We start from the raw sequence: 276,090 nt of genomic DNA, 5'->3' as shown, positions 1-276,090 counted from the left end.
TCACTCAACCATGACTCTGTTTTTTTATGAAAGACTTTCAGCCTCATTACTATGAATTGAGGATTAAATAAATATTTTGGTCAATAATGTAAAATACTATTTTATGCAATGTAAGATTTATCAGTTAAGTTTACCTGGAAATATGTCCAATGTTTATACAGTGATTAGTAAGGTTAAGCCAGGAAATCACAAACAGGAAAAAAATGTTATGTTGTATGGGTTAAACAAGTCCTCTGACTCATTCTCCGAAAGTTAAAAGAGTAAGCACATTTCTTTTCTGGCTACACAAACAATATAATTGCAATTAGACAAGTAGAGGGTTGTAATAAGATGGTCTCTCCAGAATAAGTTCATTACAGTCATCAAAAATATCTGTGAACAGGTAGCATTTAGTGGCTCAGTACCTCTATGGCAAAGATCATTCATTGAGGCTCTGTTCAATCCACAAGCATTAAGGTAAGGTTAATATATATTGGCAAGTAAGAGTAACCTCCCTGAAGATATTTCAGCAGGAGAGTCGCCCCTCCAGTGCAGGCCTGGCAATGAAGCCTGTACCCGTGTTGTACACCATGCACTCTGATTTGAATTCCCATGAGGGAATGAATTGCACTTCTTGCTGCCCAAAACACGCATTCTTATCCTTCCTTGTGTTCGTCTGTAGATATTTTTAAATGGCTAAATCTGGAATATTTTTACTGGTACGAATTTTTCCTTCTCTAGTGACCACCCAGCAGTGCAGGCCTTCCCCCGCTGGCCTCATGGAAGGAGCCATGGAGGCAGTGGGGCTGGTGGCCTGCATGGGGGAACAAGCTGGGGCCACGGTGGGGCCCTGTTCTCTTCAACTGTCCCTGTCCCATGAGGGAAGCAAGCTGGGAGGGCTGGGATGGCCAGGGGTCAGCTGCAGCCTCTCAGTCTACCTCCATGGCCTCAGACATGAGTGGAACGTAGGCAGCTGTGTCTGCATGCAGGCAGGCAGAGCCCCAGCCAGCCCTGCCCAGGACGGCGGGGACATGCCAGGGGTTGTTCTCCCAGAAATAGCAAAGCCCACCTAGTTCCTCAATATACTTTTGTTTGTCATTAGGTGTACAAGCAATTTTCACCCTAGACAATGCTAAACTGTGAATATTTACTCTCATCGAGGCAGAAGAAGAATTTCTACCACATCCACACTTGCCAGCCTCCTCCAATACAGAAGAGCACCTCCTGCCTGCAAACCATCATGTCCTTTTCTTGGGTTTGGTTTTTTTTTTTTTAAATCCGTTTCCTTGGTGGCCAGTTCCTTGAATCTGGCTTATTGCTATTCCTCTGAATGTGGCCCAAGAATGTCTCTTTCTTCCCTTGCCTGCCAGATACTTCTGAATTTCTGAGCTCACATACCAAAATCAAAGAATTTATTTTTTCTTTCAAAACAGCCACCATCATGTACTTCATGTCCAAGAAGCCCTTCCTGGGTTTTGGGAAGGAAAACTTCTCCGGCACTGAGCCTAGATTTGTGTGAAGAAAACAAGCCAATGCCTCCTAATAATTCTTCATTTGCTTCCCCTGTTTACAGATAAACTATACAGTTGTTAAGTGGGATCATCTAATTCTTCTCGTGAACATGATGATTTTGCACAAAAGTGTATTAACTTACCATCTTAAATAACTATCAAAAAAATAAACTAAGCTAAACAATGCATTTAGTCTTCAAAAATGTTCCAGTATTAGAGAGCTGTTATTTAAACAATATCCCACTGAAAGATACTTTTATAAAGCCTTTTAAAAACTGTCTAGTTATGAGAAGAGATGAGATTCAGGACACAGAGTGTCTCCTAAAAGTACTATACAATTATGAGGGAAATGGAAGACAAACGTTTTGGAAACGAGACAACAGATACCCTTTTTTGAGAACTGGAAGCCCAGTTCTTGAGACTGGCTCCTGTTAGAAGGTCCTTCTAGGCTCCTTGAGCAACTTTAGCACTAATATATAATAATTCTAAGTAGCAAAGCTCTACAGTAAAATAGGTTTGGTTGTTAGCTATCCTACACAATGAGAAGAAAATAACACAACAGAAATAATACATTTCTGAATTTTCAGCATCCCCATGACATCTATTTACAGCAAACCCACCAAAACTCCAATGTTTATACTACCAAAGCCAAGCCAAAATATATAGTCAGTAGAAACCAAATTATATAGTGCTGTTTACATTCTCATAGGCAGTGAAAACTTTCTTTGTGGGAATGTATGCGAATAGTTGTTGAGATTATTTACCTTCTGAGGCACCTCTTTCCTTTTTAAAATCAGTAAGCAAAAATTTTAGAGGACTGAGCCTATTGTTACAGCTTTCACACACACACATACCCCACCAAACTGGGATTTCTACAAAATACTGGGCAGCAAAACTTAAGTTGTTCATTTACCAATCTATTTCCAGTTAAAAAAAAATCTAGATAAGGAGTTGATCTTATTCCTGTTCCAGCAATTCTCTCATTGCTAGATAGAGCCTAGAGAGGCAAGAGTACATCTATTGCAAGGTTAGAGAAGGAATATTTTTCAGGATATTTTTAGAATATATTTGGTGAAAAGAAAGGTAGATCAACACTCCTGTTATTCTTTTCTTCTTTCCCAGCAAACCTGCAAGAAGAACCTTTGCTAGGAAAGGAGCTCTGGCAGCCATCCTTTCTCTGCTTTTTAAAATCTACCTCGGGTCCTGAGAAAGTTGATTCATTTGATATTGCATTGCAAGAGACAGGATCATTTAATACAGGCAGCCTTCAGATCCTTTAAATATCATACTAGGAAGTTTGTTTTCCACTATTTCGATACGAGTTTGGATTATTTTAATATCTTCCTGTAGTGAAACTGCTTATCTCTCTTTTAATTTTGGAATGCATATAACCAAAATAATGCTAACAACATTCTTCAAAGTACTTTCTAAAAATGTAAGATGTGCTTGCCTCTTGGAGCTCATGCCTCTCCTGTCCCTTCCCAGGGACCAAAGGTATAGGAGAACTTCAGAACTAAAATCTTCACTGCACAAGTGGATTGCGTATATTTTTAACAGACAACCCCAAAACAAACTTCCTGTGCCCTGTGTATAATAATACATACCAGTACTAAAACTGAGCCGCTGTCACTGTAGCTTGACCACAGCAGGCCTCATTGCAACCACAAACCTTGTGCCATTGACAAGTTGTGATGTTAAAGCACCTGTTTTTTGCAATGTACCTGCAATCTTGACTGTAGTATTCAGCTCATCAAGACAGCCCATATAATATGTATACAAAAACATTCATATCTTATTGGACCCTGTTTTCCAAGCTTTTGAGCCATGCAATGTCCAGCAATAATATTTACAGACCCTAGCACTATCCCCAACTCTATCTATCAACTAAAATGCAGCATAAGTCATCATCAAGACCTGCTGCTATTTCAGCTTTGCTGGCCAGTGGTGATCCATTTAAAAACTACTGACAGCCTTCCTTTACTGAGCCCTTTCCTTAAGTCTAGCTTAAGGCTGACAGCCTGTCTTTGAACATCTGTACAGGCTGCACTGCACTGGAATTCCTGCCACAGTATTTCTCACGTGTTGCTTTATTCTTGAGAACGGATTTGTTATCTTAAGAAAAAAAGGTAAATAAATAGGACAAATAAATTGGAAAACACAGGAATATTTTTATTTGAAGATTAAAACCTGGCCATCTCACACATACACTGAACTGTGTTATGTATATTTTGCATATTATGTAAAAACAAAAAAGTATTTTATGACATGCATATTCTTGGTGAAGTCTGCTGATCAGAAATAGGGAAAGCCTGGCATGTTCTCTTTGTAAAGGAATGGATTAATAACTTGCTTCTCCAGTGTCCATCAGTTCAGGGTTAAAAGGAAATGTTTCACAGGGGGGAAAAAAAAGGTTTTTTAACTGTTTTGCTTCATCTAGCTGCTGTGCTGGACTTTTATTTTTTAAAAATAATTACAGAGTCTGAACAAAAACAAAGGGAAAAGGTGTGATTCCAGATGAAGATTAAACATTGTGCCATGGGATCATATTTGGTCTTTCAACCCAACCCTGTTTTTTCTCATCGTTACAACACACACTTCTAAAAACTGACTTTATTCTTATTTCAACAATTATCACAAAAAGGGGAAGTAATTTGATCCCAATTCAAAAACTATTTTTCTTCCTAAACTTTTATTCTTCAGAGAATCCTTCTGTAGGTGTCCCAAACTCCAGGCGTGAGGTTTGCTCCACAACAAAGGAGTAATCTACACATTCCTTAGGGTACAATGCCATGCAGCCAAGCCAGTGTAACACATAAAGAAGCCCTGACAGGAGTTTTACCCTGCACCATTTTCCCATTATTTCTCTCATGTCAGATATAGTGACTGGCCAAATTAAAAAAGCACTAGTTCTGTACCAGAACAGCCAGCTGAATTGCACCCAGAGGTCACAGGAGGGCTAGACCCAGCACATGGAGAAACAGCAAGACCAGTCCCTGCAGAAGCAAACCACCATTTGGTCTGTTTAGCTGTAAGGTGAAACCACATCACTCCACATCCCTTTTAAGGATGCAGAAGTGGTAGGGCTGAGGGACAGCCAGCCTCTGACAGCAGGAACATCTGGGAGTTAGAGACTGAAACGGCTCATGTTTAAAGTCACTAATGGTTGTTCCGTCCCATAACATAAACACTGTTCTGTAAACATATTTTTTCTCTTTTGCAATAACTAATTGTCTAGCAATTGCCCCATTTTTCTTCTTTCTTCCTTCCTTATTAGTACAGTAGTTTTCATATAGAAAAGACAAAGATGAATACAAACTTCCCACCACCAGGGTAAGTTAGTCCTTATGCAGTGATAAACAAACCTAAGTGACTTCTCTGTTTCTCCTTGAGGTAATAGCTTGTCTTGACTTCCAGGAACGACAAGTTCATGGCTGACATTTCTTCCTGGAATACGACTTGCTTAGCTCAACTTTTTTATTGCCTTGTATGTTGCAAAGTCTTGACATCCATGACACAAATATATAAATTACCAAGCACAAAATAAATCTCTCTGTTGAAGGACCTGTACGTCTCAGAGCCAAAACAAAATACAGATTTCTATCCAACCTGTGAAATATTTCAAACGTATGAAAAAAATATCTGGAATAGTAGACTTGGACATCCAACATAGTCAGCTAATGGGGCTGTAAGAACAGATATGGTCCCTGGCTGCATGCTGCCAGGGTAGGAGAGCCTGTGAGCCTGGTGCCCAGACCAGCCAGGAGGCACTGTGCATGCAGCAGAGGAAGAGGCAGAGCTCACCCCTATACTGTCTGCCTGGCCGACTGCCGAAGAGCCTGGCAAAGTGGGACAGCATAAATTACAGTCTTGTTGAGACTACATCTTCTAGCAAAATGTTTTCATTTGGAAAAATCAGCATTTTCTACCAGAAAACCAGTCAGCTGGAACATCTCCAAACAGGTCCAATACTCAGTTTATCATCCATATTTTTCTACCCATCTTCCAGCTAATTAGCTACAACTAAGACAATGCACAGAGATTTGCTACCTCTGCAGGTAGAATCTCTTTGTGTAGCATGCACAAACCACTAAAAACAGGATGTCTGTCAACCGCCAGTGTGGACTGTTTGTAATCGTCTTTTGTCGCTTATTAAACAGAGTCTCCTAATCCAGCCATTAGATACGGTTTTGTTTCTTGTAAAAGATTAACTTATTTTTCTCACCTCTTTTGTTTTTAACTGATAAACATTTTACAAGTGACAGAGTACTAAATAATTTTGCTTATCTGATTTTATCTATAACTCATCTTCTAAACAGACTTTGAGCCAGGGTAAAATTAGAAAGAGATGTTCTAAGTCTTTGGCACGTAAAATCTCTACTTTGGCTCAGTTGACAGCACTAACTGGATGTGATTATTTATATAGCTGTGTAAATGTTCATGGTACTATTTAACCAAATAAAGTATAGGGCCGGAGTCTCGCAAAATCTTGTGCACACACAAGGTCCTTACTTGTAGGCTTTTCAGGGGTAAATGCTTTAAATCCTAAATGTGTGGTGGTCTGAGCGATAAATAAACCTTACAAAGATGTACAAAATGCCACAGTGGGTCAGAGCGATGCCTCATCCAGCCCAGTAATCTGTCTTCAGTGGTGGCAGAAGTAGCTAAGTAGGGGAAGCACAAGAAACCGACTGCTTTCTTGCTCCATTCCACTCACAGCTGCTCAGCATTCACAACTGTTACATTAGGGATGTTAGAGGATGCTCACCCTTTTCAGCGTCTATTTGCAGATCTGTTGTCCATGAATTCGTTTAACACCTTTTTGAACTCAGTGACTGCCTCATCTCTGCAGCCTCCTGTGGAAGTACGTTCCAGATATTCACTACCTTCTGGCTGAAGACACGCTTGTTTTTATTCCATTTTAACTGGTTCCATACCTGCTTTTATCAAGTGATCCCTCAGTTCTAGTTTCATCCCTCTGATCATTGTAATTTCCCTTCTTTGTACTATCTCCTTGCTCCTCCAGATAAGCCCAAAACAACTGTCCTTTAGTATCCATTTACAGATCTATTGCCCATGAACGTCCCACCTGCTCCCAGCAAGAACTAACACCATGTGCCATAAGGCCCCATGCATCAAGAAACAAAATAACACATGAGGTTTTTGACATTTTTCAAATGGCTCTGAAAGTGATATTCCAGAAAGGGCAACAATTAAGCATCTAACAGTAATTGCTTAGTAATGTTGTTGTCTTAGATCCTGAGTACTTGCAACATTTCTTGACGGCATCCACATTTAGCTACTGATTAAAATCTGGTTAGGAAAAAGAGATTAAAAAAACAGGAGCAAAAGTAATGTTTTGCTATTTCACAAAATGCATAGAAAATGGAGGATGTCTTCTGCGGCTATGGAAATGGTATTGTAGTAACTAAGAAACTAGCAGAAAAGAAGCTCAGTTTATCCAGGAGTTGATGAAGACCTGACCTAGTTATGTCTGAGCAAAGGGTGACTGTGGCAAAGTAAACAATGCAAATAGATGTCTCTATCTAGGGTGGATCTCACCTCAAAATGGTTTCACAAAAAGAATTGTTGGAGCTCTCAATCTCTCTCTCTAAAATTATCCTAAATTCCAAAGAGCACAATATGCTGTTATCACACTGAGAGCATTCCAGTCCAAACTGAGCTTGGCTGTAGATGAGGATAATTTAATATGCATTTGAGTCTGCTTTGCAAAAAGTTTGTCTAAAAATATATATCTGTTTAAAACCAGCTACTGGATTAAGCAGGAAACTCAACACATTATGTCGATGGCTGAAAATATTCAAAGGTTACGTGTTTCTTAAGGAAAAGAAGTCCCTGGGCATATGAACTCTTGCTAATTAACACCAAAGACAGGAGACAAACCACAGGGAGTTTTTATGTCAAAGTTAACTACTACCCTCTATGAAGATAGTGACTAACAGCAGGGCAAAATAAAGGTTAATATAGAAACTTTCATAACTGCAAACTCTAAAAATCCTTCGTTACTGTAAAAATAACAGGATGCTTTCCAGGTAAACATTTCTTCTAGATTTCTGAAAATAAGCAAGTATAAATCCGACCAAACACTCCTATATATCCTCCAGGAGAGGCAAGGTTCCAGACAGAGCTATTCTAAAGTCTGCAAAGCAGAACATTTTTATAGTTCATTTTGTTACAAAAAGAATATCTGCTGGCACTTACATTATCTACTTTTTATACTCTTGCTAAATAGTATACAATTTGTTAATGCAGTTAAAACTCAATTACTATTTAATCTTACCGATCCAGTCCTTGGACCAGACTTTCAGCTACACAGTTTATGCAGAACAAAGTAGGTGAGGATAAACATCAGCTATGGTGCAGGTTGGAGCAACCAATATTGACACAAATTCTCAAAATGCTTCGTATTTTCCCATTTCCCTCAGTGTATTTGCTGGCAGAAGGGAAAACTAGATGCTGGTCACTGGCAGCTTCTTCACCTAGGAGAATTCAGAGAGCTGGAAAATTGCTGTAAATCTACTACATGGTATCACCTGAGCAGGTCAGTATCGCAGACTGGGGAAAACATTTCCAGTTTGTTGTTTCTTCATCCTTTGAATAAATATTTATAAATAAATATGCTCTTAAGCTTGAGCAACTGCAGATGGTAATGACCCACAGCTTTTAAAAGCTTAAAACATTTGACCTGTATTGCTATTTCACTGAAGATTTGGAAAAAAAAAAAACAAAAACAAAAAAGAATTACAATCACAGCAGCACTGAACACACAGTTCTCATAGTAGAAAGAAAACATTAGAAGTAGAAAAATAAAAATATACAGAAAGGAAAATCTTCAGCCTTGTCATTCAGAGGGTTACTTCCCAACTGCTATTTATCCCAACTATCACTTTAAAGGGCTTGCTGAACCTGAGATTTTCATATACAGGAAGAAGGAAACCACAGGCGGATTTTTCTATAGCAGAAAAGAAGTAAGCACACAGCCCCAGCGCACACCTGTCTGGAAATGAGATGGGAACCCTTGGGTCCAGAGTGAGCTCCCAGCCTTGGAGGGCTGGGGCTGCCCAGCTCTCCTCTCTGAGCAGCCTGAGGAAGTCCCAGCCTGCGGGGGGGTGACAGCCACCTGCAACCAGAGAGCTGCCACCTGCAGCTGTGGGCCACGTCACCTGATGGTGTAAATCGGCGTCACTACATGGGATATTGGCACTGTGCAATTTCACACAAAATGTGACCTTGTGTTGAATTTTGTTTCAGGAGCAGATCAATAGTGAGCAGTACAGACGCAGAATGGCAAATGCTGGTTTCTCACCCTTTCATAAAATCTCTTCCCTTTCCAGGCATAAACATGTTTGCATATGCATTTGCAATAAGTGAATACATAGATTTTTGATCATTCCAGGGGAAAATGGAGGCTCATAGAGGACAAGGAACAACCTGTCCACTTCTAAAGGCTGTTTTATTCAGAGGGGGTTCAGCCAGACTTACAGTCACTTTGCTGTGCTGCCAGCTGGGTGGATTTCTGCCAGGTCTATCAGGAAAACCACACTGACGGGTTTGCATGAGGGTGTGCTCCAGCTCAGAAATGCTGGTTTTCAGCACTGCAACCATCACAGTAACACAGCCATCCCAAACTATAGGCAGACCCACTGTAGGTCTGACTGCACATTTTCAAGCAGACTTTCCCTCTCTAGTTTCTCCAGCTCAGAAAGAACTCACTGTAATAATGCCAGACATGTTCATTCCTCATCCAGACACTTAAAGAGCAAGCAGACAAGCAAACAATCTTTTTAGATTTCCCTCCCTCCTCCTGCCACTGGGCTTCTGGCAGAAAACATCTTTCTTGATTCAGTGTCATCTCAACAGTTTTTGGGAGCTATTTAGTCACATCTGAGCTCATTTAACAATCAGCAAGACATGCAATGGTAAGTTACATATTCTGCAAGAGATATAAAAAAAAAGAAGAGAAAAAAAGAAAAACAAGACAAGAACTACAATATTTGCAAGCAACTTATCAGCTTGCAATCTGTTAACAGACTGGATTCTTACAGCCCTTCCACTTAAATATGATAAAACATCTTTCCATAAATTAATAAAAACATCTCCCAACAACATAAATTATACTGACCACAAAGGGGGAGAACTGATGATTAAAACCTGGGTAGTCCAAAACAGATAAAAGAGAGAGAAAAGGAGAGGATAAAGTCAGGAGCAATAGCAGAACTTGAACAAACTGCAACAAATTTTTCTGATGATGGGCCCTAGATCATTACTTACAGGTTCAGTAGATGAAAGTTGATCTCTGCCCTTCTGAGGCTGTCATCAGCTTCTGCAATGTGTTATGGGATACCATGAATGCAAAGGAAATACATCCCTGACTTCAGACTTCTAGATTCCCTTTTTTTTCCCCCAAAAATAGTATTGTATTGGGGGGGGGGGGGGGGGGGGGAGGAAGGGAATGTAGTTAAATAAAAAACTGTTCATTTCTCAGCTCTAATTACAACTGAAAGTAAAGGCCATCAGAAGAGAAAATGAGCTAGCTAGTAATGCCAGTATAAATGCAAATGCAAACTAGCAAAGAAAACAAAAGTAGATCAGTTGTTTTGAGTTGTAACAAAATAATCTTTTGTTTCAATTTCCCATCTGCTAGTTTTAATAAATGCAAATGAAATAATATGAGGCAGGCACAGAATATTTAGTAAAAAATATTGAGAGTAGCAGGCCTGTATGATGCATACATAGTAGTTGTGCAATACTCCTTGAAATGCAGAAACTGCAGCAAAGGAAACCACCACATCCTTCTTTACTCCACATTTACTTGCGAACTACCTATATAGAAATTGACAATGTAAAAATATCCTCTTGTCTCAAGAGACTTTTCATGTGTTGATCCTGCACTCAGTTCCAAACATCCATCCCTTCTCTATTAAATATGTAAGGAAAATACAATTAAGATGCATTCCATATATAAAGGGAAGTCATGAAAACCAGATATAATGAACATTTTTTTAACATTTCAAGCCTTTATGTTGCAGGCCATTAATGAAGTGAACTAGTGACTAGACAAAGTCATAGTAGTAACTGAAACCATGTTCTTACCATTTACCAGCAACAACAGAAGTATGGTATTAAGAAATTGGTGCCAAATGCTATGTCAGCATCAGTCACTAATGACAATAACTCAAAAAAGCAGTTACTTATTAAACATAATTATAATAAAGTTGATATTCCATTTATCACTGTATTTTCTGCAGATCTTTTTTTTTTTTTCATATTTTGCAACACACATTTTAAAATAGTTGAGAAGTTACAGCTCTGATTACAAATATATCTTAATTCACCCAAGACCTGGCACTTAAACCTGCAGCAGGTTATGAACCAGGGAGATTAAGCATGTTGATCTTTGTTCCACTTGTTATTTTCCCCATACAAACAATGTCTGAATTTCTCAGTAAATATCTGCCACTGTCCCTGCTCATATCAAGACATCACCCTCATATTTGCTGCGCACATTACCCCTTGAGCAGAAGTTAATAATAAGGTATGCGAATCCCCTAAGCACATCACTGGTTTGCGGATGTCCAGCAGGAGAGGACTGGGACTGGACACGTGCTCAGAAAGAAATGCCTTTGTGCATTACATGCATGTTTTAACATTGATAGGAGTTTGCTACTATTTAGGCAGCTTCTGCAAAACCAGGGGAATGACGGTCCTCTCTGCTGTTGAGTTCCATCATTGCTCCAGTCTTGGAGCAGTTACAGAAGTTTTGGCATTTCAAATTCAAGCATTGTGATTTTTTTCATTGCCTAATCAGAGTAAACACAGTGCCTTGAATAAACTTGGGGCTGCTTCTGAATGACTTATGGAAAGAATGAGAAAATAATGGTCGTTTGATCTGAGCGTCTTCAAACAGACCCTTAGCTGAACAACCCTAGAAAATCCACTTCAGTCTGATCTAGATGCTGAAGTCCTGGGAGTTTTCAATGACTATTCTTTCTTTCACAACTTAATGTGCTTGTACAGTTGTTCTAATGTGGCTTTTAGATATATATGATATTTTAAAATTAAATCTCTTGTCAGAACTAACAGCTCCTGTTACTTCTACAGTGCGCTGTATTCCTTGGAGTCTTATCCACAGATGTGAAATTAATCTCCCTTAGCTGCTTATGGTATATGGATTAGAGTATTTGTCTGAAATAAAGAAAATACACTATGCAAAGGAGGAATGATTCCACAATACATTGAAGAAAATGTCCTCACTTCCCCTGTAGCCAAAGCGAGCAGAAGATAATCAATACAGTGGGCATTAGTTACTCAGTGCATATTGGTATAGGACACAGCAGGCAATAATTTCCTCAAGATAATTTTTGTTATTTCCATTCCTCCTTGTAATTTACCTATACTTCCTACGATTCCTCATACATTCAAGTGTATCCCAGAGAGCTGATCTAAGCCATCTTGTTGTCTCATTTCTTTCTAAGGTCCAGACTTGCCAGGAATGTTGTCTCAGTCTTCAAATAACAGTTTTTGTTGGAAAGCTACCAAAAAACCAAGCTTATTTAAAACAAAGAGATTAAGTAAACAACTTGATTTAAAAAAAAAAAAAAATCCACAGCAACTAAACACTAGTTTTCTGTTAGCTGTAAAATAAGTTCACCATTCCAGAACTTGAACTGCAGCTCACGTCACACTGCAGAGCAACACATATCAGAAAAAGTAATTAAAGATCCTATTTCCAAGTGTATGTTTAGAAACTGCCACACAGTTAGTTTCGTTTTTAAAAGAGTTTAGTATTAAGAAAAGCTTACTGAAAGGATCAGGTAGAATCAAGTAGAATTGCTTTTCCTCTAAATGCATGCTGGAAGATTACTGTCTTTCACCCTAGCTTGGGAATAGTAAAGGTCAAGATTTATGGTGACTCTTGAGGTTCCAAATGAGCTGACCAACATCCTTGGGTGGCTCTGCAGCTTGCCAGCCTTTCTAGACTTTTACCAGACTTACAGATATGAGTCTGTTCACAGGCATATTCAGATCTCCTCTTTGACACCTCTGATGAATTTGTACCATTTTTTAAGAACTGGCAAGACTTCTTTTTTTTATTTTAAATTATCTGTCTGGTACATTTTAGTATTTATGGTCAGTGAAGAAATCTTAAATTTTTAGTGGGTGTTAATTAATGTTTCTTGCTCTCATTTCTCAATGATGCTTCAAGCAATGCTTGAGGAGCATCTTCCTGCAACCAGAAAAATACCAGTACATTAATGTAGAGGTCTCATCACAGCTCCTAACTGAAGGCTGTGACACAGTGTGGAACCAACTACTGTCTATTTAAAATAGAGCTTGCCATAACCTAGTCAATGAGTTATATGCAGCTTCTTAGACTTCTAAGTACAACCCATGATAATGTATAGTCCTGCATTGCCCTTTCCTAGCACTGTAAACACCCCCGAAAAAGGTTTCTTTAATGCAAAATTACTTGTCACTGTTGTCTGCCATGATGGTAACTGCTCTGAATAAGTCTAATGCTGGAATAACAGCAGAGCATATCTCTACTAATTTCTGTGGTTTTACCTGTTTAACATACATCCAAATACAAGAAGAAACGTTATCATTCTACCCACATATTTTAGAAGTCTGGACTGTTATTTTCCACATGGAATGATTCACCTAAAGTCAGCTATGAATTGCTCTGGTCTGAAGTCCTGTTTGAACAGTGAACTAATCAGATGATGAGAAAAATGTTCTAGGTGGACAATGTACCTGCCTATAACTAATGTACTTGGGCAACTGAGATATTATTTTGCAACACTTGGCATTATGGGAGTGACTAACCTGTCAGACTATTTGGCTACCTGCAAGATTGTCCACCTTCAGTCCAATCCTGGCTACGGTCTGACCTCTTCTGTATATTCTTTAACAAGCCAAGAGGGAATTTCCACAGTTTGATGAAGCCAGTCAAACATCACCCTATCCTTCATTTATCTCCCAGACTTTATTCTGGGAGTAGACCAGGGTGCCACCGGATAAATGTGGGATTACTAATATTGCCCAGGGAACCTTCATTCTGGTCTTTTCCAGCTCCAGAGAGCTTGCCTTTATAAACTCTGAAATAGTTTTTGTCAGTATGATAAGCAGAAAGGGTACAAGGCTGCCCTTACTCAGATGAAATGTCCTCTAAGAAGTGGATTTGCTCAGACAGTGCTTTCTCTCCTCTCCATTACCATGCATCCTTTATCACATCTGGAAGACATTAATTACCTTTCTACTTTTCATAAAAAAGCCTATACTGCAACACTGAAAACAATAAAAAGAAAATATCACCCTAAAATAGTTATAAGAAAATGAAAACATTTCCACTGCCAAATTTGGTATTTTGCTAGTGTTTTTATTTTCCACTAAGAAAATCCAAGTAAACATCTATTACTTCCACTCAGCTTGGAGATCAAATTGTTCCAAGAAATGGTTTTGTTTCAACATTTTTGCCCATCATGAAATTGGAAAGACTGACATCTCCATTTCAAAGGAAAGGCTTATTTTCAAGAATTTGAATTTTTTAGGTGGTGCAAAAATTGTACTGCTCTCTAAACTTCTGTTTTCTCACTGTTGTGATCCTTACAGTATTCACCTGTAGGAGTTGTAAAAGGGATTGGTTTTGTAAGCCACAGAGACTTTCTAGATCAATATCTGACTAATACCATTTAGGCATTTAGAGAGAGTTTCATTAACATGGATTAAAGAGTCATCAAAAGGACTGTGTGTTGACTGTGTTAATATGATAAAAATGGTGCCCACATCCAGATTTAACAAACATATTTGATTGTTTAATGTCTCTCTGCACACCTGGTTTAACAAATACAGCCTTTGGGGGTAGAAGCAAAATAGACTGCAATTTGAACAGAACACGAAGCCAGTGTTCTGCATCACCTAGTTAACCTCAAACAAGATTAATCAGATCTCTTTACCCGAGGTGGTGTAACCCAGCTCATATCTGCTAAGAAAATTTCATTGTCCAAAATACACTGCTTCTTGCTAAGCTGTTTGCTTTCTGTATTGACAAAAGATGTAAGGAATATGAGAATGTCCTGTCCTTTAAAATGCAGACTGTATTAACAGCTCTCCTTTCAACTTGTCTTTGCAGAAGGGATAAAGCAGATCTTACAGGAGCAGGACAGCCATCCAAGGGTCCTCAGGGAACCCGCTGTTCCAACTCCCGCCTGCCGTTACTGAGTATCTCCCCTTTAAAAACTAACATTTCCAAATGTCTGAGGGTAGAGGTGGAATCACAATCAACTGCTCAATGCCTAAATTCACATTATTTTTTTCAGTGTCACTATAACAGACATGTATACACCCACATAATAGCAACACTGCAAGTAGACATGTAGTTCCATCTTATCCACTTTTTGATAAATTTCAGCTCTATTTTTAGAACTTTTATAAACTAATGTGGGTGTTTATGTAAAACAAGGTGGCTGAGAGCTGGGAATGATGAGTTCTCAGATTGCTCTGTCTAGTTTATACATTACTCAGACAGGATTTTGCTGTTAAGTGTAACAAGATCCATTTGTAATGAGATCTATTTTATTTTCTATTTAAGAAAGACTGAACATTTAATTGGTCCAGTCTTAGTGTTAATCCACAGTAGTGCTAAATTTAGATCCAGAAATGGTTTCTTATGATTTGCATGTTTTCAACTTTATGACTGGAAAGTAGTACGGAGGGAAGCACAACCAGCAGTCAGGCATAGCCTGAAGTCAGAGAATGCAACAATATGACTTCAGCAAGCTTCAAGCAATTAAAAAAAAAAAAACCAACCCAAAAGCCCCCCAAAACAAACCCCACATACTTTACATGCCATTGAAATTGTAACAGGGACTAGAAAGGCAGTCTGTAACGAACAGAATTAGAATCAGACTGAGGGTTTGAGTAAACATCTTCACTTACACAAAAAAATATCAGAAACAGTGGTGATTATATTAATCTAGAAAATAGTGCCCTACCATACATACCATGCATGACTGCTATTATTTAACAATGCACAGTGCAGAAACAGATCACTTCCACCCATGGCTGGGACCTCTCTGCTTTTTTGTACAAATACGTACCAGCCCCCTGTGCCTCAGAGACAGCCTGAAAGAAAGGTAAGAACAGAGGCTCAGACGACACTGTTGTAAGCGGCACAGTGGCATTCTTCACTGATCTCCTGTTGTGATGCTTACACCATTTCACAGACACAGCTCCAAGACTCTACAGCTGTAAATTTAAAAAGGACACTGTAAAATACAGGAAAGTCCACCTGTGTAATTTGCAATTTGTATTACAAAACAAAAAAACATAGCTCAACATCTTAGCCCTTCTTCTGAATATGATTTTTCAACTAGTCAAAGACACCAAGGGTTCAATAGGGCATCCCTCAAATAAGTCTGATGCATGGTTTGAACTACCATGCAAAAGCATATTCTGCCCTCTTGGCTTTATGAAACTCAGCTCTAAAGTCTCTGGACCATTTTTCGTATGGTCTTTCCTACTATCCAAGTCTTCTCTATAAAAAGAAGAAACAAGAACTGGCATTTCAGAATTCAGACACAGATTTAAGTATTATGCAGTGAGAACAACTACTCAGTGGGGAACTGGAAAAGATCAGCATAGCTATTGCAACATATAACGTAACTGAGATGGAAAAAAACCCTCATCTTCCATCCTGGATGTTTATTGCATACGTTACAGTCCTCTGTACATCCAGCCATCAGTGATGCTCATAGGAATCATGTAAGTAGAAAAAGAACAGAACATTCTCAAGAAAGTCTCTGCAAAGAGACTTGTGATCTCCAGGGTGAGAGCTTGTGTCATTAAATGTCTGACATCATATTTCATTGCAGGTGATAGCAAAATTATCACCAACTTTATTAGCAAAGTTTGGGCTATAGACTCCCCCGCACCATCACTTTCCATTGGCCTTGCTCCTTGACAATGAGATTAGTGTTACAGAAATAGACTGAAGCTTTAAGAAGCATGTAAAGGAAAAGATTGGGCGTTATGTTTGCATTTGTCCTCAGCTCCCAAAAGCTTCACTGATTTGAAAGAGCAGAGGTCAGCATAGACACAGACAAATCGGGAGTGCTGGTCGAGATGCTGATTTGAGTCACACAGGCAGGGCCACACACCCTACAGCACCGTTCCCGATGAGCAGCATCATGAGATGGATGCACTTATTTTTCAGCAGCATTATACACTGTGCTACAACAACACACCTGAGCTTGTGCTGCAATGCAATCCGGGGCTTTTACAGAAAGCGGAAATACCTAATTTTCCTGAAATTTTCAAAATACTGTTGCAGGAGACAGTGTAGGACAGGGTTGAGATGCCAAGTCTCACTTTGCCAAGTCAGTATATGTATGGCACCATTTGTGTGAAACCAGACCCACCTTCAGGAGGGTGGGCTAATGAACTCTGCCATTTTGCCATCTTTGCTTTGAAAAAACAGGAATTGGTGAAACAAGGTAATACTTAGGTTTGGCGTATCTCAAACTGCTCAGCGAGCCCAAATGCTCTTGCAGGCCGTGCAGCCGGTCGGCCAGGGTTGCACACCTACAGCTCCTGGGGGAGGTGGCTCAAGGGGAGCCACCTCCCAGAGGCATCCTCCTGCCATCCCAGGCCTGACTGGGTCATCCTACAGAACACTGATGACATTGATTGAGTTCAGATGAATTTTTGGGGGGTTTTAAACACAAACGGAACGTACCTTTTATCATGCAGATGTGTAACTGACCTCCTGGCAAAGGTTAGCATCCAGGCCAGAAAACACACTGCAGAGCACGATGAAGTCAGAAAGTATTTTGTAAAGTTTCTCTTTTACTGAAAAACTGTGATATCCATGCTTTAAAAGTATAATGAAAATGTAAACTAAAAATATACCTTAATGCAGCCAATAAAATTCAAGTCTAATCTAAATAGTTTTTAAACCAAATGTTACAGTATAGGTTTTATAAGGCCATCTAACCTTAATTCCATATTCAGCATATTTTTTTAACCTGGAACACTATTTTTTTTCACTGTTTAAAGATATTACAAATGTAATAACTACCTTCCTTAACTGGCACTTCCATTTTTATGTGTATCTGAAAGAAGTAATTAAAAAGTTTAAAATAAAAAGTATCAGATGCACACATGATGCAATTTTCCGTATGCTGAATACTGCTAACTTTACAACTTGGCAGATGATGGGAATATCCCAGCTCTACCCATGCAAGTCTCCTCCAGGACCATCAAGAAAACATTTTGTCAGTCTTCAGACACCAGCAGGATCTCTGGTGTGCTACAGATAAGCCCTCAGAATAAAAATGCTTAATCCAACCTTATTGTAGCTTACTAGACTTTGAAGTTTTCCAATTCACACTGTTCTTGGGCACATTTCCCCCCAGTCAACTTCGAGAATGAAGTGAAAGAAACCTGAAACCAGCATCAAAAACAGGGAAATCTCCTACAGGTCAGGTGGAAGGTGAGGATGTACTGTTCTCCTTGTGGAGCATTTGATCCTTTACAGAGGCTCTACTTTGGATAAGGCCCAGGGCTGTTTCGATCTGTTATTCTAAGACAAGGCAGCCTGCCCCCCCAGCCAGGAGACTGCATGCTGCGAGTTTTGCACGTGCAGGGAGTGTTCCCGTCCTTGCGCACGTTACAGGCTGTTCAGCAGCTCCTGGCAAGCTCCTGCCCAAATCACTCGCAGCTGCACAGCTCGGCTGACCCTGGCACCCAAAGTGAGTGACGATGGAAGCGCTTGGAAGCGAGTCAGCACAGCTCCATCCGTCACACAGGCACTGCCTGCTCTGGTCTTTTCTTTGGCAAGTTCTCCCCCAATAATGTTTCTGGAACTGTTGCTTTTACAGCACTTAGAACCTTACCTCTGTTAGTGTTTCCACATTTGCTCTCTCCCATGGTAACACCCTCATAGTAATTTCCCATTAAAAATGTATGTACTATATACAAGACTAAGAGCTACCTGTTGCAAAATCATTTAAGGCAATTTGGTAAAATTTAGAGGGTGGAACTTTATTTTCCTATTAGACCATCAATATATACTGCAAAGGACTTACAACAGGTAGCACTGAAAAGCATCCTTGGTTAAATGCTTTCACAAATTAAATGGCATTAATTTTCTCCATACATCTCAACTAAAGCAAAATGCCTTTGCATAGTTTTGTGCATATTTGGCAAGCAGAGAGGTTGTAAGACTGTGGTGAGTACCTAAAAGGATCAGACATTTGGTGCTGAATGACTGCGTTGAAGTCAGACAGTGTTTTGGGAAACAAACATTCTCTCTAAACAGTTTTTTATGGTGGAAAAATACATGCTGCAGAGCACTGTGGAAAGGAAGACAGATGCACAGAAAAGAGCAGAAAAGCAGAGGAGGTTAAAGAGAAACTCGCATGATTCTTAAATCCACATTTTGTGGATCTGATACCCTCCAGCTGGAGACTGCTGAGAAGGACCACATGGCCTTGTCAGCAAGCCCAGAGTAAGTCATTGCAATTCAGCTTGGTGTACTGGGAGTAATTTACACAATTCACTGGTAGGTGGCAACACTATACAGAGATAAAACACATGTGCAGACAGCTTATTAAAGCAATAAATAGCCAGGGTTAGCAGCGAGGTGGACACCATAGACTCAAACTTATGGTTACTTCATTTTTTGAAGAAATGTGGCTAAGAGCTTCCTTATCGTTTTTTTGTTTTTGTTTTTTTTTTTTTTTTGTGCAGTGGCCATACTCGAAAGTATGTGTTACCTTAAAAAAAAAAAAAAAAATCTGTAGAAACGCAGGGTACATTTCTGATTAACAGAACACAAAGGGCAGTCACCCCTCTGCCAGCACCGCAGGGCCGGGGATGTCAGGGATGTCAGGGCGGCTGGCTAAAGGCTGTGCGAGAAGGTGGAGGATGGGCAAGCTGAGAAAGGGGAGAAAAAGAAAAAATGGGAAAAAAAAAGGAAAGAAAGGAAAAAAAAGGAAAAAAGGGGGAGGGGGGAGGGAAAACAAAAGAGAGGGAAAAAGAGATGTAATCCTGGGAGAAGGCAAAAACTCTGCCACAGAGGCTTAGCCGCCAAACCCGCCGTCCGCGCAGGCCGCGGGCCCAGCGGGGCGGGCCAGGGGCGGGCCGGGGGCCGTCCCCTCCCGGGCCGTCCCCGCCCCCCGGCGGGCTATAAAGGGCGGTCGGCGGCGGTGGCGGGGAGGCTCCGCCATGCAGAGCGGCCTGGTGGTGGTGGTGCAGCGCGGCGGCGGGCGGATGGAGCGCGGCGGGCGGCCCGAGCCGGCGGAGAAGGGCCGGATGAAGAGGACGATGTGAGTCCCTCAGGGACACCGGGGGCTCCCCCGGGGCGAGGCGCCCAGCCGCGGGGCCAGGCCGGCCGCGGGGGCAGAGCAGCTTGCCCAGTTCTGCCACCTGCAGCTCCACCTTGGCTAACGTTAGTCACGGGCCAGCGGGAGAACCTCTTGAATTAAGCGCGGGGACGATCGTTTTCTTGCCCTCGGAGAGATGCTCTGGGTGACTCTCTAGGTGCAGAACTGGCAAAGCAATGTCAGGAAAACTGCAGCTTTTGTTAGTAAAGGGGCTGGTGTCTTAATCTTTTGAGTTGTAATTTTTAACATGTATCTTCCTTTTTGTTCTTCCAGTATTAAAGATTGGAAAACAAGACTGAGCTACTTCCTGCAGAACTCTTCCAATTCCACTAAAATGAAATCTAAGAAAGTGGGGAAACACCGCACCTACTTCAGGTAAGTTATGAGAAAGAGATTCTGTTTAAATAACTCAAGTATTCTCCAAAAAAACTTGAGCAACAGAGTCTAATGTTGTCCATCTCTTTCTGCAGACCTTCCCCTGAAGAAGCCCAGCTGTGGTCAGAAGCCTTTGATGAACTTCTTGCTAATAAATGTAAGTTTGTCTTCAAAAAGTAACATTCAAGAGCAAAGGAATGGTCAAGTTTATATGTCTGTAAGAGATTGCTTCCTTGCATATCAGCATTTTACCTTTTGAATGTAAATAGCTTTGATTCTGGTTTTGAAAGTTAAATGCTTTAAACTGTTTAAAGATATAGAAGTGCTCTTCAAAAAAAAAAAATTGTAGACTGGCATTAAAACATCAAGAATACTTCATTGTAGTGGATTTTTTCTGTAATCCTTGTACTTAAAATCATACCTATCAGCTTGGCTTTGCCACATATGAGAAGAGCACTTGCTCACTGAGCTCACTGCTTAACAAGACAAATATATTCAAATTACTTGGGCAGGATTCTGCAACACAGAAGTTCAATGATCTCAGGGTTTTACTGTAGCTCTACAAACAAAAGCATTCAACAGCAGAGCAAAACTACTAAGAAATAATATTACCATTTGCACTTTGAACTTGAGTCATCCATTTGCAATTTCCATTACAAAAAGTATTCCAGAGATTTGTAGCACAGTCATAAAGATTTACTCCAGTGTAAAGGTTAACAGGGGAGATCCCATTAGAGAGAGGTTTTTTTAATGTATATGCAGGCATCACAAAAGAAACATAACAACTAGAAATGGCTTTAATTTTTTTTACCCAAAAAATTACTAACTCAAAGCCTGCTGAGCTGTTAGAATGTTAATTTATATACATGTGTAAATGTGGAATTTTTTTACTGTTATGATATCCCTGAAAGAACCAGAACTACAGCAGAATGTTTTGGCAGAAATAGATGTGACCAGTGGGTAAATTCCAAGATTCCTGAAATAGTTAATTGATGTGTATTTTTTAATTTCCCTAGATGGTCTTGCTGCTTTCCGTGCTTTTTTGAAGTCTGAGTTCTGTGAAGAGAACATCGAGTTCTGGTTAGCGTGTGAGGACTTCAAGAAAACTAAGTCACCCCAGAAGCTGACATCAAAAGCAAAAAAAATCTACAATGACTTCATTGAAAAGGAAGCTCCCAAAGAGGTAAGGAAAACCTATTTAAACATAAGTACACTATTCTGTGAGTTTCAAGAGCCTTTATTTCTCTGAAGTCACTTTAAGATACAGATGCCAAACTTCATTGTACATATTTTAATGTGTCTGAAGGTAACACTCTCCCTGTCTCTTCACCAAGCTGCAAAATTGCACAAGCAGTATTTCAGAGAGTTTCCATTTTAAGTGGGGAAAAGTCAACAGCTGCATTTAACACCTGTAACATCTGAGTTTAGCACTGAAAAATAGTGTATCTGAATTACTTTGGGGTTTGTATAAAGGAATTTTCTTAAAGGAAACTTCATTAATTTGATCCTGTAGTAATAAGGTCTTGCTTTTTTTACCTCTTCAGAAATTTTATGGTCTATTATACTTTAATTTGGTTCTCAGAAGTCAATGTTGGTTTTTTTGTATTTCAGATAAACATAGACTTCCAGACCAAGAACATGATTGCACAGAATATCCAAGAAGCCACGCATACCTGTTTCAGTGCAGCACAGAAGAGAGTTTATAGTTTAATGGAGAATAACTCATACCCAAGGTTTTTGGAATCTGAATTCTATCAGGAGCTGTGCAAGAAGACTCCCATCACCAGAGCAGCCCAGGGGACATGAGCGATGCAGAAGAATGAGAAGCTGCCTCTTGGCTATTGAGGAAGCAAGCCACAGCTCATGGCAGCATCCTGACCTGAAAGGCTGAGATACAGAGTGCTCAGTCTGTTTGCCATGGTGCAAGGACAAATACTGACTTTGGTGCAGAGCTGATGGCAAAGAGTGACATTGTTGGAGGGTGTTCTGAGGTGATGGTAGAAGTGTGCCAGCTGGCTGCTGGCAGTGTGCTTCTCTGCAAGTGCTGCAGCATAAGGTGACTCTGTGCATGAGACCAAACCATATAGTATAAAAGTCCTTCTGTCACAGCTGAGGTGATGCAGCAGGTCAGGACAGAGCTCCCTTCTTGTAAACAGAAGCTTCTCTGTACAGTTGCACAGTGCTGGGAACTCGAGTAATTGGCTGTGTATTTATTTTTCCTAAACATCAACCAGTGTTGCTGTCATCTGTCACTCTGTTCACACTGGTTCTGTAAACTGCCTCTAGCTGCAGAGATGTGTTGGGTTTCTGTGTAGCTTCCAGACAGTAACAGCACTGTGCAGCATAAAGTGAGGGAGGGATGTGACTTGGCTTCCAGAGGAACAGGTTCTGCAGCTAAAGCATGCAGGACTGGGCTGTGTCAGCAGGGCTGCACGAGGCCATATTGAGGGCAGAACTTGGCTGAGGCGAACAGGAGCTGTATAGTATTATATTTATATGTGGATTATGATTGTGTTGAATGCTGCAGTGTCATAATTCTGTCTTGAGGACAGAAAGCTTCAATGAAGTCTCTTACTGTTTTTAATAAACTGTTTTTATACAAAGCTTCTTTTGCTGCTTGTTTTGCACACACAAACTACCTGGCACTACACTTCAGAATATGGGGACTGCAGGTCCTGGGTGTGATCTTAATAGGGCTAATTTTAAAGCAGTTCTTAATCTACCAGGCAAGTGTTTTGTTTGGGGATTTTTGACAGAATATAAAGTTTAATGGGTGAGGTGTATTTTGTTGCATCCTCTGTCTTAACTACCTTCTCCCTGAAAGCCAGGGCAAGGCATGTGCGTGGCTGCACAACAGGTCACCTAGAAAGCAGCAGCAGGCCAGTGCAGCAGCCCCAAGCAGCAGCAGTGGTGCTGGGGTCACAGGCGGCTGTTGGGAATACAGGCACCAGCAATACACTTGCACCTGCTCCAGAGGGCTGTGAAACCCATGTGGAGATGGTATTACAGTGAAAGTATTTGACTCCTCACTGAGTGCTTCTTAGGAGGAAAGTTACTGGTCATCATTATTCCATGTCAATTTTCCTAACTGACAACATCCAAAAGCAGTACTTCCAGAACACTCTCTAATTTGTTTTGTGACTTGTCTAGGTCTGTTTAGGTTCTGGCTCCAGCTATTTTGATTCTATTCCTCAGGTTATAGACTTAGTTACTTAGTTCACGTATATCCACAGCAGTCATTTCTATAGTGGTCCACTTCTACAAGCATCAAGAAAATTCTAACCACAGGATTTCCCACTTCAATTTTTAAAAATTGTTTAAATGCAACTACTTCATGCATGTCTATATTGTAGGATCTATAGCAGTGTGTATAGACATACACACAGATATGTCTATTATACTGCCTCTATACATGGAAAGAAGCAAATGTGGTACATCTCTTCCCCCCCCCCCCCCCCCCCCCCTTTGCTATAGCCCCATTTCTGGGGCTGTGAGAGCTAGTTCTCATACAGCTAAACTTACTGATCAGTAAAGTCCACATAAAGCAAGCACAAGCAAAACTCAGCTCAATAACTTACTCTAATAGAGAAAGTTTTTTTCAGGTATGAAAAACAGAATTAGGATGATAATTGCTTTTGTAGTCTAATAAAATAATTTGAAGAGCACAAAAATAGCCAGAACTATACCTATTAATGACTCAGAGTCAGGGCAGGAATAATTCCATGAAGCTTCATTGGCTTCAGTGAAGCTGCATTAATCTGTGCCAATTTGGGATGTGGTAATTAAACTGCTGCTGGTGTCTGGTTTCAGGGAAAGAAACATTACTAGTTTCAACAGGTGCCAGAGCTACTTAATAGCACAGTGTGTAGTTCAGAGGGGAGATTAGTAGGGCCATTAGTCAGGGCATCCCTGCCTGAGGGCTGTTCTTGTATATTTTTAAGATTTAAATCATGAACACTGATTTTTAGGAAGTAAGTGCAGGCAGCTTCATAGCTTCCACCAATCCTGCCAACAGGGTAGCAAACCAAACAAGCCATGCTGAGTCCCTGGTATGGTCTGTCTGCAGTGTCAGAGAGCCCTGCTTTCAAGGCTAAGCTTGACAGCAAAACTTGTATCAACAGAAAAGAAAATTAGAAATAAAAATCTTGCTTTTAATAAAATGCAACATATCTGTGCACACAACATTCCTTCCAATTATTGCTTTTCCAGTTCTTGATACAAGCCCTGGTTTTCCAGCTCCCAGGGGTAAACTTCACCAGAAGAAAAGGGCACTACAGGCATGCTGGGAGTGCTGCAACCCCTGAAGGATTGCTATGAGCATTTCCTGGAGAACACAAAACCACCAATTGCTTTAAGAGATGCTCCTTCTGTACTCTGGGCAGGCTTACAGCTCAGTTAAAATTGGTACTCTGGAATTGGTATCCAATGGCAACCAGTAATAAACTGCTGGTTCCTCCACAGCCCAGCTGAACAGTTCACCCTCCCGCCCGGTCCCACCGGGCTGCACACAGCCGAACTCACCGCAGTGGCAGGGAAAAAGATCAGGATGGGAATAGCAAAGGGAGGGCGGCAGAGCTGGGGTCCTGCAGGCCAGAGTGAGAGCACTGCTAGGCAGCTGGCCAGAGTATGGGCCTTTTCTTGGCTTCTATCAGGTTGTAAAACTGCTCTAGCTCATATCCCACTTGACAGCCACCTGTGCAGGAAAATGAGGAGGAGAGGTCCCAACGGGTAACTACATTCCAAGAACCGTAGCTGCAAAAGAGCATGGCTCCTGAACATTTCTGTAAACAAGATTAGCATTTTTAGAGAAAGGACCTGCTGCACAAAGCTGAGGAGAGTGAGAACTGGCCATCTCCGGCGGGCAGTGGGCAGGAAGGGACAGCCTTCAGCTGCACTGAGCCCAGGAAAACCAGTGCCAGTTTGTGCACTGCTAACATGACTGATAGTGGCATGTGGAGTCTGGGGATCTAGAATTACTGAAAAACACCAGCAAATCTGGAATAAAGGCAACTTTTAACTATCCATGTATCACCGTTTTCAAACCACAGTCTCACCACATTTGGTGCTTTTCTTAGCTGCTAGAGATTCTCCTGCTTTGTATGACACCCACCCCCCACCCCCACTCCATTTCTCACCCTTATGATTATGAAGAAAAATTTGAAGTCACAACTGGAGTATCCCTAGTAATTACCCAAAACAGAACTTGATGCAAAGACTATGCAGTCATTCAAAGAAAAAAAAGGAAATCTAATTTTCTAAGATAATCTCATGATTTTGAGAAACTAGGTCCATGTCTGGATCTGTCAATAGCTTGGGTTTTTTTTGAGTTTGTGTTGACACTGCAGCATAGGGCAATCTGATGGAGAGTCCTCCATGCTCTCAAGAAGGCAACATGTAAAGTAATCTCCTAAAATATAAAAGCAAAGCAGCTGACCCTCAGCAAGTACTATCTGTCTCAAAGTCTGGAGAGGATCTCTGAGAACAAGGCAAGCCCAGCAGCAATGCTGACTCAAAGTCAAATGGGAAAGAAATGCCACTCAGTAATCAAACAGTAGTGCAGTGCTCTTGCTCCATCTATTTATGTATTGTGGCTAAAAAATATACCAAGACTATAAATAAAATCTGCATTTTCACTTGAAATTCCAGATCTTCATCGGGTTTGGAGAAGGGGACACTAATGAGCCTTTAGGCTCATTAAAGGCTTTATAGGCAGGTGTATACATGTGTGAATGAGACTTCATAACTTCACAGCTTGCATAGAACAGAAAAGTGACCTTTAAGAGTAGTTTTAGATTTTTTTTTTTTTTTGGCAAATTTGACTTACTGTGATTCAGGCAGGAAAAGCTGGTCAGAACCTGGGACAGCATTCCAAATTCATCTTCCTTCAGGTGGCAAAATATTACCAAAGGCTCCTTCTCATCCCACCAGCACAGCAATACTGGGTGTCACTACCAGCTCCTGTGTGCCAGGAGCAAACTGGCAGGGAACAGCAGGAGTTAGGGACAGGACTGACAACAAGACTACTGCATCAACCCAAGGTCCATCCTGGAGATGGGCCAGAAACAGGGCTGGTAATAAACCTACCTGCAACACAAGGCCCTTGATCCATCCACAGAGACAGCTAGATGTGAGGTTGTACCTACAGCAAAGCTTAGGGTCCTCAAGGCTGAGCTTAAATGGATCCCCAGTTGATGGGCAGCAGCTGTGGGTGGGGGCCCCACTGGGACTGCTCAGGGCAATTAAAGCCATTAGTGCTCTCTAGACCCTGACACAAATAGGAGCCCTTTCCTGAGGGTTGTTGTCCTAGCCATATGGGCCTGTCAGCTTGTGACCTTATAGCAGGGTGAATTTTTGAGAAGGGTCTGAAGTCAGATTTGTGGTGAACACCATCAGCTCAGGCAGTTCTGCAGATGTGCTAATTGGCATTACTCTGAGCATCCTAGCTGGGAAGTGATGGCTGGCCAGCACAAAAACCCAGGGAAAATAGTCCCAGTGTTATCCTACGTAGGAGTTTAAAGTGTGAGTCCTTTGGCAATCTTTCATTAAAATAATCATTTAGATCAGAGTTTCCAACAGCTACAAAGTACCCATGAGGAGCAATCAAATGATGTTCCATTAAAAACACCATGTATTCCATTCAAGATCATCTAACTGACAGAAATTAGTACTTATGTTCTCCAGCCAGTTTTCCCACTTGGGATCTCATGGAATAACTTGTGTTTCTGTGTTACAGATTTAGACCAGAGAGCAGCTCCGTGGCTTCTTGGATGGGAGCCTGACTTCGGGCTTTCAGGGGATGTGATACTCATCTAGTATTTATAGGGCTTGGAAAGTCAGCTGTCCGATATGGAAAAGGCACTCAGGAGCAGCGTGGGCTGTTTATTGAGCTGGTGTGTTCCTTCACCTTCATTGATATCCAAGGGAAATTGAACTAAGAGGAGCTTGGCAGGGCACATGCATTGCAGAGGGGCAGCAAGGAGCTGTTCTAGCACCTTCCTGTTTCAACTATTGCTCTTAAAGGCTGACAGGATTAACCCTTTTCCTAGGACCAGCCGGAGCTGACGAGGCTGAGCTTGGGAGGAGAAGGGGTTCTGGGCGGAGCCATCCCACCATCCCAGGGCCATCACAGTTGTGGCATGTGCAGATGTTGGAGGCTTCCACTGCTCTCAGCAGGCTTTGTACTGCGTCAGAGAGATTATCTGTCATGTGTGGCTGCCCTCCCTGGCGTCTACCCAGACTGAATACGTCTGTTTGCTAAGTTGAGCTGTCTCCTGACTTGGCTGCAGTTGGTTCCTGCTGTTTACTTTCCCTGATACCCACTGGGGCTGGGACCAGGCATCTGAGCAAGGGGTGGACTGACTGCCAGGCAGGCCAGAACTCTTCCAGACATCTTCTGTGCCATGAGCAGACCAAAACCTCAGTTTTGCTGCTTGCTCTCCCTGAAGGCTGCTGGGTTTCAGAGCAGGGTCCTTCCATTTTTAAAAGGAGGGGTCACCTCACTCAGCAGCAGCGGGACTTTGAGATGAAAATGTCAGATAAATATGCAGCGTAAATGGGTCATAGTTTAAGGCTGAGGAAAAGATCAGCCGTGACCTTAGGATCAGACAGTCACAGAGCTTTATGGAGGGCAGTGTGGAGTGACATAGTTATATGATCCCACTGGCTGCATTTTTATGATGCTATGGAGATCACACTTGTTTCAACAGGCTAACACCTGTATAAACACATAGGTAGTTATTGAAAATGTACAGAATTTTCCCAATAAAGTCTCTCTACTTCATCTTTTTAGAGGAAAAAAATGAGAAGAGGTTAGGTTAGCCTAACACAAAGGGAACAAATTAATTTTCATCTGGAATTCTGACAACTAGGTTGTGTCTCTAGAGACACAAATTAGAGACAATTCTGTCATTTTGAGGAACTCACTAAACCAGGAGTCAGTTCAGCATCAATAACAGCTCCTTCTGTAAGTCAGCAAGGAAGGAACAGTGGATGTGTCTTTTGCTAGTACTAAATCAATGATATATTTACTACCTTTCCCTCTCAATTTACCTACAGCTAACATTTGCTTATGGTTCATGGGACCTGGACTCCCATTGCTGATAGAAGCTATCACACCTGTGGGGTGCTGTGGAAATGCTTTGGTTACCCCCCAGACTCACTGCTGTATGTATGCTTTATTAATGCTGAAAAGCTCAAATCCTTGTTAGCCACTTGCCACAGTCTGGCGAGTGAAATATTCCCAACACCTGGAAGAGTCCATGTGGCAGAGCCTTTTTTCAGAGCAGTTTCACAAAGATTCAGAGGCCTCTGTGGGTTTCTCACTAGGTTAAGTGTGCTCTGTGCCTCAGAGCTGCCTGGGGGACTGCTGGTGCTGTAAAACAACATCACGGACCGTAATAATTAAGCTCTGGAGTATCACAGCCTGCCAGCAGGCAGATTTGAAAAGAGGTGGATACGAGTGTGAGAACAGTACTTGGCACAACCCTTCATATCTCCTTTGAAAATTGGACCGTAGGACAGTTCCCAGCTAATCTGAGCTTCACTTGGCCACAGAGCTCATCCTGATGCTGGCAGTGGTCACAGGCACAGGCCTTCACACTATGCCTTATTAAGTTCACGTCCAAAGTGAAGCAGTGGAATTTGGACATTCAATACCTAGGAGACAAACAGGTCATCTTCCAGGACATCAACATTTAAGCTATGTGTTTAGATACAAAAACTGAAAAAGCTTGAAGAGCACCAGCCCTCTCTTCCAGCTGTCCTCCCTTCTCCTTTTCACTCCCCCCATCCAAGTGTTTTTTCCTCACAGTTTAAAACATTACACTTGCATAATTACATCTTGAAGCTGTTTGGCTCTGAGGAAGTGTGAGAGCACACAATTTTTATGAAGTGTGGTGTTCTGAAACACATACACACTTGTAAACTGTTTCTCCTTTTGTATGTTTCCTTAAAAAACCAATTACAACGGCAGAAAACTTGCTGTGCTCTGGAACAAGCAGATTTTTCACACTGAAAGGTCACTTGTTCCTTGGCATGCTCATGCACTGTAACTTCTGGAGAAGGTACCTACACCACACACACAAGAACTTTAACATATCTCTTTGCATTTTTTTCTCAAGGCTGCTAATCATGGGGCAACCTCCTGAAAGTGGCTCCTAACTCCCTTTTCATGGCTGGAATCAGAAGAAATATGTTTCCTAATCAGCTCTACTGGCCACCATAAAACAGTTAGTTATTTTCTCTCAGTAATTTCACTCCTATGAGAAAACCAAACATTTATCAGGGCAATAAACTAATGACAGTGTCTAGTATCAAAAGGAGAACCAAACGGCAATTATACAGGCTGGACCCCACGTCCCATCTAAGGCACCTGCCCTGCAACGTTCCTGTCATATTTAACCCAGAGTAATTATTACATAAAGCGTAGTTGAGCAAAGTCTTTTTTTTTACAGTGTCCATCAAGAGTTAGAGCAAGATGTTGGATCTGGTGTCAGATAATCCCAGTACACCGCTGAGATCTTCAGCTTTGTGCAGGGCAATTATACTAATCCAGAGCATCCAGAAGATCTCAGCTAATGTGGTGTAACTGAAACAGCAAAGCAGGGAGGATGCCTATAATCTGGTTGTAATAGCCAGCTCCCAAAAGCAGCACCTAGAAACCTCAGACTAAGTCTCTCTGAAATGCCACTCTAGCCGTCACCAGTATACTTTTAGAACAGAAGTATGACTCCATCCCAGCAGTCCAGCATACTTACAGGAGTACTGGGATTGAAGAGAAGTGCTCTTGGCAGAGCAAGTGGCTTGCTTAGAGAAAAGAGAGCATTCCCCTCAGGGCAGGTGCGTGGCAGACAGCATGGTCAAAGCAAGACAGGGTGTCGTAGAGGGACTGGCTGGCCATAGTAAGGGGAATAAGCCTGATAAGCATCTGCTTAAGCCCCGTGAATCTCCATGGAGCAAAGGTTTCAGTGACAAGCTCAGGACGGAAGAGTCAACCCCTGTTCACACATGAGCAGGTAGAATCATCACGGACTTGGAGGGGAGTCTGTGTTAAACATATTTTCCACTAGGAAAGAGTAAGTGACTAACGATGATGGCAGTCATTAACAAGGCAACAAATTAGGAAATAAAGTCCAAAGACAGTAGCAGCTCCTCTGAGTAAGCACAGGCTGGTGGAGCATCAGCCTGTAGCTGCCTTGGGGGGAAGGCTGGGCTCGGGCAGGTGCTGTTGGTCACCAGATGCCACCAGAAACAAACAAATAGGAAGAGGAACAAAGTATTATTTATAGGCAAAGAACATGTCAGGGGTTGCATGAAGTTTTAGTGCCACAAACAATAGAGGAGTGTGGATGAAATGTCAGTAAGGAAGCATGTGTATAGTTGATAGCAGATTGCCAACAGATAGGAAATATTTCTCCCCTCAGATCCTGGCAGAAGCATCACTGCTAGCACTCCCCAAGAATAGAAATAATGCAGCTGCTTTGCTGTTTTACTGGCAAGAGTGTAGCTTGTGCCTATGGGAGTTAATATGGCCCAAATTACTTTTGCCTAGAGCAAGCCACTTGTAGAACTGATATAACCACAAATCGATACAGAGGTCGATCTTACTAACAGTTTACCAAACCCAGCTACATTTGGGTAGCTTTTTTTAAAACTCAACATGCTGTTAACATGCACATTGAAGGACACTGAGCAACATTGTCAGCTGGATGACAGCTGTTTTGTCACATCCTTTCCCAGTCCCTGCCACAGGGCACAGGATATGCCTTTGCTGGGGTAGCATCAGCACTCCCCAGTGAGCTTTCCATTGGGTGTTGCTAGCAGCATGGATTCAGGGAATTTTGCTCAGACGAACAAAGGATATGATTTTCATGTTATGCTTCAGTATGACGTACCAGTGGCAGCTGCTTTACTAGGAAGCAGGACAGTCGCGCTCCCCCGCTCCCTCCCCTTCCCTGGTCCCTGCACGTCCCTCGCTGCCCTTGCATCTGATTTAGCAGCTGTGCAGCTTCTGCGGAGCTGGATGAGTAAGCTGGTCAGGCAGGAAATTTTTCTTTTTTTGGTGGATTTGTTTTCCATAGGATCAGATCACTGATCCAACTTACCCAGCAGCCATCCAGATGCTAGATGAGAGTGATGGGAAAGAGAGGAACATGCTGGAGGGGGCCTATGGCTTTAGATACAGGAAGGTGGGGCTGACTGACCTCAAGGTTCAAGTCCCTCGTCATCATTTTGTCATACTTTCCCCTTTGCACTCCTCCTCCACCTTCCTCTGGAGCATCACCAGCCTCTTCACAAGGAATGTCATTCATCTGGAAATGGCACTGCTGATGTTTTGCCCCTCCTTCCTCGATAACCCAGCCAGACCAGTCACAGAGCAGCACATCATGAGACATTCACAGTCTGTGGGAGCAGTTCAAAGGTTAGATAGATATCACCAGTAAAGCCATGAACATGGCGATGCCCAAATAGGGAAGGGACATCCTGGGTCCGTCATTAAGAAAGAGAAGGCCCTGTTGGCTGGTTTAACATCCAATAAATGGTTTCATGTTACAGATCACCTGAATAGCTACTGACACTTAACTGCCTTGTTGGGACGTCCAAGGTTCAATTATGGCCTGAAAATAATTTTAGCACACTGCAACGTGACCTGATCTGAGTCATTGGCATAATTCAAATGGGCAAAAGGGTAAATGGACAAAGCTGCTCAGCACTGTTTTCCAAAAGCAGCCTACCTGATTTCCAAGCAGAGCTAGAAAAGCAGTGATGCAAATTCATATCTTCCAGCAGTACATCTTCATGTATTTAGTGGTTTTCCAGTGACGAGTGTAGTTTCCATATCACTTTTTATAAGGCAAATATCAGAATGAATAACTCTTTACTACAAATCTACTGTCAGGAGACAGTTTTACCAATGATTAAGGTGGCCAGCTGAACTTGCTACTTTCTACAGTACTACCAAGCAGTGATTATCTTCCCAAACTAGTTAGGATCATACTGACTCAATAAAAAATCCAGTATATTTGAGATGAGGGTTAGTTTTAACTTAGTTTGTTGCTGCATTTTTCTTACTGTGTAGTTTATAAATATTCTCCCCTTCTCATGCAGTACCCGTAACAGAGAAACTGATTTACTGGAAACAGGAACAACTCAGCAGCAGCACCTGAATCTGTTGCTGTTACTGACTGCATGGCCTCTTCTGCAGTTACCAGACTTACACTTTGACAAACAAACTAATTCTGATTAAAGCAGGGACTTCAGCAGTTCTTGCTTGAACAACTTCAACTTTCATGTAAAATTTGCTAAAATTTCATTGAAAATTTACTTAGAGTACATATGTGTTTCTACATAACCCACACCTCCTAGTTTAATTTCTCCCAAAGAGGCAGAGGATACATTACTCACCAATAGGAATCAAGCGAGAAAACGCTGTGATTGACCCCTGCTGCAGTTTCAGAAATGCCAAAAGACTTGGATAAGTTGACATAGCAGGTTATTTCCCTTTCCCAGACCCTGATGTCTGATGATAATTATTTCTATTCTTGCAATCTTCTCTGATTCCCCAACTACTGTTTCTATTTACTGCCATAGCTGCGGTATTGCAAAACTCAGACAATCCTTTTCACCCACATTTCCTCCATGGTAGGAGTAAATGAAGTCAGCTATGTCAGAAAACAACTCTAAGATGACCTTGGAGCCAGGTTTCTGGTTTGAAATACCTTCAAAATACCACAGCTTTCCTGTGTCACCAAATGATTGCTAGTTACTGACGGGCACATCTTGAGCTGCATGTTGCCAGCACAACTTTCCTTCCATTGACCTCCGCAGGAGCCACTCTCCTCCCAGGGGGAGCACCTGGTGTGGGTTTTCCAAAAAGATTCCTCGTGAAGGCTGCATTTACATTTCTGATTAACCTTTCACAAGAAGTGGGGTTTGTCTGAAACCAAGCGGGTGTTGGAAGCTCAGCCAACATAATTTCAGTCGAGTCACACCTGCAGTAACATCGTCATGCTTTCTTTCATGGCGAGGATCAAGCCCTCCAAGACCTACAGCTCTCCTTGAAAGTCTCAGCTTCAAAAATTACCCTCGCTTCTGTTGATACAAAAGGCTAACTGGTACAGACACAAAGTAAAGCACAGTGAGTTACGTTGCAAGATACCTGTGCACTCTGTAGGTGGTTAAAAGCATTTTTCTTTACAACTGGTGTTAGGTAATATACCCATATTATTGATTAATAGCTAGATCTGGTGCAAAGGGAAATTATCCCATTTACTTCAAGGACTGAGCATACAGTTCTACCTATCCGTTAGTGCTTAGATAGGAGTTACCATCTTCAAAGACTATGTTTAAAATACAAATATTCACTAATATTAAAATAAGACATATATGAAATAGCAATGAATAAATAGATATTCTCCTCAAGTTCAGCCTTTCAGAAGAGCCTAAAATTGAAACCAAGTAATCAGCCACAGAAACATTAACATCATCCTTTCTCATTGCTCCATCCAAGGCCTCATCTGTGTGTGGATTTTGTAAGATTGCCCCTAAAGACAATGAGGAGGGCTTTATTTATTTTTTTTTTAAACTAAAACTGTTAGGACATGAAAATTAAAGAAACACAAGACTGAATGTTAGGAAAGCCACAACAATGGGCACAAGAAACAAAAGCAAAATAAATATATACATTAAACTTGCTTACAATTCTTTGATCTTCAAGACTAACCAACACTGTTTCAGGAAAAAAGTATTATCCTGAACATAAAAGGGAGGTTTTTTCTGTATCATTGAGCATAACTGTTGTACTAGGTTCTGGGCCATTAATTTTGAGTTAATTAGGCATATGTGCAAACTGCAGTTAAAGCTGTGACTTTAACTCTTGTGGAAGAACCTGCCACGTTTTTGTAGCCAGCCTGATGTGGAGATGGGCAAGGGGGCAGCCCCGGTAGCAGAGACAGTCTACTGATTCACACCTTCCCTCCTGCCCCTGGAGCAGCCCCAGGTTATTAAAAAGCTTTTCTCTCTGATCTACCTGCTGTTAGCAGCCAACATCAGCTTTTAAGCTCTGCAGCTTTCTGTCTTTGCTTCCTGAAAGATACTTGCTGAGAAGCACTCTCTGAAAAACGGTCACCATGTTCAATCCTAACAGCTGTGGGAGCAGGTGAGCGATGAGCAGATATTCAGTCTGCCTGATGCCTGTTTCCCTGTGTGGGCATATGGGGAACTGCAGATGAGAAACCTCATTTTGTGAAATAGTCTAGATTTTGGGGAACACATTTAAAGAAGTGAGGAAATACACCGTGGCTTAGACTTGGCTCTGTCATACAACAAGGCTGCCACACATTTGTTACAAAAAGGGAAGTTATGCTCTATCTGTCTTGCTTCTCAAATTAAAATGAGGCCTGTCACTCCAAAGATGATTCTGTTCTAAACAGAGTACAACATTGTGCAAAAAAGAGATGGTTGGTACAAAGACTGGCATTTATAAATGCCAGCATAACAGAAATTTTGACTTTTCTGTCCGGAATATCCTTCTTGGTTCTCTAGTCTGGGAAATTATGAAGCAAGTCAATGAGGTTAGTAATGCTTCAGTTTACTGGAAAAAAAAATCTTTTTTTTAATTCTTTCCACAGTTCCATTAAACACTTTCTTCACAGGAAACTGTTGGAATAGTTAATGTGAAATAAAATATTCCACAGTACCCTGGCCAGGACAGAAATATTCAAATGCTGGTACCCATTTGTCCTTTCCTTGCTTAGTTTAGCCCATTAAGGGAATTACATTAAGCTAAAATGGTCTTTCATTTGGAGTAAGATTCCAGGAACAGAGACATTCAGGAATTGCTTTAAATTTAAAAAAAAAAAAAAACAACCCTGAGCAATTTCCTAACACTAGGTCTTATTTTATTGCCATACGTTACTGGGAGGAGATGGAAAACAGAGACGTACAAAATCCCCAGGCAACTTCAGAACAGCCTTCAAAAGCAATTTTGGCTCCCTGTGCTCCCCGTGCCTTCAGTAGCAAGTGTTTAAAAGAAATCCCGTTACTGCATTGGACAAATTTCTCTTTCAGAGATTTGCTTCCCACAGAAAAACCCATGGGAACAAGATGACAAGCAGGAAGACCCGGATTGCAAAATTGGATCCAAGATCATCTCCCTGCTGGACTGGGATCTGGTGGAGGGTCTGTCATTGGGAAGCTGAGAAAAAATGGTGGCAAAGAGGCCTGTTTATAATTTTGCAAATGGTGTAGAGAAGTTAAAAAAAAAAAAACCAAACAAACTCTCCTTGCTTCAAGCAGTATGGGAAGTGTCTGGCACCCAACTGCATCTGCTAGGAGGCAGATCTAAAACAAACAAGCGGGAGCACGTCCTTGCACACTCTGTAATTACACTCTGGATCATCCAGAGGCCAAAAGTATCAACAGCTTTAATAAATGACTAGCTAGATTAAAAAAAAAAAAAAAATGGGCTGAGTGATTATTACAGCTGATGGTCTGCTTGCAAGAAACCTCCAAGCTGTTGTTTGCAGCCAGGGCACAAAAAGAGAGGGATTGTCTTGTATTTGCCTCCTGCAACATGCTGAGTAAGGCAACAAGCAGCGATTCATGGTGTTGTGCAGAGCACTCTTAAGAGTTAGGAGTTCAGCCGATGTGCAGATCTAGGAATAGGAATGGGTTAAAGCAAGGCTGAAAAGCTTCTCAAGGCTTCTGCTGAGGTTGTAATTAGGACTTAGGAGCTGCATATTTTATCTGTCCTCCTGTACACACCTGTAAGCACACACTGCAAGTGCTGCCAGTTGCTGAAGGAAGGGGCAAAAATGCAGCTGTTCACAAATGGTAAAAATCTGTGATTAAAAGTTCTCTTTCTGCATGCCCACTGCAGGAGCCCAGGACAAACTTGCTTAACATCACAAACATGTACACTCCAACATGAAAATACTTGCCTAGCTTTATGTCAGGGATGTGCTTGTGTATTATGCCAAAGTTGCTAACACACACAGGGCTTGAATAGCATAGTGCAATGCACTTGAGAAAGAGGTAAAACCAGCATTATGATGCAAAAATGCAGTCTGAAAAGCATGTGCTATTGTCAGAAACTGGAATGTAGTCCCACAGCAGTGTAGCTGGGGACTTCCCATCTATATTTAGGGTGTTGCAATCCTACTCTCTCACCCACACATTCTCACCCTCAGCAGGATGCCAACTCTGGCATTTCTGGAGCAGAAAGTGAGCCGGCTACACCTACATCCCCTTCCACGTTGGTGTCGCAAGTATCAGCTCTCGGGTTGGGGCGAGAGCATGTGGCAAGGCAGGGTTTGGTGGCAAAACTGTTCATCACTTCAAACTACTGCACTGATTGAGAGAAAGGTTAAGAAGTGACTCAGAGATCTCAAATACTTGATAGCACATGGCATTAAACCTATGTGCATAGTTCTCATCAGAGCTGTTTGGAGCGCATCTGGTGTCTGACCCACAGGGTGGGCTTTGATAACCTCTCACGCTGCAAGGCCCAACAGGGTTATTAGCAACCCTGCAGCTGATTACGCTTTTACGTGCACGTCTCAGGGAGCACGAACGCGATATTTACCCTGCAGTGTCTGCGCACATTCCCACAGTTTCAGCCAACAGGAGTGGGGACCCACATCAAGTCCTCATCATCCCATCCATACTATAGAAAGGTGCACCCTTCACTGCTCGCACATTATTCTGTGCAAAACCAAAAGAAATGTTCAGTTTAAGAATAGAAACCCAATGCTCTTTGCTTGATTTTCTGTTCACATAAGCTAGCCCAGGAAGCTTAGGTGCAGACCTTTCATTCTCGCTCTGTAGATTTAAGACTTGTTCAAAGAATTGTCAGATGGTATGAGGCTTTTTTTAGTGAAGCCCCATATACACCCAGCACTTCTGCATATGCTACGCATTATGCCACTTTTTAATATTTTCCATATCAGTCACTGCTGCACACCAGGATATAGATTTTGAAATCTGCCCTTCCCTTTTGATTCATCTGGAGATGTCATCGTACGCAGCTGCGGATGTCAGATCAGTGGCACTTACACGTCCTTGTGACACAGCTTCCTGAGCAGAGCAGTAAAAGTCAGGCAGTGAGAAAATGACCCCTTGCTGCTACCAGGGCAGTGGCAGAAAACAATCATGAAGTGGGTATTTAGTAATACACTGTGGTGAAATTATGTGACAAGGTTTGAGCAAGGGAAAAGGGAAAGTGAAAGTTTAAGATTTAGAATCAGATGAAGATTAAAAGCATGCTGGACTCGGGCAGCATTTCTAGCTTCTCGGATCTTTTTTGCTTTTATGAGAGCCCTCAGTTCTTGGAGTTGTGGTTTAACATGACAAGTTCAATTTTCTTTTAAAAGTGTGTTTATAGCATTTCTGGTTACAGAGCAAAGGCTAAAATATGACTTCCAAAAGCACAAAAGACTACAAGGCTAATAACCTCTCCAGTCTCCCTCAACCCAAATCCTCTTTTTCTTATTATTTAAAAGGTCTACTTTTTAATTCTTACTTTGAGTGCTTAGGACTAACATAAAACGGTGCAATGTGATTGCCTTTGCTTGGAGCCCCTGTTGCTGCAGCACAGGGGTTCTGCTGGAAGGTGACAGACTCTCACCACTGTGGAATATTTAAAAATTATTATTTAGACGTAGTTGCAAAGGGTCAGAGCCAGACTTTCAGCAGCAGCTTCTTAAAATAGCAAATGCTTTACTCGGTTTATAAATCTAAATACCATTTATGGACACAACCCCACAGATGGGGGTGGGATCCCCTTTTGATGTATGAACCTCATGTTTCAGACCAAGAGAATCAAATGAAAGTGCCAAAATAAAGGCACATCATGGAAAAACCTGAGACAGACAGCAGAGGTGATGCATGAGCATGGAGCCGCATGCATATCCCGAAACAGGCACCGCATCGGTGTTTGTTTAACATCTGACAGTGCATGAGCAGAAGGCAGGAGGGAAGCAGCCCCTGGTCTCAGTTACTGTCACTGGAGGACAGCTGGAGTCCAGCCCCTGCCAGCAGCAGCAGGGAGGGTAGAGCCCACGGCAGCCTGCAGTCACAGCTGGGTCACACAGCTAGCACAGAACACTGCAAGAGTAGGTAAGACTTGCCTAGATGAGGACAAAGAAGTGATTTCACAACTAGTGCAGAAACGAAAGAGGCTGCTATGTTCATCCCCTCTCCAGGGAGCATTGTAATGCCTGTGTGGCCCTCAGCACACGCCGGCCTCGCTCACTTCTCTGGGCAACACCTCCTACTTCTTTCAGTGCAGCTAGGGTGAGGTCTCAGGAGTAAGGGCTTTTTTTGCATAATCCTAAATATAATTAGTGGTGCTATGAAAAGGCCTGAAAATTTTCAGGTTTTTGGGGGTGATTTTTTGGGTTTTGATACCGCAAGCTGGATACAAATAGCGATAATCACATTTAACAGCATGTCATTTGGGCTTCCAGGGACAACCTGTTGACTCAGACAGGGAGAAGTTACAGATGTTGAGTCAAGCCCAGACCTCACAAACCTGCATCTACATGGGTTTTAGATCTGAGCACATGGATGCAACTGGCCTAAATATGTTGGGTTTACATCACTTTTTAAATCACACAAAAGCTCTCCTCCCTCTGGATGACATTGATAAGAAAAATTTAGAGAAAGAAAAAACAAAGTACAAGCAGAACCCACAAGTCAAACATTTTAAGCAAAAGTCCCTGAAACTGCACGTTTTTAAACAAGCACTGTAGTTTACATCTAAACCTTGTTGCATCTTTGTAAATGCAAGACGCAGAAAACAAGTAATCATAATAAGATACATTTGTATTTTCTATCTATATATTTCAAAAGCCAGAAAGAGGATGCAGTAGGACTGGGTACACACGAAGTGAAAGTAAGACAACATTATTTATAAATAAATTCTCTGAGGAATGATACAAACAACTTTTTTAACACAAGAGTTAAATTCTTGCCATATTTAAAGACTTTGAGGACTTTTGGTTACTCTGTCAGAGAAACTGCTAGTGTCATACAAATCTCTGAGACAGTTTAGCAAAGAGCTATGAAGTGAAGGTCTCCAGTGCCGCTTTGCTCTTTGTTGCTCTCGCTGGGCTCCACAGAGGAACTGGCTCATGGATAAAATTTTAAAGTGAGCGAAGAGTTTGATGGCAGCTGAAAAGTTTGTGCCTGTGAGCCACGCAGATAAAAAGCAGTGCTGCAAGCCACTGTACTGGAAGGTAGGTAAACATTTCCATTACCAGCCATCCTCTGCTGTAGGGAATCCCAGGTTTTGTTTTGGGTATTTGGGCTCAGACACTGCCCTACAGCCACAGAACATTTCTCTGTGTGTTCAGTTCCTTTGGTCTGTGCAAAGTTTTGCACTTTTTCTTTCAAATACAAGGCAGAGCCCTGCACCTCTTCCTACCAGCCAGCCTGGATAACTGACAGAGGTTGCGACTGCTTGCCTGCATCACTGGAGATAGATTGCTTGTACATCAGAGATTACTGCAAAGTCCAGACCAGACCATTCTTGTTTGGGGAGAAAATGAGAAAGCACAAAAGGTGACTGCGGGTTATGTTTATAGACGTACTGCACAATGGCAAAGCAGTACAGAAACTAGAGAATGCAGAAGGGCATCAAAGAATACCAGTTTCATGCGGATTTTGTATGTCACCTACCTGTGAATGATCAGCACAGAGATAGAGGTACAAGCTGGCTGCAGCCATGTCCAACATAGGACAACACTATGCATTTAAAGTGTCTTTGGAAACCAAAGCAGTACTTGAAATCCAGATTTAAAGACCATGTCTTTATGCACATACTCAGGGAAAACTAGGCAAAATTTTACAAGCAGCCATAATTCAAGCATTTCTTTTGCATGCCCAATCTTGCAGCTATGATTTTTTGACACAGATATAGATGTATAATTTATGCACTGATGTGTAACACAGTGTTCTGTGACATTCACCAGAAATTCTCAGGGAGGAAATCCTGACTGCTTGGTGCTGCCTTCACGCAAACTTCCTTTCCTTCCCCTCTCTGTACAGTGCAGAAAATACAGGGACTGTCCTCTGAAATCAGCTGCACATCCGACAGCACAGAACCCTGCTTATTTACTTCCCAATATGGTTCAAGTTCATTTACACTATTCAGAAATAGATGCACTGCGTTGTCAGATGCATTTCACAGCATAAAATAGAAGTTACCATATCTCCCTCTTCTGTTGCTCTCTCCTGGCATGCTGTACACCTTCTTTTTCTGCTTAGCACACAAACAGTAAATACGTGCACTTAATGTGGTATTTTGCCTCTGGGTTTCAGATAACCTGCAACTTCTAGCTAAGTAGCTCTGAATGTTTGTGCTGGCTCTTTTGGAATAATTCATCTTGCAGTAGAGTTGGTAGATTCTCACTACTGACTTCAAAAGAGTTTAACCCTAGCCAATAATTTTGAACCAAATAATTCTTATTTTTAGTATATCTTGATATTCTTGCTAATGCTTTAACCACTCATGATTCTTGATACAGTCCATGATTGTGATTGCAAAGGCTTGGAAAATGCAAGGGAGGGAATGGAAAATTTCCTCCAAGGGATCCTGGCTTGGGATCTATCTGAAATGCATTGAGGGATGCTGATAGCATGTAGGCTCTCAGTTACACCCACTGCCACCGAGATGTCTATAAATAAAAAAATACTGAACTCTGCTTTTCCACATCCAGCTCATTTCAAAGGGCTCAAATTATAGTGGGGTTTCTACACTGAGTGTTATTCTCAAATAGTTTTTAAGATGAAAAGACCTGTAGATGGAAATGCCAGTAGCTTTGAAAGCAGACTTCGTTATCTACCTACAATCAGTTTTTCAAGTATTACACATTTGTATGGAGAGGTTTCCCTTTGCCAACTTAAGCTAGCAGCGAGCCAATTGCAATCAATACCATCCAATTCTGAGCTATAACCCACATGCCACCAAGCATCTGCTGTCTGCTCACTTCTGCTGCGTTTTGTAAACACTTAGTGGCTTCTGCAGCTGTTCTGGGTAGCTGGAAGATAACCTCATCAATACACATTTTGTATAACTTTATACCTTTCCATGTCTCTGGTTTTTCAAACCTGTGCTGCACATCTCCCGAGTACTGGTGCAACTTGCTTCTTACCAAATACAAGCATCTCTGACAAAATATAAAGTCTCTTCCTGACTGGAGGTCACATTGTTGTACAGCGAGAGCCTTGCTAATGCCAGGAGTGATTTATTATTGGCTGGAGATTTTGATCTGATAACATTATTTGTGTTGGTAGATCGCTCACATGTCAGGATTAGTGCAAGACAGCGAACAAGGAACACAGTGTTCTGCTCCTATTTATGTTTCTTGCTATAGTTCCCTCAAAGACTAACATTATTAACTTCCCCTGTCAAACAAATGACACCCAATTTATACCTGCATCTTACACTGCAGGAGTTCTTAGATGACCTTAAAATATGATGGAAAGCTGAAGTATAAATGTAGCAATGAGTAATTTATGTCAAAACAGATGTTTGCGGATGACTCCTGTCACAATTTAGGACCTCAAGCCATTGGCGAAACACTAAGAGAAGCTATATTGACTTTAGTGGCATTACTCATGTTCTTTGCTAGACATAATGTCTCAGTGCTTCCTTTTCTGGAAGTTTTGGAGTGACACACAGGAAAGACAGACCTGATCCTTGCCCATCAGGCTCTCTGGCAAAGGGACACCTACATTTCACAGGGCAGGGTAGCCTTTCACACACTCAGCAGCTCCGTACTGCAGAGCCCCAGCTTTCTGCAAATGCCTGCAACAGGGACTCTGCTGGGAACAATGGCATTGCAAGCAGCTGGAAGGATGGAGCAAGAAGAGATCTGCAGAGAAAAGTCCACAAAGCAAATCCTTCTCCGTGCCTAAACTTTGGGGTTGTACACGCACTACCTCCATCTATAGGTTTCCTTCTTTAAATAAAGGAACTGCAGCCTTCCCCTCCCTCGCAGTGCAATCCCACTTATGGCCAGGGCTGAGGTAGCATCTACTTCATCCACTGTTGGCTGTGAAGCGCTAAACTACTAAACTACTGATGCCTATATACTGACTGCAGCGATCTCAACAACCTGCATGCAGGACATGAAACGGGGCACAAGCTGAGGCTGATTATACACGTAGAAGACAGACCTATTTAGTCAGAGGCTGACGTTTTCACATAGCTGCTTTCCAGCGTCCAAGCATGCTCCAAACACAGAATAGTTTCCACTGTTTCCCTTTTCACACACTCTCAGAGTTTTCCAAACCATTCACCTTCGGCGAAAAGTTTCATGGGCCCTGCTAGAAGTTCAGCTTGTTTTGAAACATGAACAAACCTCTTCCAGTTGTTGAAGATGGGTGGCAGCAAATTAATTTGCTTTTAGATCTGAGGGCTTTTTACTTCATCATTGTCACAAAATCTGTGTATTAGCTTCCTTAAAATTTATAGTTCATTTCTTTGAATAAGATTTTTTCAGACTAGTAAACAGAATTATCCCCTAATAATTTAAGTATTTAACAGGGAAATTAGGTCTTCCATTGCTACATAGGATTTTTTTTTTTGAGAAAAACCTATTTTAGTCCTGTACTTTTTGAGCCATTGTCAGATTTTTTTTTATGTGCGCACACTGATATTTGCATAATTTCCATGAGGGAGACTGAACTGTTTCAGGGAAACACAATGCAAAGTCCAGGGAGAGAAAACTTTTCATTCTGGGAGAAAGGAAATGACAGTGCCAAGGTTAACCAGGGAAGTATTTTCCATTGTGCCATACAGGGCTTGCTCCCCAGCTCTGACATGTACTCTCTAAACCACGTACTTTCAAACTGGTGTGTTTTGGCCAAGTGTTTCTGCACAGACCTACAGTTCCTCTGCAGTCTGTCAGCAGAACAAGTACAAACAGATGCGATGCCAGTAAGACTTAACTCTCATGACATTACTGAAAAATCCCTCTGCACAGACTATTATGTTCCAGCCACCCCGCCCAGGATCTGCTTCAGCACTTGTCAGTCCCTTCCGTTTTAACTCATTGAAATGGTAGAAAACTATCTAGAAAAGAGTTTAATACGTTTTATATTATGTTAGAAAAATAAATTAGCTCAATTAGGGTTCAGGACTAGTTCAAGGATGGGGCAGGACTGCATAGCCAAGAGTGAGCAGAGGAAAGGGTAGAGGAAGGAAGAGGTAGGACAGGGAAGAAGAAAAAGCAGCAAAACAAGCTGTTATATTGGCTAGACTGCTGTGGTAAGCAACATTGAACACCTAAAAAAAGTTCATCCTGGCCACCAAAATATACCGTGGCTAGCACGTGAGAAATAAGAAGGGAATATAAGTAGTACTGAGTCTTGGTAGAATAACAGGAATCTTATAAACCTGCAAATGTCTAATGATATGATACGTAAGTTACGACATTAACAAATGGAAAAAAATCTGAGAGACAGTGTCAGTTTTAAACTGCACTGGAGCTCTTTTACTTCCAAATTTCTTTTATTTCTGTGATTATACTTTGTTAACTCTGATAATTTATTGCACAGCCTCTATAAACATTATGCCTGTTAGATCATTTTGTCTTTCAGCTTCCATTTCCCACAGAGACCTTATTTGCTATTTCTTACCAGATCTCCTTTACTAGATGACCACCATTTGAATAATGACTGCAATGGCAATAACATTTCATTGAGAGGCACCACCACCCAGTTAGTCCCAGTTACACACAAATTCAAAGACTGGAGAGTTGAAAATAAGAAGGCTGGACATTTTTAAATACAGTATCTTCATATATGCAACCTGCACCTCAGACAGCCTCCACTAGCTCAGAAATCCAGAGCTGGAGAAAGATCAGAAGCAGGGAGGCTGCCAGGAAAGATGTTTAGGATAACATTTTCTCCTGTATTACCAGAACAGCTGATGAATTGCAGTTTGTTTTACAGTTACCTTAGAGTTAAAAGTCACATGGAAATGTAGTACACAACAGAAAATGTTAATTTTGGGATTGAGAAAAGCATTTGTAGAAATAAATAATTCTGACAATATCCATAAGAGAAATAATTATATTCATTACATGCTGGGGAAAAATGACTAAGAAAATATATGCTGATGACACAAGAAGACAAGGTCAGAGTTTAGAGTGGAATCTTTAACTCCTGGTGCTTACCTGGTTATTGCCTGCTGTCCTTTCTCCACACTTCTGGTACAGAACACCAGAATTATGCAACGTTACTGTTTCTACCACTCCTTCCCTACAGCTATTCACCACAACATAGGCAAGAAAGGTGATCAAGGACTCAAATAGTCCAATTCCTTGGGATTTTAGACAACTCGGTGTTTCTATACCTTTTTGTTTCCTCATTAGTGAATCATTAATTTTTTTTACCTTTCTGGACTGTTTTCTTGATTATAACCTCTGTATGGCAGGTGGGAGCCCAAACAAATCTCAAATGCAATAAATCATTCAATCTCACAGCATTACAGTAGAAAAAAAGTCCTTATGACCTTCACAGGGAGAGTCACTTCACATTTATTAGACCACTGTACAGTCTTCATTTATTTTTCATAGTTATTACAGCTTTATTACACATCTTGTAGATGAAAGCCTCATTTATTTTATGCTTTAGAATGAATGATGCTTTTTCACTATCACATTCCAAATGAATTCCCCATATGTATTCCCCCTATCCCTTCATCTTTTGGTACAGGCCAAAGACTTTTTTAATTTCAGGAATCTGGATTTATTAAAAATAAAGAGCAATAGTGAAAAAAAGAGACAGAGAACAAAAAACTATACAGAATGACAGCCAGTCTAAAATTTTGATAGTCACAGGAGAATACAGACGGCACTTGCACCACTGACTAAAACTAATGGATACTGCACATTTCAGCCACCCAGCTCAGACAGCTGGCAAGTCCTTAGACAAAGAAGTTTACTTCTCCACAAAATCTAAGCCTAAGCAAAATGCTGAAGTGTTTGTCTTCTTGCTTACAACATTATTTCTTTAAAAAGAACAGACCTCACGCTACAAACAAGGAACTCAAACACTTATATAATTTAAATACAACATGAATAGTTTAAAATTGGGTTAAAAAAGTCTGGCTTGTAGCACTTAATGGAAGATGGAAAATAACACAGTCAACAGAGAAACATTATACTTCACAAGAGAAATGTTCACATCTATTCTTAACTCACTTTTATCAATAATCCCCATAGCTGGCTTCTAGCCATCCCCAATGAATAATTTAAAGCCAGGAAAAAAAAGCAATTTGGACAGACATTATCCACATCTGTAATTCATCTGCCTTGCTATATTAAGTCATTCACCTATTAAAAACTAATTTACTAGTATATAGATGAATATGCTTAAAGGTTACACAGCTAAAAATAACACTGCCTCCAGGATTTTCTATACTGTGAAATACATGAATTATCCTTGTCAGTATGCTGCTATAAAAAGGTATTGGCTTGTATTTGTAGAAGCAGACATTTCAAAGTTCAGTCAGGGGTTACATCTCGCAAATACAGCTTAAATAGCTTTACAGCATATGTAAGATGTGCATTCTGTTTTTAAAGATACATTGTTATTGCTATTATTCAGCAAAAGAGCTATCAGGCTCATCATATGTGAATAGTAGCACGTGCCTAAAACTAATAAAATTATGAGTTGGATGGGTTTTTTGGGGGTTTGTTTGTTTTCCTTAAATTAACTTTTCTTTGATAAATGCTCTATAGCTGACATAACCTAAATCCGGAAATTTTCTTTCTTCAAACTCACTGCCCAAACATGTTCCTTCTTCTTTGAGAAGGGTGACTGGGAAGCTGCACCTTCTCCTTCCCTCACATTGCCACTGACCCCCAGCCAGAGCTTGCACCCACTCTCCCCGTAACCCCTCGCTTCCAGTCAGGCTCCGGATCGCTTGCAGCACAAGGGAGCCATTGTGATAGTGAGCCAGCTTCCATCCTGCACTGAGTTTCCAGTTTTTAGCTTGGAGCAGCAATCCTGGACTAGAAGGAACATGGCTTCAATCTGTCTTGAGCATCATGAATAAAACCACCGGCAAAGCTGCACACGCACATCACAGCCTCTGGTTGCTGCTGCTACAGCCCTGGCAGGGCCTAATAGAATATTTATTGTTTGTCACTATAGACAAGATGGAAAAAATGCTCTTTGACTCTTGGGAGCCTGAGATAACTTTCACTGGCCTGAAAGAAACAAAAAAAGGTTTCCATCTCTAATTTGGATCTGGAAACCACTGAGGTGTTAAGTTAACTCTAGAGCTTCCATTTCCAGTGGCCAGGACATCACCCTTTGGTGCCTGTCAGCAAGGTCTTACTAGAAATGAGTGAAGTCGTCTACATACAATCACTGTCTTGCAGTTTCCTTCTGCTAATGAAAATGCAGCAGAACAGCCAACGTGGCAGAATGCCAGTTACATTAAATACAAAACATGCAGCTAGTAAGCTTTTGTCCATAAAAAGTTATCCGAGGGTCAAAACAACAATGGAAAATTGTAGTTCTAGTGTCAACACTATGCCAAGTATTGTCAGAAACAGAGAGGGTTTCTGCTCCAACCAAGCAGATGGAAATTATTCTATTGTATCAAGATAAAGCAGGGCTCCCACCTGGGAGCTGACTGCACAACTACGTCCCTCTGCCTGAGCCTAGCCTTCTGACCACCCACCGTGCAAAGTAGCTTCTAGGGAGAAGGTTTGATACCGCAGCTATTTTTACTATTGCTCCCTATTTTTCTTGTCTCGAGATGCAGACACAAGGATGACTTGTTCCACGAAAAAACAAGAGACTTCCTTTGACAAAGGGGATGTTGGGTTTTCTTCAGAGTCACACTCACACCTGTTCTCTTTATGGCTGAGCAAACACCCTTAACTCCCCGCAGATCCTTTTACATACTGTACACATAACGCATCTTCCTCTTGCTAAATTCATTGCTGGGCTTCAGTGGGAGCAGTCAGTGTGTCACTCCAAGTGCTCATGTTGTTAGCAGGGTACATTAATGACTCATCTCGTTTACGGCACTGCAGCGGAAAAGCGCAAAGACAAATACATGAATCCATTCACAAACATTACAAAGAAATACACAAGTTTTCCTTTTAGCAGAACAAATATTGAAAAGTGACCTGTCAGATCACAAGATCAGCTGGCATCCTGGTCTATAGTATTACTTATATTTACTTTCACTTGACTTATCTAACTTGATTAACTTGCATTCAGGATATAAGCACACATTCATGTTTATCTTTCCGAATATAGTACCATGACCGGAGTAAACGTCTGCTGGATTGAAATTCCACTCAAGTCAGTGGTATCCAACCATGCTCCCACAGGTGGGCTGGGTTATCTTTTGTTTTGACTATTTAGATCACGTCCTTAAGCTGTGCCATAGCTGCACTGAAGTCCACCACTGCCCATGCTGCCCTTCGGATATAAAGTCTGGCACTCCAGTCTCTGCCTCCAGCAGGATGCTTTGAGATACCATCCTCCAGGTACTTCTGAGAAAACAATCAGGGAGCAGCATCCACTTCTACATTCCCACCTTTCCCCACTCTTGCGGGCCCCTACCCTGCATCCAGTTTTCTTTTTCATAGCTGTTTTTCTCTGTCTTCCCAGATTCATTCAGCCCCTTTTTCCCTTCCTCCACAGCCAAGGGCTATTCAATCCTGCTGGATGAGCCTTGGCTGCCTTTCTCCAGAGAAATCTAACTGCAGCACATCAGGAGAAGCAGACAGACGTAGCCTAAGTTCTGATTTAAAGACAAGGTTTATAGATAGCAGTGAGGGCACTGCACCCTGAGGCAGGAGGTTCCCCCAGCAGCAAGCTTACACCAACTACGACCTGGCTCCGAGAAAACAAAAGTACAAAACTATCAGAGAAAACAGTCACTTTAAAATCAAAATGTTTAACAGTTTACCAGACTGAAGAAACCTAGGCTGGCTTAGGTTTCCAGGTAGAAAAACAAAACTTTGGGTTCATATGCTTATAGCTTTTAAACCTAGAGCAACAGCAGCTCATGAGCTGCAGTTGACTTTTGGCTTTGGATCATTCAACTCTGAAGCTTGAATGGTCAAGAAACAGCATATTTTTGGACCTGAAACTTTTAGGCTTTGCACATATCCAGTTTATGAGCTAAAGAAAATTAAAGAAGATAAACATCTTTATTTCTTTAGTTATAGCAGCATCTTTTTAGGAGCAGTTTGTCTGATAGATGCTTAGCGGGAGTTAGTTTCAGAAATGCAAATAGTCCATCGTTTACCAGCAACCTGGAAATGAAGTAACGAAACAAAGAACACAGAGGTGTTCCATGGCTCTTCTAGAGTTATTACACTTGTGATTCAGGTCTTAAATTTGGGGTAGCAATTTTCTTGTATGATCAAAGAGAGATCCAATATATGTAATAAACAACAGACTTTATCTTAAAACATTTATCATCTTAATAAACAGAAGATAGGGAGAGAGACAGGAAATCAATACATTAATTTTAGAAATAACATCAAGAACAATGATCTGAGGAAGAATAATAAGAGGAAACACAGAAGATAAAGCACACTAGAGTAATTTTAGACAGAAAGACAATGATGACATTCTTCTAAAGTAGCAGGGGAGCTACAGTGAGGGAGACCTGGGTAGCTAGATATTATAAATAGCATGGAACAACAAAGACCAAGAAATATCAAAACTTTTCAAGCCGAGGTAGAGGAAAGAAATTAAACTTTACAGTCCCATAAATTTTTTTGTGCAGTAACTAATATTCATGTGAGTGGGTCACAACTTTTTTCCTCATTGGTGTTTATGAGTGTTCCTCTCACTACATGACAGAGTTAGAAAGACCAGGGCTGAAGAAAAATTCTACCTCATATCAGGGCTATTGGCACAAAGCCACAGGGTGAGATCAGAGAACTTCTAGTTGAGCATTTCTAGTGAGATTGACGAGATAAAGATGCTGAAGAACTAATACAACTAAGACAGCTTTCAAAATGATTGTACAAGAGGGAAATCTCAAATACAATATTTGAAGAAAATAAAAAAGAAAAGAAGTTTAACTTCAATTCCAAGCAGCAGAAGAAGAAATCTCTAAAGCTATTACTTACCATAACTCTGGTTGCCTTGAAGTTAGAAATGACTGGTGAGCTCCATGACCAGCTCATCTTTGAGAAGAACCAGTCAAGAGGCTAATAAGCTGTTGACCATTTAGGAACAGAGTTCATTTCATAGGGATTACTTTTTATCTTCTTGAGAATATTTTATCAGATTATAAAAGCAGTCCTCTGACTGCACAGATCTCTCCCTCCTCCATCCCCCCCCCCCCCCCCCCCCTTCATTCTTATTTACTTTAATCAAGCATCAAGGGTACAATAGCCATTTACTATTACACAGCAATGCACAAGGAAAAGGTACAAACAAGGCAACGTGAGAAAGAAGAGATATGCAAGAGGGGCAATGGTAACCAAAATAAGGACTACACTGTAATACTTTTTGTGATTTAAGAATTCTTAATTATTCCACTAGATTAAACTCAGACAAACCCACCTCCCAACAGACTTAATGACTTATGGAAGTCAGTACCTGGATATTTCACTGACATCCCCTATTTAGCTTACAGAAATCTATATTAGTCACTGTAATCATCCAATTTTCAGACCTTACCCTGTTATTTAATTAAATTCTCTGTTTTCCAAAATGAGTCACATTCTTGCTTCAGTCATTTTTGAAGATGAAAACACAATATGCAGAAATAATGCAGTATTTTATTCCCTCCAGAAGTTTTCTCAATAATTTTCTTACTCTATTTCAGAGGGGATTATAAACATGTATAATGACATTTCTACTATTATTGGGTCATCATCTGCTTTTAATCAGCATAGTTCCAGTTCAGTTACTAGTTCTAATCAGCTCTTTCTCACTGAAATTAGTGGAATGATACAGATATACATTCGATTAAGAAATTACCTCTTTAAACAGTTGGAGAAACAACAGATTATTTGATTTAAAAAAAAAAAATTAAGAATAGTATAAATAGGTGGAGCACTGAAAACTAATCACATGTGAATTTAATTTAAAGGGGTAGGCAGAATTCTTTTGGATCAACTAGAAATTCTTAAAAATGCCTGTGAATCACTAAGCAGTTTTCTTCCCAAAATCCCTGTTTTCCCACAGAGCAGTGAAAGAATAGACACACACCTTTCAGACCAGCGTGGGCTAAATCTGACAGTTTGGTAGACAACAGTTTAAAATATTTTAATAAAGCAAGGTGGATATATTGTGGTAATTCCCCTTATATTACTCATGAAAGGGGAGAGAGGAGGTAAAGGCAGCAGATGTCAGTTTGTACTCTGGCCTTCTGTCCTCACTGAGTACAGGACCCCCAAGAAGCACTTGGAGTGGGGGAATTTGATTTACCTGCCACTGCAGCAGCTCCCCACAGGACATTAAGGGCCTCTTTGGGATAGACTAAGTGCTGCAAAATTAACATCCCTACCTGGGCTCTGATGGATAGAATAAAGAGAAAGGACGCTCTATCAAGAGCCTCTTTGAGTGGGAGGGCGTTTTGCCTAGCTTCATGCTCCTAAATAAAGAATTCTATGTTTGGACTCACTGCCTAGCTTTCTTTTAAGATTAGTGAAGAGAAATAGACATTTCAAAGTTGTTTACTCTGCTTTAAATGGAAAGTTGTTTAGAATAGAGCAGGCAAATGACAGTCCAGATGAACCTATTTCTCTGCACTAAGTGCAGTGCTAGGTAAGCAGCTCAGTAACAGCACCTATAAATCTACAGGTGGGTGAGATAAATCCCACCCCTTTGTTTTTCACTGGAGGTAGCTGTCCGGAGGCAAAGGGCATGGCCCAGCTTCAAGTTTTGTCACTACCGCAACTGGCATTCATTTATGTGCCCAAAAGAGCAGCCTCCCAGCTGCCCAGGAGGCATCCAGGAAAACTCATAAATCTGTCCCCGCTGTGACCACTCAGACAGCACAGACCTGCAGGATGCTCAACACAGGTCACTGCCAGATCATAGTTTGCAGGTCTTGATTAAAGAGTGTTTGCAGCTATTTTTAAATTCTAGAAAACAGGCCTAACAAGGAAAGACAATTAAACTAGTCTATATTTGGAAACATGCTTCCTGACAATGGATTTGGCTTCCTCTGCCTTTGCTCTTTTCTGACCCCAGTGATTCACTATTTTATCCCCATCTTCAAGCTAAAAGACCAGGACCAGATGCATTGGATACAGATGTGATGTCTGTGACTGATCTATTAAAATATACTGACAAATTCTTGTGTTCTCCTTTGCTTCTCCTCCCTCTGCTCTCCCCCAGGCAAGAAATAGGAACACCTCAACCAACTGAAAGGTCTACTTGATCTCATTATATAAAATCTTGTCAGAAACAATGTTTCGTTTGAGTAAAAATTTTGTAATATGATCCCTTCTGCTGTGCTACAGGATTAATTTTCACACTGATGTTACGTAAATAACGAGAGATCTGAAAACTGTAGAGGTGATTTTTTCCTACTTTCTTTATCATCAGCTGGTATGTTATGTGACCAAGATGAAAAAAAAAATGCATTTTGTACAAACCCATGACATTTATGTTAGTTTCAATGAAAAAAAACCCCAACCCCAGTCCCTGTATTGTCCCCCAGAAATATATAGGGGTTTTAGTTATTAATCTTTAGGGGAACCCAGAGCTTCAATTTCTAAAGTCAAAACTTCAAAAGTGCTAAAGCTATTGTAGTCAGCAGAGCTGACAGTCTCAGCAGCCCCGTCTTAAAATTACCACTGACCAATAATCTCCAATAAACAAGTTAGTCAATAAATATCCTACAGCATAGCAAAGAACTTCAGCCAAGAGACTAATCCTTCAGACTTAAAGAAATAGTACCGAGAAATTGTTAGTCATTTAACATCCAGTAGTTTTAAACTTGACAGTTCAAGATTTCAGTATGTCCCACCACTCAATGTATTCTATATTTGAATAACATTCACATTAATTTAATAGGTAAATTTAAAAAAATCCTTATTTCCCCTTATGGATTACAGAAGATTGTTTTGCACAGATACTGTACATGAAAAGTGTTAACTTTTTTCAGGTTTTCTGCGCAAATCTAAGGATCTAGTGTAAAGCATAAGAACACAAGTTACTAGCTGGACATGAATAGAGGCCAAAATCGGGCCTCTGAGGGAAGGGCTTGCTTGTTTACTTTAAAAAGCCAAACAAGAAACAAAAATGAGGTACATTTACATTAGAAGTAAGAAGCATGTTTTCAGTAGTGACTGCTAACACCCATTGAAAAAAATATTGAAACAGTGAGCGCTTTCTTCACAGATTTCTTTACATTAAGACCAAAACAACATCTGTGGCCTGGGAACATGCTGTGTTTGGAGTTAGGAGGAGAGTACCCTACTGGTACAGCAGTGAGACCCTGAAGGAACATCTCAGAAGGAGAAGCTTAGGACAAAAAGAAACTCCTAAAAAATTCCAAGAGGGAATTTGATAAGTTTAAGCTGGTTGCCTTAAGAACTGTAAGGTATGTTTGTCCAATTGAGACTATTGGGAAGAATTTTGGCAGCAAGACTGAAAATGCTAGTTTGCAAAGCTGTGGAGATCCGCTCACCTAACAAGCTAAACAGAATAGAGTCCTACACTCACAGACTAGCAGTACAGTCATGAGACCCAGCTTCTTCTACCTAATTATTCTTACTGAAGCTAAATCTGCATTGGATACACTGGGACACTAGCTAGGGAAAATCAGCAAGAGCTGATCCACAGGGATCAGGCTGGTGTTACTCAAGGCATGCTAATATTTACATTCATCTCCTACTGAGGTTAAACCAGTTTCACAGTGGTTCCCAAGGACCTGAGTTGGTCTCTTAGGCAAGGCCAGATACAGAAAACTGACTCACTCATTACTTCATCTTGTCCTTAAGCAGCATCTCTGTGCCTGCTTTCAGCTACTCCAACCTGTTTTTTCAGCCTGAACCTGAAATGGTTTGGTTTGGACAAATGCCTGTGAAAGATATACAAAGTCAACCTTTGTTTACTTGTTCTAGCATTGTTTTTAGTTGCTGCTAGTATTTTCTACCCCACAACAATAAAAAGCTGTTGATTTCTTGATGGTGGAAAATCATGATCCCTTCGCATGGAAATGCTATTAGTATGACATAATGAAAACCCCCTATAAATATTGACATTTTTGTGTTAGGTGAGATACCAAGGAAGCAGTCACTTAAGCTTAAACAAGTAAACAAGCTGAACACTGCAGAGGTCCAGGCTTGAGTATCTTGCTGTTTCATGCAACTGTAGTAAACAAAAACCCCCACCAACCCTAAAAGCAAATGTCCCGTGCAATCAAGTATTTCCCTATAGTTTAGTTGCCACATATCAAGTACACAGACATGTATCAAGTACTTAGAGATAGTAAAAAGAATATAGCAGGAAGATACTGCAAAAACCGTTGTAAATTTTGTGAACTGTCAGAGGGGGAGGGGGTGCAAGAGCTACTCCCTCTGGGCACACAAGGGGCCAACCCAGCACTCAGGGCCAGCTGCTCCAGGCAAACTGCTGAACCCTGAGTTAACCCTGACGTGCTACCCACACAGCCCAGGACAATATGACAACTCAATAGGAAAATCCTACAATAACTGAATCAACACAAATGTTTCTTACCTCCAACAATGTGCAGGATTTATAAAGATTGCATTTTCACATAAATCTAAGTGTCCTTGGAGTAGTATATAATTTGCATCCTGAAAAACTGCAGTTACTATCATTTGCAGCAATCTATTTTCACATGGCGTTTATTTAACATGTTTTGATAGTTACTGGAAGATTGGTAGCATGATCCCTCATCTCAGTGCTCTCATCTTGAAATCTTAAATCCTACATTTCTTTATTGAATGTATCATATATGATCAGTTACTAGTTTTACAGTACTTTCACTCACAAATCACATAAAAATCTGATTAAAAACAAATTTAAAAAATACTCCACAGTAGTATAGCATCATTCTCGCTAGTCTCCAAATTGAAAGGAGTGGGAGATTATTACATGTTAGCAAAGCAAAAAATGGAAGCATAGCGGGGAGAAGAGACTTCTGTCCCAAAGTAGGGGACAAATCAACAAACCTAAGCTTTTCAAGAGAACATTATTCTCAAAAGAGTGAAAAAAGTTAAATTTAGAGTTTCATTTCAGCCTTCTGAGTTTGGGCAAAGCATCTGAGGCACTCTGAACGTGCATCTGCAGATGTAAAGTTCATAGACGTGACTGTCTGCAGAAATGTATTACAAGGTCAGTTATATTTGCTTTTGCACACAAATGGAAATGATTCCCATGTGTATTTACTGGGCTCCCTGACAAGGTTATGGAATAGATTTGGTTGGTCAAAAGATCATTCAGTGTGGTTCAGTGTATCATATACTTTCCTCAGATCCATTGCAAAATAGATATTTCTGGATGAAATATCTGAAGATGCAGTGAATTCCTTCAAAAAACCTTACCCAATCACTTCCAGCAGCCCTTGGCAACCCTGTCCTCACTGCAGCTCCCACTGCTTTTGTCTTCTGTCAGATAGGTACTGAAGATAAAACAGCATCAAATTGTGAAGTGCTGCTTATTATGTCAGCTGTTGTTCAGACAAAATGAGCAATACTGCCACTAACCTTCAAGCTAGGCAAAACCTGGTTAAACATGGAGATGAACCCACTGAACTTCACATCTTTTGATACTTACACAGGACAACAAAACGCCTGCAGCACTGGAAGGATCAAGTACTACTTCAGGTTACTCAGAAAGGTACTTATTTGAAAAAGGTATTCACATAGGCAGTGAACTGCACACCTGGAAAAGCACTGTCTTTTCCAGTTTTGTTTTTGTCATTTTACAAAACATACAGTCTAATTGGAATTTCAGCATTCAGTGATTCTCATACAACAGGAACATTAAAATCTTTGACCAAAATGGTACAGAGCAGCTTATCTTGCAATTTGGCTCAAAGTTTTAAATTATAATAATGAGGGTCGAATTCTTCTCTTTGTTGCTATGGACTTTTAACAAGATTAGAGAGGTGTAACAGAAAAGGACTTGTGCCACTTGTAATAAATTATGACCAAGTGACACTTTTAAGAGGACTTCATTTCAAGGAAATAATAAAAAACCCCACACCCAAAACCAATCCTGTCAGTTACATATTAAAGCATTCAGTAAACACATTACCTCCGGTGCACTGACTGATTACACCAATCAAACCCAAGAAATTTTTGGACAAAGATTTTTCTTCATCTGACCCATAACGAGGCTTTCTGTATAGTTCCCTTCCTCTGCTTGGATTTGAGAGCAACTTAGTTACCAAGGTGTTTCCTGAAGTAGGTTCAACTATTCATGTTAAAGTATTTTAAGAATCTGTCTTTAATTTCTTGTTGGAAGATGCAAGACTTTTGAACCTTAAGGCTTTTACACATTGTGGGAACACATCAGGCCTTGAAAGCTTTGTCCATAGACCCCACAATAAACATGACTCATGAAATGCTATTCTTTTCTCAGTACGTAATAAAAAAATAAATCTTTTATAGCATCATACAAACTATTAAGAAACTATTTTTCTTTGAAGTTTAGGCATAGTAAGGGAATAATAATTGGGTAAATTGTGGTATTAAGAGTTCCTCTGAATTGGGGCCACACATCATATCTTGGAAAAATACGTGGTTATCATGAAGGACTCCAATTCCCCCAAAATAATTCTAACATTCACAAGTTTGTTGAGGTCTAATATCTGATCGATTTTGGCTCAGATATGACTTGAACACCAAAGTAATTTTAAGAACATGATTAGTGAACAGTTTCCTTGCCTTAGGGCTCTCACTCCCATGCCTCATGCTGGGTCTTTACATATATCCTCAAAAAGGTCCTACAGTTCTCAAAAAATGCTCTGGGTAGGATCTGTCAAAAACTTTCAGCACAGACTCATCTGCTTCCACTAAAGTTTGTGGCAATAGTTTGGTAAAACCCTCTAGAGCAGAGAGGGTTATAACAAGTTGTACATTACACGACTGTTACTGCTGCTATCAGTTGTGCTCCGAGACTTCAATTACACAAGAAATAGCTCATCAGTGTTCATTTTAGCCCAGACTAAAGAGATAAAGAAGTCTTCCCGGAGATGACATTTGAGGCACAATCAGTTGTAACAAAATGTTCTAGAATGGCACTAGGTTTATGACAGACAGTTCTTCTCTGTACAAAATACCCTTTTTCTGAAGCTGATTACAAGAAAACCAGGAAGCATCATCCTACTGAAAATGAGAGGGAATTGGCTGTTTGCATGTAGCAATCAGAGGAGAAATGTATGTACAGTTCCAAATAACATGGCACCTTGTAACTTGGGCTATAATATGCAGCCAAAAATTTGTGAGTGTTTAAAGCCAGGCTCAAACCTTTTAGTTTGAAACCTAGTCTATTTAGGTTAAAGTCCGTTTTTCATGCCTGTAGTCCAGTAAAATTTTCAAATCTAGTAATAGTTATGTAAGACTCAAATAAAACAAAATCCTCAGTGTGTGCAAAAAAACCCTACCCCGTATGAAGTGGAACATGGTCAAAGTCTATTCAGGAGCAGAAATGAGAAAACAGATGAGACACATGACAAAATACAAGTGAGGAAGCTTGTACATCCTCTTCAGCACTGTCTTCATCTCCCAGGCTTCTGTAGTCAGCATAAGAAGAGAGCCCTCAACAGTAGTCCTGCTATGGAAATAACACTAGCTCTACTCATGGTGCAAAAGTATTCTCCTGCAGCTGTTAATTCTGCAACATGACTTAAAAAAAAGCAGTAAAAGAGTTTAGGTGAAAGATTTAAAAACATGACTAATCTCATTTTTGTCTCCCCTGCCTTCCTGGCACTGTGTGAATCCATACACCATTCACAGACCCTGACAACAGGTTACCTTTCCCCTTATAAACAGAGTATTTCTATAAGATTTTGCATTTCTTGTGTTTTCATTCAGAGCAATGACATAGGAATCAAATGCGATAAAAAGTTGTGCTGAAACATATACTGAAACACGACCTGGGCTGAAGGGACAACTGTCACACTTTGCACACAATTCAGAAGGGCATTTGGGTTCCTGCTGTCACCAGAAGTTGTATTTTAATCACTACAGAACATGATATGCCTGCGATAAGCATGCAAGAGCTCCACAACAGCCAGTATTTTTCCTCAGGTCATGTCAGGCAAAAAGTACCATAGTTTCTTTTCTCTCTATCTGATTTTATGCCAACATGTACTCGGAAAGCTGTCGTCTGGCCTTTCTGTCCCTGTGATGTATTGCATCAATCTCCCCATTCCCACAAGTTCATTTTTTAAAGAGCTTCTGTTCATTTATGTCTACCTCACAGAAGATCTCCTGTTGTTTTTCTCCCCACCCCCTTCAAGATTAATAAACATTCTGCTAAGAAAAAGCTTTAGCATTCATCAGATTTCATAACTGATTAGACGGGAGATACTCTGGCTGCATTTGCAATGGGCCTCTTTCAACTGTTTTTGCTTCTAAAATTAGCGTAGCTATTTCCTGAGAGAAGTCTAAGGATAGTCTAAGCAGAGACACCCACAATGCAGTACATTTGAGCTGTGTCAGAAAGTGCACTGAAAAGCTGATCAGACTGTCACGAAAAATGAGAAACTGCTCACCTCCCCACCATCAGCAGGGGCCACAGAAGCCTTGTGCCACAAAACCCAATCTGGAGGTCAGTACTGGAAACATGGTACATCTGAGGCAATAAGGGAAAGCCAGAAACTGATGTTGCTCATTATATAGGGGATGAAGTTAATCAGAGCTGCCATTATTATTTATGCCAGGACTCGCTCTCACTTGGTTTGCTGCTGAGCAGCCAACACAACACTTCTGCCAACAGCAAGATCTGCTCTGGCCCTACGTGCCATACTGCAGCCACCCGAAAGGCAAAGGTAATAATTCATAAAACTGTTTCCAGCCTCCATGCATAAAGACATGTTCTACTCTATTTTTCAGGAGCTGAATCCAGTCAACTTACTAAGTTTTGTGAAATTCAGTAAATTTTGAGCAAGGGACAAAAGTTCCAAATACCCACGTTGTAAGTAATGTATCTATGTCAGAATCTGTGCAGGCCCTATTTATACAGGTTTACATCCTTCTGACAGTAGGAAAAAGATTGGACTCTGATAAAAATAGGTTACAGTTATTTTTGCAAGACACATATATCTTCTCCCTTTTCTCAGTTTACTTTCTCCCACCAGTCAGCCCATATTATGAAATACGAGACAGACATTTGCTTCAAGTCATTGTGTGGTGAGTCTCATGCAAGAGATTTAAACAGGAGACATTTCCTTTTAAAATGAGGAACAGAACCAAGTCCTGTTACAAACAGCTCTGAAAGCGCAGGCTGAGGACGGATATTTTTGAGCTAGATGCAGTTTCTAACGACGACGTTAGAAGAACAAGTATAAGGCACTGACTGACTGCTTTTGAAGTTCTGCTCTAGCAGTAAGGATGCACTAGGCATTAAATGAGCAAGAATCTCAATTTCAGCAACGACATCCATACCTCAGGCTCTCATGGCTAAAATTTGTTTCATATTAGTCAATAGCTCTAGGGTATGTGTTAGTATGAAGTCCATAAATGGCATTTGAAACCTTTGTAGTTCTCCATCTCCAGAGTTAAACTTTAAAAAAAGGATTGTTATACTGCACAGGAAACTACAACAAAATACCCATGTAGCACGTGTGCTATGAATACCAATCCAAATAGGGTATTACACTTGAAATTTCACTAAAAGACATTATTCAGAATGGATGTTGGGAAACTTAATGCAGAGACAGACAGCAAGAATGTTTTTCTCTGACAGTGGATATCTTACCTTGCTAGGAGACTACACAGTTCTTATTGTTTCCTTTTTTCTTGGTGGGGAAAAGAACTCTTTATAAGTGATAACATACCAAAATCATATCACTACTCATGTAGGATTTTGAACTCAAATAAAAGGTTGTTGAGGGGGGAAAAAAAAAAAAAAAAAAAAAATCATCAAAATGCTCCCTGAGATACTGAATAACAATTTTAGGCCAACTTCCTCCTACCTATGTAGATAATATGATCACTTAAAAACATAAAATGCAACATGCCTGCTCATGTCCAAATAAAAAAACCCAACATACAAAGTGCATTAAAAACCCAAAGAAAACCAGAAATTCATTAGTCTTGAGGCAAAACTGGATGCTGCTACAGGTTTTCAGTCCTGTTAACAATGCAGACAGTGTTTTAACGATAGGCATGACTACTCTCTTTAATAATTAGTGCCAAGCACTTGAAGAAAGATAAAGATACAAACAAAATGGATAAGAGAATTGACGCAACTGAATATAAGCACAAACTTCCTCATTTAATGAATTTCCAAAATACAGTATAATGGTGATTTCAGTCTAATTGAGTTAATATTAACTTCTGGGAGCTTGTGATTAATTTAATGTACACTCTTAGTCAGTTAAGACTTGAGACTTCTCTACACCAGAAGTACTATTGCCAGCAACTCATTTATTATGATTTGCTTGAATTGTATTAAAAAGCTGATTTTTCTTTGTATGCTTACAGCCAAATCATGTTAGACTGTAAATTATAAACCAATTATAAACAACGCTCAGCCTCATCTAGCCTACTCAGACCTCCTGCTAAAGGAGTCAGCACAGAATAGACAAATCCAACAAGTTATAGCAGTGCTTTATAGCAACTGGGTATGAAAACATCAAGCCAAGAAGCCAGCAGAGCCTGAGCAGTAATAGAGCGTAGTCCCTTCATTATGCACATCCAGTCATTTGTTGACATGCTGCACGCATCGATTCTCCTCACTGCTGTTAACACAGATGCAGTTCCAACAGTAACATATCATATTGCCAAAGAAGATACCTTAAGCAGCTGAGGGCAATGATTTTCACAGAAACCCTTGGCACCCAACTCCATTAAAGAATCTGAGGATATAGGTCTGTATTTTTCAGTCAGATGGGGTCTGAACTCCAGTAAAGTGCTGTTCACTACTACAACACTGTGGGAGAACTTAAAAATCAGCCAAGAAGATGGAGACTCCTAGAGGCGGCCTATATCAAACACCCAGTGTAAAGCCATTGTAAATCCTCTCCCTCTCCTCCTCTGCCAGCAGAGAACACTAAGCTCAGGAGAATGTGAAGGTGACGTCATGTGCAGAGAGTCCAGCATGCACCCGATGAACACATTCCCACAACTTTCCTTTCCAAGGAAGAACAGGATTCACACTTTTCTTTTAAAGGTGCACAGAGAAAAAGAGCAGTGAAAGTGCTTACCTGCTCCTTAAAGCCCTCATGGTTAAGGCAATCCCCAAGGAAGAAAGTAGAAATCCTCTCCTTTTCCCACAGTGAAGCCACTGAGTGTGGCATAACAATAGGGTAGATGTACCTTAATCTAGGTAAAGTCAGGGAAGAAGAATACAACAAAAATGCAGAGACATTGTCCACTCTAAGTAGCAAAGAGTTTTCTACATCAGTCTCTGCTGGCTGCATTTTTTTCTCCAATTAACCATAATAAATTACAGGCATTCTGTAGCCAACTTAGGGTATGTAGATACAGCCTGAAAATATGAAGAACAAACAGCTAGAGAGAATCCCACGTTATCAGCTGTTTTCTCAGCATTTAGGACAAAATATTCATTGAGGACAGGGTATTCTGAAGGCACTTGTAAACCAGAAGTGGCTCCCCTGCAGGAGGATATCCAGACTTGGTGCTCCCCCTATCTGGCTTAGGCAGAAAGGAGAATCTCATCTCTACAGCAAGCTCATCCTCCCACGTTCCTCTCTGTCAGCGTCACAAGCCTTTCTGTACATGTCAAACGTCATTAAGCCTCTGATGTAGTCTAAAAGACAGAAAGAATCAGTAGGTAAAACTAGCTGGCATCTCGCAACAGTAACTATCTCCCAAAGAAAGGCATGTCCAACCTTGACTTGGTATTACGCATTGTATCCTCGAGACACAAGAAGAGTTGGACTGTTTGGTAAATCCTGACATAGTTTTAACAGCAAAGCAAATACAAACCTTATTAGTGTTTATGCTTTATTAACTCTGTATGTACTAACTATGTATGTGGTACATCACACACTTAAAAGTAAAAATATGCCTTAATGCTGCCAACATTTCTGAAGTCCCTTGAAGAATCTGGACAAAGAGATCGAACTATCACTTAAAAATGACCTTTGTCTCCCACTTCTACATAGTAGTCAAAGAAACGGAGTTTCCAGGTTTAAAAATCCATTACTGTACACTTTATGCTCAGAGATAAAAATATAAAAGCATGCATTAGGATTGAATTAATTAGTATGTCATTCAAAGCAGACTTAGTTTGGTGTTTTGTAATTTCAAAGTAGTTTCTGCATCTCTAAATATTACTCAACTTTCTGGTTTTCTTCATCCAGCTTCTATGATGAACTTATGAAACTGATATTTTGCAAAAGAAAAAAAGGTCAGAATTATTCTGACAAGAACAAGCAATTACAAGAGTAACAAAGAGTAAAGGCAAGTTTAGGTAAAAATGAAGAACAGGAACAGTACATAGAAGATTTTTTACTTTATTTGTTATATACATTGTTTAGCAGAAAGAAATGGTGACCTCAAACACTGAGCATTTACCAAGTCTGTAAATACACAAGGGAACAGTAAAGCATAAAACCTCTTATAAATAATGGACTAAGAACAATATGGACTACATTAAACATCTCATTTTTAATTCATCACTCTTTCAGAGATGTTCCAAAGTTACTTACTGTGAAAGAAAACATTGGAGATATTTATTATCTGCTGCAGTTAAGACACTAGGAACTCATATTTGAAAACTGTTTAGAAATACGCAAGTAATTACTCAAAGGCAGGGAACTAATCAAATATATAAATTATATATGCAGGCATGAGCCTTCCTACATGTCTATAAGAATTATTTATGTAAGAAATCTGACTTTAATCGGACTCTTCATACATACATAAATATTTGCAGAACTGGGAATCAGTCAAATACTGGGGAAAAAAAATAGTTCTTCTTACACTAAAAATACCAGTTTCAGATAGGTTAACAACGTCTAAAAAAGCTGTGAAGCTCTTAAGATCCACTGTTGATCACAACATCATCACAAGAGAAGGATAATTAAAAACTTCCTTACGTGTGTTGGAGACCGAAGTCCAAAACTAAATGAAACATGTACATCATAACCAATTAATACGGCTCATCTTTAAAAAAACGTTAGTCCACATCAGTTTTTCACACCGGTGGAACAGCTGATGCATCTGACACACTATCTATTTTTTCTATTAAATGTTTTTATTTTGGGGGGGAGGGGGGGAATACTTGAATGTATGATTTCAAAATGAAGGATTTTATATGGACAAAGCATGCCTTTATACCAGAACAGAGATCTGGACTTTGGCTTCATCACAGTGAAGATTACTATCTTTAGAGCTAGCCTTTTGCCATACAGCAAGGGATTATATTTACCAAGATTCAGGCTATCTAAAATAGAACCTGAAGCATACAATGTACCCACTGTGTCTGCTGTGAGTGCAGTCATTAAGAATTTACAGCAGTTGAGAACTATAAACTTCATTTCCTGTACATTGTGTTTGCGTACGCAATAAACCATGCGATAGATAGAAGTCACTGAATTTAGTTCTGCAGAGAAAGAGAAGCTATCATCAACAGAAAGGATACACGAATGGCTTCGCATGCCCACGTGCATCTCCAGCTACCACCTACAGTAATGTATGAATACAGACAGAAGAGAAAGTTCTGTAACTGTATTGCATAGCAGAAAGGAATCCATCCAGATCTGCTTAACGAAAAATGACTTCAGAGATGCTAGTGTTAATGAAAACTGGGGTGAGAGTTATAAGAATAATGAAAAATTCCTATTTCCTCACAACACAAAGAAACAGGGTTCTTCACTTCTCTTGCTCTCCCACCCAACCATATTTTCAAGTGTTTCTTCCACCTTCATTACAAACTTTCCCATCCCTGCCTCAGATTTCTGAGAACAAAAGTCTCAGGACATTTTCTTTGATGGTACTATCTAACTTGTTTATCTCTTCTGTATCTTGTAGATCTAGTTGTACTCATTTGTTTTGGAAAGAACTACGGCAGAACATATGATGCAATTACCCTGATGCAAATACTGCATGAATATTACTACAGTACAGCTCCATCTAACATGAAAAACAAGTAGCTCTAGCCATTATATAAATTCTTGCTCTCCTCATTATTTATGTCCATTCCACTTCTGCAGAAGATGCCAAACAGTTGTCTGTGTGATAGAAAAGACCACTTTTCTTGTTTTTCCAGCCTGAGTTCTCTTTGTTGGCATTGAGTTCCATTTTTCAGCTCTTTGTTTTCAGTTTTCCATAAACTCCCCAAGTAGTTTCAATTCCAGCATCATCTTGTATACAAGCATTTCTAACTTTTCCTTAAGACAGGAGAGCATCCAATTTCTGCAGTGCCCTAAGCCCTTCAATTATACCTGGCTTCCTCTTAAGTGGTCACAATTTTTACTGTTTTTGGTATCCTGAGTCTATGGCAAGCTCTAGGCACGCTTAGTCAGACTTCTGTTAAGTAACCCAGACAATACTGTAATGGGGTTTTGGTGGCTTCAAACTGTTAGCAGATGGCACAGCATGCAGCTTTAAGTGATTCATGAAATACAGAAAGGATAACAATCTACTGGAAGTGTCTCATCCCACTTCAAAGCACTGAACCAAAATTCCAGCTGCACAGAATTTGGATACTGCTGCATCATTTCCAGGGAAAACAACTTTTTTTTTTTCTCCTTTCCCTCACACAAACACTGTTGGGGCCAGGCCTCCAAAACCAACCATAGATTAGAATCCTATATTGAATAAAGCAAAAAAGTATTTCTGAAATAGTCCCCCAGGCATTCTCTTCTGGCTTTGACTTCTATTTGTATTTCTGTTTTATAGTAAAATTACATGTTTATAAATATTGTATAAACATAACACAAAACATCACTGGCAGTTCATATCCCATTTGGTAACTGCAAGAAAGAAAAACATGGAATTGACTTTCCCACATATTAAAGGGGTTTGAGCATGTAAAGGATATACACAAAGAAGGGACATCTATGTAACATACTACTACCATGAAATTATTAGAAATTTGACTTTAATGTTTCATCATTGGGACAGTTCCTTTATAAAAGTTACTGAGGACTGCTTTCACAATAAGGATATGTTATAACATCTTGGGATTGCTAGCTAGGAAGAAGGCAGAAGCAAGAAAACGCAACATCTGCAGTACTGTGTGAGCACTGAACGGTCTCTGTAGAGTTACTGAATCTGAGTTGCACAAGAAGTATAGCACAAGTGAAGAGAAAAATCGAAATCTAGAAGTACATTAAGCTCCAGAGAGCCAGAATGACTGATTGCTACCAAAACTGGCTAACACAGAAGCAGGAATCAAAATATTAAAGCTAAGAATCATAGGACAGTGCTGTCAGAAAGTAATACTAATATAATTACACTTATAAACCTCATAAAATACCTGAGGATTCTTTGAGACCTTATTTGATAAGCAGATTTTTTTTAAAAAAATTTGATTTAAAACCCACCAAATCTTGGACACAGCTGTAATTTTGATGGTATTCAGTGTGTTTTAGTTTGAACCAGGTCAGCGCAGTACCTGCTGTAGTCTGCTCAATGCTCGGTACAGAGCAGTACACTCTAGGAGCTAGGAGCAAGCAGCAAGGGCAGACTGCTCGAGCTGGTGGGATGAGCTGGGAGCTGGGCTAACAGGGAGGCAGGCAGGGCAGTGCCCTCCCCGACAGCAGCACAGCCCCACCATACCTGGCAAAGGTGAGCAGAGCAGATCCAGTGATGGGGGCCAGGCTCAGGCACAGCCCAGGTCTTCAGACAGCATATATCAGGAAGGTCCAAGGTCAAGCCCAGAAGTTGAACCAGCAGGTAAAACTCAGGGTCAGATCTGCAGACAGTAACCAGGGTCAGGCACAAGCAGTGATCACCACGGAAGTCCACAGAAATAAGGCAGGTCTGAAGTTGAGCCAGAAAGTCAAGTCTGTGGGTCAAAGCCAGGATCTGGATTAACGGGATACAGAGCCAGGTACAGACATTGTTGCAATGCAGGAACCTTAAATGTAGCCATGGGACGGGGAAGGAAGGGGGAAGATGCACCTAGGGCTCTGGCAAGGTGTTTTTTCAAGCCAACACCAGCGAGAAGCTTTATTCTGGATCATGCATTAAGTGCAAGAGGTTCATGAATCTTCAAAACTTCAAACCTACCATTGAAACACAAATACAGGGACAGGGTGGGAGGAAGGGGAGAATGTTTCCTTTAGGCATGGAACACAGACACAGTATTTTCCTCTTCATTTGTCATGTTATTTTCCATGTTTGTGGTGCAATAACAGCAAGTCAAATGTATTAATTTAAATGTATGTAGAGAAATGATCTCAAAGTAAAAACATCCCTCTTAAGTTGAAGCATAAAGCAAAGACTAAACTGCTACACTCAAACTTTGTTACTTTGACTTTCTTCTTTTCAGTTTTAAGATTCAATTTTCAAATAACTTTGGTTATAAAGTTTACATGTGCATAACACATTTCTTATCCAAATCCTTCCTATAACCGTAAAAATTTTGTGAGGAAAAAGGAAGAATTTGTTATACTACAGGTAAAATGAAATTCAGTGGCACTCATATCTTTCTTTTAAACTGCTTTCAATTATTTGCTTTGGTACTTTTCCTTGCTTTAATTGATCAAACTTGTGGTATCTCTGGACATCTCTGGTATTTGAAGTATTAAACATGCATTCTGACCAGGAATTTATAATGACATTCTTATGGGAACTTTCATGAACTACTGGAATACTTTCAGTTAAGCAAAAGCAACTACTGAACAGATTCCCCAGGGAGAACCACATCTCCTGGGTGGTTTTTTTTTTTTTTTTTTTTTTTTTTTAATTGGACATTTCTGTGCTTTCTGCAATGGGAGGAAGATCATTTTATGTTTAATCGATGATTTATTATGAGTCACAAGAAATGAATCAGGTTTAGTGGAACATGAATCACATACCACAGTATTATCTATTGCTACTTCCTTAGGCTAAATTTCTTGCTGCTTATGGAATTCACTGATGTTTTTATTGTTGTGTCTGACTCTCACATGTTTCAAACACACTAAGAGGTTTAGATACTTCATTACCTAACATCATGAACTCAACAGAAGCAACTGCAGCAAATGCCAACAGAATTAACTTCCTCAAACAAACTGCAAGTCATTCACCTAATAGCATACTTCAGATAGGGAACTGTTTGACGTAAAACTAAATAATGAATTTTTAAGAGTAAAAGTTAAAGGCCAGGTTCAACATTCCCTAGACTTGAACCTATGTTCTAAAATGCTCAACATTGCAGAAAAATGTGTAATGCAGTACTAAGAAGAGGCTGTATAGAAAAGCTACTCAAAGAAACAGTATAGTGGAATATGAGCAGGTTTGAACAGGTTTAACTACATCCAAAAGATACACCCAGGATTCTGTACTCTAAGGAAAATGACCAAGTATCACAGGGTTTAGCATTTGTAAATACTATTATAAACGAGTCAAATGTATTGCATAGATCTTCTGTACTAGGAACAAGAAGATTGTCTAAGCCAAACATTTGCCTCAAAAATACATAAGAAAATTCAGACACAAAATCTCATATAAAGGTATACACACATGTTGAAAAGGCTACATTGTTATTTCAATGTGCCATACACTGAATTGAAGGGCCACCACCCTAGTAGCTCTGAAGAGCAGCAAACCTCCTTTGCCCCAGAACACCTTACATCCAAAGATCTCACTTGCAACTTTACACTTAGATTGACATGTAATTATTAGAAATCTCCTGAAGGAAGTACTTTTCATCCAACTTTTTCCCCTTCTTCCGGGAAAACAAAACAAAAAAAGAAACAACCAATGAAACAACCTTTGTCAGAGGCAAGAAATGCAATACAACTTTTTCATGTTTCTTCCTTTTTTTCAAGACAAACTCTGAGGCGAGAGTGAGAAACATTTCTCAAGGTTTTTTGGCCAAGATACCAAGTTATGAAGGTGAAGATTATGGGATCTAGCAAGATAACTCCACAGCCCAAGTATGTGCTGAAGTCAGCCATACTGGCATCTGGTGTACCAGCTGTTTCCACAAAGGAGAGACACATTCAATAAGAGTAATTCAACTTTCCAGAAATAGTAATTCCTTTGTTTTCATATGGGGCATCTAAGTTCCCGTACTCATTACTGCATGTACATGTATTCTCGCTTATTTTCTCTTAGAAGTATTAAGCAACTTGATGCTTCAAGATATGACTGCTGTACTTTTAAAAGCCTTAATGATTGAACAGAATCCAGATTGTCTTAAAGGGACCAAAGTCAGTCCTGTAGTTATTGTAAAATGAGTTCTTACAAAGTATAGATTATAATCACAGACAGTTTCAAGATCTTAATAAATAAATACTTGATCCTTCAAGGTGCGCAGAAAGCGGGAGAGATTTCGCCTGTAATAAAAGTTTTCAAGCATCTCACAACATCCTTAGCTAAACACTACATGTCATCTGAAGAACAGCACTACAGAGGACTAACCCTTGGTCAGTAAGGCCACATTGACAAAACCCATCTTTCTCATGACTTGTGAAAACATAGAGAAGGTCCTGGACAAGTGAAGCCAGTACATTCAGTTGTTAGGTTTGTTTGCTTTTATAGGCTTACTAAACTGGATGATGCGTCAGAAAAAGCTGCACAAATCTCCTTTCCTCTAGTGTTTTTTCCATGGCACATGTAATACTGTACAGAGATACAAAGATGAGTTCTGGATGAGTCTCAGGTATCTGGGACAGCATAATCCTACTGTCCTTATCTCTCCATTTCTCAGCATAGTGTGAAAACTCCCCTAAGACAAGTTCTTTATCATCTGTCAGGCAGGCAAGAAGAAGTTTTCTTGCTAGTATGCAGACAATGTTAATAGTCTCTACAAGTTCCTGTCAAGAGACAGTAATGTCTGTCTTGTTTTCATGTATCAACATGTAGCTATCATATTTTCCTTCATGTAATCAAGCAGATAAAGCGGTGAGACAGATATAGAACTCAGTACGTCTCTCACTCTCCTTTTACTTTCTAACAAAGAGAAATGGAAATGAGTTTACATGATGGGGGGTGGGGCAGAAGGGAAAGTCAAAGGGAAAACTGATACATCATCTTACACTGGTAACTTTTAATAGCAGAAATATTCTCTGAACTGAAAAAATAATGGTTTGGAGGAAGACAGAAGTCACTGTAAAGATACTACTTCTTCCCACACCACAGCTTCAAGTTAAAACATCAGATATATAAACACAAATCATCCCCAGGGCTATCATAACAACCTCCATTTCTTTTGCTTCCATCACTAGAGCATTTCCAGGATGAAAAGTCACAGTCTGTTTGGCTACTTATGTCTTTCTGGTAAAATAAATATCACTCAGACATATGCAGTTCCTAAAAAAAACATACCTGATGATGCTTCATCACTTTAGACAGCAAACCCCTGCTCATCATATTATGTGAGTGGGGATATGGAGCTGGAGGTCAGGGTGACATTTAAAAGATGGAACAAGGGAAAAATAAATGAAAGCAGCTGAAGAAGCTTCACTTTTAAATCTCTTTTTCCCCTTAAAACCAAATTGCATTTGAACAGTAATCTAGTAATCTGTAGTCATGTTTAGATCACCTCTTAGTGCTACCACATTTAGACTTCTAAGTAAATACTGAGTGCAAAACTTCCTGAAATGCTCTGTAGATTTCTCATTGATTGAGAAAGGACCAAAGGATTACTGGAAAAATACAAAGTGGAATGAGAAATACACGGTAAAAGAAAAAGCTCTTAATATTCTCTTCCATTCTTGAAAAAAATTTTTTCTATTGAGAAACTGAATTTGTAAGCTATTTTATTTTTTGAAGCACATCACATATTAACCACAATTAGTCAAGTCAAATGTGTGGGACTGTTCAGAAATTTACTTTAAATATTATCAGCAGAATTATGCATGTGTTTTATTCCCTGAACACTTACTCTTTGCTATTCCATCAACTGTAAAAGCACAATAGCTTAATTATACCTTAATAGACTTGACAGGGGACACTGAACCACAAACTGGTCTCAAGCAGTATAATATTGTCCATTAAGGACAAGGTAATCTAACTAGTTACTATAAAAAACATCTTTTCAGCATTTTCTGTGAAGAAACGGTAATTCATATTCTGCAAATGTGTGCGCATCTAAGTGTTTCAAGAGGTGCTACAGAATGTTCAAGTCAAAGATTATTTTTATGAGAAATATCTTAGTTATTTCATGTTTTCTTGTTTAAGTTGGGATAGAACAATTATCTTGGTACCAGACTGCCATCAATAACATTAGCAGAAATTAATAAAAATATTTGCTTAAAAGCACGCTTTATTTTTCATTCACTGAACTGTAAATATCAGATACTGATAAAGTTGCAGATGATTGTTTAGTTATTGTCAGAGACGCAACCCTAGCAATTAGCAATGTGTATAGTCAAAAAAAGAAGTCAAATATTAACATAATCTCCAATTGATGTAACTAAAGCATAAACAAACTTTACAAAATATGGAACATACTTGCTTATCTTGGCAAAACATTTAACTAGACTTGCAAAGAGCCTTCAGTATAACAAACTATTAGATCTCATTATTAGAAGGAAGTGAGATTAACCATAACAGACAAAAAGGCTCCATGGCTAAACTGGTTTTCACAACATCTGTGGACACTACACATAACAGAGAAACCTAAATTTCACTTAACCTTGTAACTGTGGGAACAACTCTGCATTATCACCACTTTTGCTAAATAAGAGATTTCTTGAAAACAAAGGATTGAGAAGTCTAGCAGAACTTACTATTAAGTATACTGCTATTTTTTGATCTTAAGGGATAAAAATATACTAAGTGGAAAAAAAAAAAATTCCACTGTATACAGATGATTGATTTCAATTACCCTATCAGGTGGTCCTCAAACAAAAAAAAAAGAGAATTGTAACATATAAATGTAACTCTTTTCTCCATAGCTGCTGCTGTAAGGACACATTTCTATTTATATTTCTGAGAATGCTCAAGGATCTCAGAGAAAAATTTGTACTTTATAATCCTGCATAGTTCCCATTTCAGAATTTCATAAACTCTTAAGAAGTTTCACTAGCAAGTACAAAGTGATCAAGCCCATACATCCTTAACGAGCTTTTTTTTTTAATATAACTTTTTTGCTCCTCCTCTACAAAAACTAGTATCTGCAACATACTTTCACTATTATAAAACTTTTGTTGCTATAATTATTCAAACTTCTCCAAGTACTCTGTAAGGATTTACATTGGATACAGCCTCTCAGTAGTAAATCATTTTAAAATGCTTTTGTGGGAACACTAGCATTCTTTCACAAAGTTATTTAGTGAACACAGGCTATAAACTTGACATTTCACTGAACTTTCCTGTTACACTTTTGAGGTTGGTAAAAAAGAAGTTGATCAAGTTCCAAGTATTTGTCAGGCACGTTTATTTTACTCTAGGAGTAACTGCACTGTCAGTTTGATGCAGCTTAACCATCCTACTTAAAACCACTAATTTTTGAGGGACTTGTCATATACAAGATTCAAAACCAGTCTAACAGTATATGCTTCAGCACCAACTCCAATTCTTCCACAGATCTCCTTGCCTTCAAGCTATTCAGGCTGATTAAGCAAATACTATTTTCACTGAGCAATGGAATGAAGAGTTTTAACTTTCTCAGGCTGAAGACAGGATTGAAGAACTATTTCCAACTCTGAAGACAACCAAAACATTGCGGGTTTGATGTTCATCAGAAGCCAGAATGTTCCATATAGCTGCCTTATAAATCCAATAAGGCTGGATGTTACCACTACCATACTAAAACATGCTTTAACTTACGAAGAGGTTGATCAGTCACTTCCCAATAGAAATATATAACATGACCAATTTTAAGGCAAAATATGAAAGGTTTAGTACCTATCTAGTCAGATAGGTACCACACAAGGCTTTGGAAATGCCTAGAATGTAGAATTGTTTCCCTTCAAACCCAGTAGTAAGCCAACTTAAGGAAGCTGAAGGATAAACAACTGAAAAGATTTCAGCCGTCACAGGAGTAGTCTGAGGGATGCGTAAGAATTATTTTATTTCTTTATGTTCGTCAGGTCTAATCACATAAACTACATGAGAGTTAACATGAAACTTTGATTTAATGATACAACATTGGGATAAAGGACATAAAGAGCTTAGCTCATGCTATAAGATCACACCTGAAGTCTGGCAAACATGACACGCACACTAACACATGCCCCATCTTGGACAGGTAAATACTGTTATTTCATCACACCAGTAAGTCCTGTACCACTGGCTAAAAAGGCAGGATTTTTGTTTTCTGGAAAGTGAGAGGAACCTGAAAGCAATAGGTGATTTGGTACTTTGAAGTTTTTTGTGGTAATTCTATTACTTGGTCAGGGAACAAGAGAGAACATCTCAAGAATTCACAACCAGTGCTGCTGAGAACTGCTTCTTCTCAGCCAGTCATCTAGAAACATATACAGGTCTGCAGTTTCTCTGGATGCACTACACAAACCATGGTAAATGCTCTTAAAGCTCAGGTTCATAGTCTAACTACTATGAATAATGTGAGCTAACATAATATTTAACGTATATTTTCCTTAGCCTGCAACAATTGCAAGGTAACACTTTTTCAACTTTCCTTAAAAGCAAATGCAATTATGCTTAAAGATTTAATTACTGGCTGCAGGTAAAACACTGACTTGAATTTATAATCACATTGTCAGTTGTACAAAACGTTTTACAAGAACACTTCAAACAGCTCCTTCACTTGATGATAATCACCCATTTTATGTAGTGTTATCACAAGTCAAAGCCAACAGAAGATACTAAAAGAAAAATACTTTTACAAAACTTAGGGATAAAAAAAAGGCTCACTTAGTCCCATATGGTTGAAATAAATACACACTATCTAGTAGCCCTTTCCTTAGTGTTCTTATACTTTTAGTCTCCATTTATGTAGCTTGTATAGTGTCACTGCCCAAAGGTCAGATCTTTGGAATACGCACCACTATTGCAACTAAAATAAATGAAAAACTTATTTTGTCTGTTGCTCATTCACTTTTAAGATTATGTCAACACTGCACATTTAACTAAGTCACTAGGACCAAGAGTCTTGCAAAGATAAGGACTTCTAGCACTTTAATCCTGGGAAGTCAAGGACAAATTCATGGCTAACTAATCAATGATCTTCAATATTACCCTGCAAGGTAGTAAAGTAACACATATGCAGCATAAATTAAGGGAGGGATAAGGAAAGTTTCCTACAGGAACTATTTTGAGGAAGCATAAAGATGATTCATGAATACTGTCTTAAATGTAGCTTAAAAATAAGAATTTGTGAAATATACAAATTTCAAGTATCATTACCAATTTCTTGAAATTTTTCAAGGTAGAGTCAATTTCAGAAAACGCTCCAGAAAAAGACATTCAAAAGGAAAATTTTGTACAAATAAGTGAATATAATATAATAAATTTTCCATCTCCAAGTGATGGTTGTTTTTTTTTTTACAGTTCTGTCTTTGTATTTGGAGGGGGAATAACTTTTGTCTACCTTTTCACAGATAAATAAAAATTTCTCTATCATAAAAGTCAACTTAATTAGTATTTCTTTTTCATCTCTAAAATGAAAGTCATTAAACATTCACCTTCTGGAGTGACCCTTTTTATTGATTACATACAGATAAATTGTACAAAAGTACCCATAGACTTCATATCCTCCATTTTCTAACTCTACAGCATCATGAGAATAAATCAATCTGCTATTCAATCTGACATTTAAGAAGCTGATATTCATATGTACAGATAGCATGATCATTCTTCCTGCAGTATCCATCTATTAAAAGCAGTGTCATGAACTTTAAAGAAAGCCCAGATAAGTTCATTTGCATTATTAAACGAAACAGCTTGTAAAGAATTATTTCTATACAAGTTTTAGACGTTGCAATTCAAACAGAAGAACTCCCAGCAACAGGTCATTTTCATGAGCAGATGTAAACAAGTATAACCACCTATTCTAAAGACACAAAACCACTGGCCTTATATATGCCTGTCAATTTTTATTTTTCAAAATCTCCCTGTCTCCCTTCACAGAGCAAAAGACTGTGTCATCAGCACCACAATCATCCGGATCCAATCCTTCCTCTAATACTCTGCTCAGGGGTAACAAAGTCTTCTAGTGCAAGTTCATTCTATCTGACTCTTCTGCAACCAAGATAAATTTTATTTGAAGTAATACATTGGGGGGGAAAAAATGTTTTTCTCTGAAACAAGCACTTAATGAGTCTAGTGGTATGTCTTACTTCTTCGCACCTTCTTAGCCAAAACCCACAGTATTTTCAGGTGTCTTTGGGCAGCTATTCACTCATAAATACAACCACTGTTGAACATGCAAACTTGTATTTTAAGTTAGTACCTGTATACCAAATTTGTATTTTAAAATAATTTATGTATAAGATATGTTACCCTGTGAAGGAAGAAATCAGGCTACAGCAAGATTCTTAAATTATGTACTGTTAAGACTGGCAGCTAGAGAACAATACTGAGATCATGTTGACAAAGTTTTAGCAAATGGGAGACACACTGACCTCTTCTGGGCCACAGGAAACAGCAGCTGTACGGCAAAATTCTTCACAGAAACTGAACTTACTGTTTATTCTCATTATACCCAAATTTCAGTTCTGAGAGCTATGTCACACCATATGTTTATACCAGTAGAAATTAGTAACCCTTGAAATAAATCAGAACACAAACCTTTCACCATTCCATATACAGCAAAATACAGTGTCTTAAAACTGTAAAATGCATTAAAGCTTGAATCTCTACTTTGTTTTTTTTCAGCACCTTTAATTTGGTAATTCATGAACTTCATATACTGCTTTACATTCATGTGACACTGTCCTAAAAGTAGGCAACATACATATAAATTGCCTTTAAAACCAAGATACATGTTACAAAAAAAGGTTTTACAAACTTGGTGAAAATGGTCAAAAATTAGCATATGGGTTTTGACCAGAAAAAAAAAAGACCTTAGAATATAACAAAGTACACTAGTTTTGAGTGATTCTACTTCTGCATTAAATACCTTTCTTTTAAAAATCCAATTTTTCACTCACACATTGGACTAATACTGAAGTTTGATCTTTATATCCATCCTCTTTTTCATTCCACAAATCCAGAAAGTTTGCCTGCAATATGTTATTCTAATTTCTAAAAAGAAATACTATTAAAATTTGTTAAAAATTGCAAAAATAATTTGCTGCTTCAGCAAAATTCCCTTTCCTCTTGCGCAACCATGCAAATAGGAGAATGGAACAACTCCTTAAATTCAGTATAATTTAAGTTGACATCTATTATGGAACACCAAAATTTTCTTGTAGAAAGTATCAAAATTCTCCAGGAATGTCAGGGTACAGCAGGAATTATCAAGCTACCACTTAAAAAGACAAACCTTTTCAACAGATTGAAATGGAGTTTAGAGTATAATTTTAAGATCAGAAATGCCTCTTAAAGAGGAAGAGTCTTTCCCTTCCCCTAAACAATACTGCTGCAATTAATTACTCAGGGAACTCACACACAGAGTTTATGTTCTCAATCTGATCAGTTTTGTACAGAACACAAACATGGATCTCATGTTCTTTTCCAAAAGAGATCTTACCCTTCTAGCCAGAGCAATGACTCAAGTGGATCCTTTCAGCAACAGGAGAGCGCAGTGTGTTTTACTTCTTCAGCCAAAATTTTATCCTGTCAATAGATATGCAATATATATGAAGCATCAACAGATAACAGAATTTGTTTCATATTGGGGTTTCAAAAAATTCTCTAAATATAGTATATTCTTATACAAGCCTGCAAGACCAAAGGACCTCACAGTTCAATGAAGTATGCCTATAGACAAAGTAAGCAAAAGAAACATCTTTTACTGGTTTTACATGTTTTCCAAACAATCCAAGTGCTTTTGCTTGGTTTTCTTTCCATCTCTTGTCTGAGCCGTTTAGGGAGAAACTGCAAGTTTTCTCGAAGTTATATATACCATACACTAATAGTGTTTCAGTAATTGAAATATTATATATTATTGCAATGGCCTGTTACTATCCTTACCAAAACAATTTGTCTATTCATAGTTCACATACAAGCAGCACTAAGAAGGTAAGACACCATGTGAGCCCCATTCTCGATATTCCCTTTGGTCCACAGAAGACCAAAGACAGTCAAGCATCTTCTATTACAATGTTGTTAACAAGAATCCATACACATTTTTTCTTATATTGAAGCACCCCCCAAGGTCAATTAAAGCATTGTTTCAAGACTTAAATGTAACACATTCTAGAACAGTTCTACCTTCTATCCAAGAATATTAACTCCCCAAAACAACAGCATGCCTTCTTTCTAACCCTAATTTAGAATGCATATACTCTAAGTCACAAGGCTGATGACCTTCAATATATATCCTCATCATCTTATCCAGTAATAAAATACCACAGAAGAAAGTTTGCCAAAATAAAAATGGGAATATTTATTATCTTTTCTACTAAAGCAATGCAGATCTTCTGAGATTATACATTGGTCTTTGCAAATGTTTCTACAGCTAAATTCATACTTTTCGATTTTGTAAAAAAATTAGACACATACTTCATAGAAACAAAGACACAGGGTATGTCACTGAACAACTGGATAATATTGTAACTGTTAGTAGGGATGAGCAAAGAAAGCTCATGCTTATACTTAAATTCTGGCATTTGTATCATTATATCTTCAAGTGGGACAAAATGAATACATTTTCCTTGCACATTTTTAGGTCCACTTCCCAAGCTCTCAGAAGTCAGATAGACTGTTAAATATTGAATTTGACAAAGAGAACCTAAACATACTTAGCAGTACTACATGCACAAGATGCAGGGGAAGGAAGAAAATTAGACCCGTGCATACAGTACAAGACAAACTGTTACAATTGTCAAACGTGCGCTGGACAAAATTTAAAGTTTATGAAAAGTTTTATTTGTTGTCATGAAAATAGTTTCAGAAGCACATAATAGTATGTATTTTGCCGTCATCTTCACTTGGCATCCTGAACTTTCTTGGCATTCTGTTTTTCCTTCGCCTAGAAAACAAAAGGGAGATGATGTTAAGCTCTGGTAAGACGAAGACCTTTCTGGAGCTTGGAATGACTACTTATTACTTTTTTGAACATTCAACAAAATATGCCGTAGAAAGAGACATTTTAAATGTAAATTCAGGCTCTTCAGAAGTATCCTACTACTATTTCAACTAGGCCCATATATAAAACCTCTTAAGAAGACATATAGGTTTAAAATTATAATATAAAAGAAACTCTATGATTAGGTAGCTTCCATAGGAGAAAAGAAGAGGTGGAAAAAAAGCATTATTTTAAAAACATAATTTAACCTTCATTTTTCATACTTCCATATTCATTTCATTTAACAGACAAATAACTCTTCCTAATGAAAACATTTTATGTCAGAAGAAAACACTGGATTTAGATATAGCGATTGTCATAAATTAAACTCTGAAGCAACAAAAGGCCTTTCAGAAGAGCAGTGGAAAAAAACCTTAAGTTTCTACCAAGATATTTGCGAACAGATTCTCACATAACTTGTACTAACTGACAGATGGTTCAAATTGACACGGAACTAGCATTTTCTTCCTCATGAGTTTAGTGAAAAGACAGGCAAGAAGAGGTGACAAATCAGATGCAATATTAGCCATTTTTCTGACAAAACCCTTGTTAATTCTGAATTGGGTTGCTGGCTGTTACCACTTAATATTGAACAGAACTGGATCTAATTCAGTGGTTAGAATTAATTATTAACAGCCACTTGGGTGGAAATTTACTTGTAAAAGAAGCTTGCTGGCATTATAAATAACTCCTATTAACATGAAAGTGGATTAGAACTTCACAAGTCACAAAAAGATTAAAAACTGAATCCAAAAGTTACTGTCTTATAAAGTACTGACTTGCAAACATACTTTCCTAAGTAAATTCAGATAAAGAATGTACTCATTGAGTAATATTTAGCTCTCTTTTCATTAAAATGAGATTTTTTTCTCAGCGCAAATTCAAAATTAGGGATACTGTCCAAGGCACATGAGTAGATATGCAAACAAGCACTGATCTTATTACAATTCAAGTACTTCACTAACCATACAGTTTAATAACCTTGCCAAGGTGACAGACAGACTTTAACAAACAAACCTTAATAGTAAATCAATGTTAATAGCTAGACACCTTAAAAAGAGGAAAATAATGAGCCAGTAAATCAGTTTAAGAACAGAAAAAAAATTTAAAGCTACTTAAATTACCAGAACCTCTGTGCAAAGTTTGCCACCTAGTGTTGGCAACTAGATAAATCAACAAATCTGAGTATTCAAGACTCCAGGTTGGCAAAACAGAACAATTTTATATGTACATGTCTGTGTATGTATACGTTTAAATAATCTTCGGTTAAAAAAGGGATATCAAGATAGTATGGGGAACTCTATCACATACTAATTGGAGCTACACATCACAATTTTATTAGGACTTTTGATGTCCTGTTTAGAAAAACCCGAGTCATGTGTCTCCTACCCTCAGCCCCTGTAATGTGATAGTTTACCTGATGTTGAATTGTCTCTTCCCATATCACTATTAGAAAAATTTGTTTAGGCTATCAAATAAGAGATATGGTTTGTCTTTGCAATAGTGCAAAGTTGGTTGGTCCCACAATCTCCAGTCTCCACTGGAATTGTGCCTGTTGAGAACCTCAAGGGACTATCAGGTAAACTAGCAATGTATCTGAATGTAGCGGTTTAAATAAACCCACGCCATTTGTGCTTCCCAGATATTTGACTGCTTTTTAATTTTCAGTAGAAGGTATGAAGAATTATAGTAATGTACTGTTTCTTAAAAGTCAGCTAGGAAATACTCACTTTTTCTACTAATGGTATTAACTGTTGGTGCTCTGCTAGAGTTTTTAATAATTCCATAATGAAAGGCAGGTAGTTATGTTTTCTTCTAATATTTTCAATCTAAAAAGAAATTAAAACGTTAACCGAATTATTATATGGCTAAACAGGGATTTTTCCCATCCCCATCATTGTCAAGCCCCCCCCCCCCACCAAAGAGCTAGAAATCTTTTTTTAAAATTTCAGCCAGCTAAAAATAGTCAAAGCTATAAAATTCTGAGCACATGGTGAGAAAGTATAAGCAGTAAATTCATCCAGCATGACGCACAAAATCTCATGGTCTTTTGTCATACTAGCTGAAAACCCCTCAATGATTAAGTAAGTTATAAGCCACTGCTATAACACTGATATCTAAACCATTCACCCCCACCCCCCCCCCACCCCAAACTTAAATTGCAGTTCAACATACGTATTTTTACAGTCCCTTGTGCAGTTGTGGCCTCAGCCTAGGCTGAAGACAAACATTTCTGTAATGCAAAAGCATAACTTTTTGTTATTCTAAACATTTTTGCTGCTTCTACAAGGATTCAATCCTTCAGAAAGGTAGACTGTTTTTTCAGCTGAGAGGAATGACCTCCACAGAACCCAAGTAGATACCCTAACATAAAAAAATGTGAAAAATGGTGACTTTTAAGCAGTTTCCATATTTCCACATACAATTTGGAACTTCAAGGTTTTTCGTGCCCCAATTTAATTTGTTTGCTTACTCTGATGCTTCATAAAGCACATGCTTTGGTTTTGTTTGGTTGGGTATTTTTGTTTTGTTTTTTTTTTTAATAGTTTCTTGAATTACATCTTCATGTTGTGGAACAGAATTTAGTGACACTGCTTTAGAGACAGGTAACAGTAGCACTTTACAACTTACTACACACACACTATATTTGAAATTATCATCAGAATTACTGAATTCTTGGTCTGAACCTTCCAGAAACTAGCGAAACAGCTTCCTCCATTTTTAGTGAAAACACACAAAAATCTAGTGAAAACATTTCTTTATCCTTTGATATACAGAACTTCTAATTTAAAACTTATTTTAATCTAGCCACTTTTTATACCTGCCCCCAAAATAGGTTAAGGGATTAAAAAAGTAATAATTTGGTTACCCAGCTTTTTTTCCTGTCTCAAAACATTCCTTTAAAAGTATTAGGGAATTATCAAAAAAATGGCAAGTGGTGATTCTCAAAGAAACTTGCCCATACCTCGTTTTCATTAGTACATGTCCTTTCAAAGAATGATATGCTTTCAGTGCACACACAAAGTACTTATTTAGGAAAATGCAGAACCTGCCAAGTGCGTCTTCAATGCTTCCCACAGAGGAAAAGACAGCAGGTGAACCACAACAAAAGAACAATTCAAGTACCCTAGGAGAGTTTCTTGACTAAAAGCTATGCAAGTACCTATGTGTCACATTAGGAGACGGATGTGCAAACACAGAATGAATCTATACACAGAGTTCACAGAATCTCCCAATAGGCCTTCATTATCATCAACTGTTGCATCAACATTCTTCATTACTGACAATGAGAGCTGGAAGAGCTTAAACAAATGCTCTGCAGAAAAAAGTTATGACTAACACATCAAAGTCCTTCTAGTAAAAACAAAACAAAAAATCCTACTTAGTAAGAGGCCACTGTTCCATATAGTAGCATAATTAGCAACTCCAGCAAGAAAAGACTGATCAGTCTTCTGGGCCACATAGAGCCGCTTCTTTGTAGGAGTTCTAGAACTGACTGTGCTTAAAAAAGATTTTCAAGTGCGAAAGATAAAAAGAAGTGGCAAAAGAGAGGGAGCTACAGAGACCACTATACAAACTGGCTTGTAAGCCTTATGCTGAAAAGAAGCAAACTGGTAATTAACCTGTAAATTTAGGAATGCAACATGACTTTACATAACACAGCAAGTCAGTGTCAGTACCCACCCAATTCCTCCAGATTAACTGCAACAAGTCTTCCATAGATATAAACACTACTTTTTTCTTACAAATTTTCCAATAGTTTAATCAGAAAACTACATACCTTGTATCTTTTTAATTTTTGGTTCTCTTCTTCAATTAACATCTGGTATTTTGCAACTTCTGATTGTATAGAACTTAACATATTACTTTGATCTGTATCCATAGGCTCCTCCTTCCACAAAACAGAAAAAGTTTAATGGATGATGTTACTGCTTTTTTAAAAATTAAAATGAGTCTGAATGAATCACTGAAAGATTCAGTTTTGCTTACAGTTATAGGAACACCCAGGGAATTTACGCAGTTAATTATAAAACAGATTAGCTCAGGTATTAGGAAAGGAATAATTCTACTCCCACAGCAAATTAGTCAAGAAAGAGAGCCACAATGACACGGTCATCCTGTACCAAGTACTCAAATTAGCTCACTCAGAACTAGACAGAGCTGCATCAGTACATTCACACAGCACTACACTGTGCTGCACAGATATGTAGTAATCTGCTTTTTTTCAGTAATACTCCATTTGGAGAAGAGAAGAAAAGGAGGTGAATAATAAAGCAAAGACACAGAACTATTATCAGAGAACTACTTCAATAACCTAAACATCATGGCCTACCTCTGCAAGTTGCTGCTGTAATTCTGCAATCCTCTGCTCGTATATCATCTTTCTGTCAGATACAATAGCCATCAAGTTAAACCTTATTTCACCTTCACTGTATCTAAATGAGGAAAAAACAACAACAACAAAATCACACAACAAGAAAACCCACTTTCAAAATTAATCATTAACATAACTCAAAAACCTCCTTCAGGATTTCATTATAAGGCAATGCACTTTGTGGAAAAAAAAAAATTTCATAGATCCATCTAGATTAAGTTGTGCTACAGATCGAATCTTGCCACAAAATAACATCAGACCTCAGATGAACACTATCCAATATGCAACTCCTAATAACCTCCTCTCCCAAGAGTTTAATATTCCCATCTGTGGTCATAAAAAATAAGTATTGAAACTGCCCAAAAAATTAAATACAACATGATTTAGTTGACTTGCACAAGACTGCTGCACACAAATTTTTACTTTCCCATTACTATTACTTATTATAAAATGTTCTTCATACAATGTGAAAAGTACATTCAATAATTAACCTAGCTGGCCTTTCACAGCTTAAATTCTCCAGATGTGATTTGGTAGTAATGTTTTTCTTGTAAAAAAAAAAAGTCTTTAAATAAAAGCCTTTGAAAATTATTTAAGATGACATAAAATCAACATTTGGGGCTACAGTTTGGGGTCAGAACTGAGAGTAAGAAAACCTCTATAGTATGTCTTTCTTGCTTAGATTTCTAAAACAAGCCACACACCTAAGGAAAACTTGTTCTCTATAAATACATCTGTATGAATATAACTATCGTCTAGTATTTTTAATTACAAGTGCACACGCAAACTTCATCCATGGTAATGGCACTCTTAGGTTTTCACTCGCAAAGACTGACAGATGTAACAGAGTTAATAATCTTGCTCTTCCTTTTTCAGAGTACTAGTAGGTTCTCCACTACACAGATACCTACTTTGATTAATCATACAGGAACACAGCGTATTTGAGACTTATCTATCATCACATTTGGCTCATGTTGGGCAATAGGCTCTGAAGTCACACAGTGATATGCACATAAAAATGATGCATAAGCGTCATTCCTTAGAAATTCAGTTGAAAGCCTTTAATTGAAGGAAATTAAAAATAAGGAACTTTTAAACATAAAGTATTATATTTTAAAAGTATCATAACCATTTACTTTTGTATACGTTTCTCTATGACTGGCCGTACAGCACTTATCCAATCATCTTGATTGCATGCACCTAGAAAAAAAAAATTTAAAAATTAAATCTTTGCAAAATTTATTGCAAAATCCTGACTTTAATTCAGGCTTATGCAGCAACTTCAGAGTATGTTACAAGGTCTTCCTTGACAACTGCAGTCTCAAATTACTCATGTGATTTTTTTTTTTTTAAGAGGTTAAAAGACATTTAAAAATAATATTTAGATAACGTACTGGCCAAGTCAATGTAGCAAAACTAAATTTTAAGGGAATAAGCATCTCATGTTTATTTTGTTGATAACAAGAAAAAATGGGGGGAGGAAGTGGTATGTAAAATTTTTATGACAAATCAGCTGGCATGACAACATAAAAGTAAACAGCAAAAGAAAATATGTATAGGTACAGCTGTTCCATTTAGACAAAATAAAGACATAATACTATGTAAATGCAATACAATGTTAAAAAGTCAGACACTGAAAAAATATAGAAGGATATATGATAACATCATTTTAAGATAAGTGAGAAAATAACTAAAGGTGGTTTTGTAAATTAATAATGCCACTTTAACAATTTCAAGACCTTAAAGCTATGAATGATCTTGTGAACATAAATGTTATGTTACTGGTAGGTCTGCAGACTGTATAGTCTCTCTAGCCAGACTAAAGAGGAGATTTAGCAGCAAGCCATTATTCAGCCTAAAAATAAACACAACTGAAGAAAATTGTGAAAACACTCTGGAAATGGAACATACTGAGACTGTATCACTCAAAAGAAAGACGCATGATAGGCACTGTAGAGCTTTTCGATACACAAGATGGCACACACACCACAACTTAAGAAAGATTACAAGACACAAAACAGGAACAAGTCTTACAGAGAGTAAAACTGTGCTAGAATTAGCTATTCTTTTTTAAACCATTGGGAAAATATTTGCTCTCTAAGAAGAAAGAGGGCATTGTGTAAACACCAGCCACACCATGTATAAAAATGTATGGAGTCAGCTGTATACATGCTTCCAGAGAAGAAACAAACGATAAAATAAATGGATATTTATAACCAACCTGGAAAACAAAAAAAGCTTTGAAAGAATGACATAAGAATTGTCTTAGGTGACAATACCACAAAAAAAGACGACATGAGGAAAAAACATTAGCAAATGCAATTGCACATTATCAGTAAGGAAAGCCATAAACATTACATAGTTTTACCAGGTTTTGTCAGAGACAGCTCAGACAGTAACATATTTCCTCAAGTAAGGAAAGCAAATATCCACAAGTGGGTTATGTAAACTTCTCCCTTGCAACAAAACTAATAAGGTATTAGAAGCCCACTGGATTGCATGGCCTGTTCATTTGATTACTGAATGACAGGAGAGATAATCAGCAACATGAAAGAAACAGGAAGAAAACTGCATTTTCAGAACAATAAAACAATATAAATGACTGAAAAGAAGTATGAGCCTGAATAGTACATTTAGAAAACTTTAAATATATGCTTTATTTTAATAAATAACTGGTTTGATCCTGTGACATACAACAATTGTTGCAATAAGCTATGGATAAAGTAAAGGATGTTCAGAAAAAATATAAACTATTACCTAAATCAATTGGTCCTTCCCTTAAGCCATCTAGTTCATATAGCCGTCCATTAACAGGCACATAGCTTACAAAGTGAAATGCATCTTCTTCTTTGGCTGAAGACTTTGCATCAAATTCAAACATCTGTTGTCTACAAAGAAAATTAAAACGAATAATAATCTGAGATTAAAAATAATTAGCTCAAATTTTGCCTAGATTTAAAACATGTGTTACCTGGCAAAACTGTTGTGAACTTGCCGAATGACTTCTGAGTTGCTTAGTGCCAAACCTTTCATCTGCAAGTAAGTAACAAAATTAAATTGTAAGAGAACATAGATATAACACTATAATACTTAAAGAAAAGAGTAGGCACTTACCGCAGCATCAAAACTTTGTGAAAACTCTTTAAATTCTGACAAAGTCTCTCCTAGATGGATATCTTGATGAGCACAATTTAATAGCACACTTACTATGGCTTGAGTAGCACAAGCATTATTAATTACCTAGGAAAAAAGTGTTGAGAATTTGTTCAGTACTGGTGATAAAAATTTAATTTAAGATGGGCAACATTTTTCATTACACACACTTTCTATGCTGATTCACCTTAGATCTTCCCTAAAACAAGCAGCAAATCTAGTCTGAGTAGCCACAGAAAAACCTTTCTGGTGTAGGAGATGAACACTGGATGGATGTCATATACAATTCTTTGATAAAACCAGAGATCTCATACCTCTACTTAGAAACTGTCATTCTACTGCCTCACCACCTCCCTAAAGTGATTAATAAAGGACATAGGAAATACAGGAACCTCCTGACCTCAGTGGAAAAACAAAAAAGTACTATTCAAAGCAAGCTGCCCAAATTACATTATTATATCTATGGTTTCAAAAAAACCTCAACTCTCCCAAAGAGAACGTCCTTGCACTAATCAGAATTTCTTCCAGGAGTAGGAGCTCAAAACCACATTAGTTAGGACACTAGAGCACATTGTAGAATCTAGAGTTTTTATAAAAAGGTTGCACTGGACAAAAAATTCCAAATATCCTAGAGAGAAACTAACAGAATTTAGAGGTGTTTCAAGATGTAAAGATTTTTTTAAAAGATGTTTTTTTGCATAATAAGTCATTCTCAGATTTTTCACTTGTTTCTTAATTCACAATACACCTATCCTTCTCAACCTAACATTTAAGTTAGTAGTTTGTGTGCCACTGTTGCTTACACTTAAGTATTAAATATTCCATTTTTATAAAATATAAACAAACCCCTTCATCTTACAGCCATGTCTTTAATGTTGCTTAGTAATACCCAAACTAAAATATCGTATTTAAAGAGAGACTACAATGATTATTAAATATAATCTGAGATTTAATTAAAAGCACAGTAATCAAATGGTATAAGGCCGTAATACAAGAAAGACTTCATATTAGCAGGGTTTTTTTCCTCAGTGAGCTATAGAAAAAATAATTTATCTTCAGACTATGAGACTATTTTGCAACTGTAAATGCTACTTAAACCTTTGGACTGGGAGAGAGGCTGTTGATTTTGTATTAAAAAAAAAGAAAATGAGTTCAGGGCTGTGAATGTGAAACCACTTCCAACAAGAAAAGAGAAAGAAAAAGACAAAAAAAAAAAGAAGCAACCTGTTTTATGATCAAAGCTAGTCCCTAACAAAGGAAAACTAACTATGTTAATACCATAAACCACATGATATATTTGCTTTCTAGACTTCAGGGTGTTCTCAGTTCAGATTATGTCTGTATAGTGCAGATGATAAAGAAATAATAAAGCACCTCTTATTTTAACCAAATACAATCTAGTTGACTTAAATGGTAACTAAGAGAGTCAACTACAGAAATAGAACAGATTATGGCAACTGGAACTCAAACAAACTCCTGGCACACAAACTAAAAGCTAGAGTTCATGCATTTACAAAATAAAGGACACAGAAGGAAAATCCATCAAGGGCAGTGAAATAATGAACAGCAGCAGAAAAACTAGAAACCACAGACTACTAGAATGACATAACATAGAAAAAGGAACAAAGAATTAAAGATTCTCTGAGATACGACATAACATAGAAAAAGGAACAAAGAATTAAAGATTCTCTGAGATACGACTAGAGAATGGAATCAGAGACAGTTGTAAAAGGAGTACTAGGATGAAAGCAGGAAGATCCTAAATGGATTAGAGTGGGCTAACCTGAAGCAGCCGTTACAAACACTGCAATTAAGCTGATAGGGAAAGGAGAAAAAAAGGAAGAGACACCTGTGTGGAGAACAGTGCTATTCTAATGAAGGGAAGGTCACTACAACAAACTGCACTTGTTAAATGATAACTAGTACAGGACATTATAGGGATAGACAGCACTAAGTGGTAACTCCTTTTACTGAAAAATCAAGATGGAACAATCAGTTACTCTGACAGACTGCTAACTCAATAATGGCTTCCAAAAAAGGGAAGGGAAATTAAGAGAAATTTTGTGCCTAGAAGCAAGGTCAACACAGAAACTGTGTTGGACCAGCTGGATACAGGAGCTTTAAACAACAGCAGAAGTAGGAGGAAAAATTAAAACTTGGCAGAGAATTTGTGGTCTCATCAAATATTTGCCTTTCAGCATAAATATGTTTTTGTATTCCAACTATAGTCTGAGTCTGTTTAAGTATATAATGACCAAGCTAAACAATCTTGTCTTACTGCTCGAAAACAATATGCAACAGATGCAGATCTTAGACCAGTGGCCCTCAACTACTGAAATGGAAATACCCTTCAGAAAGTGAGAGGCAGGAGGTAAGGAAAAGTCTTGTAGAAGAGGAAAAGAAGCAAGCGCAGGTGACAGGCATAAAACAATAGTGTGTTCCTGGATCTAGATGGCATGAGAGCGCTACCAAGATGAAAGAAGGAGGTACCTAGCTAGTGGTAGTTAGTTCATGGGCAGGGTGAAGAGCTCAGAGTGAGGCGGAGGTGACTGCAGTACCAAATGTAGATGAGTGCAAGGTTTTTTCAGATGGATACAGCATCCTATCAATGCACACAGCCAGTCCAGCACTGCTATACACACAAGCTAGTAAGTCCTTCAAGAGTGAAATTCCCCTAATTTCCCATCTGCCCTAATTCCCAACATAACTCTTACTTAAGGTGTCTCAGCGTTGACAGAAAACATTTTTTGCATTTAGACAGCACGACAACATATGCAGGTTGTCCCAGAAAGATTTTTGGGTTTACTTGATGAAACTTAAAAGGATTTTCTGTATTTGTCCAGAAATCCCAACATTTGCCTGTATATTTCTGTCCAGGAAGTCCTGATGAGATATTTGATTTATCAATATTCAGGACTCCAACTTAAAGCAGATACCTGTATTTGAAAGATTTTGCTAGTAAAGCTACAAGATGTATTTAATAATATTTGAAATAATAATATGTAGACACATATACATGCACATTAGTGAGATGATCTCAAAAAAAACCTGAGAAGACTGTCATATCACCAAATGAAGCACAGCTTAAAGCAAACCAAGGAGCCACTTGAATAGACTACTCTGGCACACTTCAATTAAATGTGTAACTTTATAAGCATGCACCTTTCCCTAAGGATCCAAATTGAGTTTCTGGATCAACTTAAGTCTGAAGCCCTTTAAATTCTTGACATGCATCCCCTATCTGACGGATTATATATTTTGTATTTCAAAAAGTCGTGGACAATCCTGTGCTGCAATTAGTAGTATAACCAGCAAATCTCTGGGGTTCACTTACTAAGTATCCAAATGTTACAAAACAGTTGGCTTTATGAAGCTCAAGGTGAAAAATTCAGCACTGGGACAAAGTTCCAAAACTCATTTTTGTTTAAAAACCCTATTGATTTATTTTTATTCATTTGGAAAAAAGCTAGAATCTTCCTACAGTTATAATCAATTACTGAAAATCTTTCTGACTTTGATTAGATGTGTTGCAAGTTCATTTTATTTCTTGTAACTTATCTGTTTTCCCAACTTAAGCTTTAACATGGATATCTGATCTATCTATATGTTACCAAACCTGAAAATGTCAAAAATTTTGAGTTTGAAGTCAACTGAAGTATTGGAAATGTTAAAAAAATACATATGATATGCTTGCATTAGTTTCACAAAGGTAACTGAAGACCAATGATTTGTAATTAACAGTATAATTTAGAAGATTCTCCCTTTGGAAGGTAATTATTTCCAATTAAGTTAATGTTTTATCATCACAGTTGTAATGTTCTATCATCAAAATGCAGCATAAATACATCGCACAAAACAAAGGCATGATACCAATACTTCAGTAACAAAACCTGAAGATTTTATTACACTAAAAAAATTTTCATACATAAGTCTGCGACAATGGCATTTTTTTTTGTCAAGAGACACTTCCACTTCTGCTGTGATCAGCACAGAACACAGCTATTCAAAACAGTGCTGAAGATAGCTGAATACATTGAGTGGTACAATCATGTAGCCACTGTCTGTAAAAACAGCAGTAAGGGCCTACTTAAGCAACACAGAAATCAGGAAATTCAGAGTTAAGGCTGAAATTGTATCCTTAACTCACCTCATTGTGCCTAGGTATCTTAGCTCAAAGGGTATGTAAGATCATCCAGAGTTCTGTGGCCTCAAATAGAGGACCAAATCATACCTAGGCATAACAGGGAGGCCAAATTTAACATGAGTGCACATAAAAGTGACCATTAAAAAAGAATCCTTTAATATGCATGCATATTAGACTTTAAAATTCAACCCCCCCAACATACTTGTGACTTGACTTTGAACAAGATCTAGTCGGCATTTGGAATTCAACTACAACATCACTATGAAAGTGGGTATGAGTAAAATGCAAGCATGCACAAGCTTCTTATCAAACTTCTGTTTCCTAATGTAATTTTAAAGATGTTTTGCTAGACAGTTTGACAGCTGTAGCCTTTTGCATCTAACTAAAGTTCCCCTCCACAATGAAACAATTTTTAAGATGAAACATTTAATTAGAATTGAACAGAAATGAAGCTGTGCTGTAATAGCATCATTTCTTTCCCATACTAAGTTGTTACATACTAAGTTACTTTGTCTTGCTCATACAGGATTCAGAATGACACTTAAAAACTTCTCTGCAGCAGAACAGATTGTACCAGATCTCTTTAGATGGTAATGTCTAAAAGAAGAAAATGTATTGGAAAGACAGCCAAAGACTTCTTGAGATTTTTAGGGCTCTAGTGTCATGTCAGTTTTGAAGGTACAGAGCAACAGACCAATAACCTTAAATGTCATAAAAATTTTGCCAACCCAGAAAACAAATCTATTTGTTCTGGGGTTCCAGCCTACAAATGAACATATGGTTATTTTACTCATCCCTTTAGTCTTGAAAGGTAACAAAACCCCATCCTCAAAGCCACCATAAAATTGACTTAAAACATGCATAGAGAAAATAAGAAAAGGCACATAAGCCTAGCTGCTTGATAGCTGGGAAGAGCCGCTATTTTACAACAGAAATATTTAGTATTAATGCTTGGCTTCCCTTGTGCTCCAGGGTGACTCAGAAGGATTCAGACTCCAGTTTCAAGAAGTGTAATAACCTCAGCACTGTAACAGCGAAACTCCTGTTCTCTCTCACTTACCTTTTACCAGCTTTAGCCTGTACAGACTCACTGAACAAACACATCTCATAACGTGGTAGGAGACCAGCCCAGAAAATATGCAGAGAATCTACAGAAAACTGCTGGCCCGTGAGCTGCACTGGCTCTTGGAAGTTCAATGAGCAGCCAAGCCATTGCAAGAGAGGAACAGAACCAGGAAGTCGAGAAGAGACAGGTTGGGAGGACCAAGACATCCTGCTCTCATCACCAGCAAATCATCAGATCAGCCATTTGCTTGAGAAAATGCTATCAGTCCTCAAAACACAGCTTGTCAAGTCAGATCTCTAACTAAGGTTAACTTCCTCCAGTGTGAAATTCACTGGAGCTAAAGGGGCATTACAAATCCCCCCCAAATAGCACAACCAGTTTCTTTCATTTATCTGTTGACTTTTAATTTCAATTTCTTTGTGACTATTTCACTAGTTGTTCAGGTCAATACCTGTCCAGACAAAACAGAACTGACATGAAAGACAAGCATATATGTGTCTTGTAGACACATTTTGATTTTGCTAAGCCACTGCACTTGACTAACAAATATTAAAACACGAAAAAGATATTCTAATTTTAAACTCTTCACAAGTTACTTTTGAAACATATATCCCAATCCATCAAGTGGCATAACCAGGTAGTACTATTTTAAAATAGCAAACATGTCTAGAAATGGCTTTCCATGCCGAAATGAATTAATTCTTAGAGTGACTCCAGCACACCCTCCTTAAAGGCAGCAGGTGAAGGAGGAGGAAGATCAGAAAGTTCCTACATCTCCACAAAGAGGTTTCAGGCTTAAGAAAACAATGAAATATGAATACTTCAAAGCAAGCTACAAAATAAAGACTTTTCATTGTTACCCTTTAATGTTATGGTTTTGTTCGCAAGTCTAACATCCAAATTTTCTGGTGTATGTTCTGCAATCCTAACTTAAAGCTCAACAAAGCTCCTCTTAACTACTTCTTTTAAACACAATGTCATGCTTCAAAAAGGGAAGTGGAGAGTAGAGAAGAAAAAAGGGCCGAAGTGGAGCAAGCAGACAAATGCTTTGAAACTTTTCAGCACCCACAAGAACAGAAATTCTGGGAGAACCTCATCTACTCAAAGGAAACAAGAAAGATGAAACCCCTTCAATGAGGATAAATCTGCCTTCATCTTAAAAAGATCTTAAGAGTAATTTACTCCTACCATGTAACTACCCCTTGATAGTATATCAAGGATTTTCCCTGAGGTTCTTTCATCAAGATTATTCTGTAGCCACAGCCTAGTGATCACTAACAGTATGTTTGATTAGGTAGAAATCACAATCTAAACCAGTGTCTATCTACCTATAAAACACTTGGCAAACTACTGCTGATCATTGTATCATAAGAATGGTGGACGCTGCTTATCGGGACTCAAGGGCTGCAGCAGGGGAAGAATGAATAAAAGTATTAAAAAAGACCAAGGAATAAAGTAATCCACAATAGCATGATACAGTGGGGTGATTATAAAAGAAACCATTTAAAGGTAATTATCTGCACAACAGAAGCACATGTACAAAGAGGCTAGGAGAGCTAGACACACCGAACATTTCCATTGGTTTCCATATTTCTATACTTTTTGCTGGAAGTGTGTGGAGACTTTTATATACAAAACACTTCTGCATCTGTGGAAAAAAAACCCCATGAAAACAACAAAAAAAACAAACCATAGAGGAAAAAAACTCCAAACCAACAACCTGTCTGTTAGTCTTCATAAAAAGCCTAATCATCTGCCCTTTGATATGAATGCTTTGTAATTAACACATGCAGAGTTACACTTCTTCTTTGCACTGTTACATTTATCATTGTTTGAGAAGCAGGTCTTGAAAAAGAGCTAAAAACATTTATTAAATACTCCTGCTTTCATTCTGGTTACTTTCTCTTGCTTTTCTTGCCTGCAAACAACATGCCCCACAGCCTGTCAAAGCTAACACAAAATTTCAGTACGACGTAGTATTTAATAGAGCACAATGGATTACATTAGCAAAACCAATTTTTCCTGTAATTTCTAATTTAAAATCTCCTCTCTGATTTAAATACTTAAAACTTCCATGCCAAAATGGTCTGCAAACTCCTGAAGGAAAATATTCTCCTAGAGTTATACTGTCCTGGCTGCACAGTATTTGAGAAACACGAGAAATAAAAACTGGACCAAAATAAACATTTCTTCCTAGAATTTGTTGAAAGTGGTTTCAAAAAGATATTTTTCTCATTCTGCTGAGACCATTTACCAAGTAATTCTTTATTGCACAGAAGAGTTACTTACTTTTATAGAAGAGGGCTGATTTAAGAGCTTTACTCTTCCATACCTGATATTATTTTTGTCTGACTTGACAGCTCAATCTGATTTGCTATGTTAATCATCTTTTAACACACAGTTCCTACAGTCACATAAACTGTTAAAAGTTATTTCACCTTGTAAAACGTTAATTTTAGTGTACAAAACGATAGTTTATTTTCCAGTATTAGACATTTTTATCTAAGGAAAATACTGAACTTGCTGTACCTGTTTAGCAAAAAATATTGTATCCAGTCTGGAATCCTGAACAACAGAACCTGCTGGTTCCTCTCCAGGCTGCCACTTGAAGAGGAAAATCAGCCCATGTACTGGCCTAAAAAATAAAATTGATAGGGGAAAAAAAAAAAAAAAAAAAAAATCACCCGTACTGATGAAGAATATCAAAGCCAGAAATCTCTACTACAATTTAGCTGCATGCTGGTACAGTAATTCTGTTAATTATTTCTTTCTAAACATAGGGAATTTTCACTGAGATTTTCAGATGTGGCTTTTTATTTAGGCAGAACATACTTAAGCCTTCCTTCTGTATATGCTAAACAATCCCAATTTGAATTAGCATGCAGTCAGTAATTTTTGTGAATCAGGATCAGTTTTCCTGGTTCCTGTAACTATGACAGTTGCACAACACTCATGTGACTTTGTTAGTGATAAAAAGCTATCAAAACATTTATTAATCATATACAAGAGCTGAAACTAAAGTTTTGGTAATCCTTTTAGGCGTAGATGACAAGAGACACTCTTGTGAAACTTCACGCTTTGAGTTATCCCTCTGATAAAAGAAATCCAGTTTTCTTTTCTACTAAAACTGTGTCTAGTTTTTCAGACTGCATGTCTCGCATAGTAAACAGCCTTTACTGCATGTTGCACTGTATTTAGTATGCACATAAACCAAAAAGCAAAAACTTGTTCATCATATCAACCTGAATTTAAGGTCATCACCGCAAAGATGCCACAAAAGTCTTACCTACAAAAGGTAAACATACTACTGTACTGCTTAAGAAACTTTTCCTAAGCTCTGACCAGAAGTCTGAGATGCCTTTTTAAACAGTGGATCCACTGGGGGAATTAAAAAAATGCTACGTGTTATTATATTCTTTAACAGTGTTTAAGTTAAAACACTATACATGTGTGTGGGACTGAAAAAAGCAAGCTGGCCATCACTCAAGTCTAGAAAGATACACATCTGACAGTACAAGCAAGCAAAGCTGTTACTTTAAGAACAAACCAGATAATGTTCTGATGAAGTGTCATAGGAAGCACACAATGCAGGCACCAAACAAACCATTTCTCAAGTAACATTTCTGCCATTTAGGTGTCACTTGCCAAATATCTTCAGTCAGACAAAAACTCTAAAACTACATTTTCTGTACTAATTGCTACATCTTCTGAAAGATTACTTATACAAGCATAGGATACCCACACAGGAATAGAGTATGGTCTGGGTTAGATGACATTTTCCTCTTAATATCTTGTATGCAAACATGGATAACCCTTAAGACATCATGAACAAAATGGTGAAAGAATTAATATTGCCTAATGAGGGCAGAACTGTTCCATATGATATCAGCCACTGTCAGTTATAACAAGACTATTTGCCTTCACATACATATAGAAGTGATTCTGCAGGAAAAACAAGTTACAAAAGTATGTAAGTACAGTAAATTAACTTAAGGCAACAGATGCAATATATTATGTGAGGAAAAAGGGAGGTAAAACAAGGAACAGAAGTTTGTCAAAGGATATATATAATACAAGCCAATGAGAAAATCATTAGAAATCTGTTTTCACATTCCAGCTATTAGCATCTCTTTCCAAATCAGAAAAGCTAGATTAAGTACCAAGGCATTAATAAAAAGTAATTTAATTGCCAGATATTAAGTCAAAATCCTAATGAACTTCTGAAGAAAAAAGGAAAACAAACCCCAAAGAAATGCCATCAAAAACCCACCTGAGTTCAGCAGGCATTCTTTCATCAGTTCAGACAAATGTAAATAAGAATCATGCAGATTAGAAAAGTGCCTTACTTCAATTTTTCAAAGTTCTCTGGTTCCAAACTCCATATTTCTTCCACTTGTGCTCCTCTACAACCTGAAACAAGAGATACAGGTTTCTTCACCTCTCCCATTTTAAAGGGACAGACACGTGAAAGAACTATGGTAACAATTACAACCTGTATGTCCAAGTTATGGAAAAGTATATTGACAGGCTTTAAAACACGTTCATTAAAAAAAAAAAAACAACAAACAAACAAGAGAGATCAAGAGAAATTACTTCAAGAATTTCCCCTGTGTATGGTGATGTCTTTACAACACAGCTGCGTTTAAAAAATAAACAGACAAGATTAACATATCTTTAGTCACCTTATGTCCCCTGCTCAATTGAAAATAATAACGATTTTAAAGACACTGTCAGGTAGACTAAAGCAGAATTTAAAACACCTGTCTCCAGAGAAAGACCCACGGTAATGGACCGGAAATACTGAAAGCAATACGGTCAATAAAGACATTTGCCTAAGGTGGAGCCCAAAAAGTTCAAATACTTAGTATTTGGAAGATTAATCTATTAGTTAAATAAAAACGTGAAAGGAGAAGCAAGACTGGACTTCACTTGTGAGGAAAAGACGCGACAAAAGTTATAAATCAATATAACCTAGCATAAAATAATTTTGCTTCTTTAGCTAAAACCCTGGGTAGACTTATCTGTTGTTACAACCCCATAGTCACAGTATTGCCAAAAACATTAAATGCAGTTCAACAGAAAACTTAACAGCCTGAAAGCCAAAGCAGCCCCTCGGCTGGGCCCCAGGCCCTTCCCGTAACACCGCCCCCGCCTCCGTGTCCCGGGCAGACCGCGCACGGCCCAAACGCACCCCAGGCCGCTGCGAACGGGCCTTCCCCCGCCCGCCCCCCCGCTGCCCGGCCGCGCCGGCAGGCGCCTACACGTGCCCTGGGCGGCAGGTCGGGCCCCGCCGCCCTGAAACAGGGAAGCGCTGCGCTGGGCCGCGGCCTAGCCCACGGCTCCCCTCAGCCAGAGGGGGACCGCTGCCGGCGGCGGAGCAAGAAGCGCCAGGCGCGGCGAGCGCGGCCCCAGCCCGGGGTAGCCGCGCAGAGGAAACTAATGACACGTTCGTGCCCGCTCGCGTCCCTTGGCCGCCACACCGCCCGCTTCTGCGGGAGCCCGTTCCGCGCCGCTCCCGCACCCCCGCGGCAGCGCTCACTCCGCCAGGGCGCACCGGACCTCGGCCCGCGCCTGTCCTCCGCCGGGCCCCAGGTCCCCTTCCCTGCCCGGCCGGGCTCAGCCTGCCGGGTCCCCGCGCCTCCAGGGACCCGGGCGGCGCCCTGCTGGACGCGGCGGGCAAGCCGCTCTTGCGCTCGCGCGGGAAGAGCCGCGGCGCCCGGCGGGACCGCGGCCTCGGAGCCCCAGCGTTCCCCCAGCGCTCGGCCCCGCTCCCGCTTCTCCCTCACCGAAGCCCTTGATGAGCTCCGTGAAGACGCCCGGGTCGCTCTCCATGAGGCACCACTCGCCGGCGCTGCTCCCTCCCGACATGGCGGCGGCGGGCGCGCTCCCCCAGGCTGGGCGCCGCCGCCGGCCGGGCGAGTGCGAGGCCGAGGCACGCCGCTCCCTTCCCGGCAGGCCCCGCGGCCCGCGCCGCGCCTGTCATCTCTATGGTGAGGCGGGGCGGGGGCAGGAAGCGGCGGCACCGACTGGATCCGGGGCAGCCGCCCGCCGCTGGCGCTGGCACCGCCCCGGCCGCGGAGGGGCCGCGCCCCGCCCTGCGGCTCCGCACCTGGGCCGGCGGAGGGGCCGTGGGAGACCCCGCGCCGCGGCAGGAAGCGGCTCCAGCGGGGCTGGGCGGCGCGGCTCCATCCGGGCACTGGGGTGCGGCCGCGGGGGACGGTGGGCGCGGCCCCATCCGGGTCCCGGGGATGCTGTCGGGGTGCCGGCGGGGCGGGGCTGGGTTGCGGGAGACGCGGAGCCTCCGGCGGCCGGAGCGGGACCCGCCCTGCCTTGCCCCCAGCGACCGGAGCCGGCTCCGCTACTGCCCGCCGTACCGGGTGCGCTCCCCTCCCCTCCCCTCCTCTCCTCTCCCCTTCCTGTTGCCCGCCGCAGCTCCCCGGGGCTGCGCCACTGCTCGGCGGTGGAGGGCGCGCTGGCCCGGGCGGGCCCTGCCCCGCGGCCCCTCCCAGGCCGCGGCCTCGCAGGCAAGTCGCACCTCCCGGGGAGGCGCGGGGGGAGTGGGTCGGTCCCGGCCGGGGGGCCGGCGGTGCGGCGGGGGTGTGGGCTCCCGCTCAGTGCCAGCCCCGGCGGGGAGCGGGCGGCCCGTCCGACGGGTTGGCATGGGTGGGGAAGGGATGCGGAGAGGCCATCTCTGTAGATGGCCACCTCCCGCTTGGCACCTGGGCGCTGGCAGCCCCGTGGGGCGATGAAAGGGCGGGTCGTTTGGGATTAGTCGTCTGCTTGGCCGGCGCCTGCGTTTACTATCCGTATAGGAACGGACCGCTGAGTTTACAGGTTTTCGGGTACCAACTTTAGAGGCTTTTTCCTCATTACTTTCTTCTACGTTACCTAAGCTACCTTTTCTCTTCCAGTCAAATTTTGTAAGCGAATGGTCTTTTAAACAAATTCTATAGTAGAATTTTCTGAGCAAGTGTATGGACCGGTATCTCCTGTACTGTCACCTTACTGGTGATCATGCTATTTGTGGTTTGAGAAACGTTCTTCCACGACTCCTGTTTGTATAGAGATGCTTATTTTCTGAAGTATGAGGACTCATGTTGTTGTCAGAGTTCTGCTGTATTGCAGGTGTGTTTTGTTATAACCATAGCTCAGTGTGTGGTTATAGTCTCTGTTGAATAAACAAGAAGACATTCTTTATAATCTTCAGTTCAATGCTTATACAAAATTTTGAGAGCAGAGTGGGAGAACGCAGTTTCTTATAGAACAAAATATGATTTTGAAGTATTTGAAGGTAACTTGAAGTGTTATCTTCGAAATGTCAACGCATGTTTTTTATGAAAGATCTGACTTGGTCGAAGTTTAATTCCATGTGTTTTCACTACAAAGTTTGATTCATCGTTGTTAACGTAGCAATAAACTTAAGAACTTAAGTCAGAACCTGTAGTTCTGTTAAAGTATTGTGCTTTTTAATTTTTTTTTTTCCACATGTACTTGAAACTTGTACTATAAGACATGTTATTTCTTAGGAAAACTAGGAGTGAATTGTAAAGTTCATAGAACCTAACAGAGGTTAACTTGCAAAACTCAATCGTGTTACGGTACAGCAACATAAAGATACTACCTTACCAATCAAGATGTAAGTGCTGTATAGGGTGTTTCAGACCAATTAAAGCCATATTTTACTTATAGATTAAGTTATATGGTGTTCAGAATACAAAAAAAATTTCCCTTAGTGTTTTTTCTCTTTCATTAATAATGGTGAGCAACCATGAATTTTAGTTCAGCAATTTTCATTATAAAGTATCTAATTTGTGACTTTTAAGGCTTTTCACATTGTTCTTTGCATTCAAGTTGCTCAGAAGTTGAAAATGCTTATGGAAACAGAATATCATTGATAAATCCCCTCTGAGTGTTTGAAATTCAAGTTCACTGCTGCAGTTCAGCAGACAAAGAGTAGACTTATGGGAGAGCATATGTGAACTGTGCATTTGCATTTATCCATCTGCGAGAGTGAAAGTTGTCTCTATTGTGTTAAACGAGAAAATAAGCTTGAGGTCTGGATAGAGGAGAGGGACTGGTTAGAGGGAAGGAATAGCTTTGGGAACTTGAGAGGTTGAAATATAAAACAGGAGTTAGAAGTGGCCAGAATGATATAAATAGTTCAACACTGAGTAAGGGCTTTTGCAGTAGATCCTGATGAAGTTTAAATTTGATACTTACTAGTGTGGCTGTTCAGTTGTGGAATTATTGATTTGCATCAGCTACTGCAGATTTTGAGGGTAATATTTAAAATATAAATTTACTTTAAAGAATTTACAATTGGTATTAGGATCCAAAAGATTACACTTGTTTGAAGCTCTTTCTGAGGAAGCAATAAGCTGTTTGAGGTGTCAAGTTTGTATCCTAGATTGCTTATCAGAAAGCATTAATAACTTTATTAAAGGTTTCAGAAGACTTGTTGTAAACATTTTTAATGGGATAGGTACTGCAGGTAATTCATTCCATTGCAAAGTACTATGTTCTGCCTGAGAAGGAGACTTTGAGGGCTGAGTGAAAATGAAGCCTTACAAAAGGTGGAAATCATAACAGCATCTGGTTTTGTGGCTCATAGTATATTCCTAAGAAGGCAAATTAAAGAGCTAAGCTTCAGAATAACTAAAAGTAACTTCAGAAAAACTAGAAGTGTACATTTCCTACTATCTTTTAAAATACAGATGTTTGTGTCAGAAGCCTACGGATGCTAGCACATACCTCTTCTCAGGACTGCGAGTCCATACAAAAACCTATCCACGCAAAAGCAAACATAAAAATTGTACATTATTAATGTGAATAAGTTAGATTTGTTACACGGTGTAATAGAGAAGTGCAGCCAGAGAATTTTTTTATCTGATGGTTAGCTCTAAAGTTCTTTAATACAGTGCAGTTTACACCACACTGCATATTCACACGTAAGAGTGAACTGTTTGCCTTTCAGGATGATACCTTTGATGGAAATACTGATTTTATGTTACAGTATTTTATAAATAAATCTAGACTTCAGAACATAAGTATTATTTGTAATTTTATAACTGTTATAGTTATTTCGTTTGGGTTTTGTTCCCATTCTCAGGGTGGTGATGACAATGGCAGCTAATTTGTATTAGCGACTATAGAACTAAGCGTGTAGGGACAAGTGAGACCCTCCAAGTGAGAATTAAAATAAAATGGAGATATCAGATGGAACCTGTGCAAATGGAAAAATGTAGGAAAAAGCCTAAAATACTCAAAGTAGTGCTGGTATTTCTTAATATAATCAGCAAAGTGAGATCATAAATGTTTTGTTTAGCAAAAGACATGGTCCTTTCAGTTCAGTTTAAGTCTTGGTAGTCCATAGGTCACTGAAAAGAGTTCTTCCATTAGTCTCATTTTAATGTAGTAGTATTTATTATAGCAGGGGTGTGAAAGATGCAGCGAGAAATTATTCTCAAGATTTCATGTATATGGAGATCTTTTTACTCATGCATGATCTTTTATGGTTCCCATTATTATTTTTGCTTCAAGATAATGGTGTTTGTCAGTATCTTTCCATGTACCATTTTTTATTCTGATAAATAAACTAATGGATGCTGACAGTGATTGCAGGACTTTTTGTTTGGATTTTGTATGTTTATTATGAAACACTACCTACTGTTTAATGAAACCAGCTAATTGAAATAAAATGTATTTAGACATGTAAATGTACTGATATGGTATTCATGCATTGTGAATGCCACCCTTGTTATTTTCACTGTATTTGCATGCTTCAGATGTCAGTGAAAAAGTCGGCTCAACCATGATGTGTATTTAAATTGGTTTGGCAAGAAACATGATTAGAATATTTAAACACTAAGAAAAATAGCTGAGCATTGGTGCTCTGAATAATGCAATGAAAGATATTTCTTAGTTATTTTTTATATGAGACCTGCATTTTTAAACCACGTATCAGCATACGGCTTCTATTTTTATTATTTTAGCAGCATATAGAATATACCGGGAGCAGTGATGATTATTTATTATTTAATTCTGGATGCAGACAGAACATCATGGTAGATAGGCAAGAATGGAGGAAGGGTACATTTCTCGTCACTTTCAGAGAAAGGAAAATTCTGTGCCAGAGAAAGTAGGGAAGTTGTTTGCAAATTAGTGTGTTACCTAAACTGGGAGAAAAAAAATCTATGTCTACATTAGTGACATTTATTTGTGCTAGTTTATCCTGGTAAATAAAGCAAAATGGCTTTTATCTTCAATATCCAGGCAAGAATGTCAAAGGTTGATATCTGCAATATTTAAAAAATTAAGAAGATTTCTTTGAAATGTCTTTTGTGTGCGCTCAGGCTTTAGTGTTTACGTATTTTAAGATCTGTGTGCAGTTTGATGGAATGGATTATTGATGCTCTTTTTCAATAGGATCTATTGGTGCTATTTAGAGGCTTTTTATTGTTTGGTGAGAACTGAGAAAACAGAATTTATTGTTGTCATATTAATGTTTTGGAGATACTGATGATGGTGAATTTTTTCCCCTTACCCTGCTAATTTAATTTCACCTGCAGTTATTTCAGTTTAAATGTTATGGCTTGAATTTTACCATGTTACATGTTCTCCACGTAAGAGCAGTGTTGTTGCCTATAAATATTACAGCTGACCTCTCTTGCAACTCAAGGATGTGTAAAGACCTGAAGGATTGTGAATTTTTGTGCTGTTCTTTGCTTCTTAACCTCAAATGTAGAGCAGTACAGGATTTGTTACGTCTGTGTGTTTTCTTGGATCTCACTGGAAAGAGCAGACTATTTGAGCCTGTAATAAAGATAGTATTTTCTTGAACTACTGTCTGTTAAAAGGCTGTTCTCTTCACTGGAACCTACTAAGCAGTTTTTCAGTATTTTAGTTCTTTGTTTTAGCATCATGCTTCTTCAGTTGGTCAGTATTACCAATTCTTCAGCAAAATAGAGTAGAGCAAGATCTGAGTTTTGAGCAGTTTAGTCCACAATCCAAAAATCCACCTAAGAAAGTGGTGTAATGTGTTAGTGGCAAAAGGGCGTAACACCAGCCATGTTTTCTGTGTGCCACTTAGTGGGGTTAAATTTGGATTTTGAAGCTGATTTTAAGGAAATAAATTTGTCACCGTTTTGACTCAGAGGTTTTTTGTTTCTTTTCCCCTGACTGATATGTATTATTGCACTCTTACTACATTTATGAAGGAAAAATTACAAGTGTGTAGATAAGATATATATGTACTTTGCTAAGAAGTGACAAAAAGAATAGTCATCATATTTTCACGGTAGTTCTTAATAAACTTAATTATTCTTTCAACAGACCTCTTGGAAGTGTAAACAATGGAGGAGGAAAACCAAGTGCAACTCCTGAATGAAAAGCAGGTGCCGAACTCTGAAAATGGTTATGTGTGGCATGTCACCGATATGAATCGACTGCAACGTTTCTTGTGTTTTGGTTCAGAAGGTGGTACTTATTGCATCAAGGAGCAGAAGCTGGGCTTTGAAAATGCAGAAGCTTTAGTAAGACTTATTGAAGAGGGCAGAGGTTGTGAAGTTGTTCAAGAAATAAAAACATTTAGTCAAGAAGGCAGAGCAGCAAAACAGGAGCCCCTGCTTTTTGCTCTTGCAATTTGCTCGCAGTGTTCTGATGCAAAAACAAAACAAGCAGCATTTAAAGCTGTTTCTGAGGTGTGTTGCATACCAACCCATCTCTTTACTTTCATCCAATTCAAGAAAGATCTGAAAGAGGGCATGAAATGTGGCATGTGGGGCCGTGCACTGAGGAAAGCTGTTGCAGATTGGTACAATGGAAAGAATGGCATGGCTGTTGCTTCAGCAGTTACAAAATATAAACAACAAAGTGGTTGGTCTCATAAAGATCTTCTGAGGCTGTCCCACCTAAAACCTGCCACTGAAGGTAATAAATTTTTATTTACTTGAAAATACTGGTTTTTAAACCTTTTATATTTACTGTGGAACTGTTTTGGAAACTCAGGTACCATTGTAGACTGATTTCTTATTGATGGTATCCTCTCAATTGCACCTTAAAAGTGTGAGTGGTCATATAAAAAATTGACCTGTTTATCTTCAAGGTAAACAGAGTTTGTTCCTTCTTTTTCTTCCTTCTGTCAAGAGAAGCTAAAATAATACAATTCCCTCAATTTGTTGTGATTTGCTTACAAATGATGAAATAACACTTTTTTATTATTTGAGAAGATCTGTTGGTTTCAAATGCATTAGGCTCCTTACTTCTAAGGAGAATAATACAGTAATTAAAGCTACTGCTCTAAGGTGTCTGTGACTGACCTTTTTTATAGCACATTGGCCTGGAAATGAAACCAACTGACTCATTTGCTTTCTAGAATATTAAATGCCAGTATAAAGACAGTAATCCTGCTTGGAAAATATTTTTCTTTTCAATAGGAATTGCTATAGTCACTAAATATATCACCAAAGGGTGGAAAGATGTCCAAGAGGCTTATAAAGACAAAGCAGTTTCTGCTGAGACTGAAAAACTCTTAAAGTATCTGGAGGCTGTGGAGAAGGTAAAACGCACAAAAGATGAATTGGAAGTTACTCATTTAATAGAGGAATATGGCCTAGTTAGAGAGCATCTCCTGACCAACCATCTAAAATCCAAAGAGGTGGGTAAACTTGATTAGCTTCATGTTTTCTTCAGAGCAACACTTTTCAGAGTCTGAAGTCTCGATTTCTATTAAAGATAGCCCTTATGCTATTTTTCAAGTTACTTACCCAAGTAGCTATTTAAAATTAAGATCTTCATATAACTTGTACGCTTATTTTAAAATACACTAATGTACAAATGTCATTTCTTGTAGTTCGGGAATCTCATAGTCTTTTTCCTTTCACTTTCTTTGATCATAGGTTTGGAAGGCATTGCTGAAGGAGATGTCCATTTCTGTATTGTTGAGAAATTTGGGAAAGCTGACAGCAAATTCAGTGCTTGAACCACGAGGTTCAGAAGTGGCAATAGTATGTGAAAGACTGAGAAATGAGAAACTGCTAAAAAAGGTAAGAACTTCTTCTTAATCAGTGCCAGCCCTTGTGGGTTTTAGTCTCCTCCTAAATTTTATTTCTTCAGGCAACCTCTTTACAAAGTAAAAGGGATGTTCTTTGGAGGAAGCGTTAAAAAACTGCAGTGGAATACCTGCACCTTGATTTTAAAACTTGTATTTTTAATTTCTTGTTTGATTTCCAAACCCCCTCTATTTCTGAATTTTTTCTACAACTTAAGTATATTGACAGCTAGTATCTTTTCTTAAATTAGGGTTGTGGCAAGCTTTGCTTTTTGGGTTTGCCCATTGCTTTTGAGTTTTGCAATTGAGAATCATCAATGCAGGCTTAAAAAGTGACTGGAAGTCACTTGTGTAGCATCTTAGGAAGTGAATGAGAAAACTACCACAGCAGCTGAGAGGAAAAAGAAGATGGAACAAGGAGACTTTCTGCTTTCAGATTGCTTTACTATTCATCAAAGAGGTAAGAAAGTAATAGGGAAACAGCGTTCCCCAAAGGGAGAACAACATTTTCAGGAATTTAATGGGAGATATAGAAGTGTTTTTTTTAATAGTTTTATGAATTGGGGGGATTAAAATCAGGACATTTAAGTTCTTCAAGACCATAGCTGAATCAAGAAGAACAATGGTAGGTCCTTTTTTTTCCATCCAACCCCTCTTCCCTTTCTCTGGTTTCTTCTTTAATCATACATAGTTACTGAGGCACTGGGGAAGGGAGAGCAAAGATGGTGGCACAAAACCCTGATGGAAGAAAGACAGTAGACAAGCATTCAGGTGTACTAAGGTTTGCTGCTAGTAGTGATTAATGACTGAAACTCACCTTGAGGAAAAAGATAACAAAGTTCATAAGTCAATAAAGTGATGATGTGATTTAGAATACTTTAGCATGTGGCAGCCACTGATTTGATTTATGTAGGGAAAGCAAAAAAAGGAGAAAATGTTTGGACTGTCCTCTTACAGTAAAAGGAAAATAAATGCTATATTCTGAAAATAGTTTCTTTGTCTAGTGTTACTGTATCTGATAACAAAGCTGGTTTTAAGTTTGTTCTTTTCCTAGCTCAACTCCTTTCCCCTCAGCAGGACAAGGACTTTCTCTTGGTGTAAGCCTGTGATAGAAAATAGCACTGGACAACCATAGATAAAGCTGTGAATTTTCACCATAATTCTGCTGACGATATTTGTAATTGATCAGAGGATTCTGAAAAGGGAATGGGGTCCATTACCAGTAACTGTGACAAGCATCAGTTCATAAAACAGCTGTGTAAAGACTGCATGAGCTCTTCAAATGTACTAAATTCAAAGTAACAGTATGCTAAACCAGAGATTTTTGTAGCATGATCTTAGTTTTAGTTTGTTGCTCTTTTTGTTTTGTTTTTTAAGGAATTCAGATTATGAAAAACATACTATTGATTTTTTTTTTTTGCCTGTAGGGTAGAATACATCCATTCCATATTTTGGTTGCATTAGAAACTTATAAAGCTGGACATGGAAGCAGAGGGAAGCTTTGGTGGCGTCCTGATGAAGACATTTTAGAAGCTTTAGATGCCTCATTTTACAAAACTTTCAAGGTAATATAGTTTCTCAATTTGTTAAGCTTTTAAAAAATTCTCTCTTTTCTGAAAGCTTATAAAATGATCAAGAAAAGTTTGTTGGGTGGATAACAATTCTGAAACTCAGTAACAGAAATCTCGGGAATTGGGATTTTATTAAAAAAATAATCAATACTTCATGATATATTCAGCTTTTGGCAACATTATTGTCCTAACGTTACCCCAGAAAGAATTAAAAAAAGCCCCACTTCTAGGCTTGAAAGCAGTGGCAGCAGAAAATACCTTAATTATGTGTACCTGTTGCATTTAAAATGATGGATTACTTTGGTAAGAGATGAATCCCCTTGTATTCTAGCCATTCCTCAGAGATTAGAGGGCCTAGGGGCAGCTGGATTTATCTCTTAATAGATATGCCAGTTATGGCTGTAACTATAGGCCTGGCACCAGATGCACAAACAGCCCATATGCTGTAGGTCCGGTTGCATTCAAGAGAAGCTGTCGGGTTCATGAATAGTACAGTTTATTCTTATGCAACATTTACAGAGAATGCCTGCGATAAATGCACTAAACTGCAGGTTGGCTACATAGCACTACACACAAATGAAAAATGATTGCAATCACACACACTTAGTTCCCGGCTAATCACTCGGTGTAGCCAAGGGCTCAAATCTTTCCAAAAGGCATCCCTTCTGGGGAAGGGCGAGAGCACAAACCCATTGATCTGTCCCTCTGACTTGGTATCAGATTATCGTCCCTCCAAGTTAGATGCAAACTCAGGGTAGTATTTATCTATGTACGTATGTGTGAGTGGGTGGGACTGTGGTCAAGCCATTATCTTTTGAACAATGACACAGCACGTTCCTTGGTGTGAGGGGTGCGCTGTTTTTTTGTGGGAGAAGAGGGAGGATGAGAGACAAGGCCGGCTGGCTACTGTAAAACAGTCCTTGAGAGAAGGGGAAGAGCAGGAGCTAAATCTGTCCTTGAGAAGAGTGGAAGAACAGGACCATGCAGCCTCCACCTCACTTTGCATTCCTCCTTAGCACCACAACAAACACAAATCACTGGATCTCCATCCTGTCCTGGGTTTGTTCTGGGCACCATGTGTCAAGGAAATGTGTGTTTTACAGATTTTTCACTGTTTTGCTTTTCCCACACTTCCAACAGTACCTTTTTTCTTTTTTTTTTCTTTTTTCCCTTTTAGACTGTTGAACCAACAGGAAAACGCTTCTTACTTGCAGTTGATGTCAGTGCATCAATGACACAAAAAGTTTTGGGCAGCATGCTCAATGCTAGCACGGTTGCAGCAGCAATGTGTATGGTGAGGGATTAAACTTTTTATATATTGCGGCTTGAGTTGTTCTTTTGATACAAAGGTGCTCTAAAGCTTGTTAGAAATCAGAAGGAAACTTGCATATAATATTTTTGGGGTACAGAAGATGCGATCTTTTGCCTCACTTGTAGACCACATGCTTAACGCTAATGGCAAACAAATTCAGACAGATGAATTTGAAGAAATTGGTTTCCAGTATGAATCACAGGGGTCAAGGCTGCTTTTTCACTTAGCTGATGAAAATACATTTTAATTTTTTGCAGAAGTATTCATAGAATAATACAGATTGGAATAAGAAATTTTGGGATAATTACTGTGTGCATTTGAGTTATCAATATGGCCTTTCTATCACAATCGCTTTCCCTTCAATTTGATATTCTAAAGCTTCTTGTGTATTTATGTGTAAAGGAATCAAACATTTGTTGGTGTTTAAAAATTTTTCGTTGTTTTATGTCGAAGGGGAGAGAAGAAATATGGATTTATCTTTAGACAGTGATTAGAGCAGTTCTTTAGCTCTGATTTTTGCAATGTTTGTTTGCAGTAATATTACAGAACATTTAAAGTGAAGATTGAAGCGTTAGTGCATATGAAGAGCTATGGTGACTTAAATACAAAAGAATATGTTTTCTGTCTGGTAGGGAATGCCTTGATTCAGACATGAAAAATTCTGACTAACATAACTAAATTATTTTTGTCTTCCTCTTTCTCAGGTTGTAGCACGTACTGAGAAGGATTCCCATACTGTTGCCTTTTCACATGAAATCGTCCCTTGCCCAGTGACAGCTGATATGACATTACCTCAAGTATTAGTGAAAATGTATGAAGTATGTAAAAAAAAAAAAAAAAAAGAGGTGTTGCTAACCCCAGAGTTTCAAAGTCTCAGCAGTTATATTGTATTTTCTTTGTAACAAATTGTAGTATCTATATAGTAATATAGTAAAATACTGGAATTTTTTTTCTCCCTTTTATTTAAAGTCTGGCAAACGTCATTATTTCAACTGCCAGATATTAAACGTTGCAATTTAGAATGGCAGTGTTAGGTTGCAATGTGTTTGAAAAAAATATAAAAAAAGTCCTAGACAAAACCGAAGTGAAATTAGTAAGTGAACTGTTTGTTTAACAAAGAAGCCTCTGGGTGTGATAAAACATGACGCTTACATAAAAAGTAATTTTTCCATGGTTTACTGATTTCTGTATTAATGTGTTCCATGTATATTTTTCTTTTTTAAGATTCCAATGGGTACCACTGATTGTTCCCTTCCAATGATATGGGCTCAAAAAACTCAGACAGCTGCTGATGTCTTCATTGTATTTACTGATAATGAGACCTTTGCTGGAAATACTCATCCTGCAACAGCTCTTAGAGAGTACAGAGAGGTAAAAATGCTTCTGACTGTTTATCATTGATGAATACAGTACAAAATAAATACCATTTCTACAAAAGTTTTAGAGACTGAATTAGTTGTGGCTTTTTCAGTAAATAATTACATATTGTTAAAAATGGATATGTTCTGCAGTTGGGCAGAATTAGTGCACATATTGCACAAAATGCGCTTAGTTAAAACCACTGAATTGCTGAAAGGATTTGCAATTATCCTACCCTGCTTGGTGTACTGCAGTATCAATGACAATTTGTTTGGTATTCAAGGAATATATTAATTTTTGCATTCTATGTATAATTGATTAAATATAGAATAAAATTTGGATCACAGAATTAAGTTTAACTTTGATGTCTGCAGTAGATACCACAAAGTGTAAATGAAGTAATGAGCTTGTAGATAAACTTGTAGGGAAGGTGTCAGTAGGATGAGGTAGCAGTATCTGGTGAAGAAAGCTCATTATGTTTTAAAGGGGCTACTACTCTAAGCTGTGCAGCTTCATAATTTTAAAATAGAACTAAGAAAAATAGCTTCTTGGAGCACATTGCCATTAGAAACTCTTACTTAATCAGCAAACAATCTTTTATTCTTTAAAGGAACTATTTTTTAAAATACAAAATTACTTTCTGGCAAGCATGTATGTATGGACACGAATCTTAATATCATGTCCACCCAGCAGAAATCAATACCAAAAATCTTTAAGCTGCCCACTGTGTTTTAGTTTTCCTAGTTGAGATTAGCTCTCATGCCTAGATTTGTTCTTTAAATAAATAGTTCCTGTACTCTGGCCTTCATGCCGCTTACTTTGCTTTAACCTTACAGGTTACTAACCTGCAGATTCAGCTCATTTAGCAGAATTGTCCAGGCCACAGTTGTTCAACCAACATTTGGAAATACTTGTCTTAGACAAAAACACACTCTTTGACTTTGTTAGGTGATTTGATAATTATCATTGAATGTTTTCTCCCAGACTGAACTGCAGAATAGCAAATGCAATGTTTGCATTTGAAATAATCTATGAATCTTAGTAGTGCAGGAAAGTTGTGTTAATATGCCTCACTGTAATTATTTCCATTGATTTAAATATATCTACTGCAAATTAAGTACCATGTTAACAGGTAGTCTGCAATTCTGGTTATGACATATCTAGTTTCTGTTGGTATGCCTATTCGGGTAGCAATTTATGCAAGCAAGATAGCAAGTTCTGGCCCTCTGGCATGTTTAAGTTACTGTATATGTGTGTTCTGATCTTTTTTTTCTTGTTCTTCCTCTAGAAAATGGGTATTCCCGCTAAATTGATTGTATGCGGAATGACCTCAAATGGTTTTACGATTGCAGATCCAGATGACAGAGGCATGTTGGATATATGTGGCTTTGATACCGGAGCTTTGGATGTTATTCGAAACTTCACTTTGGATTTGATTTAATCTTCTAAGCATTTGCTCTTCCCAGTGAGTCCATTGCTGGCAGCAGACTTCACCCTGGGAACTCCCAGCCAAATACACTTTATTAGAATATGGCACATTATATACATATCAGATTGTTACCTTTTTGTGAAGGGAAAACAAGAAAAGCAGATGAGAAATCTCTTTTCTCTTTTTTTCCTGATGCACACAATTTAAAATTACAGTGGGAAGTTTGCTAAAAGTAGCTACAGGGTTACACAATACATAATTTAATTTCATTTATAATAGATTATAAATACTGAGAGATTTTTAATTTCCCCCTCCACCCCGCCACCCCACCCTGTTGCTGTGGAGTGCTTGTTTGCAGGAATAAATTGATGAATTACTCTTAGGATGGGGGAGAAAAAAAAAGTGGGTTTAGTGTTTCTGTTAATGTCAGTTTAACAGCAACTTCGCTGAGAGGGATTTTTCTGTGGTCTTTTAAAAATATTTGTATTTTAAACAAATTACTAAGGTTCAGCAGTTTCTAATGTTACACTTCAAATCTACAGAAGAAATATTTTCTGGCACATGTAGGGCCGTGTGACTGGTGCAGAAAAAAAGTTACCCAGTGAAATTTTATATGAATAAAACTGAAAGTGGAAGAGCTCATGTTAATCTCTTTGTATCTAGATCTCATCTGGGTTTTCAGGAGTAAAGTGTAATTCTCTTTAGGTAAATTGAGGGGCAGTTTCTGTGTGATGCAGATTTGGAAGCACTATTTTAAAATTAGTAGACTTTACAGGAAGTTCTAAAACCTGTTTTTAGTAGAGAAGGACCTTGGAAATGGCTGAGAATCCACATTCAGTCCATGTTATAACTTCAGGAAGTATCAGCACACTTTTAGTGAGGAATATCAGCAAATGCATGTGTCTTGGCTGCCCTTGAAAGCTGAGGGGTGAGAACCAGAAACAAAAAGCTACATTTTCTTCACAGAAACAAAAAGCTACATTTTCTTCAAAAGAATGTATTCAATGATTCAGAAACAATCTTCCTAACAGGAGAGTATTTAATTTTTTAAAATCTTTTTGTAGATTAACGTTACTTCTGATTTCATAAATTAATCCAAGCTAACATTTTTCAAAACTACCTCCAGTTTATAGTGACCAATGCTTAAAAAGTTTTATGATATGTACAGTTGCCTCCTTCATGTTATCAAAATCTTGTTTAGGAAGTGATTGAAACTGGATTTTTTAATTATTTTTTTTTTTTTAGTCCGATAGTAGGAGTGTGAGTAAATAAGGAGAAAGCTAGTGAATATCTTATCACTTTGGAATGGGAATTGATAGCAATTAATGTGTATATTCTGTGTATTTAATTCTCTGTGTGTATGTGTGTATAGGGGGGAAGTTAAAAGATCTCTTTAGTCGATCACAATCTTAGAAGATGAGAAAGGGATTTTTAGTGATGCTTTTACAATTTACCCTACGATGTATGTATGTAAGCCTCTTTTATGCTAATTCTGGCTGTTTGAAACAGTGAATTTGATGTTAATTTGAAAATAATTACGATTTATAAAAATAACGCAGTTGTGGTAAACTACATGTAAGACCATATTTTTCTGCCTAAAACCCAAGCTTTTAAATGTAAAATTCAAGTTCATATACTTTTGATACTTGCAACCCTTTTCATTATGCCTCATACATATTGATTATAAATTCAAAGCTCATATACTGTAGGATGGATATCTCTTTTGGTGCTAAAATGTGAGGTTACATGTTACTGAAGGTATTCTGCTACATACTCATACTGTACCTTAATGAATAAATCAAAACAGTGAGGGAAGCCTTTTCTGACACTAAAACCCTGGCTTAAAGAACTGCTGGTAGGAATGATACCTTTCAGTGGACATAAATGTAGTTACTTCTGAATTATTACTGCTCTTATGATACAGCTCTGATGGAATGCTTGAAGAATACAGGACTGCCACCAGCTTGTCAGGTGACCTAGAAAAAACAAGTGTTCCTACAAAAGCTGAGACATAGCACTTTGAGTTTGAAAAAGAAAATTAGCCATTTCTTATGAAAATTTTCTTGCCGCTTTTAGTCTGCTTTCTAAAGAAACACCATGAATATGAAGAGTAAACTCATTTGCTCATTACATGTTAATAATTATTTCAAGTAAATGCACTGATGTTTTGGGGTTGGTTTTGGTAGTAATGTGTTTTAAATTACACAGTAGTCAAACATCTGATTAGGTGTTTCCTGCTAAGCTAGAGGTGTTGAAAATAACTGATAGTTAAGTATCTTTTGCAAGTACTTTTTCTTATTTGGAGTAGTATTTGTGAAGTAATAGGAAATATTTTCAACTAAATATAAAATGAAAACTTAAACAGGTATTTCACGTAACTTTGTGCAGTCAATCGCCCAAATTTACTGCAAGTAAAAGATTAGACTAGTTACTAACAAATTGAATGAACGGTTATAGTAGTGTTGCAGCTTTGAAAGCAGTCCAGTTTGAAATATAATTCCTTGAACTAGAGTGTAAGTGAAGATGAATTTTTCAGTAGAACTTATAGAAAAAGTAGCACCCTGTATCTATTGACACTGGATAGCTATGCACCATTTTTAAGATAGTCATCCACGCTGGAGTACATAGTATGATCCTGAACATTTACCATATCTCTGTACTAAAAAATCTTGTTAGAAATAGAATATTCTAAGTGGTTTGTTTATCCGATGTAAAACTAGGACCAATGAGATGTTGTCATCTGTTCCTCTAATTTTTTACACAGAGGAGAAACTGAAGTAAATGCTGACAGCTTAACTTTTTTAGTGTGTTGACCTTTGTTTCTACCATTTTCTGTTTGGTTTTGTTGTTATCTTAGAGTAAGGGGCATAGAAGAATGATGTTGCATATTTATTTTCCTTAGACTGGATTTTTTTTATCTGCGCATATACTGAATTTTAGGAGACAGCATTACTCATTTGCTATAACATAAATTTGTCCTGATTTTAGTTATTAAACTGATAATTTCCAAAATGATATCTGGACTTGTAAAGAGGCAATCATTGCTCTAATGTTTAAAAAAAAAAAGTGAGCTAAGACAAAGTTGCTAAGCTTAAGCATTAGTTCAGTATACAATGAATAACCTACCCTTTCACCAAAGAGGACACACTGACTCTTTCAAGTTAATAGTGTTGTTTACATTGGAGGAACACTTTGACCAACAAAACAAAAATGGAACTAGAACTGTGCACTGCAGTTTACCAGTAAAAATTGAACAGGGACAAGTTTAAAGATAACGTTATTCAAAACATTAATTAAAATAAAAAAGTCTAAATGCAGAGTTCAGCTGTAGACTGGGTGAATACAGGTTTCCTGATACCTAACAGAACTAATAGGCTTTCAGTTTGGCTACCATTTCACTGTGACCCCCTTAACAGTACTTAAATAATAGACTATTACGTGTAAGACTATAATGTTCAGGCACTTTAGCTTTGAGGAGGAAGGAAAGGATGTAATGGAAGCACAGTAGAGCTAAAACACTCTTCTGTAACTAAGAGCTGTAAAGAATGAACATCAGAGGTCAGGTTTCTTCATGGAAGGGATACCATAAAGAATGTGGAGAGAGTGGAAGGCACTCAAGATTTCTTTGAAATCATGCAATGCATACATTAGTGTTGTGTAATAAATTGAATAAAGACAGTAATAATTTTGCCAAGAAACACAATTTCGTGTCAGGAATTTTAAGCCTGCAGTGAGAAAGAGGAGAGTTTGGGATGCTTGTAGAATTAGATTACAGGGAAAATATGGGGTCTTTTTAAACGTATAGGATTGTAGGTAAAGATAAGCCTAAAAGTAGGTGTAGATCTGCAGTCAGCAGGGCAACCCTAAGTGCCCACTATGTGAGGGCACTAATAACTGGCCCTAAAATATCTTGCTGCTTAAAACCACTGTTAAACCTGTTTGTTAAACATAAATCACTAGGGAGGTTGTGTTCTTTTTCACTGTTGTTTAGTTGAGGTCCATAAATAGGTATGGCTATAAAAGGCTGTTCAACCAAGTATATATTCACCAGCAGTTTTGGAAATGTATTTTAATAATGGCTCTATCTGTAAAAACACTAGGAAAATATTTTTCTCTGTTGCAAAATGCTGTGCTGCTTAATCACGTATCTGACTCGTAGCCACCATACCGGAAGCATTAGTATTGGTTCCTTTTTTATTTTTTTTTTTTTTTTCTGTTGTATTACTGTTTTGCTTTGCCCTTCCTTTCCTCTGTTAATGTTGGCTTTTTTTCTCCTTTCCCATCTCCTTCTCACCTCAGGCCTATACTTGAATCTCTTTTCACTTCATCTCTTTTCAGCTCTCGTCCATTTATTTCTTTTTATTCTGTTCTTTGGCCACCTTGCTGTCATTGAGCATGCTAGCTTAGTTAAATAACTTATACCAGAACTGATGTCATAGTATTTATCTTAATTTTAAAATCTGGATAATTCTTTTTCTTTTCATTATATAAATCTCTTATAAAACATTTAATCTGCTATATCTATCAGATTTTGGTAGAACTCTGTGTACACATCAGTGACAAAAGTATACTTTGTTTACTTACAAAAGTCCAACATCTGCCTGTGAATGGCTTTATTTTTATAAAGTAACTGCTTAAAATTGGCTTTTCAAATTTAAAGCTTTTTTCTAGAATTAGTTCAGTGGGTTGGAGCTTTCCATTCTGTTAAATATTATCAAGCTGCTGTTAATTCTGGATGAATGGACAGCTTCTCTGCAGTATTGATTAGAAAAAAATCTTCAAATAATAGTATGTAGAAGTAAACCTAATCAAAGAATCATTTGTTTTGCTTGTGCTTTGAATTTTTTTTTTAAAGTGTTTCATCAGTTTATAGGTTTATTTTGCTATTTGCAGTGGTTCAGCACAGACAAATATGCTGTAAGTAAGCTGTTTTAATGATTTTATTGCTGGAATGGTAGAGATTTCATTTTACCATGATACAGTATGGTGTACAACATTGCTGAGCAAGGGTTAAGGGGGAAAGGTAAAACACTAGGACACTGTATTACATATGCGCTGCTCTGAGAAGTAAGATTTAAGATGAGCTAATTTCAGCAGAAGGTATGGTGTCTTTAACTGTGCTTACATTTAGATTTATAATTTTGATACTGTAAAGCATTGTTTTGGTATTTCTGCATTCTGAATTTAAGTTTTTATATATATTTGCATATATATATGCGGTATGAGAACTTTTACAAATGCTTCATTAACAATGTTTTCCTAATGTTACCAGCTTCTTAGAGTTAAGCACAACTAGTCACAAATAAAATGTCTTTTCTATTACATTCTTGTATAAAAGTGCAGTTCTAATCTTTAAAAATGATTCTGTATAAAGAAGCGACAGATGGGCACATTCACAGTTCTACCCGCTTAGTTAATTAACTTGATGTTTGTTTCCAGCTTCTCCTGCTTTTAGGATTTAAGCTGAGTGAGCAGGTACATCTTAAATCTAAGTACAAGATCTTTTTGCTGATAATTTTTAACATTCAGATTCCAGGGCAAGCATTATTTTAAGAGTAGCAGCTTTGTCCTGGAGACAATGCTAAGCAAAAAATACAGACATTTTTAATGACTATTTTTTGAGTCCTTTTTTTTTCTAGAGTAGAACCACACTTTAACCGCCATATCATGTTTAAATAACTTAAACATAACATGGCTTTGTGCCATCCAATAATTAAGGCACATCTTGCTGCTACTTTCTAAGAAAATTAATGAGAAACTATTTGGATGGGGAGCCTTAATATGAATAAAAAGAAGCATAATTAACCCTTTGAGTGCCTTAAGACTATCTTTAATAAATGGGCACTCACCACAGCATGTTTTCTCAACAGTTGGAATAGAACAGTGCTTTAAGTGACCATGCCCTGGGATTCTGAAACATAGAACTCAAAGGGTTATTTTAGACTACTGTTTTGGGACCTTTTTTTTTTTTTAAACTGGGAACAAAATGAAAAAGTAATTGAAAAATTCCTTTGCATAATATTGTTGTTTTTACATGATGGATTTACCATCTTTCAGGTACAAAATTGTTGTTAATTTTGTGAGAAAACATAACTAGCCTAAGAATTCCACACAAAGAAAAAGAATACTTGGTTACCATTGTATTTGCAAAATAAATTGATTTATTAAGTATAAATTTAGAGAGAGATGCACATTTGTGTGTGTTTAGCTTGATGAGTGTGACCTTGTAAGTAAAATTTTAATAAGGCAGTGATGAATCTAGCAAAATACAGTAAACTGCAATAAAAATGTAACGAGGTCAGTGTGTTTAATTAGCTCATTATACGTTAAAGATGCACAGTGCAGGCAACTGGATAATAAAAATTTTCTCCAAATGAGGCAGGTTAAACTTATTTGAAACCCACATTACAAAAATGAAGTTGTCAAATTTTAAATTACACTCTTACAGCCCTAGTTACCTGGAGTTGAAATCAATGTGATGCTTTCTTGCCTTGAATGGAAAAAAGTAGTTTAGGTGCATGCAGTGCTGAAAGCAATGGAAATAACAAGAGTCTTAGAAGAAGTGAGTAAAAATTCATTGACTAATGTTTTTATTCTAAACTGTGCACCTTTAGTAGTGTAATGGTCTCTTTTACTGAGGAATGAGAGATAATTTTCTACTTGCATATGAACTTTCTTGAAATAACAAAGAGTTTTGGCATTGCCTGGTCTGGCTTTGGATGTACATTGTACTGAAACTATTGAATTTTAGACATTTCTTTTAGACATTTAACTGCAAGTTAAAATCATTAGCAAACTGCATTCCGACTGTAGAATTTAAGTACTAAATAAACTCTATGCATATTAGACTAATTTTACTTGGTCTTAAGTTTCATAATAGTGCTGGATTGATCATAACAAAGTTTGTAGCCACAGAATTTAGTGACAGTGAGCTGCCTGGCTCCCCAAGAAGGATATTCCTGAATGACACATATAGACTGATACTTCACAATGCAGAGTAGAGATGAAATCAATTACCTACCCCTCTAATGCTGCAAGAATCTTTATTCCCTTTTTGGTAGTAACTGGGCATACAGTTTGGTAGCTAGGAGATGAGATGCTGAAATGTAAGAGGCAGACATGCATACAGAAGTATCATTATGAACCTGTTTTACTTCAAACTTTATTCATGATTACAATTAGACATCTGGAGAAGAATTAAATTTAAGGGAACCATTAAATTAAAACTGACCACTTCCTCTAAGTGTTGGAATTAAGTTAGCAAGCAAACTAATTAGCAGAAAAAAAGAAGACAGGATTCTTCTACAGTCTATACTTCTCTGAAGCATAGGATTAGGATGTAATAGCAATTAAATTACATCACTATCTCACACTTAGAGCCCCAAGAGTTACACAATGGTTTTTATCACCATTTTGATTGTGGTAAAGCTGAGGCAAAGACACCAGGTAATTTGCCAAGTCTGTCAGAGAATATGAATCAGGAATCCATGGCTTGAAGTTGGAGTCCAGCTGAAGCAATGTATCTTTATGATGTTCTAACTTCTCTGAAATTCCGTTTATACAAAGGAAGACTAAGCTAAGCTAGATGGCTGTTCAGGATTTTCTTTTCACTTGACATTGATGAACTAATGGAAGCAGTTTGCCTTCCTCATGAAGCCTCTGAGTATCTGTAGCACCTCCAACAAAAGTCCCATTGACAAACACTCTTGGGACCTATGAAGAAAATAAAAATTGCATTAGTTAATTCTTGGAAAAGAGGTAAAAATATAAGCAAGCCCACATGGACTCTGGTATACATGATATTTAATATTTATACAGCATATTTAATATTACTGTACAACTAATGTTTTCATAATATTTAGAGATGGGAAACTGTACACATGTCCCTCAAAAGTGGGATAAAGTCACTGTATGAGAGATTGTAATAAATGAAAATAATTGAGGCAAGTGAGTATATAAAATGAAGAAATGACAAGATAAGTGTTAAAACACAATGGATTAAATATACCTATATACATGAAAACTGACTTTGATACTTCAGTTCTCAGAGTGGCTGTATGGAAAAGATCACCCCAGAGGGATAGCTAGACGGTCTCAAGAGCAAGAGATGGTACAGAGCCCTTCTGCAATATCTTATCTTTAATTTAGGAGTATCCTAAGATTACTTGTCTCAAAAAAAATAAAGAACTTGATGTGGTCATAACCCATGAGGAACGTGTGTAGTGTAAGTTTTTACTTCGCTTGTTACATGTAAAAAAATACACTTACTGTTCTGCCACCAGTCATCTGTTCAAGAATGTCCTGGAACTGACTTCCATTTGTACTCATGTCCAGTTCTACAGCTGTATAATTTACATTCATACCCTCAAACAGTTTTTTTGCCATTTTGCAGTAGATGCATGTTGTTTTAGAGAAAATCACCACACAGTTGTCTGAAATAATCTCCTGTATGTTCAAAAGAATGTTCAGGTCAGCATGCTTTAAGTCAGTATATTTCAACAGTACTGAACAGTCATGAAAACAAAGACATAAGTTAAAGACCTGCTATTATGGTAACAAATACAGGAAAATTACTCTGTAAAAAGCTTTGAGGTATTTTTAACAGGGACAGCTAGAAGAGTTCCAGCCATGCTGCAGTGATGGCTGGCTACTTCAGAAGAATCTTCCAAAACACTGTACTTTATTCTCAGCTTTTTAAGGTAAAATAAAAAGCTAGTTTAGCTTCTAAATTTTCCCTGCTTCTAATATAGAGCCACAAGAATCTTAAGGTGAGGAAGGAACTATTTTTCTTTAAAAGCAAGGAGCAGAACAGTGACTTCTGTCAAGGCATTTGTCAAGAAGGTATCATCACCTGTATGGTGGGTGCAAATCATACCCACCCCACATTTGTTCTGAAGACCTCTGTAGTGGCCTAGCACCTCCTTTGGGGATGCACCCCATACATCACAATAAAAACTGCTTCCTCCCTGACTGCAAAGAAAGTCAGACTCTTGACCTCAAAATGTGCAGTTGCACTTGGCCAGATCCTTAAGAGCATCTGTGCAAGAGTGCAGTAGGCAGCAAGGTGCAACTTCAGCAGTGCGCAGAACTACATGGAAGAGAAGGTGACTTCTGCTCCACTTAAGCTTTTCAGAAAAAGGTATGCTGTATTCCTTCAGTAGAATACCTGGAATCAGTTAACACTTAGCAATATCTAACTCGGGGAATGTTATGATCTTCTTGTGGGTGCACAGAAATAGAGGAGAGTTGGCATTAACAATCTCTACCTGCACTGCTGGCACCTATGAAGCTGCGTATGACCTGCACCTTACTCCAAAACTGAGCAGAATGATTGTGGAGCACATGGTATGACTGCCACATAACAGTGCCGACCCTGAACCCTCTTTTGCTCTGCAGTCACAGACCTCCTACAGTCTGCCAAACCAGCTGCACCTCCTTGAATGATACAGTAAAGCTCTCCCTGTCTGTAAGGCAGACAGGATGTGCAGGTGGCAAGCAGAATGACAAAAAGGGTTCTGAGGGGGAGAAAGAAATACCCCCCCTATTACTTTACTGTAAACTCAAGGTAATTTTAGGCTGTGATATAGTATCAGTATATTTGCTTTAAGAAACAACTTCTGAAATACTTATTTTACATTATATCAGCCCTTTTACAAGGTTTAATTCCCAACGCTGACGACAGTACTGCATTTGTGTAAAGATCTGAAAAAATGTAAAATGAATGCAGCCTAGGAAGATCAAGTTACGGGACTATGGATAAACAGTGCTGTCAGTATTACTTAATAAATATAAGAATCTGGTTCAACATGCAGAACTATTTACAGAATTTCTTTGTATAAATCAGAAGAGCTCTGAAGTAACTACGGCTTTTAGAAATGTTGGAAATAAGTAAGAATTGCATAAATAATGTTACCTGTATTTGATTCACAGCAGCATCATTAGACAGTCCTACAGAAGTAGGCAGGCTATTCCCCATTCTAAAACTAAAAAGAAATTAAAGTCAGATATATTAGCTTTCAAACAAATGACACATTTTATAGTTCACAACTTAAAGGCTAGCTCCATTACGTGTAAGTTCATTTCGGCTGCGATAGGTACCTACAGTCATACTAGCTCTTACATGCTTGCAGAAAGAGGAAAACAGAGACTGCTGCTGCAGACTGTAAGGTTAATCGAACCAGTTGCCTTCACAAGGAAAATATTTTTTGTGTTCCCAGTGCTAATACAGATACAAATCTGACACCGGGCTCTATTCAGCGTCACGACCCGACTCTATCTGAAGGGACCACGCTCGTTTTCCTCGCAGCCGTGCGGCTCTGAGGCCCGCACCTCCCGGGGCAAACCGGGGCCCCGGCCCCTGCCGCGCCGTTCCTCCGAGGGCGTGCCTCCCTCCAAAGGACACGAAGACAGCCATCCAGCCCCGGCCCCGCGGGCTCGGCCCCGGCTGCCAGCGGAGAGCCCCCTCCCTCCTCCCGTCCCCCGCACGCACCCGCGCCGCAGCCCCGCCGCCGCCCGGCGCAGCGCCCCCTGCAGGGCCATGGCCACCAAGAGGAAGGGGCGGGGTTTCTCCTCAGTCCTCACGGCGGTCCGACCCGCTCGCAGGCCCCCGCGCCGCCCCCAGCCGAGCTGGGGCTGCCCGCCGCGCTGCCGGCGTCCCGAGGCGCCGGGGGCCGGGCCGGGCCGCCCCGCCCGGGGCGGGGGCTCTCTCAGGTCAGGGGCCCGCTGCCGGCGGCGTCGGGGCGAGGTGGCGCAGGGCGGCCCGCCTCCGCGGCGGTGGTACGGAGCGAGCGGCACCCACCCCTGAGGTGGGGCCAGGGCCCGTGTTACCGGTTGGGATACAGGTGGTGACGGAGTGGTTTTCTGAGACAAAACCCTTCTGGAATTGCGACGTAGGGGCCGTAAAGACGCTCTGAAGCGCTCCCGCCGGCGGGATGGCCATCAGGGCAGGGGTGGAGGTGACGCGGCTTTCCTGGAGGCCCCGGAACCATTTCTGGTGTGGGGGCGGCGGGAGAGGGGGTCTCCTGACTCTTCGGGCTGACTTCCAGGTCCTAAGGTTTCGGCGGCACCTTTGCTTTCTTAAATGCAAAAATAGTCCTCTCTATCAACATCTCTCTTGCCTTTTTTTTCTTTACGTTTCTTTCCGGCCTTGCAGTTATCCAAATAGGCAGAAACCTACCCGTGAACCAGGAGTGTTCCCAGACAATAGATAATGTGTTGAAGGATAATGAATTCGTCCCGGTTTCTGGGAAACTAATTCTGTAATATGTGGAAAGTTTTTATTGACTCCTGAAAATTTTTATTTTTAGTAAAGAATTAACGAATTTGTAGGTTTTACTTTCTTTGGGGGTGTATTTTTTTTCTTTCCTCAGACCGTCTTTTGCTTCAGCCCCACATAACTTGCTGTGGAGCCTGGATCTGGTCTCGGCAGAGCATACATATTGGATACCCTCTGAGCCTCTCCACGAGGATCTAGACATGAACTATAGTGCTGCAGAAAACTTCTCTGTCCTCTATTGAGAGGATAAGTTTTACTGAACAGTGATCCAGAGCACAACTCTGCAGTCGGTCTTGTGTTTTAAAAAATAGTGAAGGAAATCAGCTAATGTCTTCTGAATTGGTTTTGCTCACATATATAAAAAAATAAATCTGGTGTGTTCACACATGGTTTACCTTGCTTCTCCTGTATTGTAGAGTTGAACAACCCTTCTCGATGTTCTTAATGAATTTACCTATGATACAAAAATGTCAAACAGTTTTGCAACTTAATTTTGATTTAATATAAAACATTGGAATAACCTGTTAAGACTACAGCTCTGTTAAACTAGTCATAAAATGCAATTGAAACATGGTACCTGTTTGTTATACTTTCATTTTACTATGTGGAACGTGCTTCCTCATTTCAGGTAATGATTTTTCTAGCCTAATCTCCTGTGATAAAACTGATAAACTCAGGTATCTAATGCCATGTGAAAATAGTTTCTCTAATATCTCTTATCAAATCCTGATTTAGTAAAAAATAATGGTTAATAATCTATGATACCCAAAGCAAACTGTGGGAACTGTTTTGTAAACTCCCATTTATAACTTCTAATGAAGGTGTCCTTAAATGGGAAAAGTAAATCAGAACTACATTTTCTTGAAACATGAAAATAAATTCAGTATGGTTTTGTCCACTAAGTACATAAATGTTACTCTATACCTGTTGAAAAATAAATATTGGAAGTAATTTGAATAATTCTTCATGTTACTAGGTGTTGTAGTATATATGTGTATTTGACTATTCTGATACCAAACCATGGAATCATAGAATGGTTGGGGTTGGAAGGGACCTTAAAGCTCATCCAGTCCCACCCCCCCTGCCATGGGCAGGGACACCTTCCACTGGCCCAGGTTGCTCAAAGCCCCGTCCAACCTGGCCTTGAACACTGCCAGGGAGGGGGCAGCCACAGCTGCTCTGGGAAACCTGTGCCAGTGTCTTACCACCCTCACAGTGAAGAATTTCTTCCTTAGATCTAATCTAAATTTACCTTCTTTTAGCTTAAAACTGTTACCCCTCATCCTATCCCTACACCCCCTGATAGAGTCCCTCCCCAGCTTTCCTGTAGCCCCCTTTAAGCACTGGAAGGCTGCTATAAGGTCTCCCTGGAGTCTTCTCTTCTCCAGGCTGGACAACCCCAACTCTCTCAGCCTGTCCTCACAGGGGAGGTGCTTCAGCCCCCTGATCGTCCTTGTGACCTCCTCAGGACCCACTCAAGCAGGTCCATGTCCTTCTGATGTTTGGGGCCCCAGAGCTGGACGCAGGACTGCAGGCGGGGTCTCAGGAGAATGGAGTAGAGGGGGAGAATCCTCTCCCTTGACCTGCTGGCCACACTTGATGCAGCCCAGGACATGGTTGGCTTTCTGGGCTGAGAGTGCACATTGCTGCTTGTGGTCAGTTTTTCATCCACTGATACCCCCAAGTCCTTCTCCACAGGGCTGCTCTCAATCCACTCCTCACTCAGCCTGTGTTTGTGCTTGGGATTGCCCCGACCCATGTGCAGGACCTTGCCCTTGGCCTTGTTCACGGTCAGTTGCATAGGCCCATCTCCAGCCTGTCAGGTCCCTCAGGATGGCACATCCCTTCCCTCCAGTGTGTCAACCGCACTGCAATGTATGTGAAATGTTATAGATACGCTTGTGATATTTGGCATGCTGTGTAGTTCCATCACAAAGGGTGGTATAACTAACATCTTGGAACAGGAACTTATAAAAGGTGTTGACTTTTACTCTGTTTTGTCAGTCTCAGTATGTGCTACTTACAGGAAGGAAAATGATGCAGTTTTGGCTTTTGCAGATTTAAAATGAGATACTGCTTTCTGCCAATGGTGAAGAGTGGTAAGAAAATTCTGAGCATCAAAGATCAGAATAAGCTGTCACAAGAGCTTTCTTCCAGGCCTGAAATCCCAGAATTGGTATTCCCCAGGGGATACCAGGCTGTCAGGTTCTGCAGGGTAGTGCTACGCTTCCAGCTTTTGTACGCTTGAGCAGAAGAGACGAACGCAGGACGCTGTGAGCACAGAACCGGGGAGGCCTCCACCCGCTGCGGCTCTTCAGTTGCTCCCGCGAGCAAACAGTGTTACAGGGGCTCTGTGAAGTCCTGCACTCCGCCGGGTAAAGTAGTCTGCTTGGTGGTGTTACTGGGTTTTCTTTTTCAGATGCAGAGGCAACAAACTTTTTCCTACTTACTTTTTTTGCGATGGTCTTTTGACAGCTTATTCTTGCCAGAATTAAATTGCATTTTTGTGAGTGATAAAGCAGAGATTTTTCTCTTTATTTGCCTCTTTATACCCAGGTTCTAGCAGGTTTTCGTTCTGACCTGCGGTGCGAGGTGAGCACGGAGTTTTCCGGGGCTTTTCTGCCCTTTGCTCGAGGGGTTTCTCTTGCCGAGCAGCCCCAGGCGCCGCCGAGCGCGGGCTGTGCGGGAGCCGCGTGGCCAGAGAGCACCGGACGCGCCCCGCCTGCTGCCGTTAACAGGCGCTACCTGAGCCCTCCGCACCCCGTGCGCACCGGCGGGACGTCCCTGGTTGGTCCCTGCTGTGCGCCGGTGACGCTGACGGTACCGGGACCGCGCAACGCCGGCGGCCACGGTACCGGTCGTGAAAAGTGCCTCAACAGCCCTCACTGGGATGCGGTCCCTCCCGCAGGCGGGCAGGGGCGGCTGCGCTCCGGGAGCGCCGCTACCGGCGCCGACCGTTACCCCCCGCCGCCGTTGGGAATCACGGCACCGCCCCGCCCCGCCCCGCCGTTGCCGACCTGAGGGCGGGGCCGCGTCGCTCCATGGCAACGGGTTCGGCGTCGCCCCCTGGAGGCGGCCGCGGCGGAGCTGCTGCTGCTGCTCAGGCGTTCGCGGCGGGCAACCCGGGGCCTGGCGGCTGGCGGCGGGGTCCTCGCGCGGCTGGCAGAGGGGCCGGGCCGGAGCGGAGCGGCGGCGGCCGGCGGCTCCCGAGCGAAGATGGCGGACGTGCTGAGCGTGCTGCGGCAGTACAACACGCAGAAGAAGGAGATCGTGGTGAAGGGCGACGAGGTGATCTTCGGCGAGTTCTCCTGGCCCAAGAACGTCAAGACCAACTATGTCATCTGGGGGTGAGCGGCGGGGCCGCGCCGGGCGGCGGGCGGCCGCTCGCCCGGGGAAGGAATGGGCGGGGAGCGGAGGGAGAAGTTGCCCCGAAGTTGCGGGGGAGCGCCCGGGGAGCGGGGAGGGGCGTCCCGCCGCCCTTCGCGTCCCGCCGCGTTGTAGGGAGCGAGGCGGGCGGTGGCGGGCGGCCTGACCGCCGCCTCCCGGCAGGGCCCCCCAGGAGCGCAGCGGGGCCGGGCGCCGCCTCTCCGCTGGGGCGCAGTGTCCCGGCGGAGCAGATGTCCGAGCGGCCCGCGCCTCTCGGCGTGCGGCCGGCACCCTCCGCGGAGGGGACGGGGGGGCGATGCCTCTCTCCCCTGCGCTGCCGGCAGCCCCGTCGGGCAGGGAGGTCTTGCCGGCTTCTTCGGGAGGGTCCCCAGGACCCCGCCCGGTGAGCGGCTGGCCGGCGCCCCTGCCCTGGGACGGAAGAGCAGCGGGGCCCGGGCGAGGCCTTTCCTTGGCTCTCGGCCTGTCCGTGTGACCCGGCGGGGCTGGGTTTTGTAGGCTCATGTTATAAGGCGGCATGGGATGACATTTTGCGTGGAAAACAGGCATTACGTACTTACTGTCTTAGTTTATCTGGGCTACATCTCTTTTCCTGGAGCTTTGTCTCGGTGAGGGACAGTGAGGTCCAAATCTCTGGGGCCAGCTGCGAGCCCTGTGGAGCTGTGCAGGCGTTTCGCTCCTCCTCAGCCTGCTCCTGGCTGAGGCCTCTTCCTGGGCTGGACCTATAGCAGGCTGCTTCTTAGTTCGTCTTATCGCAATAAACAAGTAGAGATAGTGTTCCTGTGGCTTAGGTGAATATATTAGGTAAAACGGGGTTTTTTTAGAAAACTTTTAGAAAATGAGGCTTTATACCTGTTGAAATTTCTAGTGTGATAGGTGTTGCTTACAATGCAAGGAAATTCTTCATTCTCCTTTCTTCTGAATTTAGTAGCTGCTTCTTAATATCCTAACTAGAAGGATTTAAATGGATCTCTTTTAAACCCAAGAGAAAAAATGCTTAGTGTTAAATATCAGATAATGAACGTTTTGGGTACGGATCAAAGAGAGTACGTTATCCTGTGAAGCTTAATGGAAAAACAGAAGAACCTGCAGATTTCTCAAAAAAACCCTTGTAGTTCAGCCAATGTGACCAGGGATTTTTTTTTTTAGTTTTCATAATTATGACATGAATGTCAGTATTGATCCAATATTCTGACTTCTACTTTGAGAAAGAAACCTGTTTGTTTATATTAACTTGTAGACAGATATTTTAAACTGATTTTACTTTGCATTCTATTTAAAATTAGAAATATGCAATTTCATTACCTATTTCAAGCTAGCTTAGAGAAACTCATTTGGGATTTATTTGCACTTCCTGACTAAATGGGGGATACTGGTAGCTAAACTGAAGAGGAAGAAAAATATTTGCATAAGCGGTTTTGTTTTAAAATTCTTGAAAAGCCATAGTTCTAATTTTGCTGAGCACCTGTATAGGCAATTGTGGTTGTTTCCTTGTTACGAGTTTCTTTTCCCAAGCAGTAGGAAGTAATGGTTAACTAGATAGACAAGTTTCACTGCTCTTCTGTAGGGAGCAGAGAAACTGATATGCCAGCCTAACTCTACTACTGCTTAGGAGAGCTTGAATTAGGCCCAGAAATTGTTTACAAAAGACAAATAGCATCTGGAGAGAAAAGGGTTATTATGTACATTCAGGCAGCTTTATCTTCATGGTCGAGAAGGAACCGTGGGTGAACAGAGGGTAACTACAGCAGAACTGCTGCAGTAGCCTCTTAATAGCTGTTTGTATCTTCATCTCTTGTGTTAGGTATATTGTAGAATTTAGAGAGTTTTTGTTGGTTTGTTTGAAGTAAGTTAGCAAATCTTGGTTTAGACCAGTGCCTTCTGAACTTTTAGGCACAAGTAGGATCAGACTGCTATCCACTGGCAAAGTTTATTGTGAACCACTGTGGAATTAGGTCTAATCTTTAAATTGTAAAAATGAGACAAGTTCTGCAAGCCCTATTCAGTAGCTTTGACGCTACAGTTTAGGAGCTGTTAATTTATGTAATTGCTGCATTTATGCAGGAACTTATGAGGAACATTTTCAAAATCTTTTAAGATTCAAAACCTTTTATATTCAGGCGGCTTGACAGGATCCAAACCATGCTTGCACTGAGTAGTTGTTAGTGGCTTAATGTTTCATGAAGCAAACCTTGACTTCTGTTTTAGGTGTCCGCAGCACGGTTGCTGTAATTGCATCTCTCCTGCCAGTCTGGAGAGAGTAATGCAAGTCCAAACAGCCATGGTGGCATTCTGTCCCTGCTGGAATTAGAAGTGGTCCCACTAGACATTTAACACTGTGGCTCCTTGAGCAGCTAAACTGGCCGAAGTCAGTGCTGCCCTGCGCTGCCTTCTTGCTGTGCTAGTGCAAGTGTCAGCCAAACAGTGAATTGATCTGAGGAACTACACCAAGTTAAAAGTAACCTGGAGGAGGGGGGGGGGGGGAAAGCAGAAGTTAGTTTCCAGATGATAATTATATGAATACCCCTGCTGGCATTTGAAGAAGGCTAGATGGTCTAAGATTAAGTGGTTTGTGTGTTTTGATCTAATGACTGATATGTGGCCTCTGAAGAGTGATCATAGAATCTGTTTCAAAACAGAGGGAAGGAATCAGTCTAAGGGAGAAACTTACTTGCTTTGTTTACCCACCAGAGGAGCTTGTATGCACAGCTGAGTGAGAAGTTTTTAAACAGTGAGCAGCTGGTCATGGGTATTGTAATTTGTGTGACACTCAGCATGCCTAGTCTTGTGTATTTTTAAAGATTGCTGCTTTGTTTTTTGGATGAAACACAGACCTTTAGTACCTCTATAAAAATGGATGCTTTGAAACATGAAAGAGGAAATGAAGCAGTTAAAAATGAATAAACTCCATCTGACCCTAGATTGAAGGTGGATGGATGAGCAAGAAATAAATTTCTGGTGTTTAACACAAGCAGGTGAAACTTTCTCTCTTGCATTATGTAAGCATTTTCTCCTTTTTTTAAGATGGATTTTCTTTTTTTTTTTTTTAAGAGATGCAACTCTTAATAGCAATTAAAGAAAAACATAAGTACTGGACTTTTTGAAGTCTGATTTTTAAGGTTTTATATTCTTAAGTAACTGATGCCATTACTAAATATGGGAAATAAGAGAATTAATTTATTTTTCTATTTTGTGAATTGAACTAAGCTACCTTCAGATCACTTTGCTTTTAGTTCTCTATTTATGCGGGAGGTTCTTTCTGTCTGGAAAATCAGAAAGGAACACAAACTGATGCTGAAATGTCAATTTAAACTTAGGTTTTCTCCTTGCGTGTAATTGCTTGTCCATCTGATGCTTTCCCTTTAATGTGTGATATGTTATCCTCCTAATAAAACATCCTCTTAGAACCATAATGAGAATGGGGATTTCTTGTGTGTGTGGTTTAAGTGGTGAAGTACCAGCTGTGCCCTGCTGAACTTTGACAATGCCTGTGGCTTTGTAATATTGTGTTTTCAAATTAATAGATAACCATTCACTACTTGTTTTCTAAATTATGCCATTTATTGCTAAATATTGCTAAAAACTTGAATAGAAGACCAGCTGGACTTCTTACATAATGTTTGGTGGATATGGTACACTTCAAAGAAATAATGAGTTATTCTGAAGTGAGATAATCTAAAATGTTTGTTTTAAAATGAAGTGACAACTGTATCATGTGACATAGACTTGGCTCTGAAGTGAAGTCTATGCGGTGAAAGCTTTTGTTTCCACCAGTGGTCTGAATTATGTTTAGATACCACCTTATCAAAATAGCAGTGAAACAGTGAAATACTGAAATGATTCCTTGCTGAGGAATCCAGTTCTGTTGGCTGTAATTTTGAAGCCAACTTTTTGTGTCTTAGCAGTTGAAAGATACTATGTCTCTTCCCTTTCCTCAGCAATAAAGCTTACGTGCACACCCCCACCCCATGCAGACTTAAGTTTTCACAGGGGAAAAAAAACGATAGAAAGATCCTTTATTCTACCATTCTCCTGGTATTTTGAATCACTTTTCTCTGCATTTTATTCATGTATTGGTTTTCGCAGGCATCATTATGAAAGTAACATTTTAACGTGAACAGATTATTGGACACATTCAATCTAGATAATTTCAGAAAAGTAATTGCAAGAAAAGCAGCGGTGGCATTATCCAGAGTCTGCCGAAAACAGATTTACACTTCTGTTGCATTTAGAAGATGTCTGTGTAGCTCTCTCAGGTTCAAGAACGTTATGGTTGAGTATTTTTCGTTTCTTCTCCCTTCCCCCCAGTGAGGCTGGCACCTCTGTGGTGAGTGTTTTGATGCTGAGTGTTGTGAGCTATGAGTAAAGCCGCTGTACTTGGAGGGAAAAATCCTTCTTACGGTTTTAATGGAAGTATTTCTTCCTGAAATCTCTGGGTTGATCAAAATTCAGTGCTGGTCTTAAAATTTACAGTTTTGGCCTGTTTTTCTGGTGTGTCATCTTCCTCAGGCATTGAGGTGAGCCGGCTGGCTGGGAATGGGATCTGGCAGGTCCCAGGCCTGGGCAGTGGAATTTCGGGTCCTGTTGGGGGCTGTGAAACTGATTGAAATGTCCTTCCTCAGAGCAGCTCAAGTATTTAGGGAGCAGATTTTGTTTTGAAACTGGGACAGGCATTACTTCCCCTGCAAAATCTTCTATTAACAGCATAAAGGGGTGAATGTGTGTGTGAGGAGGGAATTATGTTCAGTGCACATGGAGCCCAGCTGGAACTATGGTTTTTGTTTGGCCTTGTTTTGTGGGATTGTTTTTTTTTTTTCTTTTTTTCTTTTTTTTCAAATTGTTAGATTTGAAAAGCATCTCTTTCAGACAAGCTGTTTTGAAGCTGAGATTGAACTTGATGCTGTCGTGTTGTTCTGAAGTGGTCTGACTTCAGTATGGGATTTCATTGTGATTCTGTAGTCCATTTTGATTTTGCTAGTTTTCTATGTAATTAGTTTCTAGTCACTTCGGTTTTTTACCTTTTGACACCATTTTGAACCTTTTGCTCTCTAGACTTCATGGCATTTGTGTATTCTGAGTTCTTAACTGTGCTTTCTGTAGTGGTGAAAATTCTGCCCCGTTATACCCGAAGAGCACGCAATTCTTTATTTTTTTTCATTTGCATTTCAGTTACATTCCCCCAGCTGTCCCAAATATGGTAGACAGTTCCTTTGATATGCAGAATAAATATGTTTGAGATGTGGGCAAATGTGTTCTTATGGTTTCCCAAGTTTTGCTTGTTGTGTGTTTTCCAACCTATCCAGCTCTTATTTTTGACGGTTTTCATAATATGGTCAGTAAAGAGGCTGCAAGAATGTATATTCCTCGCTTGTATTTAACACAATTGATAGATAGCTAGGTTGGCAATAGCCTGATAATAATAATACTATTTCTGTTTTGAAGTGTGATCTGGAAAGAAAAGAGAACTTCTCTACAAAAGTGTGTGCATGAGAGAGAGGGAGGTTAAACGTTAAAACCTTTTGTTTCGTGATTTTTACAGGACCGGGAAGGAGGGCCAACCCAGGGAATACTACACTTTGGATTCTATCTTGTTCCTACTCAATAATGTGCACCTTTCACACCCTGTTTATGTCCGCCGTGCTGCAGTAAGTAGACCATGTAAAATTATATTTTGTCTTGTTTGTGGTAAGTAATATGTGCATAGTTATCTTCAGGGAATGTTAGTAGCATTTTAAGTGTATGAATTTGGCTGGGGAAAGGGGAAAAACATGGGCAACTAAGTGTGTGTGTATTTAAAAAAGAACCCTTCTACATAGGGATCAAATGACAGTCTGTATCAAGGTGCAGTATTTCCTTGACAATTCACTTCCCAGCAGATTATCCCTTCAAACCACCAACTTGCATTTACAAGAAGAGTGTGCCACCCAAGTATTAATAGTAATGGCAGCATTTCTTCTGGAATTCTACATTCACAGTTGTCTCCCAGCTCTATTTCAAAAGTACTTTTGTCCATCTGTCCTCTGTTGTGCGATCCTGATCTAGATGATCCTTTAGTGCCAGAGGTTGCAAGGATCTACAAAATAGAGAAAAGTATGGCAAAATAGCTTTGGAGTGGACTCTGAAGTAGGCAATCTAATGAAAGAAACTACTGGATAAGCTCTACAAATGAAGATGGGGGAACTCCACAAGAGGAAAACCTTTGCTTTCCATTTGACTGCTTTCTATGAGCCCATGCTTTGTCTTCCCCTGTGCCACATGGTACCTGATACAACAGAACTGTGTGTTATACACACTTGGAAAAACAAAATTGAAGTATTCGACTTCTGCGTACCAACATAGACTCCTGGCAGAGATGTGTGTGTTAAAAGCTAGTTCTCAATATTATTTTCAAGTTTGAAGTGAAGGAGGAAAAAAAGCTGTCCTCTTTTTCAGTTTTATAGCAGACAACATGTTTCATTTTGTGTAGTTGAGCATTCTCTAGGAAGTAATCGTATTTTTAAGCTTGATAGTTATGCTTTCTTGGGAGACAGGACATGCATTCCTGTCTTTGTGTGAATGAGTAGTTTTCAAAAAAAGTGAAAAATCTTCAGCAGAGACTTTCTGAGGAATAACAGTTTAATATCGTCTGCTGTCTTTTCAGACTGAAAACATTCCTGTGGTAAGAAGACCTGATAGGAAAGACTTGCTTGCATACCTAAATGGTGAAACATGTGAGTGATGCTTTCTTTTTGCCTAGACACAGTGTGCTTTACTGCTTTATATTTATGGCACAAGTGGAGGGGAAGGATGGTTAACAATTGTTAGTTTGCAGCTTAACTGAGTGTGTTCAGACTTCTAAAATGAAGGTTTTCTTTTATTTTTGTTTTTTGTTCTGAACATAACTTTTTATGGTGCTTAGATGGGAGCTGCGTTCCTACACGCATGTTTAGAAGTGAGCTACTTTTTAATTATTAGCAACATCCTTTGGTTAATAGTTACATGTTAGAATGATTAGTGTTTATATTTTTTCCTTCTCTGGACTGTGGGAAGCTTTTGGTAGCGCATTGATCTTGATGCAGTAAGTGTGTGGGATAAAATCTTCAGTATAGTAAAAAATACAAAATCACTGCTTTGTCAGTCTGGCAGGTTTGCCTAGTATTCCATCATCTTAAAATTTTTGTTAACAATAGTAAGAGAAAAGAGGTTTCTCTGAGGGAAAGATAAATGTGGTTTGCTTTTGTAAGTTGCTCTGTTTTGTAGGTGGTCTTAGAATTTAAGTATACTGAAACATGAGATTATTCCTGTAATATGAGCAGCAGACCATTTTTTGTGTATATTTTAATGGGACCAACAGGTTTTCTTTATTCCAAAAACTAGACAGACTAGTAGACTTTGATTCCAGGTTATAAAGTAATTATCTTTGTGACTCTGTTTTCTTTTATGTGGTATATACAGATCATAAAATCACTGACTAATTTATATTGGAAGGGACCACAGAAGGTCATCTGGTTCAACCTCCTTTTCAAAGAAGGGCTAAATGAGCAACCAGGTCTAACTTCATATTCAGTCGGGTTCTGAATATCTCCAGTTCCAGTGTCTGACTGCCTTTGCTACCTAATATGTAGATAGAATTTCTATTGTTGCAAATTGTCCTTCTTCCTTTTATACCTAAATACTTTTGTACTTAAATGAAATGTTGCGTTTGATTTCAGCAACCTCATCAAGCATAGACAGAAGTGCTCCACTTGAAATTGGTCTTCAACGGTCTACTCAAGGTACAGTTTAACAAAAAAATAACTTTGAGGTTTATTTTATGGAAGTGTACTACAGTCTTGCATTTTTAATGTCCTCTTTTTCTTGTAGTTAAAAGAGCAGCAGATGAAATATTAGCAGAAGCAAAGAAACCAAGAATAGAGGTAATGACAGTAACTGTCATCATTACAAATTGGGGGTGGTGGTAAATGACAGTATTTATCTGGTTTTGTAGTAATTCAGCTGGGCTATATTCTGGGTGCACACTGTACTTCTGTTAGTGTGAACATGAACTTGGAAGGAGTTAGAATTCAAGCCTCTGATTTCAACTTAGAATTTTAGTTACTAGATGTATGTTGTAGTATGAAAGGGGAAAGCTTGACCATATATCTGTAAGTACCTGTTGCATTATAACCTGTCTGCTAAGAGCTATGGGATTGGAATAAAAGCGATGTTTAACGACCGTTATGATTATTTGCCATCCATGAGTTGGCATTATAACTTAAAAGCCAGTCTTACCCCCTAGCAATGGATACTTATTTGTTTTACCTTGCAATTTTAGTTCCTTTATAGCAGTATATGAAACTATCTCCATGATTACTATTTTTTGAAGCCATGTCTTAGGTAATAAACAGTGTATTTTCACAAGTGCCTGTTTAATAGAAGCAATGTGCCTAGTTATTATGCATATTGTATTACTTAACTCTGCCTGGTTTTAAAAACTGACTTGCTGTTTTTCTTGATAGATATTTTTTTAAAACACTATGTTCATCCAGTTGTCTCCTCTGCAAATTATTATAAATCTGGCTGTATATGTTTTCAGAGTACAGAGGCTTTAGGTTTCTTCTAAGAAGAGTTATCAAAATACATGAGTTCCATTGTTCATGAATTGGATTTGAAGGTTATTTGTGCTTAAGTATAACTGCATAAGAATCATAAGAACTTTATGCATTCTTAGTGGTGCATGAGCAGATGATTACTCTGAGATGACCTGTTGGTGATCTATAGATTTTTGTTCTACGTTCCCCTGTGTGGTTGTGATGCCACTACGTTTTGAAACTGTAGATCTTCACCATTACAATTTGGAGAATCAAGAATTCTGCATATGATCTGAGTGAGCTTATGCCCATCCTCTCTTTGTTTCCTTGCTGCTGCAGCAGCTCAGAGTGTGTAAAATTTGTTTAAAGTTATTTGGAGATTATTTTGGTGTAGAGATTCTACTTCTCTCCTGAGACATGGCTACGACTGGTTTTACTGTGCTTCAGCCTTTCCAAACAGCCTTTTAGCAATAGGACAGGCTTGATGCTGATTTTTGTGAGGAAACAGGACCAGATTGAACACAAGTACTACCAGCATTAAGTAACTGAAAAGATGGCATAAAATTACATCTCTCTACTGCATTATCGAGTTACACGTCTGTCTCAAACCTGACTTAAGTAACTAGAGACCTCCTTACTCTTGTTTTTCTATTTACTAGGAATGCCATTTATAAAAATTCTGTGACAAGATTTAACAGTTCTGAGCAGTTCTTTTCCTTAAAAACGTCGCTGATTAACTGTCAGGGCAAACTTGAGTGTCTGATAAACTTAGCTTATATATGCACATGTGTGTATGTATTGTCCTACCTGAATGTGTGAATTGTTTGCCAGCTTTAAATTCTCTGATTTTTCTCTTCTCAATTTTCTGAGCAAGATTCTTTGAGGGAATAGTAGTTTCCTTTTCATTATTCTGATTACACTTTTTGGTTCTTGAGAGGAAATCTCCAATAGCTGTAGAATTAATACTAGTGTACAGATAAAAAATAATTGGAAATAAAGATAGTCCTTGCAAGTGTAAAAAAGAAAAAATTCTGAATAGCTTTAGTTGTATTTTTTTAAAGAGAATGCATAAAAGATTAAACATTATTGTTACTGCTAGGATGAAGAGTGTGTGCGCCTTGACAAGGAGCGGTTGGCAGCTCGGTTGGAAGGACATAAAGAAGGTATCGTGCAAACGGAGCAGATCAGGTAAGAATACTTTTTCTTATGGGTCATGCTTAATTAAAGGACTGATAACAATTCTTGTGCTATTCAAAGCAGCCAGTTTTACTTCTGTCCAACAGCTCTCAGTGGAAGTCTCCCTCCCTTGGGTGCTGTCATTAATAATGTTTGAGGAGGCAGAACTTCATGCCTGGTCAGATTCCTGGTCTTGAGTGGGAGTTCAAATGTCATGACATGAGATTTGGTTTGTCTTCAGAAGTGAGCGGACAGTTGTCTCTTCCTCCCATCAAGTCTACCATTTCTGCTTTCTTCTGCTGTGATGTTTAGCCGAGCAGTCAAATAAAATGAGCAGAATTGCAAGGGGAAGCTGATTATCTCTCTATGTCAAAGAAAAATACCCTGTATTGAGGAACGTCTTGCATGCAAAAGGAGGGAAACATTGTGAGAACAGATCAAAGGGTAATATAATCTGTTTGATTCCCTATAGAGGTGAGCTGCTTGCCCCTGAAGAGGCAGTAGGCTAGGAGAAGGTAATGCACTGTCATTGCCAGAAGTAGTAACTAGTATTCACGTGCTTAAAAACTTGCCCATCACCTTTCCTCTTCCGTTGTATCCATCCAGAATTTTGCGAAGAATGACAGCTGATTTTGAGTCTTACACCGTATCTTCCTAAAGCCAAGCAGAGAGGAAGTGAAGTTCTTGCAGGATTTTGGGCTTAGTAGCATACCAGACTCTAGTAGTTTATTTTCAAATGCCTGAGTTCAGAAGTCTTAAAGTTAGCTGCTCAATTTTTTTGGTGTGTCAGCTCCCATAATATAAAATGGGAGTCATCTTTCCTACAGTTAAGGTGTTTCAGTATGAATTAATGTACTGCTTTGTCTGCATTGGATTTTGCAGATAAATAGTTTCATTTGATAGACCAACTGCATTCGTGAGAAATTTCTCTCTTGAACATAAACAGTACTGTGAATGCTTGTCTGTCCTTCACTGGGATTAAATTTAAGAGTTAGCGTTGCAAACAATACAGCAGAGTTGAGATATTTATAGAATCCATAATTACACTTAACCACATGAAAAATACTTATTTTTGAATGTCTTTTTCCTCTGTCTTTTGTATAGGTATACTTAAAAGGAAACTGAAGGGGGGAAAAAAAAAAGAATATCTGGTTGATATGCCTTACTTAAAATCAGAAAGTACATACGTTGTTTTATATAAACTAATAATTTTGATACTAGCTTGAGTGTGTCACAACTTTGTTTTGGAGTTCTGAGACAATGCTGCAGTAAGGATTACTGAATATTACTTGTAATTACTTTTGTATTCTGTATTTACAGATACTTTTTTTTTTAATGTTTCATGTGAAAGACTACCCCTTTTTAAAAAGTGCAAATAACACTTACAGGCAGTGAGTTTGAACTCTGTGCTTGTTACCGTTGTTACTTTGTTTAACAGCAACACAAAAAAATTCCCTTTCCAATAACTTAGTTGTAAAAGGAGAATACTTCACAACCACTATTTGTAGTATTCATTTTTCAATGTAATCTCAAAAAAAAATAATCACGTAAAATTGAATTGGGTATGTGCAGTTAGGATTGTGCAATTCAGTCCTTATTTGTTCTGCAGCTCACCTGTGAACAATAGGGCATGCCATTTGGCAACCAAATTCTGTGTTCACAATTAAAAGCGAACAGATAAAGGTGTTGCACTCCTGGACTGAACTGAGCTACCTCAAACACAGTTTGATGTGGACAAAGTTCCTACCATCTGTTGTTTGTTTGGCCTACATGCTCTGAAAAGGTAACACGTCTTCCGAGTGGCCAAGTCATGGAACAGCACCTCAGCTAAAATCTAGATTAATGCTTTGAAAACCTCAGAGCAGCCACTGATTGACTGACTAGACACAAAATTGTAATCCACTAAAAGTAATGGGGAGTTGAAATTCAGATGATGTAAATGGAAGTGTTAAGTCTCGATGCTTTACATTCGCAATCTTCTGCTTGTTACAGTTGAGATTAATTGATGGGTTTTGTGCTAATACTGGAACAGAATTTTTTGTCAGAAGTTTGGTTCTCATGCCCAAAACAAAACTGCCAAGCTCATGTAATCTTCAGGTATCTGTAAGGTGACTATTTTATGATTTATAGCATAGCCATAAACTTTAAGCAGGATGAAGCTACTCATTCACAGATTCTTTCAGAAGAATTGTTTGTGCAATTATTGAGTCTTTTCTGTAATTTCTGCTCGTTTAGGTCCTTGTCTGAAGCCATGTCAGTGGAAAAAATTGCTGCTATCAAAGCAAAAATCATGGCAAAGAAAAGATCGACTATCAAAACTGATCTGGATGATGACATAACTGCTCTTAAACAGAGAAGTTTTGTTGATGCTGAAGTGGATGTAACCAGAGATATTGTCAGCAGGGAGAGAGTATGGAGGACAAGAACTACCATCTTACAAAGCACAGGCAAGGTAATGCTCTGGATACCAAGCTATTTTTATGACGAACCACATTTTCTGTTACTAGTATTTCTATCTTGCTAACTATAGATGGCTGGAAGGGATTATACTTACTGTTCTAGGTAAAAGTATGCTTGGAGGGCTGTTGGCACAGTGACTGAAGTGTTTGTTCCTACCTCATTACAGTTAAGCCTAAAATGTATCCCAGAATACTTGCTGCACCCATTAAAAAATACCAAGTAATTGCTTAATTCCTCTTAAAACAAAGCTGGCTTGAGCTGTACAATTGGGAGGGCTGTGTGGAAGTACCTGTGGGTTTGAAAGTGTCAAAAGTGGGCAGTCACTGATAGAAGTAGCAACATGTGTACACTGAAAAGTCTAAAGACTCTTCAGCTGCTAAAAAACACGAAGTAGTAAGGATAGAAAATGCTAAAATGAAAACCTGGAAAGTGTTACCATGAGGGGGCTTTTCTATACATTTTTGTCCCTTCATGCTGCTTTAATCCCTGTCTTTAACTGCAATTGGTTATGTGCCATCTCAAACATTATTGCAAGCTTGACAGCTTGTTCTCTTTGGATGGTTAGGCTTTCTTTATTGCAGTCATACTTGGCAATACATTTCTCAAGGAAGCAGTAAGTCAGTTTCTGACAGATTGCAAGTGTGTGTTTTCCTGAGGTTATTGCTGAGTTGCATCCTTTGCCTTCACTACTTCAAGTACTGTCACAGGAAAACGATGTTTAAAAGTAAATGAAGTCCCAGTTTTCATTTATCTTATTTTTAATAGTATTTTACATAGCGTTCATTTTCACAACCTGGTTTCATGGCATTAGGGGCAGAATAATTTCATTCCTGAGTTCTAGGGTATTTACTGGGTATGTGGCATGTGCCTGCATGCCACATGCAGAGTGAGTGTTGCTTCCTTGACACTGTGAGATTTGTAGCAATCTCACTGCTGAGCAGTTGATAAATGGGTAAAAGCCTTTAATGTTTTAGTCATCAGAATGTTTATACTGAAGGAATCTGGATAGCTTTTTCTCCTTTAGTGAATTATTCATAGCGTTCATACCTTTACATGTCTTCCAAGGGAAACTTGCAAATATACCAGGGAAAGAGTTTTATTGTAATATCCTTGTAATAATAGTGAGATGAGGTAGTGATTTTAAGCAAAACCTAACACAGGTAGGAAGACATGAAATAAGAGATCAAGGTTGTTCTTGGACTCCAACATGCAGTTAGTTTGGCTAGCCTGATGAATATAATAGGCGTAATAGCAAGTCCTTATTTCTGTGTGTGCAGGATTGCAGGAGCATGCTTGGCAGTATGGACAGAAATTACTAAATTTTAATGTTTATATTTTTGTTCAAGTAACAGTGAGAGTAAGTAAATGGGAAAACATCACTTGTTACCCAGGGCTGTGATGTATCAGCTCAGGGGTTTTTGTTTGTAGGTTGGTTGGGAAGGTTGTGGGGCTGCATTTTTTTGTTCGTTTTTGGTTTTTAGGGTTTTGTTGTTTGTTTTTTTAAAAGAACCTTGGTGAAGACATTCTCAAAAGTTGTTCGGAAAATCAGATATGTTCTCTTGGGCAGATCATTCCTTATCTACTTGCCTGTTCATTTAAAGGATTTTGATCAGGGAAGCATGATACCTCTCTGCAAATGCTGTTTTGAGTTTTCTGTGTGATACTTGAATTGCTAATGTGCCTGATAATTCTTTTTATTATAAGTTTTCACTATCTGCTTGGTATAGATCTATCTGCAGTCTCTGAAATCCTCCTAGACCAAACTAAAATTGACTTAAACAGTAGTTTACCATATAGTGTCTGACTTTTTAATATCTGAATTCTTTTAGTACTCCTGGATGAATGTTGACAAAGAGTGAGCATCCCAACATGTCAATTTTACTGGTTTTTTTTTTTTCTAAAAATTGCTTCAGTCTGAGGCAGCTCCTCAGGCTCTCTTCTCCACAGAGAAAAACTGTGTGTGAGCTTTCCCAGTGTTCTCTCTGAATCTTTGTTAAACTACAGATAGCTTAAGATGCAAAAGGAAAGCACCTAGGAAGATCAGGCCACAGCAAAAAGAAAATAATCTATCATCCTTATAATTTTTTCTGGCAGGTTTCCTCTGGTTTTGGTGTTTTTGAAAGCAAGATGCTCGTCAAAATTCTATGTAGATGGTAATAATCTTAATTGCATTTATGATATATTTACTCTTTCTCCTTTTGGATGCATTTTCTGATTCTGAAGTTTGCTTTTTACTTCAAATAGCCTTTTTTGGTTTACAGGATTTTTTTTTAAGTCTCCAGTGATGTAGAGGGTTTTTTTAACATCTTTAAAAGTTGTCATGATACTTGCATTCTGTCCTTTTAGGTGCTGGTTTTAATTATCTTTTGATAGCATCTTCAATGTTAGATAGCTCCACCTGCTGAATGAAGTTAGTGGTGTGTTGGTTGGGAGTTTTTTTCCTGGCTGTAGGGGATTTTTTCCATTTACAAGAACGTTGAATTTGAGTGCATTGCTGCTCCTGTTGTAGAATATTCTTCAGCAGCTGCCTTTCTTAAGTAGGTACTGTGGGTTAAATCAAGAGATGCTTTTGCTTTTGTACTTTGGCTGATTGCTCCAAGAAGCAATTATTTATGATAGCTACAGAATTAATTGCTGCATGGCTCCTCTTCTTGACACTTAGCCCACCTACAAAGTAACTTCAGTCTGGCATAGTTACTGTTCTTTTCTTTAGAAGCCTCTGTACTGTCCCATTCATATTGGCAATATGTCCTGAATGCTCTCATGATTTGAGACAGGTTATCATTCATTTACTATCATTCACTGGTTGTCATACATAGTTTATTTGACTCTCAGCTTTCTGGAATGCATCACACAGGTTCTTTATATATATGCCTTCCTCTGTTATCCTCTTTTGATCACATGTTGCATTAATTCCTGGCTGTCTTTTATTGACTTTTGTGAGGTTCCTATTGTTTATAAAAAAAATCAGACATTATTTCAGTTCACTTGTCCTCTCCTTGTTTTTAAAATCACTAAAATTTGCATTTGTCTTCTTAATTATTTTTGTTTTGCTTGCAACCTTTTGTTGACGTATTTTTCTATGGTTTTCTGCCTGATTCTTAAGCAGTTCTACTTTCTTTTGGAAAGATTAATTGCTATTGGATGAGTCATCCTGCACTGTCTGTTTTAAGTATCTGTTGGCCTTCCCAAAGTGTGAAGTGTAGTCTTCTAGATTTTGTGAATAATGTGATATTTTTATGTAATCACTTCTCGAGCCAAATTACATCTGTTTAGTCTAAGGGTTTTTTTCCTCTCATAGTAGCATAATTTTAGAACTATTTGAGAGGATATATTGTTTAAAGCAATTTAATTTCAGGTTTGGCTAAAGGCATGCTACATAACATTGCTGTTTTGGTGAGTCAACTGACAGTCTAACCAATTGAAAATTTAGTCAGATTTCAAAAGCATTAAACTACCTGATGCTAGAGCTGCTTCTGAATTCCTTTACCATTCTTTTCACAGCCACACTTGTTGGGGGCTTTAACAAATTAATCTCTTCTGTTTGTCCTCACTCTCCATGCAGTCTAATTCTTATTCTTAATCTTCACAAACACACACAAAAATCAGGGTAAGGGAATTGCTCTCTTCAGACCTGATACAGCTGGATATTCTTGGGGAGAGAAGTTTAAAGAAGAGAAAGTGAAAGTGATTTAATCTGTAGATTGATATTTGAACAAGGTGCGTTGCTGCTGTTCACTGTTTTGGGTTTTTTGGTGTGTGGGGTTTTATTTGGTATAAAGCAGACACAATAATTTCACATGCTTACTTACATCATGTTAGAAGGGTATGAATGAGTTCTTGATTATGTAGTCAAGCCATTGACTATGGAACTTGTTTCTGGAAAACAGATTAAGTTTGTCAGATATTTATATATGTTAGATCAGTTTGAACTGAAATACTGTCTGGTGAAGATATGTCAGAATCAGTTTTGATACATTCAAACCTGCAGATCTTAGGGGAAAACAGTATTACTTCTGTAACTTTTTTACTCAGAGAACCTTTGTATATAGAACTGGGTATCTTCTCTGGTACCTGACGTTTTGAACCCATACACAGAATATTTACCATCATAACTGTTCAGAGTGTTAAGTTTTGAATTACTGCTTTGCAGAAGCTTCAATTCTGTTGTGTACGTGTTCTTAGATAAATGTCTGCCTGTTTTGTAAAACAAACCATTGAACATGTAGAAAAAACATGTGTTTAAACTGAAAATGATCGCTTTCTTTCATGTCCTTCCTCTATTTTTCCTTCCTGAAAAATCATTTGATTTCTATAATCTCCTGTAGCAGGCTTCAACAATCTCTTCTGAAAGAAAAACGTCCTCATTCCATTTCTACTATAAATGTGTTTGTGGCACTTGAATTCTTCCTATAGGAACAAATTCAAGTAGCCTAAGCAGGAGTTTCATCATTCACAGGTGTATTTGGAGAGTATATTTTTTCTGGTGACTGATATACTTGATTTAAAAAATTTTTTTTTTAATCTCTCAGATTGCTCAGAAATATTTCTTAGCTAAGCAGCATGATAACTGGGTGGGCTGGGTTAAACATGCTCTACTTGTGTGTAGAGAAATCTTAAAACTGGAATCTTGGAAATGCACTAATACTGGCCTTGTGAATTTATTACTATTTTAAATGAACCAGTGTTCTTATAGGAGTAGTGAACTCTGAGCATTTCATTTCCTTGTAGGGTGTGGTGGGTTGACCTTGGCTGGACACCAGGTGCCCACCAAGCTGCTCTGTCACTCCCTTCCTCAGCAGTACTGGGGAGAAGAAAATAAGATGGAAAAAACCTCATGGGTCAAGATCAAGGCAGTTTAATAAAAGCAAAAGATGCCCATGGAAGCCAAGGAGAGCAGAAGGTATATCCTGTACTTCCCATCAGCAGGCAGTGTCCAGCCACTCCCCAGGAAATAGGGCTTCAGCATGCATGGCAGTTGCTCTGGAAGACAAACATTGTAAATAGCAAATGCCCCCCCCCCCCCCTTTCCATTAGCTTTTATTGCTGAGCACAAGTCATATGGTATGGAATATCCCTTTGGTCGCTTTGGGTCAGGCGTTCTGGCTGTCTCACCTCCCAAGATCTCACTTACCCAGCCCACTGATGAGGGGGGAGTATTGGCCTTGATGCTTTGTCAGCCCTGCTCAGCAGTAGCTGAAACACTGGTATGTTATCAACACCTTTGTAGCTGCCAATGCACAGCACAGCACTGTGTGGGCTGCTGTGGGGAAAAATTACTCCATCTCAGCCAGGCCCAATACATAGGGATATGCTAGAGAGGCAGTTGCAGATATATTAGAATTAACTTTTCTCAAGCGAACTCTAATCCTGTGTACAGGAGAAATAACATAATAGATCCTATCAAACATATGGGAAGTCTTAAAGTTTATTCCCCATAACCTTTCTAAATCACTTTAAGAATCTGAAATAGTGGCTATGTGCTCTTCATGTATGTGTCCATACACAGACACACATTTTTGTATCTGTGTGCTGCAACTACATGGGACTTGTCCAGCTGCTGGTTTTGTGGATTTCTTGGCCTCTTTCAACAGATCTGCAAATCGCTTCTTTACTGTCTTCGCTGAGCCTTATGTAAGTCTTTTGAAGGCATTGCAAGGCACTAGAAGTCTCGAGTGACCTGTATGGCATTTTAACCTTGTGTGTCTGGGTATGTTCCAAGGAAAAGCACTGAAGTTGAACCATGTAAGTTGGATGTGAGAAATCTGAATTTGAGGTAAACATTTTTAAAATGGAATTAGCTGAAATGAAAGCATGATCAGATGTGGGCTCCTTATGCAGGTATCTGTTAATAATGAAAAAACTATTTAGAGCATTAAAACTTGATATGGGATCAGAGTTATTTGAAACTTGGTCCTTCTGGTTTCATAACCTTTCAGTCATGAAATTGTATCTTGTCAGTATAAGGTTGTTACTTTATGCACATATTACTTGCTAGTTCTAATTTGAAATGTTGAAGCAAAGGTGTCATTTATTACTTGTTGTTGCTTCACTTCTGCAGACTGACCAATTTGATTCTCTCACTATCTGGGTAGTTAATCTTTTCCTTGCCTAGTATTTACCAAAAAATTAAGAGAATATTCTGAATTATGTCTTTTTAATATGTAAACTTGTTGGTTTTCCTTTCTAATAAAGTAGCAAGTAAGTCTGAATCAAATAAAACGTTTTTCTGCCTTAATCCTGATATTTTGATATTCTCTGTTTCTATGCGAGAGACTCAAACTAGGCTATCCAACACATATTTTTCTTAAGATGTGCTTTGAAAGCAAAGGTATCTTATTTTCCATAACAAGTGATTTGTTTAAATAAATATGGTTTTTTTAAAAAAACCCTTCATAACTTTAAAGATTTGATATGTTTAATTATCACAGTCCTGTTGTAGTATACTAGTTATGTATACTTTTCTTTGGAAAAATTGATGCCCAGTGTATTGTGTATCCATAAAAAAGGGCATTAGGGCATTAATACAGAAGGGAATGGACTCAGCTCTAACTTCGTTTTATAGAGTATGACTGTGAGTTGTATGTATTAAATTCCATAGTCTTGATTTTTATTTTCCCACTGCCCTGTCCTTAGCTCTTCTGGGTATGTTTGTGTGTGTGGCAGTGAGAAGTCCAGAACTGAGTAAGATGATAGGAGTTTATAGCTGACCTAGCTAGAAGGATTAGTGCTTTCCTGGTATGTGCCATTTACCTCGGATGTAACCCACAATTGCAAAATTATGTAATACAGTGTCTTGTTCTTAACAATTTCAGAATGTTATTCATTTGTGGTTTTCTGTATTCCTATAAGTAAGTATTAAATAGCAAGATTCTTCATTCTTCCCCAAATCTCATCTTTATGGGGGTAAATATTTTTAGTTTTGTTTTAGCACCTGGAAAATATTACCACTGCAGTTAGTATTTGCATACTTAAATTTTAAAATTAATGTCTTTTATTTGTAGGGTTTATCCTCTTAACAGTAACTAACATATTTGAAGTAAATGCTGTGAGAAACTGCTCTGTCAATTACTTTCAGTTCTCATATTTTTGTTCTGATACCTTTTGAGCATTCTTACTAGTGAAATCACTTGTGAAGGAATCAATAGTTATAATCACAATTTCAGTAAACTCTTTTATATGATCTTGTAACTGGAAAATATATGAATTAAAATAACTTTATAGCAAGACTAATACAGTATTTTAATCAATTCACAGCTAAAAGGTCTGAGAGTAAAATTTTGGATATTTTAAAAGAAATTATTTGTCTGTAAAAGCAACTTTATTTATGGTCTCTAGGTGGCAGGATTGTTCTATGTTCCGGAAATTCACAATAGTGGTGAATTTAATAGAATTGAAAAGGTGAAGGTGTGCCAGGTTAATAGCAACTATTATCCTCATTAGTGCTTTCAAATGGAACAGTTGTATGGTTTTAGAATGGCTGTTGCACGAGTGTAATGGCATAGTGTAGCTTGAGTTACTAAACTCCACTTTATCCTATACTAGTTTCTTTAGTAAAAGTGGGAAAACTGTTAAATATTGCTACTAGGCATTAGTGCTGATGTTTTGAATACAGCACTGAAAGATGGGCCAGATGAGAAAAATTGTGTTTTTACTGAGCACTAATGAATATTAGTTTGTGAGTAGGTACCTTGAATTTGTCAGAAAAATCTGTAGAATAAAGTATTACGTTTCCTAAAAAAACCCTGAGGTCAGCTGTAAAGTAACTTCGCTATTCTTAAGCACTACTTCTGTATAAAAAAAATGTATTTCCATATGCTCGTTCATAGGAAGAATAAACTCAAATTATGTACGAGGGGGATTATTGAGCAGATTTTATGCTGTGCGGTGTCTTCAGGAGATTATGGTGTTTCTGCTCTTTTATACTTCGGAATTAGTCTATGTGCTATTCCAAATTAAATGTTTCAGTTGTCTTTCATATAATACTCTTGCTATAAAAATTTAATGAAGATAATGTGGAACAAGTAAGGAGTACTGAAAATAATCCACAAATACACAGGGCTAATAACTATGTTACCAGTTCAGTGCAGTAGACTATAGTAATACTTAAATGAACTTTTTGACTGGAACATAAAGAAATGGTATGTGATTACCAGAGTAACTTTTGTGAAAGGGAGTGTCTGATTTTCGTGTTTTTCCCCCAGCAGTTAGTAACAAGTTCTGTTTTATGAATAGTTTTTTTATAGGTTCCCTAATCTGACAGTTTAAAAAAATTAAGTCATGTACTCTGCTTCAGTTAGCTATAGAAATTCCAGTACTTTATTGCAAATTTCTAAAACTACTGTTGTTTTGAAAGCACAGCTAAGACGACCTATTTATATAGGTGGTTCTTTTTAAAATTGACTGTGTGGTCATATGCTTGTTGTATGATATACTGTAGTATGGTATGTAAAGGTCAAAAGGGTATGGAGAATAGTTTTGAGAGGTACTGTGAGTTCTCTGCAAACATGCCTGTCAGTGCAGTTGAGCATCTTGTGCATCTGACATGTTACTCAAATGAAAGCAAATAAAGAAAATGGGAGATGTGTATGTGCCTGCAATTCAAAAAGGGGGATTTATTTCATTGCGACTATAGAATTCAAGATTGTGTTTCTAGATGTGGCCTTTATCTGAAGGGTTCTTATGTAAGGAGAGGACAGATGCTGGGTCAGAAATGATGGAAATGTTTATGGTCTGAATAAGCACAGTGCAGAGAATACCAATAATTCGCATAGCCATTCTACCAGTATATTTGCATGCTTGCAGTTGCTTGCAGCTGTCCCTGAATATCAATCTTGCTTATGTCCAACCTTTGATTCTGAGGGCAACCTAGAACACAATATAAAATGCAGCGCTTTAGGACTGTCTTTAAATTAGAAGAGCGAGGAGGAGAGAAGATGAACTTCAGTGTTGGTGAACAGTTTACATACAGATTCTTAGGCATAGGAGAGTGATGCCTTAAATGAAGGACTCCAGATTTAAGTGTGTGCTCTAAATTGAAATGTGCGAAATATTTTCATCTAAATACACAGTTCATCAGCTCATGTTCCATATGAACTTTTAAAAAAACCTTCTGCTGTAATTTCACAAGACCACCTGAATAGTGTTTACACTTTTCATGTCATGCAGTACATAGGAATTGCTGAAAACGTGTTATGGGAACATGTCATTTCTGGTACAGCATCATGCCTTTCAGTCTGTCAGTGGCTCCAAAGGACCTCACAGTATGTCTGAGCATATCAAGCAGACATGTAAAGAAGTGTGGTAGAGGCTTGATACTTCCTTATCCAGCCCTGTTATAAAAGTTTGGACAATGTTTATAGCGCTCTGCAGCTCTTGATCATCCTGGAAAACATGCCCATCAAGAAGTCCTTATTGTCACCTCAAATAAGAGTGTATTTCAATTTATATGGCTGTTCCAAGGCTCTTCTCTCTCTGCAGTGAAATACCAGACTGGAAAAAACTGATTAAAAATTGTTTACAATTTAGATAAAGTTTTGAAACCGTATAACTCATCCTGTCTATATGCTTCTAGTTTTATATGATAGATTTAATTTTAAATATTTTGCTCATATGATTGAGATAGTGTACTTTGCCATATTTTTTTTACGTCAAGAATTGGTTTCTATGAAGTTGAAATCATTATTACTCCTTGATCATTATTAGAAATAATATTTAATATTTTTTTTGCTAACTTGATAAAAGTGCTATTGTGACTAGAAGTCTTTGTTAATGAGCATTAGGGTTATGACTAGTTACAGAAATTAAAGACAGGTTGCAGAACGAAGATAGCAATTTTTTAGAATAATTTGTGGTATCTTTAAATGGAAGTATTTTTGTTACAAAAGGAGTCTTGTTAATGATGTAGCTTCATTAATTCTTCCCCAGCAGAGCAGGCTGATCTTACTTGCTCTGGTATTTCTCCTCAAACAGCCTGGTGTTAAATTAACACCAGTGACAGTAACTTGACTTGCTGTATGTTAGTCACTATATTGGCAAAGGATAGAGCATCGGTGCCAGTAAATTTTGAGAATTTATGTACTGTTGCAGGCTTTCTTACAGAACCTGTGTGACTCTTTCTTTAAGATGATTGACTATGTCTGACCATAGCTGCTCTTATTGATTGTCTTTTGGCTATCATTGTTTTCCTTTCCAATTTACATCTCACGTGTGAGTCTTCTGTTTAGAGGAATGAGGGAGGATGGGCAGGAAAACCTATTATGATAGGGCTTTATTTAAGACAATATCAAAAGCCTGATTTGGTAGCTGCTGAAACATTTTGCCTTTTTTTTTCTTCCCCCTTTCTTCTCCCCCAATGTAATGAGCTATTGTTGACTCCAACCGTGTCTACGCCTAATAAAGAGAGCTTTCATGGGAGTAGCAGTGCTGTAGGCAGCTAACAAGAAGAATCAGTGGAATAGTCCTTTTACATACTAAGGATTTTCTTAAGCATTGTTTTTGAAACATATTCAGGGTTTTTTTTAAGATATAGTGCAGAGAAACAGATTTTTTTTTTTTTTTTCCTTTCTCTGCTTGTCCTCCACATCAGTTTTTGGTAATAAAAATGTTGCACTTAGTATTAAGTTAAACTAAATCTAGGGCAGAAGCTAGGGGATTTTCATATGCTGATCTCTGAAGGGATGAACAATGAAAATTTAGCAGTCTTGCAACTCTGCAGGGCTTTGCAAATCAGTTGGTACCTGCAGTGGACTTCCTGCTCGATCATTTTTCTGTCACAGTAATGTAATCCCACATCCCCAACCAAGCCAGTGAACAGCAAGATGATGATCCTGTTTTGAGTGCTTGTTAAAACACTGCTGTGTTTTCCCCCTTTCAAACAGATAGTGCTTGTGGTCTTGGGAGACCTACATTTTCATGCTGTGGGAAGAAAAGACATCAACAGGAACACTTTGTAATTCCATGCTTATTATCAACTTCTTATCAGCAAATGAAAGAAAATCCTGTGGTGTTTTTTACCTGAAAGAATTTAAAATTTGGTCCTAGATGTGCAGTTTCAGACTGCTAAAATCTGAGATGCTAAAATGCCTTTGACAAATTCATAATTTGAAATTTAAGCTCACTTTAAGACTATGTTAACTGTAGGTTTTATGAATGAAATAAGGATGTGAAAGCTGGTTGTAGCTTCCTTGTGACTGAAGGAAGACTTGGCTTATACATGGACAATCACTTAAAATCTCTCTTCTTGTTACTTAATTAGTTTCAGCTCCTGAATTTCTGAAGACTGAGTAGCTTGTTGTTTCCAAAAGACAGTATATGATAAAGCACAGCAGTGACAAGAATTGTGATTGATATACTGCCCAGTCCACAGTTTGGGAGAAATCTCTGAATTCCTAGTAAAAGCGTGGTTTAGTCTTATTTTCTGAAGAACAGAGCTGATTTTGGGTATCCTTGTATAATTTATATGTGCATAGCTCACAGCTCTTTAAAGGGTTTTATTCCCCTAGGATTCTTCTGACTGAAAAGAACTTCACATACGGTTTTGTGTGAGTTCTTTGAGTCTTTGTGAAAAGAACTGGGTTTGCTGAAGGAATTGCTTTGCCTTTGCAAGTGGTTTCTGGTGGTCTTCCAGTTCCTGCCCCGCTGGCTTGGAGCAGACTGTCAACATGCTGACTGAGGTCAAGCGAACAAGCTTACAGCTTTCTCTAAATGATTTCTACAAAATTCACCCCAGAATTCTTCCATTTGTAATTCATTAATTTGTTCTTTAATGCCAGTGGTGTTAATTAGCACCACTTCAGTGTTAGTATACAATACTAGAAGAATCTAAGCATTTTGTGAATACTTCAGACTGTTCTGAACCAGTACAAAATTGATCCTTAGTTGATAAAAGGTTTCTTTTACTGATGAACTATTACTGAAAATTGACAATAATGACATTGTGTACACATATCTTTATAGCTTAAAATGCCTATTGAGTAGTAATGTAATAAGCATATGCCTTTTAAAAGTTTAATTAGCATGTATGTTTTTGTTTAGAATAAAGCAGTCCTTCTAATATTACGAGGAGGAATGTGTTTTAAAAACCTTGATATCATTTACTCAGTTGTGCCTCTGACTTGTTTTTCTGACAAAACACTGCATAAAGTTAGTAGAATTATCTTGGATCGCTCTTGAATCGAGGATTTGTGAATGTGATTTCTGTACTTGCTTCCGCCAATTTAAAATGAAAGGCTCTACTGCTTAAATTACTTGCTGCCAAATGGAGTGAAGTTGTAGTTCAAGATAAATATTAAAAGAACTGCACCACAATGTGATGGGGTTGTGCCTGTGAACCATTAACAACCAATTGAAGCATGTTTTACTCTGCTCAAGAGCCTTGCTGGCAAGTGCAGGAGGTGGCTGCCTGTCTGCCTTGCCTCAGCTGCTCTGTGCAGGTTCAGGGAAAGCCTCCCGTGGGTTCGTAAGGACTCTTCCCTAAAAGCAGCTGAACATGCTTGGGTGGAGGAAAGCTTCTGGTAGTGCAGGGTTGTGACTGAGACATCCCATCAGGAGGCCAAACATAAGCAGACAGGCTGTCATGAGTGGATACATACCTAGGCTTCCAAGATGAGACTTGTCTTACTTTTACTTGAGTAAAAGTTTTTCCTTCTTGCTACAGCATGAAGAGTTCCAAAGGGACTGTAAGGGCATATGGTATTTGAGAGGAGAGAAGATCACAAATGCTTTTTGAAGGATTTGGTTTACCTTGTGGTATAATGAAGCCAGTTAGATTTAGCAAGTTTGGGCCTTAAAGAACAGGGGGTAGCAATTATGCCTTAAAACTCTTTATGTTTGGATCCCACCACAGAACAGTAATCAGAAAATATCTATTAAGAAAATTGGTGCACTAGTTTTGTTGTTCTGTGAAGCACAAGTTAACCAAATGGTGTCTTGACCTGTGTTACTGTTATATGAAACGCAGATAGTCAGCAAGGTTCACAGGTATCTGATATGTTTTTCAGAACTTTGCCAAGAATATTTTTGCAATTCTTCAATCAGTAAAAGCCAGAGAAGAAGGCCGAGCACCTGAGCAAAGGCCTGCACCAAATACAGCACCAACGGTAAGAGCAGCCACTTGATGCCTATGAAGGCTGCAACACCAAAAGTGAGAGTAGAGTGTCTTGTCATTATTAAATATGAAATTTGTTTTGATTTAGTTCCAAGCAATGCGCAACTTTCAAGCATAACTTCACAGATATTCTTTGACTTAAATTACTTTTATTGGTATTTAGAGTTTTGAATATATTACTTTAATTTGTTCAGTATGTTCTTGTTACATAGCGATTAAACTGCTAGTGCCAGCTTCTGCATCTATCAAACACTAGCGACATCCTGCATCTATTTGCAAAAAATGTATTAGATGTGACTACTGCCATTTCAAACAAAATGTTTTGCTGCTTTTCTGACAGATAGGGTAGCAAATGTTTAAGAATCTGGAACATGACTCATGAGTGGGAACAGCTTGAACCAGCTTTCCTATGCCTGTAATAAATCAGGAGGACAGACTTAGAGCTTTATTGTTCAAGTCTATCTAGGTATTGGACAAGATAAGTTTTCTATTGTGGTGTTTACTATTGAGTTCTATTAAACCTAACATATTCTTGAACTCGGTGGCAGTCTGCTGTAAAAGCTATTTAATTATACTCCGATTTGGTTTTGTTGCTACTGCATTTAAGAACCAACTAGATTTAAATAGCAAGATGGATTCCAACATTTAAATAATTACTTTATGTTGAATTTTGTAAATTGTGCATGGGACTGTTCAAATGTCCCATTCAGAATAGTTGTGAATACATAACTAAACCATCCACAAAAAAGATTGAGTTAGTATTTAGTGTGCCTCTAGATTGGCGCTTTTAAAAACTTTTTTCCCAGAATGCCTTTTTTCCTCCAAATTTGTTTTTATTCTGTAGGTTTAGCAGAATTTTAGCTTAATCAGGCTGGCAAGGAACATTTTGTGTGTGTGGCTGAAGGCTTAATCATGAGTTGTCAGTTGACAGGTTTTTTTTTTCCACTGCTAGTTCTTGAGATATTACAAAAACTCAGTGATTTCATAAAATTTACAGATTTTAGCTAATGTAGTTTGTTACTGCTACTTTAGTTTTTGCCTCAGGCTGTTGTCATTGCTTTCAGTATGTACTTCTAAAGTCTCTTTCTGTAAGAGGATGAGTGAATGTTGAAGAGAAACATCAGAAGTTTTCAAATGCATTGAAACTCCTACAAAAGTGAACTCATTTTATACTCTTGAGTAGTTCTATGTAATGCTTTATGAAGCTCAAAAATCATCAGACATCTTTTTGTATGTTTTACAAATCTTATTTAACCTGTTTTAGGATCCCACTTTACGAAATAAGCAACCTATTCCAGCTGCCTACAACAGATATGATCAGGAAAGATTCAAAGGCAAAGAGGGTAAGTTCATTGTAATGCTTCTTTTAAAAGAAAAAAAAAAATTGGGAAATGAAACTGATGTATAAAGTGATTTTTCTGTGCTGTTACTTTACAAACCTATGAAAAGACAAAAAAAGAGCTGTAACTATGACTAAAGATAGCTTTTCCAAGTAATAAAGTCTAAAAATATGATTTATTAGAAATTATTTCTACCTGTTAGCAAGCAAACTTGAAAACTTAAACCCAGAACTTATTGGGGGAAAAAAATTAATTATTTATTTTGGGAATGTCATATGCAATTAATAAAAAAAAGCAGAACTGTAAATATGACTGTCAGGTGCATAAAATGAAATAGATTGCCTGTCCTCCAACAATCACAGTTACTTTACAAGTTGCTTCCAGTAATTACAAGTAAATATTATTAGCTTGTTACGTCTCTTTAAATTACAAAACAAGCCGTTAACAGCAGTGCAAAGTATTAGCTCCCTTCTGGAGAGAAGATGGAAATAATCTACAATATTTAAGATTTCTAACTTTGAAACAGGGTGGAAGGTTAAACTGCATGATGATTTTCCTTCTAACTCAACATTTTTCTTCTGTCCCCCTTGCTTTTTTTTAGTCTTTGGTTTTACTGCAAGTTGTAGTTATATTTGTGTCTTGGTGTGGTTTTATTTTGCAAATTTTGTGTTTGTTGTGGTTGGATGGTTTTGTGTTTCTTGCCAGAGGGCAGGGAAATTTCGTACACTGCTCACTTGTCTCTTCTAGTTCTCAAAGTATCATTCTGTTTAATGAAACATCGTATGCTTGCTTCTGAGGGCTTTCTTTCCTGCCTGCAAGAGTTTACATGCTGCTAAATGCCATTTTATACTGTAGATGGGCAATTCAGCTTGCATCTTTTAGAGTATTTGGTGGTGTCCAATTTAGTTCCATTTTTTGTTCAGGGAAACTGAATAACATTCATATGCCGAGTATGTGAATTCACAGATTTTGTGCAAGTGCTGTACTGTAGCTGATTGTCATCTCAATATAAAATTAACAAATAATCATTTTTACTATCTAAATAAATGAAAAGCAAGACTATATTATAGTGGTACTTGGATCTTCAGTTTTGATTGTGACTGAATAAAGAAAAGCATAAAATACAACACCAAGGAGAATTTCATGCCTTAAGAACCTTGTGAAGGTTATGTCTTCCATGCACCTCCTATTGGATAATGTATAAGATTTTTCATAATTAAGTTATTTAAAAAAAAAAAAGTTTTGTAAATATGCAGTTACATGTGAATTACATCCTTTAGGTTCATGGGGGTTTTTGTGTGTGAAACTTACTATAGGAAATTTGAGCAGATACCCTGTTCTAGTCTCTCAAAGTCTATTCCCTGTTGGCCTCAATATACTATTATTTCAGTGCAGTGATTTTTATTTACTACTACTAATTGAAAATTGCAGGGTGGGGTAGCAGAAAAAATCTGAAGGAGGGTATTTGCTAGCTTTTTCAGCATTGAAAAATAATCTACAAATAGCATCCATGAAGAAATTAATTGTTATAATAAGAGCCAAGGGAATTTGAGAAAGCAAGGAAGAAAAAAACCCAAACTAAACAACAAAACCAATCCATTAATATTTTTAGTAGTACTTCTTCAGTTTTCTTCTGATAGTATTTTAAATCTTCAAGACTCACTGTTGTGGTTTAAACCCAGCCAGCAGCCAAGTACCACACAGCTGCTCACTCACCCTCCCTCACTCAGGGCATGGGGAAGAGAACCAAGGGAGTAAAGGTAAGGAGACTTGTAGGTTGAGATAAAACCAGATTAAAAAATTGAAATAAATTATTTTTAATAATAATAGAAAATACAAATGGGTAATGCACAATGCAGCTACTCACCACCTGCTGGCCGATGCCCAGCCCATTTCTGGCTAGTGATCCCAGACAAGAGATCCTGAACTCACAATCTTGGAAGTGAGAGCCCCTCCTTCCCAGCCGACTCTCCTCTATATACTGAGGATGATGTTACATGATCTGGAATATTTCATTTCCCAGTTTGGGTCCAGTGCTTTGGCCATGCTCCCTCACAGCTTCTTGTACACCTTTATATGGAAGGGACATGAGGAGTTGAGAATCAAACAATTTTGAGTTTGATCTCAATCAAACAAAACAATTTTGAGTTTGATCTCAAAAGAATGTGTTTCAGATGCAAGATTGACTCATGAAAGGTATTGATACAGCATTTATGGAAGTTATGTAGAATTAGTAATTAACATCTGGATTTCTTAGGAGAGGACCTAGAGATATTTGAGATATCTTTCTCAGTTACAAATTAGAAAATAGCAAAAGATCTTATTTACTTTTGAGGTATTCTGTTAAAAAACTATAATGTTAAAATTTTAGTCTAACTAAAACTCACAGTGCAGGTAGTTTCTGAAAGCCTTAATTAGGCAGTGATGTTTTCCTGTGCTGTGCAACACTGGTATTATGATTAGCTTAAAACTGAACTATATACCTCACTTGCAATTGTATCACAAGGGAATAAATTCCTTAAAGGATTTTTAATTTAATTGCCCTGAAATTAAGACTTGGCCCCCAAATATTCCATGCAGAAGTGAGTTTGCAAGCAGAAATAGTCACCAATAAAAGTAAAATAACGCTTTTTTTGTTCCTTAAATACTATTTTTTTTTTTTTACACTTAATCTGATAAGAACTTGGAATTACATATGATTATGAAAAGCTTGCAGCATTGGGGATTTTTGGAAAGAAGTATGAAATAAAAGGATGGTTATTTAAGTTCTAGGTATAATAACTTTCTGTCTTTATACTTTTGTATCCATGTGTATTAGTAATGATGGATAACAAACACCTGGGAAAGCTGAACCCTTGAACCCTATAGATTTGTGTCACTCTGAAGGGTTTCGCTGTATGACTCTGCATGTGGTTGGCTAGAGCATGTGGAAGGGAGAATTGTATGATATGTGTGTAGTAATGATTTTGGCTGAAGATTGAAACAAAGCCAAGAAAGACAATGTCTCTAAGCTTTTGACCGTGTCTCACCAGTTTGCTCCTTCTTCAGAGGTATTGAAACTATTAGGAAGGATTCACGGTAGTCCTCTCTTAGTTACGGCTTAATGTTTATCTGCAGCTTCATGTAATACTATGGTATTCACGAACATTCAAACTTTAGGCAGCAAAGAGGTGAACTTTTTAATGTTTATATGGTTTAATACAAAATAGTTCCATTAACAGTCTTGTTCTTATCATAAACAATTCAAAGCTCATAGAGCTAAAATAGAGAATTTAGAGATTTTAACATGAGATGCATCAAGTAAACTGCTGAGTTGCAGCCAAATTTCTCTTTCTTCTTATGGATCATTATTCCTGATGTGGTGTGTCAGGATGCCTCTCTGGTTGGCTTACTTAAAATTTTCATGCCAGATGGGATAGGTGTTGGTGCTAGAATGATTTAGAATGCTTTAATAGTAAATGTGAGGGGGTTAGTAATTGTAAAGTACTATTCTTGAAGAGCAAATAATCAGTTACAACTGCTGTCAGGAGAACTGCTTATGCAGCCCTGAGTCAGTAGCTGGTAGCTTGCTCTCAAATGTGTGTATTGTTACTGCAGCTTTGGTTAGACAGGAGAGAGAAATCTTTCCTTTGACATTCTTAAAGTTCTGTGACACATGCCATAGGAAATGTATTAGAGTGTCTCTTGCAGTAGGATTCGTATGTCCTAGATATTTCCACAGTGGAAGAACATGTTACATGGCAGTGCACCCATCATGCTGAACTGTTGAGATGGTTTTGAGGTGAGGAGGTGAGCTCCCTGCAATTACTTTCCTTGACTGCTGTTTCCTTCTATTGGTTTTGTTTCTTCCAAAAGAGAAAACTGGCGGTCAGTGATGGTATCCTCTCTTCAACAACATAGAGCTCCATTCTGTGCTAAACTTTGGCTACGTTTCCCTTTGTAATTTCATTCCTTTCCTTTAAATTATTCCCTTTAGCTTTTATTAAGGTCACTTATTAATGTGCATCTTTACTAGTGGTATTTTATTCATGCCCCAGACCATCTTGTTCAGACTACAGTCTGTCATACCTTCTAGGGTAACACAATTTTTAAATTCTCGTCAGGATTTAAAAATTCTATGCCCAAATGTTATTTGACACTTAGGAAGGTATCTCGTGTCCTCTGCTTTGTGCCTCAGTGTTTGGTTTATAAGTACATTTATTGATGTATATGGTTTGCAGCTCAGCCAGTGGTAAACTTTGAGCTGTTGTGATTGTTCTGTAGGACATTCTAGGTAGTAAACTGTTTTGGATCCTATGGCTTGTTTTTTCCCAAGTTTATTGGGTGACTTTACCTGAGATCCTCCTTTTGATATGCTTGTTCCTCCAGTAACTCCACAGTGTGAAATAGCGCTGGGATGATAATCTTGAAGATTTAACGTTTTTGTGACCCGTTGAGTGCATCTCCCGGTATAGATGGCAAAGTAAAGTTTCTGTGTGCTGCTTTAAGTGTTAGGTCTTTAAGGTGAGTTCCAGGACCGTTGTTCTTGTTTGCCTGCTATTGTTGTTGTCAAGGTTTCAACATAGCAGAAAGCCAATTGTTATTAAAAAAAAAAAATTGTCCTATTTACTGTAAGTTAGAGAGGGTCTTGCTGTACAGCCACATGATTTCAGTCTGTAATAGTGAAAAGAACATTGTTTACTGCATCCAAGGGTTTTCTTCAGGAAAGCTTGCTGTTGACTTCCTGCTGTTGTCATTTATGTTTGAATTATTCTTGTAATTTTGTTGTATTTTCAAACATAGCTACAGTTTTTCAGACATATGCCTAGCTTTCGATCAGTCATAGGTTAAGCCTGGGCAAAAGAAAGTTTTTAAATTTGAAGTGACTTTGGACTATAAAATTTTTTCTCTCCTGTGAATTGTTAAGTAAGTTTCTTTACAAAGTATTTCCTCATTATAATAAGTATGTTCTTTTAACTTGTGTGATTTCTATTTACACAAGGAGAATAGGAGAACTGGTAGCAGAAGATCCAGAGTTCTGAAACATGGCTGCCTTGTTAGACTTTCATTTATTGCATTCATTTTCAAAGGTTGTAGGATTCTGCTTTTTTTTTCTAGCAGAGAATATGTGCAGGCATTTCAATTTTGGAAAGACTGCAGTCTATCTCTGTTTTCTGGCTTGGTGTGACCAAGTAGTTTGATAACTTTCAGTACTGTACATTCACTTCAGTGCTGGAAAACACACCCAGATTCATACTGTAATTTTATGAGTACTGTGAGAAACTTTTAAGAACTTTATAATTACTTGTAAGTTTATGGCTGAACTGTTATATACAAACTGTACAGAGAATTTTTTAAACTAATTAGTGTAGCGTGGAGATTTAGACATGAAACTTTTTAACTTGTACTTGTTAGGGTATAGTACTGAAAAGGACTGTTCAGTAAATCCTTATGTAGAATGAAATTTCAAGCCAGTGATTTAATTAGCATGGGTGTGGAGTAGGGTAGTGAATCACTTCCAGGCAGTCTGCAGAGCTGTTGCTATCTGGGGTTTGAAGAGTATACAGCTGAAAAAAGAAGTGGTTATTTAATCTTATTCATCCACAATTCAAACAGTCTTTAACTTGAGCTCTTCAGAGTTTCAGAGACATGGTCCTTTGTTCTGTTTCTGTTTCCTCGACTTCCTTCCAGAAACTCACACTGAGTCTTTTTAAAGCTGTTACTCTTTTGGTAATGTATCAGTGCTCAAGTTTGCACCTGGACTGGATGGCTAGAGCTGCAGCAGGTACAGAACCTAGAGGGACATAGAGCAGTGGGCTTTAAGCAAATAGAAGGCACTTTGAACATTAATGCTTGTATGCAAGGAAATGGAACATATGCCCAGAGGGTGATGGAGAATATAATTAGTCCAATAATCTGATGCAGTGGGGTACATACTTTCATTTCCAGGTCTAATTCTTTTTAAATGAGAGAAGGCACTCAGATTGATAGACAGTGATGCTAGAAAGGTAACTAGTGAAGAACCAAACTGGAAAAGTGTATGCTGCTTCTGACAGTCTTTGCATCATTGAACTGTGAAATTGTGATTATAATACATGCAATGACTGGAGATGAAAATATAGTCTTAATCTTAGCTGATGACAGTTTATGTTTTTGAAGCATTAGAATTCATTATTCATTGCTAGTTAATTGTGTTTAGTCTCTCAACATGTAGTTCTTAAGGCCCTTGTTGATGTTGGTGTTTTTAACAACGCTTATGTTGATAAAACTGATTGTATTTGGCAAACAAAAATTTGCAATGCAGTTCATCACAATACATTACTGTTGGGCTTTGCATCCTTTACTCCTTATTATTAAACCTATGTTTAAACTATTTAATATGGACTGCTTTTTGCCAGAAGGAAAAGTGTATTGTAACTTTGTAATTTTATTGAACAGTGCCAATGTATTGAAGACTCTCAAGTCAGCTTTTTTAACAGTTGTTCTGCATCCAATTCCAAGTTTAAAAATACGGGTCCAAAGTCTTGCTATCACGATACTTTTATTAAAAGAGCTCTTTTTAAATACACTGCTCTTAGGAGATGGCTTAAATTTTTAACTGCTTTCTCGATTACTGTCAGTGAAGCTGTGATTTTGAAACTGGAGTTAAAACGAATTCCTGACCAGGCATTAATATTTCATCTCTGTGCTGGTATGTGACTCAGCAGCACAGGTTCGAGCTGGTTTGGGAGGGAGGAGAGAAACATAGTGCTTCTGTGCTTAGTCAGAGGGTATGGTACAGCATTTATGCTTTGTATGCTGGGGGCATGTCCCCTCGTGCTCCAGGTTGCTCTGTGTTCTGCCCCTCTTTACTGTGGCTTGTGGTTCCTCTTGTATCCCAGGTGTGCTTTTGAACAGCTGCATCAGGGTCAGCCACTGCTCTCAGAGAATGCTCTGGAAGAAGTGCCTCTTTGCTTTCTAGCTTGGTCCTTGAATGTCGTTTACAACCAACTGCATTAACCTGGCAAACACCCTCAGCAATTTTTGAAATGGGAATGCAGCTATAGCTGTGGAGTCCCTGACTTTGAAGCATTTGCGTTCTGCTTAGCACAGGCTGTATACAGTGAGGGGAGCTGAAGGTACTACTGTGTGTGGCCAAGTGTACAAACTGTTGAGACCTTATAAAAAGGCACAAAAGTGCAGAGGCAGGGTTCTCACTTGTGGCAGTGTTTATTTCACTAAGAAAAGTGAGTGACTGACTGGTAATCACATGGTGAATGTGAGAGGATCAGGTCAAAAAAGCTATATTCTGAGAAAAGAGTGTCCATGCTGTTACCAGTTAAGGGAGGGTTGCTGTGCTTATCTGGAAGCTGGCAATGTTTAGCTGTCATTCACCAGTTGCTTGAGAGTTTGAGGCAGGAAATTTGAGAAGCTGGTGGGCAGTTTGGGAAGTGGTTTCATCTACTCATCCCACCCTACCTGCAGGTAGCAAACCCTGGGGTCTGCAGTTACTGTTTGCAGGACCTTCTTGTAGTGGCTGCAGTAACTGTTTGCAGGAATGTAAGTGTGTACCTACATTCTAAGAGATGCTAAATGGTCAAAGTAGATTTACATTAGTAAGGAAAAGTACTATTGCTGTTATTTACAGATTATCAGAACTCTTTTATTTGCCACCTGAGGAGCTGTTAAATAACATTAGAAGGCTTGTGTAGCTGCTGGGAAGTTTCAGCAGGCAAGAGGAACCACCCAAATGCTTGAGGCAGCAGGTGGCTCTGTAGGTTCCTAGTTGTTTGCTCCTCCTCTTAGGAGGAAGGGTCAGCATAAGGCTGGGAGCAGGAAACTGGTGAGAGCCAGAGAGTTCTGGTTAGTGGCGCTTGTGGCTCATTAAATGAATGAGGACAGATTTTATGGATACTTGGGGAGATTTTTGCAAAAGATGAAACCATTGGCAATTGAGCAGAGGCTTGTTCCCTGCCAGGTGTCTCTCTCCGCTTTGATTTACTTTCTAACTGTTCTGCTGGCTTTGTGGGCCTTTATTCCCTTTGCAATGCTGATGGAGAGTTGGGTTAGCGTTTTTTAATTAATTGAGAAGGAATCGTAGAATGCGAAGTTTTATTAGGGGGAAAAAGTAGAAAAAGAGTTGAGTGGAAAGAAGTACTTGAAACGGGGAATAAACATGTAGAACTAATTATAGAACCAGGATTTGTGCTGGGAGCAAAGAAATCATGGCAGGCCAGCCACAACGGGGGATCTTGCTTTGGTGGTCTTGTTAAGGGGTGTCTGGATTCTTCAGAGTTTGGGAGGAACTTCTGGTTGAAATAGTGGGAAATTCTTCATGTCACAGGCAAGAGGAACCTGTAACAGGTCAGTCTAGAAAGGGAATGGTTCCTCTGTCAGTGACCTGCTGAAAATCAAAAACAACTGTCAGCTTAGATTATACACCTCTGATTTATGTCACTCCAAGTCAGCAAAAGCACCCCTTCAGTTTAGGGGATTTCCACCAAGTGCCTGGAGCCTTGCAGAGTACCACCTGAAATATTACTATGCTCCTTGCCCAGAAGCAGTGACCTATGTAGTCATAGAGAAAACTGTTATCCGTGGAAGTGTTGGTTGAATGCACCTTTGCTATCTTTAGCTCAAGTTTATGAGCCCTGAGCTAAGAATCAATGCATAATTACATTTTGGGATTGGGGGGAAAGGCAGGAGGGCAGTATCAGTTTGTAAAGGAGAAGCTAGGCTTCTCTTTTTTTTTTTTATTTTAGTAGAAAAGACTGCATTCGTATCTGTACCTGTGTTTTGCTTTCTCAGAATCAGCTCTGGGTAGTTCAGAAATGTTAAATCTGGCAGAAGGGGAGGGGTGGCCTTGAGAAGCCAAGATGAAGAAGATCTGGAGCAGAGGTGACCTTGTGTAAAACAAAATATGATCAGTAACATTAGGCCTCTCCACTTGGTAATTGGTGGTAGTAGGTCTGGTAGCGTAATCCAGAGGGTGAGAGGGGAAAGGTAAAACCAAAAACAGTGTTTAGAAAGTAGATACCTGTCTCTGAGAAGAGTATGATCAGTTTTCAACTGTTGGGTATCTTTTGCTAGGCACTGGAGAGTTACTAAATCTGGGAAATTTTTCTGCCTCATTTCCTACAGGTGTCTGATGATCTTCCTCATCTAAAGAAGAAAGGATGAGCAATCATAGATGCTTCCCAGAGCATCTGCATTTTTTTTCAACGTTGTTTGGGTTGCAATTGAAGTTAATATACTCATGATAAAAGCAAGAAGCTCTAACAGGCTTGAAAAATCGAATATTTTTTGTGGACTTTTTTTAGATTCAGATGTGTGCATTACTTGGATTCTGCATTATTTTTGGTTTATTAAGTTTTTGTGCTGATGCATTATATGAAGGTGGTATAATGGCAAAAATCTTCCAATTCTAATAGCTGTTCCTGCACAGCATGTTACTTTTACCCAAGTCTAGTTGAAATAGACAGAAAGTTGCTTAGATGTAGACAAATGCTTGTTTATCATGGTCTGTTTGGTGATTATCATGCCATTTTCCTACTTGGGTGGTTGGTTGATGGAGTCAGCTGACAATAGATGCATGAGACTAGGGAATTTACAGCAAGTAAAAGGTTTTCTTGTAAGTCCTGGTGGCAGTATTCAGGAGCTGACTTTGATCTTAGAGTGCTGAGAATAGGACTACAGAGGAGGAGTATTCAAAAGCAAACAGGCTGGTGGCAGCAGGTTTAGTCACTGAGCACTTGCAGGCTTCTGGCACTTACTCAGCATAAATTCAGTCTGATTGAAACTACTAAAAAAACCCCCAAACCCCAAAACAACCCTTTTTATCACCTTTAGACTGGTAGTGTTAATTTATGTAGATTCTATTCTCTGTATCATATGTGAATGACATTATTGCTCTTTTGCACTCCAGAAGTGAATTTGTCATGTTAAGTGGCCACAGTGTTATAGTCAGCATGTAAACTGGTTTCTTATCAAGTATATTTTTTTCATTAATACAAGTTGAATATGTTGCATTATAGTGCATTCTGGGAATATGGAGTACTTCTCCATTATGTTTTGAAAAGAATTTCTGAGACTGCATGCATGTTGTGACATACTTTCACAAAGATTTAAATTTATATCTTTTCTTTGGAGTCATTTGAATGATTCTGTGCAGCAGGAAAAGCTTACTCTGGTTACAGAAAGCAGAAATACCAAACAAGCCTTTGTCTAAGGAAAACAAATTTCCTAATTACTAACCAGATTTTGTATTGTGAGCAGAACCTAAGCCCCTACCAATACCAAGATGCATTCTTTGCAAAAATACTCTTTGCAAAATTTCTAAGATATTTCCGGTGTTGTCCATTTAGACATGATATCCTTCATGTTCATAATGATTTACCAGAGTCTTTTTTTTTTCCTTTGTAGAAACGGAAGGCTTTAAAATTGATACCATGGGTACCTATCACGGCATGACTTTGAAGTCTGTAACGGTAAGCTAAAAGTCTCTTCTTAAATGTATTTTATAAAAATGATAGTTCACCTCTCTCTACATATATATATATTTCTCTGGTCAACCTGGCCTAGGCTCTGGAAGGTCACTTTGATGAAAGTTCTTCTCTGTGAAAAGATAAAATGTGTTTTGATTTGGTATGCATGTTCTGGAGATCTTTGCTCAAGGGATTTGTCTGCAGTAAAAGGGTGTGCTGGGGTTTGCTGGCAAGTTGTTTTTCTGGAGGTGCAGCTTTTTTGTGTTTGACTGTACTAAGATACCCAGATTTTTGCCTGCCTTATGCATGTTTCTGAAGGACATCTTTCATAATTGTAAGCGATTAAAAACTATACTCACAAAACCAAAGTAATAAAAGTAGGTTTTGGAGTAGTGCTCTGTCTCCTACTCTGCATTTAATAACAATAAACTTGTTTAGTAGTGGAAAAATTTGACCTCTGCATTATTGTTGAAGCTTTATAGCCTAGTGAGATGGGCTGCTTCTGTGTGACTTTATAATGCTGTCAGTGGGAATTGCTACATACAGACATGAGAGAGAGACCCTCAAACAGATTTCCTTTTTTCTGGCCAATATTTGCTTTTGTGGAAGTGGGTTGAATGCTCTCAAACAACTGCTGTTTTGATCTGCTGGTAAGTAGGACAGATGCTACAGAACTAATGTAGAGCCCTTGTTAAGGTTTTTGCCATCTGCATACCTATATAAATCTGATGAATAGACAGCACTAAACACTCGCCTAAATCCATGCAATACTTCTAGTTTCTACTACTCATTTGAACATAAAATAGTATCTTGAATGTAAGTTTCTTAAAAACACTTCGAGCTTTTTCTTATTCAACAAAATTTCTTGTCCAAGTCTTTCATTCCCAACCTCCTCAGGACTTAAAATACTATTAAAAAAAAAAAAAAAAAGGAAGGGAATGTAATAAGGAATTAATCTACTTAATTCTAAACAGTGTTATTTCTAGATTAATTCAGAAATTGATTGGGTGAAGGAAGAAAACCCGTTGTGTCTGAAGATTTGGTTTTGAGCCTTGCACAAATTTAGGTCTGCTTTATGAGGGATCAAGCAGTGTTGTTATACCAAACCCAGGTTTCTATGGTATAATGTATGTGTTTCAAGTGGTAATGACTTGGTAAATAGGTTCTGTTTAAATTGCCCTGTGGGGAGCAAAAAGAAAGAAAAAATGGGGAGGAAAAAAAAGTAAGTTTATAGTAAAATAGAAATGTTGAGATGTTTTAGGCTTGCCAGTATAAGAACTGAAAAAGTGAAGTGATGCACAGTAACTCTAAAAATTATTATTTTTTTGAAGTTTGTTAAAAAATAATTAAGGTTTTCTGTTCTAGGAATCTTAGCTCGTGTATTCAGCATATTGCCTAGAGTTTAGAGGTAGAGCTTTTAAACTGTCGTTGCTGGTTTCTTCCATTAAGAAAGAAAATGTAACTGATAATAAATTAATAGTAAATCTTTTTGCAACATAAACTAAAATTTTTTGAAATAACTATTTATGAGGTATTGCATGAATGCACATAAAGCATCATCTGGTGTCATGAGAAATATTAAAACTCCATCTGTCATTTAGTGTTTTTCGAAGAAAGAACTTGTAACGGATTTTTGGAGCCTTATTTTCCAGACTATTAAAAATGTGCCCTAAATGCTTAACTCATTCATAAATTGTGGTGGCATACTGATTTTGTGTTTCAGATGGGGGAGAAATAAATCTGTTAATTCTGTGGAAAAAAAATGTCCATCTGTTTTTGTCTAGACTTTTTGACAGTGGTGGACCACATAGTTCTAACCTATAATCTTCAGATCGTTGTTTTGTATAGAATACTTAATCTCCTGCTGGTTACCAATTTCATATTATGCTTTTACTCAGGTTTTTTTATGATTTGGTCCTTTTTTTTTTTAATGATAAACAAAGCTAGGGAGGAAATGGAAAAGTAATTTCTTCCCCTAGAGGCTTAATGGAACATTATACTCATTGATTAAACCATAGAAATATGGAGGATATCTTTGGAATTGCATTCTACCTACATGGTGTCATCTGCTATCCTTATAGTATTTCTATAATCCATTTTGTGAACTCAGAGGACTCAAAGTGTTAGGTAGCTCTTTGTTGGAGGCTGTCGTCAAGCTTCAGATCTCTGATTTCCATATGAATGTGAAATTTGAAAGGTTAATTTTTTACGCCACTATTCTCCTTCGCTTAGGTAGCTCCTCTGTTTCCTCTGTGGTGTTTGTTTCCATTAATGTATTTATAGAGAGCAGTCACATTCTCTTAGAAACTTCTTGTTTTGCTTCGCTAAACAAGTCTTATTGTGAAATAAACTTTTAATTCTCATGGGAGTTTTCTTTAGCTACTTCAGTTAGAATTTGTGTTTGAGCAGGGAGAAGGAAAATTTCACAGAGGTTTCTAAGTGAGATCCCACCAAGGGTTTGTAGAAAGGCATTAAGAATTTTTTACTGATTCTGAAATTATAAAATATTGTATTGAGAGGGATGAATTACTTATTTTACTTCATTCCTTACCACTTTTTCCTATCTCCTTATTTTTGCTCTAGGTTCCACTTAGGTTATGAGTTGCATGTTGGAAGAGATTGTTTATCCTAGCATGGTGGTTCGTTTCAGTGTTTAACATTATTGGTAATACTGTATAACCTGACACTTGTTCTCTCTGTGTTACATTGATTCCTTTGGCTTCCTTGTCACACATTGTCCTTAATGTTCTTTGTCTGAAGGAAACAGTTTGTTTTGATGGTTAGTCTTCTCTTTAAAAGGTTGCTTGAGCTATTACCTTCCAAAAGTTTTGATCTTGCTAGCAATTGGAAAAAACTTCATAGACTTATTATTACCTGGAGTGTAAACTGTGACCCACTGTCTGAAGTTACCTACCTGCTTGTTATGTAAAGTTTGTAAGAAACTTTTATTTGTTTCATGTTATATTCCCTACATGTCTTCCACTTGCACTCTGCCCTATTGTAATTCTCTAGTAATAATTCTGAAATGTGCAAAACTTCTGGTTTGTGTTTGTTCTTGCTGAAATGTGAGTTGTCCTAGATGCTAGTTCTTTTTAACAGCAAAACAAAAACTTCTGCATCTTGACTGCTTTCTTTTCATCAGTGATGTTGGAAACTTTCTTAGCATTCAGAATTTGTGCCAGAACAGATGGTGAATGGTGGGCTTTTTCTGAAGTAATGTCAGCTAAAATAACTTGTGCTGCTGGCAGTTCTTCCCTGTAACAGGGTTTTTGCTTAATTGGCATACTTACTTTCTCTTAGGGAGAACTGACTTATTTAATGAGTTTTTATTGTGAAGAATGATTTCATTATTCAGAACCTGGAATTGTTTATAACAGGACATCTTCCTCAGAAAGCCTTTTTTAAATACCTGCGGCACCTTCTATTTGCCTGTATTGATAATGTTTTGGAAATGAGTAAGCTAGTGGTGGTCACTCTTGCTGTCTAGATTACAGAGCAGTTCATGTTGCACATTGTGCAGCAGGACTTTCAGAAATGTACGGGTCTACCTGGAAGCTTCACTTCAAAGTATAATCCCCTGTGTAGCAGGACAACTTCTGGTTTTTAAGTAGGAAAATTTACTGTTTGAGATGGATCAAATAAGAGCTATGGAAGATAAATACATTAGTAATTTTTGTACCATGCAGGGTGTAAGGTAATGCTGAGAAAGAATCTTAATCTGGTGTTCTTGACATCTTCTTTCTTACTTATATATTGGAGATGTTAGGGCATTAGCCTTCTGCTTTTCTAAAGAGGAATGTTAACTTGAACTCTTCAACCAGTGTCATCCAGTGGAAGCCTAGAAAGTAGGTATGACCTTTTACATAAAATTAAATTGAATTTTGGACTACTGGTTTCTGTAACTAGAATATTTGAAGTATTTAACTGTTACTCTAGTTTGAGATGTCAAGATCAGAACAAACTAGCTATCTGCACCTATGTCAGGACACAGGAGAAACTGCTTGTTCCACAAGTGTCTAATAAAGCAGGCTTTTATAGATTTGTACTAAAGTATCCTTTTCCAAGCTGAGGGCATGCTTTGTATTGACTGTGTCCACTTGCAAATAACACCTGTTTCTCCATGACAGTAATAGTCATGGTGATGCTGGTTTTACTCATATTTCTTTTTTCTTTTCATGACTTTAATATGAAAGAAAGGAATGGAGTGGTAGCCTCTGTGGCATTCTGTGGAATGATTTCCTCCAACTTCTGAAAGTCCTGACTGGTCATGAGCTGTGATTCAGTGTGGTTATAACCTTGGGTGCAAGCAAGATTTGCGTAGTACTGCAGTAGGCCCTTTGTAAAAATTACTGTGTTGCCTTTGTTAATTGTTGGAAAGCTCTCCTGTTTGTAACTTCTGGTTTCTTTTACTATTCATGGCTGCTGAAGCTCAGAAGCTTCCTTTGTCTTTGTTTTTGCGGCTAGTAATGGAATCTGTTGTTGATCATCAGCACTCATAAGCAGCCAGAGCTACTGTTGGTGTTGCTCCTACTGTTCAGTGAACAGGTGTATAAAACAGTTTTTTTAGGTACTGATATCCTTACCAGATAGATTGGGGTACACTCAAAGAATCAATATAGTTAGCGAGGGTTTCCTTTGAGGCACTTCACTTGTAGAACACAAATACAAATTTCTTCAGTGTATTTAAACATGTAAGTTTTATCTCTAGTAAGAAATTCTATTTAAGTTTTCAGTGCTTCTGAGTTCAGTGATAATGTTTTTCCTACAGATTAACAAAAGTAACATCTATCTGTCTACTGTAAATGGCCAGGCTTTACAACAATCTCTCACTTGTAAAATTACCCTGAGTAAACATATGAGACTATCAGTAATTAAAGAAAATACATTACATTACAGTTGAAACAAACATATTCCATAGTCCCAACAGAAAACAACTAATAAAAAAAGGGGTTCCCTATGTAAGCCACAGTACAGGCAGGCTTTATTTCAGAAGAATTGAAAGACTGGTTCAGCACCTCTAAGGTCAGCAGTGTTTTTCATTAGTTTGTGGTTAGTATTAGATTTTGATTAATTAACTAATCAAAGGGTGTTGCTGTTATTGCCCTCAAAATCTTTTGAATAAAGTAGTGTCTCAGTGTTTTTACTATTTTAACTGTGAGGTTGTTTAACCTGGTGTATTTTCAAAAGATTAGCCTGTAGTAGAATGAAGGGAAATGCTATGTTTCTGGCACCTTTAAGACTGGGCCTTTGGAGTGGAAGCATGTTGGGGCAGAAGCAATCAGCACAGTGTGTGCACGTATTTTATATAAAAGATGGCAGATAATTGATACGCTTCTGTGTAAGTAGGTAAATCCACAAGATCTTTTTTAATTTATCATGAGGAATTCAGATTGTGATTCAGTGCCAAAACTTGAAATGATTTTTCAGAAGCATATGGGGAATTGGCCGTTCTCTCTCAATATACAGAAAAATAGCACTTACCTTTTTAAAAAAAAATAAATCAATAAAAACTTAAGTACCTTAAATATTAGATAGAAGAGAGATAACTACTTAGCCACATGTCACCAGTTTTCTGTGTCATGTCCTAATGTCATTAAAATACTTGAGAGCATTGGTATTGAGGGAGGAGTCAACCAAACAACGGATTTTTTGAAAGCACTTGAAATGGGCTCTGAAGCAGAATGTAATTTTCCTGCAGTCTGTGCATAAACTGGTCATTATTTTCAACATGAGTATAACGCCAGCCTGCCTGCACCCCCGCTCCCCTCTGTGGGCTGAGCTGCCTTCTGTGAACTCCATGTGCCTACTGCTCAGTTTTTAACCATCAAGAGGAGGTGAATAAACCTGTAATAATTGTCTGTTAGGAGAGTGTTCCATAGATGCTGGAGATAAACTTCTGTTTTCATTGGATTTGTAAATATTTTTTTCTTGTTAGGTTTATTTATCTAATTCAGACATAACCATAATGTTCTTGGTCCCATAAGGGTTAAGGGCTAGGGCATGACCACTAACTCAAAAAATCATTGAGCTAGACAAATGGATGTTTCCCCAAACAATCTGCCAGCAACCTTACACTGCTCTGGGTTAACAGACTAGAAGGCTTTGTGTATCTACATTACTCTAACGAGAGTGGTTGAAATGAAACCAAGTTTCCTAAGAACTATTACTATTTTATATATTTAAGGTCCACGCAACAATTTCAGTGGTTGGCATTTAATTGCCTCAGTTGTGTTTCAAGCATTAAATAAATAACTTCCGTAAAGAGTTTTAGTGTAAATAGTCAGGCTGATAGAGACCAAGGAAAATCACATAAAAACGATGCTTTCAAGAAAAATGTTGAACAATGCAGCGCTCATTTTCTTGGCGTTTGTAAATCATGTACATCTGTGCCAAGATATCTTGCTATTGCACTGCGTTATACAATAGAACTGCCTGTTTTGTTCCTCATAATAGGTTTTATCTTATTTTGAGGCTAAGAATTGCAAATTCAAGAAAAGAAGTGGATGTTGTATAACCAGTCACCAGTCACACACAAGTTAGGCATTCCTGTGTTGCCCAGTGTGCTACTGAACAAAAGAGGGAGCAAGATCTGGAGCCCCATCTAGCTTTGTTACTGAATGAACGTGTCTGAAGTCACTGTTCCGTGTAAAATGCGTTTGTGTCAGCATGCTAAGTGTGCTTGTGGCATGCCTGTCAGGTCCTTGAGTGGTTTAAATGGAGGATGCCAAGTGTGAGAATACAAAGTATTTCTGAGTATTTATAGAAGTGGAGCTTTAGACATCCAGGGAGCTTTACTTAGGAAAGCTTGAGAGCCTTAAAAATTCTTGGTATGAATTTGAAGATGACTTGCTAGTCCTGTCTTGACCAAAAGGTGAATGATAGGAGTTTATTTGCTAGCCTTATGGGTGTCTCTTGAAAAATTAATCTGCCATGTACAGTGTGCACTAGGAGTCAGATCCTTTACAAATGTTTCAGGTGAACATGACCTCAAATAAAAATGTCTAGGAAACTTCTTTTATATTCTTCAAATTGGATGTTCACTTTCTGCTTGAATCCTGTATAGGTGCCTAGATTTGTGTTTCTCAGGTCTTAAGACTTATTTGTAAACCCTATTAATGAAAGTTTTATAGGGCATTGCTCTGATACCAGCTGAACTTGAACTACATTTTTTTTAATACTTTGTCCTAATTGTTATGATCAAATATCATGCGCTTCACATAGCGTATATGTTAATCAATGTTGTCAACATATTTCCCTGTACAGATTATCTCCAAATTTATACTTGAATATGTAATAGCTCATCTTCAGCTTACAGTTCATCATAAAATTTCTTCTAATGGGGAAAGAACAACTTAGCTGTTATCATAGAATGGTTGGGGTTGGAAGGGACCTTAAAGCTCATCCAGTCCCAACCCCCCTGCCCTGGGCAGGGACACCTTCCAGTAGACCAGGTTGCTCAAAGCCCCGTCCAACCTGGCCTTGAACACTGCCAGGGAGGGGGCAGCCACAGCTGCCCTGGGCAACCTGTGCCAGTGTCTCAACAACCTCACACTAAAGAATTTCTGCCTCATATCTCATGTAAATTTACTCCCTGTCAGTTTAAAACTGTTACCACTCATCCTATCTCTACAGTCCCTGACAGAGTCCCTCCCCAGCTTTCCTTTAGCCCTCTCTAAGTACTGGAAGTTCACTGTAAGGTCTCCTCAGAGCCTTCTCTTCTCTAGGCTGAACAACCCCTACTCTCTCAGCCTGTTCTCATGAGGGAGGTGCTTCAGCCCCCTGATCATCTGTGGCCTCCTCTGGACCTGCTTGAGCATGTCCTGATGCTGAGAGCCCCAGAGCTGGACACAGCACTGCAGGGTGTGTCTCATGAGAGCAGAGAAGAGGGGGAGAATCATCTCCCTTGATACTATGTAGTGTTGTAATTTATTCACCAGTATTGAAGGATGGTGTAGAGGTCTTACAGACCCAGTAGAAGTGAGTATGTGACAGATGGCAGACCAAAAAGTAGTTCACCTTAATATCCCTTCTTCTCCCTGCAAGTTTATCCACATTTGTGAAAATCATCACACGAGTGGCCATCCCATAGTCTTTGAATAAGAGTTTTAACACAGCTTTGAAGGTTTCTAGCATATTTTGCAATTTGTAATACAGTAACTGAATCAAAGTTACAGGTCGAATATTTAATGATCATCTGAGTTGTTTATGTAACTGAGATGATGGAGTCAAGATTTCCTTATCTGTTCAGTTCTTGAGATTTGACCATTGTCATTAGGCCATGTGTGCACTTCACTGCTTGGTTATTTGCTCTTAATGGAGTAAGTTAGAATTCATTATTTGTGCAAACATGTTTTCTGATTAAGGTACTTGTTTGTATGTAACTTAACATCATAGTCATACCTTTTTGTGAGTAGTAGGCAAGTAGGATAGCTTGATTGTTAATCTAGCAACATCCATAGGAAGATGCCTGAAAGCCCAGTCTCACATATGTTTCACTCAAACTACTTACTGATACTTAGTTAAGCTGAAGTAAATTCTCCTTTATGTGTGTTTTTATTTTTATAAGTTCTATACTTTGTCCTTATTGTCAAGGTCCTCTTGAACAATTTTAATGAGTGTTGTTTTAATTTGTCGATTTTGTACTGACGTTGCTATTTTCAAGGTCCACCTCCTTTCTTGCAATTACAGGTTTGTCTTGGTGGGGCTTTTTTCCCCCTTATATTCAACTCCTCACTATGTGGCTGTTAATGTTTGAATCCAGCCAGAGGGCATCTCAGTGTGGCAGACTTCCTTCACAGGTGTACAGTTATTACAAGAGTGTTATAGGCAGGTGCATCAGGATATGTAGGGTAAAGATAGTAGTTGCTAAACACATCAAACGTGAAGAGCTCACATTGAGGCAGATCTTTGGATGCAAATGTTAATGAAATGCGAAGGTAAAAATGCTGTTTCTCAATCTTTTGGGGGTTGGGTATCATTCAGCACTATTCTCGCTAATGAGAAGGTCTAGTTGGAATATCAAGATGGGTGATATTTTTAAGCCTTTAAGGCAATTTCTTCTTGCACTGTTTAAGAAGGTAATTGATTAAGGCTGACTTTATTTTGGTGTCTAACTTTATGTGACTTTTATTGTTCCATTTAAATCCAGGTGTTAATCTGCCTGTGTTTTTTATGCGGCCACATGCTGTTGCTGATGAATCTGCTTCCTTCCTTCCAGGATGTTTAAATGTGTTTTATTTATCATTGATAGGACAATCTACAGGCAAAGTCCTGGTTTACTCAGCTTTGGTACTGGTTGTCCTGGATACAGTCTGTTTCAGTGTAGACTTTCTCGTTAGGTAAATGACTGTAAAGAGTATATAATGATCTCTGCATTAGTTATGGCTCACTCAACTAGCATTTACGCAATACTTGATCATACCTTCTGGAATATACCTGTGATTACAATCTGCTGAGCTGCCATCTGGAGCTGTATTTATGTTTTCACTGAGCAATATGCTATTGTGGAAACTACATGCATCACTGCTGCTGGAAGCGTGGTTCTTTGGTCTTTATTCATCTAAAACTCTCTTAAGGACACTGCTTAGATAAGTGAATTAAGAGGACACCTGCATATGTATGAAAGTGCATGTATGTAAGTGTTGAAAGATGTATTGTCTGTTTTAATTTTCATTACCACTTTCTTTTTTGCCTCTCTTCATTCCCAAAAGGATTGTGGGATTTTCTGAAGGTTTTTGGTTTGCATCTGGTTTCTATTATTTGTGAGTTGATAAATGCATAGTATGAATATGAATTTCTTTGAGATAAAACATTCTGATTTTCTTTTAAATTGTAAAAACAGTTTGCGGGTGGTTTTGTTTGCTACTATATGAACATATCAATCTTCGGTATTTACTATTTCAAATAATAAAGGTTTGTTCAATGTACTTAAAATTCACATTTATCTAAAATAGGTGGTAAATTGGAATATATTGATAACTTTGAGAACTGTTTATTTACACGTACATATTTTGATTAGCTAGGGTATAAAACTTCATACAACATGAATATTAACAAAGCATGTTTGTATTTCACCTTAAATTACTATTACATTTGTCAGAATAAGTTTTAGTAAATTGGACAGTTCAGTTGGCTTGCTGCTTTAGGAGACTTTGGGTGTATTATTGGAATTAAAATATCTTGCTTTTTTGGCTATTTCAGGTTAAAAGCAGGTGACGCTTTCCCTCCATAAAGGTGTATGAGTAGGTTTTGTGCTCAAGCAACAGATACACTTTTAAAAGTCAGTTCAAAGTGTGAAACAAAACTTTGGGTGACTAAGCAAAGTGATGAGGTGATGTGATAAGATTGCTTGTAGTTATCTATCAGTCTAGTTGCTGTAAATTAATCGTACTTTTAATTTAGGATATATTTTTTAAAAATTCTGGGTTTCTTCATAGGTACAAAAAGTAGGTTTTTTAAAATATTTTTTTCTCTGTGATACCCACTTAAGTGGAAGAGGGACTTAGGTTATCTGCTCATGCCTTCCCTTTACCTGGAAGAAAGTGCAGTTGATGAGCTAGGGGTGTTTGCTTTCCGGTATCTTGGTGCTGCCATTTTGAGGAGATAGAGAAAAAAGCACTGCCTGCTTATCCCTCCTTGGGAGCAGTAATTTGAGGCTTTCATTTCCTTGGCCAGCAATTTTCATAAAAATTGACAAAGGCAATAGCTTTTCTACAGGTTTCACTGAAATTGGAAAGTAGGTTCAAAACATACAGTGGAAGAAAGGAGGAAATGTTACTCAAGTAGGCTGCTAACAAATCTGTTGGGGGCGCAGGGGGGACGCTCTCCTTTGGAAGAAGGAGCTTGAGGGTGCGTCATGCAGCAGTATTCATCAGTCCTATTTACTAGTTATCTTTGGAGCAGCTCATGTAAATCAGGCAAACAGATTGCAATTTTACTGAAATTAAAATGTAATCCAGTTGTCATTAAAAAAGATAACCTGCCTGATAAATTGTGTTTTACCATGGTTACTCAGTAAAACAGAAAACTTCTGGTTGGAGAGGGCTTTATAAGGCCTTAAGCCAAATATTTTGTAGTTAATAGTATATACAGTGAATTGTAAGATATGCAACATATACAGCTACCTCATATTGGTCTATAAAATATGTTATTTCTTAGGGTGATATCGTATGCTGTAACAAACCACTGATTTTTATTGTAGGTCTCACATTTATAATTAGGTCTGGAAAATAATGTCATGAAAGAGCTTCCAAAAATATCTGAACATGAACAGCAGGTGAAATGCAGATTAAAGCAGTAAAATACATATTAGAATACTAAATGGATCACAATGCCATCTTAAAAATTAAAATCTAAAGGGTCTCTGGACTGCCTGGTTTAATGTTACATCTGTTTTTACAGGGTATTTTTATAGTTGGCTCAAATTTCATATGTGAAATTTGAACGTGTAAATCAACTTCCTTGTTCGTACCTGATACCTTTTAAAAATTGTATTTACTTGTTTGTTCCAGTTGCCATTCAGACGATGGAAGAATAACGTAATCAGGCAGTTTGCTCACCTTTATTTGGGTGTACTAAATATTTTATAAGGGTAACTTTCATATGCATGTTCTACTGTACAACAAAACCACATGTTCACTATGTTACTTATGTTCCTCTCCCTGGCAGTTCTCAGCAAAACTCTTAATGTCCTTTTATTTTCTTCTCTGGAAAGCTGCCTATAGTTGGCTTGTATGAAACAGTGGGAATTGTAGTTCAATATGTATGTGAAATATGAATGTAGGTATTAGATCCCTTTAAACAATGAGTACCATAACAATAATCCTTATGCGTGAAGCATTTTACAGACAGAAATCTACAATACACAGAAAATATTTGCAAGTACAATTTTATCACTTCTTTATATGGAACTGAGAGGAAAATAATAGAAAATGTAGTAAGTACTCAACATCCTCCAGGTTAAGGTCAAGAATGTATTAAATTGAAACAGTAGTTACTAGTATACTAATATTTGTGAAAGTTCTCAGTTATGAATAAAAGTCATACCTTTAAGGAAGCAATGTAACTTTTTCTGATGCCTCTCATAAGTGGAATGAAAAGGATTGATAAACCTGACATTTAATATTTGGCAAACTTCAAGGAGTTTCTGCCTTATGTTCAGTAAAGTGATGTTTCTTTAGTGAAGCCATATTTAAACTCTATTAAAATGCATAGAGATATATTGATACCTCATAAACGTGGCATAACTAAAGAATGTTCACAGCTTTAAGAAACAGGTATGGATTTTTTTGTGCTCCCCAGCCTTTTTTTAAAAAAAAAAAAAAAACAAAACAAACCAACCCACCCAAAAGACTCACTTTGGCTCAAGTAGGCCTGGCCAGTTTCCTCTCCTACCACATTCCCCAGAAGTAAGCTAAATTAATTCTGTCTGTAAGAAGATTAAAAGCTGATGGGGTGGGCAGATGTTTTCTTTTCTCAAGGGTGGAGGAAGTAGAATAAGGTTCTTTGGCAAGTCTGTTTATGGGAGGAAAGATGTTTTGCTTCTAGTTATATTGCAGAGAGGCATTTATGCCTTTCTAGAATACGTTTTTGGTTTGTTTTTTTTTTTTCTGGAGAGGGAGGGCTCTCAGTCATTTTTAAACTTCTTGTGCTTTGTGACATTGTCTTGTTGGAGGCAAAAAGATGTATTCTGCTTTTATTAGTTTGCTCTAACATGGATCTGTAGTGGATTTGTTACATAGTGTAAATGCAGGTATTACTGTGAATTGTATTTCACTTTTTAATTCTTTGCTTTTCACTGTAAAATACTTAGAACTTTTCTACATAGAAGGGTATATGTTTATCTAAATCTGGGTTCAGTTAGTTTTCAGTACTTTTGATCAATATTTTAGTGTTTTTCTTTTCTGTTGATAAAGCCCTGGCTGAAGTCATGCTTACTCCTTATTACCAAGCTGCTGTAGGAGAGACTTACGGTGGACCCTGTGTGCTTTCCAGCAGTATTCACAGGTGTTGTCTTTGATATAAATTGATTTTTTAACCACTGTAGCCTGTCATCCAGCTGATGTAGCCTCCAGCCTGCTGCTGACCTGGGAGCTCTTCAGTACCTTAAGTTCACAAGTTATATGCTATCTTCAGCACTAGATCTTCCTCAATTTCCATCTTGTTTAGGGATTTTGTAACAAATAAGTAGACTTCTGGAAGTGTATTTGCAGTCATGTAAATGTTAATCAAAGAACAGTAGCCGGTGGGGGGGTGGGAAGGGGAATGCTCTCTTGTGTCTGAAGATCTTTTTTCTTCCTGGTAGCCTTTGAATCTCAGTCAGTCGGTGCCTTTCAGAGACTCAAGGATCTCCTGGAACTTCCTCCCAGTTTTCTCTTTGGACTGCTGAACACCCCAGTACAGGATTTGTTTTAAAGGGTTAAAATCTTATTTTTCATTTGCAATTAAACATCTCAGGTCTTTCCAAAGTGAAGCTGTTGCCACCTGACTGTCTCTAGGAGTCATTAGGAAGTTAAGAATCTTCAACAATCGTCTCCATTTTCCTGTTAAAGCAAGTGCTTCGTAGTTCAACCATTCAGAAATAAGCTTTTCTTCTTAATACAAAGGATGATGCAATCTAGTATAGCAATATACAAGTATTCCTTAAGGCTATATCTAGATCAAGGCACTCAAGCAAATTAAAGCAAATTACCAAAGTGTACAACATCAACATTCATAAGTTATAATGCATTAAATTGCCATTGGCTGATGATGTCTTTAGGAATAAAATTACTTTAGTTCACTGTAGTTTAGTCTCCTTGGTTTACAGTGAGTGAAGGCCAATTTACTTCTGCATTAGAAAGTTAATCTGGGAATTTAATGCATCTAAATTAATATGCTTTCACTGCTCACCTTTACTTGAATCATTATAAACCTTTAGATCTTTGGTTAGCCTAGTAAGTTTGGGAGCAGCTTTCCTGGACTGTCATATGCATATTCTACTGCTCTTGTTGCTGAGGTCCCATATCTTTGTGCTGTGTGCATGTTCACTGCTAGCTCAGATAGGATTGCAGATTCAGTCTGAGACAGAGCCACAAATAAAATTGAGCTATTGCTTTTTGGTCCAGGTAGTAATGGCTAGATTGTATAGAAATATGATGCTATTTATTAACTAGCCTGTAAAGACTACACACTTTCCAGCATGCACAGTTCAAGATAATCTGGGTTTCATGTAGAAAATGTTTTTAGGGATATGATGTAGTTGAGAACTGTCAATGTTAGGTTAAGGGTTGGACTAGGTGATCTTCAGGGTCTTTTCCAACTTAGATGATTCAGTGATTCTGTAAATGTGGTACCATTTAAAATCTTCATAATGCAGTTTTTCTGTGCCTATTAAAAAAACCCAAAAGAACCAATGTTGTAGAGGTCTCTTTTTAATTTCTGGTTTTATTTTGGTCAGCAAATCCAAAGGTTTTGCATTCAGTTTTAAGTAGCATGCTTGGGGTCTTCAAGGTGAGAAGGGAGTAGGAAATTAAATTGCTGTGGATGTTTAATAGAGGAACTGTTTCATTTAGGGCGTTGTCAGTCCTTTCACACTTTACTTCAATTGTCATTACACAAGGAAAAACACTCATTTCCAGTACTTATACTGATCAGTTGAAGCCTACTGTTTAAAATTCATCCTCTCATTTACCTAACTAAGCTGCTTAGGGCAGAATGTTTTGACTTACAGTTTCTTCGGTGCTTGTCCTGCCTATGTATTTCCCCAGAAGTGTGACTTCCTTTATTTTTCATCTTTCTGTTTAATAGAAAGAGATGTACTATGTAACTTCCTGAGGTGTCTCAGTGTTTGAAGTTTAGAATAATGGGCAATAATTACAAAGTATTTCTACTGCTTTTTTGGATATTTTTCATTTAACATCATTAGTAGCAGCATACTAAACTTACTGATAATTTCTACTCCCATACAGTATATATAGAGAATAATACAGTCTCAGATGAAGACATCTCTCTAGCTGAATCTGTATAGGTGAATTTCTGTGTTCTATCCTTAGACTTTTTCAGTAAATGGGGAAATTCAGGTAACATTTCTGTGAATTGTTGGAGAAATTTTATCAACTGTTTAGGGAGGGAGTGTTGGTAACAACTGGTCCTAATCAATGTTTATATTCATTGGGGTTTTTTAAAATCTGTATTGGTACATTGGCAAACCATTGAAACAGGTCAATTTGATTTGGTCTGGTATCATCTGATGCCATGGTTAAGCCAAGAGTTGGTCTGCAGTATATGACCAATTTTCTGGTGACATCTAAAGGACTCTAGCTTATTAGTAAGCCTTGAAAAGGTTGTATAGAAAATTCAGAAACTGTATTTTGGTATTTATGAGAACCAGTCAGGTTTGTGTCATCTCTTCTGAATGGGTCTTAAAGTGATGTTCAAGGAGTTAATGTTTGCTTGTTTAAAACAAGACCAGTTAGAAATTTCACTGAGAAAGTTTCATCATTAGTATGTTCTTGAGTTGTTTGAGTAGGGAGGAAGATAGAGCTTGTTTAGAAGAAAGCTTTTTTTTTTGTATTGCATCTTGCAGAGATTCACTTCTAGTGGGTTACCGCACTAGATAACTTGAAAAAATTTTAGCTGTGAAGAGGTAGTTGTGAAAAGGTAAGAAAGACAGCAAGACAAGAAAGCTTTATTGACCATTATAAAGCCAATTCCGTTTTTGTTGACTTCCCAAAAGCTGTGGACAAATCTGAACATGCATTCTTGTGTCTGTATTGGCCACTGAAACCAATGAAATGCCAATTTTTTCGTTGGCCTTGGTGGGAGGCAGTCTTTTTTTTTCTATGGCAACACAACTCATTGTTATAATTTTTCACTTCAAGTAACTGACAATGACAAAGCCAATGTGAAATATGTTCAGCAAATATGTAAAGCTATTTTTGCTCGAGTCTTTAAGTGTCACAGAAAAAAATGGAAGTTATCCAGCACCTTGCATTATACATCTGGATATGATAAACAGTGTGAAGGCCAGCTACTCAACCTTCTGGCATCGTTGAATCAGTCCATCCTTTTCAGAGCATGAGCACCTTCTAACTATGCAATTTATCTTAACTTTAAACTGGATCATAGTTGTATATGCTGAAGTCACTGTATCAGTGAGTATTTTCTTTTAGCACTTCAAACTGATGCAGAAGTACTTTGCTATGTCCTAGCTAGAATACGATAGCATGTACTGCTTTCTGCTCTTCAATTGTACACAGGTAGTGAGAAAAAAAGAGAAGGCACTTAATGCTCATGATCAATTTTGTCATAAACATTCTAGGATTCATCTGTTCTATGAGTAAATCAAGGTATTATGGATCCAAGTATTATATTAGTATTTTAGGTGCTAATACTTGCAAATCCAAGAGAATATTCTGAGAAGAAATGGTGGTGGTGGTGGGGAAACCCATTTATTCCACAGAAAATATTTAACAATGAAAAATTTTTAATGCAGAATTCATAGATTGTTTTACATAACTGGAAGAGGTAAAATATTAATATGTCTGGTGGTCATAAGGAGTCTTATGTTCAACAAAAGTAGTGTTTTTCAAAGTCTCAGTTTTTAGAATGTGTGCACAAGATGTTAAGAGAAAGCATGTGTTCATGTGCATAAAGCTTCTTGATGAATAGGAGCAGGGGTAGGGGAAAATGTAATTGTGTACTTTATTCTAGTTTTTCCATTCCGCTCTGCTAGCATGAAATTTGGACAATAAATCGTTCGAACTGTTGAACTTCTAGTAGAAAATGAGGAAATGGTGGAAGGGAAAAAAATTAAAAAGTTGTTGAGGGACCCAGACAGTGCATTTTCAAATTAATATGACATCATTATATTTTACTCAGGCTTAAAGCCCCCAAATTATTGGCAGAAGGCTGTTATTCCTTTATTAACTTTAATGAAAGTTGGATATCTGAAGTTGTTTGCAGCATCCATTTCTCCACTGAATTTTGATTAGAAAGAAAATCATACCTTTGCTGGACATAACAAGCAAACTTGCCTACTTCTAAGAAGGGGATAATTTACAGCTAGATAGTATGAAGTAGTGACTGGCTTTTAAGTCTGAAAAAAAAATAATTTTTGTAAAGTAAAAGAATTGTGATTATCATTTTTCCTCTAATATTTTTTTCCTAAACATTTTGAGAATTTAGGAAAAAGACTAGCTTTAAGTAATGTGGTTGGCTTCTAAAATAGATAAACCATCTCAAATTTGCTGAAATGATAGAAGTAATCTGCTGCATCAACTTTTAAAAATAATTTCAGATTTGAAAGATAGAATTTTCTTATTATGTTAATAGAGGCATTATTGAAAATACTTTTCTCCTGAAGAACGTTTATATAGGAACAATGTGGTTTCTGTGGGCTTGTTGATTTTTGGGGTTTTTTTCTTTGCTGTTGGCGGTGGGTTCTTTCTCCTTTGGTATGCATCAGTGTGCTTACAGCGTAAGCTTTGTAATTTGCTTTTTGAGGAACAGATGTGTTAGTTGTCCCCTCAGGTATGTATATGATATTAACTTTTATTTTAGAGTCTTAAGTAATGTTAAGAGTACCTCTGAATGTAATCTTGTTTCTTTAAATTATTGGGATATAAAAATGTTACCCTTTTCTACATTAAAAAAAAACAATAAAATACAGTAAATTATTCAGAGATGATACAGTGGGAAATTGGTTGTTCTCTTAATTCAGAAGTTGAAGTTGGATAATTGAGTTGGATTTTTATGTCTACAAAAATCAATGCCTAGGTGGACTTTGGAGGAATGCCTGTAAAAAGACTGGCATTTGCATTAAGTAGCAGTACTAAATTTTTGACTGAGTCACAGATGGTGTTTTCCAGTGTTTCATTTTTGTTTTATCATCTTGCATCAACCTATATGTTATGGCACAACAGGCTGAAATAATGACGTAGATTTTACTTTTTTTGTATACTAAATTCATGCTTCTGTTGGAAGTGATGACAGCGACATAGAAATCCTGAGTGAAACCTAGAACCTCTCTGTTTTTTTCTCAATATTTCTTAGACCTCAGCTTATTTAAATTCAGGATTTATTAAATATTTAGTAAAGGCAGTAAGCAAGAGTTTTGTTTTCCTTTGTGACTCGTTTGGTATTTTATTAACAAAGGATTTCTTGTGGCAGTTTTTTCTTGTTTTAAACTTGGAGTTTACTGAGATGTGGAAACACTTGGCCTTTCTAGAAGAAAAGATGTGGTGGGGTTGTGGGGTTTTTTTAAGGGTGAAGGGACTTGGTGTTTTTATGATGGCATGGATGTTATTAGTTTTTATTTTAATACAAAACTTTAAAAAGCGTTAACAGGGAAAGAACTGAGAATACGTAATTTTTGAGGACTTTATGTTGAAAAAATTCATCTCTTACCTCCTTGCAAGCATGGCTGTTTCCTCTAGTCTGATTTTTGTTGTCTTGAGAAGTTTAAAACCTTTAAGGATTTCACACTGTTCTCAGTTTCTTCATGATTTCCAGTTGAATTAATTGCAAGACAATATCAAAGCTGGTATCCTTAAAATGTTAGCATGAGAAATGTGTTTCACACACTTCTCTTTCTAATGAGGTAAAGAAAGAGACCTCTCCATTATGCCCACACTGAGCATCTGGGAGATCAGAGTGAGTGGTTCACCAAATACTCATATGAAACAGTTGAAACGTAATATTAAATAAAACTAAATGAGCTAAAAGAAACTGGTGCACTTGTTCGGATGCAGTTGTCCTCAGAAGCATACTTATATATTCTTCAGTACACTTTGGTCCCCAGTGAGGTAAAGCAGCTTGCAGTGTTTACTTATTTTTAAAAGCATATATGGGTAACGAGCTGATAAAGATGGTAGAACACCAGTTTCCTCCTCCTCCTCCTCTCTTAGACAAATGATATCTGGAAGATAGCAGCAGCAATTCAATTCACTCTTCAGAAAGCATATTATTTTCTCAAGCCTTCCCAGGCAAATGAAAGCCCTTTGGAAAAAATCCTGTCAAAGATTTTAGCAGTCTTGACTTCTCTACCCTGTACCCCAACTGTGCACAACTTAACCATTCAAACAGAAACCTCTGAGAGTACATAAAGCTTTAAGCCATGAGTGCTCCCTATGCTGGAGGGACTTTTTTTTTTGGGGGGGGGGGGGGGGGGGGGGGAGTGGTAATTCAAGGTTATTGTTTTGATCAGAACGTTTTTGACCACAAACATCATCTTGAGAAAAGCAAAGGGAATAGTTTGTACCCTGTAGCTTGAGTTATACAGCAGTTAGTTCATGAACCAAAATGTATCATTACTATCATCCAGTCAGCATTATCATGAAAACTGTCAGATTTAAATGCTTAAGAGAGCTCTTGTAACTGTTGCCATGGTAATAGCAGAAGGGCAACATGGTAGTTTTGATCCATATCCCATGTTTAGCTAAATTCCTTTGGAGTCATTTAACTGTGAAAGGAATTGCCATGTTGTACCAGGTTAGGTTTCTTTTGAGTTAACCAGGGCCAAATGCAGAGTGGGATTAATTCTTTCTTTGAAAATGAAATGTAAATCCTAGATACAAGTGATCTAGTTTTCTCTACTTTTGGTTTGACTGTGTGCTGAGAATCCTATATATAAAATAACTGTCAAGTTACTGATCTGCTGTTTGTGCCATTGTGTCATGCCTTGTAATTACTTTGGTTCAGGCCATAATAAAAAGCAAGTATACACTACAATCACAAACCAAGAATTTTGTTAGCAGAATGGATTTACCTAATAGATTTTTATTTTCTCCAGAAGGAAGAGGTGCAAACACTTATCACTTGAGATTCAGATCCTGCTTGCTAGTTTGGCCTTACTTTTAATGTTTTCCCTTATCAGTGAGCGTGCCCTATATTTTTTTTAATCTGCTATGTTTTTAGTTTCACTCCTCTGACATTCAAGAGCTTTTTTAACTGATGTGCTGTAAGAAGTTGTTCTCCAGAGCCCTCCCTCAGCCTCCTGCCCCGGAAAGCCTTTGACTTCATTCCTGTGGTGGGTACAAAGTAAAGACAATGTTCTCTCCTTTCTGACCTACATTTTCACAGTGCAGCGTGGCATGGCTGCCAGTGCAGCTTCCCTGCCTCCCTCCTCCCCCCCTGCCCCGTGCTCTCCTCACAGAGTGGCTAGGTCTTGCGAAGCGGAGGCGGGACTGGATGGGCTAGAGATGCAATCTGTAATACAGCAAATGTCATGGCTATTTGGGTATGATCTGCAATCTGAAATTATTGTGGTCAGTAAGGGTGACACTGTGTGCCACCCAAATTGCATGCTGTTTTAGAAGAATAACCTGAAATGAAAAGAACAATAATGCTCTTAAAATTTGATCGGTGCAGTTACATCTTAGTGTAATTAAGTGATTGTCCAATGTTTATTTGTGTTATTTGAAACAGCATAAAATAGGGAATGAGAAATGGGTTTTAAAATTAGAAAAATGTTAACTATTAATGTTTTTGCAAATCAGTTACAAGCCTGTTCTTGCTAATAGCACAAATGTAAGAAGTAGTAGTTTCTATATTAGCATCTTCCTTCTCCCTTTCATATCCTCCTAGAAAGTTTTCACACATTGCAATGAGTATTCATTGAAGAGATAAGATTTTCTTGCACTGTGGGATTATGTAGGTATTTTAGATTGAAGTGTGATTGGGGATTGTATTAACGTATCAGGAAATTTAGTAGGGATGTGGAGGCAGTCAAAAAGTAATGGCTTCTTGGTGCTTCCCTCCCCTTCAGTGCCTGATTTAGTTAATGCAAGTCTTGACATGTTAATATATTCTGAAAATATTTTGTAAAAATACTGACACACCTTGTATTATTGCATTGCAAAGAAAAGCAAATTTTAAATTACTGTCTAGTAAGTTTAACCTGAAATCCAGTCAGTCTCACCTCTTCTAGATCACTGCCATCATCTAAATTTTAAATTTACAAGACACAAAACTAATTTGTAACACTTATGTGAAAATCTTAACGGACACTGAATTTTGACTCAGACCAACCACTGGGGCTTGGAATTACTTTCACCTGTAATTTATTTCAGACTAGAATAGGTTGTGAACTTTATCCATGAAAAATCTGTCTATAACTCATGATAGGATCAATTGTATTACACCAAAACCTGTAGTTGTGCATTTTTCTATGCTCAAATCTATTGCTGTGTGATCTGCAAACAACCGATATCACTGTTTTAATTGGAGAAGGAACAGTTCTGTTGTTGGTTAATAACAATTATTTGTGGGACTTCATTTTGGTCATTTATTATTAATGTGTAAATCTTAATTTAGTTTAAAGTTAAATAAATAGGGAAAAATTATGGAATTCCAATTTCTCATTTTTGTTACCGTTTTTCACTTTTCAAGATTTTTCTTTGCCATAATGATGGTACTGATGACAGTGCATTTTTTCTTATAGTAAATTCTGAGTCATGATTTCTTACAGACACACAGAGAATTAAAAACATTTAAAGCAAATATTGAGGTGTAGAAGCTTGCATAATGAGTAAACTAGCTATATGCTTTTTTTACTGCATTGCAGACATGTTAGACTTTTAGATACAAGCTAGTATCACACTGCTAATGAAAATGAAGGTTTTTGTCTTGCTTTATGAGGAAAGGGAGAGAACTTGTCAAAGATTTTAATGATATAAATAATTATTGCACTATTTTTAACACAAACTGTTTTTATATTCTAGTAGAGTGAGCAAATAGCTTAAATACAAGCTAGAAAACAGTAAAAACATTCAGAGAATGGAATGTAGATCTTTCATTCCATAATTGCATATTTCATCATACAAGCTGTCCCTCCTGCTTCTGAAGGCTTTGTAGTGAACTGTGGAAGAAAACAGTACTTGGATAGAAACGATGTAAGTAGCCTTTGGCTGTATTGGTAATGATTCAAATATTTTTATAGAGTAATTCCAACTTAGACCCAAACATTAATAGAAATTTTAAAAACTGTGTTGGACCCTTAAAAGGTCATTAAAAATGGCTTTTTATTTAACATCTTATACTCCTCGCTAGTATTCTGACTACCAAGCAGTTCGATATCCTGAAATTGTAGGCATTGTACCATAATTCTGCCAAGCTTGGACAGACCAGCATCATGCGTGAGCTCCAAAGTGGAGTACCCAAGAGGTGGTTTGGCTGCCAAACTTTATGATTCAAGTGCCAAACTATTTAAGGTTTAGTTATTAACCTTTTGGACTATATCCAGACATTTTGAACTAGCCAGAGTTGGTAAAATCCAAGTAAAATACATTACAGTCAAGCTTGAAAGTGCTAAAGGCAGGGAACAGCACAAAGTCCCTTCCAAGAGGATGAACTGTGTTCTTGGCCAGCATTACTTGGGGAGAGGCCACTTACGGGACTGTACACCTTCCAAAACCAAATAGCTCTGAGTAGTAGCTGGCTTTCCACTCTCAGTCTGGTTGTCTAAAACTTGCGCTCTTTTGTAAAGCTTGTGTAATAATTAGCTTAAGCCAGGTGGCTTTCAGCTGGGATATTAACTGTGCTCTGTGTTAGCTAGAAGGAAGCAGTCAGGTTGAGTGTGAAGAAAACTACAAATGGGTGCTGAAAGAACACTCCTAAAGTCTACTTCAAATGCAACTTGCATCTCTGTGTCACATGAACACCAATAGTCATCACATAAACTAAGTGGATGCACTTTCAATCTAGTTAGAGAAATCTCTTATACAGAGAGATTATTTTTACATGTTTACTTTTCCCCAGAAATTAATATTTCTAGAACTTGAGGTATCTTGGAAATGCATAAATGTGTAATTCTCATACCTCAAATACAGCAGATAACAAAATTTAGTGGAGGATCATGTAGAAATGGTGATGAGTAAATTTGCATACCTATCTTTGATAGGAGCTCATAGAATTTCTTCAGAGGGCTAGTGCAGTGCAATAGTCTGTTCATGTATATAAGTTCCTGCATACAAACATCTTTACAGTTGCTCAGAGTGCTCAGTAATATTTGTCATCTTGTTACAAAGAAAAAAAAAACTGCTGTGATCTGTGTTGTGCATGGTATGAAAACTAGGTTTTAAGAACTAGGGAACTCTAGAAAAGTCAAGTAGTGCTAAAGCTAGAAATTTTCTTCCTGAGCAGCTTTCCCATGAAAAGTGAAGTCTGAAGACCATAAATATAATCCATTTTATTAAATAATAATAATAAAAGTACATCAAATATTTGTATCTTATCCAATTAAAAAGTCCCAGTCAAATGGAAAGCTAATCACAGTTCCATCATTTGCTGCGAAATCAGAGGTGGGTACTGCTTACCCTGGCACTGTAACAAACAGTAATAACTTGATTCTGAAACAACTCTGCTGTAACTCTGTTGGAAGATAAGCTTTAAAAGTTCTGTTTGTTAGAAAACTGGAAACCTGTGAATAGATCTAACCTACTTCTCACAATTTATTTTCAGTGGTACATGGGGCTTTAATTTTTAAAATTGCTTAGATTTTGTTCCTGCCCATATTGTGAAGTGGAACTCACAATCTTATGACTTAAGTCTTTCCCACCTATAAAGTAAGGTGTGTGGCTTTATTTAACAGATCTGTTTTCACTTGACTGATCCTTCTTTTTTTAGCAGGCTGGAAAGAGCAAAATCGACAACCATGTGGTTTGTTTTCTCCCTTTTTCAACAAAATGGAACATGTTCGAGACTATGATGAAGGCCTTGAAGTTCTGTTTTGCATTTCTGATCAGCCTTTGAGTTACCTTGAAGTTACGGAAGGAAATTAATAGCAGATTAAATGAATTTGCATGAAGATGCCAAGATGAATGTTACTTGGCACCAGATTTTAGGAGCTCTAGACTTCTAGAGAATTAAGTAACTTTTAGTCAGCTCTTTGAAGAGAACCTAGTTGAATCTAGTACACCACTTGCATTTCTGAAGGTGATGTACAAAGTGTCAGTCTTCTGAACTTTGATTTCATTTATCCCTACTTCCTAACCAAAATAAGCAACCTTCCTCAAACAGTACCTACTTTAAGGGAGTACATAGTGTTTAGGAGTTCATGGTAATGCCTTACTAAATTGTAAACGTGACATTGTGACATGTATTGTACATTAAATAATTTTAATGTGGTACTTGAAGGTGAAACTGAACTGCCCTTTGTGCATTTCCATAGTTTTTAACTTTTCATTTTATAGCAATTCTAGATAATAAGAAATCATTATACTGAAGAGAACTAAAACTATGAATTCATTTTTTAAAAATAAAATTTTAGTGTGGAAAATATGCTCAATTATATTTTATTGGCACATAAATCAGCAATTGTACCACCAAAGTGTGCATGCTTAGTACTGCACATTAACACAAAAATCCTTATATACCATCATCTTTTTTCCTCAAATTTGCTGGGAAAACCTTTTGGTTGTAGTTTCATAATATTAGTGTTATCAAGAGCTATACTTTTTTTAACTTAAAAAAATAATTTTCAGACTCCACTATGTGATGGGGATCAACTAAAGGCTGTCCCATTAAGCTCATCCATTTTCACTGTACATGCGTTCAGCGGTATTTACAAATTGCACATGGAGTACGTTTGACAAGAGGGAGCATTATCCTTCTAGTGCAGTTTACGATGGCGATACCTGCCTGCTTTTTCTTTTGCGGCATTGGCACAGGCATTGTGCTTATTTTGTTGTAAGTGGTTCCAGTATTTGATCAGTTCACTAGGTTGGAACTGATGGGAGGTAATTAGGTGGCTATATTTACAGCTGGAGTAAGAAACTCGCCAGTGATTGAAGACAAACTCGTTGGGTGGAGGCATAGGGTCAATTCGCAGCTTGGCAAGACAGATCCCCACGTATACATCCTCTAAATGTAAACGTCTGATGCTTAAGGAGACTTTGAAGATTTTTTCTGCTAAATCTCCAGAAAAAACATAACCAGTTCCAGAGCAGAATACAGGATAACGTTCACTTGGATACAAATCAGGTGGCATATACCACTTACTATCCTTGTTCCTATTAGGTGCATAACCTCTCATTAAATAACCTGTAAAATACTTGTGCCTTGGAGGAAGTTCTGGTTTCAGAAGCTTATGTATTAAATATTCAGTATTGACAAACATATCACTGTCAGTTTTCATAACATATGGAACATGTGGACAGTAAGATGCAACCCAGTTCATTCCCATCAGAGTTTTAATGGTTAAATTATAGTAGGTGTCTAAGTATTCTTGTTGAATGATGTCATGATACTGTCTGCTTTCCTCTAGTATGGTACGCTGGAGGTACCCATTTATCTTGATGCTCAACCCCAGCAAAAAAATACGAACAATTTGGATGCCAGGTGTCAGGCTTTCATTACCCCAAGTTTGTCGAATAGCTTGTCTAGCTTCCACCTGGCCTGGCTCTGCAGCTATGAGCAGTATTAGAAAAGGGGTCTTCTCCTGGCACTTCTCAGGCTCATTGATGATATATTTGAAATGATATGAAGTCGGATGCCCAGTGCCTTTCTCATAAATACTTCCATTGGCACTGAGGGTATTTTCCAAACCGGTTACTCCTTGTGGTGACAGATCCGTGTTGTTGGAGTTTGTGACTGTTTGAGGCCTGAGCGTCTGAGGTACGGTGTCTTTCCATGCATTCCTTAGAGAGCTGTGGTTTGTCTCACTTTTTGTAGATCTGAATCCTCGTATAGTGTAAGCCATGGGATTTTCTTTGAATCCAGCCCTGCCTGGCAGCCAGTCATGATGGTTAAAGAACAAAAACATAGCAAAAAGAAATACAAGAGAGATGAGACCAATGAGATGGGTACGAAACAGAGACCTTTTGGTATTCCAGGTCATCTTTGCAAAGCAGCAGTGTCGTCTTCTCCACTGAAGCATGTTGTAAAAATCCAATGATGGGATATGAGACAATGGACAGGCAAAATGCTCTTCCGATTGGTTTTGAATCCACTGCTATTCTTTGGTATTCATTTTCTTTTGTTCATGTTGAGTAATTGTCTGCAAATGGCTCACTCTGTAAAGATTTAAAAAAGTAAAATCAGAAATCTTTAATTTTACCCACTCGTTATAAAAGTTGCAATAAAAAACTAGATATTAACATAAAATTGAGCTCAAGTTCTTCTTAAATATGTACCCATGTTAATATAAACAAGGTCTGATCTATATTAAAAGCCAATCTTGTTTTATGGTTAAATTTGACTCGGTTGTTAGCTTTTTTTTTTTAATGGTAGAAGTTTTAATAAACATCCTGGGTATCAAAGGTAAAAAGGACTAAAAATAAATTGATCATGTTAGCGGGAAAAGTGTGAAGTAGATATAAGTAGGTTCACGTATACTGACTGTGAAACCCTTATACAGTGTTTGAGAAAACTGAATGAACAGGCCTTGATACCAGATGGAAGGTTTATTGGCATTAATTAAAATTTATTTGACATGCAGAGGCTAGTATGGCTCACAGTTTAAAAACCCTTTTTGTAAAATGGTCATGTATTGGTGATGGGACAGACGGCGCAAGGTTGATTATGGCAGAGTTGTGTTAGTCACAGTACGCTGCTTGGCGTGTTTCCACTGGCCCTGACTGTGTTCAGAAAGTCAATGAGAAGATGCACCTGTCAAAATTAATTTTCAGGGTCCAGTAACCTCACTGCACAACCCTCAGATAGTAGTAACACAGGATAACATTTTTGGTAACCTTTCAGGCACCTTTAACCTTCTACTCCACAATAAAGGAAAATATTGAATGGAACACTACTTGGCTGTTTTGCTAGGCTCATATGAATTAAAATCAAGCCAGTGATTTTTAGTAGGCAGAGATCTTGGGTAAATGTTCATATTAACTGGAAGTAAAACTGCACAACACGAAGTTTCTGGCAAACTATCTGATGAACATGAATTTTGGGGTTTTTTTCCTCTGTGTATGTAACTACCATACTTCACAGGGAAATTTCAGGTATTGTTACCAGCAGCTGTAACTGTAGGAAAAAGTGCCAAAGTAGTCTGTACTTCATTTTCTTTTACATTTTTTTCATATTCAAGAGCAGAGTCAATATGGCAGCTTCATGATGCTGCATATTAAAAGCTGATCACATCATCTCGTAAATGAACCTTTCAGCACACAGTAGCAATTCGTTTGTGATTTTCAATTTGCTTTAATTTATTTCTGGGCCCTAGGGTTTTGTATAGGAAAAAGAATGACAGTTGAACAAGAGTCCATAGAAAATGCTATTTCTAATATAAATGTGTAATTTATTAATTGCTTTGCTATTTTCTAAAACCAATATTTGAATTAATTTCTGCATTTAAAATCTAAGTGACATGTTATATGGGAAATTACAGGATTTTACATAGTAAGGAAGTAATTTAAGATGAGAAGGTAGTTGAGTAATATATATATTAGATTGTATGCGTGTGACTTAACATTCAATCTTCCTGGTTCATGTAAGGGAAAATTTGTATTTCAAAAGGGTAGGGAGAGACGTGTAACTAAGGTTTATTTTAATTGCTGTATGTGAGGTTATATATAAACAAAATAACGTGTGTGCAGAAGATGCCTCATTCACAATATTTGGAAGCAGGGGGAAGGTAGTATTGCACTGAGTCGGAATTCTCTCTCTTCCGAACCTCCGCTAGGAGGAGCAAGTAAGTGAGGATTTTAACTGTGCTTTGTGAAAATGTAAACCTATATGAAAAGGAGACACTGCTCCTTCACTTTCTGAAATAGCAAAATATTTGCATAAGGATCTATTAAGCTCTTCCCTGTCATTGTCCTGTTACACAGCATTCATGAATTTTGTTTTAAGGCTCATTGCATATTAGGTTTTTTAAATTTTTATTCTTTTAAACTGCTTGGGACTAAGACCATTTAACCACAGACTAAGCTATCTTTCTAAAAATTATTTTCTAGTCTACAGCTTGTTAAACGTGTGTCTAAAGTATGTACCTTGAGAATTAACCTGAAATTCCACTCTATTCTTTTTATGCTGCTTTAACTCAGACATTATCCTTCTGTAAAAGAAAATAAGACCCAAATGTAGAAGACTTATATTTATCTGACCACTTGCACCTGCTTTTGTATGCTTAGAAAATAAAAGCCTGCCCTCAAAACTAAGAATTTTTACATCGTTTGCAGTGTGCAGTGAGTTTTAAATGAACACTCAGCTATTTGGGAAGACTATCTCTGCATAAGCAAACATAAATGTCACTTCAAAGGGTACCTTAGATCTCAGGGCAATTAATTGTTTGATACCAGTTTGGAGGGCAACAGTGGGAGTATTTCATTAATTATCGTTCCATTGCGTGTGTACGCAGTTTAGGAAAAAAGTCAAAACCAGAATTTCACGACTTTGGAGTGGCAGCTAGAATTCAGATTAATTTTGTCACACTGAATTGTTCACTTCTACAATTGCAGTCATTTGATGCTAATACTTCACCAGATCTGCACTACACTACTGTTCTGTGTTTTAATTTTTAGTTGAGGTAGTGTTCTGTTGTGCACCTATTTTTATAGGTGAAAAGTGAGAATCTTAAGTTATGTAAATTTTTGTGTACACTGGCAATTGTTTTCAGGTGCTGTCTTTCTATGATGCATGAGGAAGTGTCCCAGAAAAGGCAGTTGTAATCACTGGAACCTTTTTTTTTTTTTTTTTAGCTGCATGCTCACATTGTGCACATTAAAATAAGTTTTATAGTGAGGGATTACAAGCATAAGAAATTTAAAGAGTGTAATTTCCCACTTACATATTTCCTTGATTTTTTTTTTTTTTTTTTTTTTTCCAAGTTGGGAGTTTCCTAGAAAATCTTCAATCTCTGTCTGCCCTTTAAAAAGGCATTGTATGGATAGGGGAAGGACCCACATCTAATTCTCAGCTTCATAAAACTATTGACTGAAAAGAGCAAATAACTTTGTCTCATTTTCTTTGTAATGCAAGTTTAAAACATTTCAAAATATGCCACGAATATTAAGCATTTGAAATACAGCAATAGCAATTGCACCCTTGAAAAAAAATACATGCTAAGATGCATGGTTAAAAAATAATGGAAACAATTGTCAGCATATATTTAAAACACCATTAAATAGTATCATAGAAATAGTATCTTCTTTCACTTTAATTAGGGTTAGAGCATTACTGCTTTTGCCCAAATATTTAAAATTTCATTTCACAAAAGGCTTATGAACGTACACCAACCATTGACAGTAGATAAGAAAACTAAGTATAGCAAAAGGTCTCTATACAATCACCTTGTCCTCTGAAAGTGTGTTGTAGCAGGTAGCTCTGCGTTTTGAAGATATGATTTATAAAAGTTTTACTTCATTTTTGGTACTTGATTGTGCAGTCACTGATGAATTATTAAATGACAGATACATAAACTGTGAATGCTTCTTGAATTTTTATTTGTGGTCTGTGCTGTGTTGGTGTTTCGGTTCCTCGTACTTTCAGTTCTGCTCTATAATTACAGCTTTGCAGATTGAAGCATTTGACTTCCTATTCACACATACTGGATTTTCATATTTTGGTTAGCGATGTGGGCAAACTTTTTAATTAGAGGGAAGAGTTCAAAAGGCAGCCTGAGTCGGTATTCTGATAAACAGTGGCAGCAGTTGAGTATTAGGCCTCACATAATGTGCCCGAGTTCACTTACAAACTGCATTAATCTTTTGCACAAAACAGTACTTGGGACGAGGTTTGATATGCAGGTTTTTAAGTGTCAGATATGAAAGTCACACCACTAGCTCTGCATTCTTCTCCAGGAGTATTGCCTACGGGTAGGTTATTTCTTTAAAAAGTTCTGGAAAGTGACTTCATCTTCTTAATGTCTTAGTGATCTGAAACCAGTGGCTGTTGTATGGTGGTTCCCTAGGTATGTGCAGTCTTTACAGTTGTAATTGTTTTATTGCATGTTAGCATTGCCTTGGGCAAAGAAAGCACATTTATATTGACATTTAATGATTTTAGCTCATTGGTAGATTCTGCAGATAAGCACTTTCTTTCTGTGGTGTATTGAATTGCTATAGATTTAGGTCTTAAATTTGTATTGCAAATATTAATCTTGTTTGTTTGCCATTAGTGACGAAGTATTTAGATTTTAACAATAAATAGAAATGAATGTCAATTAGATGGAATATCATTTTACAATCCAAGTCAAACAGTCAGTGTTTTCATATTAAACATAAATTGTAATGATGGCATGAGGTAAGTTATGTGCTCACCATTTTGAGAGTGTACAATGTTTGAAGGTTTCCTTTTGGGATGTCAGGGGAGCCTGATAGTACTTGTAAAATGTAGTGCCTGATTGCACTGCTGATGGTTTAAATCATGTCCAGTCTTCTGCACGCTCCCAGTTTATGCTTGGCTGATACTAGCTTGATGACATTTTGCTTGTGTTTCAGAGGAAAAAAGCAAGTGTAAAAAGATCTGAAGGTACTTTTAAGATAATATAATTTGACTGTGTGGTCTGTTTTGATGGCTCAGTGCTCTCAGTATGTCATGTCATAGGGACATTTTACCAGTGCTTTAAGATTACTTCAGATAAGGATTAATTCTGACCTAGTTTGAGAGGATTTCTAACTGTTTTACTTATACTGTGAAGGGGTTTGGCTTTTAATTTCTTAGTTAAAAGCAATCATTACAGTAGCTACATTATCTCTTTAATCCCTCCTCTCTAACCACACCAACCTTGAGCAGGCTGTAAGCAATGGATTTAGTAGGTGTAAGGTAGGGATATTGTGCTGTGGGAGAGGGAAACACAGTAGAATTCTTTCTCCCTGTTCAGAGACATGGTATCTCAGGGCTCTGCAAATTAGCAGCGATCATTATCTGTAATGGCTGAAAAACTACTAGACAATCAAATGAATATCACACACAAGGATTTGACATACCTTCCTTGGTCAGGCCATTGATGGTGCGAGGATTATACCCACAGAAAATAGTTTTGGCACGCCATCACTTCAGCAAAAAAGATGCTATCGAACATGCGCACATCCCCCAACAGTCTGCTTCCTGCGATTGCTTTTCACAGTATCCAATCTGTCCATCTGTCTGCTCGTTGCTGTATTACCTTCCTTGCTTATAAGTGTTGTCCTTGTCTTGGGGCTTTTTGTTCATCCTTCAAACAAAAGGACAGTAGTTCTCGTTTCTGTTCTGATCGGGGCTGTCTGGCGTTCACGGCCGATGTATTGGAGCTTTTACATCTGGTGTTTCCCTTGTCGGACAATGCAGTGCTGTGTTCTCTTCTCCTCAGTATCCATATTTCTAATGGTAATGTTAGCAGGGAGTGCTAGTGTGTAGTGGTTCAGTTGCCTTCAGTAATAGGATTTCCCTCTATTCCTTCCTTCATTGTTGCTAGGCAGTAATAGAAATGGGTTTGAGCTGATTTAACTGAGGATTCTGGTCTATAAAATCCATTCCGTAGTTCTTCAGCTGCTGCACAGGCAAGCAGCAGTTTAAATGTGGGCTTTGACAGATGCTGTCTTCTGACAGAGCAGAATTTAACGTCATTGCTTGGCTGAGTCCCACGTGATTGTTTGCATTCATTTTGACTAAATCGAAAGGCAGCCAGAAAGCTGTACAGGCTTTTGCTCGTATTAGATAAATGTTACATACTCAGTTCAAGCACAATGATAGGTGAATAGTATAAAAATTATATGATTATTAAATGCATGATTGAGGGTTTTTTCAAATTGTTTTCGCTTTTCCTTGATGCTGTAACTTGTGATTCCTTAGGGGATTTTTCATGCTAGACATTCTATTCCCGTATTGCAAAGCTGTTCTGCAGTGCAAAGGAATTATAAGCATTTAAATTCCAAAGCTTTATTTAACCCATTTGGTTCTCTTCAAGTATAAATCTTTTGTGCCTTCATAGCAAAGAAAAAAATAAGAATTTATTTCTTTGCTCATACTTGCTTTACACATGCTTATTCTATAAAAGCTGCTTTTTGTAATCTTAGGTTAGTCAATTAAGCTGGACAACACTAATGCATAAGCACATGCTGTTAAGCTGCCTTTATGCTGCTAATGGCTTTCTTCCTCCGTAGAGGTTGAAGTCTGGTATTGCAGAATTGGGAACCCTTGATTTCAATTATTGATGCATCTAAAATGTTTTTTGTCTGTTATAGATATACCTATATTATAGAATTTGTTTTTCTGGTCCTGATAAAACTTGTGTTCTTTTCATTTTTGTCCTTTCAGTGACTGACTCTTCTATTCTGAACCATCTTATTATATTTATGATATGTTATAAATAAAATATCACAATAGATAGCTCAGAAAATAGAAAGCTACCAGCATACTTACCCAAGTATTTATTAGTTACTGTGTTTGTTCACTCTATTTGGAAGAGTTAATGACTAGCTCTTTAGTGGTTTGGTGATTTTTGGTTGTTGGGGTTTTTGCTGTTGTTCAGCTTTTTTGGTGTGGTTTTTTGTTTACTTTTAGAGAAAGAATAAAGAAAATATAATTGCTTTATCATGTGGTATCACTGATCAGTAGTATTCCAGGTGAGTCCATCCTTTACCAGCAAATGAGGCTTCCCCAGGCAGTCAGTGTGTTTTACTATTCTAGATGCATATTCTGATAATTTACTAGAAAAATCCTCCTAACTAAATTGCCTATGTACACTAACTTTCTCTATTAATCTAGTCTAGTCTTGTTTTTAATATATGCATTTCCTATCCTAATGACAATTTCCACAAATCCTATGTTTTTGTTTGAGGACACTTTAAGAGCATGAGTGTATTCCCTAAATATTAATTATAAATATAACATGTATACAAAGTCAAGCCTTGTATCTCTTCCACTCTTAAAAATTTTGTATTTAAAAAAGGGGGAGGGGGGAGAAATGCTGTCAACAGAGCAGTGGAGCAAGAGAGGAGACACCTATGTCCAGCACCACTTAACCACTTAATATTCTGGGATGTTTATGAATAATCGAGAATCAGTGCTTTGAAAGGTTGCATGTGTGCTCAGTCTACTGAATTTTCCACTTAAACACACAAAGCTTTCTTATCCTTACCCTAAATAATATACAGAACTTTATATAATCTGTTGCTGTAGGTATACAAATAAGTGAGAGTTTGACTAAGACTATTGTCAGTTTGCTGCCTTCTGGTCTATGAGTGGGAAATCAAGTGAGGTACTCGTGTAGTTCATTTGCCCATGTTGATTTACATAAAAGCAACTAATGTTTTTTCGAATACCAGCACGTAAATCTGCCTCTGATTTTTGAATTTTCAGAGAAGACACATAACACTGTATTTGGGAAGCAAACCTAAATCCCAGCAGAATTATTATTAAAATCCATAGTGTTTCTGCTTTATTTACTACTGCTTCACTATACATGAAGTGTATCTCTGAAGGTTTGGAAGTTATATGTAGTAGGCTTATATATTTGGGTGGCCAGAGCTGGTTTTTTCCTGTAAATGCTCATTGGTAAATATTAAAGGTACAAAAGCTCCAAGGGCCACTTTTAAATAAATACAGCCTGTTTTAAAGTAGATTTAGAGGGGAACAGACATCACCTTTGGCTTTTAATTATATGACCGTATCGCTTGTGTATAGCTTTTAAGTTCAGGCAGAGCTGTTGCCTGTTGGTATGTATAAAATTTGTCATCTTGCCTTGTGAACAAATTGAATATTGAATTAATAAATCTTAATGAATTATTTCTTTTGTTCACTTATTCTTTGGTTTTAAGGGAAGAGCAGGCCTTTACTCACCTTACAGAAAAGTAAGGAAAAGGATTTTTCTGCTACTTTCTATCTGGGTGTGACTGATACAGCCTTAGAGAGTCAAAGTTTGAGGAAGAAGTTACTTTCATAGCACTTTAATTTTTACTACTTTTAAATGATACTGTATGTTTCTGGGTATTTCTGGAGGACAGAGCTTTCCTTGTACTGGAAATATGACCTGAAGATTTCAGTAATCTTGCAATGTTAGTGCTTGAAATGCTGCCATCTATTAAGACTATGAAGGAGTTACTCCGATGTGAAGATGTGCAGTGTGTGTGTAAGGAACACTACAGAGATACTCTGGCCAGTGAAACAGCTTGACTGTTCAGTGAGTTCTATAAAGCTAGAAGCAGATGCAAGAACTCAGAAGAGATGTGTGCTTAGAATAACCTGGGCATGTGTGTGACAGCTGTGAACTATGCAAAATGAACTAGTTCAGAACAGAGGTGTGTAAGTTTGGAATATTTTCTTCAAGAAACTTAAACTTCCTACATGTCATTTTTAGAGGGTATCCATAGAATCTTGTCTAACTGGTTTTAAAGTAAATCAGACACTAAGGTTGAGCTGTTAAATAAAGTTCTCTATTGACACCATTAACAGAAGTTTCTCAAATCAGTTGAGAGTGGTTGCAAGTCAGGTGTGTACTGTGTGATCTGGTGGCCAGGAGTCCCACAGAAGTTAAACTATACGCTGACCTGTCAACTATACACTGACCTGTCAACTGAATGTTCCCATATGAACCGTGCTTTCTGGATACTCCATGAATACAAAGATTATTCCATTTTATCATAGTAAAATGTATTATTTCATCTGCAATATGTTGAAAACCTTTCAAGTGACAGTTCAAAATGATTAATGGCAGCATTTTCAAGGTTGGTTATTTTTGCTTTTAAACTTCTGGAAATGTGTTAATACAGAATGTCATCATGCTTAGTTTTAATTAAGTGTGTTAAGAATTGTTATGTATATGGCCGGGGGCTATTCTGTTCTGTGCTTCAAAAGGCATACTTCTTCCCTAAGTCATTTAGAGTGGAGTTTTGAATATTTGTAATTTACTTGTCTACTTTGTGATCCCAACATGATTCTTAACTAGCATGTTTGTAACTGAATGAAAAATAGCAATCTAGAAATGACCACAAGTGTCACTATTGCCTGCCTTATTTTCCTTAGCAGATTTTCACTGTTGCTTAGCTAGTTGAGAAACCCAGCTTACACTTCCTCTGTTTTTTTATAAATGGTTATGATTTTGCACTCTATTCTAGTAACACCCAAGTCATAAATTTAGTAATTTCATTAATCTTGGAATGTCTTCAGTTTAAAACAGAAGTGCAACAATATTGATCAGTCAGAAATGGTGGTAGAACAAGAAAAGGTTTCAGTTATTCTGAAACATGCATATTTTTGTTTGCTAATTAGTAGTTGATAATTATGTCATTCAGTAAGGAATATAAGCACATCCTCTCACTTAAAGTTGTGAGAGAGAAAAGACCAAGTGATTTTTTTTCAAGTCAGGAGGGTGCTTCTTACTCCATCTGCCTTAGGAAACGTTTCATAATTCTAAAGCTTGTGGGTTTTTATGAAGTAAACTAATGTTCTAGGCATCCAACTGGAATTCAATCCATTCTCCTGTCAGCTTTTCTATGAGGAGCACAGATTTGGAGTGCTTCAAAATTCACTTGAAAAGCCAGAATACTAAATGGTTTCAATCTGTATCTGTTCTGGTTTTGTGTGTTACACAGATTTTGCCTATTGGTCTACTGTCCAGAAATGTTTCTTTTCTCCATAATGTGGTGTTTGCTTTATCATATCTTCTTTCTTTTCTGTATTCTGATCTTTCATGTCTTCCCCCAGGCTTTGCATCCAGTTATTTCTGATCTCAAGTACTAAATGCAGATTTTTGGTGTTGTGTGTTTTGGTTTGGTGTGTTGTGTTTTTTTTTTTTTTCCCAAGGGATGGACAACATAATTTCATTTGTGTTGTGCAGTATTTTTGGCTGTGTGGTTCTCCCCTGATGAACTGAAATCCAGTGCCAGCAGTAATATTTTCTGCCTGTCACAAGTGTTACTTTTGCATTCTGAGGAGAGCAGGGACTTTATGAAGCTTTGATTCAGCACAGTAGGGGAGAGGAGGCCAACCAGCAGAAGTACCAAACATTTGCAGGCGGTTTAAAGAACAACCGTGGAAAATAGACTTCTGTTTTTCTCCTTACCTTCTGACATACCCCTAACACCCACCCTCACACCCCCAGCGTGAGAATTTGAAACAGAAGCTTAAATTCTTACAGAAGGCTAGACTTTGGGGAAGAACTGATACTAAGTATCAAATCTCTTAAAGCAGGAAGATGGCATCCTATGGGAGTTAATAGGCCACCAGCTCTTATGCCTAAGGAGCAAAATGCATTGTTCCAGCTGTTACCACTTATCCTTGTCTCTGCCCAGTTCGTTCCTGCAACAGGCATGGAAAGACCCTTTTTCCTTAGGCTATCTTCAGGCTCTTTGAGGCATCCAGCACTTCTCTTCTAATGATTTGAAGAGCCTTGGCCCATCAGATTCATCACCAGGATGTAGACTTCCTGGCCAACACTCTTCCTAGGACAGCTGGATGAGCCATGTAGATATTTTTTGGAGGGAGGGTGAGGCTGATTAAGAGATTTGTAGCTCCAACTGTTCATCTGCTCACTACATTTTTTTTTTTTTTTTCCCCAGTATATATGTCAGCCTCAAAAATTTCTGGTTTTGAAGTTGAAATCGGTGATGCAGATGTTTATAGTTAATATTAAATAATATGAAATTGAAGAGCTGGACTTTCAGACCTGTCAGAATTTTATCTGCCTTGAGGTTGAGACCTGTATTGACTCTTTCCATCTGTCATATTTCCTCAGTAGCTTTAGTACGTTAATTCCTACAGCTCCATCCTGTAGCTATTCTCATTTACAGCTAATTCTGTGGGACATGCAGGATTCACAACAGAAATAACAAAGGTTTAGCAAGTGTCTTAAATGCCTGAAGCCTTTCTTCAAGCACAGATGAGAACAGTAGGAAAAAACAAAATCTATGGAAAAATCCGTTCTCCAGTGATCCAAGAGGTTCTCCTTGTAATAAATTTAAGTAGTGTTTTTTCATATCCAACAGAAAATCTGGATCATAAAATGGAGAATAAGTCCCCTTTTGAGAGCAGTTTCTTGCTGCTCTTTTTTTGACATGTTGGGGCAACTAAAATTGCTCCAAACACCCTGCACAACTGTCGCGGATGAAAGTATTGACACGGTAAAGATTTAGAAAAATAATCTAGATTTATTAATAACTAACAACTATTTGTCAATACAAAATAACTCAGAAAAGCAACTTATTCAGGTTCTAAAATGACAATATTCACTCTAACTTACTTAACGGTACCTTAATTTATACACATATGTACATGCGCATACAAAAACCAGACATATACATACAGAAACAAAGGGGTTTGGGTTGGGTAAAATGAACACAAAAGGGACAAACACACAGGAACAAGGGTAAAGGTACGTACCCACACACACGCACACCCGCCAATAAACAGGTGAAATAGAAGCTAGCTCAAAGAAAATTTCTCTCTCGAGTTTAGAGCAAATACTCACAAGGTCTTGGCATTCCTCAACGGGCGATAATTGAGACTCGAGCGGAGGGACTTCGCCCTGGCCTTCCGTCTGGAGCAGACGATACCTGAGAGGCGTCCCAGCTCAGGGGAGATGCTGGTCACAGGCCGCTGCGATCCAGGAGAGCTCAAAGGGCCTCTCTGGTGGTCGCAGTTTATAGGGTCCAAGATGATTGACTTTTGTCAAATGCTATCTGGTGCCTTCCGGCAGTTGCACAAGAATTTGAATAATATGCAACCCTGTTATTGTTCCATCTGACCACATCCCAGGCACAGGTGTGTCAGGCCATCAGGAGATGATGGGCCATTATAACCTTTTCCAAGCAATTGGGAGGGGCAGGAGCCAGGCTCCTCAAGGTTATTCAGTCCTTATCTCCATAGATTGGTGTATGGCTCTGGGGAATGTGGATGGAATCACACCTGGCACCAAGCAGCCCAACAAGGACGGCAGGGAGGGGTAAGAATTGCACCACCACAATAACACCTAGATTGATAGAACTACCTCAGCTTGACCAGCCAGTGTAATGTATCTTTTTTTTCCTAATGTTGTTCCGTGTTAATGAGTCTGTCAACTTGAAGTAGTTTCCAGTCAGTGTATGTTATTGAAAAACTGATTTTAATATGTGCTGACTTGTGTTATGTAGTGTATTTAATCATTGAACTGATTTCTGGTTATTTCAAAATTCATTCTGATTAGTGGCAAAAATCCTTTGGAAGTAAACGTTCATTTGTATTTGATTCTGATGAACAAAGAAATCAAGTTACTGTACAAAATGACTTTGTGTACCGCTAGTTGCCAGTCTGTCCAGCAGACTTTATCTTTGCACATTTGAAATTTGTATTAAACTTAAATGATAGCATCCCTTTAGTAGTGTCCAAGGAAAAGGAAACCGTGCTGTGGAAATCATGCTTTTTGTGTGAATAGCTGTGTTCATAATACCTTCTGTAATCTGTGTAAGAGTCTAGAATAATTTTTGTGAGCCTGAGGATTTTTTTCACATAAATTACTAATGTAAAGTCACAGTCACCAGGACTCCTGGTCCTCATATACTTGATTTAGACAAAATCCTTAGAGCTGTATTATGTTAATTGACAGAATATTGGTTCAGAAGTAGAGAAATATTTCAAACTTAAATTTCAGTGGCTTTTATTTTCTGTAACTTAGTGACTTCTGACAGAAGGAGAAATCAAGACAGCGCTCTCACATCTTGTCCATCTCAAGATGTAATATTGAGAATCATTAATGTGTACTATAGGGAGGTGTATGTTTAAGATAAAAAAGTACTGAATATTTTTAATGTAGTAATGCTGAATTAATAAAATTTTGCTTAAAACGAAAGATTAGATTTTTCTGTAGTATAGATACATATTCTTGTAACTCTTAATCATCATCTGCAAAGCTTTCTATCACTGATCTGTTTTACTGTAGTAGAGTATATTTATAGGAAGCATTTGTCATCTAAAAAAACCCCGACTCTTAAAAACACAATAAACTGTCATCCTCTTAAAAACTCCATAAATCTCATGATGGGTGATGGGTTGCACATTGCAGATCCTTTTAAGTCTTCTCCTCAAAGGATTTGTGTACCTAAGTGTTGAGACTTCTACAAAGACGACTTCTGTAAGTTTCTGGTTAATGCACATTTGTGCTTTATTCGTGTGAGTAGTATGGTTTACATTGCTGAAGAAAATAAATTTTGGGAGACCAAACCTGACATCCCCCCTCCCTGCCTTGCACATTTGGATCTCCATCTTACTGTTTTCTTTGGAGATAGTTTGACAAATATGAGAAGCCCTGTAATTCTGTTAATATCAGTAAGAAGCATAATAGTGCAAAAAAGACAACAGTTGTTTTCTAGTTCCATTGCATTTCTAGGTAAGCAAGCAAAGCAATAAAATAGAATAAAAATTCCTTCTTAATTTAATGAGATCTGGATACAATACAAAAAGGGAATTGGGGGGTGGGCAGGAATCTAGGTATCCTCATATGGAGAAGATGTCTCTGCTGTGAAAAAAGTCTTTTTTTTGCCATTTTCATTTATCTATCTATTTATTTATTTATTTTTACAGTTGACTCTACACCACTCTGTCAGGAACTATGCACCAGTATCTATACTTTTATGCTGGTTTTGCCTCATGACAAAAAGAGTTTCTTTGTTATGTATAATTAACTTCCACTTACCTGAGGTGTGCTGGGGGAAGGGAATGGGCAAGGAGATACATCAGTAATGCAGGAAACGCTGGATGCGATGGGAAAATTTAGAGCGGATCTCTTGAATCTCTGTACTTCTCTTACAAACAGGTTGGTTGGGACCAATTCCAGGTTAAAACTGGATCTGTGTGTTCACATGGTAATGCACACAATCTAATAAGCCTTGTGGAATGTTGACCATTAGGGAGTAGATGCATCAGCCTACTCTGAATGGTCTGGTGGAGTTGGTTCAGGTCCCTTGTGACTGGAGCTAATAAGCTCTGATGACTCTGTGTAGAATTGCTTGCTTGTTCTTGAAACAGTGCTGTGGCATACATGAGATGCTTGCAAGATTTAAAAATAGTAACTCCATGCTGTGTGGCAGTGCTGTTTCTGAAGCCCTGCTGGCCTGCGAAGTAAACTAGCTGTGTTTCTACAGAGCTGCCCTAAGCTAATGAAATCGGTAAATCTAAGGCACCTCTGTCATCTTGAATGGAAAATGCTACTGAGAATATCTGATCTCAGTTGATTGAGATCTGATGGCAGTAGTAAGTAGGGGGATTTTTTAAGAACACTTTTCATGCTGGTAGTGCCGTGTCATTATTTTTATCTAATTTTCAGAGGTTTTTTTCAAACTAGGCATTAGTCAATGGCAAAAATGTCTGTCTGAAAAGATAAGGGTTTTTGCTCTTCCTGCAAAATAGGTATGTATTAATTTACTCAAGAATATGACAAGGTAGAAGCTGAAACATAAGGAAGAAATATGTAGTCTGGCATTACCTCTTGAATAGCTGCTTTTTCTTACATTTCCAAAATGTCTTTTTAGAAGAACAGGAATAAATAGAAAAGTGTGAGGTTTCTGTACTTATTACCGGCCTTTTGAGCTACACATAAAATTACTATGCTGCCCTTTCTCAAAAGGTGACACTGCCGTTTTGTTTTGGTGGTTTTCTCATAAAAGTAGAGCACCACCAGATTAAGACAAGGAAGTTATTGGATGAGTCTCTATGAAATTGAATCTGTTTGTGACTGGTGAAACCCTCCTAAGCATGTACAGAAAGTTCCAGGGTACCATAACAGAGGAATATTGTTACATCTTGTTAATCTTTGGGGTTTTTTTTCCTCATTGAGATCTTGGCATTGAAAACTGAAATCTATTCCAAAACATTGTCTGCTCTTAGTGGCTTACTCATTTTTATTTCCTGCCACCTAAGTGCTCAGTCTTCCAGTGAGGGGATCTTACTTTGCAACAGAATGCTGTAAAAAAAAAAATCTTGTTTATTTTTTATCACTGACAGTAAACTTTTCAAAGGCAAAACAGCTATTTGAAGTAACAGGACAGATGTGAGGGCTGAAAGAGAACTGAAGAGGTCTTGCTGCTTAAGGCAGATTTCCTTCAGATAAACTGTGAAATCCACAGGATGGTTATGGATGACTGATCTTTGCTAACATGTGAGTAGCAGAAGTAATAGTTGCGGTGCACCTCACCTGTGTCTGTGCTGACTGGCATAATCTGTCATCTTAAACATTTATTTATTCACAGTGGAAAGTTCTTAAAAATGAATTGTGTGTGTACATATGTATAGGGGGGTGGCTGTATATATATATAGAGGGAGAGAGACAGCCACTTGAAAACTTTGAAAACCTGTTCCAAAATACAGTTCTGAGTCTGCTCATTTAGTCAGGGGGTTATTTTTTCTGCAGTGATGAAGACTGTGTAAAAGTCATAGCATAATAGGAATATCATAAAATTTGTAGAGTTCTGGTATGACCCTTATCCCATCTTCATCTTTGAATAGAATGGCCCCTGACTGGATGAATGAGACCTTGTTAGTTGACCTTCGTTTAAAGAGGACTACATTTCTGCACTAACAAAATAACAGCTGTGCCCTAGCCATTTCAAAGTGTTATAAACTGACTTCCTAAAATTGATTGAGTCAGAGTTTCCAATTTCTTTATTTAGCAAGCGGCAACAAGCAAAACAGCGCTGGGCGGCCGGGAAGTCTCCTGCTCCAACAACAGCCCGCACCTCAAGGAATTTTGTCTCAATTTTCTACTACAAAGCATTGCATATTCATTGTACGCCTATACATATACATTACCTAAACCCGCCTACTCCCGCTTCGTATGGTAATTAGTTTATCAGTCCTTTACGTTTGTGCAGATGGTGCTGAAAATTACGGGCTGGGGTCTTCAAATCATGGGCAGTGGTCTTCGGGAGGAAGGCTGTAGGTCCTCCTCACAGTGTACTTTTCACCCTTCACCTGGAATGTGATGATTTTACAAGTTTGCAGTGCTCATCAGTCTAGGCTCATTACTGGTCTTAAGGAGATTTATGGACGTCCTTGTTCATGCCTTATAAAGTACAGACACTTCTCTTTTTCTTTACTCTCTTGTTGCCCCCCCCCCCCCCTTTCTTTCACTCTTTTGTGCAATATCATGTTAGTTCAGTTAAGCACTTGCTGTTAGTTCTATACAATGTGCAATAGTTCATATGGCAGTTCACCTTTCCATTGTCTTTTCGCTGATTTTGATGAACAAACAGTGTACCATCCATCACAAAAGAACAGTCATATTATAAACCAGATCTCATAATGCATAGATAGAAACTTGGAGATAGTCTATCTAGCATATGGCTTGTGTAGAAAATGAAAAAGTAAAAGTTGAATGCTGTCGTTCTAATGCTTTGAGAAGGGCTTAATTTAATCTTCTCTACTAAAGAGAGAAGAATAATGGGGACTTTAGGTATAATGCCAAAGGAAGCTGAAAGTAGAGGCAAGAGGCCAAATGGAAAAATTCCTCTTGTGTGGTACAGCCAGGATCCTTCCTGTATTTCAACTTAATGCATGATTTATTGCCATCACAGTTAGTCTTTGATATAGGCATATAACATCATCAGCTTTTATATTCTACAGTAGGGTGGTATGAATGATATGTTTATTTAGGATACAGATACAATACCGGTTTGCACAATCTATTTGTTATACAGTATTGTAGCATCATGTACTGGTATGCATGGAACAGAATTTGTGTGGAAAAATCTAAAGGCAATTCTTTCAACCTAAGCATTTGTCAAGAAGCGCACAAATAGAGAGCATAGTTGCTATGATGAAAACGTGGTATATATTCTCCTATTGTTTGTCTTCAGCATATGATTTTATGATGTGTGACTAAAATACTTCCGTGTCCCAGGTGACTTTGTTATGTGATGATTAATATTGTGATTCTGTTGCTTGATTCACATAGTAAAAAAGAGCCCTATCGAAAGGACGTGTAACTTTGGTCGAAGCCAGGCTTTGAGGACACACTTAAATGAAGACAACTGAAAGATTAACAGCACATTGTCTATTCACTCTTTGGGTACAAAACAGAAGGTTTTAATTTGTTGTCATGTTTGGGGGATTATTAGTGTTTGTTTTTGTTTTGGATTTTTTTAAATCTTGGAATCTCTTGGGTAAGTATAAAGGCTTAATCTAGGAAATGCAGAATTTAGGATTTGGGCAGTTTCCTGGCTGTTTCTGCTGACATGTACAGCAGTGTGATTTAGTGCTGTGTAACAGTGATCCCTGCAAAATATTTTACCTTTTTAATCTGTTTACATCTGCACGTAGGGAGAGGGAAGGTGCAGGCCTTTTGGAATTAGCCAGTTGCACTGAGTGGAAATTTCTTGGAGAGGTAGAGGGGTGACAGGACAGGGGACGATGTTTTGGTCTAATTTGAATATTCCTCCATAATAGTAAGTAAAATAATATTTTAATTAAAACGGAATTCTGGAATGACAGTATGACAGTTCTACAATGAAAACCATATACTGTAGTGGATCTTACTGGGAAAGCTGGAGAGATGGAGAATTCGAGAACAGGACCATAGATGGAATATAACAATGTCAAAACCATTACATTTTTATTCTAGGGGTTTAATTACGATGGTGTGTGTGAAACTTTTACATAATGCAGTCCAAGGTAAAGATCTAGGTAGTCTAGAAGACAGTTTGTCAGAGCTGCTGTGACTGGTATAAGTGGGATGCTGCTACTGTAAATTTTGGAAATGCTCAGGCTTGAGAATATCGTACTGAGATATGTTAATGATTTTGACGAGTGGTGGGAGCAGCCATCTGAGGATACGAAGAGCACAAGTTTTTTTTCCATGATGTTTTCTGGTGTTAAACATATAAAGCATGGGAAGCTAAAGGCTATTGAACTCCTGAAGTTTAATAATAAGATTGAGGTACTATTCATACACTGTTTATGAATGTCATAGGTTTGGTTCCTGAAGTTTGCATGTATATTCTTTTGAATCCCAAATTGCCTCTATGCTCTGATTTAAAATGTGGGAAAATGTTTCCAGGATCTGCTTGTTGTGTTGAAAACTGAAAGTAAACATTTTGATCCAGTAATAGATGTGTTTTCTTTGAAGTTAAACCCACTGAAATCTTTTGTTTTACTTGATACAAGTGTATGAAATCACCAGGCAGAAAGAAACATTGCAATCAAATGTCAACTCCAGTCATAATAGTTTTCAAAGTAGTGCTTTTTCATATGGCACCATATAGCAAGCCTGTTAGTTGAAAATACAAGGTATTCCATGTCCATTCAAAAATAGTTGGTTTCTCTGAGATTTTAGTATTTTTAGTGAAATAAAAGTTTGCTCACAATATGACAAATAACTTTGTGTTTGGGGCCAGATTGTTATGTGTCACATTTCCCAGCTTCTTCTTGTGAAAACTGAGTGTAGATCAGTTCCTCTGAACACATTATCAACCTGTTGACAAAGACCGTTATCGCATATGAGGAAAGGAGATGAGGAAGAGAATCTGAGCTGGCAGTAATGCGAGTATGTCCTGTCCCATCCCCCCAGCAAGAGGTGATTTTATTGTAAAAAACTTTGTCTGAAGTTTTTGTTGCTGTTCCCCTGCATTTTGACCTCAAATAATACTGTGTTTATGTATAGTGACTGGCAGACATTTCACAGAGGCTTTTCTGATAGTACAAACTGTAAATGTAAGGCTTAAATTAGACATTTGAGAAAGGGGAAAATGACTGAATTTGCAAAAGTGATACTTTTTGCTGCCATTATGATCAAAGGTGCTTAGCCACAGTGTTAGAAAGCAAACAAAAAAGTCTGTTCTCCCATTATCCTCCCAACACTGTCCACCAAGAAACTCTGCATGCTGATTTGATTGACTTCCCATGTTCATGGTACACATCATACTTTCTTCCTTTCAGTCTGTTTTAAATGAGTTAAACCAATAAGATCTGTAGAGTAAGAGCTATACAAAACCTGAGGTGCTTTTGTGACTATGGTGTTTCTTTGGTTAATTTTCATTCTTGGATATAATTGGGGTTTTCTTTTTAAATATGACAGTTGAAAACAAACCTGTGAACTTATGCAGCTGGGGCAGGACAAATGTGTAGACATAGTACTCTAGTTATCTTGTAAGCAGATTAAAAGGTCCAGTCTTCCCAGTTTGAGGGGATTTCAGTGTGTGGATAACTGCAGCATATGCAAGTCTGGAAATCTAAGACTTTCATGCTGGATTAAACTCAGAAATTTTTGCAGTAAATTACTGTTCTAACTTGCTTGTCTGATGTTCTACAGCTATCTTTTGTGTGTCAATATTTTTTATCACCAGCACCCAAGATAGTCAATCTGCTCTCAGTGGACAGTTTGTTGATATGAGGGCTTTGCAGATGTTATGATGGAGGATTACTACTCTGTTCACAAATGGTGCAGATAACTAGTATAAATACACTTTTTATAGCACTTTTTTTATTTCCTATACATACAGTTGCTGTCACTTAGCTTTGTTGTAGCCAGTGAAGCAAGTGAGTTTCCAACACTCTCTGGGGGTGTCTTAGTGTACAACTCACAAAGTAAAGAAATACAAAAAGAGTTAACAAAATTTGAGATAAATTTTATTACCAATATTACTTGACCGACTGCATGGATCTGTACTTCAGTATTACTATCAGTGTGTTCCAGTTATAACAGGCCTCAAGATCATCACCTTCTGGGGTTTTAAAAAAAACACCTTTTCTTTTGCAGCTGAAGTTGCATAGTAGGTTCGCTGTTACTCATCAGGAAGCCTTGAGTGTAAGACAATCTGCAATTAGAACATTTTTCTAGACTTGTCCCTGGCCTGTGACAGTTTGAAATAGCCCTTTCCATGTCAAAGTGGTTATAGTCCATTGTATTCTTAGAATCATCACTGTCATCGCACAAGCCCTCTTATCTCTTGGCTTGTTTATTACAATTTATTATAGCTGCACCTAAAGCTTTTGATCCTGAAAAAGCTCATGCTGGTTTTGAGCTCAGCAGTTACTTTTCTAGGCAACACAAACAACTAAGAGTTCATTGCTCCATTGTCCAGCTTTGTGCATTGGCTCCTCAAGGAATACAGTTTCAGGATTTTCTCCTGATATTTTAAGACTTCCAAGGTGATTACTTAGAAAATTACTTCCTCTCTGGCCATGACCACCCATGATAATTATGTTTTCTTGTAACATAATGTAATATATAACCATAGTGCTGGGACAGTGAAAGCTGGTAAGGTACTGCTGCAGTTTAACCTGACAGGCAGCTCACCACCACACAGCCATTTGCTCACCCCCTCACAGTGGGATGGGGGAGAGAATCGGAAAAAAGGTAAAATTTGTGGGTTGAGATAAAGACAGTTTAACAGGACAGAAAAGGAAGAGAAAAAAAAAATATAAATACACAAGTGATGCACAATGTGATTTCTTACCACCTACTGACTGATGCTCAGTCAGTCCCACAGCAGTGAGCTGCCATGCCCCAGCCAACTCCTTCCCCTACCCTCTCTCCAGATTTATCGGTTAGCACTATGCCTTATGGTCTGGGATATCCCTGGGCTCAGCTGGGGTCAGCTGTCCTGGCTGTGTTACCTCCCAACTTCTTGGGCATTCCCAGTCTCCTCGCTGGCAGAGCAGTATGAGAAGCTGAGAAGTCCTTGACTTAGGGTAAGCACTGCTCAGCAACAACTAAAACATCAGTGTTGTGTTATCAACATTATTCTCTTCTGAAGTCAAAAACACAGCACTAGGAAGAAAATTAATTCTGTTCCAGCTGAAACCAGGACAGGTATGGACGAATAGTATTAAAACTTCTTTTCAGTTACTAGAAAGGAGAAAATCACATCAAGATGAAGTATAACTGGGAAAAAGTGATGCTGGATAATTTGTCAAACAAGCAATCACAAAAAAACGTAAGGTCTTGAATAGTTACCTGTGTATTAGTATGCTATTACAGCATCCCCTGTTCCAGCAACAGGATTCCGTATAACCAAGGGGAGTCTGAAAAGAGCCTCATGGGTTTCTGTTGCATTGAGACATTGGGCAGCATCACATAAAGTTAATCAATTGCTTGGGTCTTGGTTCAGTTTGGGGTTTTGGGAAATATTTTCATGCAGAAGTTAAGGATCCATCTGTATTCATTTAGGCACCTGCAGAGCTTTTAAAAATATTCTTCTCACATAAAGCATTTCATTAATTGTTCTGGAAGTTACAAAGGAACCTTTATGAGGTCTCTTAAGACTTTTTCCTCTACAAATGTACTGCTCACTGAATGCAGGTATAAGTGGGATCTTCCCATTCCTCTGTACTGAGCAACATTTTCTTTAATGTACATATGACTATTATCTTGAATGCCATTTTCAAAGCAGGATCTGAACAGAAAAATAAGTGCTTTTCTACATATGCTTAGAGTTTGTGTGTCAGTGGTGCTTTTATGCAAATCACATATTCTGTGATGTTTCTGGAGAAAACCCACTTATATGAGTGACTAATACTTGTGGTTACAGGTAGTATTGGTGATCGATGAATATAGGAAGCTGGAAGTTGAGACTGAAATATCAGCAAATTGTAGTAAATTCACAATTATGCAAATTACAGTTTGATTGAATTGATGTTGCATGTTCTGATCTTAGTATACAGAAAACCAGTAGTTTATAAACCTTTGCACCTGACTTGAGAAAGATGAAACAATCCTTTTATTCTCAATCTGTGTTTGTCAAAAATCTTTGTTTGCCAAGTAGTATGTGTGAGGCTGGCTCAGATAACTAACCCAAAGGGAAAGAATTCTAAGCTAAAATTATGTTTTAGTGATACCTACTTTTGTCTTTTCACTCAGTTCAAGGGAATGAGTTATTTAAATAAACATAGGTAGGTATATTATAGGCAGGCCTTTATTTTTAAAACAATCAAACAAAACCTCTGGAGTTCTCAGGATTAAGAGTTGTTGTTTGATGAAAACAGCTTATCCCCAGGCCAATGGAAGTGGTTATGTGTTTAATTTGGCTTTGTCACCAGCATTCCTCTTCAGCTCAAAATTGCTATTTCAATAGCAACAGTTTGAAATTACATGACTGATGTAAATTCAAGATGATGATCTTAATTTTACTGATACTTTGTGCAAGGGTAAAGATGGGAGGAGCTCTAGCACGCTTCATCAAAGACTCTTCAGGAATGTTTTGAAATCTTAGCTTTGGGGGTAGTACTTAAATTTTAAGGCATCTCAGTAATTGTTGCTTTCATTAACTCTTTCCCAAAGCATCTCCAGTCATTTTCATTACTACTAATTTAGCATATTTATATGGTTTTGTCCCTAGTTGATCACTAGTCACTACAGTAATAATTTAGATTCAGTTGTGATTTTTATTGCTTGAACCATTTTTTTTTCAGAACGAGAATATTACCTAAGCTATCCATAAATGGTGCAGTTATTTCAGTCATATTTTTCCATGTTTAAACCAAACTACTTTTAATCTGGTTGTAGCAAACAAGAAATTGCAGTGAGTATTTTTAGTGTCTCCCAGTGACATTGATCTCCAGGCCTAACCTGCTACTGAAAAAACCCATCTGTTTCTTATTATGTTTTACAGTGTCAATGTTCCAGAATTTGAGTAATTTGTCAGTTTTAATTCTATAATGGATTAATAAAGGACCAGATTTGTAAGTAACAGTTTAATCTGAATCCTGTGGAACAACAGGTGTTAGTACTTATAAGTTTCAGTTAGTCCCTTGGTGACATCAGCATAGTTTTATTTCTGCCACCCTCCCTTTTTCCTCCTTTTTCCCCCTCCTCCATCATTGTAATGCTGTACTCATTCAGAAGAGACTGTCTACATCTGATTTCCTTACACTTGTGAAATCTGTTATATGTACTACCTTTAACAGTATTTTGAAAACTATAATGAAATTTGCCTTATCCTTGTAAGAAGTTGGGCATTGAGTTTTCTTTTTTGCAACTGAATTTGAGGATTGGCAATGTTCCATTGGTATTTTTCTTCAAACCGTACTTGATAAGACATGGTTCAGTATAAGCAGTTTTGTATTTTGAAATAAATATTATTTACATAATTTTTACTAACCCCTCTTGTCACATCAGTTTTTTAGTTGTTGAAGTAGGGAATAGTGAAGATGTATTATTTTCCTTAGGCAGATGGTATCAAAAGACTGATAAATAGTGGTAAACTTTTCCCCTTTTGAAATTCATTCAATAAAAATATTTTCAATTCTGCTTAAAAACTCCCACTCTCTTTTCTAGATTATAAGGAAGTTGAAACTGTAAATACTAGAAATTATCTTTTTACTAATATTACAAGTAATGGAAGTTAAAATGACTGTGACATTAGCAGTATTTGCACAATAGTTAAGAACTTGTTATCAAATTCTATTTTTTTTACAGCATAGTTTAAAATTAGAAAGGCAGTTAAAAGCTTGCAATTTATTATTTAAATATCTGTCTTAGGGGACTTATATGCAGATTAGTATGCATGGAAGTATGCAAATAAGCTATACCAGTTTCATGTATAAATAAAATGATGTGAAACACAAGTAAAACTTAAAATCTTATTACAGTTTTCTTGATATGAACAGAAGTCACTCAATTATTAGGAAGACTGCAGAGACAGAGCAACTCAGTTGAATTGTTTTGCTTGGTTCTTTGGAAGATTTTTTTTTTCCCCTCAAGGCTTTTAAGGGCTCTAAATTCTTAGAAAAAAGCCCTGTGTTTTCAGAATCCAAGCTATTTATATGAAATAGATAGAAGTTTTTATCAAGCTTAAAGTAGGGCATCTGAACCGGTTGTTAGATATCTGGTTTTGAAGTCGTCCCATTGTTCTGGCTGTTTGTCATACACTGATGTATATAAGATTTAATTTCTAAAGAAATAATACTCTTTTCAGCTATTCAGTCATATTAGATTTTGCTGTAGCTCTTTAGGCTGGCTTTACTAGAATTTGCAAAAGTTCAATACTTTAAATCACTTGGGCAATGATAGTATAGTTGCTGGTAATTAACATGAGCTCTTACAGGCTCTTCTGCCCTAAATTGAAAATATGAATTGAAGTCTGTTCTTAAAGATCATTTTACAAGCTTACCATCCACATGTATTTCTCTTTCTCATTTAAGATCCGAGTTTTACTACGTTCATCTTTATGAACAGAATCGTCTTTGGTTGAGTTGTCTTCCATCATGGATGGTCAAGTTGAAAGCTGCATTATGTTTTATATGCGAACAGTTGCTAATACTTCTTGCAGAATCAAATGTTACTTTTTACTTCTACTACTGCTGTGCAGGAGCATGCAAGTTACCTAATAAAGTTTAGGTTTTCGGGTAAATATCTTGTACTAATTTAAATGTTATAAAGGAACAAGGTAGAAATTAAATTTGTTAAATTAAAAAAGCCACAAGATGGCAACAAATTCAATTCTATCTGTTGCTCCTACCATTTTTTTAAAGGTCAGATTACTACAGGCTGTATGGGTCTCCACATAGAAACCAGTTGGAATAGTGAATATGCAATAAAATAGAGGTTTTTTTCTTCCACTATTTGTACCTTGCGAAGCAAAACTAAGAAGCTTTTAATAGCATCTTTTTTGTGCTTCAGGAGAATAAACTAACTTGGGTATATGTGAAATGACCCTCCAAGAAAAAATTCTACCAATGTAGCATGTTTTATTGCCTAAAACATGAGGGTTCATTGTATGAGCTATGTTCAGGCAGTTTCTGATTCCATTGAGAAATGAGGGAAAGTAACTTAATTGTGGATGTTAATGCTTATTTAGCCTTAAGAAAAGTGCTAGGTATCTAAAAAATAGGGGTTTTTTTTCCTAAAATATAAAAAAAATACTACTTGGGTCCTGGTATCAGATGAATATTGGTAACTGGTGATTTCTGCAAATCAACACGAAGAATTACAGAATTTTTTTAATTAAAAAGGTCAACAAACTGAGAAGGTTTTGAAAGCTGTTAAAATCCAAACAAAACCACACCCACTGCTGGGTAACTGCTTACAACTATAGATTAATCCGTTTACTTTTTTTGTTAGGTGATATCTGCATAGATGGAATATTGCAGATTTACTATTGCAAGAAATAGATCTTTCACATTGTTAAACTTTTTACGTTAAAATGGATTGAGGATGCAGACAAGTATGATAAGCATCAATCCAAAACAATTTGTATGTTCATCATATATTGCAACTTGCCGGTAAAATGTAAAAGCAGGGAAGGGAAAATGAACGCACATGTGAAAGGAAAGGCGTAAAGCAAGCTGTATACAAAATGTATGAATTTTAAGGGACTTTAAGCAATAAACTTAAAGCTTCTTGTTACTTTAAATGTAGTTTCCACTTGCAAAACTTATAAGAGCACATAGCAGTGTTTGAATTTTTAAGACAAACATAGAAATTGTGTGAAAGAATAAGGGAAGAAAAGAACGCACTAAAAGCTTAATTGCCAGAGTGTACAATAATACTAGAAGTCTGTTGTCCTTCAGGGTGTGAGGTTTTTTCCTTGTTTGACTATAAATGGGAATCCAGATTTTTTCACACGTACTAACCTGTTTTCTATTCATGCATTGGTTTGCAAACCCAGTATTTTTAGGTGTTTAGGTAGGATAATGCTAAATAGCATAAGACATACAAAATGTCTGCTTAATAACTGCTTTTATTTTAGTGTAAGTATCTAATACAATAGGAAACATTAGTACTGCAATGGAATGAATTCCACTGAAAAGTACATACAGAGATGTATATCTGTAAATGATGCAGTGAAATCCGGGAAAGTATGAAGCTTTCATTTTCGTGTTTTCCTGATTTCATTCGATGTCAGGTTGTTGCTTCTGAATGGTTAAATACTCATGTATTTAATGTAAATCATAAGTAAACTATATATATATCCTTCTATGGTAAATTAGCACATCTAAACCAAGTAATATGTTTTTGATTATAATACGATGTTAAGTGGTCGTCTCAAAGAAAATTTGTATTTTTCAAATTACATGGTTTTGTTACTAAATTAGTTTCAACTTATGAATATTCATAATACACTCCTTAACAGTCTCAGACGGCTTATGCATAAGAATTAGGTATGTCATCTATGAACAAAACTGTTAAGTGTTCAGAAACTTTGAGGAAATGAATGTTCTTTAAATAGCTAAACAGTGATTGCTACTGCCTCTGATGCAGGGTACAGCTGCACAAACAAAAGCTCCCCAAACTGGAGTTTGAATTTGCAGTGTGCTAGTTACTTATGAGTAACTTTCATATTTAAAACTACACATTAGAAGATTTGAAATATCTTACTGTGCACTCCCTGAGAAATAAACTACTGTCATTACAAGCAGTTATAGCATGTTACAAGAAGTTGCCTCTGCATAGCTAACCAGGCCCTGTGTAGTAGAATGAACCGACTATGAAGTTTATTCTGGACACTTAATTTTCTTTTCCTCTGGGAGAAATCCTAGCATATAGTTTTCTGTGGTTATACCTGCCTTGTAAACAGAGCCTGAATCATTGATCAGTGCTTTGTCATAGGAAGAAGTTATACCTCTATGTGAATGCTTTTGAAAAGCATTAATTTTGTATTGAAACTTAGCATCTTTTGTTTTCAAGACAATGTGAAATGATAGCAAAATTATCCTGCTAGTGACTTCCTTATTGAAAGCAGGTTTTCTTTTCCACTCGGTGTATCTTGTCAATCATTACTGCGCTGAACTTTGGTTTCTTCCTCATCTTAATAGTATACTTTTCTCCTTATAAACCTTTCGACAAATGTGGGGTTGAAATATTGATAAGAACTTATTTTGTTACATTGTGTCCAGTTTTTACATAGTAGGAGTTAGTATTAGGTCACTGATAATCAAAAAGAGAGATGTAAATCGGTTACAAAGAATAGATGTTATGCCTTGAGTAGGTGACAATTGAACCTCTGTGCCAAGATGTCAGAACATCAGTTGTGAGCTGAGGTTCATCCATGAAATTATCACAGTCTAAGGCAGTGATTTACAGAACTAAAAGGTGTGACCTCCATGACTTATTGATTTGCAAAAATTGTTCTTACAACTAGAAAGGTCGCAGACATGGAAGTGGCAGCCATCTTTGTACCTACTCAATTAAATTAATTTCTTATCATAACTCAGATGGATCATGTGATTTTATTTTTTTTTTATGTGATGATTTTTTTTTTTTTTTGGTTGCTGTTTTGGGATTGAGGTTTTTGTTTGCAGTCAACAAAGCCCTGTCTTTTTGTTTTAGGCTTCTGCACTAGGTTTCCCATTAATCACTGTAGAGAAGACAATTTAGAGGAAAGTATGAAAAACTCCCAAACAGATAATTTGCCAGTTAACTTTTTTAGGCTTGATTCCATGTATATACTGGTGCTTTATGGACATCTTGGTGAAGAGAGAAATCACAAGCACAAGTCATATGGAAACCAAGCAAGGCTTCAGTTGTAATGTGCTTATAATTCTTTCTAAGAATTTCCCAAAACTCTAGAATCTCTGAAGCAGCTCCTGGTTCCCTCCCATCGTTGTAGCTGCCGTAGCACCTGCAGGGTCGATTTGAGACACTGGAGACACTCAGTATGTGGAAGGGGAGGCAGAGAAGTTGTATTACTGACTCTGTAGGGAAGGAAAGACAAATGGACACGTGGGACTGCAGGCAGTGATAAGTGGATTTAGAAACTTGAAACAGCATGACAGGAAGTGACGTTTCTTTAGCTTGATGTTTTTCTTTCCATTTCATGAGGTGGTGTGAATGTAAGGAGATGTTATGGGAGAATTCTCAGTATTTCTTAAAAATGTATAATTACTACACCACAGGAACAGTCTTTTCAACCAGAAAATGACATTTTTCTACAGAAACAGATGCAAACTGTTTTATTTCCACTTTCTTGGTTAAAAGAAAGATGATTGTTGTTTCAAATAACTGCTGTTTCTCAGTCACAAGGCTTCTCTTAAAGGAAATCTGCTTTTCCAGCTCCTCTTCCTTTAGAGTGTGGTGTTTTGGTTTTTATAATTTTCTGAGTAATTATCGTGAAAGGACATTGGCAAAAATACCTTTTCTCAGACGCTAAAAAAGTAAGTCTTAAAATAACAGTTACTGACTCAAGTGCCCTACATAGATGTTGGTATTTTAATAATCAGAAGGGAGTACATAAAAAATTGGAATGAATCCATTTCTTGCAGTGTAGGGTTAAATCCTTACACTAAAGATTAATAAGTTGCTGACTGTAAAAGTTACAAAAGCTGCTTGCTGTACTAGATGACAGCTCCAGTTTATTGTAACTAATCATGGGTGGCTTTGACTAAAGCTCAGGGAAGAGCATTTTGAGTAAATCTGTGTTTTCTAAGAGCTTGTCAAGTGATCTTTTATTTGTACTTCACAGTTCTTGAGATAAAAACAGTTTTAACTTTCATGGTGGAAACTCAAAAGCAGTGTCTTTAAGTGTTATTTAAATCGTGGAACTTGAGGCCACTTGTGTGTTATCCCTGCTCATTAGCTTTTTTGGAATTACAAAACATTGTTATTTATGCATGGACATACAAATGTGATAATGCCATGTTGGAGTTCTTTCCAACAGGTTTTTCCCAAAGTGGGATCTCTGACCTTTTTTGAGTGTCTCACAGTTGTAGGATACACTTCACATAGCGTTTAAGTAATTTTCAGATAGAATTAGTGGTTTCATGATAAAAGGTTGTCTGTCAACCTTGCAAATTGAAGTGGCTGGAATATAAAATATTTTTTTGCGGTGTTAGTATTATTGTTAGTAATACATGTTTTGTTCAGTGAGGTTTCACAGCAGTAACTGAAGAAGTTATTCAGTGTTGCTTTGGAACCAGTTGTGTGTGACTTCACTGTTCTTTTACCTGGTGTGTTGACTCTGTAGAGTTAACAAGAATAAATAGTAGTGCAGGTCTTGTGTTACATTAAGGTAATTGGATAAGGCATGAGCAGAACTAATTATCACAAGAGTGCTATTATTGGGCACTAAAACTCTTCAAGGCAGGAATGCACTGTAATTTCTTGGTCCTAGTTTTCCATCCGGAGCATAAGCAGATCTTGTTTTGAAATTTCTAAGGCCAGTTGGTTGCATTTATATTACTAAAGTTTGGTGAAAGTGATCATAGGTGAAATGAAACACTATAAATAGAAAAGGTTTCCTAGAATATAGAAAATTTCTGATTGACATTTGATGGTTAAACTGTAAACTGTTAAAAGTTTATGAGGTTGTCTGTCTTCCCTAAATCTAAAACAGAATCTGTGAAGAGTTTTGAATATTCTCATTATCTTCTTTCTTCTCTTTAATAGAAATGTATTAGCCTCACTTTTGTGATACCCTCTGTAGCTCTGTGTTCTTTTAAAAAAACAGTGTACCTGACAAGAAGGCTAGCTGTTAATGTTGCCTCTTATATCTTTTAAAAGGAAGGTGCTTCTGCTCGAAAAACACAAACCCCAGCAGCGCAGCCTGTACCACGACCAGGTAATGTAACCTACTATCATTGGTTTCTGTTCCAAGTAAGTGTGAGTGTCAAAGCAGTACTACTTAAAACTTTAGTTAGCTGAGGAATGAAGTGGGGATCACTTACTTGTGGCCTTTAACTGCATATGTATTGGAAATTACACATAATTTTTAGTTAACATTATACCATGGGGCTTGTGTTCATTCTCTTCAGTGTGCTGCCCAGTTAGCCCATTATATGCTCCTGAAATTAAAACCCAACAAACTTCTTGCTTGTCAGCTCGGTAGTTAACAAATGCCACCTCAAATATATAAGAAGAGCTGATGAATATTCCAAGAAGAAACAACCTAAATAGAAAAGTTAATCTAAAAAAAAGAAAATATTATTACTTCTATTATTAATATATCAGAACAAAGTCTTTCTCTGAATGTGTTATCATTGTTCCTCGCACTTCTTAGAAGCACATAAGGTATTTGTAATAGGGCCAGAATCCTTAACTGGCTTTTTAGTTCCCATTTAGTAGACTTTAGCTACCAAGTTAATTTAGTATGTCAGATTGAATCTCAAATTGAGATTCAGAGATAGAATGATACAGGTACTTTGTTTTGTTTTAATGAGACACCCTTAGAGTTTTTAAAAGACTGTACAAGTACAAACAGCATATGAGAACATCAGTGGTTTCAAACAGCTATGTCCATATCTGCACCTAGTTTACACACTGTAAGAATTTCTGGTTTGGTGGATGAAAGTCTCAAGTGAAGGGTGTTATTTAAGAACAAGATAATCGTTTTTATCATTATGCAGGTCTTGGAAAGGGGTCATTTCTGGTTTTTTGGAAACAAAACTACATTTTAAAATCAGTATACTTTTTCTAGAAATACTGGTAGAGTACTGTATATTCTCGTTAAGACTAATAAATGCTTTCAGTGTGTCCTTTGTTAATTCTTTGAGATTTATTAGTAGGATTTAATACTAAGACTTAATATTGCAGAAATTATTCTACCCCAAAAATATATTCTAATACTGAATATTCTCAGCATACCTAAATGCTGTTGTCTACAGATTCTTCTGTTTGGTTATTTTGGTACTAGAAAGGTCAAGCTGCCTGTCATACTTATCTCACTAGCCCTGTTAAGCATAATAATGCAAATGGAGTTGACAGACAGCAGTATGAAAAGGGTAGAAGTGGCAAGAACAGAAATCTGACTTGAGTTGTCACAGGCCCCTGCTGCTAGTTGTGACTTCATGGGCACTAACTGGCAGGAGCGTGGTTTCTGTACGTTACATAGGTTATACTGATAGTGCCCTTCTCAAAGGGAATCTAATCCATTATCTTGCCTCTATATTAGAAATTGAAGAAAGATTAAAGGAAAATATGTGTAGTCTGAAGAAAGTATATACTGCTTCATTAAAAAAAACCCACGTTATCTTTCTGCCTGTTCTAGGATATTTTGGGGTTTGGAACTTCTAAAAAATCACTTGTTCTGTTCTTACCAGACAAAATACTTAAAATGTATGATTTCCAGGAGGATGCTGCTTTGCACGTAAGAAGCGTTAGCTGAATTGGGCAAAACAGTTGTATGATGCAGATTTGAAAAAACATCTGACGTGCTTTTAATTTAAGTTTGGTTTGTTTTTTTTTTTCTGCACCTTTCTGCAGTACCAAGTTTTCTACTATCCTGGCTTGGTACAGCTATCAAACTTCTTGGAGATGCTTTCTTCCTAAACCCCAAAACCCCCCTTTTTTTAAGGCAGCTCATGCTGCCCATATATTTTAGGAACTTTTTTACATCACGAAGATACCTAGATTTAAAAAAAAATGAAATCATTGGGTAGGTAAAGTTCATGTAGTTCAATATAGTGTTGCCAATTATATCTGTGCACTTGACAGTGTCAGGAAAAGATAATTAAGGATATGGTCTCAGTATTTCAACAATGGCAACTATGCGTTGTGAATATTTATACTGTTCTAGGAAGTTTCTGAAACAGTTGGTCATAAATAAACATGAGCAAATTGGTGCTATGAAATTGGAAGTCAATTAATGGAATTTGCCATGCATAGTAGCAGTTGAGACTTGAGTTAGTCTGTACTGATCTTTCTACTACTCCCCATTTTCCAATTTTGTGAATTAGGATTAACATGGATGACAATAATTATCAAGAACAACAGTTCTTTCCTTAAGTTAGGACTTCAGAAAACTGGACTACAAAAGGTTTATTTGGAGGAAGCCAGGTTATTCAGTAATAGCACCAACGTGAACATGTATGCTTTTCCAACATTGGACTGAATTATCTCCCATATTGAGGAGGTCACAACTTGGAAGAAGTGGAAACATTTTATTGGCGGGTTGGGGGGGGATTCTTTGGTTTCTGTCTGTCTAGTATTGTTTGTGTGGTTTTGTTTGGGGGGTTGTTAATTTTCTGGTTTGGTGGTTTGTTGTTTTGTTTTGTTTTTTTGTGGTTTTTTTTTTGTTGTTGGGTTTTTTGGTTTTTTTTTTGTTTTTTTGTTGTTGTTGGGTTTTTTTGTTGTTGGGTTTTTTTTTGTTGTTGGGGGTTTTTTTTGTTGTTGGGTTTTTTTTTGTTGTTGGGTTTTTTTTTGTTGTTGGGGTTTTTTTTGTTGTTGGGGTTTTTTTTGTTGTTGGGTTTTTGGGTTTTTTTTGTGGTGTTCTTTGGTTTGGTTTGTTTTTTTTGCTTGAATTCTATCGTATCTGTCACATTTCACTGTTTTCTGGCACCCAAAGAACTCATGTAACTCAAACTGCAATCCAGAATTAACTTGAGGAAGCCCTAAATTCAGGTTTTGGTTGTTGAAAGTTCTTTATGTGTTAAGGATAGCTAAATCTTACAGATATGTACAATAATAATTACTAATGAAAAAGTGAGGGTCTGTAAAGATTAGTTTGTTGTGAAACAGTCTTCCTGTTTATTCAGCACTATTGAACTTAAAATGTACAAGCAGCTTTTTTTCAAGATTGCTGGCAATTTGTATCAACGCTATAGTGCCCTGATCTTTTGAGGAAGATGGAGAAGGGATGACTAGTTTCAGTAAAATTGACTCAGCTGTCCTAACATCTGTTTCAGATGGTCAAAAGCTCTTTGTCATCTGAATACTGAGACCAAAATGATAAATCCCTTCTTCAACTTTGTGTATTGCAGCTGAGAAAATGATCTAATGACTGTAGTGTGACTCCTCTCTGTTCATTTCTGCAACTAAAAACATTACAAATGTCATTGTAAGGCAACATTTAATTTATGTATTACTCATTCTGCCATACTTTCTGTTTTGTTTTTTTTTTTTCTCAGTCTCTCAAGCAAGACCACCTCCAAACCAGAAAAAAGGTGAGTCAATTTTAGTTACACGATCCTTTAAATTTTTGTGTGAATTGTGCCCACTCTATCTTTCCTGGAGCCTCAAGCAACAATATAAACAAGCAGTGCAATGCAGACAGCATTCTGTTTTGCTAAATATGGGTCCTACCCATATTTAGAGACTCCTGATACAGGAGTACACTTTTTTGGTGAATGAAAACCTTCAGTTTAGAAAAGACTTACTACAATTTTCCTTGAATATTTTTTCCATGTTTTTGATCTGTTAAGCAAGAGTTTTGGTTTTATGTACAGTTCCTTTGATGAAAAAAGGGGGGTGAGGAGTGGGAAACCAACAACCGAAAGTGCAACAAAAAAAGCCAGGCAAATGTAACTTTGTTATTTCTGCAGGGTCTCGAACTCCCATAATCATTATTCCAGCAGCCACAACCTCTTTAATAACGATGCTTAATGCAAAGGACCTTCTGCAAGATCTGAAGTAAGTAGCTGATTAGAACATACTGTATAAACTGTTTTCGGATACAAGGGTGTACTAGTACCAAATTAGTAATTAAGCAAGAGGGAGTATCTACTGTCTAGTGACAAACTAGTTTTACAGACAAGAGTAGAAAATATATTAATGCCTCTTGAATAGTTTCAAGAAAGCAAAAACTTACTTCCAGAGGTTTAGCACAAGTTACGACCTGTGGGCCAAATGGGCAGATTGAGAAGAAAGTTTTACAGTACCATTTCTAATGTCTGTAGTGGTTTTCTTTTATGTAACATATATGCACATGTGTAACTGCTCCATGAACCCTTACAATTGACAAAGGCTTAGAGAAGATGAGCATGGGCAATGTGCTCATGGAGGTCAGAAAAGATTTTGGGAAATGACCACAGTTGTTATAAAGGAGAAGACAACTGGTGGGTGGCCTCTGTTTTAGGTAAACAGCTGTATCAACTGTGAGCAGGTCAGCTGGTTGTGTAACTAAAGAATTTTTCTTATAGTTCACATACAACAAAAATAAGAATAAAGCATTGTCATTCAGTGTTGATGTAAATTCATACAGGGAAATACTAATGAGTTGCTAAAATTTGTTTATTGCATCACACACCTGATTCTAAGATTTAATTCATTATGGCTGAGTGCAGTCAACACTGCAAATTACTTTCTTCTTGGTAAGGTAAAATGTGCTATTATGGTAAGAAAACCAAACAAAATACTCCATCTTTCTGCTTGTCCAATGGATCATGGTATTTAGCTGTCTATTGGTTAATACCAGTTAATTTTTCTAAAACAGGCAGTCATTTTCAGAGAAATACACTGTTATAGGTTGTCTGCAATGGCATGTTAAAAAAAAATATATGGAGAGCTCTTCTTTCTTCTACCTTCAGCACTTTGCTTGTCCTTTATGAGACTGCTTTTCTTCAAAAATAGGCAGTCCTTACTATGGTGCTACAGCTTTCACTGGAGTTGCTTTAGAAAATTTTTAAACTGTGCTGTGAGATAACAGGTGTCTTCTGATCTCCAGCTATTTCTAGTTTCTCAACTACTGCCACCATCAAAGATCCAGTAAGCATATTGAACTCTTGGTACCTCTACCAAAATATTTAAATGAAGAGAAGGCTGGCTTTTAACACCATAGTTTAATGTGCAAGCAGTTAGACTGATATAATTGTGCTGACAGAGAATGTTGCTTGTTTATGTGGGGGTATATGTTTAAGAAAAAATTTCACAACTACAAGCCCTGAATTTTACATCTATGTAATTTGTGACTTTCTGGTACAGGAATACCTATAATGGAATAAAGAACCTGTGTCATGTCTATCTGTGCTAGGAGGCTTGTACTATTTTCAGCTCCACTAGGGTAGAGTTACAGTTAACTTCTCAAGAGCTGCCCTGAGAGGAGGCTGATTGTTAGAGTGCAAAGCACATGATCCAGAAAAAAAAGAAGAGATTAAGTTTAGGGTTCAGAGGTGGACACTGGTGTAGTTAACAGGTATGAAAGACAAAGTGAAAAAAGCAAGGTATATAAATAAATCAGAAGTGCAATAACAGAATTCAGAAGAGCAAAATATTAATTTAGCCATGACAGTTCTAGCACTCTACTAGAAAATGCGGCACCTGGCCTGTATTCTTTTTGCATTCAGATTTATTGAAGTAGTTTGTTTAGGAATGGCTGCAGGGTTTGCTGTTCAGGTATGCAGAGTGTAGAACTAGCCTTGATGTAGACTGTGATTGATAGATATGTGATGGTTTTCCAAGGAAAGCAGGTTTACCTCATTTCTGCCTCTAAGTCACCACCTTCTTTAACTCATTGCCCATTTGCAGCTAAAGTTGACAGAAGAGTAGAGGTCTGGAAGACGCATATCATTACCATGTTTTGGAATAAAGAAATATTGTCCAGATAGAAAAGACACGTGCAAATTAAAACTCCCTCCCTTACCTCTGATGAAGAAGATGTAGGTAGATTTGAAATTCTCGTAGTTCTAGGTGATCAATCAGCCTGCTTGTATTAGCCAGGAGAGGAGATCAGTGATATAGCACAAGGAGAAGGGATTTTTGGATCTGGAAGAGTAAAAGCTGTTGCAGGGAGACTGCTAAGAAATGTAAGAGAACCCAGAGAGAATGATGCCCCCAGGATTATTAGGACATGGAAACTATTATACATGTGTGACAAAGGATGTTTACAGGGCAACTTTTTTTTCCATGCCTGATACCGGAGGCAGCGCACTTCTGTGAACTGTGTGATAATAAAGAATGAGTATTTGGGTTTCATAAATAAAACCAACTTTTTTGATTCCCTCCATTTAAATGTTTCTTAAAATCAGGAACAAACTTAGTGGAAATTATAATTAGAATTCAAACCACTTAAAATTAAAACTAAGTTGTAACTAGGAATCTCCATCTTTTAGGGTAGGTTTTTGTCTAGAATGCTGGATTTTTTTTGGTGAGTAATTGGACTGCAACACATTGTCACTTTGGATAAGAGAAAAAGTAATTGTGGTATCATTGGCAGATATTTTAAGTTGTTTGCAAAATAAACAGGACAGTCTTCATCCAGTATATGGTAGGCATTAAATTCTATTGTCAAAGACCAAAAGAAACATTAATTTTACCCACATTTTTAGTAAGCCTTTTCATACGTTTGTAGTATGTTGGGGTTTTTTTTCTTGCCAAACCTGGGTGACATTTGTATGATGCTTAGCATCTTTAATTGAGCACTAATATTATGGTCTGGTTTGAGGTAGAGAATATGGAAAGCAGGAAAGCTATCATGAGTAGAATGAAATACATATAATTATAAACTGGAAGCATGTAACTCGTTTAAGACTTTTTTTTTTTAAGATGTCTGATTTGTCTGTTGGATGTATTCGTTGCAACTTACATTTTGTAGGGGAACATTTCTATATACAATTGTAATATATACAATTGACATGCTGTATAGTATGCAAATATTATTGATAACCTTTTTTTGAAAGGTTTTTTTTCTAAGTAGGCAAGTACAAGATAAAAATGAAGAATTTCTAAAATGCTAAAAAGGTATAATTTAACGTCAGAACTGCAGTACTTTATGGTATATTGTGAAGCTTCTTTAAAAATATTTCATATAATATACTGTGTTCTTATTCACTATCTGAATGCAACACTGGATATCATAATTATTGTGTAAAATCTGGCTTTCCACACTAAGTATTTGAGAATATGTGAAGTTAGACTTTTCGGAGGCAATGCTTCTGCTTTACATGGAACAAAAGCAAGGCAGGAATTACATCAGGCAGATGTGATGATTAGGTGATGTTTATGTATTTTTATTATTATGATGCTTTCTTTCATGATATGTTTCACCATATGTGGCCAGACAACTCACTGAGACTTATCCAGCTTTGATATTGAACAAACTATCTGAAATATTCAGAGATGATATATTACCATAAAAAAAAAAAATTGTTCTCTCGTAGAAGCAGGTATATGAAGCTTTTGATACTGTAATCTAACAAATACATTGAGAGGGTTGTAAAAATAAGTCTTCAGTTCTAAACACAATCGAATGTATATTATGATGATCTCAGCTACTGTCCGGCATTGGTGCTGTCTTATTCTCTGTTCATGTGTTTTTCTGGTCCCCAACTCAGGCATACTGAAAGTGCTGACCCTGACCTCAGTGAAAGTGTTTTAGTGCTAGCAATTGATGTGAGTTTAGAGGCTAGGCATGAGTAGCTCTGGCAGTTCAGTGGATAGTATCTTACCAGTTATCTCCCGTAATTTGATTTTCTTCAATTGCTTCCCTGTTACCTTAGGAAAGGGAACTGCTGTCTTTGTAAAGTGAGTGCACCAGTTTTTATGTGGATAATGGTTTTGGCAATTAACAGCAAGAGTGGTGTGTGCTATTAATTTCTCAGTAGGGGTATAAAATTGGATTCTAAGTAGATATGTAATATTGTTTTTTGCTATGGAATAGTAATCTGGAGAAGCAACAAAAAAATGTAAGCTTCTGCACAGTCAGGTTTTAGAACACATTTCTAGTGTGTTGGATGATTAAAAAGTTGTCAAGTACAAATGTGTAGTTAAGCCACCAGCTGTAGTATTGTGGCGAATAATTCCCAAGAGAAGATGGGGTTTTTGGTGTTTTCTTAAATACTCGGATTTCTTAAGCCTGTCTTTTATGTCCAGGTAATGACGGAGTAAGCCATGATTGTATTTCTAATCATACAGTAATTTCCATTGATTCTCAATTCTTGAGCATATGGCTTTTATTGTATTTACTGAATCAATGGTTCCCAGAAATGCAAGCATATCTTTCATAAACTTTCTGTATGCTGTCATTTATTCCTCTACTCCGTGTGTGTACATATATGTAAACTTTTCCTTAAATGTTTTCCTTATGAAACGGGAAGTGACCTTAGAGAAGATGATCATATCTTCTGTACTGTTTGATGTGAACATGCACACTGATATTTTTTCTTCAGAACGTTCAGATAACAACCTATTTTATGTTCTGTCCTGGAGAAATGTGTTCAAAAACACTGAGATTTTTACAGTAAATAAAACTGAAGCTATTGTTTAGAAGATATGTAACTGACATGCAACTGAATGGTGCCTTAATGGCTGTAGCACCGTTTCTAGCTGAAATGGAGAGAAACTGTCAATAAACTAGTGTTGAATTTAATTCTTAAACACAGAAATATTTCAAGCTAGAAGCAGAATTGAGAATGCCTGTTTCAGCCAGATTTGAGGAGTCTGATATAATAGTGAAATTGTTAAGACTCTGTAGAATACCAATATTGCTTCTTGTCTAATTTGGCAGGCATGGCTTGGTTTCCTGTTTCCATTTAAAAAGTGTTTGCTTCCTCACATGTACAAATTAAATTTAAAATGTGACCTTTTAAATTGCTGTTCCTATGAAAATTTGATTATCACTGTAATGTATGTACAGCTGTTTGGTTTTTATTTACATATTCTGTAAGACTTTGCTCTTGTTTAGTACATGGGACACGTGAAAAAGAACAAAATTCTTCTCAAGCTCTCCACCATTTTAGCTGATCTTGGCTTTTCATTTAGAACTTGCCCCTTGGGTAAAATGTGCTTGAGGGGTGGGAATTTTTGAATTTTTATTATTTTTTTTTTTTTAGAAAAACATCTATTTCCATCTTTTCAGCCTAGATTCCTTAGTTGTGATGGGTGAAGAGAGACTCATTGAATGGTTTTCTTAAAACCTCAAGACCACCGAGCAAATTCTTATTTTCAATTATAAAATAGTTTCCTCACAGTTAGTATTGGCAAAGCAAAGCCTGCAACGTGTTGGCAGGACAGGCCATTAGGTATGGTCATGATTGAAGTTGCACCTCACTTTTGAGTTTTTAAATTAGCAACTTGACTAGAAATACTTCACTCTGATGTCACATTTGGTAGCTTTTTCTAAAGTAGGGCTGCGTTGAATGCTTCTGTGTGTAGCATGCAATTGTATGTGTAAGTTGGTTGTGGTAGGTAGAATATGTGTAAATATTAACTGTTTTCTAATTACTTCAATTATCAGTGAAATTACTGTCGTAACTTTTTTTTATAATATTCTAGGGGGCCTATATGTACTTTTTCCTAGTGTATCCTGTATAGCTTTTTGGTCTGTATTTTCTTTAGAATGTTGTTGATTTACATGTACTAGACAGATAAGCATAATTCAATTTATAGCTTATAATTTAACATTTGTAATGCTCTTTCTGTATTTGCAACAATAGTCAACTCTAATGCACAATTCATAGTCATTTTCAGTTGTGGGTGTTTTTTTTTGGTTTTGTTCTTTTTTTTTTTTTTTTTTTCCCAGTGTATTTGAATGTGCATTTCAGAAATTGGTTGTGTCTTTCTGGTTTTGAAACAGTTAAATCATGAAGAGTATCTGGGGGCTTCATCTGTGTATTTACATTAGGAAAGTAAAATAGTTTTGCTTGAAGGTTTACTGACATTTTCCATGTGCTGCCTTAAAACATCTTTGTTTGGTTTGTTTCCCCCAAAATGCCATTTTCTCATTGGATTATAAGATGGTAGCAAGACCTAGTATTTTCAAGTTGACTGAATAATGAATTTTTCCTCATACTTCATTTTTTCATTCCTTTTTTTCTATTTTTCCAGCAATAGGAAATGCAGTCTGCCTGTTTAAGCACATTCAAATTGGTTTTTAGTATTCACATGGAAATAGGTTGAAGAGAACAAATAGAAATGGTACAAACAACTTACCCAAAAAAATGTAGTAAACTTTTAAAAAGCACCATCTGTACTATAATGAAGAGAAATCTTACCAATTATGTAGAGTACTTCGTTTTTAAAATGCAGCACCAATACTTGCGATAACTTTTGCAGTTAAGTGAAACATAGTGTTTCTTTTTATCAGAAGTTTTGGAAATGAAATGTCAGCAGCAAACTGTGTTAGTAGTGCAGCTGGATGGTTTGGAATATAATATTAGAAGAATGTGAGTCTGAGCTCTGTGCTTTTGCTGGTCTGGTAGGTGATACTGGTCACATCAGCTTATGTTTCTGTGACATAGTTCCATAAAATGTACAAATTTGGTATTTTTCCTTTTGATAAAATCCAGTGAGATTCATCAGTAAAAAGGCTTAGACTACTCTTACATTTATGATGCCAGTTTTGAGAACTGTTCTGTGTATTTTATCTCCACATCACAGAGGAGACTCATGAAATGGAATTGCTTTTTTTTTTTTGAGGCGGGGGGCTGAAAAATAAAAGATCTATAAGTAATTTGGGGGTGTGTGTCACATCTTAAGCATTTATTTTTGTCATACAGAGATTACACAAGATGTGAGGATCACATTATCCTTATTTTTCTAAGCACTTAATCTATGAGACAAGCTATTTAGGAAAAAAAAAACCAAAACAAACCAAACCAGAATTATAGTATTGTACATAATAGTAACCAGATGAATCACTGATAATGTAAGATCATTGTCATCCAAAAAATTAAAACTGATGCCATCAAATAAAGTGCTTTTGTCTACTGAATGTTTACTTATTCCCTAAGGTTTGTACCGTCAGATGAAAAGAAGAAACAAGGCTGTCAACGAGAGAATGAAACTCTAATACAGAGAAGGAAGGACCAGATGCAGCCTGGGGGAACTACAGTCAGCGTTACTGTACCTTATCGAGTAGTAGACCAACCTCTGAAACTTATGCCCCAAGACTGGTAAAATAGATTTCTCTTCACAAAATGTCTTAAGCAGGAGAATACAGAATTTGGAGGGGACCAATAAAATGTTACTAAATTAACTAAAAAGTGAAGATACGGATATAAGAATGGACTTGATTGTTAACTGTACACCTGTCTTCAGGTGAAAATAATATGAAACTACACTTATTTAAAACGTCTCGAGAAATCGCAACATTCTGCATTTTAGCAATATGAGCAGCACAATAGGTTTGCCTAAACTGTTTCAGAAAGGAATATTCATGCTAGTATTCTGGTTCATAACGCTGTAGTGTGCAAGTCACTGAAACGTGATCTGAGAGAAAAATTGTCCTTTCTGCTTTCTGAAGTCTATTGGGAAGTCTATTCTGAAGTCTGCTGAGAAGATACATTTGCAGGCCTTCAGCATCTGACGTTCTAACTTTTTGTAGTAGTTTAAGGAGGAAAGGAAGAAAACACGTCAGACGGTAAAGATTGAACTGTGATTTCAGTAATGAATCAGATTCATTGAATGGGATTCAATGATGGAAGCTTGCTTCTGAAGGGAGAGCCCCAGTTGGGGAAAGGGAATCATAGGTAGCTTTTACTTTTAAAAAGAAAAAGCTGGAAACAGATTATTTTGTTCATAGTCCATTCTTCATTGCTATGAAGACATGCTACTTTTTGAGCAGGAAGATTCTGGAGAAACATCTTATTGTTATTTGATGCATTGAATTAGGCAACATTTTTACTTCTTCCTCACACATGTAAAGATTTTAGACATGCACAACAAAATTTGTAGTGGTTTTGTCACTTACAAAGTAGATTTTAATATAGAGGAATATTTTGAAAAGGTCCTATTCCTAAATTAATTGTTCCCTGTATTGAGAACTTGAACTAATCAGAAATCTGTGGTTTTGAAATTCTAAATATCAAACAGCACTTAATGTTTAGTGATCAAACCTATAAAGCACCATCCTTTGGTTTTAGGAACCAATGGTTCCTAAGGTGCTTCTGACCAGAGATGAAGCGGTGTGGGTGTTTTAGCTTGTGTTTATCCAAGGGAGAATCAGATATTAGTATATAAAAATTAATATGTTATCACTGTCTTCTGTTAGCCATTACAAACACTGCAGCATCATTTTAAATGGCAAAACTTTAGTCTGTCTTTTAAACAAAAAAAAAGGGGGAGGGGGAAACACAACAAAAACCCCCTAAACTCCACTTTGATTATTCTTTTCCATTTGGTAGACTTTATGATGAATTAAATTTGGGGATTCGATTAGAGAGGTAATTTTTTGTTGTAGTAGGTAGAAACCATGGTTGGAGGATGTAAATGTTCAAGAAAAAGACCATACGTGGGAGGTTATTTGTTCTCAAAGGGTTTTTTAAAATTTTATTAATGTAAAAGCTTCATCTTAATCACAAGCTTATTTTCTTAGACTGCAGGTAATGGTTACATACTCTTACAATAAATTATGCACTTTTCAGAAATCTAGCAGCTGTCTATTCTAAAAATTTATTAGAATAGAAGTTAACAGTGTTCAGAATAAAGGCTTTTAAATTGAGACACGTCAGTTTACAATGTTGTTCATAGAAGATTGTCTTTAAAATGTTGGAGCACTTTTTAAAAGCAAAGTAATAATGACCAGAAATAAACACTGTTTGACTCGTTATAAATGTAACATGAGAAACTGGACTGCATTCTGCAAAGGGATGGAGCTAAAAGTCTGGAAAAATCAATTGTTTTTTTCTTGCTTCACAGAAAAAAAGCACTTATGCTGTAGGTGTGGTTGCTGAATGCGCTATACTGCTGTTACTAAAATAAGAAGCTATGCTAAGGTATATTGCCTGTTTAAGAAAGCATGTAATTTAAATGCTCAAGGCCATCAACATGTTGGTCTCTTTGTGTGTTCATAGGGATCGTGTGGTGGCAGTGTTTGTACAGGGTCCTGCTTGGCAGTTCAAAGGCTGGCCTTGGCTCTTGCCTGACGGATCACCTGTCGATATCTTTGCAAAAAGTAAGGGTGTTTCTTGTTTTGTTTTTAAGTGTTTGGGGGTTTGTTACTTTCTTTGGGTTTTGTTGTGGGGTGTCTATGCTTATGGCAAAGTACTGTCAAAGTGCTGTTGGACTCGGGTGACTGGGAAGACAGAGGCTTATGTCTTTGCACAGATGGCAAATATTAATGTGCCCTCTGCAGTTCTTCTGTTCTGACCTGTGGAAGCTCACAGAAATCTTCTCAGAGCTGTCATCTTTACAAGAGGTTCAGAAATAGCTAATGTATAAATTTACTTTCCAAGCTTCTAAAAAAAAAAGGTGAAAAGACAATGTATATTGTAACACTTCATAGATAACAGGTTTACAGGCTGTCTTCAGATTTCATTACTACTTTGAACAGAGGATTAATCACCTAGCGTTTCACTCAGAAGGCTTTATAAATATGATCTGGTGTCTGACAAAAACTTGAAATTTTAATAAGATACAAATACTTTTAAGTTGTGAGTTAGATGTTATCACTGTATAGATCTGAACAGGTTTTTGAGTTACCACAGTTACGCCCAATGTGCCTTGAGACACACCACACTTTTCTTGCACAGTTAACTCTTCTGGTTATAAGGTGCATGATAATATCTAAAGAAACTGTTAGCTGTTACTTTATTGTGAAGCTGCCTTAGAAGATAAACATTGTTATAGTGTCTGGTGGTTTCTGAGCTACAGAATTAAAAAAAAAAAAACACAACACACACAACAAAAAAAATCAAACCAACCAGTGCATACACACAAGAGGAAAAAAAAAAACCAAAACAACAAAAAACAAAAACCAAAACTCACTTCAGTCTGTTATCTTCCAGTCAGTGTGATAAGGAAACAAGTTTGATCAGGTTTTATGTGTGCACATATTTTGTATGTGAAGTAGAAGCTGGAAAGAATGCTAGTTTGGTAAGGAACAAAAAAAGGAAAATGGTCAGACAGAAGGCTAAGGATGTATCTGTGAACAAGAAAATAGAATGAGTTGCTTAAGGAGGGATGGAGAATGAACAGGAAGAAAGTGCAAGAGCCTGAAAGTTAGTGTGAAAGAAAATATACACCACCACAGGGAGTTTAACAGAAGAGACTAATGAAAGCAGAAAATAACCCTTTAAAATGAAGATATAGAGAAAATGGAAACTGAAAATCAAACCCAAGAAAAATGCTGTTAAATATTTAAGGTCTAGCTAGTAGTTGCGTGCTAGTTCCTATTAATTTTAACATGTATATATAAATGTATAGAGTGCCATAAGAACTGTTATGATGTGCTCTGGCATTTTTGAACTCTTTGCTATGCCAAAAGATCAAAATCATAGCCTGCGTAGGTCAGTCTGAAGGTGTACAAATACTTATATTTTTAAAGTGAAAGGATATCCGTTCTTACTTGACTCATAAAGATACGTTGCAATGGACCTCTTCTAATTTCAGAAATGCATTCTGTTGTTTCAAAGCACGGTATTTTTAAATGTTTTTCTGACAAGCATATCTCTAGGACTTTTCCTAATGACTTCACTTACTCCTCAAAATAAAAACAGTGTAAATGGAGAAAGCACAGGCAACATCAGTCTGTGTTTAACTTCTGAAGCGATTGCTTTGCCTATATTTATAGTCTTCATTAGTCTTCATAAATTGATTTCTGGGATCTGCAACAGTTCATTGTTTCATCTAGAGTTTGCATTTCTTAATGTAAATCATTGGGTGCGCAATGATTAACAAATACACAAAGCTTATCACTGTCATTTCAGAAAACAAGCAGGTAGCTTACCATAAATAATTCCTCAATAAAATTTGTGTTGGACCAGAGCCTATCAAACTGGTTTTTATTTGCTCAATTGCAATATCATGTAGCATTTTGTTAGTCAAGTCTCTAAAATTGTTCTCCTTATTCTTCTTCACATGTGGTCTGAGGGTTTAATGTTCATGTAGCAAACAAGCTTATTTTTGCATATGCAAGTGAATGTTTGAGATAAAATTTTGAATTATGTCACTTCAATGAGCAGATACTTAATTTTTAATACCATTTTAAAGGTCTTGCTCCTAGAGCATATTAGTGCACTTTAATACTGATTTGTTTGTGATTCAGAAGTGGATTGTCTTCTGCTCGACATCGTTTAACCTTAATGCAGGAATGTGACAATACTTCACAAAAGCAAAATAACTTAATATTCTATCATTTTTAACTGAGTACTAATTAGAAATTAGCAGTTACTAAATTTCTCAGAATGCTTCGTATGTAGCATTTGGGGGTTACACTGGCATTCTGCTATCAGTCTGAACAGTCAGTCAGTACACTAACTTTCAGGAAATACTGAGGTTTCCTTTTCAGCGGTCTAAGACATGCTTTTTAAAAAAGAATTCTTGGACAGTTCAGAGATTTTCAGAAAGAACATCTTTGTTTCTCAAACAAAGTCTGCTTCAATTGGCAATGAGTTTCTGCTATTCTCCTGGAATCTATGCATCCTGAAATAAGGGTTGCCCTTTCACTTAAACCTGTAATAGCATGGGGGCCTGATAGTGGCCATCAACCACTATGTTTAGCTCAATGCCCTTTATTAACTAGTTAACTTCCTTGAGAGATGGTCTCATTAATTTTGTTCTCAGGCTCTATTCTAAAAAAAGAGGAGTGGGGTGGGAATTCTCTTTGACTAATAATTAAACACTGTAAAGTCATGATGTTTGTACACTAATGTTTTCCCGTTTCCTGTAGTTAAAGCTTTTCATCTCAAATATGATGAAGTACGTCTGGATCCAAATGTACAGAAATGGGATGTAACAGTGTTAGAACTAAGCTACCACAAAAGACACTTGGACAGGCCAGTATTTCTACGCTTCTGGGAAACTTTGGACAGGTATGTTTCATGTTAAAAATTCTTCGTGTTCATACTTTTACGATGTTTGGTGGGAATGAAAAGTTATGGCAACAAGGGAGTTGTATACATCTTAAACATCTGAACAATGTCTTAGCTTGAAAATGCTGCTTGTTTAGATTTTCCCTGATGATACAGTTAAATATATACCACTATATTTTATTGCATGCTATAAATAATCTCCAAAGTGTGATATGCATGGATTTAAAGGACTGGTAGTTACTGTTAATCATCAATTAGTATCGTGATTCCCCACCTCCCTTTAGGCAGAAGAAAAGGAATGGAGAACAAGCTAGGTGGTGTAGTATTCCTTTGTTCAGCAAGCCCTCCCCTGGGACTGCAGTTCTGAGCTTACAAGCTCTCCTGCTTTCTCTCTCCAGTCACTAGATGACAGACTGGAAAAGGTGAGAAACTACCTTAAGATAAAGAGCCACAAAGCATTATCTTATCCTGATGCCCTTGAGTCCTCAGCACTGGATAGAAGAGGAAGTCAGAAAAGATACGGCACTTAACGAGTTTTGGACTGGTGATTCTTCATATCTTAGGGACTTTCCAAGTACTTAGCCCTGCCTTCATGAGAAGCGAGGGATGGAGGAGCAACAGCAGCTCTGTGAAGAGCAGCATTATTTCTGACTGCTTCTCTGTGGCTCACAGCCCTCTTGAAATAGGAGGTTTGTTGCAATACCTTTTTCGTGTTGTGGAGGAGAAACTTTCTTATCATGAAGCAGTTGAAGAAATATTGAGGGAAGGGAGAAGCACATGCATTTCATGAATGTTTAATCTTTTCAAGTTGATTGCACAGCAAACTGCTTGAATGATTGAGTGAACTTCAAAAAGAAAAATTCTGTGGGAATTGTGAAAATAATTCCAAGCATCACACTTTCTGTGGCTCCTTACTTAAAAGTCTTAGCTAAACTATATCTCTGAATTCCCAGAATGAACTAGAGTTATCTTTAACAACAGTCTTCTGCTGTTAAAAGTCATGTGATGCCTTGGAAAACCTGACTTTTCTTCAAAGCAAAGGTTTTGGCTGGCTGTCTCTTAATGGGTCAAATATTGTGTATAACACAGAGCTATATGGCATTATAAGACATTGCATCTCTTCATCAACTTGCTAACTCTCTAAAGAATTTTGCTTTAGCAAAGTCTGTGCATATTATTACTGAGAGTAAAATTTCTATAAATACCAAAAGAGTAGTAAAGTTGTCTTCTGTTAATTTTTTTCAGGTATATGGTAAAGCACAAATCTCACTTGAGATTCTGAATTCTTCAGCTGCCATTTATTTCCTGAAGTATGGATTGAGAAAAATGAAAGGGGCTCCAGTTTGGAGACCAGAGCTCGCACTATATGATATGTCAAGAACTTTACAAATGAAGAAGGGTCACAGTTAAACTTTTTATAAAATCTTGTTTGGATGCTTCATGCTATGGCAGGTTGATACCTGTTGTTATTCAGAAGCAAAGGGGTTTTGCTTAAAACTATTTTTTTAATGTTGTTAGCCTTCTAGTCTGCAATCCAAATTGTATATTTTGATAGCAGCAGTTTCTTCTCTGTTTTGTTAAATTGGCCACATTTTTAAATAATGTGTTTTGTTCCTTATTAGAAAATAGATTGATCTTCACTGCAGGTTACAAACGTGTGCGTGTGCGCATGTGCGCACGTGTGTGTATATATATGTGTGTGTGTGTCTACATATATATAATGTATAAAAAAAAAAGATAGACACACTTACACACACATAGATGTTACCAGGCTTTCTAAACCACTTAGCTTCTGAGCTTTGTTTTGGTTTTTCTTTGCTTATTGTTTCACTTACTGAAAATATTTTGTTGTGAATGATATTACATTTTAGTCAATAGGACTTGCAAATTGAGCAAAGTGAAAATTGTTTTGGATAAAACAAAATGTCAACCTGTATATGTATATTCTGTCAGTCTTTGTTGAAAAAGGGAAGATGAAAAATCTAGAAACATTTTTTTGGATTTGTAATGTCCCAGTTTACTAAATCTTTAAACTTTATTATACCTTGGAGTCATGTTAACTTTAAATTGCCATTTTCCACGCTGGTCTCTTTATTTAAACTGAAAGTGTGCATGTGTACATTCCCATCTATCAAAATACCTTTACGTATGAATCTAAGTGTTACCTAGATTAAACAATGAATAGAGAAGGAGAGAGTTTGGATTTCTTTTCCTGAAACAGCCACCAGAAGGAATGAATAAATCTATCTTCTTCGCATTTATACCTCTAATACCACCTCCAGTATGATTTTCTTGTGAAAAAAGTATCCCAGACTATTTCTACAGGAGCTGTAATTTTCTGAGATGAGTGGCTAATATGGCCTGCATTGGAATGAAAAATGAGCCTACTCCCAATTACCAAAGAACAGATTTCTTTGATATACAGTATAACTGAGGCCAGAAGACCCTGGTATTTGTATGAATTTATGGTATCTCTGTATCTATTTAATAACATTAAATTGATGTTGCATACCAGTGGATGTAGAGAATAATGAAGCACTGTTAACACCCGCATGATTTTTTTTTCTGGGATAGAAAATACATGTTTATATTCCTGTTCTTGAAATTCCAAACCATGTTTTTTTTATATACTCTACATTTAAGTTTTGACAAAAGTAAAATGTTCTACCTATTCTTCTTTAGCTTTGCTTTTTATTTGATGTTACCTTCATTTTTAATAAAACCAGAAGGCACATCTCCTTAAGAGGTTTTTAAAACTATGTCTTAAATTTGTGAGGATTGTAAGGTCTGATTTTTAATTATGTTTCCATTCTTGCTGTATCGAAACTACTATTTTTAAATAGTCTTAATGGATATGTAGGAACCCCCAGACCCCCAAAGAAAACCCCCAGTGACTCCAAGATTAGAAGCTGACACTGGATTTTTGAATGGATATTCTGCAAAGTCTCTGAGAAGAGCAGGCAATACTGAACTACTAGAAGGTCTCCTATTTGTATGGGCAGTTGGTCAGTACCAAACCACTGTTTATGTCGCAATACTTAAGGTTATTATAAATGTATCGATGTCATACACGAGTGAGCTAAAACATACAGTGCTTTAACCTGTAGTATAATGAGAAGAACTGTAATGGCTATCGACACAGCAGTCGCTAACGTGAGGAATTGGTTCGATTTAAGGTTCATTACTGCTTTAAATAGTGGGATAGCATGTATGGGTGTTTTAACTCATACATTGCCAATTAGAAATGGTTTTTTTTTTTTCAGATTTAGACCCATGGTCCATGCAGTTGTGAAGAGACTTCTACAATGGGCAGCAAACTTAAAAAGCGAATTCTGAAGCAATATGTGCTTTATGTGCACTGTGATATATAGTCTGTGTGGTGGTCTTAACAATAGGCAAGGTCCGATTGTCTTTTCTCTGTGCGGTATTTCACTTGTGTTTTAAACGCATGTGTAATCCCAGGTCCAATATTGTATACAGGAGATTAGCTTGATTTAGATGTAAATTTATGTATATATTGGGCGTAACTCCTCTGAAACTAATGAAGTTACATGGATATGAAACTGGCAGAAGAGCAAAATCCATGAAGTATTTGTATGAACTGTGCCATTTTTTATGGATCAAGCATAGACCTTTAACATCTTAGAATTTTGTACTTGCAAGCAACTTACAACACAAGTTGTAAAATATGTATTTGTGAAGGAGTTGGCACCTGATCGTGCATATTTTTGTCAGTCATAAAAGTAGTGATGTTTATAAAATGAGCCATTTTGCAATCAGATTCCTGCTGACATTATTGGAAGTTTAATTAGGTTGTCAGAATAGCATTCCTGCTGCCTTCATAAATAAGTGCACATAGATTATGAAACTACTTGGACTTAAAAATTTAGCCTTACAGCAGCATTTTGCAACACAGCTGGAATTTTAGACGCTTACGTTATGCTTAATTTATCTGCAAGTTAATGTAGAGTAATAAAGAAAACCGATACTAAGAAGTGGGGAAGCTGGAGGATCAGACATCTGTTTTAGTGAACTGCGTTCTTATTGTTGAGCAAATTTGACGCACTACTTAGAGGTGTATAAAGTGTGTAAATTGTATTCAATTAAAATGTATAACTAAAACTGAGCTACTTCACTGACTGTAGTTTATTGAACAGTAGAATGATACTAGCATGGGAATCAGATATCAAATTGGCTGTTTCTATTAAACATCTTAAGTGTCATAACTCTACACTGTTTCATAAGTACAAGATGAATGAGATGAAACAAGATAAAACAAGATGAAAACTGGTTTGAAGTCTGCTATTGGGCTCCCATACTGTCAGCAGGTGATTATTTTTTTTAGTAGCAAGGTTATAGGGGCCAGTAGATATACCTGAACTAATTATTATATATTAAAAATTAAAATTCGTATGATTTATATTTTTTTTGAGCTTTCTGAGTGCTAGCCTGAACAAAGTAGACAAAGGGAGAATTTTTTCTGTAAGGTAAAGTAGGGCAACCGCAGGGACTTGCATACCTGAAGAAATTGCAGATCAGCATCCTCAGTTGAGTAGGCTCAGCTATTTAGTTATTACCTGGAAATTTTTGTAGCAACATAGTTTCACAAATAGGTACTAAAGTCAGTGCTTGAGCTAGGCTATTTATAGAACTGTTCTGCGATGCTGCAAACCTTTTTATTTCTGAAGACAGAAGAAAATGTAGATAGCCGATTGTGTGTTAAGTTGCCCTTGATCATAAGTTGAACTATTATGTGATATTTGACAGATAAGCTGTTATCAGAACAGCAAATTTGGTTTTGGCTTTCATTTGATATGCAGTCAGTGTATAAAATATTACCATTCTTTGCAGGGACTTGCGAAAGTAAGTTTTATTAGTACAGCTTTCATTCTTTTGGTGGTGAAATATGCACTTAGTTGCTAATTCTTGCGAACACTACACAAAAAAGAAAGCTGGTTAAAATTAATGGCTTAGTGATTTTAAAATTTAATGTCATGAATGCATTTTAATTCAAAAGCCATAACTAATGCCAAGTACTTTATTAGAGCAGTGTGTTCATGAAAAATTAAAATCCCTGCCTGAAGAAGCTGTTGGCCAAGTAGGTTACAGTTCAGCTAATCTGTGGAAAAATGTGCCACAAAATGGAATATCTGGATGTCATACGCTGAGTTGCTCATTTGTTACTTAACTGATTTTTTTTTTAAAAAAAAGGAGATGGCAGTTTTGCTTTAATTTTCTGACATACTTCAGTAGCAATTGTGTAGTTTACATTCTTTGTTTTGGTTTTACCCTAAGGCTGTTAACACAATACAGCAATTCTGACTCAGTGATTGAAAACAGATCACTTCAGGTATGAAGTTGTTTAAGTGAAGCTCCTGCACTTGACAAAGATATAGTTTCTTAATGGAACTATGATCCAGTGGGTAACATCGAGTCCATTGTTCAGCTGTCATTGTCTTGTCTGTAGATCATTCTTCGCAGTGGCAATGCTATCGTAGAGGGCAGGTTTGAGAATAATGAGATTTAATCAAGCAAAATTCATTGGTAGATAGTACACAGTGACAGGCTGTGCATCCAGATTGATTTACTGTGTTAATTTTTCCTTTTAAAAAAATTTATAACTTTTTATTAAGAATGCAAAGAACAATCTTAAATGTTTGAAACTTTATTGCAGAGACTAGTTCACATGTAAAACTGAAAGATATGAGGTGGTACGTAAAATCTGTAAGAAAAATGTCTTGGTTTATGGTTTTTATTTGCATCTCTAAATTTTTTTGCTCTAGTTTGTTTTATTTCAAATTCAGAAAAATTGGTTACTTGCTTCACAAGGTTCCTACATGTATCACTGAAAACTGTCAGAGGTAAATCTTTAGCTGCAGTTATTTGAAGATTTGGTTAAGTGAGTTCGGAGATTATAAATTCTGGTTGTAGATTATAAATTCTGTGTCAGTGGACCCAAATTTTAACAGGAGTTTTGAAAGTTCAAGTTAAAATGAAATCTTACAAGAATCTGATGGGGACATCCACTGTTGAATGAAAGGAGAAGACAAAGCTTCTCATGAGGTTAAGCCTTTAAACTCTAACTTAACTGCCATAAACGTGTTTAATGACTGTTTTGACAAATCTTAAATATTTTTATATGTCTTGCCACTTGACCTAATTAAGATCTAGACTATGCTGTTAATATTTTTACAGAATTAATAGTTTAGTTTCAGCTCAAGTCCAATTTTTGATAATTCTTAGCAAAAATATCTTGAGGACTTTCAAAGGTGGGATGTCTTTCTAAATGCAGTATAGTCAACTCAGCCATTAAAGAAGAAATAAAGCCCACATTTCTCTTGTTCCTATTAGTCAAGACCAACCCTGTATTTCTATAATATTGAATGGTTTTTTATCACTGATACAGGATGTAAAAAATACTCTAAAAGTAACTGCTTCTAATTTTTCACTTGTGCCTGCCTTCTTGAAATCCTATCCAGGAGAACTATCTAGCCCCTCATCTTCTTCCCTGACATGTTCTTTCTGCTTGTTTCTCCCAAACTGGGACTGTTCCCAAATCTGCAAGGTTTCTGAGGACCTCAGCTCCGCACACATGCATGATTTGATTCTCTGCCTCATCTTCATCAGTGCACAGACAGGGCAGTGGAAACGCAAAAAGCATAAGCTCCTCCTTATTACATATCAGAGTAGTTTACAAACTTAAAAAAAAAAAAAAATTAAAAAAGGCAAGTATGACCTACTGAACACTTGCCCATGCTTGTTTATAGTTTAGTTTTGACCTGTAGTAATGAAGTTTTGAGGTTTAAACATAAAAATATTGAAGGCACACTAGTTATTTAAGTAATTATTTTTATGTCTCTAGTTGTTCTCCAAGGAACTTTAACTAGATTTCTCTGATACTGCAGGTAAGTATTAGGAGTATAATAGTGAATGATTATCCTTGAGTTCCACTGAGTTGAGTCAAACTTAACCTGAGACTGAATGAAATCTAAACACCAGATCACCTGTTGGCCTTTGTTCAGCAGCTGGAGAAGGAGCACTGCACTTGTTGTCTTTGTTATTGATTTGTTGAGAGACATATCTAATGTAACAAAATTATGAGCAGTGAAGAAAATAAAAGAATGATACTTGTTTTTCAGATGCTGTTCAACACTTGTAATAGAGCTGTTTACAATTTCATAAGAATTTTGAGGTGACCATAGCAACTAATATTAATTCCAAGAGCAGAAACCATGAATTTGATTGTTTTCTAGGGCTATGAGTTATTGATGTATTTTGCAGAATGCCCTTAAAAAGTTCAGATGGTCATAGAAAAAGGTAGTGTAACTGAATGGTATCTCACCAGCTGCCTCCTTTTATGTAGTGGGACATCTCTGCTGACCTCTTCCTCAATTCAGGTATTCCTATTCAGGATGACTGCAGTGAGGAACATCTTTTACATATTCAAATCCCCTATTGTAGAGCTTGTTTTGGTTGTCTACCAGGTGTTCTTCATTCTGGTATTCTTGAGAATGGCTGTCATGACTTTCTCAATGCCAACATGCTACTGAAGGTCTGCCTGTATGTTTTGAGTACAATGAAAATGAAGGGAATAAAATTAGTTAGCAGTGGTCCGCTTGTTCTTATGATATGTATCACTGCTGAAGATCCTGCAAATAACCCAAGTGCTACTGGAAGATTAATTACTCCAGAATGTCATGTGTAGCCACTTTGGTAGGTATTCATTGACCTACTTTGTTGAAAAGTTGCTAAAAAGGAGGGAATAATGAGATTAAAGATGAAAAAAAAAAAAAGACACCCAAACATAGAAAAGCTTTCTAAAGTGAGAGTACTGAACTGAAATATGTTTACAACAATTCATTGTGAAGTCTGTGTAGAAAAAAATAAATTATTTGTGTTCAGTGGATTAATGCCCTAAATTACCTTCCCAATAATCTTGGTTTAGCTTTATCAAGTTGAATGATGCACAAATTCACTCAGTGGTATAAAACCTCTTGAATTTGATTAATTTTCACTTTTAATCTAATTCATTTTTTTGGCTTCGGTCAGTATCTGTTGGTCTGTTCATCTAGCCTTTTCTTTTCCCCAAAATATCAGTGCAACTGGATGATCTTAGAAGTACAAAATGACAGTTAATTTTGTGTTTATATGCGTGCACATTCACATTACTAGTCCATTGAGAAGAAATGTGCATTCCTTGTGATGCATGTTGTAATTTTTTACATCATTACTTTTGTAACGTATCAAAATTAAAGTGCAGTGCTCTCCATATGTTGAAATAATTTTCAGAACATATTTGACATTTGGCCGTACAACATGAGACAATAATCAATATGGTAACTAGGCTACATAAGAAATTATGGGTAAGGAGAACTCTGCATTTAATAATTTGCTTCTCAGGAGGCTTATTGTTACACTGATGCAGACTGAAGAAGGCTATGTTCTCTAGCCGTTCCAAAAGCAGGAAATAGCCTTTGAGAATTTAGCAGAACAAAATCTGCCCAAAATCTGCCAAAAATCTGCTAAATGCACTGAATCTGTCAGGGATTTATCCATTTAGTATGAGATGGTCCTGAAATGTCACGCAGGTATCTTCAAAACATTCTCATCTTTCACAGTTTGCAAGTCAAAACAGTAATAGATTTGCCATCGCTAGCCCAACATTTCTTTGTGCCTCATATCATACAACATACTTTTTAATGTATTTCTCTTCTTATACTCTGTAATCGTGATTTATACTGTTATTTCTGGGATTAATGCCTTCAGATGTGTTACCAGTCACATCAGGGGAGGGGGTGGGTGTAAGTATGCTCTGATTTTTAGCTCCTCGAGTATACAGTATCTCTTGCAGCAGGAAATGTCCATCACATGTGACAGTGTATCTGGGAAGAGATACATAATACAAAAATGGAAAAATAAGTGGATTTTCGTCATTGCTTAATAATGGGATTTTTGAGGCACAGCAATATAAATGCATAATAAATCGTCATTCCCACACTATCTCAACCTGTAACAAAGTTTTCTTGCATTCTGTCCATTGGTTCTTTCACAGCATTTATATTCAGTGGTTTTCTCAGTCTCCTGTTTTTCTGTTGTATTGTGGTACCTGCCCACTTTTTACTTCTGTACAAATTTAGCTGACCAGTACTATATTGCTAGCCTTGTAAACAGTCATTGATCATATCATATCCGTGTCAAATTATTTGTTTTTATAATAGTTAAACAGGAGATGGAAGTTTATATCTGAAATAGAGATAAATGTCTGCTTTTCTTTAATGCAGCCCTTAATGTTCCTTACATTAAGCGTGTTCCTACACACTTAGCAATGCAGTGCATGGCAGTGTCTGCAGACTGAAAGACTCCTTAAAAAAACAGCAATAACCTTGAAGCTTTTAGCAACAAGACAGAGAAACAGGGCTTCTGCTGTGTCATAAAATGATGGTAAGGTGAGGAGGTTCAGGGCCATCAAAGGAGTCATATTTCTGCAGTGGCTACAGGCAATCATGATTTAGCTTAGCTTAACTTTTTGTTTATTTTGCTGTGGTTTTATGCTCTGGAGTTTAGAGGAAGTGGTACATAGTTTCTCTTTTACCTGAAATGTCAGGAAAAGTCTACATGGGAACTTTCAGGTTAAGATTTAAATGCTAAAAATTAGACAACTTTTTCATCATACTATTTCCTTTATTAGAATGTGCAACTGAAACACTCATAATGAAGTAAACATCTGACTTAGCCAACTATTGCATCTTTTTCCCTGGGTAAGCTAGCTGACCCTGCAAAAGACAGCAGGTTTTCTACTCTCAGAAACTGATCAAAGTGGGGGGGGGGAAAAAAAAAAAAAAAAAAAAAAGTCTTTTAAAGTTAGGAAAAAGCTGTAAAGTCCACACCTGTGTCTGGGAAAGCAGCTGCTTGCATAGGACTGGATTCATTTTGCATTAACAATGCCATAATATGATAGATATAAATTACATTGTAAAGTATTGATTTTGAGATGGATTACTTTGAATCTTTAATTTTTCTAGAAATTCATTGCTTTTACCCAATGTCACTAGTGTTTGATAACTTCTTTGCCTTCCTGTGAAGGTAGCAAGTCCAAACGTATCATATATGCCTGAAGGCAAAAATTCCATCTGCTGGAGATTATGAATGATGGCTGTTGACTTAACGTTTTGGAATGTCATGCTGTGGCACTTTACAAAGAAATTCCGTGCTATTAACTTCTACCTTTCTGTTACAAACATTTGAACTCCAATTATTTGAAATAATATGTGCATCTTTCAACATAATGATAAAACCCGATTTACCAAAGTTACAGGATGAAGTGCAAACCCTAATACCGTTATTTGTGTCATGCAGAGCTAATACAATTTTCCTATAATTTTCCACAGATGTCTTTTTAACTATTATGCTTGCAAAAGAGCACCAAGAAAGAAAATTAATTATTCTAGATCAAGTATTTCCAGTATTACAGTTAGTTTTAACTAAATTAGAGGTAGAAAGTCTATATAGCGTGCAACAATGGAGAGTGCAAGCAAAATAAGCAGGGAATGTTCACGTTTTCTGTGGGAACATGTTCCTCATCCAAACTGCAGCACCACTGTAGACACACCCTTTGAAGCTCACTCTAGATTCTGCCTAAAATGGTCAAGAATGACCAACGTACATTTCATGGAAAATAAATCCATGAAACTTAGGCTCTTGCTACTGCTAATTCAGCTGCTGTGGAAGGCTTGTTGTCTTAGCCTAAAACTTGTATTCACCTAGTAGCTTTCATCTTGAGGTTGATTCTAATGGTGGGGGTTGCTTTGTGGCTAATGTAAGCCCTGCTAACTAGTTGTTTGGGGGACTTCTCTGCTTTATAAAACTATTTTAAAAATTGAGATTTATTTGGATGGTTCAATGTAAACAGATTGCTTTGTTTTCGCTTTTCAGGGTTATAAATCCATTTTGTCAGTTTTGTCTAAGAATGCAATGTCTAGGGCTTTTTGTTCGTGTTCTTTTGTTTATGTAGTATGTTTCTCCTGTGTTGACTCCACTCTCCCTCTGATATTTCATCACTGGAAGTGGAATTAACATAGTTTCTTTGAAGGCTCAGGGAAGATCTACTGTGCTTTCCCGTACATAAAAGGTAGCTGTAGATGAGACAGTGATTCCTTCTTCATGGTGGATGCACGGTGACAGGACTAGAGGCAACAGGGGCAAGTTGCTTCAGGTGAAACTTCAATATGAGCTTCAATAAGGCCAAATGCCAGGGGCTGCACTTCAGCCACAACAACCCCCAGCAGCGCTACAGGCTTGGGGAGGAGTGGCTGGAGAGCTGCCAGTCAGAGACAGACCTGGGGGTGTTGACTGACAGCCGGCTGAACAAGAACCAGCAGTGTGCCCAGGTGGCCAAGAAGGCCAATGGCATCCTGGCTTGTGTCAGCAATAGTGTGGCCAGCAGGGACAGGGAAGGGATCTTACCCCTGTACTCGGCACTGGTGAGGCCGCACCTCGATTCCTGTGTTCAGTTTTGGGCCCCTCACTACAAAAAGGACATTGAGTCACTCGAGTGTGTCCAGAGAAGGGCAACGAAGCTGGTCAAGGGTCTGGAGCACAGGTTGTAAGAGGAACAGCTGAGGGAACTGGGATTGTTTAGTCTGGAGAAGAGGAGGCTGAGGGGAGACCTCATCGCCCTCTACAACTATCTGAAAGGAGGTTGCAATGCAACTTCTTTAACCAAGTAACAAGTGATAGGACAAGAGGTAATGGCCTCAAGTTGTGCCAGGGAATGTTTAGACTGGATATTAGGAAGCATTTCTTTCCAGAAGGGGTTGTTAGGTGTTGGAATGGGCTGCCCAGGGGGGTGGTGGAGTCCCCATCCCTGGAGGTGTTTAAGAGTAGGATTGACATAGCGCTGAGGGATATGGTGTAGTTGGGAACTGTTAATGTTGGGTTGATGGTTGGACTGGATCATCTTCAAGGTCCTTTCACCTAGACAATTCAGTGATTCTGTGAAACTGTCTGCACAAAATAAAAGAGGAAAAAAAAAATCTTAATTAGAGCAATTCAGCATAGGAATCCGTTGCCCACAAAGTGGTGGAAACCTATTTCCTCACTGGAAGTACTCAAGACTTGGCTTAATGGGGCTCTGTATAACTAGTCTATGGCCCTGCTTTTAAGAGGAGGTTGGACCTGGGGATTTCCATGACCTGGACTTTTCTAAGAGCCCCCAAATCGCCTGAGTCCTCTCCTTCCTCTCTCATGGTGTTTCAAGGCCACTGATTGTTCTTGTATGTGATAGAGAGGTGTAGTGTGTTGTTCAATATTAGGACACAGTTAATCATGTATCTGTCTTTAAATGAAAGTGCCTAAAGTTAGTCACATGCTGATGTTTCTCACTGACTCGAGGACTTCCATGACAGTAGATGTACTGGTGCATTCCAGAGAAAACAAACGATAACCACTGCTCCATAGCAAGACTGACTCCCTCACATGCTGGTAGCGGCAGCAGATGGACTTTTTTCCTGTCAGGGCCTAGAGGGCTCCCCTGCCTGCAAGGGGGCCTGCTGGGTGTCAGTGAGCCCGGCCTCAGGCGCACCCCAGCCTCAGGTTCTCCCCCTCAGCCCCTGTGCCAGCGCTGCAGCCCGGCCCTGCCTGTGCACAGAGGCCTGACGGGCTTTCGCAGCTGCATCCCTGGCTTGTCCTTCCTCGACGGCTGCAGACCCTGCTGTCCCCCAGGAGTTTCAACAAAACCGAAGTTACTTTCCCGTCTCTCCTATCGCTATGTGGGTGAGGTAGCAGGCCAGGGGAGCTGGAGGCTCTGCGTAGCAGAAGAACGCAGTAAGTTTTGGCCTTCACACCCGTTACTGTATTTCAGTTGTCTCCTCAGTTTAATCAGTCAGTTTATAATTAGCAGAAGATGGTGTCATTTAAATGTTGCTCTGAGTAATCTTCTAATAATGGCCAGGATGATTTTCCTATGTAAATATTAACAATCAAGTTTATTTGCTGATTGTTTCCCCTGCCAATTAGTAGCATAGCTTAATTCACACCTATTTTGTATTAAGCAGAAAAGCACTTAATAAGAGTTGCTTCATGGTTTTTTTTCGGATTCAGACTGAGAAAATTACTTTTTGTCATGTACTTTACTGTTATGGGTACAGCCTTGTATTTAATTTTTTTGTGGAAAAATGTATCACTGCTTTTCTTCAGGTGTTAGTGATGATTTTTTCCATTATCAAGACAACCACAGGACTTTTTTAAAAATTCATATCCAGACATTGTAAGAATAATCACAGTGGTTTTAGACTTGTCTGAATTAATATTTCTGTAAACATTCCCTCAAACCATTGTGGTACATTTTTATATGTGGAAATTAAAACCATACCATTAAAACCCATTTTTAAATAAGACTTTTATAGAAATTTCATGGATTTTCAGAGTTGCCAAGATGATTTAGATAGGTGACTTTCAATATAATTAGCCCTCATTCATTCTCATAACTCTTACATCTGAAACACTTCATGAGCAACTTGCTAATAGACTAGAATAATAATTTCTCACAGACATGGTAGAACTGAATCAGGTATTACTGTAAATTGGTGTGGTACTGGTGGTAGTTGTGGAAGATGTAACTGTCCTTCAGAAACCTTAATGTATTTATATTCACAGGGAAAATAACTTTCTTCATGACCAACAGACTGGGGACAGAAGTGAAGTAAATCCAACTTTTTAACTTCAAGTCCAGATTAATGCTGTATGCTTTTTCATTTTTCATGGTTAGATGAAACAAAGACCTAAAAGATTTTGTCTTCCAATTCCTCCCCCCAATCCATGTATATCAACTCAATATGAAATAACTTTTTTTTTTCCTTGAAAATAGACCTGCAAACTGCAGAGACCTGTTAAAGTGGAAACCTTCATACATATACATGTATTGTGGACCTGTGTGCTCAGTACAGTGTTGAAGATGCTGGTGAGAGGGCCAGAAGGACACACTGCCAGAGCCTGAGGTTCCTTCATCAAGTTCCTGCCTGTTCTAATGGCTCACTGTAGAGGGAATGGGGTAGTCCTGTTTCTGTAGCTGTCTAGCCAATTTGGCTGAAAAGCGGTAGAAAGAAGCAGCAGGCCCTTTGAAATCCTTGGCTTCAAATACTCCCTGGTACCTTTTCGTCCTTATTCAGTCTCAGCTTTTTTTGGTGTTACATTGCTCCCCATGTCTGCAGTCTTCCCTTTCTCCCAACCAGTTGTAAGCCTTGGCATGTTATAGCACAAGTTTGATAAAAAATAATGACCTATTTGAAGTGCCTTGTTCCTTACTAGCTACTGTTCAGTGTTAGATGCTTTTTGTCACAGTGGTGGGATGCATCCAGAGTTGGCATCTTTTTACTACCATTCCTTATCCAAATCTGTTTCCATAGCCTCTGTGCAGGTTTAAGCCTTGCCGGGATCGGAGAACGCTGTTGCCCTTCCCCCAGCCGCAGCCGGTTGGGCTGGAAGTTAAGCACAGACCCCGGCTAAAATAAGAAGACATTTAATACAACAGTGTGATAAAACAATTCGAACAACAACAGTGGCAATGATAACAACAATAAACAGCAGTAAAAGTGAACAAGACAAAAGGTATGCAAAGAAATACCGCAAAATGGTCAGGGAGCAAGGCCGCTGCATGTATGGCAACCCCCAAAACCCAAAGCGGAAGTAAAAAGGCTCCGCCCCTGGACCTGACGCCAGCATGGTATGAATAACCCGGCTGGAGTTCCCTTCCCCCTCTCTCTTTGCTGGGGAAAAACTTGACCCTATCCTAGCTGAACCAGGACAGCCTCTTTTGTCCTGGGATAGGAATTGTATTCAGAGAAACCTCACTGCAGCAATCAACAGTGTGCAGGGCATTGTGGAGTCTGGGAGTTTTCAGGTGAAATCCAAACAAATTGACCTGAAATTTTTCCCTCTTGTCAGAAAGTAGCTGAGCTCTGAGACTCATGCACAAAGAATTAGACCCATCCTGCCTATCAGTTTACTTCCTTCATTCTTTAACAATGAATGAGTAAGTCTATGCTTTTTCATAAGTGAGGGATTCTCCTATCCTGAGGACATTTTTTTTTTCAGATTTTAGGTTATTCTGTTTGTCTCGGATAGGGTAACAGGGCAATCAGATTTTTAAAAAATCTGAAGCCAGGTAGTCAGTAGTCTCTGCCTGTTATCTTCCTAGTTTAATTCAGGGTATGTGCCTTCTTCCCCTCCAGCTGAAGATATTGACTGATGCAAGACAGAAGGTGACTTTGATGGTTAAGGTGAGACACAAGGCAAAAATGTGTTATCCAGATAGTTTTATCATCTTAAGAACATTCTTGAGATCTTACTTTCTGCTCCCAAATCTCACAGAGGTCTTGAAGTTTCATTGGTCTGGTCTCACTGTGGTTTGTCTCACAGAATCAATCTTTTTCTCAGTGTTACTGCTACTCAACAGTAAAGGTGCTTTTCACTAAAAGAGATCTGAGATACACTTACCTCACAAAGTGAACCAGGTTTTCAGCATTTCGCTTACTGGAACTGAATACAGAATGTTTTGGATTAATTAAGTTTAGAGATCTTAAATGTCTCCCTTGTCTCCCAGGTGAAATTTAATAGAGCTCATTTACCTATCAGCCTACCAATTTCAGGAAACATTTTCACCTTATTGTTTTACAGTTCCCGAGAAGGTTAACGGTAAAGATTACTAAGGCTGTCTTGTGAGGGAACTCAGTATGTTTATACTTGTTGGGCCTTTATTTTAACCACTGGTAACTTACTTACGTTGCTATTGCACTTTCTTAGAATTATATCTTCCCTCGTAACTATCACTTCTAACAAAGTATTGCAGGTGATTTAATCTTCTGATGAAATACCTTCATATAAAACATGGAAGGGTATTTGTGCTTTGGTGTCCCTCTGCTCTTCCTGGTTAGTCAAGAAATTAATTTGCCTTTTCCATAGAGTATATCTTTGATACTCAGTTCTTCATACAGGGTGGGTTAGAAGGTGCTGTGTTACAGCAATAGGTCTTTCAAACAACTCTCTGTGTTGCTAGCTGATAAATACAAAACTATGGCCATGTCACAAGCCTGTTTCAAGTGCACAGCAGATTCTGTCAGCCAGCAACAATGCTGCCAAGTAGAACCTCCTCCTGTCTTTGTGGCATGTTCGATCTGAACTCAGGCAAGGTCGTGAACCTCCCAAGAAGCATCCCCATTCCCAACATAAAAGGAACTGTTCAGGGTAAACTCAAGGCTTTTGGGAGGCTTTTTGCTATTGTTGAGGCTCGAAGGACAGATTCAGTGCATGGTAATCTTTCATCTCTTTTTTGTACTAATTACACCAAGATGCTCTGTCAGATAGATATGAGGGTGTAGAATTCCTGCTTGCAATGATCTGTAGTATAAATGAATATGTAAACTATTACTCAGAGTCAAAAACTCTAGGTGGTTGCTTATTAGAGACTGAGATTCTTCAAGATGCACATGGAATAATGAGCTTGAGATGTTAAATGTAGGAATAACAGGATTAAATTCTCTGATTTGTTCTGTGGGAAGCTGGGTGATCATCATAGTCTCTTCTAGCCTTAAAATGAAGTGATTTTTAGAGTGGTTTTCTTTACTGTACCAGAAAATACAATCTGTTGTAACTGTCACAAGAACGTCATTTGCTATCAAAGTAGCTCAAAAAAGAAAAAGCAGAACATATGAAACATTTACATAATCAGACAGGTTTATTTGGACAATGCTAGAAGGAAATTCAGTAGAACAAGTTTCATACATGTTAAAAATAACAATTGCTGAAAATGTCTTGCCCCTGAAAGATGTTGAACCAATTCCAGATTTCACTCATTGGATTAAGACAATCTGTTCTCTTTACAGGGAAATGCAGTGGATCGAAATGAGGAAGTGGATTGCTGTGTGGGAAGGTGGCATAAGGTAGTTGCAAATGAAGAGGCCATTATCTGGCTTTCCAGAGCACATTATCAGCTAAAGAGTGGTTTATCTGGGGACACTAGTTTTGAACCTGGGCGTTAGCTTTTGTGTTAGAGCTGGTTTCTTAATATGATGTGCTTAGTTCTTGAAGTAGAAGTGTTAAAGGTGAAAAGCAGGTGAGCTATTTTTCCAGTGTTTACAGACGTCATTGATATCTTTGCATTAATTAACAATCTGATGTCTCAGTATATAATATTTAAAAATTTCCTCCCTGAGCTTTGCAGGAGTATTTTGTTACATATTTCTAACTGTTGAAAAGCAACAGTCAAGAAAGTTTTAGTGCTCTGGAATTCTGTAGTTATCATAATGCAGATAAACAACCAAGCTGTAATAATCAAATTGTTGCACAGATTAGAGGACATAATCATACTTAGAGAACTGCCAATTATCTCTGACCAGAAGAAGACTTTGTAAAGTGACATGGCCCTGATCTATGCTATATTTCAGAGGCAACCAGAAATTATGAGTAACTTCTAACCTCTTACTGATGTTGACTATGATTAGCCATTAATTTTGAGCATCAGGGTTCTTTACAGGTGTATACATTACCTTGTAATTGTTCCATTATTTTTTACTTCTAAATTATTATAGTACACGCTCACACAATTTGCTGTATTTTGTTGATGCAGTAGCGCCATGTGTGAAAGAAGATTTCTATGAATAAGAACAGAGAAGTGCAAGGTTTTCTTCTCTGTAAAAATTTCGTCCTTTTTCCAAATAATGTGTTAAAATAGAGACTTCAGAAGACGAGTGCAAGTTAAATTCTTCAAAACATTTGATAAATGCAGCTGCTAAAAGCTCTCGTCTCCAACAGTTTTTCTTTTGTTAGCCCCTGAAGTCTGCTTCTGGTTATTCAGTGCATCGCTGTGTTGCACATGATCACTGATCAAGTCAAAGGACAGGCACAGAAATATGTGACTGAGATATGTAACATCTGGAAGGGCCATTTCGAAGCTAAAGAATGACACAGGAGTTCTTTAATAATATCTAATTGCAAGAATAAAATACTTCTCCGCAGACTTTCTGGGGGAGATGTTTTTGTTTTTATTTTGTAACCAGGAAGATGTTCTGTATCTGGGTCTCCCCCCTCCCGGGATGGTTTCTACCTTATTACTCAGATCAGGGGAGGTTTGCATCTGAATAGAGATGAAAGAGCTTCGTTGGCAGCTAAGGCCAAAGATGGGTTGCAGCTGATTCATGAGGTAAATGAGCTTTTGTGCTGGAAAGTAGTTCATGCTTTTACAGTAATAGGATCTAGCAGTCATCGGTTGAGATAGCAGCAGTTGGTGCTATTGTACTTCATTTAGGAGATTAAAAGCAGTTTTTCCTTCAGAAGTAAAAGGCCGCATTCAGAACCAAATCCTTAGCATATGCATATGGCAATATTGGTAGTTCTTTGTGCAGTGTGGACTGCTTCAGATTCATCTCTTCCTAAAATAAAACCAGCACTTTATGGTAGCAACATATGTTTAAAATATAATTTCTGCCAGAGACTAGTGATTTGATGTGACTCAGTTTTCTCAAGAAGTGTCAGACTCTGTATGGTATCCTAACATGAGCGTCCCAGATCAACTTTATAAATATTTTGCTATCCTGAGAGCTGGAAACAGCTCAACTGAAATCTCAGGCTGATCTCAAGTTGAAGAAGGGGAGTGGAGAGGGGGCTGTGCCTTGCTGTATCTGCACAGGTTTTTCCTTGTTTGGGATAACTTCAGTCTTCTGATCCCTAGGGCTGTCAATCCAGGACTGCAGTGTTATTTCTCCAGCACTCTGTTCTCAGGGGAAGGCTAAAGAAGGGGCATACAGACAGCAGAAAACACCTTTTAAAATGACAGCTGTTTGTCATGTGCATTCCTCTGTGGAATTAAAGGCTGACAAAGCTTTGCTGTTCCTGCAGTCTGAGTACATAAAAAAAACCAAAAAACCCCCAAAAAAACAACAACAAACAAACAGTAAAAAAACCCAAACCAAATACCAAGCATAAAAACCACTGAACCCCCAACTTTGTGGTTCAGTCTGTGTCCCATTTACACCTCAGCTGTGGAAGCCTTGCAGAACTTGTAAATCCAGAAGTTCTTCTATCTTTACTTGTGAGCTATTTCTATACTGTAATACTTTCCCTCCTTCCTAGCTTCAACAGTCTTTAAATGGCAAGTCTTCACCTCCATCTGACCGCTGTCTTTCTTCAGTGTAGACATTGTGTGCTTTGCATTAATACATACTCTTTGACCTAAAAGCAATCATGTTGAGATGCTTGTTGGCTTCTGAAAGATTCAGCTCATAGGCTGGATCATAGAAGAATTCTGTTTAGAAAAGAAGAATGAGTAGTCTTATAGGGCATTTTTAATTTAGTTAATTCTCCCTGCATCCCCAAAAGGATTAGAACAAATGATTTGCAAACTCATTAGCTTCTATTTCATATAGGTATGGTGGCAAATAAATTTTGCCAGTTCTTCTTTAACAGTTCTCTTTCAATAGTTCTTGTATCTATGTTTTTCAACGTTTGAAAAAATATGTAGGAGTATTCCTAACAAGCAATTTGTAACGGCATTAATTTTTGGTGTAAAAATGATACAGCACAAGCAAACATCAGGAATTAAGGAAAGGGGACAGAGGAGAAGTCTAGAGAGGATAAGGAGAAGCAGGGGAAAATACAGAAATTATTTTGCAAGGGGCTTGGAACTTAGTCGTTATCAATAATTTAGTATAAGCAATGCTACTTTTAATATTTGTTCACCATTCTAATATGACGTAATACTTAAGATTTAAAGATCTTTAATAAGACAAACTGATTAACCTCATGTAACACATTGATTAGGACTAAATCGATCATAACTTGGTGAGTCCAGAAAAGGACAGGAGGTATATGTATGTTGGTTTGCAGATGCAGGGTTTCTGGAGATAGAATCATGAACCTGAAAAAGCTATACAAATTTTCAGAGTGGTTGCCAGTTTCATAGCAATTGTCATAACCACACAGCAAGATACAGTTGTGTACTGCCTGCCCAGAAGGGGAGGTCTGATGCAACACAGCAATGGGATGGAGCCCACTCAACACACTCTACTGATCCACACATAAAATGAAATTAAGATCTAAAAAATCCAACCCATCCTACATTTAGAGAATATGCTTTTAAACTATTTGCAGTGACAGGCACAGCCATAGCTGGCAAAATTCAGGAAAGAGAGCATAGGGTCCAGGACTGTCTAGATTTCTCTCTCTCCCCAGCTTGCTTAGCAGTGGGGCAAGTTCAGCTGGCATCATTTAAGGACTGCATGGTTAAGAACAGCTCTGTCATACAAAGGTGGGTTTTGTTGCTTTTATCTTGGTAAACTGAGGTCACTTTATATTCAGCATAATATAGTGCTCTTCACTACACCTTTATTGCATCCACCTGTATCTAACACTACTAATTTCTGTGAAGTTAAGAAATTCTTTCTTATCAGAGAAGCATGACTGTCAGAACAGTAGAAAAGAGTTTATTTTCATAAACTGAAGTTATCAGCTGGTCTTGGGGGGGGGGGGAATAAATAAATAAAAAGACTATTTTCTCATCCAGTTTCTATTCAGCAATCATAAAACAAAATTTTTGCCTTCCATTCACTTCCATCTTGGCACATATATTGGAGTTGTGCCTTTTTCCATATCCTTTTCATACGGAGCAAAAACTGAGCACACCACTTTTCAGTCACAAATAAATATGTTTTGTCTTGTGATTATGAAATTGAAGCACTAGAATGTGTCAAACTTTTGATCTGCATAGAAATTAGCATATACAAACAATAGGAGAAATGAAGGACATACGTAGTTTGAAAATAAATTTCACCTTAAGATTTAGGAAGAGAAAAATGCATGTTTTCTTAATAGCTTTATACTCCTTTAAGGCATAATAAAACTCCCAGTATTCAGACAAGAGTGAACAGACAAATGTTGTCTAAAACCTAAGGAAACCTAAAGAAAGAAGCAGTGCATAAAAAAACCTGAGAGGAAAAAAAATGCTAAACTGTCATCTTAATAAAATCAGGCATAGGCACTAAGCTTACTGGAGCTGGAGAGATTATTCTATGTTTTTATAGGGGTTTTGTATAAAACCTTTACTATTACAGTGTATATGCCAGGTGCTTCTCTTCTGGCCCTTCTAATGAGTTGCCATTTCCATTTTTCAGCACTAAGGACTGAAACACCAACAACATTTTAAATACCAAGTAAGTTTAGCAGGGAAGTTTCTTTATTTGCCTGAAACACTTTTCAGTATAAGCAGAAATTCTTTTTTTAAGTTCAAATCCTTGAAGCTATGGGAATAGCAGGAAAATGAATTAATATGACAAAATTCATAAGTGTTGACTGAAGTGTTAATCTAAAATGGTTGAGCTAGCACTGGTATTGATATTTAAAGTGTTTACAATTTTGGGGAGCAATGCCTTTCTGTTAGAAAACACTGCACCCTTGAAAGTATGAAGTTCTCTAGGAGAGCTTTGGTTTTGACTGAGCTTTCAGCAGGTATCAGGCAGGGAATTTGGGTAACTTGGAAACCAGCTTTTTGGAGGCTTAGATAGAAGGCCTATGATTTGAAAAGAAATTTTGGTGTAGGGGAAAGAAAAAGAAAACAGGTTGGTTTGGTTTGATTTTTTTTTCTGAGTTCTTATCACCCCTTTTTCCCATGCTCAACTTTGACCTTTTGTTTAAGACTGGTATACCTACACCCACTCCAACAAGACTGGAAAGTTCTTATGATGGAACCTTATAAACCTCTACCTTTGTCTCTTAAAATGAAATTGCTCTTTATCAATTCCCAAGGTATATAATTGTGTAAACTTCAGCTCAGCTTCCTAGTTATGTTAATGGTATTTCTTCCAAACTTCTCTTACTTGCAATACAGATTATTCATTCCAAGAGCTAGAAAGTCACTATAGAGACTTTTCCATAAGTATTTTTTTTTAAAGGAAAACATGATAAAATATTTCCCATAAGCTTTTTTGGGTTTTTTTTTTTAGGGAAAAAAAGGCAATGATTTTACTGCTCTATTAAAGAATTGCAGAGAAATCTGAGTTAAAACATCAAACAAGGAAATAACAAAACAGCTTTGAGGGCACTTGAAGGAGCATGAGAAATCTTGAAAAGGATCTCAACAGGAAATGCAGTGGTATGACACATGCTACTCAATGGTCAAGGTTACAGCCCAAGTCCTAGAGAAAAACAAACTAATGGGATCCTTGCCTACTTTTTTCCCATGCCCACTCATTGTGCTAAAGACTTGTGGTTCTTAGAATGTTAATTCTATTAATTTTGATGTGGGCCTCTTTGTATTGTAATAACTCTTAAATTCCCTGAGCACATTCATGAGTATTTTTAACCATTATAACTGTGAGGATAGTCTTGCAGATAGGTTCTAAGCATAATTTATAGGTTCATAAACTACACAGGCAGAAAAATCAAAACAAGATTACTCCAGTTCCATTTTTCAGATAATCTTAATCTTTTAGTCTCACTTCTATTTGAACTATTTGGAGGTGGCACACACTTTGATTGCTTAAAGTTAAAAAGCATATGCTGGAATATTTACACATTTATCCATGATTTCTGTATCCAATGCAGACTTGGAGTTTAATCTTTCATTTGTGAAAGTATAAAACATTTTTGTCCTTGAATTATGACAGATTGCTTCAGATATTGTTTAGCTGGGTTTGTGGAAATGTAATTTGTATCCTAATGGATTTATAAGAGGAAAGCAAACGTGGATGTTAATGGAAAAAAGATGCAACCGAGCCAGATATACAGATGCTCTTTAGAGTAAGCCTGGTACATGAACTAGAAATAATAGCTGAAATCTTACTTAAACTCCTAATATTAAGCTGTAAAACAATAGGAAATTGAAGATAGCAAGTTTACTGAATAAAGCAAAGTTCTATTATCACTGAATGAAACTTTATGAGGTAAGTATATCTTGTTATAGATTTGCACAGCTGTGTAAGTCATTTTACTACAATGGATATATTTGTATGATCTGTGGCATAGTCTTGTAGCCCAGTAAATATAGAGTTGCTCTTGATTGTAAACTGGTCACAGCATTGTGTTAAGCTAACAGTATGGACCTCAGTATCTGTCAGGATTTGTCTGGGCTTGTCTTGGCCAGCCTGGAGATTTTTTTTTAAATCTTGTTTGGCTACAACAGCAATAATCTAATTGCTGCTAGATTATTATTGAGTGACCAGGGGACTATTACCTACCTTGTTTTAGCTTTCGCTTAGTTTTGTACAGTTCTGAGCCATAACATTTAAAGTTATGAGTATTTTTTTAAACTAATGCGAAGTCATTACAACTAGTTATTCTGTGAAGAGTGATCTATCCATGACCCTAGACCAGAGCAGAGGAGCACAGGCATGGGCAGAAGCGTTAAAAGTGCGGGTACATGAGGATACCAGAAGCCCCATGGCTAAAAAACAACTAGCCCATGATCAGATAGTGATCAGCAAATTAATTTAGCCTTGTGAGCTGTGTAAAACCAGTTTTAGGGGTAATAAAGAGAGCAGAATTTATTCAACATATGTAAAACACAACATATATAGTAAATGCAGCTGTAACATGGACATGCAAACCAGTGATAATAGAGTAAGGTGTAGAGCATGTTAGCCAACATACAAAAGCTTGCTTGTGACAAATTTGTAGCAGAAAGGAAATTTCAAAAGGAACAGAAAAGCCAGTCTTGAGGTGATTGTTAAAATAAATAATTAGTGACCTTGGCATAATTTGCACAACATTAAATGACATTTATATATATATTTTTTTTTTTTCAAATACTGTATTACTGAATTATTCATTACAAGAACCTGCTAACCTTTAAGATACTGAAAGAATATTAAACTTGGACACCCTTATAAAACTAATGCTTGAACTGAGCACTATGGAGGAGTTGGGTTGAGATACAGTTAGTTTTGGAGTGTACAGTATTAAATATTTATGTGAAAAATCAGACTCCTCTGAGGTCAGTTAAAGGTGTTCCCTATGCAGTTAGATAATTGTGTACTTATGTATATTCTTGCATCAAGTGAGTTGGATTATGCAGAAGCAGGCAAAGCAGGAGCCTTTGGACTTTCAGTATGTTTCCTGGGCTCTGTCTAGATGTCCCCCATTCTATGACAATCGATCTAATCCTTTTCTTCTCTCCCACTTTCCCAGTCTGTGATTGCTTTTCATATCGTTATCCACATTTGCCCTTCTTACTTTCTCTCTCATTGCCTTTAGTATCAATGTCCTAATTTTCTTCACTTTTTTTTCTTAAGCTTATCCCTAGTTTACTAATCTATTCTTTCTTCAAAAGAAATAAGGATAAATCCATGATCATTCTGCTTTGTGTCTATATTATTTTTTCCAAATTTTATCTGTTTTTTCTGCTCAGGCTGTATGCTCTTTCTGTAATGTACTAATCTTTTACAGTGTTTACAAAAGTAAGTCCTTGCTCTGGCTGGCCCTTAAACACTAAATTTATGGTTACACTTAAGATAATTAGAGAGCAATTCCTTAAGGGTATATGTAAATGTGAAGTGCTTAAGTGTCAGTTTTGACTTTGAATAAATAATTTGAGTAAATGAATATTCTTTAGAATTTGAATTGACAGAGTGGATTGATCACTAATATTTTGTGCCTTAATACTGAATGATGTGATGTTGAAAAAGTGATTATAGATCCCAGACTTGGAAGCAGGAGCCCCGATTATCATAAGTTAGATGTTCCGTATCTTCTGGAAAGGAGCTTTTGGGGATCTTAATGTGCCCCAAATCAAATGCTATCAAAATTTCATTTTTTGCAAAGTATTCACCCACAAAATTGAATCCTCTTCAACTTCTACTAACTTAAATATAACTGTGACAGCAGGGTGTGATGTATTTGCCTGTTTTCCCCAATTCCTTCTTTAGGAATTCAAAGGTTTTTTTCCTTGCTCCATTAATTTAATCTTTGTATTTTCTGTTGGTGTTATTGTTTCTCTAGTTGCAGAGCTGTATCTATTGCAAAGCTTAAGGAATTTGCTACATGGGCCTTGTTTATCTAGATACTTACTGTATGGATTCCAGGAATTATTAGTGACGAGGGTGATCCCTTCTTGATTCTAAGCTTCATTGGACCACAACATACCATTTCAGAGAGAGGAGGCAGTGATGCTTCAAGCTCAGAACAACGTCAAGCACAGCAGCATAGTGCTGAATGACTCTTAAAAATAAAGTGCTCATTTTATGGCAAACCCCCAGTGTTCCTACTGGACCTCTGTTGTATATCTCTGTTTACTTTAAGAGCAATTGCTAATGAGTCTCTCTCTGGCAGGTGTTTCTGTAGTGTAAATGGGTCACAACTGTGTTTTGGTGTTGCAGGAAATTGGAAAGCTGAGAAACAGGACTGACTGAACTGGTGTGTGATCTGAGGACATTAGAGCAATAGGTGATATATGCAACAGGATTTTAATTTGACAACTCCTGGAATTGGCTCAGCCCTGTATGACTGCATTAGCTGTGTGCAAATACCCCAAAACCTAAAAGCGTAGTTATTTATATTAACATTAAGGGGTCTTTGGCAATTTTGATTAAAAATTGTGCTTTATTCACTTATCTGTGTAATTTATTCCATCAGGGGAATCATGTCATGATCCCAAAAAGCAGAATTCTCTGTACCTATCTGCTCTCTCAGTGAGAGATAAAGTGATTAATGGTAGCAAAGAAATGAATCTCGAATGCATGAGTTAAACTAATGGGAGCTCAGCTGTTATACCACTAGTAAATGGGAAAAGAAACTTTTCATCTTCCTGATGCTGAAGAGCCCCGCTTCATCATCCCCTTTTCTCTGCTTGTTTTCGTTGTGAAATTCTCATTACAAGAAGTGGGAGCTGACATCTGCTGGAGAGAGTTCTTATGGATGACTGTTCTCCTGTTAACAGAGCAAGAACCTGATGGAGGGAGACTATATTATGATGCTGCTTTTCTTGAAGGGGGGAAAACCAACTATACAAATGAAAAGACTTCTTTATTCTTTGGTGGGGAGGATAAATACATGTAAAAATTCTGGTAGCTCCACCCCTATCCAAGGGAAAGTCAGTTCTGCTTAGGTTTCATGAATCATCTATTTTTTCTCTGAGTATCCATCTGCAGGGTTGAAGAGATATCAGAAGCATGATAACTGAGGTAAGCAACTGGAAGAATAGGCAAGTTTAGCAGAGGGGAAAACTAAAAGCATGGAGAGGTGTAAGAAGGGGTGATGGCAGTGGAGGGAATGTGTGCACTAGCAGCGAATCGTCAGATTTCACAGATGACTAAGGGCGAATTACATCAGAAATATCCACACTTCACAGATAATTGCAAGGACAACCTTTTGGGAAAGTGAATCTTGCAAAGCTAACAGTACCTAGGTAGCCATAGCAGTAATACCATATAAGATCGAGATGACCTTGGTAATGGGATCAGAAGTACCAACTTTGGGTACAGACAGCGCTGTGGGCTTAGCTGGATTTCGTAGGTGATCAATGGGGGAGTTCAGTGAGAGACAGTGAACTTCACAGATAATTGGAGGGAAGTACTGGGAACTTTCGGGGGAGTGAAATCTTGCAATAGCAACAGAACTTAAGTAACTGACAGTATGTGGTGGAAAGCTTAGATGACCTAGATAATGGGATCAGAAACACCAAACGTGGGCATGGGTGTAGCAAAGCTGGGACTAGTTGGAAAAAGTACATAGGAGTGGGTTGTTCATCTGTGGGGGAGATAAGGGCAGATCAAAATGAATGGGGAAAGAATAAGCATGAAAAAATAGGAGGGAGGGATAAAATGGGCCAGTTAAGTTCAAGCAGACTTACCCTATCTTCTTACTGAGCTCTATTCCTGACTCTTTCCTGTATGAGTGTGCTCTTTTCTGTGTGGGTGTGGATGTGTGCCTATGCTGTACAAGCTCAGCCCTGCCGCTGGCCAGAGCTGCAAATGGGAACTGCATCCAGCACCTGTGTCTGCCTGGGATGGGAGGAGTCTTGGCGGGGAGCCCACCGAGCTGCAGAGGGGGGAACTCCCCTGCACCCCCAAGCCCTCCAGATTCACCTTCACTTCGCAGCAGGGAAGATATAACCCGTTGTCTGGAGAGGGCAGGATTAAAGGTAACTATCCCCTAGTAAATCTCCTGTCTCATTGGACAGTGTTCTGCTTGCATCAGTAGTGATTGCAATGGCGTGTTACAAAAATAGCTCCCCTCCTTCCCTCCAGGAACTTAAATTCTTGCAGCTGGGTGCACAGGTGTGGCAAGCAAGCCTCAGCTCCTCAGGGCAGACAGCCACAGGCAGGCTCATTACTGCTGCCTGTACCACTAGTCAGAAGGGGCTTGGAAGTGCTCCTGTTAGAGCCAGATTGCCTCAGAACCTCTTCTCTCGACGGTGTGGTGCAGGCAGGAGTCTGTGCTATCCCTAGGTATGCTCTGACTGAAACATCTTGGCATGCTGGAGGCGATAGGAGCATGTGAAAGAGTTAGCAGTCGCCAGAAGTAAGTTGGGGAGGCTGGTAGGCGTGTTATGGTGAGTACTGTGTAGGCAGAGAGCGGAGGACTCAACGGAAGAGAGAAATGGGTTGGAAAAATGCAGGAGTTTGGGAGAGGATGTCATGCAAGAAGAGCAGAAACAGGATATGGCGATTTGGAAGGCAGGGGCATTAGAGCAGTGAGAGCTTGACAATGCCAATATTTTATATCATAATTCTGTGTTCCCTATATGTCAAAAATCCCCATTAATCCTCTGCATGGTTTGGATCTTCAAACTTTTTTTTTTTTTAGTAAAGGCCTGAAGCTTGTTCAAAATGCACAAGCAAAACTAAACACTAAACCTCAGCTCCAAGAATATTGCATTAATTGCATTTCTTCTACTTATTTCTTTTGTTTAATTCACCTGAAGATGTTACATGATGTTTTTGTTGCTCCAGCATCATGAAGAACTGGGGACTTGTTAAAAGCGCCCCATTATCCTAGTTGGAGGAATGAAATAATATCTTGGGACTTCTTTTGCAGCAAGGGGATTCAGTAGATAGAAGATCTATTATTGACTTTGTCAAAGACTTATTTTGAGACTTAAAGCAAAACATTTGGATACCTTACTGATTAAAGCCTTTTGTCTGTGAATAGGAAGATGATGGGAGAGACAGCTAACACTTGCTAATTGTGTTTGGGTATTGGGTGAATATGAACCATAAAGGTATTATTACCTTATATCTAATGAGATGTGCTTTTTTTTTTTTTTGGTAGTAATTCACTACTAAAGTAATATATTTCTGTAAGTCATTAACAGCGATACCTGATGGTGTTATGATCTCTTTGTATTTATTTCTGTTACTAGTATATCTCTTGGAGAAGTGGCTTGTTACCTCTGTTAGAATTACTTCATCCATCCTAAAATGTATGGAACAATAATTTTAGCTCATTCAATGATACAGTGCAACTTGTTAAATGCCCAAAAGATGTGGTGATATGCCAGCTTCCTAATCATGATGTCAGTAACATAAGAAGAGGTCCTTTTTGACGCTGTAAATAAAAATGACAGTCCACTTAGATTCTTTGCATGGTGTGTCAGTTCCAATTCTCATCCATGTTCCTAAGTACTCTCAAACATGTTGGGATCACAACATGATTTGAATTACTTACAGAGTATGATTTAAAATCAAATAGAGATCTGCACTCTAGTCTTACTGCATCTTGTGCTATGTGTCAGCTATGCAGAAAAAACTCCTGAATATCCATGGACCTGTATTTTTTTTCCTTGATTTGTACACATACAAAGTTGATTTGAAAGTATTTAAAAATCTGTTCAGAGTGTTTCCACCCACGTTGTATTAACTTCATAAATATTAGTGTAGCTGCAGCATAGTTGAGAAGTAGGGCATTCCCTCCATGTCCTTGAATTTTGACCACGTTCTTACCATTAGTAACAATAAGATGTTTGGTTTCTGGTATTAAAGGTGTATAAAGACTGTCATTGTTATCAAAGGTAGTCTATGAGGTAACATAAGCCATAGACTTCAACTGCTCTGGGGGATAAACTGGAACATATTTTTCAGAAAGGAACCCAGACTTGATTTATACAGTCTGAATAATGGAGATGCCAGCGCATGCCCTGGTAAGTGTTTCAGCAGCTGCTTTATTCTCAGGGGTAAAGTGTGACCTTCTTGTCATTAATTTTGCTGATGCTAGATATTGTGGTATATGAACATGCTGATTGTTTAAATGATGCTGAATATTTTCTACTAGATTAAATAAGACTTTTCATTAGAAAAACAGTGTTTTTCTTCTTTAAATTTGTAAAAGCTTTACCAGCTTTTACAAAGCTTTCCTATTTATTCACTCTTAATAAGTTAAAAAATGACAGTAAATTTGGTATATTTCAGCTGAATCAGTGTTTTCATTTGACTTTGCAAAAAAAATCCAAAATTTGTCTTTAGACTGTCAGATACTTATGCTTTGTGTAAAGAAGGTTCTTATACTGGTCTTAAAAGGTGCTGTACTTGTTCTTTATTTTTTTCTTTGTTGCAAAAACGTATTTTGAGGAAAAAATATAAAGGGAGAACAAATTTTTAAAATGTCTATAATTAATAATCTCCACTTAAGTGTAGCTTTAGCTACGTTTTAATACTGTTTGTTTCATTTCTTGCAACTGTCCATAAAAAGCACTACATTCAGAAAATCTAAAGGTAAGTATACCTTTAAGATAAACATTAACTTATTAAAGTAGTTATTATTATGGCTCCCAAGCAATCTGATTTTTCCCCTCATTAATCATTTAATAACCAGAGCATTAATTTTCTTAACATTTCTAAGCTGGCTTGTATGACATCGGCTTCAGTTAAATACTGGGTTTCCCTTCCCTACTACTCATAGGGGTGAAGTCAAGCTGTCTTTGAAGACAAAGGTTGGGTTGCAAAAGGAGGGACAGACAGAAAAAAGTAAAAAGGGATTAAAGCAATAAGTTTTCAGGTTCCTTTCAGTAAAAAAAAAAAAAAAAAGAAAAAAGTAAAAGCCAGTAGCTGTTTCTAAACAAGTTTTCTTCAGTTTTGTTGCTGCTCATAATTCTGTTATAGCAAGTGATCATGAGAAAATATCAATTAATCCAAACATAACATATGTGAGAGAGATAGGGAGTTCTAATTACACACATGCTTTCCTGAAAAATGCATTATTCTAATATTAAGATTTGAAGAAGGTATTGAATTTGAGTATCCTACTTCTATATTTTTTTAAATTGCATTAATTATTTTACAAGTTATTTTTTGATTTCTCCTTGAGAATGGGAAAACACTGAGTTTTTTATGCTGATAAAAGAAGACTGATGCATTGTCCTTAGTGCAAAACTCAACTCAGTCTCAGTTATAAACCTCTAGATGACAACTTGCCTGTTCCAGAAAGGAGAATGAGGTTTGAACATCACCCACATCTTAATTGAATAGGATTCAATGATATCTGTATTGGCTGCTGATGTTCCAGTTCTGCTTATATCCCTGAAAAGGTTACCAGATGACACTCGTCTACAGGATAACTTACTTCAAACATTGATCTTTCCTTGGTTGTAGTTTATCTTTTGGAAACTTGAAGCCATGCAATGAAACTAAACAGGAACAAACCAGTGTCAAGGCACAGGAGGATGTGGGAGATATGGACATGCACAGGACCAATATGATCAAGCAATGCCAATTTATTGAAGCTAAGCAAGCCCTTTTATAATGTTTTCTCCTGTGCACGTGAACGGTACGTAATACAGTTCTTTATGATTGGATAGTTAACTTTGTTCACGTGCTTTAAGCCTTCTTTCGATTGGATAATAAGTGCCACATCAGCCTTGCTTAATGTCTTTCTCCTCCCAACCCATTTCCTGGAGTTGTTTGTCGAGTTCTTTGTCCTCCCTTCAGGGCTATGTCCTTGTCGTGTCCTTGCCGAGGCTGAGGCTCTTACCAGCCTTGCTCACATGCAGGATTGCTCACGTGACCATTATCTCGCAGGAAGTCCTCTAGGATCCCTACAGGAGGACTCTCCCAGAACTGGATAGCAGGTAGGGTTGGAGAAGTAAGGCAGCTGGGTTAATGAGGCCAGCATGCCAAACTGGCAACTCCATGCATATGAGTGTCTTGGAAATTAACTGCCTGGATAGAATGAAATGATGGTATCCAAGCAATAGCATTGTAGCAGCTAGCTATTTTGGCAAATAGCTAATTAGCAGCTAGCTAATTTGGCAAATAATCAATTACTAATATATTAATGTGTCAATGAATGGACTAGTTCTCATTGTGCTTGGTTGTTGCCATGTATCAAAAGTTCTTCAGGTGAGTGAATAAAAAAGAAAAAAGTGTTAGGAGACAGTCAGACGAGGAGTTAGAATCTCCTTGGTAATGGGTGAGTTTATTTTTAGTCAGTGAGATTTTTTTAAATTAATGAACTTCTGTATGGTGCTCTCAGCTTTTCAATAAGTACTCTGTTTTAAGTTCTAAAGACAGAGCATACTAAGGTTTGCTGTAATACTGAAATGTGAAGTTAGAAAGTTAATTCAACTAAAATTAGCTTTATGACATAAATGAAGCATTCGTAATGGCAAAAATGGTCTCTCTACGATGTGTGATGGTAGGTTGCCAGATGACTTCAGGGGGAAATTGACAACTGTATGCTCTAAAATATAATTATATTAGTAGTATTTAGAAAGATTTGCTTTCAATTCTAAATGTAAAAAAAAAAAAATAAAAAAAAATCAAGTCTGTAACAATCACATTTTTCTTTAGACACAATTTTAAGCAGGCCTCTGTAACCTCCTCACACTGTAATCCATTGTAAGCTTGCCCTCAATGTCCTTGGGGATTTGCTGCCTTTGTACCTAGGCATACACACTTAACGCTTATTGCTATATATTTTTATTTCAAAAGCAGTGTAACTGTAGAGAAGCAAGCAATGCAGCAATACTATCTTGCAAAGGAAACTGATCTTTCATAATATTCTGTCTCAATTTGATTCAAAAAAATTGATGATCAGGTCTTTTAAACGTGCCAGAGCAGCACTGGGGAACTGAGAAGTATCCTCCAGCTAAAAAGAAAATCATTACAATGTGAATAATAATTCCAGTGAAATATGATTTTTAAAAACTCAACATTACACAATTGGCTGCAGGTTTTAAATGCATATGTGTTTTTGTGATTTACAAATAAGATCTTGTAAATGTCCTAAATTAAGTTTTAAAAGTGATACTGTACTTGATATTGGAAATTACAGTTCTAAACTGTAGCATGATGAGCATGAATTGATTTTCTTGTTCAAGAATATTCTGTGGCACCACTATGCTCGAATGTTGCATAGTTAAATATTCCTAATTTAATTAAGGTTCTAAACTAATTTTAGACTAGTTGTCTCTTTGTGTATGCATGTGATTGGTTTGTGCGTGGCACAAGTCTTACACCATGTTTATGAAGTTCTTGAAAAAGGAGGACTGTTCCAAGGGCTACTGTAATCATTGCTTTTCAGAATTAATTTAAGCATGAAAATGAAATAGACTTGCATGTGGATATACCCTCTTTGTTTTCAGCATTTCTGTGCTACTTGGGCCAGACATCTGCTGTCACTTAGCAGAAAGTTAATGCTGGAGAGGCAAAGTACAATACCAAGTGGGTAAGAGTCACATTCTACCTTTCATCTGGGAAACATGTTTCTGCATTAATGGAAGACAACAATAATATTCCAAGGTGTCTATACAGCTTGTTTAATTACCTCAATTTAATAACTTTTGCAAGTGTGTGTTTCGGAAAAAAAGCTTTGAATGAAATGGCTGATAGGTAGCTAACTTTCAAGAAGCAGATAATTTTGAGCAACCAGTATTTTTAATAGATACTTTTTTGATCATAAAAAAGATTTATTTTGTATTTTCATATGATTTTAACTTTTCATTTTCATTTTCTTGAGGAAAAAAATAGGTTAATTTCTCTGACTAAACTGAAGAACAAAAAAAGTAACAGAAAATAATTGATGTGTTTCATGTATAGTCTACATAATAGACATTCGAAGTGCTGCAGAAGTTGTTATCAAATACTCATTGCCATCCATTTTCACAAGTTTTGTGGAGATATTTTCCAGTAATCATGACCCTAGTAGTAAAATCTGGACTGCTGAATTCTATGCTTACACTGTTACGATCTTCTCTTGCTAGAAAGGGAGTTCTTTAATAGATAGTCTTGACTGAGTTTCCTACTGATTGTAGTCCCATCTGATTGTAGTTAATATGATCTTAATATATTGTAGTTAATATGATCTCAATATATTGTAGTTAATATGATCTCAATATATTGTAGTTAATATGATCTTAATATATTCAAGCTACCCCCCATATTTGTGGAATTTTGTTTTAGTACAGACAGGCATTACTATGTGGAGACCACTGTTGCACCGTTCAACATGCTTTTCAAATGGCTAATACAAAGATAATTGAAGGAATTCTTAAAGAAAAATGTGGAAATACTTCTCATTCTATAGGTTTTTACAAAAATGGTTTTCAGCTATTTGATTTTTTTTTTTTTCCTCAGAAGCTTTATATGATAGAGCATCATATCTCCACAATAAATATCTACTCTGTGCATGTTTTCATTTGTAACTTCTGCCATTTTTCCTCCTCCATTTTCCACAAGAAGACAGAGTGTGATACAGAAATAAAGAGGTAGAAAATTGCTTGGGGGAGCTTCTGGACAATAAAATACTCTGTTTTCAAGGAAAGATCACCGTCTAATAGACTCTACTGGTCAGTGATGTGAATCAAGTTTGTATTCTTAAAAGTAAGTCGAAGGTTTTGATCCATTTTGATGAAAATAGGAGCTTTTTTGATCCCTGTTGGGAATCTTCAGTTTAGGAGTGTGTTGGGCTGATCCTGCTAAACTATTTCTAGGACTTCAGCTTGGCATCAATTTGGAACATTATTCCTGGCATATTGCCATGCAGACTTTAGACTAACTGCTTTTGACTTCCGTGTGCTTCCAGAAGTGCTTTGTAGCCATAACCAGTACAAACTGGAGTTACTAGTACTGACAGAGAAATTAGCAACTATTGCCATACTGGTTGTGCTTGGATATCTGATCATAAAAACTAGTGGATACCTTGTCAGAGACCTCATTGCTGCAGTTTTTCAAGTGGAGTCATTGGAAAGAAGGGTTAGGGTATTGTGGGAAAAATAATCCTGCAGGTGAGGCCCAAGCAATGCGCTTATATATATATAAACTAAGTAGCATCTGCATCTTCTGCGTGTTTTCTTTGTTTATTCATGCTGTCTTTGCTTAACAGTTGCCATTTGACTTATCATTTAAGGACTTCTCATCTTTTACATCTTCGTTTTAATGATCAGTAGTTTTCTGATTTAAGCAAACGACAATCGGGTTATTTTTTACAGGGAATGTAACTGTTTATCAGTGAGATACTTAATTTAGCATCTTCTTCCAGCCTTTTAAGAGGACAGTAATCCTATATCCTTAGACAGAAGACAAATTTTTAAGCAATTTAGGGGAAAAAAAAAATCTTTAATGCCTTTAGTTGGAAAGTAATGCTGTACATATGTACTAGCCATTAATTTTCATTCTTAGGTAATCTCCAGGGAAACCCTTTTAAGTAAAAATAGAAATGTGAAGGTTTGATTTGCTCTCTGACCTGTTTCACAAGGTGCTACAGATGAGTGTCTCTAGCAGGATGTCAGCTGCTTGTGCTTTAGACCTCCCCCTTTGTCTCCTCCGGTGTGGATTATGGTTTATGCTACACCAGATAACCATTTAGAAATTGCAGTGACTGCAGATTGAAGCAGCTGTCTGCTTAGTGTGTTCTTGCCAGACAATACCACTTAGGTCTGCATTTCCAGGAATTGTGCCAATTTTTTATTGATTTGTAGGTGAAGTTCATGGCATTAGCTGGTTTTCATTCCTCATGACAGTTGTGAGCACATGGTGCTGGAAGGAAGAGTGGGTTCTTCACTCTGGAATATGCTGTCTACACAGCCCACTATCTCTATGTTCTGAGGAATGCTTTCTGAATGAGTAAAGTGGTAGTTTTATATTATTTTGTTTCCAATTTGGCTACACCAAAAAGTAAAAACTCTTGAGTGTTTGTCCTAAATTAGACATATTTCTATTAATACTTTCTGCAATATCAGTGCATTCACCAGCACACATGGAGTAACTAGTTATGTACTATGAACACCTATGCAAAGCTTTGGTGATAATGCCAGTTACCTGTTGCTTTCTTACCTTAGGTTGTGATGTCTTCCAGTCTCAGAAATGGCAGCTGTATCAAGCATGAAAAGTATATAAACAGGAAAGTTCAGGATGTGATAAAATGGTATAAGACAATGTTTTTAAGGCCATTAAAACAAAACAGGAATCATAACACCTCTCTGATGTCAGAAGTGCCTGTGCTCCCAAAGATACCATTTTCATATATCTTTTCAAATTATGAGGCTTTGACTGTATGAAATCAGTCAATATCTGATTGCACCTTAGAGGAGTCTATTATGAGCCCACTTTATTTTTCCATGCCGCTTTCTCTGTTTCAGCTGACCATGGTGTTTTTAATTTCCTGACCTGAACTGGCACTTGGCGTTGCTGAGTGTTAATAACTCTCAAACCAGTCCTTCACTTCTCTAATTTAATTTCTGACTTTTAATACCATAATTATTCTGAGGATAGCTGAGTGACTAATTTACAGAGACAAATAGGTTTCTTTTTTGAATGAAATCATTCAGGTCTTTCAGCATATTGGGATCTTCAGGATGCAACACAAGGATAGTAATGCAGTCTGTTAGCAGTGGCATTTGATAGAAAATTGGAGGATGTATTTAATAAAAATCAATTCTTCTGATGTGACTCGAGTACTTTGCTAATGCAGTCAACAAGGCCAATACAATGTTTAGAAATTATTTGGAAGTAATGGAGAAGAAAACAGAAAATAGTTGTCATTTTACTGTAGAAATCTGTGAATGTCTGCTTAATCCACCAGCTCAAAATGTTGGCAGTATTGACAATATGTAGTAGAGAACTGTAAAGTGTAGAGAGAAGGACAATGAAGCAGTGGAATGTGTGGAATAGCTTCTCTGCTAGAAGAGAGAAAACATTTGGAAAATTTCCAGTTGGGGGGGGGGGGGGGGGGGGAATTACCAGAGGGCAAATAATGCAGTGTTATGAGTTACTTGGAGAAAGTGAATAGAGAACAATTATTTACTGTTTCTAACCATACAAGATCTAAGGAAGATGAAATAAATTGATATAGCAGACTGGTGAAAATTGGCAAAATACAGTGGTGAAACATGTTCCTTAAGCATCTGTTTCTGCTATGGTCACAGTCAGGATTCAGGGGTTTGGTATGGCTGTTCTAATGTTACGCTCCCACTGTGAGGCAGAGAAGTGATGCAATACCCAATTTATACAATTCCTTAGGGACTGAATGCCCAGGATCATGATGGGGATTTGAGACAGGGCAGTACTTCTAATCTAGGTATTTCTAAATCGCAGGTTAGAGTCCAAGTTGTTGTATTATTTTTTGCTTTGTGTTTTGAAGAAACAGAAAACCCCAAAAATCCTTTGTTTAAAAAAAAAGAAAAAAGATTGGGTGAATCTGACCACAGCACTGAGCCTTCAACCATGTGGTTTTAGGTCCTCAGTTCAAGAATGTTCAAACACCGTGCTTTTTGCAGGAGGTAGAAATGAACCCCTATTCATAATTCATAGCTTGACAAAAACATCTTTGAACATGTTGCTTGCATTATTCTTGTCTCATCTCTGCGAGCAACCTGTTTAGCTCTGGCTATTACTGTCTAAGTATTATGAAGTCTAGGGACTTAATAATTAACTGCCTTTAATTACAGAAGTACATAAATTATATAGAATCTACTGCTCAAATCTCTAACACTCATATTCCAGGTGATACCATGACGTGCATGACTGAATATCTGAAATCAGTCTAGAGCTCTAAATATGGATTTTAAATGTGAGGGAAAAGATAGGTTAGTGAAATTTTAGAATAGATGAAAACTGTATTTCTTGCCAGCTATTTAAACCAATGAATGTATTTACACTTGTATTTTTATGTCCTATTTTCACCTTATGGGGAATGAATTCAATTTGCAGTCTCATTTTTTGTCTCAGGGTTACCGGGCACCTTTGCTAGGAGTACTTTTTTGTAGGTATACGTATTCCGAGTATTGCAAACTTGCTGGTACATTTTGTAGCAGCTTTGAGTTTGTTTTATTTTCACATGACAGTGTATATTATCTTAAAGAAGGTATGAAGAAAAACTACAGATTGTTGTTTACTGGTATAAACTCAGTTCCACCTGAATTCGACTTGAGGGATGTTTGTGTTTGTACAGAATCTCTGCCCAGGCATTCTAGAGTATTCTAAGGGTAAAGAGGAGTCTGGCTTCCCCTAGTGAAAATGTGTGTAAACCCTTATAGCTTCAAAAGTCAGGAAATCACAGAGAGGCTAATTTTGCTGACAGAGCCTAAGGCAAGTAATACTTTAAGCATGATCAACGTAATGCATTACCACTTGATGTTTGATTGTCCACAGGGATCTCACTTCTTTGCAAAGAAATGTGAGAGAGAATGATTATACAATGTTACTAACAACATTCAGAAAGCCTGCAAGATCTTTTTTCCAACTTTTTTTTTTTTTTAAAGTAGAAATGTGGAGGAGGACAATAATTATATAGATGTTTAAGAAGAAACCAATTCCCAACTTAATTTAAACATTTGGTGCCAAATATAAATCAAAAAATATGAATGAGGAAATGGAGATATTACTTAATGACTATAGCAGGAAAAGTATGAAAGAGCATGGAAAAGAGAGAATAATATACATTTGTTGATAATACTGTATTGATAATACTAATAATTGACAGACATGTGTACTGATAATTATTGACATACTGATATATATATATATACACACACTGGTAATTATTTCTATATACTGATAGTTATTATTAAACTAGTAGTTAAATGTATGTAAACTTTGGGCTTGACTGGATCATTGACAGCAAAGACTGAATTACCTGGAAGTAGAAACCTTTGTTGTTTGAGCTAAGAAATGTAATTCTGTTAAATAAGAAAAAATTATGTAAAATATGGAATTTCTTAAACATAGAGGGAGAGGATATGACTTGAAGTGAATATGGATCTATTATATCCTATTGATGGTGCTTCCCAGCCTGTGAGCAACATATTGCTTATAAGAACGTATGACATTATTTACATCCACACAAAACAATTTAAAACTGAGAATCCTGTTGCTTGCCCAGAAGAATCTAAGCATGATATTGCTATTCAAACACATTACTTTCAGTCTGTGGAAATGTTAGAAACAATTGTAGTAGATCTTGTTACAGACAACGTCTAATTTACAAATAAATTCTGTGACTCATCAAAGGACTGAAGTGTATGTGTTAAGTGTGTGAATAGTTTCATCCTGAAATTCAAATTTAGCAAAGACATTAGACACGTTATTTAGTTATGATCAGAGCGTTTTTTTCTCTTGCTCTCTTACTTGTGTTGTTGCTTCATTTGCACTGTAGATATAGTCTTTTGTTGGTCAAATCGTCTGGTTTTTCTGCCTCAAATCACTGTGTTAAGTCTGTCTGTGTCTTTTAACGAGCAGGGTAGATGGAAACAAAGTAGTATCAAATATTTCAAGGTTACTTTGGCATCCTAAAACCTTCCAAGGTGCTTCCTGTGTTGAAATTTGCACTAGAATTTCATTTGAACAATGGTAGTAGTTTTATTCAAGAGATTATTATTATAAGAAAGAAAAAGAAAGAAGGAGGGAAAGGGAAAGAAAATAAAATCGCTGGGCTATAACAACACTCTGTACTTAATCCTGTATTTCACTTGCTATCTCTGACTCTTGTAGAAAAATCTTCCTGTGAAGTTTTTAGTAATGCTGCTATCATTTTCACATTAAAGAAAACCTATAACAGGCACCGTAACAATAGCAGCATCTATGAAAAACATTGCTATACTGAGAAAAAATTAATTACTGCATTCTTTAAGATAGTGAATAAAAATAAAAATTTTGTTCCATTTTATTTTTTCCCCCCGGAATTCAGACCTTGAACACCATACAGCTGAAAAGGTTGTCTCAGGTAATAATAGAATTTTTTTTGTCTGAAGAGAACAGCCTGAAGTCCATGTGGTATGGACCTTGCTTTGTGTTTTGATAAGTGGAAAATTCCTCATTTGAGTAAGAGTTTATAAAACAGATTGTCGGACAGTTATAGAGGAAGGTAAAACTTTAAGTGGAATTTGCTAGCACAACCTTTTTTTAAATATAATTGTACATAGATGTAAGATTGAGTCCCACTTGCATAACAGGAACAAATGGCAGAAGGATTTTGTACTTTCTTCTGAAAATTTGAAATATCTGATATGGCATGACAAAAGTAAATGTGTGGATGAAGAGGGAAAATATTTCAGAATTAATTTTAGTTGCTGGAAACAACTGACCATTGAAGCATACAAACTGGTTTATTACAAAACAGCAAAAAGAGATACCAATGTCCCCTTAATCCTATTGTGGGAATTAACACAGAATCCATTGCAATATTGGTAAACTCAATTTGTAGCGTATAGACTCTTTTATTCAAGACAATTCTTTGTGTAGTTTATATGTCAGTTGCTTCACTAGAGTAGATAAATGCTGAAAAACAACATGCAGTGAGGTATAGGTTTCATATTTATGTAAAAAAAAAAGTGATCTACACTGAATAGGTAATTTTACGCACGTCTTTACTGCCATGCAACTGTTTGACCCTGTACTTCTGAACAGCATTATTAATCATATCATTAATAAAGCCTTCATTCAGGCAAGTCCACCACAAGTCTGGGGAAAGTTCTCTTGGCAGATTAATTTTTACCCATCTGTGTTTCTGTGTGTGGGCTGTAAATATTGTCATTGTCATAAGGCTTTGCAAAAAAAATGTTAAACTGCTCTTTCATTTTCTTTCATTTAAGATTGCTTTATGGTCCATTAAAACAGATTGCTGTTTTCTCATGAAAACTGCTACTGGAGTCTTGGTTTACTCAGCTGAACTGTAGCTTGTTTATAGATGCTGTGTTTTGTGAGACTGTCTTGTTACATGTATTAATCCAGGCTAGGATTTTTAAAGGACACGGAGGAGGCTAATTCCCAATAGTGTTATCTTTATAACTGATTATCTGAAGGTTTCAGTCTTTACAGAGCTGTACAGTGAGTTTTCAAATTTCAGAACTGCCCTTACAAGAACTACTTCTGGTTTTGTTTGTGTGAGTGGGTTTTTTCTGTGTGTTGGTTCCACACACTCCCCCCCTTTTTCAGGCTAGATGAGTGAGGCTTTCCTGCGTGAGTAACAAACCAAAGAAAAAAACTGAGTGTGTGGACCTGGCTCATGGTCAATACTTGTTTGGTAGAAGCATTTAAGTTAGTGTACACTCCATACTGTGCCATTCCATTATAGATCATACTAATTCACCTAAGAGTGGCCTGTACAGACATGACAATCAGGTCTTGAAAAACATCTCTGAAAATGATGCAGTCTTTTGCATAGGTGACTTAAATTCAAGACTTTCCAGTATTCTGTTTATAGTATTCCTGTAGTGTAAATCAGCCTGAGATCAGCAAGTAAGCATCAGTGAAAATTGTTGCATGTCAGGAGTTCTTTGTAAAACAGTCACGGAGATGGTCCTTTTAAAGTGGATGTATGCTTAATGCTAAAGTTGGACATGACCGAATTTGCTTTCATTGTGCCTTACATACAGGAGTGTTCCTGATTTTAAGAGTTGGAAATACTGTATAGATTTAAAGTCATCAGAAGTTACTAGATATTGGAGTAAAAAGACTTTCATTACGAAGTGATGGGTGAAACTTGTCAGAAAGGAAATGATGAAGGTGGTACTTCGCTGAAATACTTTGCATCATCTCACTGCTGGCCACATCATTGAGCACCATAACATACTACATTTTTATATGTTTATTTTCCATGTGTGCTGGTCTTGGCTGGGCTAGAGTTAATTTTCTTCACAGTAGCTAGTATGGGCTGTGTTCTGGATTTGTGCTGGAAACAGCATTGATATAACAGAGATGCTTTCCTTACTGCCAAGCAGTGTTTACACAGAGTCAAGGCTCTTCTGCCTCTCCCACCCCACCAGCGAGCAGGCCGGGGGGCCACAGAAGTTGTGAGGGGACACATCCAAGAAAGCTGACCCCAGGGATATCCCATCGCGTATGGCATCATGCTCAGCATATAAAGGGGAGGGAAGGAGGGGAGGGGATGTTCAGAGTGATGGCATTTGTCTTCTGATTGTCTCCCCCATCCCACCTAGGGAGAATGAGTGAGCGGCTGTGCAGGGCTGAGTTGCTGGGTGGGGTTAAACCATGACACAATGACAGTAACTGTTTCTTGCATGGCTTTTAAACTGCTACATTTTGGATGATTCATGCTGGGTTATATCAGTTTTACTGTGTTCATTGAATGAGATAGGAACTGACACAACCCTTTGTAAGAGATGCTGGAAATTTTAGGATAAAACAGTTTTCTATATAAGCCTAGTGATTTGAAAAAAGGGCTTCCTTTTTCCTCCAGACATCTATGTCTGAAAGATGAATTTAGAGATCACTTTATTATTCAAGTATGTCTAAAGTATAGGAGTGAAAACCAGATTTGATATCTGTTTATGTAATTAAGTGTATTTCCAATTGACAGGATGTCTGAATATAAATGAGACAAATATGTATCAGATGTAGAGAGAGGTGTAACAAGTTTTGTGTAGAAATGTTAAAGTAGAAAGAGGTGAAATGAAACTTTCTTCATTCATAGCTTGCCTTCTAGCTAATTTTTGCTCTTTGTGCCTAAGTTTGATTGCAAGTTGCATGTAAACAGTTGCTTTATAAAGCAACCATTGTAAGTTTAGCTTGATTTACTGTTGCAGTGGCCTTACATGGTTGGGAAGGTTTTATATCCATAAGGTGGACAGGAACATGAAAGAAATCCTACATGGTGGCTAGAGTAATTAGTGTTGTGTTTCTGCTGTTAAATGTTAATGCTTCTGGACTTACTGTTTCTGCCTCTTGGAGGTAGGCTATTCTGTAGCCAAAACTGAATGCAGAAAAATCTGTGTCTCAGCAGTATTGATGACAACATAGCACAATCTTCCCTGACCACTCCATTGGCTATTGCTCTTTGCAGCTTTTGTTATACAGAAAAAAAAGGGCTAAATGAGAATTAATCTTAGGTTTCAGTGACAGGGTAAAGAAGGCAATTGCTACTACAAACATTCTAAACTCCATATCCTGTTCTGCTAGGAAATTTCATTCTATCCCCTGTGATGAAATGTGAGCTGTGAAAGAAATTTAGATTGGATGCCCATATTGGATTTTCTTGTAGAAACTGGATGTATTTAAACTTTGAAAATATTGGTGTACAAGTAAATAAAAAAAAAAGTTGAATTTATAACGCTCTCCTGAACCTATGTAATTTTACACCTTTATTTTATTCCTTCTATGGATACATAATATGAATAAAAATATCCCCCATTCTTTTTTAACATTTTTGATAGAGAAGGGAAGGAAGAGGCTTCTCTTTCATTATTGACAGCCAAACAGAAAGTGCATTACTGCTGCTTTAGAAACACCAAGAGGTGTGAAGGGCTTCTATGAATATTCTCTTGTCTTGGAGAGATAGTAAACCTCTATCCATATTTCTTCCCCTCCCTTCTCATATTCAGGATGACAGCCTCATCATAATGTGATGGGAAATTTGTCATAATCAGAGAATCTCATCTCATGGCTCAAACCCTTTCATGAATATTTATTTACTTTTCAGTGGAAATTTCTGTTTCTCGTCAAAAAGAGAGTTAACAATCTTAAATATCCTTTTCTGACATCTTGATATCTTTGTTCCCTTCTTATTGTAAACTGTATTTTGTTAGCATACTAATGTTATCCTGAGCTGACCTCTTAAAACCAGTATTTTGAATTTTTTTTTATGCTATCTGGGGCTTAATTTGTCAGTCCAAGACTGACCTTCATGCAAAGCTGAGAAAAAAATTAGCCCCTAGCCAATGCTAGCTTATTTTAGCAAAATGGATTTTTAAGGTCAATCTTTTTCCAGAGCTGCCTTTGTTCCTGTGAAAGATTCCATTAGGAACAGATTTCTCTATTGGTCATGTTGATTTAGTACTTCACTTCAGTTTTACGTTTTTAGAAAAGACATTTTCTTATATCTTAATTTCTATTTTGAACTAGTGAAATTCAGGTCTTCAACTTGCTACCATTCCTTTTTTTCTCTGATAATCAGACCACCATAATTTGTCAGATCGTGTGCAACATATGTTGGTAACCAAAAAAGGATGAGCAGGCTGACATCATTGTCTATCATTTAATCACTGATTAGCAGAAACTATAGCAAGAGGATGACTTACCTCACTTCTATTGCCAGTCCCCTAGTTTGTGTCCTTGAACCATGTCTAGCTAAATTGGGAATCTACCTGTTACTTTGCAAGGTACATAACAGCACAAGGAATTTTCAATGTAGTTTATTAACTTATCTGTTTGTCATTACACAATCAGTAGATTCTTCCAATTCATCTTCCTCCTTTTTTTTTTTTTTTTTTTTTTAAAATAATCTTTTTAGTAGAAATTAGAAGGGTAGGTCTTCTACCTTGTTGTTCTGAAACAGGTTGCTCAATATTCCTGGTGCAGGAATGCTCATTGGATTGCAGTTCCCCTGAGATTCCTAGCACTGGCTGAGATCTTGATTTATGGAGCTAAGTGACAAAATTCATACAGTCCAAGATTTTTATCTGTTTCTAGGAACAGTTTCAAAAAAAGTGGAATATACATTTAATGGGACATTGCAACATTCTAAAACGAATTATTTTTTAAAATTCAGAACAAAACCTGAAAATTCTGTAATTTGTCTGGATTGTGATTGGAGAGTGAAAACACTCTCAACCCCATCATCACTATACTTGATTTCTGAGCTGTCATAGCATTTTCTTACATACAGGGCCACTCCACCACCTCTCCTTCCCTGTCTATCCCTCCTGAAAAGCTTGTAGCCATCAATTGCAGCACTAAAGCCGTGTGAGGGATCCCACCACATTTCTGTTGTAGCTACTATATCATAGTTCTCGTGTTGCATCATGGCTTCAAACTCCCCCTGTTTGTTGCTCATACTGTTTGCATTGGTGTAGATGCACTTGAGATGAGCTAATGAATCCAACACCTTTTTGTGAGTGTGGATGCCATTTCCTACCAGACCCTTCTCAGGTGCTTCCATGACTTGTACAAACACAAATACCAAAAGGAAGAAACTGAAAGTATAAAAATGTTGTGCTTTCCATTAACACAGTCATATTTAAAAAAATGTTAGCAGATTTAAAAATATTTCCATAAGGTTGCGTTTTCATAACCTGAGATAATCCTTTTCAACATCCTGTCTGGTTATTGCATAGGAACAGTAATGTAGAAAGGATTGTGTATAGATTAGTTGACTTATTTTGGGAATGTCTAGATACAGCAAAGAGATAACTCTGTTTTCCTAATATTTTTCCTAGTATTTTTGCACCGTCAGACATTTTATCAATATTCAATCTTTCACACATAACTTACTTGTCCATTCTATTTGATTCCTACTGTTCATATAGTGCCTACACTTCTATTATGTGGTAATTTTCAGCCTATTTGTTTTCAGAGTATAATTGTCATTTAAAATAGAAAACATTACCATTATCATGTTTCATTCACACTTGGTTTTAATAACAAAATATATTGAAGTTTTATTGAAATAATTTCATTATCACTGATTGTATTTACAGGGTTTTTGAAAACCATATTACTAAGCCCTACTTGTATCTTTTATGTTTTCCTTATCGAGTTAATTTAAATAAAAATTATATGTAGCTATCATAAAGGTGGTTCACATGCTAAATGTGACCTTATTCAACATGAAAGTGTTATGGACTGCCCATGAAAAAACATTATAAAAAGCAAATTTCATCATGATCTTCAGGGGTCAGTGAAGATTTATGAAGTGAGCCTACTAA

General features: G+C 37.8%; 6 protein-coding genes and 1 pseudogene across 11 annotated transcripts; 4 read left to right on the top strand and 3 right to left on the bottom strand.

Annotated features, from left to right (window-relative positions):
• The first annotated feature begins 19,729 nt into the window (after positions 1-19,729).
• LOC141961376 (regulator of G-protein signaling 2-like) lies at positions 19,730-22,872 on the top strand. Its single transcript, XM_074908236.1, has 5 exons — positions 19,730-19,837; positions 20,168-20,269; positions 20,365-20,426; positions 21,286-21,452; positions 21,881-22,872. Exons 1-5 carry the CDS (start codon positions 19,737-19,739, stop codon positions 22,073-22,075), a joined length of 627 nt encoding a protein of 208 aa, XP_074764337.1. The 5' UTR covers positions 19,730-19,736; the 3' UTR covers positions 22,076-22,872.
• Positions 22,873-75,965: 53,093 nt separating this feature from the next.
• UCHL5 (ubiquitin C-terminal hydrolase L5) lies at positions 75,966-95,417 on the bottom strand. Of its 4 annotated transcripts, none has more exons than XM_074906772.1 (11): positions 95,215-95,417; positions 93,775-93,838; positions 91,958-92,063; positions 84,180-84,305; positions 84,037-84,098; positions 83,823-83,953; positions 82,202-82,265; positions 81,024-81,126; positions 80,472-80,579; positions 78,421-78,519; positions 75,966-76,594 (listed from the first exon to the last, which is right to left on the bottom strand). In XM_074906772.1, exons 1-11 carry the CDS (start codon positions 95,294-95,296, stop codon positions 76,550-76,552), a joined length of 990 nt encoding a protein of 329 aa, XP_074762873.1. In that variant the 5' UTR covers positions 95,297-95,417; the 3' UTR covers positions 75,966-76,549. The 4 variants fall into 4 exon arrangements, with proteins under 4 accessions (XP_074762873.1, XP_074762871.1, XP_074762875.1 ...); XM_074906770.1 differs by having other exon boundaries at positions 75,967-76,594; positions 80,472-80,582; XM_074906774.1 differs by lacking the exon at positions 91,958-92,063 and having other exon boundaries at positions 75,967-76,594; positions 80,472-80,582; positions 95,215-95,260.
• Positions 95,418-95,697: 280 nt separating this feature from the next.
• On the top strand, positions 95,698-110,943 carry RO60 (Ro60, Y RNA binding protein). Of its 3 annotated transcripts, none has more exons than XM_074906768.1 (9): positions 95,698-95,805; positions 100,760-101,356; positions 101,863-102,083; positions 102,325-102,471; positions 103,904-104,041; positions 105,225-105,341; positions 106,064-106,177; positions 106,584-106,730; positions 108,007-110,943. In XM_074906768.1, exons 2-9 carry the CDS (start codon positions 100,780-100,782, stop codon positions 108,157-108,159), a joined length of 1,614 nt encoding a protein of 537 aa, XP_074762869.1. In that variant the 5' UTR covers positions 95,698-95,805; positions 100,760-100,779; the 3' UTR covers positions 108,160-110,943. The 3 variants fall into 3 exon arrangements, 2 of the variants coding, with proteins under 2 accessions (XP_074762869.1, XP_074762868.1); XR_012633690.1 differs by lacking the exon at positions 95,698-95,805 and adding an exon at positions 95,856-95,952 and having other exon boundaries at positions 106,064-106,170; positions 108,007-108,134; XM_074906767.1 differs by lacking the exon at positions 95,698-95,805 and adding an exon at positions 95,856-95,952.
• A 4,349-nt stretch (positions 110,944-115,292) lies between these two features.
• On the bottom strand, positions 115,293-123,409 carry GLRX2 (glutaredoxin 2). Its single transcript, XM_074906775.1, has 4 exons — positions 123,367-123,409; positions 118,061-118,130; positions 116,416-116,592; positions 115,293-115,860 (listed from the first exon to the last, which is right to left on the bottom strand). The coding sequence occupies exons 2-4, from the start codon at positions 118,121-118,123 to the stop codon at positions 115,741-115,743; spliced, it is 360 nt and encodes a 119-aa protein (XP_074762876.1). The 5' UTR covers positions 118,124-118,130; positions 123,367-123,409; the 3' UTR covers positions 115,293-115,740.
• CDC73 (cell division cycle 73) lies at positions 122,590-240,103 on the top strand. Its single transcript, XM_074906769.1, has 17 exons — positions 122,590-122,769; positions 128,346-128,451; positions 129,447-129,516; positions 130,498-130,560; positions 130,649-130,701; positions 132,455-132,543; positions 134,767-134,983; positions 147,993-148,091; positions 149,364-149,442; positions 159,820-159,884; positions 215,128-215,185; positions 218,469-218,504; positions 218,883-218,970; positions 226,005-226,166; positions 228,066-228,166; positions 230,882-231,023; positions 232,269-240,103. The coding sequence occupies exons 1-17, from the start codon at positions 122,639-122,641 to the stop codon at positions 232,303-232,305; spliced, it is 1,596 nt and encodes a 531-aa protein (XP_074762870.1). The 5' UTR covers positions 122,590-122,638; the 3' UTR covers positions 232,306-240,103.
• On the top strand, positions 128,524-128,942 carry LOC141961423 (ubiquitin-conjugating enzyme E2 D2-like; annotated as a pseudogene).
• LOC141960757 (beta-1,3-galactosyltransferase 2) lies at positions 181,597-191,304 on the bottom strand. The gene is made up of 2 exons (XM_074906766.1): positions 190,736-191,304; positions 181,597-185,872 (listed from the first exon to the last, which is right to left on the bottom strand). Exon 2 carries the CDS (start codon positions 185,734-185,736, stop codon positions 184,471-184,473), a length of 1,266 nt encoding a protein of 421 aa, XP_074762867.1. The 5' UTR covers positions 185,737-185,872; positions 190,736-191,304; the 3' UTR covers positions 181,597-184,470.
• Positions 240,104-276,090: the final 35,987 nt, after the last annotated feature.

The sequence above is a fragment of the Athene noctua genome, chromosome 5 (assembly GCF_965140245.1).
Source record: "Athene noctua chromosome 5, bAthNoc1.hap1.1, whole genome shotgun sequence".
NCBI lineage: Eukaryota > Metazoa > Chordata > Aves > Strigiformes > Strigidae > Athene > Athene noctua.
Note: the sequence above shows the minus strand (reverse complement) of the source record. Positions and strands in the feature narration are given on the sequence as shown.

Excerpts from the sequence above, each read along its gene's own strand:
- LOC141961376 (XM_074908236.1), top strand. The coding sequence starts at position 19,737 with ATGCAGAGCGGCCTGGTGGTGGTGGTGCAGCGCGGCGGCGGGCGGATG. Across the intron at positions 20,270-20,364 it reads AAACACCGCACCTACTTCAG|ACCTTCCCCTGAAGAAGCCC; the intron begins GTAAGTTATGAG and ends CTCTTTCTGCAG. Across the intron at positions 21,453-21,880 it reads AAAAGGAAGCTCCCAAAGAG|ATAAACATAGACTTCCAGAC; the intron begins GTAAGGAAAACC and ends TTTGTATTTCAG.
- UCHL5 (XM_074906770.1), bottom strand. The coding sequence starts at position 95,296 with ATGTCGGGAGGGAGCAGCGCCGGCGAGTGGTGCCTCATGGAGAGCGAC. Across the intron at positions 84,306-91,957 it reads CAATATTTTTTGCTAAACAG|GTAATTAATAATGCTTGTGC; the intron begins GTACAGCAAGTT and ends CTTTTTTCCTAG. Across the intron at positions 76,595-78,420 it reads TAATACCATTAGTAGAAAAA|GCGAAGGAAAAACAGAATGC; the intron begins GTGAGTATTTCC and ends TTTGTTTTCTAG.
- RO60 (XM_074906768.1), top strand. The coding sequence starts at position 100,780 with ATGGAGGAGGAAAACCAAGTGCAACTCCTGAATGAAAAGCAGGTGCCG. Across the intron at positions 102,472-103,903 it reads ATGAGAAACTGCTAAAAAAG|GGTAGAATACATCCATTCCA; the intron begins GTAAGAACTTCT and ends TTTTGCCTGTAG. Across the intron at positions 106,731-108,006 it reads CTCTTAGAGAGTACAGAGAG|AAAATGGGTATTCCCGCTAA; the intron begins GTAAAAATGCTT and ends TTCTTCCTCTAG.
- GLRX2 (XM_074906775.1), bottom strand. The coding sequence starts at position 118,123 with ATGGGGAATAGCCTGCCTACTTCTGTAGGACTGTCTAATGATGCTGCT. Across the intron at positions 116,593-118,060 it reads CTGCTGTGAATCAAATACAG|GAGATTATTTCAGACAACTG; the intron begins GTAACATTATTT and ends TTGAACATACAG. Across the intron at positions 115,861-116,415 it reads AGATGACTGGTGGCAGAACA|GTCCCAAGAGTGTTTGTCAA; the intron begins GTAAGTGTATTT and ends TTTTCTTCATAG.
- CDC73 (XM_074906769.1), top strand. The coding sequence starts at position 122,639 with ATGGCGGACGTGCTGAGCGTGCTGCGGCAGTACAACACGCAGAAGAAG. Across the intron at positions 134,984-147,992 it reads TCTTACAAAGCACAGGCAAG|AACTTTGCCAAGAATATTTT; the intron begins GTAATGCTCTGG and ends TATGTTTTTCAG. Across the intron at positions 218,505-218,882 it reads ACCTCCAAACCAGAAAAAAG|GGTCTCGAACTCCCATAATC; the intron begins GTGAGTCAATTT and ends TTATTTCTGCAG.
- LOC141960757 (XM_074906766.1), bottom strand. The coding sequence starts at position 185,736 with ATGCTTCAGTGGAGAAGACGACACTGCTGCTTTGCAAAGATGACCTGG.